Raw genomic sequence first — 288358 nt, 5'->3', positions numbered from 1 at the left:
ATTAGCATGCAAAGGCCTTATCATTATCACTGTGTTGTCTATTAAGAACAAACATGGTTCTTTAGCTAGAAGCTTTGCAATAGTCAGTGTGGGAATTTTTCAAGCAAAAATACCAAACATTGGAGGTTTGTTTCAAGTTCTCAAATGTGAGAAGTACATTATAGTAAAATAAAAAAATGTGCGTTTTGGAGGTTGGACAAAAGACATTTGTTGATGTCGCTAGGATAATTTATTGGGCATTTTTCATCTGTTCTGATGTTTTATAGACTAAACGATTAGCAAGAAAATAATCAGCAGATTCATCGATAATGAAAATAATCATTAGTTGCAAATTATTAATCAGGGGATAAGGAGTAAAAGGGACAGGACAGGATTAGCAATGACAAGTCTGACAAGAAATAAATAGTAGTATAAATAGACAATAGATACATTTCACCCTCTAGTCCATCTAAACGTCATTTTTTTAATACATTTTCAATTATAGGTTAAATTTGAGTTTAGTTTTGGTTGTTTTTTTCAAGGTACATTTACAGTTACAGTAGATTTTCTGGAAGTTCAATATGAATAATGTAATTTATTAATGTATTGTAAGCACTGGACACAATATTGATTATGAAAAAAATGATTTAATGAAAATTGTTGTGCATATTTAAATTCACCAGTATCTGAAAAACAAGAATACAATAATAGTAGTATTGTAACAAAAAAAAACTTGAACAGCATTATGTGTGTTGCTACTGTATGCCCAAGGAGTAATTGTTTTCCTATAGCACATAAATCTTTGAATCGGGGGGGGGGGGGTAAAAAAGCTGTGGGAGAGAACGGCATTAGCTGCTTCCACATCTGGACCACACGTTATTCATCAAGTAGCAGAATCTGTATGCAAGTTGGTTATTGATTAAAAATGGTACCAGATATCAAATTGAGCTATTAAGATGTTCTTATCCACAGAACAAAGTCATTTAACTAAGTGCACTTCCCCCATTTTTTTCCCCACTGAAAATGATCACATTGTATAGCTTTACTGATAACTGAAGAATTCATTCAAAAATTGAAAAAAACATTTTGAAAAATTATATAATTTATTCTATATTATTATATAGTAAATTATATTTTTTATTATATATTATAGACAGGTGACAAATGAAAGGAAAAAACTGAATAAATGAGAGGAGAAACAACTGCAGATGCTTCCACAGAAAAAAGTGTTTGATCCCTTTAGTTCCACAGTTTGTTTTGATCATTTCGATAAGATACGTCATTAACAACAAGCCTCCTCCACACGCGGCTCACCTGCTGTTGTAAAAACGGAATCGCGATTTGCGGCCTGTATGTGTCTGTCCCTGTATGATACAGCGAGAGAGAAACAGAAAGATAAATAAATATGCATATCCCAAATTAAAAATCGTATATCTAACCAACGAATATCAGAATAGTCAAATATTTGGGTCCAGCCCTATTACTAAAACACTTAATGTTGTTTTTTCCTTTAATTTGTCACCCATCTGTACATTATAGGCCACATTCATTTATTTATGAGCAATTCCTTTAAAGATCTTATCCTCAACCACCCTCTTTTGTAGACCTTTCGCAACACTATAACATTTGATAAACATGACTAGCCCCATAATTATAACGTTCCATCATTCTATCCAGAACCACTACAGTATCAGCTTCCTTGGAGTTACTACAGTCACCAACTATGACAGGTGATTAAAGGTCTGGCTGTTCTGGGAGATAGCTGGCAGGAGGTTCAGATAAGATAACTACTTTCACCCTATGTGTATTGCCAAAGCCAAAGTGACAGAAAAAGCAGACAAGATCCGATGAATCATCAGATCCAATGGATCGTCAATAATCCTCTGCTATCTCAACCATCAAAATGAAACTCCACAAGAGTCATTTTGAAGTTGCACTCCCTTTCGCTGATGTTGCGGGTCACTTACTGACCCATGTTACATAAGTTCAAATTGGTTTTTATATAACAGGGAGCCAGTTCCTTTGGATTTTGGTGATGACTGATATGATAAGACACACAAGTTTTGTTAAGTGATTCTGTCCTTTCAGTTTTAATTTATGAGCCAGATTTCTGGGCCTCAGACTGCTTCCTGGGGTGGTCCGAAGTGGTAGATATTAATCTGCTTTATTAGTCTGGAAGATCTGCATTCATCTATCATCTCTACAACTCTAGCTCAAGCCACCACTGTGCCTCTAGCAGACTCAAACGAAAGCTGTGCTGTGCTGCTGTCTGCCTGCCATGGAGGTTGTAGGCCAAATTAATTTCTTGTACAGTAACAATCTTCAAGCACAAACACGCTTCCTGCCACTACTTTAGACACAGAGTGCTTCGGATTGAACTCAACTTTTCTCAAAAGCTTTGCTCTCTACAAAACAGTCTGCTTTTCGGAAATTGGTACAAGCTCCCATGACTCAACCAAAAAGGATCAGACAGAGCGGTCACCTCAATAGAGCTAATAAAGCAAAACAGTGTCAAGAGAAATCTTTTTTTCTTCTAGCAGTTTCTCTCAAGCATTTCACAACAATGACCAATTAGCAGGACTGAAGCCAAACCTTCTAAAGACAGACGTGGAGGTTAAATGTCTTATTTCTAGAGAAGTTAATAATCACAACCTAGAATGTGATGAGGCCATAACATGGAGTTATGGTGGGAAGAGGCTCAGTGAAAGCCCATTCACAAGTCAAGCCAATCTGTTTGTTAAGTTTGAATGCTGAACCCTTTTAAATGCTGTAGTCTTATGACAACATGATCATTACTACAAGAGAATAATAGATGACAAAAAGTTAGGTTTATTTACAACCCAGCTGGATAGGTACTTTGTACTCTGCTTTCTTGTAGAGTACTATTATCTTCGTCTGATCTGTTAGACAAACTGACACTGACAGGCACCAGCGGGCACACAACCACCACCAGACACTGGGATCTCTCTTTTACCTTGAAGTGAGCAGCTTTTGGGTTGCCGGTTTGCAGTGAAAAGAGATAGTGGGGTGTGTGACTCAAGTTAAACAATCTAATCTGGAGACTTTGCCCGTCTGTCAAACAAAAAAAGAAGTTGATTTAATTTGGTTCCTTTGAGGGTTGGGGAAATTACAGGAGTTTACAGAAGGAGAAAACAAAATGGAAGCACGCCTGTAACGGGCCTTCAAATATGGTAGACACCTGAGAAAAAGTGGAGAACTTGCTGGCATAGTAAATAATTCACTATTTGAAAAGACCACCATTGAGCAACACTCTTCATAATTCAATCCAAGCATCATCTTTATTAGCATTAGCACAGTTCCATCCAAAGAAAGTAGTAATAAGTTACATTTACTTAGTAAACATATTCTGTACTCCAGCCCAATGCACTTGAAATGAAACAATTAAAAACAACTATAAGGTGTGTCAGTTTTAATTTGATGGTGTTATAATCACATCAGATGAAATGTTGAATGAATTGTAGGCTTTTTTTTTTTTTTTTTTTTTTTTTTTTTTTTAAACAGAATCCCCTGCATCTAAGGGGACAGAAAGTAATTGGACATATGAAAAAATTAACTTAGATATTGCATAATTTAACATTTGGTTGCTCTGTCAGACCTGTACAACAGCCATCTTCACTTCTTACTTGTTTCAGTGGCTTTTTGCCTTCAGTCTGGTCATCAGTAAGTGCTCATTTGGACTGAGGTCAAATGACTTGGCCAGTCAAGAGTACACATACTGTTTGCCAATAAAAAAAAACTGATTGTGGGTCTGTTCATTTGGGACCATTGTTCTACTACACTGTCTTTATATTGGTGGATTATTTACATAAAGGGCTACAAAACCCTACACTGCTCACCCAACCTGGACTGAAACATCCTTAAAGCGGAAAAATCAGCACTTAAAGCTGATAGTTACTGTTTCAAATCCAATGTGCTGGGTTTGAAACACGGCAAAAACAGTGAAAAACATATCACTGACCTACTACTTTCTGACTGCACAGTTAATGTGAATCAAATTTAAGTCAGTTCTGATTTTAGGTTACATAACAGTTTCTTTGAGGCGTTATCTTCACCCAGACATGTTTCATTATGCAATTAACAGTGTGACCTCATACCCCTCACTCCACCCGGCCATTCAAGATCCAGGCTTCACTTCCAGCCCATGTCTACAGAAGAGGGTGGAGGAAAAGACAAACAATCCATCCGTCTCTCCACATATACAATGTGTCTCAGTACATGCTTTAAAAGACAAAAGGCCCTTAACATTTAGCAACTGTCTTCAAATCCTTAAATATACTGTATGTTTCCAAGTTGATTATTCATGTAATTTGAATTTGAATTTAATGCGTTGACTGCCCTTTACAAATCAGCAATAACATTTATGCATCAATCATTGCAAACCGATAAAATATTGAGTAGTTGATTGGTCACCTATATAAAGACCTTTGGGAAAATTGTGCATTCAACAGTAAAATTAGTACCAGAATCATTGGTATCATAATGAATTGCTTTTTTACAAAACTGACAATATTTAAAATAAAGTCTAAATATGTCACTGTCTCTGAGTATGTCAGTGTGGCAGACCATACAACCATTGATTGCAGGTGTCCGTGCTGAGTTCTGAGAAGTAGGCATCTGATAAGAAAGGCGCCACAGCCGTCTCAGAGCCTGAGCTCAATCTTTAATCAGAGGTCATTGTGTTCTACACAGCAGCCCCAAACACATAAAAGCAGGTAGAGGAAGTGGTAAATCATACAGGCATTGGGGTCTAATTGGCCACCAGAATGAGCTCCAGCCAAAATATTGTTTTCCCTTGGCGCTATCTGCTTCCATCTCGTGGACTTTCATAGAAACTGTGGCTTCCTGTTCTTGGGTGTTGGCCGCTGCATAAGTACAACATCCCCTAGTCTGTAAAAATAATCTCCAGGACCTTGTGTAAAGAAAGAGAGGGACAGAAATACATTCTGTCCCATGAGGAAGAGCTTCCCCTACAATTCAAAAACTTTAACAGTTTCCCCTTCAATATGGCAAGGGGCCAACATGCTTACATATGTTATCTGGGATCACTGGATGGTCAGCAAATAAATTTGACAGAATTCTAACAATATTACATTTATTCTGATTAATGTGCATTACACAAGTAGTTACTGTACTTAAAGTTTCTGCAAAACCTTGTTACCTTAAGATGGAGCAAGACAATGACCAAATCATCAGTATATATTCTAACAATGCATCATTGGAAAACTGACATTTATATTTGATGCCCAAACCTGACTTGAGCCCCTTAGTATGTATTGAAACAGGCCCACACACAGCCAGAATAAGTCAATACCCACAGGCCCTGTTAGACTTAGATTTTGAGTTGCACACCTCTATTCTTAAATACGATGGGTGTTACACAACTAGCTTATGTATCCTGCTGGAGAAAGACGAGATTGGTGCAGTTTGTGGGCAATCACTCTCTGCGTGCCCCCGTTTGTCAGTTCTGCCTCATAGCACAGCTGCTGTTCTGCGACAGGCAAGGCAGGTGATTGGAGAAGAAGCAACAGGTGGACAGCTCGCTCTGTCAGATCAAACAGCTGTAGACTGTAGTATCTTTCTGCACTTATGTCCACAAAATAATTATCTTAACTCCGATAAAGTTTTCAAAGCAAAGAGAAGCGGGTGTGACTTGAGTGATTAGAGTCCACTGCGTGAGTCTCATTGCTCAATGTGTGAGAGTTAACAGCTCTGTGTAAACATGTTTATTTAGTTAACTACACTTTTAACCTCATATGGTTTGTAAAGCTAAAAACACTGCTATGTGATATCTCTGCTTAGCAGTGTATAACTCACTCTTAAAAAAAAAACAAACAAAAAAAAAAACGAACACCAGGTAAAAGTTAAGGAAACAAAAAGCCTAAAAGCATGGGATATGTTCTCCCTGAACCCCCATATTCTGCACACCTGGCTTTAAATGACATTGGAGAGAAAAACAATAGTGATACTAAGGGAGTGAGAGAGTATCAAAAGGAAAAATGTATTTTTCAAAACTATAATTGTGGCAGATACCTATGCATTTTCATCTCCTAGCTATTGATTAAATGTGTTCTCTATGATAAACTGGTCTTACACCACTGTTGGCTTCAGTCCGGCTTTGGAACCAACCAGTGAACCTCACCAGTTTACTGTGGTCCACTGTTATTCCAATTATTAATTTATTAATAATACTATTTTAAAAAACATTCTAGGTGGTATTTGCATTGTGCCTCCCCCACTGTCACCAAATGCTTGCTCATGGTGAGATTTGTTGGGTCTCTGTAAATAATATTATAAAGAGTACGGTCTAGACCTGCTCTATAGGAAGTGCAATGAGATAACTTCTGTTATGAATTGGCGCTATATAAATAAAATTGAATTGTTATCATTTGCAAAATTGATCTAGTAAATTTGATTCAGCAGGGAGTTATAATGAACAGACAGCTCATACATCTCACCCCTGACTATATATATAGTTTCCTATTTCAGATTTTCTCATCTCATTTTCCTACATAAAAACCAGTAAGACCGCATTGTCAGTCTACGAAGATCCAGTTCAGAATGGAGCATGACAATAATGATAATATCATTTTCTGCATGATAATGGGCAGTTTTAATCTATAGCCCTTTTTGATAACACAAGAATGGGTTAGGCTTTAAGTGCCCCACGTGTTTAGTCTCTTCAAGTTTATGTATCCTCCAGTAAGTAGTGCAGAATTATTCATCTTCACTTGTGTTTATTTAGTTTGTGATTTAAATTCAGTTTCATTGTGTTGTAAAACAGCTAAGTAAACAGTTAAATAAAACTTTAATCAAGAGGTGACACAAACTGATCAGTCAGCTTTGGTTGGCACTAGCTCTTTAGAAGCCAACTTGGTGCATCAGGGCCCTTAGTTGTTGATTAAATCTGATCAGTGTTTGAGATTGCTAGACAATTTTCTTTGTTATAAAAACTGTAGTGTTTTAAGTAGACAAATTTGTTCATTATATTTGTGCATTCGCTCTGTCAAAAGATAACCTCCACAGAAATAAGCTCAACATCTCTGAAAGCACACAAAGATTCATTGTAATTAAATGATCAAACGGTAGTAGAGAAAAAGTGACCAGTAATTGCATTTGGGCCAAAAAATAAGATGCCTAAATTTTGCATGGCTTCTGGAGCACTATACTGGAAGGGGCAATTACATTTTTAGCTCCAGGGTATATTTAAACATCTAGTTATGCAATTTAAATGTGCATGATGGCGTTGTTATGATGCTGTAATGTATCCAATACCATGGGTATGCAATAGATGTATGCAACTCAAAACAGTCTCATTGCTGTAGCTGCTAATGTAAAATTCAAATAAAATCTTAGGATGTCCAAGTTTAGGTATGAACCTTTGTTTTAACATTTCTTTACTCCTTTTATTCCACCAATTATCAGAACAGTAGCCCAATCAAAACAAAATGTCTCTCATAATAACCTCAATCAGAATAAACTGACCCATTCCTGAAGAAATTTTACTCTGTTTGAATAGGGCAGCAAAAGTAAGGAATAATTCATGACAATCCATGTGGTTATGAAAAAAAAAGCCCAATAAAACCCTAATGTTTCAAAAGCAGGTGTTATTGTAACCTGTACCCATGTTCTTTGTTCATGATGTGTACCTTCCCTTTCAGTAACACAGCTTCTTGGGAAAACTTTACTTTGTCTAACAAATCTTCTCCCCTACAGAGATTTTTCCATTTAGATCGAGCCAAATGAGTATGGTCCCTGACACTTTGAAGATGTTGTCTTAGAACACACTTCCCTCTACTTTACTTCATTTAGCATAGTATTATAAACCTTATGTTTGTCTGGCTAATGACTAAGTTTGATGAGAGAGGGTGTAACTAAAATAACTAAAGTAACTAAAGCAAGTAAATAAAATTTATTTCCTTCAAACTTCATAGTTGCTTTCCTGCACAATATGGAAGAATAAATGTTTTCTCTTGGGTTTTGCCCTCTCTGTGTATCAGTGCTCATTGACACCAATCCAAAGCTGCATCAGTGTAAGGAAACCTCTTGCTAATTGTAAACAGGAGAGAGAGGTGAGCACTCTGTCGAGCAGAACACAGATCTCCTCTGTAGCGCTGCAAAGTGAAACACTGATTAGTGACGCTACATTACTCTGCTTTGTCCAAGGGCAACTGTTTCATATCAGCTAACTGTCGGAAGCACAGACGCTAACCTCAGCACTCATAAATGTCCTGCAGCTGGTCGCGTGATGGACATTTTAATATAGAAATAGTGATTATATTCAAATCACAGTCAATATTATATTAAGGAATAATTAGTGAGTATTTCAGTTGTTATTCAAATCTGAGGACCCTTAAAATGGAGATGAAGCACAGAGGCTGAAGTAGACAAGATACTGTAATGTGTGAGGATATCTGCACAATATGTATTTATGTAAGTCCTCAGAGGAATCAGCAAATAATCAGTTTCTCTAAAGTGAACCAATCAGGGCCCTGCATATTTGGACTGTGCACCAACACACACACACACACACACACACACACACACACCCACAGCAAAAAATATAACAGAATCCATCTCCAATTTGTCACATCACCCTTTCCATCTACTCCTATTGTTACGCTTCTTTTCAGAGAGCACCTTATCTCTCTCTAAGCCATCACCTCTTTCTGAACTCTCATACCCTCATGTTCCATTTATGCAGCTTCACCCATTAGTTTAATTATGTCTTTTTTGGCTCTGGGAACTTCCACTAAGCTAGGACTTTTGCACCTGACTACTAGAGAACTGCGACCACTTTTTCAACAGACTAACGAGAGTGCAGAACTTTAAAGATGATATTGCTGGCTTGTCAGTCTAAATCATTTAGAAATAGGGTGTCTAGATGATGTGCTTTGTCTTGTATCAGTTTTAAATACACATTTGGTTATGGTAGAGTGACATACACCAGTCATGTTCATGATATTAGGATGTCTGATTAGTTAAAACAAATTTTAGTCACTACATCTTTCTCTCAGTCCAAAACTCACTTTTTCTGTTGTGTGCTTTTTATACAGCGACATCATATATGAGTTACTTCTTTCCCCACCCTCTTCAACTATATTCATGCCAAATGACAAACTCAACTGCTGCATATTGTAGCAAGTCTTGCATGTTTAAACTTTACTAAACCTAGAGATTACAGAGGGAAACAAGACATGCAGGCATGCTAGTAGCTGTACTTAGGCACAGTGTGACTTTGAGCTAAATGCTAACATCAGCATGCTAACTTGCTCACAATGACAATACTAACATGCTGTTGTTAAGCAGGTATAATGTTTACCATATTCACCATCAGAGTTTAGCATGTTATCATGCTTACATTTTCTAATTAGCACTAAACCAAAAGTACAGATGAGGCTGATGGGAATGATATTAGTTTTGTCAGACACTGCCACGCCTAAAGCCAGGCAGCTAGCATGGTTAAAAATGCCAAAAACATGCTAAAGATTACAGAACCAATTGTGTCAGTTTCCCGCATAAAGCAGCTGGCCATCAGAGAGGGAGGGCAGAGGGAGCGGTGGTAGATGCCTGCCAGAGGGCCATCGTCCCCTTGACTGAGGGACGCAACAGTAGGAGGATGAGTTGACTGTGGGTCACTGCAGAGCGATAAACCAGGACAGGCATAAGGAGACAGGCAGGCAGCTGCCTCCCAGGGGACAGGCTTCTGTGTCTCACAACCTCTCTTACTTACCTGCCTGTCATGGCGTCAGGATGACCCCGCAGCATGAGGTCACCACTAAGCAGACCATTAGCCACAGTCAGCAGGTGGAGGTGAAAGATCTCCACCCACACAGTGAACCTTCAGATGAAATGCTATCTATTTTTTTTTTTATTTCACCTGCTTGTACATGTTATTTTGCGAGAGCTGCTATTTTAAGTCCTACAATGTCAATTTTATACTGTGAAAACCAGCAAATATTTCTCAATAAATCCTCCCTAAATTGTCCATAATATAAAAGCTTATCTCCTCTCAAGTGTGACATGATGGTTAAAGATATACTGTACAATACATATAGTATGTCTTCTTTACTATATGTGTGGAGGACACAACTTGTCTCTGATATTGGTCGTTTTTTTTCAATATCAGATACAGATTGGGAATGAAATCGCGGAGAAAAGTATGTATCAGATTTTCATCTTTCATCACAATGTGGAGACCATATCTGCAAATCACATGTACACAAACTGTCTGGGACTGAAACAGAGATCCATCTGTCCTGACATTGTAATTATCTTCCCAAGGCTTATGAGCTATTCTACTTCTCTATTTGTTGAAACAGAAATACACAAATGTGCACAAACACACACTTGCACACTAGGACAGAGATTCACTGGCAAAGGAAAGATATAAAAATAACAATTAAATGACAGTGAGCCAACAGTGAAATGTTACTATAACGTTTCCTAGATGCACTACTAGTTGCACTAGTAGTAGTCGTAGTAGTAGTAGTGAGTAGGGTTGCAACTGTATGAGATTTTCACGGTACGATAACAGTCTCAGAAACTATCACAGTTTAAAGGTATATGGTACTACACAATTATTATTATTATTATTGTTGTTATCAGTTACAATGAACCTTAAAGGAATTAAGTTTTTTTGGTTGAACGACGCTTTATTATAATTTCACAAAATATTATGTCCTGACAGACATGAAACTTGATATAAATTTGAAATTTTAATAACTCTAATAAGGTAGAATTCAATACCATAGAAAAGCAAATGTACACGTATGATAACAGTCGATTTTCATACCACGGTATACCGTAAAACCGGTACCCTATAATATTTTCACAAGTTTAGATTGCTATCCAAATCAGCAAGACGTGTAGCAAAGCAAAAACATGAACCCACTTAACAGAGTGAAAACCATAACAAAGTCCTAATAATCTCCCGAGTTAACCATGACTTTCATAATCAACAGTGTCTTGGGTAGATAACACAGTAGAACAGCTGTGTACAGTCACAGTGTGGATGATGGTGATTGTATAGGAAAGGTCACAGAGTCTCCACATTTAATAGGTGCTGTCCTGTTTGTTGCATGAACTCTCTAAAGAGATCACAGCTGAACATAACAAAATCCAAGTCAATCCAGCCATTAGTGTGAGATATGTTGGTAACAGACTGAAACAGACAGCCAGAGGCCATCTTAACATAACCTTCTTGGTGGAGGTAAACATCAACTTCAGCCAAATTATCTTCCCGTTTTGCACCTGTGCACTTTGACCTGAACTAAACAGACATGTATTTATTTACTCCAGCAGATGATGATAAATGATGATGATGCTGTATGGAGAAGCCGCTATCTGCACAGCTAAACCCTCAAGTCTGCTGCTTTCACAGTCATCTTTTGCTTGTATTTTTACAGCTTGAGAATGGGAGAGTGTGTGCATATTTGTGTACATGTGTCAGTCAGTAGACACAGAGATGGAAGAGAGTGGAAGAAATTAAAACTGAGTGCAGCTGAGAGAGAAACTGTGCAAGGGTTTTTTAAGCCTTGGGTACCCCAAAACCGCTAATTAGGCCACAAATCACAAGACAGCACATGACCACATCCCCAGATGAGTGTTGAGCTAAGCACAGCAAGCAGCCATTTTAAATCCAGCCTTAATCCAGTCTGTCTCACCCTCCTCACTACCCCCATAGCATCCACATGCAAACCCCTGCTCAGAATTGAGATGCGGCCAGCATTAGGAAAGATAGATGAAGAGGGAAATTAAGGGATAGAAGGGGGAGGGAGCTCACATAGTGGAACAGAAAATTGATTCCAGAGGACGGGTGAATGGTGGGGAAGATAGGTTAAATTCATTTCATAATTAAATTTGCTGTGGGCAGGTCTCCACTAGGTATGGACATAAAAATACAATAGTTCTCTGAAAAATACAAATTCAAATTCTCCACCACTGACTCCCTTTGTTGCACCTTTACTACACCTTCCCCCTACAGACAGATGCACCAAGTCCAGCTTACTGTAAGTAGCAACTAAATGAAATGAAAATATGAGCTTGGTGATGTTACCAAAGCAGCTAATGACTGAAATAGCAGAGGCAGTGATGTGCACGTGGATGACAGACAAAGTGGTCCTTTCCCTTCTGGCTTCAAAGTTTCCCCTCTGCTGCTTGAGGCAAAATGTATTTAAAAAAAGAAAAGAACAGGGAAACAGGTCTATTTATATTTCAGAAAACTGGACACATTAGCGCACTCAAAATATTTTCCAACACAAGGATTATTTTTGCTCAATCCAATCAAAAGGTCCATATATAAATCCTGCCTACTGTCGCTAAATGAAAAGTAACATTTTCAGCTTTAAAAACAGAAAATATGAAAAGAAAAAAAAGCTGTGAGGGTGTTTGCATTCTAAAATGTGTGATAGTTGAAACCTTTTGTGCAATATTCAAAGAACAGCTTCTACCCCAATAATTCCATGATACATCTACATTATTTATCACCCCTTGCAGGTATATGAGCTCCCACTTAAATGAGTCATGAGGCTCTACAAGACAAAGAATGACAGGCCTGAGTGATCTTCCTTCTGCCTGCTACTGTGAGAATATGAAGCTGGATCACTCTAAATTAACATAAATGTATTTGGGTTTGCAGAAAGATAATGGTGCAGGTTGTCGGATATCATTGTGGCATTGTACGGTCAAATGTTTTTAACTTACCAACAATAAGTATGATTGATAAACCAAATTATAGACCCAATATTTATGCAACTACAAAAATCCAGTCCATATATTTTGATTACTGAAAGTTTTTTTTTTTCAAACCATATCACCCACCCCACACGTACCATTAGCCGAAAAAAACAGAAGGCCTAAACCACTCTGAGCTATTGCCCTCTCTAAACTCAGCTCACCCCCTCAGCAGCCATTACTCTTCTATGTTGCAGGTGTACTGCAAGCTAAGCAGGGACAACAATGACTACATGTTTACACAGCAAGTGTCCCTATAATTTAGAATCCAGACAGGAATCAATAGTTAGTGGTGTAATTCAGTAAACTAGAGATAGTAGAACAGAAAAAACAATCTAACAAGCCTGGGAACGTCAGTGACCTAGAAGTGATGCAGTACTAAATGCAATCAATTGTTTCTATACAGTTACTACTCAACGGTTTGCAGGTCCAAGTGCAATTTCTTGCTAAGGTACCTCATAGCATTTGAACATATGATTGTCAATCAAACACTGTTTTATAATTCAAGAAGAGCATTGCACATCTTCCAACATTGTGCCATTATACCACCATTATGGCCTTGTCCCTTACAGTTAACTCCTCACCTCTGGGGGGGATATGTACTCATTACAAAGTAAGTCATCATGATTATGAGTTTAAAAATGTGCTGAGCTGCTAGCTAGCTCATTCCAGCTCATCAGCATAACCCCATTAGAGAGAAAACCTGTGAGCTGGCAATCTCACACTTCCTCAATATTGCAATCCCAGCAGACCAAGCATGTCCACATCCATTATGTTGGACCTTAGCCACCAACTAGGCCTAATATGCTGCCACAAGGCACAACGCCATGTGACACCTGAAATTTAATTAATTAGGTATGCACAACAAACCTGTCGGTCCAACACATCAATCTGCCCTAAACAGGGAAACTAGTAAAATTTGGCTGTATTTATCATAGTTACTGTGCATTGGGCCTTAGTTTTGTGTATCCTGGTGGCACAGGCCCAGGATACTGTTCTCTGGACGTGCCAATATGACAATACAAACAATCAACTCCAACAAAAAGTCACTGATACAGTATTAGCTAAGGGCGCGGGAATGCCTAATTTATTTCCATCCTTAATATATTTACCTCATCTAGAGAAAGGAAACAGATTGTCAGAAGCAGTGGGAAGTAAGATGATTTGGAGCTCAATTCTGCTAAATTGGTTGCTGCCAGTGTGATACATCATGGAGAATTAAGATGCCTCTCCCCCAGCGCAGAACTTCAGCAGCCATATTGGCACATCTGTCAAGGGCCCACCACTGACAGAGACAAATGGACCAATTCTGGCACACGAAGGTTGATTCAAACTGCTAGCAATAACCAAGATGAAGTGAATAATGAGTCAGCTTAGGCCCCAGCAAAATTCATTTTTAATAATTAGTGTTCCTGCACCTCTCATTTTCTCAGAAAATTACTGCAGGTACAACTACAGGTTGATACAACACATCAGCAAGACTGGAGGAATATAGATGATGTTGTGTTAAGCTTCCATCATCACAGAGAATGGCTGTGACTATAAATGCAGAGGTGTAAGACAGATGAATCTTGCTCTGTTCTCCAAGGAGGAAAAAATTAATCAATCCAGAAAGCACTGTGGATACAGGAGGAAGTAGAGGAATGTTGCAGGATGAGCACAGTTCAAAAGATCTTAAGGTTTCGACACCATTGTAAATGAACATTTACTTTTTATTCTCGAAATAAAGGGAAAAGGGGAGACTATTCTAAACTGCCACACAAACCAGCCATCTCACATAACATTGTGTCAACTGGCACCTGTGGCACACACTAATGCACCATACAGACAGAAGTGTTTGTTGCCCTCAAATCCTGAGAAGAGTTGCTCTAACTGGTCAATTTAGTATACTATAGCATTTACTGAAATAGTAATTCACAATGTTTTGTGAGTTACTACTGTGTTAAGTAGAAAATCCTAAAAATAATGGGCTTCCAAACAGTGACTTTGGCAACTCTACACCATTTTGTAGCCGCTAAAAAAAATAAAAAATAAGAAAAAAAATGTGTTTGTTAAGAATTTACTATTGATGATGTCATTGGGAGTGACACATCAGAAACAATGCAATCTACAGTCCCTTTGGGGATAAGCACAATCTTCCCATGATGCAATGAGCTCCTCTCTCCTCCTCTCCATCTGTATGCATTCTTATCCCATTAATGCGTGTTACTAATTCAACATCTTCTCTCTCCAGTAGTTTTGTGCTTTCTCATCTCTCTCTTCTCTCTCTGCCACTTTCAGCAGGTATTTCTGCCTCCGGAGCTGCAGAGCCTGGATCTATGATTGCGGGCCACCTGCTGGCCCCTTGCTTGACGACCGCTGCTACAATTATTATTAGTCTTATTCCTATTATTATCATTATTATTCCTATCACTATCATTCCTATTATTATTATTTTATTAATATGCCACTACCATTATTTTTAAAATTCTCTGTCTGTCTGTCTGTGAGGCTTCTGCCTCTTAAAGGAAGTGTTTCCTTGCCACTGTCGCCAAGTGCTTACTCATGGTGGGATTTGTTGGGTTACTGTAAATAATATTGTTGGAGTACAGTCTAGACCTGCTCTATAGGAAAAGTGCAAAGAGATAACTTGTGAATTGGCGTTGTATAAATAAAATTGAACAAGAATCAATGCAAGGTTTGATCATCTGAATAGAGTGAAATTTGGTGTGAATGGATTGTGGTTGGCATAGTGAGATGACAGATTTTTGACATTGTATAAGGACTGTCTGCAGTATCCTCCCTGAACTAATATGAAGATTCTGTTTAAAAGCATTGACAATAGCATATGTTCAAGGACCTAATAATATACTAATAGACTAATGTACGATTGATTGATATCACTTACAGTCACTTTGTTTGGAAAATTACAGGACATATTGTCTAGCTGATGGTCACTGCACTGCATGATAATTGGAAATTAAATTCAACTGTGATTTTTAGCTGCCATTGTAAGTATTTCATTCTGGCAGAAATCTGATTTAACAATTGCATTGAAGTGTTCATTTGGACAACAAAAATTGTGTATCATGATTCATGATACAAAACAAATCCCGCAATAGCTTTAATATCCATTATTTGATTGTCTCAAAACAATCAGGAGCAAAACATCATTATTTACAATAAATCAGATTTCATCAGAGTGTGGCAAACTCCCTAGAGCTCCTGTAAACCTCCATCTTTCTCATCGGAAAAAACTCACAGGAAAACATATGTTAGGCTGGTATTTTTATCTTCATCCCTATAGAGTATGTCCCTCAATCCCTGTACAGAACGCACCATACTTTACCCTTCATACATACCCCCTGTAAGGCAGTATAGTCAGAGAGCTTTGCTTTAAAGTCAAGTGCTTCTCATACATGGAGGTCTACCGGGAGCAATCCTCCTCTTGTTTCATTACCTCCAGGAGGCAGAGCTCCTTCTGTCGGGCACCATGACAACATGGCATTGCTCTTTTCCCTCCAGCCTTTGTAGGGGGGGTGTTGAGCCACAAGAGACAAAGTGCACTGCCTTCACAAGCACCCAGCCAATTTAAGGTTATATGAATCAGAGGGCTTAACATGTCAAAACCTACTAACCAATCTGAGAGGCGTAGTCACATTTTGAAATCAAACCAAAAACTCTGCTCTGACATCCTGTGGTGTATTTGTTCAAAGAACTACGTGTCCCTGTAAAGTGTTATATCAATGAATCAATTGTTCTGCAAATTGCAGAATGTATGATTGACATGTTTATCCTAAAAGCTGTGAATACCTAATCAGTGCAATGTTAAGCTACATATTTTTACCAAAAAATTAAGACAATAATGTGATAGATCTGAAGTAGTGAAGAAATACAATACAAAGCCACAGGAAGTGTGTGCAGCAGTAGAAGTGAGTTAATTCAAAGCAAAAACAAACAGCCCTGGCAATGAAGAACAGTGAGTTACATTATCTTGTTTTGTATCCTCTAAAGTACTAATTAAGTTGGATCAACATTGCAATTGATTGAAAATGACACTTCATTCACTTCATTATGTGGGACATGAGTGGAAAGATTGCTAATGATCAGGGGCAACCTCAGTGAAGTGGAATAAAACAGTTAGGCTGAGGAGATATACGGTCCACACATATCAGACAATCGCAGGCTCTTTCAGTGGCTACAACAGCTTGTCAGGGTGGCTTCCATCCAACCATCCATGACTGCTGGATGAAAACAGACAGTAGGAGGTCTATCCGTACAAAGCACAGAGCTCGGAGTAAGTTATAAATGTGAAAAATCACTGAGATGTAGTGCTTTAATGGTTATATTATTCATTTGTGAGGCACACTACCATATTATCTAAACGATTTGGGCTACAGTAGCATGTGCTCTTTACTGCATTTTTATTTCCCCAACTACACACAGTTAGCTTCTTCTTTTTTTAAACCACAATCATAAATTCTCACAGAAAGCAAGCACAGCAAGAACATAAATCTTTCATTAGGCATAATTGCTTCATATCAGTCTGGAATAACGTGAGTTAATTCAGGGACTTGATGAAATCTCATAATGCAGTGAAAATAAAATTTTGAGTGTAGAATAGACGATTATCTCCAGGGCGTTAATCTATATTTTTCTACATCTAATTCCATTATTTCTTTGCTTGGTATTTCTTTTTTGTTTTTCATTCTACACACTGTTAGAGGGGATCAAGCGTAATGCTTCTGCAAATGCACATTAAGGTACTCCAACTGTTGTGCTGTAATTAAACTAGAACAATAAATCAACAAGAGTGCAATCAAAAGCAAACTACTGCATATATTGCACAAAAACATAAAACTACCGATAAAGGAAGCCAGAGAAACTAACAGAGAAGATGTGAAAACCTGCAGGGATATAAAAAGGGGAAAATGATGCATAGCCCTGTTCCTGTGGGAGTGTTATGGTGAGTATGATATCATCCCTCTTATGAAAAATGCCTCCACGTGTGCGCACACGCACACGCACACACACCCACACACACACGCACACGCACATGCACACGCACATGCACACGCACACACAGGATGCCTTAAATAACTTTTAATCAAATTTCAGGGTGCGGGTTTCGAGGCTACTTACATAGAGGTTCATAACCAAAGCACACAAGAAGGTGACATGTCATGGGACGATAAGAACTCTCATTGCACTGTGTGCCTCATTCCTCAATGCACTGGACTAATGTGTTAAATATAAGCGCTTAGCAATATTTCTGATCATGAAAACTATGGATTATACTGGACATTAATATCATTACGTAATGAAAAGACAAACCATTGTCATATATTACCAAAAGCTTAAATAATTGCATAAACATAGCAATCAAAGTGGCGAATTAATATGTTCCCACCATTATTACAACATATGCTGTACATTTAAACATTTACAACAGAAAAATCTGATCAGAACAAAATTAAATATTTAAGAAATGTTCAAAATTGTAACTCAATTTTATTTGCTACTGCTGTAGTTTCTGAGACTCATATTGTTATACATTCTTCAAATAGCTCTGTAAACTGTAGGATACACAGTGAAGGGTATGGAAAGTATGTGTGAAACAATGGGTGATATGCTCCCCTATATATTATGTATGTATGTGTGTCTAGCTCATGGAGCTGAAGTCTGCCTTGCACTAGTTAGTTACTACTAGCTTCAGGCTAACCCTACTGTGTGCATTTCTTTTACACTCACTTGCTCAGAGCAAATGCCCTTAATAACCATTTAGCTGCTAAGGCACGCTTGTCTGTCCCCCATTCACAGCCTTAGCCACTAATTACCTTTCCAAAGCAATGGACATTTCTGTGTTCCCTCAATGCTTCCTTTTTTCTCAGTACAATCAGCCAGCTGCCTCCACTGGTAGGAATTAGTGCTCTGCACAGGCCTGAAATGAATGTCCAAAATCAACCCATGTGAGCCAGTTCACTAACCCGATGTTTGTTAATTTGTTGTCCATCCTCCCTATACAGACATTTTAAAAACATTTAGAGATCCTATCTTGTCCCAGTTACCAGCCTTCCTCTTGCTAAGCCTGCACACAACTCTGCACACAAACACGGCACACATAACATTCTGTCAAATAAAAAAACATATGGCCCTAAAATGTAACTGACAAATCCAAATCAAGCCTGATGTGTACGTACAAACACACACACATATACACAAACAGTGTTAAAGACTAAATATTCCATCAGAATAATTATTTTCAGAGCTGTGATTCACTCCAAGAGCAGAGGGACCAAGTTAGTTATTTGCTAGGTGATGTTTTTGGACCTTGGAACCTGTAAATATAATTCTACTGACTGCTTATCCCTTCCTGAGCTCTCCCAATGAGGTGCCCTCGATCAAAGCATATAACCCCTATTTCCCACTGGAGCTGCTCAATAGCCAAGAGAGTGCTGTGTTTGTACTAAGGTGTGAATGTGTATAGCTGAATGTGAAGCAGTGCTCTGAAAGAACATTAATGTGTGCTTATCAGAACTAGTCCCCACAAAAAAATAACACGTCTCCAGTTCCGCATACAAATGCCTATATATGTAAAAAAAAAGAAAAAAAAAAAAAGTATCATACTAATAAACATAAAAGGAATTAATAACATAGAAGGAGCATCTTTCTCATTGATTTCCTTTTTCATGATCAACCGTTATGGTATCTAAAAATATTTAATTTCTAAGTGAGTGGATGCAAGACTTGTCTACTGCAAAATACTGCATGTTGCATCAATTTGCCACTTTCACTGGGAAAACACACCCCAACTTTAGTGCCCAAATACACATATGCAAACACTCACAAAAATGCACATAATGAATCATCCATTAGAGTACATCTGATTGTTCACTCTGGGCTGCAATGTCTGTCCATTTTTAAGATTAGAGGAGGTGGAAAGCCTGAATTCCCAGAAGCACTTATTTTAGCATTAAAAGCATGCTTATTATCAATAATAGTGGCAAGAATTAAAAAACCCTAATTTAGCTAGGTTTTCACAGCTAGGCCTACTGTATTTCTGATACAATATATATACAAATGGAGGTCTGCTGAAGACAGCTGCCAACTGCACAACTAAATGTGACATATTAGAGGTTGTTATCGTCCTTTATGCCATGTGTTTGACTTTTGTATTTGTAACCATCGCTTGTAGAAGCAGAGTAGGGTTCACAACTAATTGCAAGGTTTTTATTAAATTACACACATAGCTGATCCTCATGCATTTCAATACACGCAATTTGTATGCCTGAACCAAACCTGACAATAAATAAATACAATGTAATCGAATTGACTCTTCATTTGTAGTTAATCAGAGTTGGCTACAACATAATCTGAACATCAACTCACTTTGCTGTATGTCAGTGTTTTCTTCTCTCTGGTGCATTAGTTTAATTAGAGTTATCAAGAGCAATGAAAACATACAGTATAGGTATGCTATTATATGAATACTAACTGCTAACAATTCTGCCCTTCTGGCTATAGCAGTGAAGAGGGAATAGGGGTTAATGGTAAAATGGTAGACAAAAATAGGAAAATGGTAATGGAAAGACAGAGCAGAGCTGAGCAAGTAAATGCATTTCCCTTTCTACTGAGGGCTCAGGTCAGCGCACAAATGAGAGCTCACCTGAATAGGACCAGTAGGGGTCACCAGCTGCCCTCCTCTCCCTCATTACGACTGTGCTCCCATGGTGCCCGTCTCCAGCGTGGTAAGGGTGGCCACCCGATGCAACTGTGGGAGGTCAGAGTCAGAGGTAAGAAAATACACAGGGGAGGAAAAGTTTCATTCACAACCTGAAAAAAAGAACTGTACGGCAACTTAACTCAACAATCTATTAAAAATGTGAGAAAATGTCTATGGCTGATGTCAAAGGTTGGCAACATAGTGAGAGATTTATAAAGAAAATAAAACATAACAAATTTTGTTTAATGAATACAATGTCCAGTCACCCTTCGAATTCAGTTCGTATTTTGCAGGACACATTAGATTTTGCCAATTTTTAGTGCCAGTGCAGAAAGAAGTGTGCCCTTAAAGCAGCTTAGCAAAATGTGGGGTGATGGATGGGTGTGTAATGTGTCCAACTTTGACACTGCAGACTGGGGTTCATTCTCCATCTCCTAGGGCTGGGCAATAACAGTATTATCAGGATTATCTTTTATCAACCTTCAGCACTATCATGATGATGTGAACATAATCTTATCAGTTTACAACATTTTGTTGTCAAAATTAACAATTTTGAGAGAATGTTTATTATAAAAGTACCAAAATGAGTTCCTTAAGATCTGGTTTTACAAGTGTTTGGCACAATGCACAACAGAGGAACAGAGATCACTGCATTGAACATCAGTTTGCAATTTTGCAAATTAATTTGCCTTGTTGGGATATATATTCATTTTGGAAAAATACTCTTACTAATATTGTGATATTGATTTAAACCATATCACCTAGTGCTGTCATCTCAGACCTTTCCCTAAGCCCTTAACCATATTGTAGTTGTCATGTGCCCATTCTGCAGGAATCATTAATAGAAAAGCACTGAATTTAAAATTGACACTGAAAATTTAAACGCCGTCATGGAACAAAATCTAGAGTTTTTCAGAATCATCCAAGATTAATGTTCTGCTTTGAAAATGGGTTGTAAATACAACACTTACATAAATAAAATAAAAACTATATATGCTCAAAATTGTAGATTACAGCTAAAGTTCAGTTTAAGAGAAACATTCAGTCAGAGTGTCTCAAATTGTCTCCAAAATTGCAGCTGTTGCAGCTAGTCTCAGGAGGGACTGTAAACCACAGTGGTGACAGCTACTGAAACATACTTTAACAAGGAGAACTTCTACCCTGTATCTTCGGGTCTCTCTACCTGCCTGGCTATTCTGACAAATTTCGGTTTCCTGAACTCCCTAGCCTCACAAACTGAACCAGTGAAAACAGAAGCAGGAGCAACAGTGGTGACTACCGGGTATGTGTGCTTTCAGCCCAGTTGCCATCATTTGACACAATGCCTTAATGGGTGGTAATGATCATCACCATCAGGGATCAGCAGAAAACAAGAGGAGCTTCTCCTACAGCCCCCATGATGCTTCTTGCTCTCTTACAGCTACAATCAATCAAACTCTTTATAGCAGAAGCTGGCCTCAGAAAGAAATATAAATAAATAGGCTGGATATAATAATATATATAAATGGATATAATAACAACTTCCCTGCTAAGCTCCTGTGTAGAAACTTAATTTAGTAAAATGCAGACAGCCTATGGGCACAAATGTCTCTTTAGCTTCTTGGGGCAAATTGCCCGAAAGAAATCACATTGTCAACAGAATTACAGTGAATGCTAGAGGCACAAATTGTCCTTAAGCATACACACTCCCTAGAGTATGTGTAGACCCAGACTTGCAATAATCAAACTCATTGGGGAAAATATGCTTCACAACGGATGTAGCCTGTGCCAGTAGAGAAGAAATGTCTAGCTGATGCCATTGTCAATCAGGTGCACAAGCAAAACAAGAATGTTTTGTGTTGCTTTAAGCAGTCAAAACCCACTGGCATTCAAAACCTGGGGATGTATTGGCTAATATTGGTTCTCTGTTGCCTGAAGGACGCAAACAATTGGGTACACAGATTGTTTCTGTATAAAAGGGAATGGCAGGAAAAACTAAAACAAAACCATTGATGAAAGTCTGCTGGACTCAAAGTGGAGGCAGAAATCACTGTTTGCTTGCTGCAATACCGTTTCTGAATCCATTTAGATAATCCATGTTGTATCACAGTTTTTTATACAACTTGTTACACATTGTACTCAATACTGTGCTCACCATTTTAAAACTCTTCACACAGTTGCCTTTATAAACATGCAGCTTCCCACAACAGTTAATACCACATCCAAAATGCACTGAAACTACCAGAACAGTCTATTCATGGGTGTCTCAGCATCAGTTCATTCTAACACAACACTAGCAAAAGAGCTCCAACAGCAACACAATGACCTAAAAACAATAACAACACGTTGCTGTACATAAAACTACAACAATGTCAGCCTCATAATACAAATAATATTTATACATACTATATAGGATTATCAATCAATACAGATCCCCACAAGATTAACAGTTTTAAAATCTCCATTTACAGTGCACATGTGACAGGTATTCCCTTTTCTTATTATACAAGCACATGCAGTGCTGCATCGTGACACTGTAACCATGACAACTACTGTATATCACACTTGTTAAGAGTCTCATGAGGTTAAAGGTAAAGGTAACTTTAGAACAACAGCAGAACTCCCTAGACTCACTGAAGCTAAACCACCTTTTAGATAGCCAGTTGGAGTTGGCTTGATCAGCATCTGCACACATCAAATGCAAACACACCATCACATACACACACACACACACACATCTCCAGCCACTTAAGACGAGCTCAGCTCTTACTAATAGTTGCATCATTACCGGGGATTAATTAAACTAAGCACTACATCAAGCCAAATCTTTCCTTGCACTTAAAGTCAGCGCATAGCTGTCTTCAAAAATGGTCTCCACTATGGTATGAGCCACTTACAGTGTTTTCCAAGTCAAACTCATTGCTTGGAGGGAAGTCACAGAGGCTACATGGGTGAAGTCATAAATGGCTGCTTTGTTATTATCACATGTATCAATTCACTATGAAGAAACACAGCTTTACATAAAAGTGTGAAACAGCGAGGGAGGGAGTCTCTGTGGCAGAGACTTGGAGCATATTTGAAGGCAGGTTGTGAAGCAGGAGGGCTACACCGTCTTTGATCAGAGAGCATAGGAGACAGCACCATGTCAACAGTTTACGCTCATCCATGTCAGCCGTCCCCTGTGGGCAAAGGATTAAAGCCACAGCATCTCTGATAGAGCAAAGCAGACAACACAGTCGGTGCTGGGCCTGAAGGGGACTGAGGAAAGGCGCGCTGCACTCAGACATCGCTCATGAATCTTAAATTAAAACACAAGTGAATAGCAATTATGTAGGTTAACTGGTAATTTAAATGATATGTTCTATACAGAGAGTTTGGACTAAAAAGGTATTTTTACTTTTTTATACATTGTGAAACCTCGACTTATTTTTACATCTGAGTATGTTTTTAGGAAGCACAGAGAAACTAAAAAGGCTTCAAAACACCTACAGAACAACACCTTGTACGATGCCTATACATACAAAATCAGTTTCCTTTTGTCATTGCCCAGAGGGCAGTTAAATCATCTACACCACCATTAAGCCCTGCTATTTGTTCCATAATATCACACTCAACAACAAGCCAAGAACCCCTGAGAGTCATTGAAAAACAGCAGCCTAACAACAACCACAGGAGCATTTAACTTGCACTAGTCATTGGAGGCCGGAGTTAAAATGTCAATCTCATCACCAACATTAGCATCAGGTATGTGAGGGGCCGGCACGTTACTAGGAGGATTATTTGGGGATGGATTAAGCTATCAAATGCATCCTGAGTTATAATGTCCATGTAATTTCGGTGAACAGAGTGGCAGAGTGATGGTGTGTGAGGAGGTGAATTCTTCTATCTACAAGTAAAATTCACATCTAAATTATACATTCTGTGCTGTTGTTAAGGCTTTAAGCAACCACTTTTCTCAAGCCTCATGCAGCTCAAAGCTCACAATTTGGTAGATTTTTGTACAGATTGTACTCTATTATAGTCGATTCCAGTTTCATTAACCAAAATACAACAAATAAAATAAACAGAAATATTTTTAGATTGCTGTCCTAATTGTGTGGCACCACTTTTAAAGAAAATGCATGCCGGCATATTAATGCAAAATAAATACTTACATTCTTTCCACCAAAATAGTGTGAGTGCTTAGCCTATTATCAATACACAGAAACAGTCAGATGTGATAAAAAAAAAGTAAAATTATTCCACTCACTCATGTGATTCATGCAAAAATGACAACTCTCACTGCACAGGAAACGTGCATCATATGGCAATAGTTGGCTAATGGCTAATAAAACGCTGAAAATGGAAACTAGATCACTAGAAATCAAACATTAGCCCGTGTTATGAACCTAAAACAGCTGGGCACTGTAGTTTTTAAGCAAACCTTACTCAACAACAGGAGTAACCAGTGTATTTGTTTTCAGCTGCCAGCATTAGTGAGTAAACAGCAGGATGGTGTATGTGGGATTGACTCAATAAAAACTACAGTTCCCATGGAAATGGTAATGAAGGAAAGGAACATGTCATGAAGGAACAATAGTGTGGCTCATTGATGTGTTTGTAGACATTTTTGGACAAAGATTTTGATCTGTGGCAGAGGAATAAGCTATATCAGGCTTTGGCATGGGATTTGTTGAGCCCAAGAAAAATAGAATATCAACAGAATTATCCTTTAAGAGCAATGTGTTTTATACAGCTTTATCACCTCTAACCTTAAACTGGGTGTGACACTCGTCAACCAGGTGCTCAAAAAAAATGATAAAAACGTGAAAAATAACTAACTTCCTCAAAGAGTATGCACTAATAAACAACATGTTTCACCACATCACCTTCATACGTCTAATGAATGTGCCAAAATGTGCATTTGAATAAAGTGAATACTTCTCCAACACATCAGTCAGTGTTGTTATCTTTCACATTCTCCTCCAGCATCGGCCTGCTTTACATTCATACAGTTACATACACAGACACTTCGACAATAGTTAGTGAGGGAGAGGGAAGCACAATTCATTCACTTCATCCATCCCCATTTTCTCAGCTTGTCCTTTAATTCGAGGGAGAGAGAAGGCATATCATTAAAATGTACTAATTAGACAAACAGACTAAACAACTTTTACACTATTCTGTCTGAATTCGTACTGAACAGAAGTGAGATGTGGTTTTCACAGGCACCATGAGTGTATAAAGGGCAGACTCTTGATGCAAAATTGCAATGTGTATATAAGGAACAAATGTGCATACTGAGGGAGACAGCTGCTGTCTGTACAATCTCATCTACAAAGCATGGAGTCAACTGTCAAACGTAAGGACATCTGCTTAGCTTTCTCTTTTGGTGAATTACTAACACGTGTATTTATGACAACCACACCTTTCAAATGTGCTCATTTTATTTCAAACGCCAAATACCCGACTCAATCCGCAGTGTGCGGCGCTTTACATGGTTACCAGTACATGTCACCATGGTAAAACAAGGTCGGGGGTCCCTCTGTGAAGCCGAGGAGCATAGAAAGGGGGTAAGAGGAGCTTGATCTTGTGTTTCTCATTCATCGAGGAAGTGGGCGATGTGGCTAGATATCCCCGGAAGTGTTCGAATCACACCAAGGACCTCGGGAACATGAGAGCTGCCGAGATCAGCCAAAGATTCGGCACAGAGGGAGCCAAGGCTAAAACATCAAGCTCAGAAATAATAAAACAATTCAAATCCCAATGCAGATATTTAGGCATACAAAGCTAAAAGCAAACAAGCTGTTTGAGCAAAGAGGGCATCAGTACCCTTGGGCCAAAGAAATGTAGCCATATTACAGTACAATTAAGCCCATTAATCTAGAGTTAACATTATTCCTTGACTGAAAAATATAACTAAAATAAAAAATTCCAAAAACTAATTAAAACATCTCCCTTGACAACTTGTCTTAATCTTTTTTTTTTTTCCCCTTTCGCATGTATGAGCACGTCTGTGTGCATGTCAAGACCTGTCTGGCTTTTTGTTCATCATGGTAATTGACAGGAAGTGCTACTGCACATTCAACAGAGCAGAGATGAGATGTGTTTGTCGATGCCATGCAGGGCACTGAAAGCCTTAAGTACATCTTCATAGTGAGATATAGAGAGAAGTAGAAATAGTTAAGTGACAGAAATTCAAAACCAACTTTAAAAAAAGTCCAAAATACAGCCAAACACACACACACACACACACACACACACACAGGCATTGTGTGCATAACGGCCTTGGACCTCCTCCCAAACAGAAAACATTTTTGTTTGTGTTTCATTAGGGAACTTGAACAACAAAGAAGGCAGAATAGGAGGAAGGGCAAAGGAGGCATACTCGACTTTCTCATTATGCAAAACTTGCTCTGCAGTCTTTTCTCGAAACTTATCTGATAAAAAGTGGATAAGGCCATCTCATTATAATCAAATCCAAACGTGTCACCGACTCTCAACCCACTCTCAATCCAGACAGCTGCATTCCCTGCAGTTTTTCTCCTCTTAAAAAAGGTATATTGTGAAGATTCATTTTATCTGCGCTATAATATTACAGAAGTCAGAGGTGATGAAGCCTGAGCAGTGCAATGTGTCATGTGTTACACTGTTCTTCAACCTTTTACTACAAGGAATAAGTGAGAATCACAGTACATCAAATGTCAGACTTTGATAGAGCATGTGGGCGAAAAGGTCTTGATGAAAGTCTCCAGTGTATTCAGTCTTCCTTCAGACAAGCAAAAAAAAAAAAGAAAACACAACACCTGGCATTTATTCTCTATTCATAAGGAGCTGGTGAAGAACTATTGTTCTATTGTCTGACCAAAACTGACTCTTATGAATTAAAACTGCACAACTTCCTGTGGAGAAGTCAATGTTTAACATAGTCACTCACATACTGAATTTACATTTACTGAATTTACAGTAGACAGCTAATTCTGAGAAATTATATAATAAATCTGAATTGTGTCAATCCGCTGTTGAGTGTGCTTCAAGGGTAACGCTGGTACACTGAATAAAGTGCATTAAATAGCTGGAGCGCTCACTGATTGAGTGCATCAGGGGCTCTGATGAAAACCATTAACAAGATTAAACAAATTCAGGGCTAGTGACCTCTTTACTAGACCAGCTATAGCTTGTTTCCTTCACAGACTAAAATAAACAATCCTCAAAAGTGTCTCCACACACAGTGGCGGGACTGTACATAACAGCTCTGACAGTGTCAGGTAAATTTACTGTTTAAAGTGAGGTTTTCAATTTTCAATATGTGGCAATTGGATCGCTTAAGTGCCAAGAGCTTATGAGGTCATTCCTCAGGACACGGTGTGCAGCCTCGCATGAATTGTCTAGTTATTGATTCTGAAATAAATTCAGCTGCCTCTGCTGGATACATTATACTCCTCACACATTACTGGTGTTCATGAATGGTGATGGTTGATTGCTGGTAATGTAAATGGGTAGCCTACATCTAACGCATTGGGTAGAGCGTGACACTGATACCGCCAGGCCAGTGATTTGATCACAGCTCCGGACACCCAGGCTGAAAATTTGTGTTGTCATCGCTACAGCTAAGATGATTTAGAGAAAAGCATCCACAAAATGGCAGTTGTAAAATACCACTTTAATAAAGCTGCAAATTCAAGACGCTATGTGAAATGAAATACCGGAGGAAATGTGCTTTAGAAGAAAACATCTGCCTAGTTGATGAAAAATACCTAACCTGCAGCTCACTGGCCAAATGACTCAATGTTATCCATAAATAATACCACTGCACTAGGACTTAGCATGCATCACTTCCAACTAGGCTGTTCACACCTGCCCGGGGCCAAACAAGCAGTCAGACCTCCTCCCTTCCTTTTTAAATGCTTTTTGATGTTGGACTCCAATCAATACTCGAAGGCTGAATTTAGAAACGATAAATAAAACCATGAAGAGCAATGCACTTGATACTTCTGCAACAGCCTCTTTAGCAGCCTCACTTGTATGTAAAGTACTCTGCAAGTACTCTTAGTAATCATGATGTATTACTTACTGTCAGGTTTTAATATCATTGCCCAAAAATACCATGCAAAAATGTAATTATGAGTTCAGGAAAATGAAATAATTTCTTTTTTTACACCAAGATACTGTAGTTCTCCTCATCCCCACTGTTTACTTTTTTTGACAACTAAAATTACAGTATTTATTTCCAACAGCTCAAACTTACTAATTTTGCCGTGAATTAAATCATGACATTTTCTAAGATGAGTGAAAAAAAACCACTTATAATTACCAGTTACCAATAGTAAATTTAATCAAGTTTAACAGTCTCAGATTCTCTTTCCTCAAAAACTAATAAAATCCAACTCTGTATTTAAAGTTGCTGAGAGGGAAAAAAATGTCACACTTAAAATCACGGATAGGTGCAGTGTTTTATAGCTGTGGTCCAAACAATAAGAACATGCTCCCGCTGATTAACTTCTGAGGTATTGTGCTTCAAGAAATCTATTGGCATGTCACAATAAGATGGCTGCTAATTAGCCAAAAGGGATTACAAGACTACTACAGTACCCATCAGCTATGCCAACATATAACTCATGACAAATGAGGACATCTGTTCAGACTACGGCTCCTCCACACTCACACTCCTGCTTGGCCTTGCTTACATACATGGCTGCATCGCCTTTGCCTGTTAGGATACGAAAGTGTATCCCATTCTGGTCAATCAACAGTAGACAACCAAACAATTTCACATCAAACTTACTGAAGCCGCCTTGGTGCTGATTTCCTCAACTACATGTAATCAAACTTGCAGCAAAACAAATCCAAGGCTAATAAACATGAGATCTTATGTACACAAGAGAAGGAGCAAACAAAGGATGAAAAACAGCATTAAATTGAGCAGTACTTGGCTGTGACTCAAAGTTATGATTCTAATGAAGCAGCAACGCCACAGCTGAGTGCAATGTGCAATAAGCTGCACTTCTGGCCCGATACATACTGGTCCAAGAAAATACAGGACTGTATTTGTACCAAATTCAAAGGGGAAAATATATTGTTTAAGTCATTTATCAAGCAGAAATGCCAATGCCCTGCCCTGCTTCTCAGGATTTTCAGTTTTATATTATTGTTAACTGAATATCTATATATCTATCTATCTATCTATCTCTATATATATAGATATATATATATATCTATATATAAATATCTATATCTATCTATATCTATATATAAATATCTATATCTATATATAAATATCTATCTCTATATATAAATATCTATCTATCTATATATATAAAAAAAATACAGTTCGTACAAAACAAGCAATTTGAAGATGTCACCTTGAGCTCTGGGAAATTTTGACGGACATTTTTCACAATTTTTTGACAGTTTAAAGACTGAACGATAAAAAAATGAAAAAGTAATTGATCGATTTACTCGATAATGAAAATAACCATTACTTGCAGCCCTACAGTAAACCCAAATCCAGGTTTTAAAACATTCCCTAAGAAACATGATATGTTTTTCTACAGTCTGTGATTCTATTCAGTTGCTTTTAAGATTCCAGCGCTGTCATGTTTACCTTACAAAAACACAACCTTTCACGTTGGGTATGAAAAAAAGATTAGCAACAAAAGTTGTTATCAGATATGAAAAGATCAGCGACAAGTCCCTCTCAAACATGAGTGGCCGATATTTAGTCAATAACTTGTTCAATTCTACATTTATTGATTTTAATTGAAAGTAAATGTTTTAACATACTTTAGCAAACTTATGGAAACACTTGCATCCCAATTGCACCTAAACTGCTTCCAGTCATAAGCAAGGGCCAAGTGCCCTTTTAATTTTTTTTATTTTTTTTATACTGTAGTTCATTTGGGTCTGACCTGACTACAGGTTAGAGTTAACTGATCATAACACAGTAATGGTGAGCCTATTATGGAACACTGGAATATGCATTTAAATCCTGACCTTTAAAACAGGACAAATTTACTGTATATGTCTGAGTTTCCTTTAATCACAAATCTTGGCCTGCAACTAAGGATTACTTTCATTATCGATTGATCTGCAAATTATTTTCTTGATTAAATGATTACTCGCCTTGTCTATGCAAGAAAAATGACAATTTGCCACAGTTCAACCTGACGTCTTCAAAGATACTCAGTTTACTACCGTGTAACACAAACAGCAACCATCAAATCCTGACATTTGAGAAGCTGGAAGCAGGCAATGTTTGCCATTTTTGGTTGTTGCTGCTCTCCACAAATCGGTTACATCTACTGTTATCTTTAGACATGGGAATAACTGCTAAACGGTGAGTCCTGCCTGCCAGTGCTAAGATGAATGTCCTCAATACTGCCGTCTGAATCCTTTTTACCAAATAAAAAGATACTTTCATCTATCTATCTATTGACAGGGCAATTATAATATTCATAGGCTTTTATCTAAAAGCAACAATTTCCATTTTTTAAAAGATGGCACTCAGTAATGTCACTTGTGCTGTAAAGCCTATTCAAAGCATTAAATTCTACACATTACAGCAACACAGATGATTGTCGTGAAAACCGTGAGGGTGTTGAGGCAGAGTGGTTGTTAGCTCCCACCTGCCTCGTGCTGGCTGTTAAGTGCAGGGACAGATGATCTCTGGAATCCCGGAGTGCGGTGTGGTTACCTGGGGATGGGTCTCCTCTGCTGTGGCAAACACTTGTGTTGTGAGGTTTAGATGATTAGCAGTGACAATAACATACAGCAGCTGTCACACATTCAGCTCACACCAGAGTATGACAGATAAGCAGACACACAGGAATTTCTACGACAGTGGCTAAAATTACAGAGAGAATCAACTGGAAGGTGTTTTGGTTTCAGCTTTTTTAAACGTTCAACAAATTCAACTGTTGACCGTGTTGTCGTACAGATTGTTTTCACTGTCTAACAAATACGGGATTTCTCTTTTTTGAGGGAGCGTAAAACAATGTCTTTCTGAAATATGAAAATGTCAAATAAAAAGGCCACGGTATTCAAATCCCTAGTTAATTAGGGTTCCATTACCAGGAGGGTTTGAATGTTTGTGTTGAAGAACAGAAACATTTGCATTCCCCAAAGGGGAGCATGTCAACAGGATCGATAGGGTACTCTCTAAATTCCTGTTCTGCCTACAAAAACTAACTCAGCACATCTTCTCCCTTGGAATTCTCTGAACTTAACTAACACCAAATTTTCACACTAGCTGCCTCTGTCCGTTTCACAATACCACAGACTCCTTTAAAACATCCAAAGAAAGCTTTCAGATACAATATAATATATGAAGCACCTGGTAAAGGCCTAATACCACCTGAAATGCTTTGCCGTCTTTTTAGTAACATGGTTAAACACCAATGACCCCCTTCCATTGTTGTTTTAGAGCTTTCTCTCGAAATAGAGAAAGCTCCCAGAGAGACAGTCAAAGTGTATGAGAGAAACAAACAGAACATCAATCTCATTCTAAACCCAAAGGAAAGAGCCTGGGGACTGATCGCTCAGGGTGTTAACTTTGGGAGGGGAAAAAACGCCTTCGACAAGGAATTAATGAAATGGGTTTAGCACTGGAGTGGAAAAGTGGATATCAACCCAGCGTTATGCTCATAGCCTGCCAAACTGTATTTGATTACAACCATTCTTCTTTATTTACCACTTATGTCATATGCTCATGATGAATGACCCTTAAATTATTATTCCATTATCAAGTCCGATATGTGGTGAACTATAGTACAATTCTAGTCTTTAATATGTTTAGTGTATATACCAAAATATATTATTAAACTATGATGTGATTTGTCAAAAGCAACCTGCTTATTATAATTCCTTGATAAAGAACACATTTAAATTCCAGGAGCGAAAATTTGTCGCTGCTTCAGTCTACTGATTTTGGTGATTGGAGTCTAATACCCATTTGGAAAGATGGCGACATTTTAAGAAATATTTTGGGTGTTAGGCTACAGCAGTTTCCCCCTTAACAAAAGGACTTTGTCAGACTTCCTACAGTTAAAATTTTCAAAAGGTAGGAGGTTGATTATAGAGCAATACGGTGCAATACGGTTCAATATTTTGTCTTCTCTCTCAACAATTTGATATGAAAAGAGACTTAAATTAGTTCTGTAAAGTTATCTAAAAAACAGCAAACTGTCAAATACAGAGCCAACACTTCTGATTATAAACAGCAGCTAACCCAAAATAACTTGTTTTTTAAGATGACTTTTCAAATCATACTCTTTACAAAAAAAGTTGGAAAAACTCTCCTGACAGACATGCTGACGCTGACAAATACAAAGACTAATGATATTTAGAAATAATCGATAGCATTAGTGTTTTTGGTTAGGATGGTATAAGTGAGATACACTCTCAGAAAGTAAGGTATACAGTTTCTACCTTATACCTCCAACACACCACACAGCAAAATGTATAAAAATGTACAGATTATATATTCTACCACTGAAGGTGAGTTTGCTATATTTCTGTATATATTACTTTCATACCAATTTGTATGTAAAGAGTCAAACTGATCACAGATATATCGGTGCTGGCATGTCGGCTTATATAACAAAGATATGTTTGCAGTAATTTTGAAACCGAGTTACATAGTGAGCTCTTTCAAGTTTATTTTTCTGTAAACTGTAAAATGCCCCACTCAGTACATATCTTGGTCACAACTCTTTAATAACCAAAGTTGAGGGCTCGAAATTGAAAATGTCTGTTTATGCGTTGCGTTTATGTTATAAATCAACTATCTGCCAATATATTGCCACCAGATTTTTTTACTCTCAAATACTGATATTGGCCTTGACAGTAACACTAAACAAAAAAGGCATATAAAACTTGTCTTATCTTATTTAAAAAAAAAAAATTAAAAAAATCAATACATTTGAAAGCAGCCCACTGAAAAGGAACGACAGTTAAAGCTTCCAGTTGCATAAAACAATACCCTCGGGTGTTGTTTTGCACATTTTCCAAAAAAACAAAAAACAAAAAAAACCCCGCCAAAGATCTAAAGGACTGTCAGGTTTGCATGGCATCGTTTCAATTTCATTTAAGCATTCTATTGCTGTTCCATTCGAACAAAACACTTGTCTGTCCTGACAATGATAACTACTATATGCAGTGACTACCACTGTCGAGTTTCGAGAGCTGTGAAATGACTACATTTATAGTTAAAAAGACTGTAGTGACTACATTTTGAACTAAGTGACCTGAAAGCCTAGTAACTAAAGTACGATATCACTTCCATATGTTCGAACACATATTTTAGGCTTTTTCTACAGCTGCTCAAAATAACAATATAATCTATGCAAAGTTAAAATTCATCAAATGCAACTTGACTCTTATTCAACAAGATTATTTTGCATTCTGCAGAGCACCTTGATCTTGATAAAACATGCACTGCCTAATCCTATCCTAACTTCAGTGATTGCCGCCATAATTCACGACAGGGGAAATGAGCCTCGTGGATGGCATAGCCTACTTTTGAATTTGTTTTTCCTCGTCTCTGAAAAAGACAAAGACAAACTTGAATGTAGCCCTAAAAAAAAACAAAAAAAAAAAAAACAACAACAATGAGCTCAAAGCAAACACATGCTCTTTTGACCCACAATAACACAATGCAGGAAAAGGGAGCCTGAAGGTTTCCATTGTCTCCACTCTCCACAGGGCAGCGTTGACTGACAGTTCAGCTGTAAGTAAAGCTGACACAGTATCACATCACGGCAAGATTGTTTAAGGGGAAAGTGGACGTGGCGACTGAAGGACATGGAACATTTATTGATATGGCCAAGTCCTTGAGTGCAGCAGTATATGTCCTTCAGTGCCAGTGCCTTATTGCCTGGACATTAATCACTATTGTCATGAAGTACAGGAAATAAGCACACTAGTTTCCCCAACAGCATTTCCCCCCCCCTTGTTTCAACCAGCCTGGTCAAATACAATTTTTTTTTTTTTGTGTGTGTGTGTGTGTTTTTTGGGTTGGATGTTGCTAGGATAGATGAAATGATTCAGAGTGAAGTGGCTGTGAGTCATTCTAAATGATTAAAATGCTACTGTGACCAGCTTGGAGTATCTTGGCTGAAAGACCGAGTGAACTCAACCATACACACAGAGTAATGAAGTGATGACTGATTGCCTTGATTAACATAAGTTAAACAAATAAACAGTTTAATCACAATTAATGTCAAATTACTATAATTATCACATAAAATAAAGCATTGTTCTCATAAAGTTCAGCTCATAAACTGAAATATTCCACTTCAATATTAATGCCTGCATTTCTAGACAGGACGACCTCAACCGTAATGTCCACCGGTCGTTCCGGATCAGTTGCGCCTCCTGGAAACAGTACGCTGCCAGTGTGCCCATGTGTACCAGATGTGTGAATGGACCATCTCAAACCAACCATCTCTGCTTAGCTATTTTAATGCACCGGGTCTATTTTTGCCAGAGCATCTCACTTCTCTGAAGCATAAAATTCACTTGATTTGTTTGTTACTGACTTTACATGCATATAGCAAAACTAGTTTTTCTTGGGAAGCAGGACAAGACCTGCTATGTTTTTTCCTTCTGCTAATATACACTATTCAGGATATATAGATAAAAAATAAGGATAAGATGGCAGGCAAAGTATATGTTACCACACTGATCATAAATGAGCTGCAAATGTTTATTCCAATAAGGTTGTAAAACAAAAAATACCAGCAAAGCAACTCTAAACAACATTGGCAATGTGCTTGCAGAATAACCGGCCGCTTAAAGACGCTCCACAACGCTATTTAAAATCATGACGGAGACGTGACAGAGCCGTGGCACAACTGGAAATCGATGTAGCCGTATCCAGTGGACATGAGGGGTCAACCTTGGCACTGATCTCTCTTTTCATTGTTCCACAAAATAATAGGTATCGATTCCTTTGTAATTTAATTACAACAACATACAACTGAAGAGCAGGGAGAAACAGGGTATAGGTGGTGGAGTATATTTATACTTCGTCTACATGCATGTTTCGCCCTGTTGGTGAAGTCTTTGATCAGTCTTAACTACTTGCAGCCAGTGTTAAAAGGTGAGTTTCTGACCACTAGTAGTGCTATGAATCAATGACCCCCTTTACACCTTGCATTAAAATGCATTTTGGGTGATCGGCTTGCAATTGATAGCGCTTGACCACATGAAAGTACAGATGTAAATTCACCCAAGACACACTGAGGACAGATTGTGATCCGATAAGCCAAACCACCACCACCAGAGGTGGTCAGGGACACATTGTGACCACACTGAACATAGGTGTAAATGCAATTGCATTGTCAAACTTAATGAGCGGCATTCATTGAACGTGCTCATGTTTTTTGGTGAATTGAACGTATCCGTTTGTGAACGTGAACTCGTGCACTGTTGCGTTAAACTCAATATAAACTACTAATAACAGAAAGGAGTACACATTATGAAGAAACGTAGCGCAAGGAAACGATGCCAGGCAGAACTTTACTTTCACTTACTGGTGGAGCTATTACATCAGCGTGCCGCTGGAGAGACAGAAAAAAAAAAAAAAAAATCACGGTTCAGAAAGTTATTATACAGTCTATAGTTATAGAGCACCTTTGGCCAGCGCATTAAGTTGAGTCAAAACATCTGCGTGGACACACTGAAAGAAGTGTTTAGCTCACGGTTTAGCAAACCATAAGACCACAAGTCAACAGCTGCAAAGTTCCTCCACCCAAATCAAACTCACAGCATTTTGTAAAGCAGCTCATTTAAAAAATAAACTGAAGAAATTAATGTGAACTAGTTAATTTTTTGGGACTGTAAACTATCAACATGAACTAGTTCATTTTAATCTATGTGAACTGAACTTTGAGCTAGCTCTTTGCTCTTTGAGCAGTGTTGTGTCAAGGATGAACTTGCACAACACTGTGCGTAGGTTTGACACCTTCGACCGTAAAGGTCCCCATCACTATCTTCTCCCACCAGTTTTGACTGCATTCCCGCATTCCAGATCGTCCTCTGCATAGACAGTGGTGGCACTGACCACAGCTGAAATAAAAGCAGCTGCATAAAACAGCATACTCCTCTGCTTTCTTCTTTGGCATTCCAGTTGTCGAAGACGGCTTCTACAAATATTAATAAAAGATATAGCAGATTTAAAAAATTCAGCCAAAAGACAGCCAAACAAACACAAAAAGGTGGTCTAATTTAATAATAGCAATGGCATTTGATTCTCATCCTTTGATACACACGATTTCTTTCATATAACTACAAAACAGTGAAGTACTTTTGATTTCTTATGCAGTAACTGCCAACATACTGCACTGTCATCATTTTCTAGTATTATACACAATGGTAATTTGATTTCTTGGTGCTTAAGATGGCTCCTTAGTTTCAGAGCACACAGCAATGTTATATCTAGTATGGAAACACAAAGCAAGTATCCCTTTTTAAAAAGCTCAGTACATGGCCAAATATTTTCAAATGGGTGACTTTGACCTCACGTCCAAAAATCAGACATGAAGTACATTTTGAAAAAGTGACTGAATTGCAAGGGTTGAAATGTATTTACACTTTACCTGACTATAGTGGAAAATGATGAACCATTTTTCAAAACAGCATTTTTCATTAGTAAGGACAATCTGCAACAGTGACGCTGAACTAGAAAAAAATAATTCATACTCTACTGCAAGAAATAATTTCAAACCTTAAACGATTCCTCAAGCGTTTGTGAAAGCTAGTCTCATTTTCCAGACTGCCTTCTCTACCCTAAAAAAAAAAAATAATAATAATAAATAAAAATAGTGTTTTCATTTACCTTTAGGGTACTTTAAATGTCCTGAATTTAACATAACTGTCCTAATTTTTTAAAGCCAGGTTGTAGCAAATAAACAAAACTGACTTCATTTTATCAGTAACTACAATTTATGGAGCAAACTGTGGAATAATAAAAAAGGAAGCTAATTTCACATACTTCTTCCACAGCTGATCAATTTGAAGAAAACATTATTTTCCCCAAACGGTGGTGACTGCTTAACCACCATAACACAATATGAACAACACACTAAGTCACAGCTGTTCTCCAAAACCAGACTACAGTCTCAAGCCGGCACCATCATAGTTCATACAAGATTATTAATAACAAAATTGCATTGTTTTAAAATGTATCCAGCCTAATTAGACACATAGATAAGCTAGTCATTAAATTTGAAAGCAATAAGCAAAGGATGAGCATCACTAGCAAAAAAGGATAAACAGCGAATTATCTGCACATGAGTGAAAAGGGATTACAGTTGCGATGTTTCCCCATCGGACCATTTAGTGGGTGGCACAGGCAGCTGGTGGAGAGACAACAGATAACAGTGTGCTGAGCCCATCCATGATTGAGACTGAGCATATGTTACTGATGCTATTTATATAACCAGGAGAAAGTTAGTTTTAAGATGTTGAGTCAGTACAGAACATATTGAACCAATTATCCAGAGAAGGTGGAGGAGGACCTTGATAATAATGATGCTGTTGCCAACATCAGTGATGTCCAGACAGCCGGCATCCTGCTGGCACAGCAGTACATCAGGACCTCATTAATCACATTAATAACATGTTTCCTCACTAATATTCTATTTGCAGTGGACAGTGATGGTGTTATTTGAAAAGTACATCCTTTCAATACGATACACACACACACACACACACACACAAGCAAAAATGCCCATGTTTGTCAAAAAGTAGTAAGTGTTTTTTATTTAAATTCCCAAAATCCTGCTCATTGAGGTCCTATTGCATATGCTAGCAATTATTCCCCGGCTCTATGCCTTTATCCTTTTTTGTATAGCCGTATTCACACGACATGATATTATTTCCTCATTACTTAAGTGATGTAATCAGGAGAATTTCGAAAATAAAAGATACGGTATGTTTCTGACGACGACTAGGGAGCTGCAATTCCAACCAGACAACTTTTAAACAAAACGTGGTCGTATAAATTTATCTGAACTACAGTTTTCACCACAACACTATACCTGACATTCTTCTTACAGATTTTTTTCCCCCGCTATATTATTGTAGGGAGTGACATTTTGGGGGGGAAAACACCCAAGGATGTTTGTGTTAGTGAGAAAAGACATGCAAGACTGCTTTTCTAAATAGGGCTGATAATTGTATATTATTGTTTGCCTCTACATACTGTACATACTAAAGGCAAAGTTCTCTAAGATTGCATGAAAAACAGGCCAATTGTATAGACTTTAAATCCAGTATGCAATGATTTAAGAAGAAAATATCTCCCCTCCCTTTCAAATCTTTTATTTTATGCTAACTTAAGCACCAGTTTAGTAGTACTGTCTATGATGTAAACTCAGCTACATTCATATTACAAAGACTGAGATCTCCCGACCTAGAGCGGTAGACGTATACAGTTACCTGTCAGTGTACAAGTAGTTAAATTGGATTTATCCTCCAGCACCATCTGCAAAAGCCCGGTCATCTTCAGGGTGACCGAGCATTTGCAGTCTGGGCCCCTCAGCTGTGGAGGAACTCCCTGCCTGAGAAACTCAGGAAGGCAAACACAGTATCCTCCTTTAATCTCTTATTAAGACTCACTTTTATCGTATGACTTTTTCTATATCTGATGGTATTTGTTGCAAATGTTTGGTTATTTTGTCATGTTTGCATCTTAAGTTCTGGATCTTATTTGCTTTTATTATATGTTTTTATTGTAAAGCACTTTGTAACTTTGTTTTGAAAGGTATCATATAAATAGTTATTATTAAAGTTCTTATTATATAGCTGGTCTGTCAGTCAGCCTGTATTGTCTGGTCTGGTGAGACACGCCATATGAGAAATCTCAGCTGTGTTAGGGGCTCGGAAGGCTACAAGTCAAAAAAGCTGCAAACTAAGGACGTGGAAGCATGAAACTGGGGGATTTTGGGGCAGAAGGGGGGTGACTCAGAGAGGAACCATTCTCCTATGTTACATCACTGCTGCTTTACTATGGGGGATGATTGGTGCCACAGAGTTAGAAACATCTAATATACTTGAGATGCATACTAACTAGAAGTGTTACAGCACAGTCTCTCCAGTTGCCACAAAGAAATGTAACATAACTGATTATACAATTTAGATGTTAACTATTCTTCAAATGCTTCTTATGGCACGATAATAGAACCAGACTGCTAAATTGGTGGGCAATTATCATCGGCCAATATTAGCTTATCACAGATATATCTATTAGCATGTATGTTGGCTGACAAGTAATAAGAATTTGCAGGGCAGAAATGCCACGAATGTTTGTAGTAATATAGAAGCACTCTCGCCATTGCATAGATTGTCCACTAGTGAGCACTAACAAGTTTGATTTTGAAGTGCTAAATTTCTCACTCAGTACATATCTTTTTCACAATTCTTGAATAATCAAAACATAAGGGATCCTTAGCAGAAATGTTATGTTCATATTCAGGTGTCATGATGTCATGTCATATGGGCCGATGTATGATCAGATGTTTTAACTCTCAAATGTCAATATAGGTATCTGCCTCAAAAATCCATTATTGGCTGGGCTGTATATCGTAACAATAAAAAGTGGAGCTATGGGAAAAATCTGATTACAGGGAGTACAGGAAATAGTAGGCTATACCACTCAAAGAACTGGTCTACATCAAAGAATATATCTTGGGATGGACGCAAGATCCAGGGACACTGAACAAGCTGGCTTTGTTCCATGCTTAAAAAAGGGACAGTTCACTCCAAAATCAAAAATATATATTTGTCCTCTTACCTGTAGTGCTATTTATCCATCTAGATTGTTTTAGCGTGAGTTTTTGGAGATATCGGTCGTAGAGATGTCTACATTTGTTTGTTTTTTTTTGTTTGTTTTTTTAAATAATGGACCCCAAAAAAAAAATATATATATTGGTAGAAAGAAACAAGTTCCTACATGAAACTGCTTACAACAGGATCGGTGGCAACTCACATCAAAACAATTTAGATGGATAAATGGCACTACAGGTAAGAGGAAAAATATGTATTTTTGATTTTGTGGTGAATTGTCCCTTTAACCTCAACCCAACCTTAGCCCTTACTCCAACCAGTCATATGTGTAACACCCAACCATAACCTTACATTAATGCTAACCTAAATCAGGCCCTGTCCCAAACCCACAGAGAGCACACTTTGGGAAACACAATTCGAAAGAGAAAACAGACTTTGACACAAGACCAGTGTTGCACCATGTTCTGTTTGTGACCTGTTTGAAACTTTATCTAGGCTATATTTCTGTGGCAGTAAGTACCCTGGTCACATACTGTGTTATCATAGCTGTTATCAAAAATGGTGATGTAACACCTGTGAAAATATGACTATCTAAAAACTATAGAAAGAATCACAGCTGTGATATAAATTGGTGTGCAGTAGTGTTAAGCTCTGGCTGTAGCACTAACACATCACCTGTTAATATCCAATAGACCCATCAGTCCTATTTAATGGTTAAGTCTGTAGCGGTACAAAAAATCTGATGGGTCACAAATTTCAGTGCAACATCGATAATCCCAAACTGGTAGCCGATATTCCAGGACTACATCTGTGCCCTAGTGGCATTAATCGCCCTTCATATACACATCCGTCTACGAGGCAACAGTGCTAACTATCGCCCTCATCCTCGTTTCTACCTACGCACATGACAGCAAGTAGACACATAGATTATGTCTCCACATAAACCATATGTCCACATAAACCAAGAGCACAACTACAGTAAGCCTGTAATACAACTTGGGACACAACACACAAACACCACAACAAAACTACAGGCTTAACGGACAGAGAAATCCTGGTAATTCCACAGGAGATAAAGTATACCAACTCAATGAATAACGTACCACAAATCTTCTGAGTGCCTACAGGAATGTTAACGGTATAGCAGCTACATCTCCTGAGATTGATGAATTCGTGAGACTGTGCACCGTGTCGTGCGAATAACCAGTGTTGTAGCTAACATGTAAAATGTCAGGGTCAAACAGGAGTTGTAGGACCAGAACCAGGACTAAATGTTTAGCCTAACGTTAAAGCAGGGGACAGTTTGCGCCATAGTCGTGCTGCCTAATCAGTAACATGCGCAAAAATCACGGAGGCTAAACGTCTCGGCGTTAACATAACCGTTGGACGTTAAACTCGGCTCGGCCCTGTAACCGTCAGTGGAAGCCAGCCTAAACGTTGCCTCAGAAAAATCTCTTAACTCGACAACCAAAAGCCGCGTTTACGCTTGAATAGCAAAAACTAATTCAACACTGTGGACACACAGTAGTTAGGCTACATACATGATAGCTAACCCGTGTTGCGAGTACTTACCAGGGTGACAGTCTTTGTGTTTGGGCAAGGTTAAAAACATTAAGGATAAAATCCACCAGTAACTCGGTTCCCGTATTTTCCACATGTTATACTACTCATCGAGAGTAACAAGAAGGCAACGGATGACAAAGTTTTGCAGTCTTTTCTCTTCTTTAAAAAAAAAGAACAATTAAAACAAAATCACATACACACGACCGAAGCTGAAACGAAGTTGGCACAGGAGCCACGAAGGCAGCAGAGCATCAAAGTAATGGTTAGCGGCCGATTAGACGACAGTCACTGTTTTGTTTTTTTAAAAAGACACATTTATTCGCCTCCAGTCCGAGCAGGGGCTGCGTTTAGCTTCGACGAATAAAACGTTACGCACACTACAGTCGTGCAAAAACAGTTCAAAATATGTTGGACTCCACCGTGCCTGTAGCGGGCTTCCAGATAGCGACATTCCCTAAGTGTGGCGGGGTCAATCGGCGATCAGTCGCTGTCTTTAACTACAGAAAAAAAGTGGTCGAATAATATTGATTGCACGTGGTCATTATTAAGTGATTATCCGCGGCATCAGCGTGACGAAAAGCAATGCACAATGCGAAGAAAAGTGGTGCTGCAAATGTCCCATTCTTCCATCCAGGAAGTAGACTAGCGGTCAGGCATGCATTGATATCTGGCTGCTGGTCCCATCCTACCGGACAGGCTGCGTGTGAGAGGGAGCCAGCACGGGGCGGGAGCAGCGGAGGGAGGGGAGGCGGTTCTTGGATTTGCTGAATGCAAAATGACTCGGAACGGACCAAGACGCTGGTTTCTGTGTACTGTGCTATGATGAAGAAGACTCCAGAAATCAATGGCTCATGTCAGATTGTCAAGTCACCAAGTCCAGAGTGGATTCTACTGCCTGTTTTAAATGTTGCATCAAACATGTTGCATTAAACATGTTGCATCAAACATGATGAAATACTGTTAGAATATCATCTAGCTGAGACCATTTAAAAATACACAGTGGATTGAAGCCTTGGTCAAAAAGAGAAAGTAGTCTCCCTGCTAAAGCCACCCACATACTGTCATTTCATCTTTTTGTTGCTTCCTCCCAGGCCCCATTATTAAAATGACCCTCCTGTGGCCACACAGTGATGTCCCTTTGCCTCCTGCTGGCAGAACTGTGAATGGAATACTTTAGCAGTAATCATCACCTGGAATATCATCATGTATGAGTGTGTACTGATTGGAGAATTATGCATCCACCGGTGACACTCCCTTAGGTAAATGTGTAGTCAGTGGTGTTCTTGCAGAACTATCCAGCTGGACATTTAATTTGAGGAATCTGATTAAATTTCTCATTTAATTACCTACTTCTCTGCAGGGCCATTGAAGACAGTCACAAGGGCCCTTTGCTTTTAATGTGGGCCATCTGCTTCCTCTCCAAAATGCCTACCTTTTCAAAGCCCCCACAGCCTCGTGGGCATCCTCGCACGATCCTCCAGGCTGCACTACCTCCATACACACTGCAAAACATTAGCGTGATTGACAATACTCTAGAGCTGACTGTATTCTGACTGATCAAGTGCAATTAACCTGAACAGAACGCTCTGAATATTCTCCAGTTTTGTTTTCTGTCTTGGTCTGTCAGGTGGCACGACAGGATGGCCTTTAAAATGAATCTCCTAAAATCATTCTGCGATAGACCCAGCACACTTACCCTTATGTGTAGAGGTCACCAAACCAATAAAACATCACAAATAATGGAAATAACCAAATAATGTTAACTGTAACTCATATAAATACATGCACATAAATATATGCAATTATAAATGATACATTTATCAGCATCGTATAATGTTAGAATCCTATTTCATTTTGACTTAATAATCTTAACTCAAGCTCCACTTACTAGTTTTCTGTTCAGAGCTTTCAACCACAGTTGAATGCTGAGTTGAATATATGTCATATATAGCAATTAATCGATTGGTCGATCGACAGAAAATCAATTGGCAACATTTCTAAAGTAAAAATGCCAAAACATTCTGTGGTTCCCGCTTCTCAATTGTGACAACATGCTGCTTTTCTTTGTCTTATATGACAATAAACTGAATATGTTTTGGTTTGGGACTGTTATTAGGACAAAACAAGCTATTTGAAGACGTCACTCTGGGCTCTGGATGGACATTTTCACTATTTCCTGCCATTTTAAAGACCAAACAATTGATCAGTTAATGAAGAAAATAATCGACAGATTCATCAGTCATGAAAAATAATCGGAAGCTGCAGCCCTTATGTTATAGTGAAATCATTAACATGCAGTGGTGCTTTTCTCCCTACTGGTTCAGCAAATTACTTTTCATGTAGTAGAATATGCAACCTTTAAGTCGGAAAAATAGCGCACAAAAAGCAATCAGTGTGAACTTAAGTAATAGACAGTCTGAAATTAAAAAGCAAAGGTAACATTTGTGGTTATAATTTAAGCAATAAGCCACAAAGCCGAGGCTGTGAGGTACTTTGTGTCTTCTGCGAAACATTTCCTTGCAGCTGTTTTGAAATCAACCATGACATGATACAGGCTTATAGCTTTAATAAAAAAGATGTAAGTGTTCCACAATGTTTTATTTTATTTCCAATAAATACCATTCAAATAACAATAAAACAAAGCAGATGGGTGCCATGTTCTTCATGGTAATATTAAAAAACAAAATGCAAATAAGGAGTTCTTCATCAGATGAGTGTTTGTACTCGTTGACTAATTTTGTGGTTGCATCTCAGCCCCTGTTGAAACTCAATTTTCTCCTGAACAGCAACACTTATTAGACTCCCTGCATGCAGTGCACTATTGTCTAAAACTTGGGAAATAAGGGAACAGTAAAATTAATAATACAGCAATAAGTTGCATTTGTGGCACACAACCTGGAAGTCTGACAAATGCACCCAGGTGACACTGCATTCATTTTTGGCCAAAGTCATGTCTTCTTATGCAGAGCTACTGCTTTTTTCTTTCTGATAGTTGCAAACACATAAAAGCAATCATAGCCAACACAGTGTAAAATGAGTCATCATGAAGATTCTTTTTCTTCTGTCTTTAAAGCGTCATGCAGAGCTTCATGCCAAGACCTTGAAAAATCAAAAACTACCCTCCATTCTCTGCAGTATTTCTTTGCACTTTCTAGTAGTTTCATAAGGTATTTGTAATGTGTCCTCTGACATTTGACGTTCTAATCTTTTTCACCCTTTGGGAGTTGAGCCCCTAAAGGCATCCTAACACTTTCTCTGACAGTTAAATTGTGCCTCAGATTGTAAAAGAAAAGAAAAGCTGAGATATGCATGATTCATGCGAGTCCAGCCATGACACCATCGTTGTCCCACGGGCATTTCTTTCCTCTTTGCCCTTAAGTGGTTTGAGAATTACACTTGTATTATTTTTTTAAACACATTTCACATGTTGACAGTTGGTACATAATGTATGACTGTGTGCATCAATTATGTAATGCAATTCAGGCTATGACCATATATAATTTATTTGATTCTCAGTCTCTTACATTATTTAATTAAAAGCTATTTTTAACAATATTACTCTCCCCAAATAGTTTTATCTTTTGTTGGTCCATCCTCTAGTTCTCCACATTAATGTGTCATGTTTCTGCACTGAATCTACTCTGCATTAATGCTCCAGGATGGCATCACCAGTGTCTGTCAGCCGGGGCAGGACATCCTGTAAAAGGGTAGCACTCTAAAACTGCGAATAGGGGTTCAAAAATAAGCCTCAAGCAAGTCAATACTAGGTTTTGGTTTTCTTTTCTTCATGTCAAAGAAGTGGGATACAGTTACAAAACATGATCTTCCTCTCCAGTGTATTTCTGTCTTCATTAATGGTGTACAATTGCCAACTAAACTCACATGAAAAATGTAGGTTATGTTATATTTGCATTAGAACTAGATTTAAAAAAAAATAATACTCATCCTTTTGAAGCAGAGTTGTTTTTGAAGCCAATTTTAGGAGCTGATAATAGGCTCAGAGTCTGAAAAGGCCCTTTGGCTATGACAAAATCAAATCTATGGCAACTGCTGAGTTTTGATTCAAAGATTAAAGGACTATAGCGGTGTTTTGCATCTTTTAGCCGATTTACTGAAATCACAAGTATTTGGGATTGTCACATGGGTGAGTACAAGGCAACACTGTAGATAATCCAGGTAGACAGGAAGGGTTCAAGGATTTATTGACAAAATGAAAATACAAAGCTTACTTGCATGTCCAAACTGAAGTAGTATTGAATCAACAGGACAGCAGGAATGAGAAGTGCAGGCAGGCAGGTACAAGTAGCAGATACAGGTAGCAGGTACAGGTACATGGGTTAGGTTTGTAGGTACAGGTTACAAGATTCAGGTTTCAGAGGCTTGAAGGCAAAGGCACAAGGCAACAATGACAATCTGGCGGGGAATGAATGGAAAGGTGAGCAGGTGGATATAGGGGAAAAAGTCTGAGGGCATCTGGTGGACAGGTAGAAAATGGCAATGAAGGGGCCAGAGGAAGTGGAAATGCGGCTGGAGGGAGGGACAAAGAGGCAAAATGTGACAGGGATAGCTACCAACCATTTTTAATGGTGTTTTTAATGTGTTTTTGATCACTGGTTGCATTTAATTTCTTCAGGGTATGACAGACAACTTGATCCATTACAAAGAACATTACGTCTGATTTTATTGTGTTGTAATGCATGGATTGACTTGAAAAGTCTGCCTGTGTGGTGCATTCATGCGCTGTGGGAAGCCAGCGGCCAAAACAGGATTGCAATCATCATGCTGATAGAAAGGTGTGAAGACAATCTATAAGCAAATAGGTACACGTTGCAAAGTAAAATGTGAATTTTGTAGCAGCCAGCTTCTTGTCTTGGATATTGAATGTGCTCATAACTCCTCTCAGGGTTTTTTTTTTCAATTGTGCATCAAAACAAAGTTGCCCCTGAGAAGAGCAGATGGGAATCTGGGGGAGGATTCAACTCCCGAGGTGCAACTACTATTCACTGTTTTGATTATCGATGATATTCTATTGGTCATCTTTCTCCCTCAGTGTCAAGACATACACTGACAGTTAGTGTTAAAACAAATAACACGAAATTCTGCACTTCTTGTGCTAGGTGTTAACTGTTTCCCATTTTTTACAGTTAGTTTTTAAATCATTATGTGATCCTACAGTTGTTTTACACGTGCAAATTATTTCATTCTTCAAAGTAATACTGTACTGTCAAATTCAGAGAGGCTTTGCCATGATTTAATATGTTGGTGCAGTTGACCTAATTTTGGAGGATGGAGAATAATTTTCTGTAATGCAGAGATAATGAGAGAAACTTGGAAAGTTTTAGATTTGGGTGGTCAGTATTGGATAAAGGAGATGTGAGCATTAAAAAAAGAGTTTGGCAGTGAGAGAAAAAGATAGTTATAACTTGAATGATTTGAGGCTGTAGCAGTTACTATTTGAAGCCAGTAGAGGGTGTCTGCAAAATTCATGTAGCCATTAATCACTGCAGTTGTTCAAACCACCTAGGACCATCAGCGAAGCTCCTGAAGAATATAATAGATTCATTTGTCACAGAAGGGCAACAAATCCCAGCAAAGAACTTGGATGGATGATTTAATAGCCAAGAAATCGAGGATATAGAGTCAGAGTGTCAACGTGTTTAATATGGTATGTTGAAGCCACTATCATTGACTTGATGTCAGTGTATAGAGGCTTCGCACAGAACATTTGTGTGATTGTCTTTACCGGTAACCTCTCTTCAAAGAAGACGCCCACTATTCAGTCCACTGTCAGAACAGCCAAAACATGAGAAAACATGATGTTATTTTCCCATTGTGACTTAATATCGAGCTGTGAGACACCAGTTTATTACCTTTGTTTGTGTGTGTCATCAACACAGAACAACCGTTGTTCTGCACATGGCAACCGCTGCCTTCTTCCAACATCGAAGAAAAATCATCCCAGAATATTCAGTGTAAAGACTCCATTTGTGTCCTTGTGAAGTAAAACATCAAAGTTTTTTTTTTTACAGATAATTTGTTCTAGGAATGGCAAAGCTCAGGGATCAATTTTCATTTCACTTCCAACAAGCGCTAATTTGCAAGTCACAGAGGACTGTTGAATGTTATCACCATTTATCAAATGATGCAAAACTGCTGGAGAAAAATTGAGAGAGGGAATAACAGAATCTTTCTTGAATTGCTTGAGGAATTTGAATACATGCCTACATGGGTCATCTTCGGATGAATCGATTCAAATGCTAACTAGGATGGATACAATTTGGTTATTGAGATAGAGAAGGAAATAATACGGTTATGGTTTAAAACTACAAACATTTTGTCTTTATACAAATTATGTAATTTCTCACCACAACTTTTTCTAAATGATGGCTGTAACAGTAATATGTTCTGCCTGCTGCATCTTGGTCATCCATCACAATCAACGCAGGTTTGTGTCTCATCATTAAGCCTGGTTCCACTTGCTGTGGGATCTCAAAATTTCTAAAACAGATTAGAAGTTGGCTCCTTGTTAAATTAGAGGATGCTTTCATGTCCTTGCTCTGATTGAAAAGAGCAATGACAATCCTCAAATTCCCCTCATGCCCAAAGTCATTAAAATTAAGATACCTCTGAATTTCATCAATAATTCAGAAGTTGCTGCATTTATCTCCCTTCTGGCACTAGCTGGTGTCTTTTTAGGCACAGAGCGACTGCTCGAGCTGGCAGATGTTTGGACACATGGGAACAGCGCTGTAAAAATAATGTGTCAGGGTAATGCGTCCCGATAAAGGAAATCAGCCTGTCCACATTACGGCAGAGAACTGTATCCTCTGTGTTGTACACCACATCCTCATCACATCATGATTTGAGCATGATAGCCCCTATTAGTGTTTCAGCTGATGGTTCTGCTTAAGTCTTTTGTGTTAGTTAACAACTGTGCACATTCTGTGTGAAGCTCCTCAGAGCTTTCTTGTTTAACTTTGTTCCATGTACTTCAGTTCATCCACAGCCTCCCACAATCATCAGGTATCCCAGAGTCTTCTTGCCACAACTAATCATTTAAATGAGTCGCTACTCACCTGCACGATTACCAATATAAAACACCAAATACAAACGTGATGTTGGATCCCATCAGTGAACTTATAGACAGTTTATTCCAAAACTAATTAAACCTGCTGTGGTGGCGAGTGTTGGTCTGATGCAGAATTTTATTATAATAAACAAAGACACATTTTTAACCTTTCGAGTGAGGATAGCAGTGATACATATTCCATTTCATTTTTTCTGCCCTTTTCCTGCTCGATTGAATTAAATTCAACATGTTCAAAACAAGTGATTTTACTTTCAATGGACTTCGATTAACTCCAGGGGACCGAGGAGGTCTGGAAAGATGACCTCACACTCATTCGTTCCTCTGTTAGGAGGTACTGTTGCTCAGTTTGATAATGTCAGAAAGTTCTGAGTCATTCCTGATGGCTTCATCTCTATATTCATTATATTTGCTTTAACTGCCTTTAATCCTTGTGTAGTATTCATATTTTGGACCCATTAATGATGCTCGCTGGGTCAAATTGACCCTGGACATAACTGTCCTTTTAAATCAATACAGAAATAAAAACCTTCATGCAAATACTTAACATACTATTTATTTATATTTATAGTAAACATAATAAATAACATAATTGTTCATATGCATTTTATTTAAGTAAAAGTAGCAATATTACAGTGTAAAAATACTCTATTACAAGTAAAAGTCCTGCATTCAAAATCATACTTAAAGGTCCAGTGTGTAACATTTAGGAGGAGCTATTGGCAGAAATTGAATATAATATTCATAAGTATGTTTTCATTAGTGTATAATCACCTGAAAATAAGAATTGTTGTGTTTTCATTACCTTATAATAAGCCATTTTTATCTACATAGAGAGACGGTCCCCTTCCATGGAGCTTGCCATGTTACACCGCCATGTTTCTACAGTAGCCCAGAAAGGACAAACCAAATACTGGCTCTAGATAGGGCCGTTCGTGTTTCTCGCGAGTTTCATGGCCACTGTAGTTTCTCCTACACGCTTGGAAGGGGAGGGTGAGGTGAGCGGTATTCAAATAGTTGCAATCTGCAATCTCACCACTAGATGTCACTAAATCCAACACACTGGACATTGAAGTAAAAGTACAAGTATTGGCATAAGAATATACTTAAAGTACCAAAAGTAAAAGTACTTATCATGCAGAATGGCCCATTTCAGAACCATGCATATTATATCACTGGATTATAATTAGTGATGCATTAATTTTTCAGATGGTAAAGATGGGACTAATTTTAATTACTTTATATACTGCGGGGTAGCTTAACCTATAATAAGAAGATATAATTTGTTAGTTGATTTATGTTTTGTATTAAAAATCTAAATCTGCAGAGTAACTAGAAACTAAAGCTGTCAAACAAATGTTGTGGAGTAAAAAGTACAATATTTGCCTCCATAATGTAGTGCAGTAAAAGTATAATAAAATGAGACAACTCACCCAGAAGAGACTACAAACACAGTGCAGAATTTGAAGTCAGTTACAAAGTCACAGATGAAAGTGCTATAACATTAATAATATCTGTAAATGTATGCAACTGTATGCACATCTGATAATGAGATGTAATTTATGCAAAACTGAGGGATGAATATTTTGCCAGCCTGCTTTTTAACTTTTTTTTTAATCTCTGAATGCAAGTGTGAAAAATCACTAGCCAGAGTCTGAATCCAGCATAAGGGAGAGCGCCAAATAGTGCTGCTGGGCAGGTGCCTGGAGTTCCATTTGAGCAATGCAATTATGAAAATTGGAGTTATGCAGATGAACAAAAGTATTGCTATTGGGAAATGTGTTGTTGTCCTATATTCTTGTCATGCACAGATAAAAAAAACAAAACATAACGTGTTTGGTAGAACAGGCTTAACTTGTGTCTTGTGTCCATGGTTTTATTGACCCAATCAGGTTAAAAGAAAAGACAAATAGATTCCAGGCAGTAGCCATGCTTGGCAGTGCTTAGCTCTACAAACAACCCAGCAGCAAGGTCAAACTGCTTACAGCACTTTATTAGTCTGAATTACTCTCATAATGGAACAATCTATCTTTTCTCTCTCTGTTTTAAATGAAAGTAAACTGTTAAATGTCTGAACACTAAATTGCTTTTATATGGTCTGTATCCATTTTGGTTTGAACATTTAACCCATGGGTAGAACACATACCGTGTATCTAATGTCACAGACTATGCAGAAGGCTATTACCGTCGCACTTAAAAAAAAAGAAAAAATAATTAGTTCAGTTGACATATGCATATGAATTTTATTTGTAAAAAAATCAGAATCTTGCTAATGTCTACACTAAATGCAAATGTGATGTTCCCATCAGTGAACTTATAGACAGTTTATTCAAAACTAATTAAACCTGCTGTGGTGGCGAGTGTTGGTCTGATGCAGAATGTTATTATAATAAACAAAGACACATTTTTAACCTTTCGTGTGAGGATAGCAGTGATACATATTCCATTTCTCTACATTTTTTCTGCCCTTTTCCTGCTCGATTGAATTAAATTCAACATGTTCAAAACAAGTGATTTTACTTTCAATGGACTTCGATTAACTCCAGGGGACCGAGGAGGTCTGGAAAGAGGTACTGTTGCTCAGTTTGATAATGTCAGAAAGTTCTGAGTCATTCCTGATGGCTTCATCTCTATATTCATTATATTTGCTTTAACTGCCTTTAATCCTTGTGTAGTATTCATATTTTGGACCCATTAATGATGCTCGCTGGGTCAAATTGACCCTGGACATAACTGTCCTTTTAAATCAATACAGAAATAAAAACCTTCATGCAAATACTTAACATACTATTTATTTATATTTATAGAGCGATGCTTTGTAAAGCTGGTGTATACAAAGTATACAGATGTATATATCATTGGAATGAAGAAAAAATGATGAAACAGAAACAAAGTCACAGCTCAGCAGCTCAGATGAGTTGAATCCCATGAAGACTGCTTTTAATGTCTCTTTGCCCTGTGAATAAGTATTTTATTTTGAAGTGACAAATATGCCTGGACTTGGGTTTATATACTTTATTGACATTGTTTTGTTTTCTATCTTATTCTTCCTAACACATGATCACCTGTGAAGCAATCTTTATGTGCTCTCTGTGCAATATGTCACCTGAATTCAAGTGTGAGACTACTGCACATACTATTTCTGTATATAGGAGATGTGATATCACATGGAGATGGAAAGACAAAAATCAATTTTACCATCAATGCACCCTCACAAGTCTTCTTTATGTGCCTTAAAGGTCTTATACTGTTGTATTTCTGTGGTGGTCTGGTTGTAATAATGAAATCTAATTAAAATATATATGTGTGACCTTTATGTAATACATAATTTACCTTTGAAGTATTATGAAGTGATTACATAACTATATGCAAGAATGGTGGCCTAGTATTTAATATATTCGAAATGTACTGGATATGTTTAAAATATATAACAGACAGCACATTTAATCATAAAGCTTCATTAGTCATGAGCTGTTATCCTTCCAATGCTATGCGTAGAGCGACTCTCCAGACACCTTCATTTGTTTATTTTGCAATGAGAGCTTTGCAGACGAGCTCCATTCAGTCTCCACACCTGAATCATTGCTGGATTGATGCATGCTGAAGATCATTTTCTGAGCTACTCGTCTGTGTAGTGGCTCACATCCAGCACACGCTTTGTTTTAGGTCCCAGAGAAAAAGATGGATCCAAATCCAAGAGTAGACAAATAGAAGCATTCCCTACCTGGATGCCAGGATTCTGCCTTGAATCAGATTTAACTACATTATCCAATGCACAGCGAAGACTGAAAATAAATCAAGCTTTATTGTGTGGAGGAGATAGATGTCCCGTGGGAGAACAGCCAGCTCAAAACATGCACAAGAATTTAAAATGAAAGGAAGTACACTAAAGTGCTGCAGTTTTCAATAGTGAGAATGAAGGATGTTTCTCTAAATGATGTTGCCCAGATATCTTGCATTTGTAAACTTAGCTCTCAGGAAAAAATCCTCAGCAGAAGTAGAAATATATGTGTGATAAGGAAGGCAGACAAACACATTTTATCTAGTTTTTAAGTCCCTTTCATAGCAGAAATCACGCATTGAATTTCTTCACCGCACTGCTGCAACAACAATAGTGGCTTACTCTGCAGATATATGATACAGGCCTGCATACAGAGCATAGATTCAATATAAATGTGTGATGGCAGACCTGACAGGTGAAAAAACAATACACTCCTGACACTCCCCAAGCCTTTGTTTTATTGACCAACCTCCCTCCGCAGTCATTGTGGAGTCTATAATAAAAATGCATCAGATGCATCTCCCTGTCCTCAGCAGAACGTCACTCAGGGGACGGCATGTAGACCTTTATGAGAGCTAATGACCCACGGCTTTTAGAGTCACACAACCATCAGCATAATTAGGTTCAATATCTGCACTCAACCTTTCGTTTAGGTGTCCTTGAAAGCAAAAATGGCAATTTATATTGACACTTGTAAAAGCGGGATCTGACTCGGATGGCAGGGTTTGTATATTTTCAGGTGATGTTGCCAACAACAATCCATCCAACCAGTAAGAAAGATTTCTCTCCCCGTATTCTCTACAATTCAGTTTTGAGTAATATTTAGCATATAAGGCGTATATGAACACAAATAATACACAATGCAGTTTTAAGCAGATATAAGGCCATTTTTAAGTGTTTATTAATGTATTTGCCAACATTTATAACTTCCAATATTAAGCACCCATAAGTGTGTATAAACAGTTAATGAATGATTGATAACACAATATAATATAGCTGTACTGATACTTAATGATACATGATACACACATGAACAAATCCTTGGTGTGTTTAAAAAAATATTAAATGTTAATACACAGGTACAAATCGACACTGACAGGTTTAACACTGTTTATAAATGTGTTCAAAACTCGTGAAGATATGTTGAGCTTGAAGGTTCATTTCTTGACCTTGGAAATGGTAGTTTGACACACACACACACACACACACAAAACTTAACTCAAGGTCCACTTACTAAATTTCTACTTGTGGCCTTCATCAGCAGATGGTTTGCTAAGTTGTCATGGAGAGTGAAGAACAAGTATTTGTAAATAAAATTAAACAAATAAAACACTTCATTAATAAATGCAATACATTAATATCATTAATTTAATAAATACTAAACAAATACATCATATTTGTATAAATGTGAAGATTTATTTTATATGATTAAAAATGTGTCAACTACATCAATTATGGATGTTTCAAAGGAGGAGTTATAGTTACTGACAAATCCATTAATAAACACTTAAGATGTCCTTATATCTGCTTACAGTTGCATTATAATGTGATATACTGCTTAGAAATGCTGGGTTAAAATAAAGTGTTACCAAATTTGGTAACAAAACACAACATAAAGTCAATGTAATTCAACAGACTTATCAGAGTGTGTGTGCTTAAAATATGTACAATATCTTTTATGTTTTCATTTAAATTATTGACACTGTATTTGGCCAATGTATATTAATACACAAGCTGTTATTCTACCACATTCATAAAAGGTATTTCTTCCCTCTTTGTGATCTAAATTTATAGGTAAAATAATGAATTATGGATGTGATCCCTCGTGACTGGTTAAACCTCCCACAAACAAGATGCATATGTAACAACAATTAGCACCGCATAGTAATCTGGGAGTTGCAAAGTGTTTGGAAATGCAACAATCTGTAATGATTACTGTCTCATTTGTTTATCTTATTTCCCCCTTTCATTTGATGTTTTGCTCAAAAAGTGTAATTAAAAAGCTGTTTGATGGTTGCATTTGTCCTCAAGAGTTGTTGAGATGTTGCAGCCCGTTTTGCAGCTGTCTTTTCATATCTAACTCTGTGAATTAAGGGTTTTTTCAACCAAACTAGAGTTTGGGATTGTTGGAACAGTGGAAATACTAACAGACGGTTTTGGTGAGTTTGATAGTTTTATTTAGTTAGTCCAGTTTTAATGAAGTGTGTTTTTTTTTTTTTTTTTGATGATCTGCAAGGTAAAATTACTGTTTTTCTCAATGGAGTCTAGTGAGCCATAGCGCCCTTTTGTTTTGGTCTGAGATGCTGGTGCTCTAGTGTGACATTTAGTGACAGTAAATGTTGCATACAGCTCCTTTAATCTCCCTTTAAAATTACATTTTGTTCAGTTAAGTGAAAAGCTGTACCTCTGGGATGAGTTAATACTTTCAGCTGAACTTGTTTTATTGATTTTAGTTAAGTGCAAATTATTCTTATTTTCTTGATACTGATAAATTATCAGCTTGCTCTGCCTGGTTTCAAGATATTGACCCTTGTTTAAAGTGTACTGAAACAATTGGACCTCAAGAAGAGGGTAAAGCTTTTTTGTCTGCAAATGAGACCAAATTACCTAAGAGCCACACTTTTGCACACACCATATGTTATAGTAGATGTACATGCTGAGCCACAGCAAATAAAACACTGTTTTAGAATGTAAATATGAGCATACTGTCTACGCACTCAAATTCATCGAAAACAGATGTACAGTATAGCAGATATGCAATAAAAATCAGTCATCCTATAGCGCCAATGGATGGAGATTGTTGACTGTATGTACAGTAATTTCTGTTTTATTTCCAAACATCTTCTCATTAGTTTTGAATTGTGAAGATAAATATTTTCACCACAGTTGTTATGTTCCCTACATTCAGCACTGTCAAATTAACTCAGTGAGACTGTGGGTGGTGATATAATTTCAACAGTTTGCTGTGAATTCAAAGCTGGACTCAGATGCTGACAGAAAGTCGTAGTAATGGAGCTGAAACTGAAATTAACTCAAACAATAATGAGAATAATACTTAGATGGGCTTATTTTAATAATGGTAAATATTGTAAACGCGTTTCTGGACAGGCCTAAAACTATAACTTTACATTTTCAACATTTTAATAGCCTTACAGTTCATTTTTCATTTCACATGTCAGATCAGTATTCTGCTAAGAATCATCATGGCAATCACACTTACATTCAGACATTATGATATGCATTGTTAAGTAACACTGACACCCCTTTTAGTGATTAGCCTGCCATGGAGGTTGACATAAATGGAGCTGAAATAATCACTACTTTTGCTGGAAGCACGATGGAAACAAGGAGGTTTTGGTCTCCTCTTTAAATACAGCTAAATGGTTGTCTGGCTGATTATGTCACATTGGGTGTTGAAAGGAAAATTCGGGTCTGTTTCCACCTGGCATATAAATGTGGCTATTGTGGCTCTATGGATCATGCTAACTTTGCACTCGACACCTCTGTTGTAGAGATTTGGGGACAATCAGGGATCGTGCAAAACAGCATATAGCGGGGCAAGCTGCAGGAGCCTCCTACAGCTCTCCAAATAAACATGAATCATTTCAAACACTTGTCTCTGAGTCTGACCAAGAATAAATACAGAAAGTAGCCACCTGGAATGGCCATTATGATATTATAATTATTATAATATAAGCCTAGCTGGAGACAAGAACCCATATACACACATCTGTTTTATTGACAGTCAATACAGCATGGCTAATCCACACTCTGAATACACAAATCCTTCTAAGCTAATAGCATCACGTCCTGTGATTCTTTGACAAGTTGAATACAACTCAACAGTATCCCTGTCTGCAAAAAGGGACGCCTGTATGTCAGTAGCTAATTAGCTGACACGAATCAAAAATCCCCAAGACAAAGGTGTTTAGGTGCATTATGAGAAACATAAAGTGTGCATGTATGTTTGTGTGAAAGAAAACGACTAAAAATGACTTGGTAAGGTTTAGGGAAACATCATGAATTGGGTTACAATGACTACTGCGTTAAACTGACCTTCATCGTCATCGCTACAATAATTAACATGCTGCTAAGGTTATGGAACGACCATGGTTATGCTTTGAAAAAAAGTAATGTTGACTCGCAATTGGAAACGGGAAACGAACCGTGTTAAAGTCTGATGTTTTGTTGACCCATCCATTTTAATCCAACCTCCTTCAAACAAGGACTTTGGCGCTCTACAACAACGTCACCTGACTTTCTCCTTTGCTCCCGTCATAATTACTACGGCCACTAGAGGGCTTTGTCACTTGAACGTAAACGTGTTGTTTTGGGGCACTTACTGAAATGACTGATGCTGTCATTAGGAGGACAGCCTCAATCTGGAGGTGGTCCACTTAACAGTCTTCAGCAAAAGACAAGTAGGTGGAGGGGCAGGTGTAGGCTCGTTTCAGTTCAACAGTAGTTCAACTAAGTTGACCCACCAATTTTGCTATGCATGAACACTTAATACACCTAGGAAAGGGATAATGTGAGCCTAATAATATGAGCGTAATGGTTTACCTAATATCCCACAAGTAATGACAATTATCAGGGGACTAAAAATACTCTTAGTAGCTAGAAACACAGCTCCAGATCCTGGCTGTACAGGTTTGCAGCCATGACACTTCCAAATGTTTTGCACTCTATCTAACAGTTGCGTTGTTGTAGTGGACTTTTTTCACTCATCAGCTCACACTTTTCCCCAGATATCTCATTCCCAGGATGTCTCTCTGTAGCTGAGAGCAAGAATGATGCAAAGGTTATTGGACTTTCATCTTGCGTGACGTGACATGACTGCACCAAGCCGTCTACTGAAGGAGTTAGAAGGTCAAATGGTACCTTCATATATTACTATCAGTCATAATGTGTGAGCAGCTCTAACTCATTTGCCTCTTTATTGCACTAGTTGTAAGAAGTTTGGCTGTATTTTGAAGCTTTACAGAAGTGACAACCGATGCTGCCAGTGCCTCGGTAATCACGCTCCCTCCTCCAAATTTGTCATCCAACCCCACACTTTCTTTCTTTTCCACAAATGAGTGCACACACAGGAAGTGCTGCGATCTGCTCTTGCTTCTCATGCTCCATTTTTGCACAATGGTGACACCGCTAGTTCCTTCGAACAAATCCAAGTGAAATAGCTGCACCACATCATGATGCATGACTATATTAAGGTTACTGTGTAGTACAGAGATGTCATAAATAAATGGGTCATAATGTGCCATTCATCTCATGCTGGCATGTGTTGATCACAGTGAGGCTCAAATCTCCTCAATAAGCAGAGTTAATGCTTGCCACAGTCATTGTGACTGCGATCACAAGTGAGGCTATTACCGTGTCTAATGAAGCTGATTTGGTTTTTAGTGGATTCCACGCTATTCTATTCCAAGCTGTTATTCTTTCTATAGAAAATTTTAAATGACATTCATTGCACTGTTTTACAAGCCTATAATGCTTGTTACGTGGGATCTAGAGAGCTACAGTTCTCCTGCATGTGCGCTGAGGTGTCTGAAAGCTATTCCTGTGTTGACTATCCCCTGGTGAGAGCTGGCAATACTGAAATGCAGAGAATTTGCAAAAGAACCACATTAGATCGATGGTCCCTTCTTTTTGGTGCATGTTTCATTTCCCTGTTGTTTGCCACTAACAGCAAGGCTACATCTTGTTGTAATTACCCTGTGTATGGGTGAAGTTTTGCAAGTCTAATTTCAGCCCTTGAATTGAATTACAAAAAGCGGCCACAGCCATACGGCGTATTTGCATCTGGATCATTTAATATTTCACCGTCAAGGCTCGTTAATCTTGCTCTTGTTTCATATACAAATTGTGCATCAATAATGTGGAGGGACAGGAACAAGGAGATATAAATCATAGGGGCAATATCTTCATTTAAGCACACATCTAATTTTTTTAATCAACAAGAGAAACAGAAAAGTTAACAACGGATTCATCTCTGTTTTGGCTCATGCGCCTGCTTAAGATAAACTATGCAATGATATTCTGTGGCAGGTTAGTTCAAACGACAGACACAAACACTTTAATTTGTTATTCTCTGCTTTGGATAATCACACACTGTGCAAAGATGACAGTAACATAACAGCAGCCTTACATTTAGACCCTTTAGCCAGCTCATTTAGCACCACACAGCACCCACAGCTTAATTAGCTCTGTCATCTATCATCTGCAGTTCTGAATGTTTTCACAGCGTCTTTTTGATGCTTGGCTGAAAGACACATTTTCTCTCTAAATTAGCAGGCTACCGATCTAATCATTCCTATATCTTGGGAGTGTTTTCTCACTTTAGCGGGCAGTTAGCTGTGATCTGACATCATACATTAAAGCCTATGGTGTGACTGCACAACACTGTGTTTGACATGTGTGAGGCACTAATTGTGGTGATGATTAATGAGCAAGGTCACATAATTTCTTTCACTGAGCATGATCCTGTGGAAATAATTTTAGAACCAAAGTGTTTCAAGCTTTTCCTTGTTATGATAATCAAGTCGGATTGGTGTAATGCTAGTTTGGGCAACAGCAAACAAGTACAATGCCTTGAGCACTAGAGCACGCCTCTCTGCAGGTTTCAGTGTGTAAGTTACGCAACAGACTGTGGCATGTTATGCTTTTTCATGTTATAGTGCCATCTAACCTGGTGAGTACAACTTTATTGTAACCAATATAAATGATGTCCAAAGTAATGAAAGTAAGACCCAAGTTGTAATAAGAATAAGAATTTTTCTTTTAACCTCTTATATACAGTATGTGGACTCATTGGTTTTCTCATTTGCTCCTCTTGTGAACCTTGTCAACTGGGCTTTGTTAAAAAAACAGGGATTACATTTGTAAACAAATACCCACTAAAGTGAATGCCAAGCTATTCTTACTGTGTAAGCTGTTTTCTTTGGGTTTTATTAAGAAAATGACGATAAACATTGATGAGAAACACACGTGTATCGTTAGTGTTTATGTGCCCAGGTAAATCCTCTATAATCTTTCCAGTTCTGTCACAGTCTGCCTGTTCATTTGTACCCGCAGTGGCAGATTTGTTTTTAGTATTTATTCGTTATATGCTAATAATGTATTGTATTTTTCTCTGCATTTGATTATGCACACTGGAAACATTCCCAGGCTCATTAGTTGGTTGAGATAAATCTATCCACCATGTTTTGGTATCAATGTGATTCTCAATTGCTTTATCTCACATCAAAGCTGAGGAATTGGCCTGATGATAAAAGGTTTCTCTGAAGAAACGTATTCTATTGATTTTTAAAAAGATAAGTGTATCTCTGGAAAATTAAACATGATTATTAAACATTAATGAGTCTATTGTTTGAGCCAACAACAGAGATGAGGTTAAGGTTTGTGTCTATTAACTGAATATGACAAATATCTGAATCTGCCCAACAGGCCTTAGAAAGTAAGAAAATATGCTCATTATCAAACTGAAAACTGTCTTCTGCAGTGTTATGATGAATGAAAAGTTGAAAATTAAAGTTAGACCACTTCACAAAGGTTTTGCAATACTTGACATATGGAAGAGCCGCAAAATCTGTATAAACATTGTAACTTAATCACAGAAAAAAAGACTTCAAGTTGCTTGGTACACATGCTAATCTGTTTGCCAGATCACATTACACATGACTACATTTGCTGTAGATACACCTATACTTTCATATGTGCTTAGACCTCCACATTAGAACAGATGCTGCACAGTTATTGTCAAACGAAATATCAACATCGACACTCAGATTCATATACAAAAAGGTATTTGCTGAAACAAGGTAAACTAAGTTTATCTCTGGTAAAGCTACTGTTGCATAATCCTGTCAATTACTGAGGAGAACGGGTAAATTAAATGCCTAATCAGTTTGCTGGAATGAAAAAAACAAAACAACATGAACATGAACACGAACAACAAAAACAGAACAAAACTGACTTGAGATAAAATCATTACAGACTGAACTCTGGTGTTCTCATTTGTGGTAGTTTACCAATGTTTTCTTACTTTAAACTGGCACTTTGCAAACCTTTTTTAATTATGAAAGAGAATGCAACCAACTGAATGTTTTCTTACTGAAAGGCTGTAATTTCTGCATATAGTTGATATGTCTGGACTAAATGGTCATTTGTCCAGTCATTTATCTGCTTGCATGTTGTTGTTGTAGAAGGAATAGTTAGATTTTTTGTCAAATATGCTGGTATTATTTGCTTTCACAGATAATTAGATGAGATTTATGTTGCAAACTATTTCTTGGCCAGGACTCCAGGAAGTTATTGGTCCTGGGCAAGAAATTGTCCAGCACACAACCCCCAGTGAAGTGGAGTGTCATTTTTACACTTTGGCTGTTGTGCGGATTAAGTAAACGAGAAATAACTTGTTAATTAGTTTGCTTTAGAGGTGCTGGTAGGCAGATTTTGCTCTCTTTGGACAGAGCCAGGCTAGCTGTTTCCCCCTGTATCTAATATTTATGCTAAGCTAAGCTAACCAGCACATACAGAACCGACATACAGAATTGAGAGTGGCATCGATCTTCTCATCTAACTCTCGGCAAGAAGGTGAATAAATGTTTCCCTGAATGTCAAACTATTCCTTTAACTGTGTTCACGTGGTTTCTTTGGTCTGAAAAACCATTCAAGCAGAATATCTACATTACCTTTAGCATGATAAATTAATTTTTCTTTTTACTTTAAGCTGCGACCAGCAGTCGGTTGGTCCACAAAAATTTCCCCACCCTTTGGCGGCCACAGTTTTCGCCCTAGGAGGCTGAAATTTGGCATGGAGGTTGAGTGTGTGTGTGCGTGTGTGTGAAGGTGTGTGTTCATGTGCATGCCAATTGGCTAAAAGGGGGTGTGGCAGTGGGAGTGGCCTGTATTTTACATCATACCTCTGATTGCTGGATAAGATAAGATCAACCTTTATTGATCCCTTTTATAGACCTTGGGCTTGGGTCAGACTCTGGCTCAGTTAACTTTTCATTGTGCCCATATACATGCAGAGCACATATAGGCCACTGTACGAAATATTGGTATATTGATTGTATTATAAATATTATAAATACTATACATAGGCCCTACGGATTTTATTAACGTGCATTACACATGACTGTTAAGTTGAGGAGGATGCTGGAGGGCCGGAGGACATCTCTGAAGCCTTCAACAATGGATGCAATTCTTTTTCTTCACAATACTCACCAATAAACAGCGCATGATGACCACCTAACACAATTTAACAGAGCCAGTGTAGCCAGTGTTATAGTGTTTTAGCCAGAGTTATTTGAAACATCGTTCTTCAGTTTCTGTAAAGTTACTTAACATCAAAGAAAGGTAGGCATAAATCTTTATTTACTTATTTGCTGTTGGATTGCGTAGCTTGGCTATATTCTGTACTGCATGCTTATGTTTCTCTGTAATGGACAGTTAGTATTAACATTTGTGGACATGATTGTCGGTGGCAGAAAATAAATTTACCTCTTAGTAGCAGTAGTAGTAGTGTGTGTGTGTGTGTTTTTGTGTGCATCAGAGCCCACATCAGAGAGAGCTTAAAGTGATATTGCTGTCGGTCTCGGCCAGTGTCGGGCTTCGGCTAAAAAACTGCAGACTTTGAATGCCACGGGTCAGGGCTGGGCTAGGGCTGGAGCTTTTGGCCCATGCAAGGCTCTAGCACAAGGACAGCAGTAAGTACAGATAAATAGAGAAAGAAAAATAAATAAATAATAAGAGGTATATAAAACTACAATAAGAATATAATAAAAACTTCAGTTAAAACCATTGCATCCAGGTTCTATAAGTTTCTGAATTCATCAAAACTATTTCCCATATTATTGGACATAAAACAAGTCACAACACTGTCATAATTGCAGAAATACTTGTATCATTGTTATGCTGCTATTTGCTTTAAATTGAAAGTTTCTATGACATACCATCCTTTATTATCATCTTGGGTGAAAAAGTTTCCAAATGGCAAATCAAAACTTATTTTTCCTCGCATGCTACTTGGACCTATCATTTGACTGAAGAAGGAATTCCCCTAATTGGCACCAATTGGCTGTGGTCCTGTCTGCTCCCCTTGTAAGATAAACAGAGCAGTCCATTTCTGTGTCAGGGTCAAATGACAGACACAAACACTTCTTCTTCTTTGCGTCACTTTGTGTGTTTTGTTGGTTTGCTCCTCTGTGCTTCAAATAGAATACCATACTGTGCTGTATGAAGGAAAAACAATAACAGCAGCCTTATATTTAGACCTTTTTAGACACCTCATTTAGCACCACACAATACCCACAGCTTAATTAGCTCTGTCAGCACCATCTTCATGTTTTCATTGCATTCTTGAGTAAAGGACACATTTTCTCTGTAATTTAGTCAGTTACTAATCTAAGCATTGCTGCAGGCTGTCTGTATCTCCAGTCTACCAAACCATTTCACTGTCTACCACAGATCCTGTCATGCCTGTCTACATGCCTTTAGTGCCATGGTGTCCACTGCACTGCCGGACAGGGGGATGTGGAGTGTACCTGTAACTTAAGTTGAATAGACATGTCAGCAGACATTTTTACTTGTCAATAACAGGCGTAACTAATAACATAATTATTTGCTTCATTGCATTGCAGTAATTACTGGAACAGAGTCATCATTGTACCTGTTATGAGAGGTCACAATGTCTGTTGTGAAAAAGGTATATGAATGTGAGATACAAGAGTACTCTGATGCTAGCAAGGCTATCAAGATTCAGGTTAGCAAAATGACATGTAAATAACAAGACAGACAGACTTTTGACATGGAAGAACACAAGAACAGATGATGCTCATCAAGCTAACCAAAATATAAAGAAGTGTTTCTTGCTCCTGGGTTCGCTATCAGTGTAGCAGAAGAGCCTTGTGTCTTTTGTTGGTAAAAACGTGTTATGGGTTTAAAGCGGCTATAAATCGATATTTTTTACAATAACAGTGAATCAAATGACAATATGAAAATGATCTGACAATGTGGAAGGGGTCGCTCTTTTTGATTACAGAGAATTATCACCTGAATCTGCAGCTCCCCTCGGCTTTACAAAACTTTATAGTGAGTTTCAGCTTATTGTTTAGCCGTCCGGCCCGCAACTTGAATCTTTTAGGCACTCTCACCGCTCTCAAAGTGAAAACGCTCTGATAAACCCACTGAACACTAACTGCTCAGCACCAAATGGCAGACACAGTTAACAACTAGCTGGCGAACATAGTGGAGCATTTAGCAGCTAAAGAGCCAGATATTTGCCTCAGAAGTTGGCAGAGACCAAAAACAGAGCTAAAAGAGAGTGAATATATTGGACTTACTGTATATTCGACAAGTGGCCAATTTCACGACTCCAAATTAATGATAATGTTACTCCATACCTGCTGGATGTCTAAATAAGCAACTGTTTGCTAATAACTTAATGTTAATGCAGGTTTAACTTAACAGAAACTAATGTGAAACACGCAGTAAAAAATTGTTTTATTTAAATAAAATCTCACCTCCCTTTTGTTAATAGTTTCCCCATATTTTTTATTGTTGGTTGATAAAAATGCAATCAGTTCTCACATCTACTTAGATTCACATCCATTTAACTTCCAAAGAAGGGCATAAAAAAACTATGGGGACCACTGCCACAGTGAAACATGGAAGCAGTTGTAGCTATATTTTGATAAAAGATAAAAGATAGACAGTGCAGAAAAGGAGTATTCTGCAGGAGTAGTTTGAGTAGTCTCTATGGATGTTTTGCTACTTTTTTCCACTATGGAAAAATGGAAAAAACATGAAATCATATAGAGGACATGTGGTCAGTGTCTTTACAAGTAATTGCTTGCTGAATATGCAGATATTTAGTTGAATGAACTTTGTGAATCCTGGAGTTCTGACTTAATTTCTCCCTAAGGTGGTTTAGAGTAGAGTTAGAAAAAAAACATTGCTTTTAAGACCGTATCTGCTTGTTCCAGTGCTTCAGCACACCGATACTGAGTGAAATATTCAACTCAAGGATATTTTTCATGGCTACATCATTACATTTAATAGAAAATCCCACATAACTTGTGCCTCATTTCAAACAAACTTAAAATTTGGCATGTTAGGTTTCTTTTTGTAACCTCTAGGTCTGTGGGGCCAAACAATTAAACAACACACATGTTACTGATGAATTGTGCAAAGGGTCAGCTGGGTTAAAAATGTTAATGTGAACAATAGATTGAGAAAAACATCAGTGGCTGGTCACTTCTGGGAGTATCTATTATTGTCTGAAGCCTTTTTGGCTTCTTTGCAAACAAATCAAATAAGCAGTGTATAAACCAAGCATTTTCATATTCAGTTACTGCTCCACTAGATGCAAGTGTTGCCTCACTAATGTTACACAAATGTTGAAGACAAAACCTGTAACAGGGGGGATAGAGATCAAAATATGGAATCCACTTACAACGTCAGACATCAAGTCTCCATTTACACCTGGTATTAACATGTGATCTGAAGCTGGATACATTATCTGGATAATGACATCTAATTCCAGGGCCTCATTTAGATGTCGATGTATAAACAATGCGTACACACAAAAACCATGCATACGCCATTTGCCACACATAAAACGCTATTTATAAGAGAAGAATGTGCAGTGACAATGTGCGCATCTCATGCATACTTCAGGCCAGGCATACACAGTGTTTTCTAATTGTTTTCATAGGTGTAAATGGGATGTAAAGTTTGCTTTGGGAGCCAAAATGCAGAGCTTTAGAAACATGGATTGATTATATGAACTGGACACCAGAATCAAAGATGGAGCCCATTCAAAATAGTTTTCTAGCTTTACATTGGAATGACTTCGCACACATAAAAACAGCTTTTTTCAGGCTCTGGCTCTTTTTCAAGTTCTAGAAATATATTCATAATAAAAAGAGTAATAATTGGTGTCTTACCTACAGTTTTACACACGCCTTTTTTATAAAAAGGATTTTTTTTTGTTGCAGTACTGCAAGTGGCCACTGGGCAAATTGGAAGCAAGGCTGGGTAGTAGCACCTTAAGGCCTTTGCACACTGGGGGCATGACGAATAAACGGTAGTTAAAGTACTCCCCTGAAAATGTTTCGCATCAAACCTATTCATACCAGCACTAATCCGAATTTGCAACTTTTGCGACCGTATTCAACAAAAGATTCGGGGCAGCTCGTACTAAAACTCACTTAGGGTTGGAGCTTTTCCAGTAGACAGCGTGTCTGTCAAATATAATACCTCTGCCCACATAGACACTCAGGACAGGCTGGTCAGCAGCACCACCTCCATCATACACTTCTGACTGAGCTATCAAAACATCATAGAAAATATATTGACGTGCGAATTAACTGCACAAAAAAAAAAAAACGTCCCCGGTGTATAAAGGCCTTTATCCAGTTCTCTTAATACTTCCATGGGCAGAACCTTTATATAAAGGAAATAGTGTTCAGCTAATCTTTTGAAAAACTGCTCTGAATCAATTAAATAGCATCTCACTCTAAAACAACCTTTAGATAAAAGCTGCTGAATGGACATTTGTGAACATTCAGTCTTTGGTGACACATTGCTTTTTGTCTTCTCATAGTCTCAGTCACGGTTGATAAACTAATTGTTGACATCACTTAATGTGGTTTATTAGAAAAGATGGCATTGATGTGATGTACTGTGGTGTGAAAAAGTGTTTGCCCTCTTCCTGATTTCATATTCTTTTTGCATGTTTGTCACACTTAAATGTTTCAGATCATTAAACAAATTTAAATATTAGTCAAAGATAACACAAGTAAACACAAAATGCAGTTTTTAAATGAAGGTTGTTATTATTAAGGGAAAACAAAATCCAAACCTACATGGCCCTGTGTGAAAAAGTGATTGCCCTCTAAACCTAATAACTGGTTGGGCCACCCTTAGCAGCAACAACTGCAATCAAGAGTTTGCTATAACTTGCAATGAGTCTTTTACAGCGCTGTGGAGGAATTTTGGCCCACTCATCTTTGCAGAATTGTTGTAATTCAGCCACATTGGAGGGTTTTCAAGCATGAACTGCCTTTTTAAGGTCATGCCACAGCATCTCAATAGGATTCAGGTCAGGACTTTGACTAGGCCACTCCAAAGTCTTCATTTTGTTCTCCTTCAGCCATTCAGAAGTGGACTTGCTGGTGTGTTTTGGATCATTGTCGTGCTGCAGAACCCAAGTTCGCTTCAGCTTGAGGTCATGAACAGATGGCCGGACATTCTCCTTCAGGAGTTTTTGGTAGACAGCAGAATTCATGGTTCCATTTATCACAGCAAGTCTTCCAGGTCCTGAAGCAGCAAAACAGCTCCGGACCATCACACTACCAATATTTTACCGTTGGTATGATGTTCTTTTTCTGAAATGTGGGGTTACTTTTACGCCAGATGTAATGGGACACACACCTTCCAAAAAGTTCAACTTTTGTCTCATCAGTCCTCGTCAGTATTTTACCAAAAGTCTTGGGTATCATCAAGATGTTTTCTGGCAAAAAAATGAGACGAGCCTTATTGTTCTTTTTGCTCAGCAGTGGTTTCGTCTTGGAACTCTGCCATGCAGGCCATTTTTGCCCAGTCTCTTTCTTATGGTGCAGTCATGAACACTGACCTTAACTGAGGCAAGTGAGGCCTGCAGTTCTTTGGATGTTGTTGTGGGGTCTTTTGTGACCTCTTGGATGAGTCGTCGCTGCGCTCTTGGGGTAATTTTGGTCGGCCGGCCACTCCTGGGAAGGAGTTCCATGTTTTCGCCATTTGTGGATAATGGCTCTCACTGTGGTTCGCTGGAGTCCCAAAGCTTTAGAAATGGCTTCATAACCTTTTCCAGACTGATAGATCTCAATTACTTTCTTTCTCATTTGTTCCTGAATTTCTTTGGATCTCGGCATGATGTCCAGCTTTTGAAGATCTTTTGGTCTACTTCACTTTGTCAGGCAGGTCCTATTTAAGTGATTTTTTTGATTGAGAACAGGTGTGGCAGTAATCAGGCCTGGGTGTGGCTAGAGAAATTGAACTCAGGTGTGAAAAACCACAGTTAAGTTATGTTTTAACAGGTGGGGCAATCACTTTTTCACACAGGGCCATGTAGGTTTGGATTTTGTTTTCCCTTAATAATAACAACAACCTTCATTTAAAAACTGCATTTTGTGTTTACTTGTGTTATCTTTGACTAATATTTAAATTTGTTTGATGATCAGAAACATTTAAGTGTGATAAACATGCAAAAAAATAAGAAATCAGGAAGAGGGCAAACACTTTTTCACACCACTGTAGAATGCAGAATGAACTTAAAAAGCGGTTGCCACACAACGACTGTTTTCCATCAAAAGGTGTTTGATGGATGGATAACATTTTATGATGAGATAATGTTTGCAGTGTCATTCGAGGTAAAAGTGACTTGGGGGTGTAAATAGCTTTTGTACATGGTAATAATGTTAAACTGTCCTCATGTGGTTCCATCACTTCTCAGTGGCATGCTCACAAGGTGCTAATAGTATAACCCTATATACACTTTATTTTGTGTTCATGGGAACACAACAGGAGGAGATGGGAGAAAGTTTGTTGCTAACAAAATCTAAATGACAAGTTATTTTCTGTAAAGGTCACAATCACCTAGAATCACAGTAGCATGAAGGAGTAGAGCAATTTTCCTTGGTAAACTTGATATAGCCCATTACATTTAACAGAGGCAGCAGGAGGCTAATTTATAATATTTTGCGAGCTGCAAGTCTGTCCAACAGTAACAGGTGTGTGAGTTAGATGTGTTGAGCTGAAAACAGCTTGTGTTCGCTTCCTGAAGCAGCAGATGGAGAGTGGCTTTCTCCGAGTGTGCTGGGTCATATGCAAGCACGATTATATCGACGACAGTGAGGAAGCGGAGGATCGGTGGAACCTGTTTTAAGCCCATTTTATATAAACATGTCAGTATTTATCGGCTGGTTTGAACATTAAAATCTGGTCACGAATACAATGAGTCATAGAGAAGAAGCTATAAGTGCAGCTGGCCAGATTTAGATCATTACTTTAAGTTATGGCATGATGCTGTAGTGGTAATTGCAGTATAATGGGCCATCAATGTAAATGAGGATGTTGGTAATTGTAGCTGTCTGGCAGAAAATACACAACAAGAAAGTAAGTTAATTTTCTATTACTGGTTATAAAGATATTTCTTCAGTTTTCTTTTTTCACAGGTTGACTTTCTGTAACTTTACACATTTTTAGTACAGTTTCATATTTATCCCACTTGTGCCAACAATGTGAGTAGTTTAGGTTATATGAATATAATAAGTCCAGATAAGCTTTTGGTGACTGCTTCCACTTAGACATTTCAAGGTGCTATGTGTTTGATTGTGTGTTTGGGATTCATTAGGACAGGTCACTGTTTTTAGCCCAGTCTAATCACGAGAAAAATAGCAGGCACTGCATGTATCAATTAAAGAGCTAAACAGTCTATTTATATGAGCATCAACACAACCAGTATGAGAAATAATTTAATACTGCAAGTAATGTTCTGCTTGAGTGAAAGGGCACCGCAGGCCCCCCATTACTATCTGATTGGTATGCATAAAATAAGATATGAGTCTGCCAGTATCCTCTTCTTCACCTTAGCATTAATTGTTAGCTACAGTAATGACTTTGACCTTCACTAGTGAGTTGTTTAAGTATATTATTTGTACTTCCCCTACACCTGTATTGCAGCAGACATACTGAAGAATATAAACACCAACATTTCCATTTTTCATTTCCACTGAGTGCCCTAATTCTTAACTTTTTTAAAAACAATTTTCAAAGTTGGACAGGAGGGCTGGGTATTCAACCTCAGTACTTTTTTGGTAGTGACTGAAATGTAGCCGACCCTATCACCGAGCAAGAGTCATAGAGAGGGAATGTCAATGTTGGATGTCAATGTTGGACAAAAATCCATTACATTAAGTGATATATATATATTTTTACGTCCAATCTCAACGTTTTAAAAATTCTCACTTTCTACATTATCTGCAAATGGGAACTATGGTATGGTTAAGGTTAGGGAAAGATAGTGGTTATGGCAAATTAACTATGGTTAGGGTATTGACATAATTCCTAGCGATAATGGGCTGTGATAGCACTGAATATTGAGAACTGTAAAATACAGATAGCTGGCACTGAATACTTGCTCAGATTCTTTGACATAAACATAAACAAAAACATAATTTCGCCATTTTTAGAATTTATTTTGTTCAGCCAAAGATGATGTACAGCTGCTTTTGTCTGGACAAGATTCAACATATTGGACAAAATATTTCAACATATTTACTTCTTTTGTCGAAGTTTTTGTTGAAAAACATGTTTGTATTACTCACAGTAAAGGTACTTTGAGTGAGCAAGCGGTTGCTGTCACTATGAATTATTAAATTGCTTACAATTTCCTCTATTTTAAAATACAACCCATTATTTGGCTACGTGATGAGATTAGAGTAGGTGGATAGCAGCAACTATAGCTTTGGTACAGGTTGTTGTAGGATCAGCTGTAGCTAGCAGCAGTAGTGGAGTTGCACCCTGCTTCCCCCCTCTCAAAATACAGAACACCCAAATGTGGGATGGAAAAACTAACTGAAGAATATGGAGGAGTCCTCTCCCAGAGAAATGGATCATCTTCACTGCAAACAAGGATGCTATCATATCTGGATCTGGATAAAGCTAAGGACAATATGGACATAAAGACAGCAGAGTAAGAATTATATACACTGCTTGGTTCTCATGCTTTGTTGATGTTTGTTTTCTCTTTTGCTTTTGTAAAATATCTTTAAATTGTTGCAAAAAGAGACAAAATAAAGAACAGATGGCAGATGCAGCACTAACTGCTCACTCTCTGAAAGCACCTTAATGCACTGAAAAAAGTTTTGTTTTGGTATTGATATTGAAACTCAGGTATGTACTCTTGAACAGTAATAATGGTGCGCAGTAGTGGGTAAAGTGGTGGGTGGCTGATTAGATGACAACTGACCCCCTTGCTTCATTATGACAGAGATTGAAACATTTCGCCATTGTTCCCTTGAGCAAATAACACCAACACTACGCTGTGGTGAAATTTAACTGTTCCACACCAGTGTGTACCACTGTATATTTGTTGTGTACTGAAAAAGCCAAATGACAATCCATTGTGAGACACACACGATAAGCATCTGATATATTCTCTTTTGTTTTGAAATGCTAATTGGTAAACATTTACTCAATATGCATGTGTATGTCTCTGTGAGAGAGAAATGGAGGGAGTATGCATAACATTAGTTATCTGGTTTGTTGCACAGGTGTGTGGTTTTGAATGACAATGTAACGCTCAGTTGCAAACATAGTTCAATGTGAGATACAGGAAGGGTGTTATAGAAGTTATATAACTCTTTAGTGAATAAGCCTGCCCGGATCAGCAGGATTTGCTATGACAAATCGCTTATTCACCAAATCATCACATAAACGGCTTTGGCTCATGACCATTCAATGAGAAAATACCAACTTGCCATCAATGTTTTTTACCCTTGGCTGCATTATCAATCCTCTTAGCAGGATGTGAGATTGGGTTTTGCATTCATAGGTGCAGCAGCACAGTGACGGGGATGGTGTGTCTCCACTGTGAGCAGATAACAATCATCAGCTATCACAACTCATTCAGGCCCTGCACCAACGTCGGAAGCAGCCTTTTCAAGATGTTAGCGATTAGCATGGGTCGGCCTCGTCGCTAATGACATTTCAGAGCGCACTCCAATGACAATGCTCTTATGCATTAGCATTCCAGCCACACAGGGCCGGGTCAGAGGTGGCAGGCAAGCAGGATATCTGACAGCATGCCAAAAGCAGCGCAGCTGTCCACTTTCCTGAAGACCACAAATGCCCCCATAGTCATCCTCGGAGTCATGGTGCAGTCTCACCCTTAGATATGCAGGTTGCTGCTGACTCACCCACTGCGTACAGTGGCCACAAACAGACTGTGATGAATGATGCGTAAGTCAGCTGGCAGGTCCCTTCTTCCATCTGAGTTATTTCCTCTGCAGATATAGAAACAGAATATGTGACGAGAGGAAAGAAGAGACATAAGTGGAAGGTGCAGTAGAGAGGGTGGGCAGCAGGAGAAAAGCACTATAATGTTGCTCTTAAAAGTACTTTCATGCTCTTACTGCTGTTTGAGAAACCATACATGAATGCAACATGAGAGAGAAGCTTGTCACAGAGTCCAGTTCAGTCCAAGACAAATGTGACATTTCTTCTGATGTAAGAACGCAATGGGAGTAAAGACAGAAAAATAGAAATGACACATTTAAAGAATGCTGGCCGGCCTGTTTCTCTTGATTTCCCTGTCACATCATTTCATAAAATGTTTTCATTAGAATATTTTTCTCTCTTTAGTTTGCCTGAAATAATGCCACGATAATAATTGCTGAACAGTCACAGTAACAGATGCTGACAGGTAAGTTGACAGATGGCGTTTTAAAGTCCACTGAGCTCAGTAAAAACATGAAAAATAAATAAATAATAGCAAATACCGCATCATGTCAGAGATTAGATGCTACTGTTCTCATCACCATCACTGTAAGCAGAACCATTAGCATTTATTTTCAGCAGCACTAAGATGGAAATCCAGACTGGCCACATGCCCATCAGCTTGGCATTTAACCTCAAACAGGTGCCAGTGAAGCTGCCTCTTGATGTTCGGTACTGAGTCAGAAAGATGATCTCCGTGGTAAAACACAGATACTGTAAGGCTTTACTCTCCTCTGTTTTAAAAATTAAAACAGCAAACCTGTCCTTTAAAACTGACCTTCAGTGTGTGTGTATGTGTGTGTGTGGGTGGATGGGGTGGGTGGATGATTGAAGGGGGGGCCTGATACTCAAAATGGTAATCACATAGCTCACTGCATGTATAATGAATCATTGAGAGTGAAATGGGCAATTTAAACAGCAGTAACATTTTAATTTTTACAGTTTATGTGGGGGAAAAAACATGATTGTCTGTTTAAACTTGTACATGTGAGGAATCAGGTTTTATTTTTTAATTACATGGACTACCATCATGTGTGGATAATTTATCAATTGACATCAATTAAAAAAAATATGAAACTACTAGAACAAACTACTATGAAACAAAAAGAAACTACTTTTGTGTTTTTGTTTCAGGTAGTCTGTCATCTGTAGATGACAGACTACCTGAAACATACCAGAAAATAAGGCTGCCAATAATGATTATTTTCAATATCGATTAAACAACTATAGTAGTAGTAATAATAGTAGTGTAAAAGATATCAGTTGCACTGGGAATTCATGACTTTTTGTAAATATTATTTTTTGCCAAAGGCATCCCCGAGGGCAGGAATTCAAATGAGGCATACTGGGGGTGAGAGTAGTCCTTTCAAATACTCTGCACTTTGTTTTCAGTTCTGATAGTGGTAACAAACCCCAAGATGATTCTGTGGTTTCCCAATAACTCTAGTTAAAGTGTTTTTGTGTTTAAACCAAGGTGCCCATACCAAGAAGTTGAATTGTAGTGTCTAAAATGAAGCTTTCAACGCAAGTTCAAACGGAAAGGCATTTATCATTATAATTCATCATCACCCTGGAGCTCCACCTTTCAGCAATTTCACTTGGAGTTCTTCACAAGCTTTCCTGTCAACTAGTGTTCATCTTAGCTGAAAGATATTTAAACCACCGAACCTTTTTCATCTGCTGTCATTGCAGTCTGTGCTGCTCAGCCCCTCAACCAGCCCACTGCCACCAGTGTCAAGGCCCAGTCTATGGCTCCCAGTCTACAATTGGCCAATGCCACACTCTAATTATTAAATAAAACTTCTGCACTCTCGTTCTCTTGTAATGTATTTCCTCATTGAAGTATGGTCATTGCAAACAGCATCACAACTGGAGAATCTTTCTGAAGTGAGTTTATACAGGCGCACAAGTAAAAAATGGCTTATTGTGTGTTTCAAGATCATTCATTCTTCTGCCTGCAGTTGATAAAACAGCCATTAATCAGCCAATGGCATTAAACCCCAGAGTGTCTGTGAAAGCCTGAACCAAACATAAAACTCTGCTGCTGTATGAGTGTGGCTGTCTAACAAACCTATACAGGTATAATATCTCCATAATCTGCAGCTCAACTTTGTTTGGGGATCAACAGGCTGACCCACTGACCCACTGGCAGAACAACTTACATAAGCTACAGCTTAAACAGCTCACACACACAGAAAATATATAACTCGCCACAGTTATCCACACAATAACACTGGCTCACCAACCACCACTGACACCTCATTGGATAATTGGGTACTGTATGCCCTGCCATCAGTGGTCTCCTCCTGAACAAATGCTCCACACAAAACCTCAAGAATAAAGCTTTACATATAAATGCAGATACACACGGCTGCCATAAGATAACCGTCCTTACAAAAAAGAGTCCATGCTGAAGCAAAGGTGCATTAATCAGCTCCTCTGGCAGAGCTGGACATCACTTTAGTTATAACTTTAAGAGATAAGATTACTATGGACAGGATGCCGACACTCCACATTTTACATGAAAAAGTTGATGCCAAACTTCTACCTAGCTGTATATAAAGATACACCACTAATTCATCAGTTTTTCTAGCACATTTTCTAAGTAAGAGGCAACCTCATCACTATAAATCAGCTTGTCAAGGTAGAAATTAATTGGAGGAGATTTTTGTCATTTAAATTGATTTAATTTAAATTAGTGCTGGATGACAAAGTCCTGGTCAGGAAACGGTCACTAGCACGATAATCAAATTATTATGTTCCTATTATTCTTCTGTGTGTCCCATTGTTTTTTTGTTTCCCTTGTTTTCTCTTGAGAAGCTACGGCTGTGATGTGGTTTTCATTTTTTTTATTGTGAAGCCCTTGGAGGCTGTAACTATGATCAAGGGACACAAATAGAGACAATAGACTTATTGCAAAAGCCTGTGCACTCTTTACTGTGTGACAAAGACTTTTGAATACTTCACTACTCTATGTTTTTTTTTCAAAAAGGAATTTTTCCTCTAATGATCTAGTATCTTCATTGTTTGACAAGTACTGTATATTTTTGAAAATGTCCTTGTTACTTAACATGGGGCTCATTATGGAGAGCAATACTTTGGAGGTTTCTTTATTTGTGTCCTTGACTTGTGTAGAAAAGAAGTCCTAAAGTCTCATTGGGAAAAGCCCTACAGCCATGAGATTGCTATATGCAGTAGAATTCTTATAATGAATTTTTATTTCATTCTGAATACTGATTATGCATTATAAAGTATGGGGTGTAATATGGTCTTTCTGCTGATTTTGATCTTTAACTGTCAAATACTTTTAAACAATTAATTTCTTGAGGGACAATATCTACCAATTTTATATGCCGTGTTTTCTTTGTTTGGTAAATGCTCATTAAATCCTCGCCTCAGGTCAAATACACATGTACATGGTCTACAGATGTGGTTCATCACACGCCGTGTGCGTCAGGACACTTTGCACCTCTGAACAGAGACTCTGCATGACAAAATCTGAAAAACATTTCCATTCACTGAACCCCAAGCAAGGTCTTTGATGTGAGAATCTACAACTATGGTAACATCGAGAGGATAATGATAGTTGATGTGCCAAATGAGGTCCAATAGAATGTATAAACAGAAATATAAAATTTTAGAAATATATATTATATATAAATTATAAATGAAATTATAAATGAAAAATAATAGGGGAAAATTAGATGCAACAATATGACTGAAATACAAAGTACACTTCAGTTTAATTAATTTTCAGATGTCTTTGTGCGTGGTCCAAAATCTACTGTGGAGGAAAAAAACACATTCACACTTTGAGTTTAACCTTGGCTTTGAATTGGCTAAGTGAAAAGCATGTGTGAGGTGTGCTTGCAAATAGTTCATGGTTAATGTCAACAGCTGTAGATCCAGCAATTCCTTTAAAGTAGTTAATACAAATCTGAAATTGACCAAATAGCTTCACCACTCACAGTATATACAAGTCAATGTAAACACCATAGAAATCAAATTATGATGAAAATTTCAATCATGTCCTCTCTTGCATAAAGGTACTCTGCTGTTCGCTACATCTGAAAGACACAATTACAATTTAGTGCTTTTTGAAGTGTCAGTCTTTTGTTGATAGCCCCTCTTTAGTCGCTTTCTCATGCATGTAGCTGGAAATTGTTATATGAGCAATCACACCAGGGTCACGAACGAATCTGTTTTAATGAGGTATTCTGCTTAAAACTCCACAGGGGGCTCACAAGTGATGTGCTGTCATTGCAAATAAGTCTGCAAACAATTGAAACTGCCATAGGAGTATTTACTCAAAGAATCTCAGTCTCCAGGAAATCAATCTGACAAATGTTAAGCAAAAATATAATTGATTAAAAACAAGCTCTAACCTAGACATTACTGAGTAATTCTGCTAAAATGATGTAGTCAAATACAGGCAAGTTAGACTAGTTTGTCTGCCAAATCACATGGAGTATATGCCCAGACCTGATATTTGACATCTGAGCTCTGCCCTCATCCCCCTTGCGCAAGCATTCGCCAAGCTCAACACAGCAGAGATTGGAGGGTGATGGTAATAACCCCTTATTAAATGCTACATTTACTAAAATATTATGTGAGCAGCAGCAGCTGTTGTAGCAGCAAATGTTTGCATCAGTCTTACAGCAGAGTTTGCAAATGAGCAGTGCAATCATTGGCCACACCTCAGACCACCGAGAAAATATACTATCTAGTGAGCACCCTCTATGTGCTGTCTGAGCACCAGATGCCGTGTGGCCCTTCCACAACAAAGCATCTGATACGTAGGAACATGCTAACACAACAGAACACAACAACCACAGAACAAGACAAATTACTAACTAAACTAAAACTGTGGGAAACCACTGGACCGAGATGCCAACTAGGCAGTGATAACTGACAATTAGAATTAATTCAAAAGTGTGATAGAGTACAACAATTACTGTTGCTATCACTGTCAATTTCCCTTCCTTTTCAATTGAATAGTTATATTTCTGAGAGTCTACAGCCAGCAGCTCTGTGTGGCTGTACTTTGGCACAGCGGCGCTTTGAGCTACATGCTAACGTCACCATGCTAACATGCGCACAATGACAATGGTGATGACATGGTAATATTTAGCAGGTATAATATTTCCCTTGTTCACCATTCTTTTTTTTTGGCATGTTAGCATGCTAACATCTGCTAATTAGCACAAAACACAAAGTACAGCTTAATGGTTTAGGGCCAAAATACATTTCTGATCTTCTGCTACGTTATGAACCATCCAGACCTCACAGGTCATCTGGGACAGGTCTGCTTTCTATCCCCAGAGTCAACACTAAACATGGAGAAGCAGCGTTCAGTTTTTATGCACCATCTGGAACAAACTCCCAGAAAACTGCAGGTCTGCTGCAACTCTTTTAAATCAAGGCAGAAGACTTCTGTTTGCCACTGCCTTTTATTAAATCAAATTTGAGGCTTTTGATTAATATCTTACGCTGCACAGTAACTTTTACTCTCCTGTTTTTATCTTATTTTTATTTTGTATTCTAACACTTTTTAATTGTATTTAAATGTATTTTTATATTACCTTATGTTGCTATTACATTTTGTCTTGATGCCTTTTATGTTTTATGTAAAGCACTTTGAATTGCCTTGTTGAAAGGTGCTACACAAATAAACCTGCCTTGCCTTGCCTTGATGTCATTAGCTTTGCAGATATTTGGTCATAAACCAAAGTATTGGACAAAGTATAATTTTTGCCCTGATGATGAGAGTACTTACTCACCTGATATGCTCTTTTTCTGTCTCTATTTCTCTATCTTTCTCTAGCTCTGTCTCAAAAAAAGATGCCATTTGCTAGGCAAATGCGCCTGCAAACCTTGTGTCAGGTGGAGCGTGGAATTGAGTGTTGAGGCACTTATTCTCACGGGCTTCTCCTTGATCTATTGTGGCTTGAATTCTACCTTTTCTGTACGTCACTTTGGACAGAAGCGACGGCCAAATGAATGAATGTAAATGTAAAACGTAATAATGGCGCTAGATAAAAAGTCAGGGGATCACAAAAATGATTGCAATTCATTCTGAGGGGGACATGTCTGTACCAAATTTCATAGCAATCCATCCAACAGTTGTTGAGTAATTTCCCTCAAAACCATCAATGTCAACCTCATGGTGGCGCTAGAGATCACCATAGTCATAGGATAGATTGTGTGGGAAACATGAACGTCTGTACAAAATGTTTCATCCACAAGAGCATCCGCGGCCTCATAAATTGCATTGCATTATACTGAGAGGTGTTCCTCATGAAATTTCCATCTGCAGGGCCTTTGAATTTTAATGTAACTTTCAAAATTGTTGTTTAGTGTTCCTCCAACTGGCTTCAGTAAAAAGTGCTGTGAATTATTTGCATTCAAACTTAATTCTTGAAATAGATTTTGTTTTATTATTCAGTGTATTGTTTTTGCAGAAACTAAATTTTATAGTGACAACAGATTTATAAGTTCAGGGGACTATGCAGTAGTTAATTTGAAAGAAAAAACATCCACAGTGCAATTTTTAAAATCATTTTTCTTTGCAGTTTGATGCCTGAGATGTCTGTGAGACTATAAGGCAGCACAAGGGGATACAGCTAATTTGCTCGATGCTAATGTGATGGAAAAAAGATGAGGTCAGCAAGGCATCGGAGTCACCAAAGTGGGATTGATTCCAGATCAGATCTCACTTACATGAGAAACATGTGTGTAAACGTATTGATTATGAGTGCTCAGAAATCCTCAGCGCCTCTGGCTGGATTAAAGCTGCTGGAGCCAGAATGAGCAGTGTCCTTCTCCCCTGGCCTCGTCCTTCTTTGACAAGATCGTGATTATCAGGGATTTGACTCTGTCAGCTCTTCCCACCGTTGGCTTCACGGCATTAACAACTGGTCAGCATAACTTTACTGGAAATCACACTCGCTGAGGGTGTTTAATTAATAGCTACAAATTCCATTTGCAGGAGCATTCCCCCGGTATTAAATTCACAAAGCAGAAATATTACACATAAACTAAATTTTTTGTTATTTACATGACAATGAATATAATTCTTAACTCTTGACGCAAAAATCTAAAGGCCTATTGCCACAATATATCTTCAAATGCCTCTCTATTTTCCAGTCTTTGTCCTTGTATTATTACTTAATTTAGTAAAAATTCAAAGCAGAGTAAAGCTGCTTCTGTACAAATATCTAATCATTCACAAGGTGACACTTGCAGACCTCAGAGGCGGCCCTCCTTCACATGTCTCAATGATAATCTGCACTTACTTACATCACTGATTATGTCTGTGGAAGGGAAAGTCCACCGGGCATTCAATCCCGCTATTGCACAGAGACAGAGAAACACGAAACAAACAAGATTAATAATAGCCTGCGGTGCTCATCCCTGGGGCCAAGTAGCTAACAACTCTTGACAAAACAGGGTTTAGAACGGCAGATGGATTGTCTGTCGAAATGAGGGGAATGTGCATTGGGAGTGTAATGAAGAGAGAAAGCAGGGTGCAGGCTTTTCCCAGAGTCCCTTTGAACGAGCCTATGGAAATTAAATCAGCCTGTGACAGTTCCCATCGACTGAGTCCACCTGGGGACAGTGACCACAGATATGAACATACACTAATCAGCCTTTGTTTTGTCTGAAGAAAAGACTGCTTTTAATAATCAGAAACAATACTCCTGTGGTTCAATAAAAAGACAACCAGTCCTTGGGAGAGTTACTGCTGGGGCCAACTAAGAAATTGAACACGGGTATCAACATCTTCCTGGCTGTGACAAGAAACGTGAGATGCATCTATTTATGAAAAGGGTAAAGCCAGTGGAGCATGTTTGGTTGCGAAAATTACAAGTTTCTGATCATCGTCAACATCAAAGCTTTCAAGCACCTTCATATTAATTAAGACTCTCGCTTCTCTGCACTGCTGATTCTGGATATGACTGTGAAACTAGAGGCTGTGAGGACAACTACGTGACATTTATCACTGTACTGTAGAAAAGCTGATCATACAAGAGGATGTTAAAGGATTATTCTGGTTATTACAACTCTTGTAGTTTTGGCCATCAGTAATAACATTGTGCTCACCAAGTTACTTGCTGAGATCTTCAACATCATATTAACATGAAAAGAAAACAAAGATTGGCTCTAAAGTTATTACTAAGTTATAACTGCCTGTGGTAAACATCCATCTTAGTTTACAGTCTGAGCTCCTGCTTCAACCTCTTGTGCTTGCCGTAGTTACGCGTGCTCACAGATTTCCTGAGGGATTATTGCCAACATTTCAGGTGTGCTCACTTTCTGTTTTACTTCCAAATAAATGTTTTTTGACAATCAATGGCTGGATTAAGCTGCAAGGGGTCGTCTATGGAGGCAAAAATGAACCACTGGGCCCCTGTTAACGCACCATTTCCTCCCACTATCTGTGCAGTGTTTACAGTTTTTTCCCAACCCTATTGCCAGACAAGAATGTTGATATTGGACGATTCTACAAAACCCTGCATTATGTTCAGGTTTGTTTTTTTTTTGGCTAAGGTTAGGGAAAGATCATTGTTACAGATCACGGTACAAAAGTTAATTTGAAGAGATGCAAACTCTGTTGTCTTGGGGGAAAGTTGGACTGTACATGCCTATCCACCACCTCAATCTCTACACTCTTACAATCCACCCCCCTAAAGGATACACTACTTCTTGCATTGGCACTGAATGCTGCCATTGGACTTTCAATATGGACGAAATTCCTAGGATACTTGACCGTTTTTTTAAATACAGGAATACTACCCTGCCCCACATTTGCTGTGTGGTAATGTGATTAAACAGGTTAATTTGGCAGTATGCATCATATATCACACAAGCTTCTTTTCTTCATATTAAGACAAAACTGAAACAACAGAGGTCTTAAAACTATGACACAGGGACACTCTTAAAGACAGAGCCTCAAGATCACGTAATAAGGCAGGACACACTTTAAAACAAGCTATAATCAATATTTTTATGTTAATAATTAAATGACATGACTTCTTGCATATGAAAGGGGTTGCTAATTATCACCCTTTACGGAGCATTTTAGTGTCTTTCCACTCATTGTTTTGGTTCTTTTGGTTCACTCTCATAGCATTGCTTTTGGTTGCAGCGGGCAGCTGTTTTCAGCTCTAAACCCCACTGTACACTACCTGCCCAGCACCAAACAGCAGACAGAAAAAGTTAGCAGGTACTAGATGGGCTTGAAAATCCCACTCTATAATAAGGTGTTACTGCTAATGTCATCATGTCATGTAATAAAACAGGGATCAGAGATCAAATCCAGAGGCTGTCAGGAAACTACACCCACCAGAACCCCCCAGGCAACTGGCATCACTGCAGTGATGTGAAGACCCACTACTACCTGACACATTCAATCATGTGAGAGGGTCCACATTTAGACAGGCATGGTCCACAGGGAATGTGCAGAAGGTCCTCACAGTAAAAGAAAGAGAAAGGGAGAAAAAGACCATCTCGTCTGATTGATTTTTTTCTGTCTTTTATTGAAATTCGTCCACTGCCATTTAGAAAGAGGGATTGAGTACTTTAAATAAGACAACGCAACCCAAAAATGTAAAAAGAGTATCCATTTTGCAACAGTTGAAAGCAACTTAGAAGGAAACTCCAGCAAAAAATATTCTATGCACTGAAAATGGATTGATTTTCTTTTCTTTCAGTAACCTGGAAATCAAGACATCAACATAATATTGTTTTATATCTGAATATCTGTGAACATTAAACGTTATTCTATAAAATCTTAATCAGAGTTAGTGTAGATAAGTCATGTACTGATATCTTTTAGTCAAGAGGAAAATTTCATGTGACATAGGATAGTCTGACTTGCATGCCAGGTTGTATAGCTCTGAGTTTGGGCAGTGCAGACGAGCATACCAGAATACATTACTTGTAACCCTGTTACATCTGCCAGTTGGTTGCAGGGTTTCTGACATTGAAAAGAGTGTAGATTAGTGGCGCCAGCAGATAGGTCACAACCTCTTTCCAAGAAAAACGTTTAGTTTCTACAGATTTCTGAATATCTTCAAAAAAAGACATCAAATTGATTTAAATGCTCTGCTGTTTTCAGTTACATATCAGCCTTTAATTAATTTATCGGTAGCATATTTCAAGGACTTGCATCACTGCAGACCTAAAATAGGATAAGCTGTTTTACTGAATATAAGTTGAATATCAAGGACTACGATTTGGAAATGACTTTAGTCCCCAGATGTTGCATACAGTATGTTGAATACAACATTAGTTAAAGGTACAATGTAATTAAGCTGCTGAATGCAAGTCTTAACAAGAACTGGCTTCTGTATTTAGGCTACCTGTTATCTAGAAATAACACCATGTAGTACAAAATAATGTATGTTGCAGGTTTGGAAGTTCCTTGCAAAAGACAGTTCTAATTAATTTTAATTGATTAAATCAGTGAATCTATTGGTTGCTGTAAAAGTGCCATTGTGCCCTCTACTGCTGAAATTCAATAAATCCTCGACCTAGACCAGTCATTGGTCTGATCACTGGGGATGACAAAATGGCATACAGGAGAGAGGTGGCAAGTCTGGTGACATGGTGTGACAACAACAACCTCTCTCTCAAAACAGATAACACCAGGAGATGGTAATGGACATGAGGAAGGAGAGGAGACCTCATCAACCGCTGACAGTCTGTGAGTCTGAGGTGGAGAGGGTCAGCAGCTTTATATTCCTGGGCATCCACATCAGTGATGACCTCACCTGGACATATAACATCACCCAGGTGGTCATGAAAGCACAATAGCGGCTGTACTTTCCAAGGAGAGAGTAAATTCGGTCCTATTAGCTTTAAAGCTTAAAGAAAGCTTTATTAGCTTTATTAGCTTTTACCTGCTCCTCCCAGTGGTCTAAAGTTTCTGTGCTAGCGGTGTAAACGCCAACATTCCCCAGGTGCTTCAAGCTCCCAGTCCAGGCACGTCAGCTAGTACTAATAGGACCGCTAGCTGCACAGCTAACTGAGCTAACTGAGCTAACTAACTAACCACAGCTACAGTTACCAGCAGTTAGCAGTTACTTTAGTAAAAAGTAAAGTTATCAGCCATCAGGAAACTCCGTAAATTACTGAGAGTTGAGGCAGAGCAGCCCGGAGGACATCAGACAGCGTGTTTTGTGTGTATTCCATCCACGAGAATCCATTTTGCCTGTTGTTGTTGCTTCTTCTTGTTGTTTTGCACTTTAATACGACGTTGGTCCGCAAATGAGTACGTACTTCCACTTACACAGAGGACGTCAGTTGAGTAGACGGCCCTTCAATGTATCCCACATTCGGGTACACACTGCTAAAAGAATGTGGCCATATGTGGCCCAGACCACCTCCGAATGTGGTCTGAGCGATCAGATCTCAGTTTGTTTTTACTCACACTTTGAACAAAAACTAATGAAGCATAGCGTTAGTAAAGGCAGAACACTGAAGTCACACTCCTATTGGCTGATTAGCATCAGCTGTTGTCAATATGCCTCACAATGAATGGCTCATTCACAAGCTGTGTGGCTAGTCCAATCATTTTCATGGAAATATAGAATGCGGACAATTCAACCTGAGACTTATCACTGTTGCTCTGCTGATTACACTCATGCCAGCGCAGTTTGTTGCCCCTTCCACCACCCCAACCTCCTCCTTATGTGGTATTTCGTGTTGTGGATTTAACTAAGATTTATGTTCATGTATGCGTTTATTAAGGAGGTTTAGCTTTCTCAGCAGAATCCTCATTACTGCTCGTATTCTGTGAGAACCCCCCCAAAGAGCAGAGCCTTTTCCGCCAAATATAACTTTATGACCATTTGCTATAAATGATAAATTCCGTGTCCTGATCTGGTTTTGTTGATTCCACTGTCTCCAGAGTCCAGGGAAAAAATACAGCTTTCTCCACAAAGTTCAGTTTTACTACATCCATGTGAGATTGGTTTGGGCTGTTTAGTGATACTGTCTCTTTTCAACATCTCATTGACAAGATATATCCTTGGTGCTGTATATCAGCAGGAAACTAGGTACAGCAAGGTAGTCACAATACTGTGTGGCCATCAGGTGAGTGGTACCCTCTATTGCTAACGATGCCCATTCGTCTTTGATGTGGACCACTCCGATAGCTTGTTGCAGAACGAGCATCTGCTAGTGTCTTGCATTATATTACTTTAAGTAGAAGAAGGTTTGGCCCAGGATTGCACACGGTGGTGGCAGATTTTTCCTCCTGCTCTGTGGGGCGGTGGGGAGTCAGTCATTGGCTGGATGACTCCCCAGCATGTTATTTAGTGGGGTTATGTGGCAGCAGGGTGCTGTTTCAGGCATCATGTGTGACTGGAGAGTGATTAGTGACTGAAATGAGCGTATTGTACAGCTTTAAGTAGGTGAATTAACAGCTGAGTAAACAGTGCTTAAGCATACCATTTATAATGTTCTCTGTTTATTACAGTAAGCCTGGGTCGCACAAACACACACACACACACACACACACACACACACACACACACACACACACACACACACACACACACACAAACTGAAATGTTTCTTACCTCTTGTCCTTCAGCAACCCCAGTAGAGACAGACACAATAATACCTACATTTTACTTGAAATACTTTCAAACAACAAAAATGTAAAAAATGCTTCTATGCAAATAAATTATTAAATTTACTGCACCCCAGCAATATATAGAAATCTATTGTTATAGCTAACAAACACACTCACACATACACTTCATATTTATTCCCTGTTGTTTTCACAACATGAGTGTTTCTCAGTAAATCATTTGAGAAATATTATATTCTGTTACCCCGAGGGTGAAGCTCCATAAATTAAAGTGTGAGTAGCGTCTTTTTCAACCTTACCAGGTCGTGTTCATTATTCAAACTAACAGACGTTGGCACAGTTTTCTCACAAGTTCTATAGTTTCCCTGAAATCATCAAAAATAGACCACACAGTAATGAGACTAGTTGAAAGTTTATTCTGTTTAGTTTATACACTGTATAACTGGATGAGGGAAATGCATGACATACATACAGCATGTGTGGAATACCAATTGAATGTGAGCGTAAAGATGGCATGGATTTAATATGATTGATTTGTCTTGTTTTTCTCATCTATTAACTTCAGTCAGTTGATGAAAAGGCATATAATAGGGTACATTTTTTGTAGAAATGTTCGATATTATGTCTTGAACTCTATTACACACTATCTCATGGAAAAGTCAACGTCTTAGTCTTAACACAGGATCATCAGTACTGAGTGCGCTGCGTGCCTGATGTTTTTGTTTTAATGACGCATTGACAACATTCAGCAGTGATGGGGTCTTTCATCACAAGTAACTGCATAATGCTTGAACTCATTTGGCTGAACATATGGAGAGAGCTATCAAGGTCTCTTCAGTGGTTTTCAACAGAGACACAGCTCATCCACAAATCCAACACAAATGTGATCGGCAGTCGAAAAGAAGCCAAGGGAATTTGTATTAAAGCATACTTTTCTACAAACGCTACTTGCAGATAGAGCACTGCAAAGAGTTTTGTAAATTGCTCTTTGAAATTATAGCTTTAAAGTTGGAGAAAATTGTCTCAGCTATGCAGAGAAAGATGCTTAAATGAGTTCAAGATAAAGATTTTTCTTAAAAGCACTATTCCTGTCATTGTAATATCCTGTTGAGAATAGTGTCCTGTTTTTCCACAAACAAATCTGTTATTAACTATTATTTTTCATTAGCAGAAGTCATCACACGGGGTCGATAATGCATAATTCACCTTGCCACATAACTGGTTTTCATTTATTTATTTGTATTATTTTGTTCCTTGCTTGTCTGTCCACCGTGTGTTAATGAAAACAACTTAAAGGAACCAATGATGATTGCACCCTTTATTCTGACCTCGACCGAGGGAGTTTGTTTTCGATGAAATTTGGTGGAAAGGAAAAAGTGATTAATGAGAATCCAGGTGTCTGACATAAAATCTGACATATGCACAGCATCTGATATTGGCTGTGATTTTGTTTCAGATCTGGTTCCAGATACAGATTATGAAGACTAAATCTGTGCAAGCAGCCCTGCTGACACTGCCCGGCAAATGCTCAAAGATATTTGTTTATGTTCAAGTGGCAAAGCCCTCTAGCAGATATAGTAATTATGACTTGTCTGTTGGGTGCAAAGGTGGAAGTAGTGTGCCTTTCTTATAGAGCCACAAAGTCCACAGAGGGAGGAGCTTGGGGTGGATGGATGGGTCAGCAAAATTCAGATTTCAACACGTGAGATTGCTTTGTTTCCTGTTTCTGCCGACAGTCAATATGGGAGTCTATTAACCATGACCACAGTTGTTCACTGACCGTACCCAAGTGCTTATTATTGTAACCATGATGACAAAGGTTGCCTAACCTTAACAAATTAGCAATTTTAACCCAAATCACAATGTTTTCCTAACCCTAACCAAGTTGTTTTTGTGCCTAAACCTAACCGAACCTTTACCATATAGCGGTGCAAAATCAGAAAACTGTGTAATTTTTTAAACTGCAATGTTGTTCTCGATACTGGCATCAGATCAGAAAGGGATAGAAAGGGCTTGTTGGCCCTGCTGTAATGCCCATGCATGCTCCATGCTGTAGCACACCAGCACACTTCTGCTAACATGCATGTTAGTGTTAATATACTAAGCCTTAGTATGTTTGTATACTCACTTATAAATACTATGCTATGTTAGCATTTATCTCAAAGTGCAGCTGAGGTTCACAGGGATTCAGTAGTTAGTTTTCAAGTGGAAATTGTGACCTGCTGGTAGCACTAGATGAAATGTCACAAAATCATCAGACAGCAGATAATAAAGCTGAATGCAGCTAAATGTTATTTGCATCATTAAAAATGTGAGGTACATTGGAGGTCTGATGCTAACTTCAGATTAAGATTCAAAAAGGAAAAACATGGTAAAATGGCAGTAATGATAATGCATTCTCCAAAAAAACCCTAATGATCATATTTCATGATTGATGTTATGATTGATGAATTAGAAACTTCACCAAATATCACCAATTTAATTGGTAGGATTTTATAGTACCACACTGAGTATTCTGCCCACAATGGCCTTCAAAATGTGTGACTATACAGTCCTGTTGTTAGGGAGAAAAGGATTTTTCAGACCCCAAAGAGACGTAGGATGTTTGCATTCTCTGCTTGGCAAAGGAGATGCCAAATCAACGATTAAACTTCATTGTCAATTTACTTTGATGGCGATAAGCCCCCTCCCCTTCCTTCACCCCTTTACTTTACCTCATTGGTGTGGACAGTAAAGCCCCACATCAGATTTATTTTGTTAGTTTTTTTATAGGGTGCACCCAAACTAAAAGAACTGAAGAGAACCTGAATAAAGGAGAAATTGAATGTGATCAAATGTTCAATGAACACCTTAACAAGAATTAAGGACTTTGGAAACAGTTAGGTCAAACAACAAAAGAGACAACATGAACATATGAACAAAATGAACACACGAACAAGAAGTATCCATCCCTGCCCTCCCAATAAGTGTTCCCTAATTTGGTAATTTCCGTAAGTAGTTCTGCTTCAGCACTTAAAACATCTGATTACACTGTGTTTTTATGAATTGGACACAGTGTAGAGTGGTTCATGGGATTACTTAAAATGGTGTATGAGCACAAAGTGTATTGTGTGTCTACAACAGGCAAAGGAATGACCTTACCTTCCCCTAAAGAGAACATCCTTGAAGTAAAATAACTGTGATGCTCTGGGGCTCAGAAGAGACGTTGGCACAGGCAGACCTGCTTTGGGAAGAGGAGTGTCAGAGGGCCCGCAGGCTGAGGAGTCACTATGAGGCAGATCTGAGAATACCACTATGGCTGCAGGGGCTGGCGAATTGTCAACCATGCATTCTTAAACCTGAAGAAGAAGAGCTGCAGGAAGGAGTCTCCTCCTCACTTCCTCACTAATATTAAATGACAATGAAAGAATAATATTTATTTCAGTTCCCATTTGTTCAGGACACAAGTTATTGAATTATTGTGCTCATGTATACCTAGCATGATGTAGCGGTGGAAGCTTGGAAATGAAATTTATGGCAAACGCAAAGGTGTGTTCTTAGGCAAAAAGTACAGGGCCAATGACAATATGCAGGGAATAATAGTCTTTAGACTCACAGACAGTGGAGTAAAGATTCTGACTTAAGTTCAAAATGCCATATAGCAGAAAATGAAAGAGTTTCTGTTGGGTCTTATCTGTCTGTGTATTAGAAATTACTTTTTTATCTGAAGAAGACTGTAGAAACCAATGAACTAAATGCAGTGCATACAGTCTCCTCTAAGCAGAGCAAAAGATTACCTTACTTTATTATACAGTAATTTGAATGTGAGGTAAAGGTTAATGATGAAAGGAGGGCCACTGTCTGAGGCAGTCAGACAGGCAGGGGATTACTCACGAATGTTTTACAGAAATTATTCGACACTTAAGAAACAGTTTTCATGATGAGTTAATCAAATGTATTGTTTTTGTTTTTCAAATATTTCTTACCGTGTTCCTTCTTCTGTAGAAATGAGATCAGTAGTAATTCCCTCTATTTATTCCTCCTGAAAAATATAGAAATATTTTTGATGACTCACCCTGCACTCATATACATATACATATGTTTAGGAAATAAAATGCAATTGGGGTTGATTAGCTAACCTGCCCATCAGAAAAAACACCCTTGCCCATTAGCATGTTGATCGTAGTAGCTAGCAGAGGAATATTATGGGTCAGAGGTGTGTGTTTGGATTTCAGTTCAAAACTTTGTTCACATCAAAAAGACTTTGGTGTGTTAGTCAGCCACCTTATCCTCCCCAGCCCTGTGTTCTCTGTTGTACTTCCCTGGTGTGTCTTGGATGTCCCCAACTTGTATGTGTGTGTATGTCTTCTGGTCTGGGTCTGTGGTTGTCTCCAATCATCCATCAGTCTCCACAGCTTAAATACCAGGCTCTCCCACAACACCAATGCCAGATTGTCCCTGTACACTTGTACGACCACTATGTCAAGGCGTCGCAGACTTAAAGTTAAGCACTATTGCTAGTGTGTTTTGTTACCTTGTTTTTTTATAATCCTGTTTTGCTCTGCCTCAGGATTATCCTGTGCCGGTGATCGCAATTTTCTGCCTCTGTCTGGATTCCTGTCAGCCTGCCTGCCTACATGCCTCTCCAGCCACTCCAGCCACTCCACCTTGCCTGTCTCCAACAACTCCACCACCGAGCCAGACCCTTTGGATCCATCCTGCTCCATGCTCTTGGTTCCGCTGATGGTCAGTCTCCACACCACACCACCAACTCCACCTCACGGCCAGCCCAGGTCTACATGGTACCACCTACACCTCGCCTCACAAATCAGTCTGCCTGTACAGATCCATGCGGCATCTAACCCGAGTCAGACGGGTGACCGCTGCTTCCAATTTGCCATCTTTCCCAGAGTTAGATATAACATCAATTTATCAGTATCAGTTTCATCTGTGTGTGTTCAGATATTGGTCCAAGGTGTGTTTAGTCTGGCTTAGCACAAAGATTGGAAGCAGATGGAAACCACCTCAGTTAAAAGTTAAAAAAATAAAAATGTATCCACCTTAACAGGTGCCTTTTTTTTCAGTCAAGAAAGTGTTTGAGGTCAAGTCATCTGAGATGCTACATGTTGTCATTGGGTCCAGTTCAAGAAATAACCCCAATGCATAAACTTGGTCCTAAAACTACAATGTCTGGTTTTCTGTTTCTTCATGTGTTAAAGGTATATGTAACATTTCCACATTAAATTGTCTAAAAATGACCAGACCTATATTATATATTTTGTTGATTCCACTTCACGGCATCTTTTGTTTTGTTTTGATGATGAGACCTCTAGCGGCAGAAATTACCTACAGTGAGTTTAACGCAGGAGATTTGACTTAGAATCACAATTTTTCCAAAATCTATATATAGCTATATACTGTGTATGATGTGTTTCTATGATATACAAATAAAATGCAGGCCACATTAATAACACAAATGTGTTGACCTAAGGACACCACACAACAACAAATCAGAGAGGCTGTGGTTACTATGGCAACATGGTACGGCAGCAGAGATAGCAGAGGCCTCCACAAACTATGTTTGAGTGAGATTTAATACAAACTGAAAATACTACAATGCAACCTTCAGCAATATAAAACCCAAGATGCAACACAATGAAAAGTTTGTTTGTACTGAAAACTGCCAGAGTATGAATACACCTGAGAAATGAGTCCAGCTGAATGTTACTCACTGAATCGATTCCATACAACACCTCATCGAATGGCAAAAAGGTCTGTATTTCACTGTGTGTGTGTGTGTGTGTGTGTGTATTTGACGCAGGGAGCAGGGCCTGTTAATTTAGTGATGCCAACATGCCCTTTAATGTTACATGTCTGCCCAAACACCTAGTGCTGAGCTCCACAAAATGCCAACAATGGAGCCATTGTGTCCTGTACTAACTCTTGTTCACTAAGCCCTGTTTGTTTTATATTGAATCCTGGCTGAAATGCACACTGCATATAAATATCCCTTTTCCTTTTCACTTACAATACATTGCTTGTACATTTTATGTTGATAAATCCAACCAAATGGACAGGTTTCTCCTGAATTTCATTATCAAGACTACTTGGAGGTCTGCAAGATGCAATTCTCTCACCACTAACAAGCAGATTTCTGAACAGTCACTCACAGAAGAAAGGCGATGTCCAGGGCAGGATTCAGCATTTGGAAATTTTTATGTCTGCAAGGAAACAATTCGTGTTGAACCAGGAAAATGACATGATAAAATGAAAGTAACATCATTTAACAATTACTGATGCCATTTCAAGGAGTTATTGGCACAATTTATTTCATTATTTCAAAAACAAGTTTGTTCAGTGTTGTACAGAACCCTGATATTATCAAAATTAACTTTTCTGCTCCCGGTTGTGAAAAATTACTTAAAGCTACTTAAACTTTAGTTAATTTGATGGTCATAACTTTGCTAACCAACCTCGATATGTAACCATGGCAACATGCAGGAATGTGACTAACATGGAATGACTAACTTTCTTAATAACCTTACTTCTCAGTCCAAATTGTTCAACAAAATATGTTTATTTAACATTTTTGTACATGAGTCATGTTCTTAGTGTCCATATCTTATGTTTAAAACCGGCAACACACGCCTCAGCGTGTTGGGTCATGGATTATTCCTTATTTACACAACTTTATACCATTTAGGAATAACTAAATTACATTAGACAATCTTAGCTTGTGGCAATGCAAGCGTATTAGGTGAATAATTTCCCCCACTGGACTGGACATTATTATGTGCAGGCATGTGTTCAAGATATAGCTTGCTTCAGCAAATGCGTCATACTCAGTAGCAAATTAATTTAAAATGACCAACAGAGATTACAGAATAGCAGGAGCCAAGTTAAAAATTGTATTTTTCTCTGGTACTAATGAGAATTTGATTAACATGTAATTTACATTCAGTTACACTGATATCATGAAAACATAACTGCAGTTACGATCTCGTGAAGGGGTTAAAACAAAGGTGTGTTGTGCATTTCGGCAGTTCCTCATTAAAAGTGAGTAAAACAAAAAAAAGTAGCAAGCAACCACACTCCATTTGACAGCAACCATTTCCTCCCATCATATTGCAGGTGCAACACCCTTATTTCCTCCTCTAACTCTATTAGTCATTAATTTGTTGTTCATCAATGCTTTGGGCTGTTGGATTATTTTCAGGGAACTGACTGTGAATTGCAGCTGATTTGGCATTGACCTTTTTTAAGGATTATATTCTTAAAGTTGGTTATGCTGCACAAATGGTTTGAGAAGACGTTATGGTTCTTTTGGTTTTTTCTTTTTTTCATCTGAAAACAATGTGAGTGCATTGTAAGTGACATGAATTCAAGCTGACTGCAGTTGCTGCTGCCTACTACTTTTCTAAAAGTGCCACATAAATAAAGTTTATTATTATTATAATTACAGTAAAAGGACACATTTTGCATGAAATATTGCTTGAAACACAATCTTCCAGGATGATCTCACTCTGAATCCACTAAGTCTTTAGCAACTTTGGAGCTTCGGATAACAGAGCTCATGTTATTATGTGTAACTGCTGTTATATTTTATACAGGCTTTGTCCATGAAAAGGGCTCTTTTGCTTTCAGGGCCACATCCAGTAAAGGGTCATTTACAGTACTTATCCCAGATAGAAGTGACTCAAGGTTAATGCCTCTCATATATTACATGTGCATATAAAATCTTTATATTGTGACTGTATGTTTTGTTTTGTTTTTATTTTTCAAATAATTTGGCACCATGTCATACACAATGAGAGTTATCTAACTATGAAGGAAGGAATCTCTGTATGTCTTGAGAAATGGTAAATGGACTGTACTTATACAGCACCTTTCTAGTCTTTTCCGACTACTAGCGCTTAAACTACATATCACATTCACCCCATTCATACACTGATGGCAGGTGCCAGCTGCTCATCAGTTCAAAGAATGTAACTCATTCAAAAACACAATCACAGCCCTCGAGAGCAATTTGGGGTTCAGTGTCTCCAAGACACATGGGCTAGGGGAAACCAGAATCAAACCGCCGACCTACCGATTGGTGGACGACCCACTCGACCACTAAGCCAGTTGTCCAGTCATCTGATTGATTTCATACTTGGCAGGTGTACTCTGAGGACCCAATGGAGTGCAGTGTCGAAGTTGGTGCAATTTGGCAAGATGGTGGCTGCTCCTCCTACACATTTTGAGCAATCGTCACCAGATTTTTGATACATTATATATAATATAACATACATGTTATAGCTGGCCCTCAAAGTTTGCTCAAATGCTGTGGGCAGGGCTTATATTACAAAAAATGTTATATGTCCTGAACGCTTTGTGTTATTGCAACCACATTTAGTGGACATGTGTAGATACGATATCTGAGTGACCATGACAAATTTGGCGCCATTTGGCCAATAGGTGGCACTTTAGCGGCATCATCTAACTATAAAGGAAGGAATCTCTGTCTGTCTGTGTGTCCTTCTCAAGAACCGTTCATCCAGTCGACTTCACAATTGGCAGGTGTAGTGCTGAGGACCCAAAGGAGAGCAGTGTCGAGTGCGAAGTTGATCAGATGAGCAGTCCTTGAGAATGCTGCAAGCAGCCCTACCTTGGTTCTCGACAACACTGCAAGCACCACTTACGGGGGCCAAGCTCCGAATGGGCATGCTTACTGAACGCCCATGAGCTCCAAATGGGCACGCCCCCCGACAACGCTGCAAGCAGTAACATCGTGAGCCAAGCATTCAGCCCGTTTTGAACGACCATGCGCTCCAAATGGGAACTGCACTAGTTTGCAACACAAAGCAAACAAAGCAAGCCATGAACAGAATTGCTGCCGATGCAAATGTATGATTTTCTTTCTGCTGATATGAGCTATCTCAGCCTGCAGGAAATATACTAACAACCACTAACAACATTGTCACGCTGCCAAGCCCACCTCCAGGGCAGTATACTCAAACACATACACAAGCTGGCAGGAGGGATCAAGTCTATGAAACCAGTTCCACTGAGAAACATGTCTAAATTAAAATGAGAACATTTTCAGACGAAACCTGAAAGTATATATATACCAAAAACAGAAATGACAGAGCAAAGGTAACACTGTGATCAGTTGAAAATTACAAAATGACAGAGCAGTCTTTACTGGCAGGTAGTGTAGGTGTGTACTGGGTAGCCAGTAATGTGCAGCTGTCGACACCGCTGCGCCATACAAGGGTTAAACAAAACCACCGCTGAGCTCTCAATGAAGCTATGCCAACTACCACAGAAAATAGCCAATTCTGTCTGCCTGTTTCTTTCTCTCTCCCACTCACACATACACTCCTAAATACACACATACACACACACTCTCAATACACACACACAACTAGAAAAATGTAATTTTTTCCAAAGGAGGGTCGAATGAAGCAGTCTTGAATCTATTCACTGCTGTCCAACAACATGAAAAGAACTGACCTGTTTAGAAAAACTGGTCTTCCCTCTACCGCTTCTCAGTTGTCATGACTGTCCAGCAGCAGCATACCTCTCATTAAATGAGCACAAAGCCTCCTTACAGTTACAAATTGAGATGGACTATGTTCTTGACTCATTGAATTAATAAAATATAAATAACATCAATAAGATATTGCTTGTATCTTCCAGTTTGTCATTTTCCTTTTTCAAAGCACCCTGTGCGTGTAGACTATCCAGACATGATGTTGCATTCTTATGATGAATCTTGAGGCTTCCAATTTGTTCTTGTCAGTCAAGTCAACCAGATGTGTGTTTGGCTTTGGTGGCCGGATTTTTTAAGTACTGAAAAAAAGGTGTCGTGGAGGACACAGGAACAAAACAACAACAAACTGAGAAGGAACCCAACTATTTTTAATGACCAGTGTAGGACTGCAAGATTGTTCCACCACTGGAGTTGTGAACCCAGTTGTTTTGTGCCATGGAAATATCATAATCAACTTTAAATCTTATCAGTTGCAACTAACCGAAATATAACCTCACATATTACATGATTATTCTAATGTAATGCTTGTCTAATTTTTGACTTTATTATTGTGTTGTATTAAAAATACATTCAAAATTGCACTGAAAAGCAATAATTAAGAGATGGGCAGTATCTTAATCATGTGCAACTGTACTCTTTTAAACCGGAAAGGTAAACAACAATAAGTAAACAATTAATCAATATATGAATAGATAGTACTGTATACAAAAATAATCCCTCAAATGATCAGATGTAAGTATTTCAGCAAAAATAACCATTATGTTAAATCAGAGTGGAAATTAATGAGGCATCTAAATCTCCCTTTTTTCTGTCTCACCATTCATCTACCTTTGCCAAAGCATTAACAGAACCTGATGAGAAGGAGCTATCAGCTTTGCCAACGTACAAGTTTGGTTTTGCCAGCTCTTGTCATGTGGAGGGTTTTTTTGCAGTAATTGCTGGCGCCATAAAAATTCTCCAGCTCTCTCCACTGTTTTTTGTGGACATCTTAATGGTATAAGACAGGATGCATCATTTTCAATCCAAGGTAACAGACTCTGTGTTCCCTGCTTTGATTGGTTTGTGTGGAATGCTTTTTCCAGTGAGCAGTGCTTACAAGAATAACAGGCTATGTGGATATATATCAAGCACTGATCATCACTGACTTTCATCACATTAAAAAACAGAAAACGTACCCACCCACAAATGCTTGGTAGGGATGGGCAATACCAGGGATTGTATTGTAATATCAAAACAGATTATCAGTACTTAAAGACCTACTGTGTAAAAAACAAAAATAATCTCAGCATTTATTTAGTTGTTGGTTTTTTTGTGCATATTGATAAATGTGGATTAGTGGACATTAAAAAAAATTATATCCTTTGCATATATGTATATATATATAAATTAACAAAGAACTGATCAGACTTCTCTTTGTTTTCTGTAGTTAAATGTATAGTTAATTTGCATGGCAACATTTAATAAATGTCCAGATTTTACCTATTTATCCTGTGTGGCTTTTTGCATGCTAGTGTGTTTAAGGAGCATAGAGAGAGAATAAAACAGTAAACATAGTTCATGTCCTATTTACTGCCTTGAGAAACATTCATCTTTTCAATATCAGATACATGAACTTCATAGGAAGCAAAGAAACAGTCACGTTTTTGTGTCAAGGTCAAGAGGATTCAGAATCAGAAGTAGTGATACTTTAGTACAGCTCTTAGACTGGAGGGTTGGGTAGTTGAGCATGGGTGACTTAATGTGGCATAGTCCATTTTTCATCATTTCCTTTTTGGAGCTAAGCTACTGTAACCTACTGCAGAGCTCTCCAGTTATCGTCACAAAGATCAGAAAGGCCATGTATTTTCATCATGTGCCTCATGGTCCTAGCCAATTCAAAGATCACGAGCTTACTGTCTCCATTTCACAGACACACTCATCAATCTCTGCTGCTCTGCTCTCAGGCCTCAGTTGTGTTAAAGATGAAACACACAGAAAGACAGTTTTTTAGAGGTACAGTGTGTGTTCAGTCCAATGTATCTGCTTCCCTGCAGCCTGAGCAACAAACCCCTCTCATGACAGACAAGATTTTCCAAATTCAGCACCTTAAATTTGTACTGAAAGCAACTTGTCTGTCTGCAACCATGAATGTGAATTATCACCTATTATAGAGGTTACTCATTCTTTCAGAACAGCATTGAAATGTAATTTGGAAATGCTTTCGTTGACAAATCAATCAACACTCTCCCTCGTGACTTTACTGACTTTGGCTTATGCCCCAGGCTAATTTTACTGAATGTCCCTTGCTCATTATCTGATCTATTCCTACTCACTTGAATGTTTTCTTGTCTAAGGTGATACTTGATTGGATCACAATATGAGTGTAATCCAAAATGGCTATAGAATGGCAGAATATGAAATAAAAACCATTGGAGAGAATTTGGGGGAAAATGGATTAACTGTTATGAATTCTTCTTCTTTTCCTTTCGGCTGTTCCCTTTCAGGGGTCGCCACAACGAATCATGTGCCTCCATCTAACCCTGTCCTCTGCATCCTCTTCACTCACACCAATTAACTTCATGTCCTCTCTCACTACATCCAAAAAAATCTCCTCTTTGGTCTTCCTCTAGACCTCCTGCCTGGCAGCTCCAACCTCAGCATCCTTCTACCAATATATTCACAGTCTCTCCTCTGAACATGTCCAAACCACCTCAATCTGGCCTCTCTGACTTTATCTCCGAAACATCTAACATGAGCTGTCCCTCTGATGTACTCATTCCTGATCCTGTCCATCCTCGTCACTCCCAAAGAGAACCTCAACATCTTAAGCTCTGCTACTTCCAGCTCTGCCTCTTGTCTTTTCTTCAGTGCCACTGTCTCTAAGCTGTACAACATCGCTGGTCTCACCACCGTCTTGAACACCTTTCCTTTCATTCTTGCTGATACTCTTTTATCACACAACACACCTGACACTTTTCTCCACCCGTTCCAACCTGCTTGCACTCGCCTCTTCACCTCTTTTCCACAGTCTCCATTGCTCTGAACCGTTGACCCTAAGTACTTAAAGTCCTGCACCATCTTCACCTCTGCTCCCTGTAACCTCACCGTTCCACCTGGGTCCCTCTCATTGACGCACATGTATTCTGTCTTACTGCGGCTAAGCTTCATTCCTCTGTTTTCGAGAGCAGACCTCTATCTCTCTAGATTTTCCTCCACCTGCTCCCTGCTCTCACTACAAATCACAATGTCATCCACAAACATCATAGTCCATGGAGATTCCTGTCTAACCTCATCTGTCAGCCTGTCCATCACCAGAGCAAACAAGAAGGGGCTGTCAATACATTTCCATCCTTATCTTTAATCACCCTAACCTGCTGCACATCCTTCCCATCTCTATCTCTTTGTCTGGCCAACCTGTACAAATCCACCTCTCCCTCTTTAGTGTCCAATCTAGCATACAAGTCCTCATATGCTCTTTGTTTGGCCTTTGCCACCTCTACCTTCACCTTACGCTGCATCTCCCTGTACTCCTGTCTACTCTCTTCAGTCCTCTCAGCGTCCCACTTCTTCTTAGCTAACCTCTTTCTCTGTATACACTCCTGAACTTCCTTGTTCCACCACCAAGTCTCCTTGTCCACTTTCCTCTTTCCAGATGACGCACCGAGTACCCTCCTACCTGTCTCCCTGATCACATTAGCTGTAGTGGTCCAGTCATCTGGGAGCACTTCCTGACCACCCAGAGTCTGTCTCAGCTCTTCCCTGAAGACTACACGACATTCTTCCTTTTTCAACTTCCACCACTTCGTCCTCTGCTCTGCCTTTGTCCTCTTCATCTTCCTCACCACCAGAGACATTTTACACACTACCATCCTGTGTTGTCTGGCTACACTCTCCCCTACCACTACTTTACAGTCACTGGTCTCTTTCAGATTACAACGTCTACACAAGATGTAGTCCACCTGAGTGCTTCTACCTCTGCTCCTATATGTCACCCTATGTTCCTGCCTCTTCTGGAAGAAAGTGTTCACTGCAGCCATTTCCATCCTCTTTGCAAAGTCTACCACCATCTGTCCTTCTGCGTTCCTGTCCTGAAGACCAAACCTGCCCATCACATTCTCATCACCTCTGTTCCCTTCACCTACATGCCCATTGAAATCTGCACCAATCACCACTCTCTCACCTCTGGGGATGCTCTGCATCACTTCATCTAACTCACTCCAGAATTTCTCCTTCTCTTCTAACTCACATCCCACCTGTGGGGCATAACCACTCACAACATTGAACATCACCCCTTCAATTTCCAGCTTCAGACTCATCAACCTGTCTGATACTCTTTTCACCTCTAGAATATTCCTCACAAACTCCTCTTTCAGGATAACTCCTACTCCGTTTCTCTTCCTATCTGACCCATGGTAGAACAACTTGAACCCTGCTCCTAAGCTTCTAGCCTTGCTACCTTTCCACCTGGTCTCCTGGACACACAGTATGTCCACCTTCCTTCTCTGCATCCTGTCAATCAACTCTCTAGCCTTCCCTGTCATAGTCCCAACATTCAAAGTCCCTACTGTCAGTCCTACATTCTTAGCTTTCCTCTTCTCTCTCTGCCTATGAACACACCTTCCTCCTCTCCTTCTTCGTCTTTGACCAACAGTAGTCCAATTTCCACCGGTACCCTGTAGGTCAACAGCACCGGTGGCTGTCGTTGTTAAGCCGGGCCCTGACCGAGCCGGTATGGAAGTCATTTTCACGATTCGCATTTTTAATTTGGCATGTGTTTTACGTTGGATGCCCTTCCTGACACAACCTTCTGCATTTATCCAGACTTGGGACTGGCACAAGAAGACACTGGCTTGTGCCCCCTTGCGGTTGCATTTTAACTGTTATGAATTGAAGCCTGTAAAGTGATGTATCATTTCATAGCCTGTGTTACAGGAATTAAGGAATCTTAAGGAATTAAGATTTTCATTTTTTAAAGAGGAATCATCACTTCTGTTTGAAGTCAGAAACTCTGTTTTATCAAGAGCGGAGCAGGTCTGATTAACCACCCCAGCATCCCGTGCCTGAGATTTCAAACTGAAGAGAACCTTTTTGGTCACATAACAGAAGTTATCTCATTTGTTTTAAAATCATATTTTTTTTTAAAGTCAGAGAATGAGGGAAGGCTATAAAGAACTTTTTCTTAATATAATTTTCAAATGTATCTATCAAAGTGTTAGATATAGACTACAAACAATTGAAGACATTTTACCAGCTTACATTTTTTAAAAACATTTTACTAGTTCAAACTAGTTCAACTTTTCAGAAAATTCTTTAAAATACATAAAAAACGAATTATATTGGCAGTTAAATCTAAATTGTTACCAGTCAGCTTCAGTGAGTAAATGTTAATAGGTTTTTTTTCACAGCAGACATTTTTACTTATATACTGTATAATAATAATTTTAATAATAACATTAACGATGGCTCTGTTCTATTCACGTGTCCCAACATGTACAATACCAGGGCCCGAAACTGAAGCAGCTTCAGCCATCGTTAATTTTATTATTTACGCATGCACTAGAGAATGTCTTCTGTGAAAAAGGCCTATGGGATGTTTAAGTAGCACACAGCATCATACAGGAAGCTGTTCCTTTAAGCTTGGACAAGGACACAAACACACTTAATCCTGTTTAGTACAAATGCAGCTGCATTTGTAATGTGTCATTGTCAACTCATCTGAAAAAAAAATAAAGCTGTAAAACTTCCAAAAGAATCAGAGAGTTGCTCTGTATTTGGGTAAATAATTGCTAAATTAATGGACTTGTTACATTGACCCACTGGTAATCATAGTAGGCTAGCTGAATACAATCCTATAAAGAACATAACAAAGAATGGAGTGACCTAAATATGTCTTCAGATATAAAAGAAGAAATGGTCGTCAAGGTGATACAGTTTATTGGGCCAGAGGCTGAGCCCCTTCCCTCGAGCTCCAAGTGCACTGTTAAATTACTCACTGTAAAATGTGACACAGTTTGTACGCAAAGTCTAGTTGGATGTTTTGCAGCAGATGCAAAGATTAACCAAATTAACCTCAGACAGTAATTAGTTAAATAAGAGCAAATATTGGCAATAATCAAACACATATGATTGGTTCAATGGTGTGGGTCAGAGATTGGAGGCCTACTGGACTGAAGTAAATTAGCACGTGTCGGGGAATAGGAGCAGACAGAAGGTATGAGAAGCTTTATGATTTTCCCAATTAGTTTCTATTTAAGGTTAGAATCATGGCTTTGTGGAATGAAAAAAGAGGTCATAGTGGTTGAGAGTGTGTCCCAATTGCCACCAGCGAGAACAGGAAGTGAGAATATGGAGTATGGTAATGACCCTGATTACTGACTTCTCACTTTGATTAGTTTGTCTTTGTGAACTTATGACAAGTCTTACAGCAAGTCTCTATAAATAGATGTTGCATATTCAAGGTTGCACATGTAGTGTGTCCAGATACTCTTGACGTGAAAAGTACTTAAAGTAGGAGTAGTAAAGTAGGTCAGACATGAAAAAGTGAAACAAGCATGTAACTTATGATAAGTTTATTTTAATGTTCATGGCATAAGGGGCAGAAAATATAATGTAAAAACATCCTAGAAAAGTACTTAAACTCTCAAATGTCTTAATCCCAGTTACAGCTACAAAGATGGTTCATACTAGGTCGTTGAAAGTGAATAAGACTTCAACAAGTACCTGGCAATTACATTTCTGACAATCTGTGAAATTTGACAACCAGTACTTTTAAATAGCTCAAAAGAAGAAAAATATTCTTTGCCTCAATGGTATTGTAGGCATCATACAAAATTACTAGAATATATTTAGTAAAACAACAAGAACAGTCTCAAAAATCATGATTTTTGCATCGACACAATAAGTTGAAATTAGACATCAGAGATTTGACAGACATAAGGGGCTGACAAATGCTGCTAAGACCTAATATGTCCCCATTTACAGCAATGTTTGCAATGTGATCGCTGTTTTGTCGAGTGTTTATATTTTGTTTACCTTCTCTATTTGGCCCTCTTGAAAGCAAAATCAAAGCTTATTCACTTCAATGAATGAGAGCTCATATCAGTCCAAATGGATACAAAAACAAAACAAGCTCTGATGAATCTTATTTTCCACTATGTCTGTAAGAGCACTGGATTAATATTTCTCCCATCTTAGCTATTAAAAATGTCTACTCTTTGGTTAAATGTTAGAAAAGTCAGTTACTAATGCACCTACTAACACCAATGTTTTTCAATGATAATAATTTAATTTAGCAAAGACAAATTAGAAATCCACTTGTGCAAAGGGAGACATTTACCTTTACCATGAAAATGACTTTACAAATATAATGTACAGTATATTTGGCCTTCTGGGAAACCGTTTTCTTCACCGTCTTGTAGTGAATGAATACATTTTTTACTTGGAAAGTAAACCCAAGTATCAGCGATGATGAGCATTAGGAAGAAAAACAGACTGGATCAATACAAATAGGTTTACAGTAGAAGTCAACTGCTGTATGTATGATATACTCTGAGATGCATTGTAATCAGGCAACTCATCCGTGAGGGTCACTCCCTGCACACACTTAAGCCTCCTTCCCCACAAAAACAAGCTATCTTAAGGAAAATTGAAAGCTGTGTAAATGCAGCGCTGATCAGTGGTCATGGTAATGATGATTTGATATCTGGACCCCTTAATTGCATTCATAGTTTTATCATAAAACCAATGTTTTGTGAATATCAGTGACATGAATGTGGTCATTACAACAACGGAAAAAAAATCTAGTCTGTCACTCTACAGTATATCAAAACTAACACTGCCAACACTAATTGATGTGTTGTGACTGATGCAAATGAATAGATTCTTTTCAAAATAATGAGTGAATAATTAGTCATAATTAAGTATGCTAACAAGCACTGATTTATTAACTGATTTCTCCATACCGGCTTCGTCAGTGTTCACTGCATGCCAGGCTTTGTTTTAATGAGGCTGCCTGTCCCAATCAGTGTCAAGCCATTCCTGCAGAGAAAAAAGTCAATTATGAAACTTTCACTGTGCCATGCTCTGTTGACGCTATTTCTATCTTACACAGTTCTGCACTGAGTGTCATAATAAAGCAGTAACACAGAGGGGACACAAGTCGAGGGGTGATGCAGCTATAGGACTTTACTACAGTAATATTGGTACTTCACCAAAGTGCTCTTCATTACAGTTAAGAATGAATCATGTTAAAGTGAATAGTTTTATTAGCTTATACAGTAGTTATGTTTGCACGCGTACCAAGAAATGCTTTTTATCAGGTCTTTTTTTAACCATTATCTGGTTACCAGTGCTACGCATGGAGCAAGTTATCAACACTATAGCTATAGATATGGAAGATTTGGCACCCTAACTACTGACATTGCTTTTTTCTATATTTCGTTCTCACCATTTATTCGGAAAATGTTTTAAGGACAGAAATGCTTAGTTTTTGCTACAACATCAAAAGACCTTTTTTCGTATCACTACAGCGTGCCTTAACACAAAAAAAATCCATGACAATGAAAATGGGGACAGTGAACCTTTGTAGTGCCGTTTGTTCAAGAACAATAAAACTCGCTGTAGTCTGTATAGGTGTGACTGGACAGATTTCATTTTTGAGGTGTCTTTTGTTCTATATCCATAAATAACTGAGACCACTGTGTGTTTGAAGTCAGATACATGCAAAACATGTTAATAAGCTGTAAGCCATATAGTTGTACTTCCGGATGTGATCTCCCTCAGTAGCTAATTAAAAAGACATCTTTTTGATCTCATAATAGCCCTGCTGCCACGGTAAACAAAGCAAGTGACAATGACAAACTAATGGATTTTTGCATTTCAAGAGAAGATACAACTTTAATACAGGTTTATTTTTAACTGTTTTGTTTAGCAACATCTTTGGGTATGATATTTATTTAAATATCCCATCCCACACTCTATGAACCCTATAGTGATTGTTTGGTATGATAAATTATTGTTTTGTTCTTGAGGAGTCCAGTGAAATAAAAGCAGTCTTTGGAAAATGGTGAAATATAAACTGCTGGAATTAAATAAAAAATAACCTGCAACCCTGTTGTTGTGAAAAGAAGCAGGATGAAATAACAATTCATAATATCAGTTAAAGTTAACATCAGCTGTTATTAAATGTTATTTTTTCAAAATGTCATGGACATATATTTTGTCTGTATTTATTTATATTAATATTTATTTCACAGTGTCTTACTGCTCTATAGTTAACACTTTAGATGCCCCATATTAATGGATCCATTTCACTAGAACTTCTCCAAAATAGGCTTTAGCATTTATTTTCTCACAACATTATGATGTAGGGAAAGTACATTTCAGAATTGTGTTCATTTAATGGAATTTCAGACAGGACATGTCGAAGAGATGTGTGTGCCTCAGCAAATCGGGACGAGACAAGGACAGCAGAAGACTAACATGGCCCCTGATGCACAGTGAAGCACCTAAACGTCACAATGGAAATCACATGCGAAAGTTCTTTGTCCAGCCGTTAGTTATACATTTTTATTCCTCGGTTTAGACATTACCGCAGCATTCTGATTCAGGACGGCATCTGGTGCTGGTTGCTGCGGTAGCGTGAGGTAACCATGGAGACGTAGACATATCCTGTGTTAGCTGAACTGGTGTCCCACAAATTCGGCTTACACCTTTACCTGCTTGTTCAAAAAGATAAGATACGTTGCTTTCCAGTGTTACGCTTGAAACGCTTTGGGCTAATGTAACAGAGAGCTAGCCAAAATATTCTCTCCGGGTAAACACCGCACGTCAAATACTTTTTTCCACCGTTGACGTGACATCACGTAAAATGTTCAGGAATAATTATCAGGTAAGTTTATTTTAACCCAACTAACATACTTCAAACAAACCAGCTAACACACATTTCTTTCTTCTATTCTATTCTTTCAAAGCCATGCTCTTTATAAAAAACACGTTATGCTCTTTTTAGGCTAATAATGAGCTTTAGCCTGATGTAACATTAACGTGAGCTGCAGGCTAATAGTAAAAACTAACCCTGTTTCTCGCAGGGTGGAGCTGTGGTTGAGCTCTTCAGTGGACAGGGAAAAGACCCTGTAGCAAGATGGAAACTTTGCGGAGGGCCGTCAGCCATTCATAAGGTGAGTTTTCAGAGCTGCTAGCTTACTTTAGCCTATTCTTATGGCGATTAAGCACGCTTACTATTACACACAATAAAATTGAACTTGCCTATATGTCCTCAAGCTAGGGCCTGCATAGACAGCAACAAACCCAATCTAATCCAGTCCAATAAACATCGTACAGTTTACATGGTCTGAATGATTACCACAGAGCTGAATTATCCCCCGTTGAATGAAACAGTGTACATTTTAGCATGGCTACATTGTACAGGTTCCCATGGGTGTCATTCTGGACAGGTTACTAGTCCTTAATCACAGCCTTACATCAGATGTAAGATTGCCACCTGAAAATGTGGGATGTTAGTACAGTATACAAACTGTATAAAAGATTAGTTGTAAACTGTCAAAATGAGGGAAAATACAAACTCATGTTATGATCATTTTCTAGTAGATGCCCAGGAACGCTGCTACCCAAAACTATACATTTTTGCAGGCCTTTGCAGACAGTGGATTTTTATGTCATAATAGAGCTGTTCTTGACATTTAAACTTTCCATCTCAAACTTCCTATACATATATGCTCACATGCAAACATTTGCAGTCACTGAGAGCAGTCACACCACAGGTACACAATACTAGATATGTTAGCAAGGACCTCTTCTGTATTATTTCTTCCCTCAGGAGTATGATAAAGAGGTAAAAGGATTTGTTTACTACCTGGAGGGTAGCAGCCAGACAGTCAAGATGCAAATGCCAGAGAATGGGAAAATGTCTCGTAAGTCACTACCATACTTGCACCCATTTGTAAACGGTACTTTGTTATGCTCACATGTTAATAGTAATTCACTTCTTTGCCTATTTGTTTCGTAGTCGGGCTTCTCCAAAGATTCTTGGTCCTTCAAGTGAATATTCCGCAGTGCAAAGATTTTTCCATTGAGCTTGTGTAAGTACAGCAATCAAGGTTTTTTATACTTCGTACATGATTACTCACTTTGAACAACATTTGTGAGAGCATGCATGAGAGCAACTCTATGGCTGATAAAGGACTTGTATTACTGTGGTTGTGGCACAATATGGTGGCCACACTAAGGTTTAATAGAGGAAATTAACATTTTCTTACATAAGAGAATACTAATATTATAATGCATAGTGAAATACAAGAAATAATAATTTAATTACAGTGCATTCCCCTCAGACGACTGACAAAATTTGTAAAAGACAGCGTGTTTACATCTATTAGGAAAACCCCTTGAGCTACCTGAAGAATTGAGTGCATCATTTTAGCAGTGACTGTTTTGTAATTGCTACAAAGAAGGCTTTTATCTCACCAGCCACAGTATATTCTACAAGGTTATATGCAAAGGAATAAGCCAAATTTGTAAAACATAGTATCATGTGTGGGTGTTTAGTGATACACCAAGTGAGTTACTGATGTTATTATGATCAATAAAACACAGTTTATGCAGTCAAGGCTCTACAGAAGTCTATATTTAAAGTCTGTATGGAAACTTATTCGTGCTCATAACTATTCATGTGTAAAATTCAATTTATTCCAGACAGGCTGTGATATACAGTATAGGTACTGCTGTTTAGATTTTAAGTCATGGAAACTATATAGAAAACAAAACTAGGAAGACATACTGTCAGAAGTTCAAATAATTTCGTACTATAACGTTACTTACTGGGGAAATATTGTTGCCATTGTTGTTGTTCTTCCATTAGAGTGCGTCATGACAGCTGATTTCGCAGCACTAGATTAAAGTGAAAACACATTTAAGAGCTTACCTTAGACACCAATAGGCTTGTGGCTTTCTCTGGTCAGGACTTCTTAGTGACACCATTGATGCCAGTGATAATTTATGCTCTGTTCTGTTTTCTGCTGTTCACAGGATAACTGATTCAGAGCACCTGAAAAGAAGACTTCACTTATCAACAGTGCATAAAGAATTGTCCGCCACACTTTTGCATGCAAAAATACCTTTTGTAGGATTGAAACGCAATATTGTGAGTATCTGACTCATCCTTGACATTTAGTATTTGCTTTTAGCTATGCGCTTTTTTATTATTGCTGTTCATATCTTACTGAGCTATCTCTAAGCCATCATTGTAACTACACAATCATATTGTTTCTATTGGCTCAGTGGTCTACTTTGTGCATCGACCTTGTATCATTCACCGGTGAACTGTTCAAGGGATTTTTGACACTGGATGGCATCACATTGTTCGCTACCTGTAAAGTCCGCAGAATCTTCACCATGAAAACAGAGCCTACAGGAATGTCAGATGATGGTAATGTTCATTACACCTAAATGATTAGTGTCAAAACAGAGTTTTATTAGCTTTCCTTAAAGTCTGTTCCATGAGCGGCTATTAAAGAGATACAACAGCTAAGCACGTCAGTGGTCTTCACTTGGATTAAATTTGTTGTGAGTCTTGTGAGTTAATATGAAATTGTGTGTATGTGTGTGGAGACACAGAGAGAGAGAGAGAGAGAGAGAGGGCGATGGCTGTTTTCTGTGGTAGTTGGCTGAGAGCTCAGTGGTGTTTTTTGTTTAACTCAGATATGACTCAGCAGTGCCAACAGCTGCACTCAGTGCCGGCTACTCAGTGCATACCTACATTACTTGCCAGTAAAGACAGCTTGTCATTTTTTGTTTTTCTGTTGATCAAGGTGTTATCTTTGTTGTGTGATGGTTTGTCATGATAATGTGTTTTGGTTTATTCTATGATCAGGATTGTTCTCATTCTAATCTAGATAAGTTTCTCAGTGGAGCTGGTCTCATGGACTTGATCCCTCGCAGTTGCCAGTTCCCAACAGATGTCAACCATGTCACTCAGGTGTTGAACATGGAGAATTCGCAGAAGGCAGATATGAGGGCTGGATTGTTGCGCTCTGACTGTGGTAGGTAAAAGCAAATCAGAAAAACAGTGTTGGAGAGTAATTAAGTACATTTACTCAAGTGCTGTACTTCTAAATTTTGTCTAAAGTCAAACTTTTGAGGTACTTGAGTATTTCCATATTATGCTACTTTATACTTCTACTCCACTTCATTTTGGAGGCAAATATTGTACTTTTCACTCCACTACATTTATCTGACAGCTTTAGTTACTAGTTACTTTGCCTATTCAAATTATTAATACAAAATATAATAAAAAAATAAATGATGGTGTGTTTGGGGAAGGCCCTATTCATGTCTCAACATGACAATACCCCCACACCCAACCAGCTCAAGAAATGGTAAAGAAATGGTTTTCCAAGTTTGGTAACTCTCCACCAACATTAGTGCCCAATGTCACAAATGCTCTTGCGGCTGAATGGGAGCGAATCCCTGCTGCCAGGTTCCAAATCTTGTTGAAAGCCATCCCAGAAGAGTGGGGGCTATTACAGCAGCATCGTAATACCCATGGTTTGGGAATGAGATGTTCAACAATCACATATAAGTACAATATTCAGATGTCTTTAGTTTATGTCTTCTCTAATACATCACAGCAGGTTAATAGAATTTGTTGTTCTGAGAGTAACTTATGACACGTACTTTATACTGCAGGTGTGAATTTCTACATTTACAACACGAGATATCAGCCATAATCTACCAATGAGACGGTTAATATGCAAAGAGAAGCATCATTGTGCAGAAATGGTTGCACATAGAGAAGTTGTTTTCTACGAAGAGATTGTGATGATAATCGATTTGTTTTCCTCGTATGAAATTCCTGTGGTCCTCATTTTTGTGTTCATTTGCACCTCACCTGTTCTCAGAGAGCTGCAATTATCTCCTCATATAAAAAGACATGCACCAGTAATCCAGTTCCGCCGCCTCTGTGGCCTTTTTTATCAGCGCTTATTTATTTGTTCTGACAGCTGTCTAAGTCATGTTAAGTCAACCGGCAATGCCCATAGAAGAGAACAGTAACCACACACAAGAAATAGCTTTTCATAATTAGCATCTGCATTATTAGCATAACATTCCTAATCATAATTAAAACGATTGCTATTAAAGTAGGCGTACAATTTAACTGTGACAAAGTTGCTCGGTGAATATTTTTGCTTCACTATCCAATCTGTCAGAAACAGTTAAAAGTAAGCTACATCACTTTTTGTCAACAAAACAAATCGTGATTATCTCATACAACAAAGACATTCTGTTTTTCTCTAGGTCAATGAAGTTCACTTGTTAAAAATATTTTTTAGCCTATCAACTATCATATATCTCATTTTATTCCTTATTGTTACCACATTCTTTCATGGGCTTCTGCAGATTTAAAATACACTGAAATGTACTCACCCCTAAACCTGGGTCATTTTCTGAGTGTTGAATCTGCTGCATCAAAGGAGTAGGACTTCTTCCTTTTCTTCACTCTCAGTACATCCAACTCAGCTCTGTCTGTATCATCTTGGCGATCCTATGTGTTTTGTGGAATGGAAGTGGATCAGACAGAAAGTGTGTTTTGCTGTAAGCATCAGCGGAGGTGGTCCTAATGAGCTCTGGCACAGATACAGCAGGGTCGGGTCATGGCTCTATCTCGACTCCCACTACAGCCCATTATTTTTATGCCTCCGTGCTGGCAATAGCTGTGGCTGGAGGCATTATGTTTGGTTGTCCGTCCGTCCTATTCTCGTGAATGCGACATCTCAGGAATGCCTGGAAAAAATTTCTTCAAATCTGGAATGCATGTCCACTTGGACTCAAGGATGAACTGATTAGAATTTGGTTGTCAAAGGTCAAGGTCACTGTGACTTCACAAAACACATTTTTGGTCATAACTCAAGAATTGATGATCATATTTCACAGTTGGTCGAACAATGAATTGACACTTTTGACTCAAAGTTCAAGGTCAGTGTGACCTTGACAAACACGTTTTTTGGCCATAACTCAAGACCTGATGTGGAAATTATGACAAAATTTCACACAGATGTTTAATGGGATACAACAATGAAGTGATGACATTTTTTTTACCTTACATTTTTACCCAAAAAGTCAAAGGTTAACTTCACTGTGACATCATAATGTCCTGGAAAAACACTTTTTTGGTCATTATTCAACACCATAACTCAGGAACAGAAGGGAAGATGTGACCATATTTCACAGTTGGTCGGACACTGAATAGGTGACACTTTTTACTTAAAGGTCATTGTGACCTCAAAATAGTTTTCTAGCCATAATTTAAGAATGAACTGGATGATTCCAGATTTCACACACATGTTGACTGAGACGACACAATGAGTAAACAACAACTAGCACAGTATGGGCTCACGTGGCAGCAAACATGCATGCCTAGCTAATCATGATCCTGTGAGTGAGTTTCACCTACAGCTCATAGAGAGGCTTCACATCTAAAAACACCAAGAGAAAACAAAGGCACCACATTTTGTGTAGCTATACTCTATAAGAATCCATTTTTACATAGTAACCAAGTACACGTGTAACTGTGCTAATACATCTATGATAATCCTTCATTAATAAGTTCAACAAAATACAGTATATTCACTGGAATCATACATATGTATCATCAATATGGTGATAACTTCTATTTAGACAAAAAATACACTTAATACCTTTTTATTTGATTCCTTCCAAGTTCACGGCATATATTATGAGTCTGGACAGACATGGATGTAAACTTGACTGGTTGGCGGAGGCATACAACCACGGGGCAGTAATTCTAGTTACATGATGATATGGAACAGATTTATAGATTAAAGAAAAACATCAACTCAATCAGTTCAGCAGTGGAGTCTAATTTATATTCAACCACCATAGCCTCTAATTCAAAGTCTGCTGCAGCTTACAGAAACAGTAAGTTTATAGTAGTCTGATTGGTTAAGTTTGCAATATGCAAGTGTAACACATCTCAAAAGCATACTCCAGTGTACAAAAAAGGCATGTTTTTAAAGTTTTCTATTCACAGTAAAAAAAAAGTGACTTTGAAAGAACTGTGTGGCAAGTTTGAAGGCGGCTTCTCACTGATGTTAAAAATGCTGGTCTGAGCCCTTCACACTGAACTGGCTTCAAGCCTGCATTTTTCATCTGTGTGAACTATGTGGCTTTTGTAAATCTGAAGCATAGCCTTCAGAAGCTGCAGTGGCTACTTTATCATTAACCAGACGGACAACAGATTAAGGGAATTGGTTAAAATATGCAGCCCTACTTGCCAGGTAGTTGAGGTCCAAGGATCTAGTAATGTTGTACCATAAATTAAGTATAAAAATTAAATATAGTTTTTTTTTTTTTTAGAGTATGTATCAGCAAGAGATGTAAGAAAATTCCTAAAGGCAAATCTTATCCAAACAAACAAGATCAATATTCCCATTAATGAGTAATGGGAATTTCTTTGCAGTTACTGATCAGACTGCCACTGCCAGATCAACTAGTTATCGAAGAACCAGGCCCAGGGGTGTTTTACACACAGCCGCAGGCTCCAGGGTTTCAGGGCCACCCCCTCAAACTGGAAGAAAAAGCAGTGCAGCTGCAGACGGAATGGACAGAAGTGTACTCTTTATCTCAAATACGGTAAACACAGGAATCCCATAATAACATATATCCCTCTGAATGATTTGGACCATCATGTCATAAATTACCGTAAGTACAAAATAGAATATGTTGTCTTTGAAAATGTTTTTCTTTTTTTGCTGTGCCCCACAGGGATTCCCGTCCAGTAGAACGAACCAAAAAGTTGCTGCAGAAAATCAGAGCATTGCCAACATGAGTGAGAATTTATCACACAGAGAACCTTCCCACATTCTTCTTGAGGGTAAATTTGAATAATGTTTGAGTGTCATTTTGTTTAGTCTGCATGCTTTCTACACCCAAACATGCCCTGGTCATCCAGCTATTATATACAATAAATCACATTTTCATCACTCTTTTAATTCATTTGTTTGTTTCTTTATATAATGACTTACTGACCTGACGAGATTGAGTTTATTTTCCACTTATTGGAAAACTTTAAATTCAACAATGAAAGGCTGTATAGGAAAATGTTACCAAATATGGTAGCTGCTACTCTTCCTGGACCCCAATAAGACACAGCTAACATGGAAGCTGCTAATGTATGAGGGTCAATAATAGGCAAGCAATCAGGCAAACAAAGCTGAGAAGGGAGCTGGCAGGGAGGCATATTTAAGACAATTTGGCAAAGAGTGAGTTGGTGGACCAGTATATATACTAAGTGACTGATAGATGGGAATAAGGAGCAGAAAATGGACAGGACAGAAATATAGCTTTGGGAAATTTCCAGAGAACTACAGTTGAGTCCAGTAGCTAGAAACATTATTTGGAAACAGCAATGCCTACTTTCTGTGCTTAGCAATCATAATTAATTATTAAGGAGACACTAATATCAGCACTGTCCAAACCCTCAGTAGTTCATAATGGAGAACATGTTGTGTTTCAAGTACAGAGCTTAAACGCCACCTTTTCTCATTTGCCAACAAAGCAAATTAAGATTATGTAGTTTCGGGTTTGTGAAGTTGTTTCACATTGCTCTTGTTGGCATGCAGTGAAAATTCCACTAACTGATCGGGTGACATGAAAGTGAATATGTTGTTTACTCAACTTAAATGGTTCTATGGAAAATGTGCTTTTGTGAGTGTTTCATCATAACCCCACCATAGACACTGATATAATAACAATGTAAATAAAGATTAAAATATGAATAAAAAATGTAGTGACAGAAGACTTGCTAGTGAGTCTAGTTGGCTTTGATTTAGTACCTCCAAACATTAGTAGCTCCAAACATCTTATGTCCTGGATGACGGAGAATAGATGAAAATCACTCAGCTTCTTTTTTTTCTGGCATGTTAATAAAATGTCCACCAATGCACATCAGGCTAGCTGTGTTAGCTGTGTAACTTGAAGTGTAGTCCCTGCTGTAACAGTGCACACTGTACTGTATTCCTCTCATTACATTATTCTTGTCCTTAAGAGCACACGAAGAGTGCTTTGCATCGATAAAAGCATTATATATGAACCAGCAAGAGTCCAGCTCTTACAGAGTATGTTCTCCCAACCACCTAATAATAGCTTTTACAGTTAGTAATACACCATTCTTTGAGCGTGACTGAAAGCAAAAAATGGATGATTATAATTCCTTAATTCAGCTCAACATAATGTAGCTTGATGTTTTCTCTCTGCACTGAATGAAGCTCAGTTACTGAAATGGCTTCATTAATAGGGATTTTCACAGTGCATAATCAGTTCACAGATATGCTTCTGGCAAGCTTTAGTAGCATTGTTGTTGACATTGTTGTTTTTGTGTTGTAAAGCTTTTCTAATGTTGGAAGTACTGAATGTAGGTACACCTGGAAGTTTACAGCCACATCCTCCAAAAGACAGAGTGTTTGACAAACAGGGATCTAAGAAGCTACACGTCTACAGTGCTGGAAGAGAGATGATAGCATCGTCAGGTAAGGACTGCATCTTAGATTCTGTGTGTATGTGGGAATAGAGAATATGGTTCTGTGAATTTACCATGGTTTAATATGCTAAGGTGTTTAATTCTGGTTAACCGCCCCTCTAGATGCTGTACCTGGTGGCCACAGAAAGAGAAGTAAAACCAGGGAGAAGTGCACTCCTCCATCCACTCCATCCAGTAGGCAGGAGAGCAGGCAACAACCTATAACAGAAAACACAAAGTGCCTAACAGCAGGTGAGGCTCACATCTGCTGTGAATAGACAGGGAGCAGGACAGCAGGAAGCAGCAGCAGGAAGACACTTTCAGACTGAGTGATGGTTAGGAAAGTGTAAAAAGACAACGAGCGATGGGACACAAGAGAATGATATGCATGTTGAGTGATATGGAGGTCTACTTTGCATGATTTTACCAAGTTGCTCCTTTATATTTGAGAAAAATACCTATTCCTACTCTTGAAAATATTGCATGCATTTTAATGAGGCTCATTCTACACCATCGCTTTTGTTCCCCATATTTCATTCTGCATAAACCACCTCAAGACCATTTGTAGGATTTTTGTAGTACTCCCTCTCCCCCCACCACACACGCACGCACGCACACACACACACACACACACGCACGTTTGTTTCACTATCCCCCAGGGGGACAGTCATTGACATAATGCATTCCCTAGCCCCTTACCCTAACCTTACCCATCACACCTAAATGCCTAACCTTAAACTTAACCCAATTGTAACCTGTACCCTAAAACCAAGTCTTAACCCTCAAAAAGCAGTCTCTACCCATGGGGACCTCAATTTTTGTCCCCACAGTGACACAAGTCCCCATGGGTTAGTGTGTATTCAGGTTAAAGTCCCTATATAAGAACATGAAACACACACACACACACACACCAGCATTGTCCTCAGTCCTTAGTGAGTGCACATGTGCTGAAAGCTCATTTATGGATGTTTCTCCACAGCAATAAGCTTCTTTGCTGCAGCCCTGCCCACAGACGGAAAGTAGTTAGTTCATTAATGGTAATGTGGCACATTAAATAAAAGTCAGAGGGACATCTCCTGGGCCCAGGGTTTGCCACACAGTGGGCAATTAGAGAAAGTGATTATACTGTTGAGAGGTTCAAATGTGCTCACTCATTCAGATAGAGGTGCCTCTTTCTCTGATCTCAGGCATCTCGTGGAGTTTAAGGAATCAGTGTTCCTTGCATGCACACATGGATGAATGCAATTTTTATTCTAGGTTGATTAAGATCTTACTCCTGTGGATATATATTCAGGAACAAAGTGTCAGATATTACTGTAAGATTTTCTCTTTCTACTTTAACAAAAGCGAAAAATCAAAAAACTAAAGAAGGGTGGAAGCAATTTTTGCTTGGAAAATGGGTGTCTAAGCCAGTTCGATTTTAAATTATGTTTGGGCAGAACTGTCATTTCATGAGTGACAATTTTGCAACAAACTGGTGTTCCTACTATTGATTATGTTGTTTATATTGTTACATTCTCATTAAGGTATTAGCATAGCAAAGCAATTAACAAAACCTACAAAAATGTCAGTGCAGGAGAAATGAATGTTCTCTTTTGGCAAGCAATGGAATTCATTACAATTTTGCATATTGTTATTACGATTTTTTTATGTGCCTATAATCAAATGAACTTAGAATGACATTAGCCACTTGATGAAAACATTAAAAAAGGATTTATTACTCACTGTAGTTAGATCATTATTCTCTACTCAGTCTTTGTGATTAAGTCCTCCATGTGTATTCCGAAAGACTTCATTCATGTATTATACAATCTGTACACTCAAAACCATAAATTCTTTATTTTATTACATTCATGTGCAAAAATGTATGTTTCAAGGAGAGAATTTACGCCTGCTCAGGTTAAAATGGTCTTTTTGTTTTGTTCCATGCTCTTTTATTTTAGATGAATGTAGCTGCAGTCCTGCCAAGGAAAGTTCAGGAGCTGCTCCCACACCAGCAGAGTCTCTCTCCTGCACGATCTGGCCAGGTTTGTCTTGTGACCTGCAGGTCTGGAGCAGCTGGGAGAGTAATGAGGGGTCCGAGCCCCAGCTCACTCTGCAAGAGGAGGTGTTCACTTTCTCATCCCAGCCACACTCACCCAAAAGAGGGCAAGGCCAGGGTGACCAGGAGAAGATGGAGATGGGAGATGATCAGGTTCAGAGCAAAAGTGAGAGGCGGTATGAGGCCCAACCTGAAGATGACTTCATCGGCAGTGAAAGTGATGAGGTATGTCTGCTCTCGGGGAGAGCACTGTACTTTAAATAACCACACATATTTGAAGTGCATCTTACAGTATGTTGCTCTGGCTCAAGATATGTTTCTCTGACACTAAAGACCATCTGCCTTAAGCAAACTTGTGTTATATCACATACACTAATTGTATGGACAAACACCAGATTTCAAAAATATGATTTGTCCATTTTAGGGATGTATTCTGATTTGTGTGATCTACTTTAATCTTAGTTCATCAGCAAAGATTCAGTGTATCATTAAATCTCACATTATGCCCACAGCTTGATTTGATTCAGTTTAATTTGAAATTTTAATTTGAGTTTGATATACTGTGTCTCAAAATACACAGTATATTTAGTTTTTTGGAGTGTAATATTTCATATTGCACATTTCACAGCATGCAGTATACTTTAACTTCAAAGGTCAGTGGGGTTATTTATCATCAGATAATTTATTAATGGTTATGAGGCTTAAAATAAAGAATAGTAGTTTCCTTTATGCTGAGCAGGGAAATTAAACTGTTGAACTATGAGTATAAAGATGACTATCTTCAAAGAAATGCTAATTGCTTTTACTTATTTAAAACTTTATAATAAGTCTGATAATTCAGACTTAAGAACCTCATTTTGTTGCGCAGCTGATTAGGTTAGCTTTATTATAATTTTTTTGGCATAAAGTAATGTATTCTATGCACCACGTCAAAGACAAAATTCACTCACAAAAACCTAAAGAAAAACAGGTACTGGCAATGCACCTTGCATGCATGTGTCAAATCTGATGTTTGATGGTGTATTTTTAACTTATTGATAACATCCTGAGACTGCATTCTTGTATGATGTGGATAAGGTACCAACCATAGACAATGTGCGACTCTGTCAGTGCTGTATATTTCCAGATCATCTATAATAGAGTCAAGCAGGAGAAAATCTTCTCTAAAACATTAACAGTAAATGTCAGATTTTGTAACTCAGGGCTTCTCTCAAGACTCATTATTTTTCTGTTACATTGTGTGCATGTGCAGATGTGCATGTATAGAACTCAAACCAGGAAAAAAAACAGTATAAAACAGGTTCTTTTTGAAAAAATTTGATTCTTTTTATGGTGACCTTTGTAAACTGCAGGTATGGTCTTTGTCTGCTACAAAGCTCTATCCAGAGTTGACATTTTTCTTTAGATTTTGCATTATGTTTTTGTTGAGAATGGTTTTATATCTATATTCACCTCTGTTGAATGTGCACAACCTTTTTAATTTCCTTGGCTGCCATTTCACATTGCTTACAAGCCAAATATAGCTTATTATTAGCTTATTATCATCAAAGCCTCCTGGTACTATTTCCCAAAACAAAACAAAACAAAAAAAGAAAGACATAGAACAATACAAATAGCTGATTTTCGCAAGGTGGGGAGAAATCGCCATCATAAAGACACACACACGCATAGGTTGTGAGAGAGATGAGAATGATCACGTAGTCTTTTCAAACGCTGCCCTAATAATGAGCTTATCAAAACGTTCACTTTCGATAGAAACAAACACCCAGTAGTGCCTGGGCTTTAACTAGTAGAATATTATTACCAGGACAATGCATCTGAACACTGGACTGGTCTGATTGAAAAGGTGTAGTTTTTTTTCTGTTACATGTTTAGATTGCACACTTGCTCTGTTGCCATTAATATTGCTATGCCTATAGTTATATAGCTTATAAAGTTAGTTATTTTCTCTCTCAACCTTCACAAGTAAAAACCACCAATGTAACTTTTTAGGAAATGTACATTGGTGTTCTGGGAAATGAACTGATAGCATCTTTATCAAACATGTGAAGCTGAGAGAAAATGTATGCACTAAACAATTTAATTACAACATTTCACAATGAAGTAACACTGAAAGTGTGTCTGAGGGGGGTGTTTAAAGAATCGCTTCTTCAGTTTAACACATTTAAATCAGCTGCCATCACTTGGTATGAACTAGGGTTAGAGGGTAGAGAGAAGCATGTAGAGCATTCTGTGAGAGCAGAGTAAGCAATTTGATCCATTGCAGTGCACTGTATTTGTATGTATTTTGAAACAACCAGCAGAAAGAAGGGCATTTTTATGTTTTCTGGCTTCTCACCAACAACTTTTCTGTGAGATGGTCATTTTGGAAGTGACTATTCTTCAAAGGGGAAAATGAGAGACCCACATTTGTAATATCCAAAGAAAGCACAGTTTTACTAAGAGGACACAATGGCTATTCCTTCAGGTATCCACAAAGATTATTTATTGGAAAACCACAACTTTTTCAATTATTATCAACACTCCAACAGGCTAGAGTATGCTGAAATGTTTTTCTGTGATGGATTTTTATGATGGCTGATGGAGCAAGGCTGTGCATGGTGGAGCACAAAGCTGCAAATGGCATATTACCCCAGATATGCTGGAAACATACTGTGGGATAGTTATTGTAACATCTTCCCAATAGGCAAAGATGACAAACATCAGCTGAGAAAGTTCATTTGAAGGTTCCCTGTGGAGTTTTTGACCTCTAGTAGCGCTATGGAGCTGTTTTGCTATGTTTGGGTCCCTGATCTGGTGCACGCTCACAAGGGCGCGGGTGACGTGATACACAGTCCTGCCAATGGTTCCACACAATTCCACTGATCAACAGGTGGCGGTAAGAGCCAAGATATGCAGAAATTCGCCAGCAAAGGCAGGTTAGAAGAAGAGCAAGTAAACATTGATGTAAACAATGCTGGATTTAAAATACTTTAAAATCAGCTTTGCAAGTGTTTTTTGAAGGAAATGCATTCAACACATTTGTTAGACCTCAAGGATACATACAATGTGTTTTGGTGAGTAACACTATGTAAACTTTTGTTTGTTTTGTTTTAAACATATATGTTTAAAAGTGAAAGGATACTGTTGGTATAAATATAAAATGTTAGTGTTTTCCTATTACAGGCAGCACCAGCTTGCTGCTTTGGACTACAAACCAAATCAACTCTAAACATCCCTGAATAGTACCGTTGATCAGATAATTAGCTGTGGATGAGGCACAGGAGAGTTTTGTTGAAAGGGATTTAAATTACTTTTATTCGCGTCAGGAGAATTGTTAATTAACAACAACAACAAAAATAATAATAAAGATTTATTTCCTCAACTTTGGTAGGGAAGCACTGGTCAGGAGATGTATATGTTTGGTTTCTGGTGTAATATAACAATTAAGGAGCCATACAGACACCAACTAGGTAATGAAGTGTGCATTATTTATTTGCATATAATGACAAATGTTCAATACATCAACAAGTAAGGGCACTCAATTATACTTATATTCAGAGATTTAATATTATAATAATAATAATCATGGAATAATAATAATAATAAATTCAGACCCAATATCCAGCTTTGCAGATAAGCTGCTTGGTACACAAAGTCCCATATTCAAATTGTAAATTGTAACAGACAAGGCATGGATGAGTTTCTTTAAATCTTGTCTGGACATGAGACTTCCAATTCTTGCTATTTGTTTGAGATGATAAAAGGCTAATTTAGTTATTGCCTTGATGTGGTTGCTGAAGATTTCTAACTTGGGTTTTCGTCTTTATAGTTCTGGAATCAAGCTGACCAATGACTTTCATTCTTTCCTCCTTGTGGCCAAATACAATGATTTCTGTCTTGTCTTTATTTAATTGAAGGAAATGTAATTGCATCCAGCTATTTACTTGCTCTAAGCATTAGTAGAGTGAGTTTAAGGGATCATAGTAACTTGGTGAAAGAGCTAAGTAAATCTGAATGTTGTGTTGGAATTCAGGTAGGGCAGGTTTGGTTATTAGCAAAAAATTTAATATATTTATGAATATTAATACAATTATTAATATTATCGGAATTATTACTATGAATTTATAATTACGGGGCACCACCGTGTGATCAGGGGCCAATAACCAAACATGAAAAACAGTCTCAAAGGTGGCTGTCCACCTAAAAATGCTGATATTTAAAGTACTATCTTACATTAATAAGGGTGGACAGTGAAGTCCGAGCACTGACTGTCACAACCAGCTGTTATTACAACAACTGCTCTTTAAAAGATACAATAGCGTTTATTTAACTTTAGCACTGTTTAACAATGAGTAACTTTAACCAACAACCACTATCATCTAATCTAAACACAATAAGCATACAACAATCAGCAAGCACATAAGGTCCGTGTGTGTGTGTGTGTATGGGACAATAGAGAGGGCGGTGTGAGGAAGACGGCAGACGTGACCACATGGGTCTTCTTCACACACAGAGGCGGGCAGACCTGTGAAATTCAAACAAAAGGGCAGAGCCAAAATGGAGTACACGCTCTATTTGTCCTCAGGATAGCGTGCAGCTTAGCTGGTTATGCTACCACGCTATCTGGGTCGTTTGAGATGTGTGTATAAGTGTATACGTTCGTGTAAACGTGTGTGGATTAGTGGAGAGGAAAGAGAAAGAAAAGCACACAGAGTAAGGTACAAGAAATCTCAAATGCTGTGGCAGAGCACAATAGCTGTTCCTTTATCACACAAGAACCCGGGAGCAATCTTTGATTCAACAGCCGTGTTACTGAACTGTTAAAGTACAATTATTAGCTTCCACAGTGGCTAAAATAACACAGTTAAACGGTCCAACAGCATGGTACTGACACAAAATGGAACTTGCTAAGCATGAAAACACACCGCAAAACAGGACATGGTGGTCCTTTACTTCCCACAATAAGCAAAGCACGATTCACAACAATGATCACAACAGATGAAATAACACCACAGTTATAAAATCTATTTCTGCCCAGACACAAACCTCGTACTTGAGTTCGCTCTTGTGAGCGATTAAACGCGTCAGTCCGTTCGGATTTGTTCGGCGGAGTCCTCTCCGACTCGGACACTGACGGAGCCGGGTCCGCACTGTCGGTGGGTGCAACGGCAAAACTGTTCCTTCAAGTGCCAGCGAGGGACCAGCATTGTATTGCGCGTCTCGTCCAATGGGAATCCAGTGTTTAGATTCAACTGAGATCGCGTGTTGGCTTCAACCGAGATCTCTCATCAATCTTACACCTAAGTGTGAATTAATGACTGGTGGAGACCTGGCGCCGTTTTACGGCTTGGTCCTTGCTCTTCATTCAAGCCTTTTAGTGAAGGCTTCACCTTCCCCAAGTAGGCCCATGTCTTTGTTCTCCACACATGGTGAGGCAAGGCCCAACAGTCGTCTGCATAGCTGTGATAAGCAACGTTATTGTCATGTATGATTTGACCTAGAGGGAACATGTACAGGTTGAATAACAACCCAAGAATCGAACCCTGGAGGACTCCACGTCATGGCGATCTGCTCAGATTTATGGTCACCAATGGCAACAACATACCCCCTGTCTGCGAGGTATGATCTGAACCAATTGAGGAATGTACCAGGGATCCCACTCAATTTTCCAGTCTTTCAAGAAGAATTTTACTGTCAACAGTATCAAAGGCTGCACTAAGATCAAACAGGACCAAAACTGATGTTTTACCTGAATCAGTATTCAGACAAATTTCATTTAACAACTTTATCACTGCAGTCTTAGTGCTGTGATATGGTGTGAATCCAGATTGATGTGGTACAAAAATCCATTTATTTTTACAAAGTTGTTGAATTGAATCAAAACAGCTTTCTCAATATTTTTTTCCAATAAAGGGAAGATTAGAGATGGGTATGTGATTATTTGATATTGAAAGATCCAGGTTGCTCTTCTTCTGAAGGGGCTTAACAAGTTTAGTTTTCAGGGATTTTGGATAAATTCCTGATAGGAATGAGCCATTGACAATTTTTAGCACATCCATTTCCAAGCATCTGAAATTTTTTTTGATAAAGCTGGTTGGCATGGTGTCAAAACAGCAGGTGGCTGAATTAAGATGCTTCACTACATCGTCCAGAGTTTTAGTATTGATAGCATTGAATGTTGACAATCTAGCCAAATAGTTTCTCTGTGTGGTTATAGCAGTGGTCTGGTTCCATTGTTTGACATGGCCAGTCTGATATTTAACTTTTTTTTTTTTTCACAAAAAAAAAGATTAAAACTCATTACACATTTATTGAGAGACAGGAAGTCAGGGGATAGTTAGTTTCTCAACAGTGGCACCAGAATTGTTGATATTGCTGATGATGATGTTAGAGAAAAAGGCTTGTCTAGCCTTATTTATGTCGGAATTGTAAAGATGAAGCCTCTCTTTAAAGATGTTTTAGTGAATCTGAAGATTACTGTCCCTGACAAATATATCAACACGCTTGCTAATAACCAAATCCAATCCTTTCATGCTGCAACAGATCAAAGGTTTCAAATAGACCACAGAATTGCTTGGCAGGTTTGTCTTTGGGATTATCAATGTGAATGTCAAAATCGGCAGTTATGACAAGATAGTCAAAATCTGTTGCGATAACAGGAAGCAGCTCAGTGAAGTTATCAGCAAAATGTGTAGAGGACCTTAGAATGTCTGTAAATTGTTAACAGCAGGATTGTTGGTATGCCTTTCAACGCAGTGCAAAGATATTCAAAGGAGGCAACATGATATCACCACATGATAACTGCTTGCATTGAGTCTTTAAATATAGTAGCAACACAACCACCTTTCCTGTCAGGTCGTGAAAGGGGCTGACTCAATGAGGACTGGTGCACTGCTACTAATATGTAGCCAGGTTTTAGTTAAAAGCATAAAGGTTATAGGTAGGTGATAAGATCAGTACTTGCTGGTAAGAGATTGAATATTCAGAAGAGCTACCTTTGGGGGGGGGCAGGGGACTGGGCAGGGACTGGGCAGGGCAGGGGACTGGTCACTAAACTCCAGGACACCGAGGAGGGGGCAGAGGGCGACTGGGCAGGAGGAAGAACTGAATAAGGTACCGGAGGGTGAAGAAAGTGAATCCTCACAGGTGGTAGTTAGCATGTGGGGTAGAGACTCTCTCTCTCTTGGTTCTGATGTCCCTCATGTTTTAAAACTCTTTTCAGGCAGGGGCTGAAATGGCAATCCTTCAAGGTTTCTGGTGTGTTGTGTTATGTCTTGTCGTTGTTTTGCCTCCTCGTATCTCTTGTCCTTGGCAGATGGAGCAGATGGGTGACGCAGGAAGTAAAAAAGATTGGAGATGAACAGCTTTATCCTGACTTGTTGAGACAAATTCCATCTGCTCTATAAAGATATCTGCAGTCCCAGAAAAAGTTAAAATAGTCAATAAAGTGCACCGAATGAAGGGTAAACGCAGTTGAAAGCCAGCTGTTTAGTGCCAGAAATCTGCTGACTGGTGGTAGTGGGCCACTGATAAACACCTCAGTATTCAAGGGGCTGAGTGTGTTCAATAGAATAGTAAAATCTTGTTTCAGTATCTCTGATTGCTGTTTGCTGATTGCTGTTTCACAATGTCATTGTCCCTATATGCACTATGCACAAACTGGACTGGACCAAGAACCAAGAACTATGCACTATGCACAAACTGGACTGGACCAAGAACACTCAAGCTGTTTACAGGAAGGGCCAGAGCCGCCTCTATTTTCTGAGGAGGCTGAAGTCCTTCAACATCTGACGGACAATGCTGAAGATGTTTTTTGAGTCTGTGGTGGCCAGTGCTATCCTGTATGCTGTTGCATGCTGGGGCAGCAGGTTGAGGGTAGCGGACGCTAACAGACTCAACAAACTGATCCGTAAGGCCAGTGACATTGTGGGGGTGGAGCTGGACTCTCTGGCGGTGGTGTCAGAGAGGAGGATGCTCGCCAAACTACACGCCATCTTGGACAGTGTCTCCCACCCGCTCCATGACGTGCTGGTCAAGCAAAGGAGCACCTCCAGCGGTAGACTCATCCCACCAAAAAGCACCACAGAGCGCCACAGGAAGTCATTCCTGCCTGTGACCATCAAACTCTTTAACTCCTCCCTCTAAGTGTAGTCTGTATGACCCTAAGTCACTAAACTGGACATTGATCATTACATCTCTGCCATAATTGAATAATTGTGCAATATTCTGTGTACTACTCCCATGCAATATTAGTTTTCCCATGTTAGTTTTTCTTATTTATTGTTATTGATATTATATACCTCTATTACTCTCGACAGTACATGCACCTCTGCTTATTACTTATTACTTATTTTGTTACATTGTATTATTATACTGTACTATCATCATCAACCGATAAACCCACTTGGTACTTGACACTTAGTTTATCTTATACTTATACCGACCTGATACTTAATTTATTTTCTGACCTGTTTTTATAGTGTTTTATAGTGTATCATATTGTTTGCTAGTACTTTCTCCTGTGTGCACTCATGTAAAGGCGAGCTACTGTAACAAAGAGTTTCCCTACGGGGATCAATAAAGTATTTCTGATTCTGATTCTGATTCTGATGCTATGATGTTTTTCACAGTTGGGTGTGCAGCCAGAATCTGTGGGATTATTTCCGTTATGTCAGAGACCATATCCTTGGGAAGGCTGTATGTTTTGGTCTTCTTATTGCTTATGCCTTTTACATCTTTAATAGCAATGCCACCCACAATCAGAGTTTAAAGCCCAGTCATTAGCTTTCCCTGGAGCATTTTGCTTTCAGAATTACTCTTAGTCCTTACACAGCAGGCTTATCCAGGTCATCTGACAGAGATCCAGGGTCCTGCAGCAGTGGTGCAAATCTGTTCTCAAGTTGTACATTTGCTTGTTGGGGAGGTTTGTTGCTAACTCTCCCTTTTGCATCTATCAACAGCTGTGTCCTACAAAGCTCAGGGGTTGATGAGGTGCTCTGCATGGATGGTAGTGCAGGCCAGCCAGGAGCATCTCAGAGCTCTGGCTGTCATTCGTCTCTCCATGTCCCAGGGAAGTGATTTATTCTTAGGCTTTGCAGCAAGAGAGTTCCAGAGAGGACTACTACTTGCAGATTTATTGCCAGACAGATAGCCCTTCTGTTTCCAAGTAGTCTTGTTGGTGTTAGTTAGCCGTGTTCCAGCATTCTCTTGTTGTCCACTGTTTTGACTCCATGGTAATGTGGTAGCACTCCCACACACTGTATTCACTTCCACTTTCAGTTCTAATCAGTGGATGTTAGTATCAAGCACTGCAACTTTCTGGAGAAGTTTGTGAAAGTCGTCCGTGGAGAGGGGAGCATCTTGCTGCTAAGTAGCGTCAGCTAATCCCAGGTTTCCAGTCACTGTAGTTCAGTATAGTGATACAGCAAAAGGCTTGTGCTGTTTGTTGGCCACACTTGCGTAGTACTCAAGTAATAAAAGTGTTAAACAATATTGGCAAAATGTTAAAACGTTTATCTGTGTTAAATGTTGACTTTCAAAAAAAAGAGAAGGGAATGTACATAAAATAGGCTTGCGCGTGATGAAAATGACACTGTAACTACATTTGAGGCCTAAGACTCCAAAAGCCCCACTAGTGGCTGTGCTTCTCCCTACACTCAGCCTGACAAAAGTGGTTTAAACATACCACCTGACCATTCTTGTAGAACCTCACTCTGACACTAGCAGGGGTAATAACTGAGACATGCAACATATTTCTAAGGCTATGGATGTCATCAGGACATGAAACATAGGTTGTGAGACCTATTTTTTATTTTTTATTTTTTTTTGACAGTGACAACTGCAGAGATAAACCAGAAAGGTGGGTGAGAGAGAGGGGATGACATTCAGTAAAGGGCCGCGGGTTAGAATCAAACCCGGGCTGCTGCGGTAAGGACTCAGCCTTAATGGTACGCGTTCTAAAAGGTGAGCTATCCGCACCCCCAGTGAGACACTTTTTAACATATCACCTAAGCTTTGCAATGCTATAAGCTTTAGCTTGCTAAGCCACCATATTCTGCCATCCTGGCTATGGTGATAAATCATACTGTGGTAGTCCTCTGACACTAGTTGGCCTGATGTTGATTTTCATTCATTTATGGCAGGTTGCTCATTTGTCAACTTGGAGCAATATCATCTTTCAAGGTGTTGCATCAGGTTCATGCAATTCTTTTGAGCTAACGTTTGTTCTTAAACATAGAGAAATATTAAAAGCAAAACAAAGCAATGAATTTTCAGTGAATGAACTATTTTGAAATTTATGAGATACAATAGACCAACGTAAAATTTATTATTTAATGCAGAAATAACTGAAGGAATGGACTATGCAGTAGTATAGTAAACTGCTTTCATGACACTCACACTCAAATGCTAGCCAAACTGTGCATTGCTACATGCCCTCATCACACAGGCTGAAGCACACACTTGTACACACACACTGCAAACACACATGTTCACAGCCACACCCATATAAGGCCTTTCAATAATCCATGCAGTTCATTGTTTATTCGCTTGCACTTACAAAAATGATAAAGCATAGAAAGAAAAGAGAAAACAAATAACATATGGAGGAGGTGAGCTGAAAACCTCATGGGGCTTATGATAACCTTCCACCCCAAAACAAAGCTCAGAGATGAAAGAAAACACCTCAGAAATTGACAGCAGAAGGAAGAAATAGAGAGACAGACAGTCTTGAGGGAATTTAGCAGTTTTGAGGGAAGGTTCAAGCTGTTTAATTTATGAGAAACAATGTCTATATTATGAACCTAAGAAATGTGGGTTTGCTGGCAATCTGGCTGCAAGTATTCCACAATTGTGATCCTCTATTTTTCTACTACACTTCTAAGGTTCTAAGGATGGTGATTTGGTTTGCCTGTATTGTCGGTTGCTGCAGGAATTTTGTGAAAAGTTTCCATGTTTTTTCGCTGTGAAACTGGGTCACAATTGGAATCCATTGTTACTGTTGTGAATCCAGCTGCCGTCCTCAGTAACGGAGCAAGTTACAAACTTTTCAGAATCACGTATGTTTCAAGCCTACAGGGATGAGTGTTTGATATTCAACACTTTGATTTTTAGTGGAGTATTCCTTCTAATGTTGAAAAGAGCCATTTACTATGTCTGTATGTGCAGTGTGTTATGTAACCTGATTGGTAGGTGACGAATGTTGGACTACATCACTGAATGTTAACTTTGAATCTGAAGGTGGGAAAGATTAGCTGACTTTAAGAGAATGCCATTAGCCTTTTTAAATGTAAGGTTAATTTAAGCTAAGCCACCAACACCTGGTCAATCCCAATGACTGTTTGCCATCTCATTATCATGTTTCATTGAGCACACATCAATCTAAAGGTCATAACACAACATTGAAGTTGTTGAGCTAACATTGGAAACATTAGAAACAGTCTACAATACTCTTATGTCATTACTAATCCTTTTTACAGTGTGTTTTACAATCATTTTAAATCAGTATTTGTCCAATTAATCCTTGTATTTCTTTCAGGATAAGAGCTACACCACGTTCCAGCATCACAGAACTAGTGTTGAGTCCAGCCCTGGTACTCCCAGATCTCCCAATCCAACTTTGGATGTTCAAGTCCATCCTGAATCTCATAACATGGACCAAACAACACCAAAAGTCCAGTCCAGTCCAGCTACCACCAGTATGCAGTTTCCATCCAGTGGGAGAACTGAAACAGCTGGGATTGTCCCCACACGCTGCCTCTCACCCAGTGCGACACACTGCAAACAGGAACACAAGTGTGGCCCACGTGGATCAGAGGTAGTGAACCAGGTTGTGAATGGGAACAGCAGTGTATCACTTTCTAGGAGACTCCTGCAAGAAGTCAAATTGGATGATTCCACACAGCACAAGGTACTGCTTATATCTACAATTTTAACACCAGGCTTCATCCAGAGTGCTCTGGCTCTATATAAGGTTTTTGTGACATAGAGACAAGCGTAACATTTTTTTTATTATTTTGAAGTTCCACCTCATAATTAACTGACTGCCTGTTGATTGGCCATCACCCCTAATTATTGTGATATTCCCATGTGTGATGCTACATTGTATTGCCACAAAAAACATTGCCAATTTGGATAACCTCTCACTATGTCAACACTCACAAAGCAAACATGCTCATTATAAATCACACAGATGTCACACTTATCCACAAAAAGAAGCTTGACATCCCAGCAAACACCTCCTATATTTGTAATGACAAGCTGAGTTTATTCATTTTTTATTTTGATTTTAAGATTTACGTCATTGTTGAGGAAAAGAGCAAGAGCAAGAGCAAGCGAACTTCTTAGAGTTGGCATATGTATTAGACAAGGATGTTCATGTCACAAGAACTTTGCCTTACTGATTACTCTATGTTTTATGTCCTGGTGAAAAGATATACAATTTTTAAACTAAAAACATTTAGAAAATGTTGATATTTGAAAGGGTGTGCTCGTAGTCCTAAAATCAAGGAGAATTAACTCTACAGAGCTTTAAGCTTCAGCACATATTTTCGTTTTATGGACAACAAATTTACTCCGCTCTCAAGAATCCCTGTAGGCAACTGTTTCCACCAAAAAAGCTTTGATAAATCCAGTGTACACTCTCTGCCAGGCACTAATCAGAGAGACAATGTTATTGAGTAGCTGGTGAAAAAAGTTGATCATCTAGCAGGCTCGACCAAAGATCCAGATATTTTTGTCAAGAGTTAGTGGAGATCACAACAGAATAAAGAAATGTCTTTATGTTTTTCTTCCCTCCAGTCGATAGGCTGGGCTAAATGAATAATAATTTACAGTTAAAATTATATTCATCTTTAGTTGGGATGTGCAGAGTGGGTTTTGGAGGCCTTGTGGCAAATGTGCAGCTCATTAAAAAGCTCTGATGGTATTCTGTCTAGCTGTCTCTCTTTGCCCATAGTAATGTCGGGTCACTGCTGATTTTGACCGTTAAGGAGGACTTATGAAAAGGTTTGTAATGCTGTGCAGAGAAGGATCAGACTATGGTCTGTTACAAATTGAGGTTGGCCGCTGCTCCAGTTGAAAAGATCCAGGATCAGAGGATAGTCAACTGGAGCGATCACAAGGCCTGAAGGGAGATCTGTCACTTGGCTGTTGCTTTCTGCTTTTACACAATTCACTGCTGAGACATATCCCAGCATCCTTTATCAGTGCAGCTCCTGACTGTCAATTTATGCCAACTCCAGCATGCCGCATGCAGTGGAGGCTTTGACTGAAAGGTTGTCAGAGAAATATGACAAGGAGTTTGTTTCCCTCCCTGCAGCCCTGGTTTATTGACTGCCATTGATTCAACATCAGGGCAACACCAGGCTTCCTAGCATTTTGTCACAAATCAAGTTAACATAGTAGTCTTTTAGATCAATAGATTCACTCTCAAAAGACATTTCCTCAGAGGGTCAAAACAATGAATTATGTCCAGCACTGCCTTGTGCTCTGTCTGGAACTACTGTCTGCTGTTTTAAGATTCACACTGCTTTGTTGGTTTCACAAAACATTGTATCAAATTTGTGGATTGAGTGTGTATTTTTCACTGTGACTAAGTGCAAGGCATTGTCATTTTGGATTGCTTCCAGCTAAGTAATTTCTGTTTTATGGGTGATTGTTTTAAAGGAAGAAGAAGACAACACAATGAAGCCTGTTGATTCCAGCGATTACAACGTACGCCTGCTTAGCAGTCTACTAATGCATGGGGATGATGATGAGGAGCTTCGAATGCTGGCAAGTCTAAAAAGAGAGCAGGAGGAAGATGAACGCAGAGCCTCAGGCCTCAGTGCATCTCAGATCCACCAGTGTAATGTCAGCATCAGCATGAGCAGCGACGACACCTCTACCTGGACCCACATCTCCATGGTCTGTACTGTCATACTCTGCTACTCTTGATCTTTTATTGTTGATTCTTCACTAGCAAGCAACACTCTCGTGCAGCTCATCTACTATTTACAACCATTAGTAGGTTGTCCCTCTTTCTATCTCCCATCTGGAATAATTTTTTTGACCCTGGTTGATCCTCACCCTTGCTAATTTCCATTTCAAGCCCCCAACTTATGCCACCATGAAGTGCTAATGCACCTCTTTCTCCAGCGTGTTTTCTGCATTACAAAAGATTATGGAGATAGAAACACGTTAATTGGCCTCTTACAGCTTTTAAAAGGACACTGGCATAATATCCACGCTTTCCCCAGTGACTAAAATTATTTAGGTCATTTGAAATTATCCCCAGAAGTCTTTTTAGAATTCAAAGATAGTATAGTTTGCTCTTGGCTATTGAAGGTCATTTAGATCTATGGTCCATTAACATAAGCAGAGAACACTGCCCTGCCTAGTCCTACTGGGTCCACTGTAGGATCCCCAGTGAACACAATCATTACAGATGCTTGAGTTATAGGCCTGTTACCAATTCCATACATGCCGGTATCCATTAATATACTGAGATTCAAACAGAACACAATGAATGTATTACCACAGGGATTATCATCTCATGGTTCCTTTTTGAGGACACAGTGATGTGGTTACTAGTAAAAAACATGTATCTTCAGGACTTGCAGTAGGCACAGTTTTCCACAGGGACACGATGAGATCTACATTTGACTTGATCAAAGTGATGTTTTGAGAATCAGCTGCAGTGCATTACAATTCTAAATACATATGGCAACAGCACCACCATCAGCATATTGAGAAAATGCTTGCCAATAAAGAGAGGAAGAGAGATAAAGAAAGCCATAAAAGTGTTTTTTCAAGCACAAATATAGTTTTGGGAATATTGTAACAAATAAAACTTCAAAAAGGACATCATATGTGTCTGTGAAAGATAAAAACAATTGATGGTTTTGGGACCTAGGAAGAGAATAGTCACTGTCTGGGGCCAGAACTCCTCCACTAGAACTGACAAGACATTTCTTGTCCCTGGATGCTGTGATTCGTGTGGCCCTGCTGTTCCTATCTATACTGTTGCCATCTATGCAGTTGCTGCTTCTGTCTCTGCTGCTGAAGCTCTTGTACCAGCCCAGACGTAATTTCACCCCTAGGCTTTTTTTATGCTATGCTTCGGTTACTAGGTTGAACACAAAAGACCTTTGAGATTGTGTGAATCTAGATTTTAGACACCTCACTATGTGGTTCTGTATGGGATGAGTATAATGTCATATTTCCAAACTGAAATACAAAGCTTTGAAAGGTTGAAACTTTTCGAAACGTTTTCAGAGTTTCAAATTTGTCACTGTTCTCCCAGTGGATTAGTTTGCTTTCCGGGTTTGAAACCTTGTAAATGGTGATCTGAAAGCTGGTGTGCATTTGTTGTGAAAAATGTTTTTAAATGTTGAAACTTGAGTTTCTAAAGGCTGAATCTTTATTTTGAAACTTTTGTGAATGTACATTTTCACTCGTATTGCAGACTGTTCTTTCAGAGCTGAGTTTACAACACCCACTTTACAGAGATCTGCCCACACAGTTGCAAGCTTGCGAGTCACATGATTTCTAGCAGCGTTGTCTCACAGCTCTGGTCTGAAACTCAACCTATTGTTTGCTCTCTGTTGAAGAACAGTCCAAACACATGTCGTATCTATGTATTTAGTTTGGTGAGATTGACAGACTACTCTGCCAATGACTGACACGCACAGGTTCGCTGTGCTGTCTGGCTGTCCCAGAGCAGTGCCTGTGGCAGGCACTAGTTAACTGGTTATCTACTGCAGATTATATTCGACGTCCATGCCTCCAGGATGTTTCAAAGTTTCACACCAGAGCTGTGAGACAACGCTGCCAGAAGTCACGTGACTTGCAAGCTTGCAACTGTGTGGGCAGATCTCTGTAAAGTGGGTATTGTAAACTTAGCTCTGAAAGAACAGTGTGCAATACGAGTGCAAATGTACATTCGCAGAAGTTTCAAAATAAAGATTCAGCCTTTGGAAACTCAAGTTTCAACATTTCAAAAAAAAATTCCCATTGCGCAATTCCCATTGCGCACCAGTTTTCAGATCACCATTTACAATGTTTCAAACCTGGAAAACAGACTAATACACTGGGAGAACAGTGACAAATTTGAAACTCCGGAAATTTTTGGAGAAACGCTGTAAAAAGAGAGCTGCAGTTGTGAAGAATGAAAACTCAAATACAAAATGTTTGCAGAGATTTTAAAATTTTTTTCAGCCTATCAAAACATTATGAAAGCCTTCAAAACTTAGTTTCAGTCTCACAGAACCTTTTTATTAGATTTCAAGCTTTCACACACAGAGTTTCAACCTTTGGAAGCCCCCCCCCCAAGTAGAAATATGACAGTCATCTCTTACTTCTTGAGGGCTCATGACTGTAGTAAGAGCTACAGATGTCAGAATCAGAGTTTTTTTTTAACTGTGAAAAAGCACTGTGAAGGTGTTATAATCTACAGAGATTCTGGACCCAAAAGCAAGACTCGAAGACAGAGTTAAAGTGGTCAGTCCTTTGTTTATAGCACGAACAAGTTGAAAGAGTAACTAGGTGTGTGGAAGGAAGCTCTGTGAAGCGAGGATGATTCCCAGGCTGATGCAGACAGTCCGTGAGCACAGGTAGACTGGGCGAGGACGGCTGGCTGGAGTGTAGCTGGTGAGATCAGATAGGCAGCGCGACAACAGCTGGCTGAAGTGGAGCAAGGTGAACCCGTGGTGAGAAGCTTCTGAAGAGCCGGTGAATAGATCGGAAGCAGGTGTCGGTTTGAGGAGTGAACCTGAACACAAGGACTCAGAGGATTAGTCGAGGGATCTGGAAACATGCAGGAAAACTTTCTACAATACAAGATCAGAAACCACACCATTGTACCACTAGTATAAACTGGTGCGAAGAGCCAGGTAGATATACTGCATGGTCTTGATAGAGAGGTGGATAGAGAACAGGTGAGTAGCAGGTGTGTCAGATTCTGAGTGGAGGTTCACGCCCCGCCAGCACACACATACACAGACAAACACAGGAGGGCAACCGACAGGGGACAAACAGACAACAGAGACACTAGGAGTGGTACAGCTGTACCATGACAGAGGGACTCAATCCAATCTCAAAATGTTTTAACAATTTTACTAAATGAAATAACAGAATATATGATAGCACCTTAAAAATTAGAGTAGATAATTGTCAGATTTAGTTTTCCATATAAAGACGATGCTTCTGTCAGTCAGTGTTTGTGCCAAAAGCTCTCGCAGTAGATCATTACAGTATATCTTTTTCTTTCCAACAGCAAGAGCAAGAAGAAGAAAACCAGGAATATTATCTATTTCTTTATTCTAAATGTTTTACACAGAGCATGATTGGCAGCAATAAGGGTAAATGTATTAGAAAAATATGAATCTGGTACTCACCCTTTTTTTCCAAGTTAGGTTGACCATAAGTTCCCAAAATGGGTGGTAAATATAATATGGAATTAATTATGAGTATTTCTCCTAGCACATACAGTCAGAGCAACATAGTCAAAGATTTTAAGAAAATGTAAGTAATTGTACAGTGAAACAACTCTCTACATATAACAATTCATGTCCTTTATTTGAACACTGGCATTGAGCCAGGTTTCTGTGAGGTCTGTCTGGTGTAGTTTCACTTAATAACAAAAGTCCAATTTTGGAAGCAAGCTCCTTACATTTAGCTTAGTCCAAGATATTTCTTAAAATCAAGGGAGTGTTGTTAATATTAGATGTGTTAAGAGGGGGAAATAGTATTAAGAGGAAGTGATAGGTCTGATTCACTAATGTACTGCTCAGCCTGCAATGCTGCCAGGGCAGTTGCACAATGGGGGGTGAACAATAGGAAATAGCATATACAGAAGCCATCATCAGCCATCACCTGGAAACTGTCTTGATAAATAAGGCAGTAAGATGGATGTTAAAAATAAATTATCTGACACTAGCACTGTTTTGTTGAACATCATTGCCAAACATGTCTGTGCAGCCCAGAAATGCTGTGCAGCATATTTATAACCATATGTTTTGAACCAAAGGTTTCTGCTGAGTTTTATGTCTCCATAACAGAGGGCAGACAAGCTCTTTTAGGTTTTCTGATTGGTGTAGCGTCATTTGACCCAGCATGCAGGATAACAGATGATGCACATACTTGGCCATACTTGGTGTGTAGCGACCTCTTAGCCACTGTACAGCAGGTAGTCTTTCAGGCAAGTCATCACACTGACTCTGCAGCTACAGGCAGCCAGTGCAGCTGTGTTCACTCTGACCACATTTTGCTGTTGGATTAAGAGGTGATGTCTGTTCAAAGTAAGTAATGTACTTCTGTTGGCAGCAGATGTACTTCTAATTATTTTAGACCTAAGCGTTCCCTTTGATTCTGTACTTCATGTAAGTTTAAATGATGATGAGGCACTGGGTTCAATATTACAGATAAAGTACAGAAATGGTTCTGCTCCTACCTCCCCAAAAGAATATTCGCCATCACCTTACAGGTAACTCATCATCATCAGACCACATTACCTGCAGAATTCTACAGGGTACAATTTTAGGTACCGTCTTATTTTTAGCAGAGGATTAAATACAGAAGGCACTGGAGCACACAGATAGCTAAAATTTACTTTAGCAGTACAAGGACTACAGCTTCAACATGACTGCTTCTTCATCAACGTCATGTAATGTAATAGCCTTTAAGCAGGCACTAGACTTAAATAGCCTCCTGAGGCTATAATACGGTCTGGAGAGTAATGGAGATTGAGAGGGTAATGTACTTGTGTTTCTTACAGATGAATATTACTATATATTGAAAGTGAAACCATTCTTATCTTCTACCTCAGTTAAAAGTCTCTTATACTCACAGCTCACAAAGAATGTAGCTGTTAGTGTTTTAAAAGGCCCCAATCACAAATACAACCCAGCTCCAATCCTTTGTTACCCTTCAACGGTTAGAGTACATCTACATTTCTGAACAGATTATACGATTTTACAGCTCCCTTGATCTTGGTTTGGTCACCCTTCATTTTTCACCCATGTTTTCTGCATCTTGCACTCTCCTTTTTTCTTTTGTGTTTTTCTCTTCTCTGCCAGAAAGGCTGTGATTTTTCATACTTGACTTATCGGCCAGTTAGCATGGCACACAACATAGAAGAGGGGTTTTTGTCTTGAACTGAACAGGCTGCATGCGGATTTCCATAAACCCAAGCTTTAAGCTCAATTTGTGGTTGTGCTAAGGTTTTTGTGAAAAATGCGAAAGTCTAGCTTGGGCTTGATATGGTGATGTTGTTACTGCTTGCCTGTAGATTTCAATGAGGCAATGTATGTGATATTGGGCAACTGAGGTGATGTTCTGGATTGTGGTCTCTCCACAAAAGTCATGCTGCTCCTCACCCTGCATTTAAACCTGAGTGATGCTTGAGAAATTATAAAGTGGCATGATGACACAGTTAACTTCTCTGGCTAAGCTGCAGTAGATTTATTCATAGATAAGCATAGAAAGAAATAGAATGTACATTTTCATATGTCTCTGTAATAATAAGTAAGAATTTTTGGAAACATTTTGTAAGGACTTGAGTATTTGGTGACATTTTTAACACAACCTTTGACTTTTTCCTTATATTGCTGATCCAGCCAGCTAATCAGGGTCACCACTATCAGAAGGAAATGAACCCCCTCCTGCAATCGAACCCCAGGTATGCAAGCACGTGTCACACACATTTGTAACAAAACTTTGCTGAGCTCCAAATTTGTAAATTTATAATAAAATATATACTACAAGACAAGGTCAACAGTCTAAGAATAGAAACAAAACTCTTGTGTAGTGATACCACACATTTGCATGTGTTTTGCACACTCTTATGTACTGTGCAAGATGGTCAGGCTATGAATAGACTTGTTTTCTTTAAAAAAAACTGACATGCTGTTTCCAAAAACCTAACCTCTTTTTGAGAGATAATAGTTGAGAAAATTGCAAGCCACACTGATGTACTTCATATATTGCCTGAAAAAAAATGGCCTTATGTAGCCGGTATTTGTATTTGGCTGCATGCACATGGAACTCACCCTGAAATTCATAATCAGATGGTAACCAGTGACTGCAGAATTAAGGCTAAATGTCAACTGTCAGATAGATATGCAGACTGGGGCTTATCTCGCTCATGGATCAGTATAAATAAATTGAGAGTGTGCCAGGTACTGTAGTTTTCTTCTCCCTTAACTGCTGTTGTCATTTTCACAAGTACAGATTATTTCTCACTTATTATTGTGCTTGTCAGGCAATTTCTATCTACCAGACAATGAATGGTAAGCATAAAGTTTTTGGTCCTTAAAAATCAATCAGCAAATCAGCATGGGTTAGACTCACCATTTAGCACTGACTTTCAGCAGCCATACAAGGAAAAATCCTCAGTAGTTTATAATGCCAAGCAGCCACAAGACATGTCCCACCTTGTTTTACCTGCGTACAGGTGAAAAGCAGAGTGAAACAGAAACAGAAAACATATTGATGAATGGGCTTATATAACTGGAGGAGGTAGAATAACTTATAACTGCTATTTTAAATATTTGGGAAAGTGGATCCGATTTCAACTTCAGGCATATACAATGCAGTATTATGTAGCCCAGAAAACCTAGGAAACCACCAAATGAACTAGAGGTTGACAAAGTGAAATGAGAGAAAGTGAGTACATTAAAAAGGTCAGTTACAACACTTCATCTGAAAATATCCTCGTGTGTTGAACATTACAGATCGTTGTTATGTAGCAGTGAAAGAGAATCTGAGAGTGGATTTTTTTTTTCCTTTTAAAGGAAGTTAAATGGGCTTTGTAGTTTTCAAGGCAAGATGAAATAAAATTATGTACAGTTTTTTGTAATGTTCCTGAGAGGGAAAATAGCTCAGAGTTAAGGCTCTTGGAGGCAGGTTTAATATGTTAAATCAGAGGACGAGGGAGAAGAAACACTTCAATACTATCATTAATAATACAATATCACACATTTACATTGAGAGCATAGTACAGTATATAGTGCAATCTGAATTCTGGGCAGTATCTGAAGCTGGCTTGCAAGCACTACATATCCATCTCAAGACCCGACCATTGCAGTATATGGATCGATCCCCTGGTTCCCCCTCAGAGGCTTCTGGAGACCCTGCATCACCCCACTGCCCGCTGATGCAGAGCCCCATCTCTGCACATCTCCATCTCTTTGTGGGTGTACACACAACCATTCGGCATGTTACAAAACAAGACAAAGGGATTGCATCATAGTTCTGCTACTCAAATTATGCAACCACCTCCTCTCTAACACTTTTGATTTATTGATGAAAAGCAAGATAGGCTGGTGTGGACATCTGTATTGACATATTTCACCAGGTGTTATTGTGGTTTAAAAAAGTGAAATTTATTATAATCTAAATTAATCTGATCAACAGTGGGGACACGCAGGAACAATCTTTGCTTTTTTGTGGGTCATATTTCAGTGCTAACATGTTCTGGGGCTGTTTACATATTGAGCGAGGTTATGCTGTTTGGTTAAATGTCCACTGAAATTAATATTACTATTGACAGTCACCTCAAACATACTCCCCGTCTTGTCTCACACAGCACTACAGCATCCGCAGCTGTACTTACTGAAATTAGACTTCGAAGCAAGCCTTGATTTACATATTGAAGAGCAGCTGCACAGGATTTGTCATTGTTTTCTGCTCCTTTTCTTTTAGGCATTGCATTCTGAGACACCCTTACAGTGAATTCTATCATGGTGTTTTTTGAGTATCCTGGCATCACTGCAAGGCTTCCTCGCTGTTGAGAGCTACAGTTTTCTTGACAGCTAAAATGCTCCTGTTGCTGTGCTTGATGTTGGCAGGGCTTTTCTAGCATTTTTAACATGTTCCTTTGCGTGTGATACTTGTGACTGCCTTTGGCTGGCATTCTAAATGTGAAACCACAAATTAGGCTATCAGAGAGACCATGAGTAGCAATTCAATTGTTTTACAATAAACACAACTGTGAAATTCAGTACAATTGCCAGTATGTCAGACAAACAGAGTTGCTTTGATACTGTTTCATTGGGAGATATTTGGAAAGCTTTATTTCAATATACTTCACCGCTGTGCAAAAACAGTAGACTTGAAAAACAGCTCAAATGAAATCAAACTAATTTATTCTCTTTATCACAGGTTCTTTAGGAAAGAATTTAATCACTCTAGCCAAGTCCCTTTGAACAATTTGAAGTCCAATTTGTGGCTCTGTAGCAGAGGCCTTTGTCCTTGAAAATTGCCTCCATTAACATTTGTACGATGCTCCTGCCTATCACACAGTCAAAGGGGTGTTATGCAGTAAATGCCTTTGTTAGAAAGAAAAATCAGAGCTTCAGTAGGGATAGTGTGCCTGATCGCTTTAAAGGCATATGGTCTTATATTTTCACAGGGATGAATTTCATCTATGGTAACCATAGTGCTTAAACATGTACATATAAGCTTATTTCAACTATGATTCTACTGAAAGCTGTGCATTTCACCTTACTATTTCATATAGGTGTTACGATATTGTTTATTTGACATACTATTAAACAGTTCTTTAAGGTAGCATTGGCATCTTTGGTATTTTTACTTCACTGGTGCAGTTAGTTCCAGATACCATATCACTAAAGGTAGATGTACTGTACCTACGTTATTACAGTATTTACTGTAATAATGACAAGGAATATTCATTGGCACCCATTAAAACCAACATCCTGCTAAGTCTACAACAGTAAAGTTAATTAGATAAAATACTAGAATTGTAAATGTTTTGAACGTAGCCTGCTGAAAGTATTAACATGTCAAGAATTTGTCAATTGTGCATGTGCTTACCAAACATTTTATATTGCAGTTAGTGATGTATTTTGTTTTCAGAGAGAGTGACATTATCAATCATTGCAGTTCTTGATGGTGAGACAGACCAAGCCGAGAGCATTTGCATTGCCTGCTGTTAGTTGAATATTGCACAGAAGACGATAATAGTTCCTCATTAAACATGCTATGATGTGCTCTTATGAGATGTTATGTCCTGAGGCAAAAGATGTAAATGGATGATTGCAACTATGCAACTGATGTATAGCCTAAAATGATTATGAATTGTGTTTAACAAATTAATCTTGCGGTGCTTCCAAGTAATAATTCATCTTGTGGCATTTTTTCTCTTCCTCTAATCTGTTGCGCCATACTAAAAGAGCAGTGTTTGACTTTACTGGAAAATGATTGATGTATAGTTATAATAATAATAAGCTCTATTTATACAGCACCTTTCATAAAAAACACGCAGCCTCAAGTGCTTTACATTTAAAAAGGAATAAAAACAGGATAAGGTGCTTAGTGTTGCAGAGAAAGCAAGCCATTTGAAAGATCAAAGAAAGACATTTAAAGGCATAAAAGGTCATTTAAAAACAGCATGTGGGACTCCCATATGAAGCATGCACATGATAAGAAGTGGTGCTAGAAAAAGGCTAGGTTAAAGAGATGTTTTTAAGTGCTGTTGAAAATTTTCAACAGAGCTTGCCTCTCTAATATCTTTGGGTAGGGTTGGGAGCATAGCTGAAAAAAGCTGCATCTCCAATTTTCTTTTTGGTGGAGTTTTGAGTAACTAAAAAAACAGCAGTAGAGGATCTAAGAGCTCGTGAAGGAACATAAAACAACAGGGAATCTGTGATGTAGGCTGGTCCTAAGCCGTTGAGAGCTTTGTACACAAGTAGAAGGACTTTCAAATCAATTCTAGAAGCTACAGGGAGCCAGTGCAGTGTAGCTAAGACTGGAGTGATGTGCTCTCTCTTCTTTGTTTTTGTTAGCAGTCTAGCAGCAGAGTTCTGAATAAGTTGCAGCCTCTTAATGGACTTTTTAGGAAGTAAGAAGTGCATTGCAGTAGTCTAGTGAAAGCGTGAAATAATAAATTTTTCAGCATCTTGCTGGGTCAGGAATGGCCATACCTTGGCGATGTTTCTGAGATGAAAGAATGCCACCTTGGTCGCTTTGTTTACATAAAACTTAAGTCAGAGTCTAAAATTACACCCAGATTTGTTACTTCTGGTTTGATCCAGAGAGTCAGATTACCAAGTGTTTTAAGCAGCTCATCCCTTTTGGATTTGGGGCCAACTAATAGAATTAATGTCTTATCCTCATTAGTTTAAAGTGGCAATCTTCGAAGACTTTCATTTAAATAAATGTCTGTTAAGTCACTATCTATCGCCAAATGAGGTAACACAATGGTGATTGAGCCTATGGCCCACTGATGACGGTATTGCGATATTTATATATTTGCAGTATTACGAACTGGGTGTCGGTTTGATATGGGCCTATAATTGCTTAGAAATCCACAGTCTAGAATATGCTTCGTTTTGCAAGCTTCAAGGCAAACTCCAGTTTCTGTGGATATGTTAATATTTTCAGGACAGAGTTTGAGATACTATTGAAAACCCTCCTAAAGAGCGGAGAAGGGACCGGGTGGAGACAGCAGGACGACGGTTTGCTCAGAGTAACAATCTTATAAAGTTCTGAGGTTGAGATGCTGGTGAATTTGCTCATGGTTGCCTGCCTTTCACGAGGTGGAACACAGGCACCGGCGGCAGTTTTAGCAATACCAGCTCTGATGGTTGTGATTTTATTGCTAAAGAAAGTTGTAAATTTCTCACATCTAGAGGCAGAGGCTTGTCTGAGAAGGTCAGGGGCGAGGGCAGGATTTAACAGTCTGTCAATAGTAGAAAACAATATTCTAGTTAGAGTTATTTTTGTTTTCTGTAATGATCTTAGAAAAGTAATCCCTTCTGGCAATGTGTACAGTATTATCATAGGTAACTATGTATTCTTTGTAAATACTACGGTGGACTTCCAGTCCTTTTGTAGCCTGTGTACTTCTCAGACTGGGAATATAAACTGCACGTGGGAGAAGTTTGCCTTCAGGGCTTTCTGACAGAAAGGCTTTCTGCCTTTCTTTTTTCCTAAACCTAACCAAGTAGTTTTGGTGCCTAAACCTAACCAAGTATTAAGGCTTTCTGGCAGAAAGCCCTGGGGGCAAACTTCTCCCATGTGCAGATAGAAGGAAGTCCTGCTTACACAGACAAGGTTAAGACCCTACTCTGGGCCAGATGTGGACACTTGGAACTCACAGCTTGAGTCAGAATCTAATAAATGATCCTTCAGGTAAAACTGTGAGGCGGAGAGGCTAAGTGTAAAGGAGAAGTGGCGCAAGGACGATGGAAGTTTAGTTGGGATTCTGGGAGCACATGATAATGGGACTTCATTGTTAAAATGTCATACAGAGGCAATTTGATGTGCAGGGTACAGTAGTAGGATGGTGAGTGAAATGGCATGTGTTGTCATGACTGTGTGCCTTTATGGTCTTCTCTCCAGGGAGTGGATGGATGTGCTCAGCCCTCCTATTATGCCTCCCAGCCAGCGGAGAAGGTCAGGCAACACATGGAACTATCGGGAAAATCTAATCGAAGGTACGGTAACCTCAAATTTGGTCCCTTTGCCCCCAGACATCCTTTTATGTCCTTTTAATGCCAGGTACACAACAAACAATACAACGCTTTAACATTAACCACACTAATTGCACAAATGCATAGAACTAATGGAAACATTCACTGGTGTCAAAGCTTAGAAAAATGTTAAGCTTCCACCAAAGACTGCACTCGGCATGGTGGGAGAGCATGTGAAACTGTATCTAATTAAGGGTAAGAACCCATGAGAGTTGAGCGCTCTGTCCTCCACATAACTCCATAGGTCAAGAGAGACAGGCTCATTACAGGTCTGTACCCCCTAGACACATCCACAAGGTTAATTGATGAAACCTTTTCAGTTTACAACATAATTTTTAAACCTTTTTACACAATGTGTCTTATAATTAGTTTTCATTATTGTCGTTGAAGTTCTGATAAGATAAAATGTTCCTCCTGAAGCATCCCATAACCTTTTTTAGCATTTAACTGCCTGTCAGTTTAACAGCTAAATTCTCATGCTTTAAAGTAGTGGGGATTACAGGGAATCTCTTTACAGCTTCATAATGTGGTACAGGGTCTAGGTGTCTTAGGTCTTGATTGATGAGAGAAAAAATGGCAGCGGCAAAAAAAATTTAAATCCACCTGAGTCTGAAGGTCACCTCACACTTCTCATTTCATTCCAGTAGCAGCTGATACAGGAAGCCCTTATTCATATTTGGCTTGGCTATTCTACTGTACATAAAGAAAAAATACAATATACATTTTACATTTATACTTTTTTTTTATCTGTGCAAACTGAATTGATTTGAATTACTGTTGCACTGTTATCTATGTATGTTTTTGCAGAGTGATTTTCTTGCATTATTACAGGAGGGGATGAGACGGCGAATGAAAACGAGGACGAGTATTTGAATCTGCTCTACGATCCTTGTCTGAACTGCTATTTCGATCCAAAGACGGGGAAGTACTATGAACTAGCTTGAATCAAAGCTCAAGAGAATCAAAATTAATAAATCAGAAGTCACTTACAGTGGATAAATGGCTTCAGGATTTTTTTTAGGCCTAGCTTATTGATCAGCAATGAATACCCCATTCACAAAACCCTTTCCATGTTGCTGCTTTTGTTTTTGAGAGACTACGCTTTGTGTCTCCATAAGTAGTGTCATATTAGTGTGTAAAGGAGATAAATCAGATACATGTTTTTTGCAAGGAATTCAGTTGTTGCCCATTCAGTAGCACATCTGATGGTAGAGAGAGTCTTTTCAGAAGTCTTGGCTAGCAAATGAATATGTAAGCCTTTTGAAAGAACATCCTGGAGCTTCTTTTTACGAAGATTTCTGACATTTAAATTTTGCCTGGATTAGTATTGCAGTATAGGTCATTTTGTTTTTTATTTATCATCATTTGTGTAAAAAAGTAATTGAAGATCTGTTGATGTGTGTATATATTGTTTGGAATTAAATTTGAATTGAAATGACTGCTGATATCATGTGTGGATTTTAATTAAAGTCTCCTGGTGAGGCTGGTTGGACAGAGCGGCACTTGCCCGTATTTTATAGCCCAACAAGCCAAAACAATAAAAGAAGATGACTGATTTTGAATGCATTTGAAATGTTGGATATCCCACAATTACAATTGTCCCATGTTGTAATAATTGTATTCTCAGATGAACCTGTAACTAGAATTTTTAGGAACAGACGGGGGAGCTCATGGGGCTGGCAGGTCTTTTCATCAGTCTCGCCAAAACACTGATCACACCTGATGAGCGGCTGATACAAGATTGATTCATCATTTTCAGCCCGAGATGAATTGTTGCTTCACAATGACAGGAAAAAAATGAAACAAAAGAAAGGGAAAAATAACATTGATTTATCTAATTGTGATTCTCAGTAGTTTTAATCAGACAATACCCCAACTGGATCAGTGACTGAGCATCCAGTTGGCCCGGTCAGCACACTTGGGCCCAGGTCAGAGGGCAATGCGTTGGTCAAATACTGAAATGTGGAGTGTGTACACAATTACACTTTATGAACTGTCAGAGAAATTGGTTCATAATTTCATAATCAAGTTTATATGCAGTATTCAACAAACAATAGCTCAAGCAACAAATATTGTGTCCCATAATCTTGGACACAGAACTCAACAATTTAGACACAAAATTAAACATTTGAATGTGGCACCAAAAAGTGGTTCTAGAAATTGTGCCTTGACTGTAGAAATGTAGCTATGGGGGATCATCTATTGAAATGTGCTCCTTTCCTGAAAAATAGTCGAACATGAGGCTTTTTATCGTTATGTTGCCACTTGAGAGTGTATTTTTAAATTTAAAATTTTTTGAATGTGCCGCATTAGAGGGCCATGTGACACACAAGCAGAAGTCACATGACGTTTCCTGTAAGGAGGCGTGGAAATGTTGCTTTTCGCAAAAGGTGAGAGCAACTAGGAAGTAAACAAACCATGGCGTGTTGACCCAGCGCTGTTAGAGTCCGACTGACAACTGTTTTATTAAATCATTTAAGTTTCCCCACCAATTTGGGGCTTAATTCTAATCAAATAGGCTATAATGTACTGAGCTTTATTGTTCATTGTATGATGAAAGTTGGTTAACCAGGCTCTACAAAGTTCACAAGGATGTCAGCACAACAGGTAATTTATATTTGTAAACACATGGCAAGCAGGCACTTGCCATGTGTTCACTTAATAATCAATATTAAAAGCAATAAAAGCACCACATTTACTTCAGTGGGGAAAACATGTTACAACATTTCCGCACTACATACACGATCGTCTTTTCATTGCGCACTACTCGCTATTTTACAAATCTATCTGTCATCAGTCTATCTGGAATCATTCAGGTTGCCAAGGTCACCTCACTTTCAGGGTAATAATGCTAATAACTAAGTTGACTAACATGTAAATTCAGGAAGTAGGCTACTGTAAGCTACTAGTGTAGCTGACTTTGGGTTCAGGCGTCTGTGCGTCATGTCTGTGCGCAGACTGCATGCTTGATGAATTACTGGGAAGCAACTATTCTGGCATTGAATGATACCTTTCAGCTGCAGAACCCATTGTAATTTAGCATCTTAAGATAAAGTAAGATAAAGTATCATAAGGGATTGACAGGCCAAACAATAAGTAGTGGAGATTCTGCTTCTTAACTCATAACTTCATGCTCATAACTTAGAATACTTTCCCCCTACTTATAGACAAATTTGGACCGATTTGGCTTCTTTAAAGGACAAAATTGGACAGTGTTATGTTTCTTATATGTCGTCAAATAATATTTCTTAATCAAAGACAAAATAATGTCAATTTGTTACAAGTGTGGTGATAAAACCTGTGTCTACAGTCATATCTCATCACAGTTTCATTGTTTTTCATATCTGACACCTCCTCATCCGTGTGATTAATTGTTCCTGTTGGATTTTTACTTTTTTGGCAGTGCTCCATGTGAATCCTAATCATCACTACAAAGACTAATGTTCTCACTCTACTCCTAACATTACCTATGATCTTATGCATAGCTCTGACTTTGAAGATATGGGCTTGTGATCAGTTATTGTCAAAAATGCATCAGTTTTCCTGCTTGGTCAGTGATTCACACCCCTGCTGTTGAGCTTTTTTTTTTGGTTGTACACCAGTGTGATCCATAACCAAACGCTGTTCATCTGTCATATCTCCTGCCCATCTTTTTATCTGAGCCACACATCATGAATTGAGCTGTTAGGTTTATGGGCTCTTTAACTACCCCACTGTTGGATCTTATTGGATTCATTTGTCTTTTTAGGCCGGGTTAAGGCTTCACCCTGGGATTATTGCATCGGTGATCTTCGTCTCTCTGGCAGCAGTCGTTGCTGCTGTATTGATCATCCGAAAATACTGCTTCCCAGTCAAGTAAGCAAACTTTATTAATGAGCCTTAACGAGATCATTTAAAATTCTTAGTGCAGTAAAAACACATCGCCTAAGTCTACCACATCACTTTATTTCAGTGAGGCGACATACAGATACTCGGTTCTGAGGCGGATGGAGGATCAGAGTTCAGCAGTGACAGAGGAGGATGGCGACAGGGGGCCCTGCACAGTGGAAGAGGAGTCAGACGAGGTCAGTGCTGTCTGGCTTCCCTGATTGTAGCTTTCACTGTCATCCGTCCCACCGTACAAGTTGACACAGCTGTAACCTTCCTCATCACATCACATGTCATTTGTATCTTCCTTTTTTCCTTGTGACAGGATCTTTTGGAATAAATCTCAGACCGGGATGCTGCTGCGCATGACTGAAAAAGAGCTTATTGTGGATGAATTGTGTGGTTCATTATCGAGTAATGTTTTCTGATTATTTGTGTGATTTATTTATTATTCATTTGGTCCACACATAGACTGTGTATATATATATATATATATATACATACATACATACATACATACATATATATATATATATATATATATATATATATATATATATATATATATATATATATATATATATATATTTATATGTGTTTATGGGTCCACACAACATCAGAAAACGAAAACAGTAAAGATTTCCTACAGCCCATGGTGACGTCATCAAATGTATTGTTTTGTTCAAACAACAGTCCAAACCCCAAAAATATTTAATTTAATATAATTTAATATAAGGAAAATCAACAATTGATCACATTTGAGAAGCTGGAACCCTCAAATGTTTGATTTTTTTGTTTGAACAATAACCTAAACGATTGATCAAAAATCAAAATAGTTGCAGATTAAGTTTCTGTTGATTGACTAATCGATTAATTGCTGAGTTACAGTTGTGTGTATGTGTATTCATCATCTGGCTTGAATTCTTGTCAGAGTGTTATTTCTTGATGCCTAATGTAAAGTATTGAGCTTAATCTGTATTATCAATGACACTGATGGGTTAACCAGATCTTTTAAAGCAACACTTCACCAATTTTAAACACCAAGGTACAAAGCCTGTGAAAACAGTTGTATCATTTCTTCTGTTGCTGTGGAGGAGCCTCTTAAGGCAAAATAACCCTGATGTAGCCGTGATATAAACCTTTTACATTTTCAGTTGCAGTTACTCACCGAAATCTCTCTAAACAGAGTATTCTTGTCTTCTTACTGTCCAGCTGTCGAAATCCAGATGTGAGAACAGAGGAGGTGATAAAAATGTTTATATGTTGTGCTCACAGCAAGAAGCTTAAAGAGCAGGGGTAAGTAATTAAGGACTTTCTTTGCCCTGGGTTTCACCTCTAAGGCTACATACAAGCTACCTCTTGACCCCTCTGATAGTTGGAGGTTGTACCTGCAGGCACTACTCAGGGCTGAAAAAATACTGAGAACTCCTCTGAATGTTTAAATCCATTTAATATGTGTTTTTCCACAGTCAGTATTCTCCTAAAAAGATGCTACAATTGAATATGACAAGGACTTTCTTACTTTGTTTATCAGACTACCATTCATTTGGAAAACATGATATGACCCATTTCACATTTCATAATAATTTGTTGTTTTCTAGATTGATGTAAATATTCAAAATGCCGGGAATAGCATTCACATACCTTTTACTTGAAGAATCTCTTCAAGACTTTTTCTGCCTACCCCACTTCTGAAACCAAAACTACGCCCTTGATCAAATTAATTCTGGCTATGTGAAAAGGAGGCTAGAGCTGCTGATCCCACTGAGAATCAACACTCCACTGCTCAGATGTTTCATGTTTTCACTGGTCGTATGAAATGCTCTGTCAATTAATTTGAGGATAAAAATGTATGATTAATTCTGGCATGATAAAATGCCCAGAATCTAGTTAAATAACAAATGAATATGTAAACAATCTGCTATTGGGGCATTAACACACAAGATTAAATAATGGAGAGATCTGAAAAAAACCTGTGGAAACAAATAAAGTAGTTGCCATGTAATAATGTAACAGCAGAAAAATAATAATTTGCATAAATGTGGTTAAACATACTTCAAATTTAATCAAGATGTAACAAAACATTTTATTGTAGCATTACTGCATTTATTGGCAATTAAGTGGCAATTGTTGCATTCATTCAGTATCTGTCTGAATATGTCAGAGAACGCACTATCAGTATCCAGCAGTCATGAAATAAGCAGTTGCTATAAAGCATCACATGGAAATTTGACATTTCAGATGATTTCAAACACCCTAATTGACTTGCAGCTAAAAATAGTCACAATAAGTGCAGCTATATACCAGTTGGCCAGTTCCCTTTGAAATATAGTTCCCTTTTCATGCTAACATTAACCCACTTAAAATAAATTTGCTGTAGAGTTCAGAGTCCACTGACTCTTTAATGGACTTCTAGGCTGAGTGATTGCATGGTATCTTTTGACAGCTACATTTGCCACGAGTGAACATTATTATGTGAACATCAGTGTCATAGGATGCTTAAACTGATTTATCATCAATCAGAAATCATTTCACTGTGGTTTCTCTTCATTTGTATGATCAACAAATATAGCAATGGAATCAATCTGTTGTCACCAGTCAGCCTATATGAGTGTTATGAGTTCAAGTATTATTGCAACATCTAATGATTTACTGATGATGGTCTGAATGATGTTAATAATGACTACTGTGTATCACTATATTCTGGTGTATATTTGAGAAATATGTATGTTAGCTATTAAATATATTCATCCTGTGGACTGTGAACTCATGACCTGCATAATTCACTCTTTCTGGCTCTTATCTGAAGAGTGTCTCTGCTTTATTAGAAAGGAATTATGTTATTGTTTGTACTACTCACTTCCTAATGTTGCCCATTTAAAACAAGCTGTGTTTCATTATTCCTGCTAAAGTGGACAGGCATATTGTTTACCAAAAAGAAACAAAACATGGATATTTTATTCCTAGTGTTATATGGTCTGAATGCACAATGTTCCCTCAGGTCAGTAAAAAGTAGAACACATAGTCCCCCTGCTGGTTCTCTTTAGTATTACACCATGTTAGGAATTTGAAGACCTCATGAGTTAGTATGCTGTAAACATCTGCTGTTATAATGTAAATCCCTTCATATGTAACACTAACAGCCTAAACACAGAACGTAATATACAGTATGTCATTACGGTAACAAACTGGACAGTCAGTGTCAGGGGCCACAGAGACAAATAAACTAGAAGACCACTAAAAAATGTAGCCACTGACAAGGTTCAGATAAAGACGGGGAAAGATTCAGCTCAGACACGAAAAACAAAAAATACGGCAACCTAAATCACCTCTAGTGTGTCTTTTTAATGCATTTTAACATTTCATTACAAGAGTTTTCAGGTGTCCCATAGGAAAACTTTTAATGGCATTTACTGTATCTAAGCAACATCTAATGTTAATGCACACACTTACTGTAAATATTCAACATGCTTTCAAGTTTTGTCCTTTAATTCTTTCAGTGTTCTTAATTTAATATAGTCAAATCTGGATTACCTACAGGGCAAAGCCAGTCTCGTAGAGGAGCCCTGTGTCAAAATCTACTTTTAATATTTCAGTTTGTTTTGTGCTCATACTCTTCAATAAAGTTGCATTTATTCAACTTCATGTGATATACAAATTGACAAATTAAAGGAAAACCCAGAATAAAGGTGGAGAAACATAACAAATCCAGATGCTTAAAAGGGTCACTGAATGGTTTGTTGAGTGCGAAAATGAATCATACAGTATACTATGGCCTTTGCAATCACTACATAATAACCCAGCTGGACACCTATAGGAAATAATGGAGCCACATGTCAGACAGCGTTCTCCAGCACCATCATCAAAACACCAAATGAGGGGATATCTTTTAGAAGGATGGTGTTCATCCCTCCAGTAGAGTTCAGAGGATTGTAGACATTTTGTACTGGTTTTTCCTGTAATTTGTCATCTGTATATGTGTGGTTCATTTGTCAGAATATGGCCACGCAGTAGCTTTAATTCCTTAGTCATTCCTTAGTCATTCCTAGTCAACTGTTCTGTTGTCCTGTTTTATGATCATGACACAGTAACTTTAATAACATCAGTTCATTACTGCCTGTAGCGAAATGCTGTTTTTGTTTGGACCCCTCCAGGCAGGTGAAAGCTCAGGCTCAGTTGCTGTTCAAGGATCAGCAGGGTAGATGCTTACTGACACGAGGGCTTGACCACTGCTTTTCTTAATATGGACGTTAATGCCTTATGTCCTGTATAAACACAGGTTAAAAAAAGAAAGAAAGGTAAATTGATTTATCATCTGATTCTATTGCATTTTTAGTTTCTTATCAGATTTTGTGTTTGTGCCTTTTTGTTATTTATTTGTTTTTAGTGAGGTTTTGAGTAAAATCATTTGACTTTTTAGTCTGTAGCATTTTTTTTTTTTGTGCATCAGCAGTTTTATGCAGATAACTCCACACATCATATGGGATTTACTAAAATTTACATACAAATAGAAAACTGATAAATGACACAATGATTCTTTAAACATTTTTTTTTTGTTTACTGAACCAATTTGAAACATGATGCCTTTGGCCTTCTTTTTTTCCCTCCTCTTTGTGTCATTCTCTTCCAGGTTTTAAGTGCTTGTTTGCTCACCAACTACGCACAGTCTTCTGTTTGCAAACCGCATTGTTCACCACAAACAGTATCTGTTACTGGTGGACTCCTTCCCATATTTGACATTGTCAAAAAAAGAAACTTGATCATCTAGTTCACACTGGGTGTGTGTATGTATAATGCCACATCCTGGTTTTTATGTAGCACAAGGAGGAGCAGGGCTGACACTTTACTTATTTATTTATTTTTTGCATATCCGAACGCCTCTCCCAGAAGGCATGGTTGTAGGAATTATCAGGGAGTGTATTCACAGATGAGATGACACCAAAGCACTGCTATATCTACAATATTTCTTGTTGACAGGAAATACTTGAAGTGCATTTCAAGGGTCTCAGCTCTTCTTTTAGGAACAGACAGCCCTCTGATGTATTGCAGATATGAGAAATCGAGGTGAGATTTTTACTTTATTTAAAAAACAGTTCGCTTTGGTCGTATGTCTGCAAATCTTCATCTATCTAGTCTTTGTGGTTGACAGCTGTTCTGCACCTTGCTGCTGTAATTGCTGTCCTCCTAATAACATGGAGAATCTCCATCAATTCATTTGATATACAGGAGAAAGCAATAAATATTCTTGATGAGCTCATTTCTACTTATTACATCTTAAATCCTGAGCTTCCTGCTTTCATTAAGTTTTATTTGCCACATCTTAATAATACTGTCTCCATTCTTTTATTTTAGGCCTTATTTGCATATATCAAATCAAACCGAAATTTAAAACAGTCAAATTCAATGATGGGGGAACTCATCTTTCCAACATCACACAACTTCCACAATAACTGTATGAATGACCATCTTCCTGCAACATCAGCAGTACTTTTCTATCTGCATTTTCAGCTACAACTACACATGAGTCAAAGTGCAGCCTCTCCAGAGTCTGTCCACCCGACCATTTTGCTTTACATATCAGGAGCGGAGCAGCTAATGTTGTCGGACCAAAGATCTGTTTTGATGGTAAAATGTATGTGTTTAATATGGCAGCACCTGAATTAACTAAAGATGAAAATAGTGACTCTGCAGTGAAACTCAACCTTATTGGTATCTCAACAGCATTATGAGTCATGTGCTGAATAATGTGGGACCAGGACTGAACATTGTGGTGGTAAATGGTGAGTAAAATACTCTCTGAAAGCTCCCTGATACACTGAGAAACAGACCTTGTAAAGTACTAGTATACTGTAAGATTTGTTAACTGAACTATGAAACACATACAGTAAATAATTTCAACTGGAAATGCCCTTTCCAGGTGTTGTTAAGTTGTTAATAATGTTTTTTCCCACCTCAGGTGAAAATGGAGTTGTGGAAAAATTTCTTAAAATATCTTAATATGAAAATTGGACGTAAGAGGGTTTTTTTTAATCTTTTCAATCCTGTTTTCAATTTTAGGTTTATTGAAACCTTAAAGTACTGTTGTTTTTCTTTTGAATTATTCTAACAAAAGACCCAGAAGACATGCTGGCATACCTGAAGGAGATAAAACCTGGAATGATTGTTTTGTAACAAAGTAAGTCCAAATCTCAACAGTTTCAACAGCTAAAACGATTTCATTTCACACAATGTGACCCGTTTCTTCTACTCTGTGACAGAATGACAAAGGAAATGAGGGAGGTATTTGCTGGAATGGGAAGCACTTTGATCAAGTCTGTAAAACACAGAGACAGCTGGGTGTTTGCTGGAAGAGCAGGGGGAAAAAACAAAAGCATCTTTGAGAAGGTTTGTGAGCCTGTTTGCTGCTCTTTCATTTGTGTCAGAAAGGACTGTATATTTTAAAATACGCTAAAAGTTTAAAAAAAGCATGATTATTGATGCCAACACAACTGTCCTCTTCCTTGCTCACCTGTCAGCAAGCTGTTAATGACGAGAAAGCCAACATTTATGAAAAATGGCCGGATATGGTGGCGGTGGGCGGCTGTTTCCCAAGGACCAAAGCTGACGGACATAAACCTTAAAGATCCCCTCCGGACATGTATTAAGACATATGTACAAATAGTCTGCTTGGAACAATATTGTGTGTCTGATCATGTTTTTCTGCAAAAAAAGGTAAAACTTTCCACAGTAAAATCCTTAAAAAGGCGTCTACTCCTTTTAGCTCATTAAAAATTCCAGAATCTATGAATATGCAAATTGTGTTCATTTCTAAAGTTTTCCTGCCGGACACAATGTCGTCTACTTCACTGTAAAGTCCATTCTCAGTGTATGTGCACTGATGACTAAGTTGCACATTGGATCAGGATTGGCTTCCAAACTATTTGTGATGGCACTAATCATGCTCATAGGCCCAACCCTTACAATCAGATTTTCAATGAGCACAGAGAAACTTTCCACTTTGAGCAGATGAATGTGAAAACAGCCTTCTAGTGTCAAACTCTGCACATACATCATTCTGCACAGTGAAGCTCAAACATCCAACTGTAGGAACAAGAAGAAAAACATGTTTTTGAGTGGAGGGGGTCTTAAAGGTGTGATGAAAAGGAGAATATGATGGAAGTTTCTTTTATTGGTCTTCCAAGACTTCCCTGTAAAATGATGCTACTCCAAATAGTTTTACACTCTTTCTGAAACTCAAAACCTAACTTATTGGACTTAATATTATATGTTTATACTTTATTTATCACATTGTGTGCATTGTAATTTTACTCCTGTTGCTTCTGTCTGCTCTGTATATAACAACATCTACTGCATGTCTGTTCATCCTGGATGATCCTTTCTCTGTTACTCTTCCTGGACCTTTCATTGAGTTTTTCCTCATCCCGAATTGAAGTCTGAGGATAGAAGGTGTCGCATTTTGTACAGGTTGTAAAGCCATCAGAGACAAGTTTGTCATTTGTGATTTGGGCTATAAAAATAACATTTTCTACACTTGACTAGTGTACTTTAATATGCCACCAGTTTTGTCTTTCTGGGATAAATTAACAATATTTGTTCTTATTCCTTTTATCTCATATTTCTCACTTTTTTTTCTTTACTTTCCATGGCAGCACTTTTCTTTCCTTCTCACGTTAATTCTCATTATTCCTATTCATATTTGTTGCATACTTTTTTATTTCACCCTGTACACTAGTGGTGGAAACTACTCAGAACCTTTACTTAAGTAAAAATACTCCATTACAAGTAAAGTCGTGAGATGATTAATTGGCGAGGAAAAAAGAAAAAAACAAAGTCCTGATGCACAAATTTGGATACATTTTTTGTACTTTTCAACAATGTTTTGCTCTTTTTGTTCAAGGTACTACAAGGAACTTTCATTTTATGTTGAGTCTGGCGGCCCCTTTGGACAAAGGCGGCAATGTTTTCTCCGCCTCTTGTCGTAAAGATCTTGATCCGGCTAGCGCGTGCATTCGTTTAGGAAGCGAGTGAAAGAAAGATGTAACTGTTTAATACTGTTTTTCTTTATTAAACACAGCTGTTTGTATTATGTATAGCGATGAGATAGTGTAAATTTTGTGGTTATGTAAGATTAAAGTTCCCCTCCAGACACGTTTTAAAGTATGTAAAAAAAATAATCTGCTAAGATTCATATTTTGTTTAACATGTTTATCCCACATAAAAAGTAAAACAAAACTCTGAAAAGGGGCTGGAATCACATCTACTCTTTCTCCCTCATTGAGAAATTCTGGATATATAAAGGCCCGCCCACCACTGCTGCATGTTAGATTGACCTGTGCCAGTGAGAGCATGGATGTGGGTGAGAGACATGTTCTTATTACACACCCATGGTGAGAGCGGTGTGCGTCAAGATGGCTATAGTTAGAGGAAACATCAGAGAGATTCAGCCATACATGTTTGAGTCTGTTGTGCACCAAAATAGCGACTAGCAGACGTATCAGAATGGTAAGTGTAGTTAGCATCTTTTATTGGTTTATGTTGTTTGTTAGCTTGTAACTGGCAGTGGCTGACATGACGTTAGTGGTTGTGAAACATACAATGATATCTGCTATGATGTTACAGTGTGTTCACATTGTTATCACATAATGTTAGTAGATAGGGAAAGGATGCTCCAGGGTCCCATCCAAAAACTGCACACTCTACCATGTTCGCTGTCAAAACTTTCACTATGCTAACTTAGTGGCAACACTTGCTCTGTATTGACAAGTTGCTCTGCGTTGGAGGTTTCCCGTTTCTTTGCTGGTAGTTTTGCGATTGGCTTTCAGATTTGTGACGTACCAAAGTCAAGGTCTGACATTTTAGGGGACTTAAACATAAAAAAAATGCATTTTTGAGTGGAGGGGTACTTTAATAAAGGTAATATGACCCAAAACCTCACTAAAAATATAAGTAAATTGTGTTTTTGTACCATTCATACACCTAGGTTACATACATACAACAGATTTGGTTGCTCGGTAATAGTAATTTTGTTGTTATCAACATTCCCTAGTAATGTTATGTCTTCATAATAATAAGCCAACAGCAAGATATTGCTCTGTGGCAAGGCCAACATAAAATGTTTTTATAAGCCAGTTGTATTACAGTAAAGTCCACCGTGACCTCCATGGACTGCACACAGCCATTTGCATTATATGCAAACTAATAGCCATCAATAATCATGGTCAATAATAAAAAAGGAAGGTTGATCAGCATACTTGCCAACCTCCAGACATCATAGTCTAAACCAGGAGACCAAACCTAACCAGGGTATCTGGGGATGTTCCTCCAGAAAATTGTTAATTTCGAGTACGCTTAATTTTGTTGCCGAAATGTGGAGTCTGGAGGACAGGGGGAAAGGGGGCATTGGGACTCTCAGGAGAATCTGGAGGGTTTGCAAGTAGCTACATCTACAAACATTGTATGAAAAGTAAATTAAGGAGAAAAACACATTGTTTAAAGACAGTGGATCCTGCAGGATAATTTTGTCCAGAAAACAAACAAACAATGTTTTATTAAACTAGAAAGCCAGACTAAAAAAAGAAGAGAAGGAAAGAGTAGCTTAGCTTCTTAGCTGAACTATTTGTTCTATCTATCTATCTATCTATCTATCTATCTATCTATCTATCTATCTATCTATCTATCTATCTATCTATCTATCTATCTATCTATCTATCTACCTGATAAGACTACAAAGGCAATTCATCTTCTGACACCTTGGTAGCCAAATTAAGCTATTATGGTATTGTCTGATAAATAAGAGCTAGGATAAATAGTAATGCATGATGATGATTTGATTTTCATATTTGTAGTGGTTTCTAGCGTCACATTATTGGTGAGCCTAAATGATCTAAGTTACCTTTGTCAACTAGAGCCACACAAACTGTGTGCTTTGGGCTCAAGAAAAAATCCTGATGTTCAGACTTTGTCCTGTGTGCAGAGGAAGCCTATTTAGCATATAGCCTATATTTATATTTTTCATATAAAATCTTAATCTGAAAAGTAACTAATAACTGCAGCTGTCAGATAAATGTAGTGGAGTAAAAATATAAATCAACATAAAGTAGATATACTCAAGTTAAGTACAAGTACCTTAAATTTCTACTTATGTGGGGTACTTGAGTAAATGTAAGTAGTTCCTTCCCACCCTTGCTGTACACTAAATATTCTTTCAGCACTTTTGGCCTTTGCTCCAGGGTTTGCTGCTTCCCTGGGAGCATCAGCATTGGTCCAAACACAGAGCAGCTTCCTCTCACTGGCATTCTCGGCTGCAGGAGTAGAGTGAGCGAGTAACCGCAAATTATTACTGACACTCTGTCCACTGTGAGCCCAGGAGGTGTCTGTGCAGAAACTAAATCTGGACTAATACTGAGGACATGGGAGTCACCCATGGAAAGAAAGTAAGTTTGTCGATTTTTATTCTTTGCTTTGGCCTTTCTCTGTGAGACATATGTATCATTACTCAAGTCACATTAAGATAATCCAGCAGAGGCATCCATGTGGCAAAAATACTTTCTTGGCATGCATTGTGTGTTTGAGAAGATTAAGAGACTGAAAGATAATGAAAAACCCAGTGTTACAGTATGTTCTGGTCTTACTTGTGCATCATAATAAATTATATATACAGTATTCATTTGTGTATTGTTTATCACATTTAAGCTTTTGTTATGCAGAACTTTATTCCTGTGGTAGATTTGTCTGCTACTGTTGTCTCTACCTTTTATTTCCCAAAGACAGTGAGTGCATGCACCAAACACAGCTCTTTATCCAATATAAAAAAGCCTTGCCAACGCTGGAGAGTGGGCCTTGGAGAGTGTTTATCCCGTCATGTCCTATTAATTCTTCTCCACACAATATCCACTGTCGGAGATTTAGCCAAACAGCGTGACTCTTCCCTCATCGAGCAAACAGCAACCAGCAGCAGAGCTGCCATTAAAATGCTTCGTCTAGGTTGCACTTTTCCTTCCTTGTGACGATTTACTGTCATCTTGTTTAAACTTTATTTGAATAATGGATGCTGGTTTTTGAACACATTAAGCCCAGACACCAGATTCCCAGACATGGTGCAGCCGAACTGCAACTAATACCAAGGCCACAACAAACATTATGTAACATGTACATGGATTGATAATGTAACTGTAACTATAGTAGATCATGCTCAGAGCAAAAAAGTGTAATCTGCCACATTTTTTTTTTTACATTAAAACGTTCATCAAATATTTCATCAAACAACAAAAACAGCAAGATAGCAGCCCAGCCTGAATAATTCTTGTCTCGACTATTAATTATTCTCAAACTCCAGCAAATGAGTAACTCAGTGGGAATCAAACTGAGTTTTGTTTGATCCTGACATTAATGAGGTGGCAGCCCTCCACCTCACCAGGAAGGGCACTCGCTTCACTGGACATGTGGAACTGGAGCTGACATTTCATTTGTCTGTCAGCATCATAATACAGCTTTGTGTTGCTCACAACTCTCGCTGCCTTGTTGACCTGACTGGGAGATTTCTATCTATCTAGTGTATCGGGAGTAGCTACTTTCTATGGAGTGCTATTGTGTGTCACACTCTATTTATCCTGTTACACACTATAGCTTATGGATAAGTTGGTAATAACTATGAAATATGTTATATTCTATTTGACATGCCATTGACTTCTTTCTGTTGACAGAGAGATCTCCAACATTTTCCAGGTAGAAACGAGACACACCCGAACGGGTCTGGTGAGAAATCTAAAAACATCCAATGTGATATTGTTGATTTTTGTGCCATTTTGTTAGTACTTGTCTTACTGCCGCTACTATTTTCAGTTCATTTTCAACAACAACAAGGAGTACTACACACATAGTATTATAGTAGATCTGATGGAAGGACAATTGTCAGAAGATTTAGATTTCCAACTTGTTATTTGACTGCAAAATCTTTGTTTATTTATTAATTTCATACCTCCTAGGAACCTCTTGCTGTGAGGCAGCACAGTACTGACCTCTGAGCCACTGTGGTACTTGTACTTTACTTGAGTATTTTCATTTTCTGCTACTTTATACTTCTGCTCCACTAATATTCAGAGGCAAATAATGTACTTTTTACTCCACTACTTTTATTGAATAACTTTAGTTACTAGTTACTTCATTGAGATTAATAATATAAAATATAACCAACAGTTAAATTATGATGTATTAATATAGGTTAAGATGGATAAGACTTTATTTAAGTGAGTATATTTTGATGCTAATACTTGATGCTAATACTAAAAAAAAAATGAATGAATGAATCTGTGCTATAAAGCACAGGTGGTGACTGTAGTATTTGCTGCAGAAGCATTTTTTTATTGATTCGTCATTAAAGAGTAAAAGGGTGAGCCACTTGTTAAGTCAATGAACTGTTATGTGGCTGTCAATAAACCATTTGCCTAGTGACATTCAACATTCAAATGTGTTTTAAAGCAAAGAACAATCTTCCTCTTACAAAGGAATAGATGAATCTATAAGCAACAAGAAAACACACGCTTGTTTATTTCAATACACTCGGGGGTTTTGTTGATACAGCCTTACCTGGTTTGGCATGACCCTTAGCTTTTGGTGGCTAATGTTTGCTAATGTTAGCAAATATTTGACAGATATTGCTGTGTAACTGACATTTCTTTTCTTGCCCTGCTGTTAGTCTATGTTTTAGCATTTACCATCATCCTGTTAGTGGCACTTGTGAACACAGTTCAGCAAAGGTTATGTAGGCTCATTTCCAAAGTGTTGTGGTAAAACCCAGGCTATGGTTTCATGTCTCTCATCATACGTGTGAATAAAGAGACTTCAATGAGCTTCTACAGTTGGATTTGCTGCAGGTTTGTTGACCTTTACATATCCAGCATAGATAGAAACAGGTTTTATATTTGAGAGACCAATAAAGTGAATTGGCTAGCAAGTGTATACTCAACTTTACAGTCAAGTTACTTTTGTGGTAAGTTTGGTGGTCCCTAAGATTGCCATGGTGTCATTTCCATCAAAGTCACTATTGTGTCTGTTGTGACACTAATCACTGAAATTGCACTTCTGTTCATGTAGCTTATTCATATGGTTCATATGGTATATTAAGGTTCTTTTTGAGTCTATTTGAGGCACGTTTATAATACCATAATACCAAATATGCCATATGTATAAGATGCGATCAAAAGAGAGTGCTCCAAAATACAAATAATAATAATAATAATAACGATGATCTTGACCATGGAGCTTTCAGCTGCATCTGATGTCATTCATAAGCGGATGGAGTTTGCTTAGTTGTCAAGGAGATAGTTCAGTTGTTGTCATGTGTCATATTGGGAGGTGATGGGGGGTTGTTGTAACCACTGTGTTTGTTCAAAGATGGTCTCTGGTGTGTGTCAGATGTGGATTGCCTCCTTTATCTTTCTGCAAATTCTTTCTCTAGTCATTAATAATCTGTCCCAACTATTTAACCCAGTTTTTACAATTTTGGTTCTCTTGAAAAGCAACACATCTGCAAAAACTATTTTATCCTAGTGCAAAGAGTTCATGTTTTCAACACCTAAAAGCTGCTATAATGTTTGTTTGTAATACTTAAACTTAACACCACAGCTGGTTAATTTTCAGTATTATAAATGTATTTATGAATCTTTCACTTGTAAGTATGATGAATACTGTATCACAAGAAGAAGTTGCACACAAAAATGGTCTTGGTAGGAAAATATATACTGTATGCTGGTATGTTTTTCTCTTTCCGCCTCAGTAAGGCAGACACACCAAATTGAACAGCTTCAGGCTCCTCCACTACAGAGTGAGGAGGAGGGCAGTAATCTCATCAGACCCCAAAAGCCTCTCAATCCTTTAATGGCCTCCGAGAATCACCAGGAGCTCCACAGAGAACTGCGGATGACCCACAAGAGGTTGGACAGACACACAGACAGTCGTAAACACTCACATTTCTGGTTCATTGTTTATAGAAATCATAAAGTCCTTCTGTGTTTCTGTCAGGAGAGTGTTGCAAGAAGGAAAGACTGAACTCCAGAGGGCTTTAGAAAAGAGGAAATGGGAACAAAAGATGAAAGCGAGCAAGGATCAGGAAGAGGCAAAGAAGAGCATATCACCACTTCATCAAGAACTGCTGAAAAGACATCAGAGGCTAGAAGAGGTTTGCATTGGACATTTTTCACAAACATTCTCATCACATCTGACTAACAATCAATATAGTGGCTGACATTTAATCAAATGATCTATTCTGAGAGCATAAAGTATTGTATCATATAAAAATGCCCTGTACTTCAGTACAAATGATTGAAATTGGTATATGGAGCATCAAATTGTTCTACAGTCCGCCACTGGAGGGCAGTGTAAGCATTGTTTCAGACACTGCAGAAGTCCAGTCTGGGCTCCTATAAGAAAACCATTGATCTGTTATTTTGAGTGTTCTAGTTATATGAACTGAAACACAGCACATACAGAGAATTAATGATTCTGCTTATCAGAGTTATTTTGTAAGACCATTCTATGGATTGTGTGGATCTTTCGAGCCTTTAATTTTAGGGAATTAGCTCTAAACCTAGACATTCATGGCGTTCGTTTACATATTTGAATATGTTTTCATCTCTCCACAGCTAGAGAGAGACCAAGGACAGCAGCGAGAGGGGCCAGAGTTCCTCCGAGTCAAAGAGAGACTGAGAAGAACTGCAGTGTTGGATTCAGGAGAAAAAGAAGTGTGACTGTAATGATTTGTGTTTGTATGTTACATGTTTTCTGTTGACAGTCAGCACATTGGACTGTTGGGAATATCAATAGGGAATATGAAATAGCTATTGGAGCTTAGGTGTTCTGCGTTAAAAATCTGTACAATAAATAGATAATACTGCTCAGCATTCATAGTCAACAAAAAAATCAGATAAGGTGAAGTAAGACATTTGGCAGCAAATCAACAACCCAGTGATTAACTGGCCAAAGGTGCAAATGTAAAGGAACAGTTTTTCTGTTGTGATCAATACTATGCTTTAATAAGTTAGAAATCAAAGTGTGCATAGATGAAAAACTAATTAGTGACTCCACTTGAGTAACATCAGTAAGTCTATATGGCTGAATTAGACTGCTGGATCGTTATAGACAGTGATGACAGCTGAGAACTGCATGTGTCATTGTTACAGTAGCTGTATGTTCACAAGATGGAAATTTTTCTATGTTGTCAGTATGAGTATAATTTTGTGATGTTGGGGAGTGTAGTATCATCAATATACTGGTCAAAAATCTGGTATCAAGAGGGCACTGACATGATGTCTGACAATGTGACTGATGTCACTGAGAGTTATTGTAATTCTAAGATAACTATTAAGACAATTGTGCCCTTTGTGTGCCCTTCAATAACATTAAAATATTATTAAGATATTTAACAATATGATACTGATATGTTGGAATGTTTTTTCATGACAGAAAAAATTAAAAACATAGGAAAAAGAAAAATCAGTAATCTGTATGTGTTGCATTTTGCATGCCATTTGTAAATGGTACAGTTTATACGTTTGAATCATTTCCACCTGTATATATTTACAAACCACATCTAAAAATAAATTTACTGTATAATGACAGAACACACAATGCATAGACAAGGAAGTTTTATTTCATTTCCTGCATTCATATCTTTGTGGGTACAAATCATTGTATTTTCTTACATCTTGTTCAATAACCCATGATGCATTGCATCCATACATTTGTAGCTCAAAACAGCTTTTACAAAAAAGGATATACAATATATACTTATATTTATATATATAATATACACGTGTTTCTTTATGCATTTAGATGTGTTTGTAATGGGTAAAATAAGCTTCTTTTTTAAAAAAAAAACACAGCCAAGTGGAAACAAATCCCAGGTAAGGTTCAACATAAGGTCATTACCAAACAAATAATAGCCAGGTTATCAAAGTCATCAACATTGGCTATCTTACAGGTAACATGAAGCCCTTCACACACAGTTTGCATATTTTCCACAATTACAGTCATGTAAATCCAGAGTGAATGCCTTATTTCACTGTACTATGGACCTGAAAGTATCAATGACAGGAACTGGTTTTTTGTGGGCAACATTTTTTTATGGATTGGTTGGATTTCTCCAGCTAACTAATAATAAATTAATAATGATATGATATGATTAATATCAGGATTTAAGTGTTTTCAGCCAGTTGTCGGAGGGAGAATTTTGTTTCATTTGTATTTTTTACATTAAATATCTTGCCAAAGCATTGCCATCCTTCATCTGAGTCATATATTTATAAGATGACAACATATCTGAATCTACAGTAAAACATCCCCACTTCACTTTATGGCTTTAGTACTGTAGGAGGACAAATGCATAGCTTGCACACTGAAGGTTACTCCCATGGCACAGGTAATGTTTCCAGCCCCATTTTATATATGTATATATATATATATATATATATATATATATATATATATATATATATATATATATATATATATATATATATATATATATATACATCATTTTTTCCATATTTTGTTCTATAGCTGGCACCTGTGTAAAATGAGTTTATGTGTTTTTGTTCTGCTTGTGGCCTGGATATCAGACAGGGATAAATAGTTAAGAGTTAAGAAAATAAGAGATTCTACATAAGCAACGGCAAGAAAACCGACTGAAAAAAATAAAACATAGTACAGGAGAAATCTCACTCAGGTAGAGACTTGACCATCATAGTTAATGTAAATGATAAGTCCACTGTGCTGTGTTGTACTTTGTCAACAACATTACTTCTGGTGTTACTCACTTCACATTATATAGCTCAAAATTACAGTATTACATCATTTTCAATACAACAGAGTAATAATAATCATGTGTGTTTATACTAATTGATCATCATTCATGTAAACATATTTAACCAGGTCATGCAAACAGTAGACCAAAACTTCTTCCACTAGAGGTGCACAGCACAGAGCAGGCGGAGCGCCCAGACTGAGATCCCTCCGACTCAGCATAAGACCCAGAGACTGACAGCAAGCGGATATTTAGATGCTTGCCAGAAAAAAAAACAGTGCGGTTGAGCGTGATATGAATATAATCATATTCTTCCCATGAATATAGAGGATTCTAAACATAATTGCCTTCAAAATAACTCCTCCCAACATGATGAGAGCCAATGGCAGAAGGTCAGATTCCTGTGATTTACGGATTAAGGGGATCTCAGTTTGAGCCTCTGATAACAGAACAGCCATAAAACAAACAAAAAAGAAGTCTCCTTTTCATTTTCATACATTTCGATATTTTCCCCAGCAGTAGCATACAGACACTCCAGGTCAGAACCACTCTTCACAAACCCAGTCTGAGCCAGAATATAGAGTCCATAACCCCCAGAATCACCCTCTGCTTTCCAAAAAGGCTTTAAACAAATTTAGTAAATACTTACAAAAGGACAGAAACACTTAATATGAGAAAAAGGTGATCAAACAGAACAAATGAGAAGGTGGCATCGGCAGTGAAGACATGCCTTGAGATTAACTCTATTCAACTAAACAGCTACTTGGTCAGTGACTGGACTGAGTCACATTGATGGGTAAAGAGTATTAAGACATGCAGAAGTAAGTGGCTTTCAGTACTGTTTCCCTCTAGAAAGCATTCCCCTTTTCTTTGTGCCCTGTCTGGCCAGATGTTTGGAGAAAGCTGACAGTAATGTAGAGTGTGTGAGCCAGATGGACGTAGACAGTAATTGTGGTTAGAGGTAGATGTGACAGGTAATGTAAGAACAAAAATAATGGAGGAGACTGCCTTTAGGCCACTGCCTCGTCTTTGATTAAGACTCAAGAGGCTCGGATCCTTCCTGTAGCTAACATCCCTTCACTTCTTGTAATGCACACACTGGCAAATGACCTCTGTCTGCTATAGCTGCACAAAGGTCAACTACATGTTAGGTTGCGAGGGGGCTTATTTCAGGATAGTCATGCAGACAGGCCCTATCTTTACATTACTGTTCACTCTGAGAAGCCTTGCATTCTGAACTGCAACAAAGTTAAAACGTGTATTTTGAGTCAGGATGTGATTTTTAAAACATTTTTTGGGGGAAAAAGACTTGCAGTGTGTTTCTCCACACTGTGACGGTGACCTGCTCGCTGTGGATGTACTCTGGTGGATGCTGCCTGATAACTACTCTGCATTCCTGGCCAGACTGGGCGGGCGGGCTCTGGGCACTCCAGGGATACAATGTCACCATGACAACATGAGGTTGTGCTCAGACGCGACTGGCTGGCCTGCAGCAGTAGGTGCAGCTTCTCAGGCTGTCCCGATCCGTGCTGCCCTCGGTGCTTCCGCGGCGGCCGTCCTCGTAGTGGGACACTGGAGATTAGAGCAAAACAGGGAACGTGAAGTTAAAGGGAAATTCTGGTATTTTTCAACTAGGGTCTTATTCTCATAATTGTGACCATTCCGACTATGGGTCATAATAACTTTGCACTCACCACCTCCTTTTGTAGAGATATGGGAAATTTGACTTCAGCAAAACAGCAAATATCAGAGCAAGCAGCGGGAGCCTCCTAAAGCTTTCCAAATAAACTTAAACTTAAAGTAATTTCAAATGCTTGTCTCTGAGTCTGACCAAAAGTAAATAGCCGACCTGGATTAGTTACTGTTTCTAACTGCAAAGGGATCTACATCTGGGGCAACCAGCCGGCAAACCAAACAGCTGCCTGTTCATCTGCACACAGTGGTTTGTTTGTAAGTGTGAGGCTGTGGAAATTGTTGTGCAGCAGTTGCAGTACAAAGTAGGAAAGAGTGCAAAATATGGAGTGCAAATAAACTAAATATAGGAATAAAGATTATCAGTAAGGTGCAAAAACCAAATGTACGCAATGCCAGAAATGTAACAGGTTACCGGTATGTAAGTATCCTAATATAAAGATAAACTGGTTAACGGTAAGGTGCAAATCTAAAATATACACACTGTCAAAAATAAACATTTATGGTAAGGATTATAAATAAACATGTTAACAATGAGGTGCAGATCCAAAATATACACAATGCCAAAAATGTAAATGGGTTAACTGTAGTGATCATAAATATCAACTGGTGAACTGTAAGGTGCATAACCACCCCATAAAGAAGCCTTTCAGGACATTTCTGTAATATCTGTTTACCTCTGTTTAAGTAGCATCTACGTATATATGAAACAATAAATAATTAGTGTTTGTTTTTTTCTGCATATGAACGGCAATATACATTGTTTTGCCAGGAGTTACATTTCCTGAATCTCCACAAAGGAGGTGGCAAGTGCAAAGTTAGCGCGACCAAAAGTTAGAACTGCCACAATTATGAGAATAAGACCCAGGTTGAAAAATACCGTAATTTTCCTTTAACAAGTTAACTTAGGTTCAGGAGCAGGTTCTGTCTGTACCTATAAGCCCCCGCCTTCTATACATTTATCTTAGACCAGCCTAACCGACGTCCTCCCCTTCCCAATGCTGCATTCATGTCATATGGAATAGATAGAGATGAGAAAGATTCCCACTACTTGTGAACGTTCACGTCACCGAAGGACTCAAGATGGTTGTATGATTGCAAAGTTGGCCCGCAAGAGGGTTAAAATACTGTGAATTTACAATGTGGCACTATATTCATTCAATTTGGGTTGAATTACTTTGAACTACAGACTCGGCAAACGTGTAGCATCCAGGTTTGTTTGGTTTTCAGGCACTACCATATTATTAAGTTGGATATATAAGAGCTTTCACGAGAATCCAAGTTTCCCGGTTGTAATTAACTTGGCTGTTGACATGAGCGCTGTTTACAAGATGGAAAATGGCAATTACAGCAACTCTGATATTACATGAACACAGCGTAATTTCATCCCCTTTCACACATCCACCCCCCCCTCATGTCTATTACTACCTTACATCACTAAACCTTTAACCACATAGTGTGGCATAACTGGTTTAAGTGGAGTGAGCCACAGGTCTGAAGCAGACTGAAAGAGGGTGTTTGCTCATTCACTGTGAACTGATAACTTACAGCTCTCCTCCTCCCCATTCCCCAAATCATCTTCCTCCTCCTCCTCCTCTTCCTCTGGGAGCAGATGTCCATGGCAGGGACTGGTGGGAGTAATCTGACTGGGTCCCTCGAGACTAGTGCCCAGCTGCAGCTTCCGCATGTGGCGAACCACCGCTGTGGCATTAAATGCTTGCTACATGGACAGAGAGAGGGAGAGAGAGAGGAAAAACCTTCAGTGTTTGACAGCTATTGAGGGAGAAAAACAGCAAAGGCGTACAAAATGTGCTCTAACTCTTGCCAATCTTAATACTGCTCTTTCAGCAGGTTGCTCTATGATTCAGCCGAGGCACTGACCTTCCATTTACTTTTGGCGAAGTTCTTCTTGATTTGAGCGCTGACAGATTCGTGGATATTCTTGTCCAAAGCTGTGTCTCCACAGATCCTGCAAAGTCAACAAGAATTTGAGAATTTACAGGCAGTTTAGGCACCTGACATGACAAACATTAACTAGTTCCAGCTTCTGAGACGTGAGGATTTACGTACGTACGTTTCTTCTCTAAACTGAAGAACAGACTAAATCTTGGAGTTTTGCACTGTTGGTCGGAATAAAACAAGACTTTTGAATGTGTCACCTTCGGCACTGGGAAATAAAAATGTGCATTTTCACTACTTTCTAACATTTTGTGCATTAAGAGATGAATCGTAAAAGAAAATAATCGACAGATGATAATCGATAATGAAAATAATTGTTAGCTGCAGCCCTACTGTTGATTATTTTTCCAATTAATCAATTCATTTTTTTTTTAGTTTTTTATCTAGTAAAATGTCAGAAAACATGGAAAAATTGTTTGTTTTGGTTGACCAACAGTCCAAATCCCAAAGATTATCAGTTTACAAAGATATCAAACACATAAAAGCTGCACATCCTCACATGAAGCCAGAGAATGTTTAGCACTTTTGCTTGATAAATATCTTAAAAGATTCATTATTAAATTCAAAATTGTTGGTGATTAATTTCAGTTCACTTGAAACTGAAATTGTATTTTTCTTACCATGGATGCTGCAGGGCCTGCTCACACGTATATCTCTTCAAAGGGTCTTTCTCCATCAGGTGACAGATGAAGTCTTTGGCTGCAAACAAAAATGAAGTTCATGTTGTAACATTAGATTTCACTGTTTTCACTGCTGTAGATATTTTTAGGAATTAGTAGTACCTGAATCTGAGATGTCATCCCAGTATGGAGAGTCAAATTCATACTCTGCTTTCAGAATCTGCTCAAATAGCTTGGCATCATTTTCATCGTAAAACGGAGGATATCCACATAACCTGAGGGAGCGATATTGTTACATATGCAAAACTAGGAAATGATCACTTTACATAATTCATCAGTGATGACTGTGCTCAGACTTACAGAATATAAGAAATAACTCCTATGGACCAGCAGTCCACTGCTTTGCTGTACGGCTTCTGAGCAAGCACCTCAGGAGCTGTGAAACACACACAGCAGACATTCAGGTAAAGTGGAAAATATACATGACACAGAGCAGCAGTGAGGGGGAATTCAAGTAATCTTGACATGTCAGTAATACTATGTGATCTGGTAGGTCACAGGTAGAGAGCACTTCTGAAACACTTGCAATTGACTCAGTAGTGGATAAAAGAGCCTCTCACAACACAATGAATAAAGAGGGGATATCAGCTGAAACAGCAAGTGCTGAGCTCACATGAAGGAGGGAATTCTGGCTGACCGGAGAAATAAATGCCTTACCCACATATCCAGGAGTACCGCAGGCTGTGGACATGACACTGCCTGCTCCCTCAATCTTTGACAGTCCAAAATCACTGATCATAATTTTGGAGTCTTCGTCCATACTGTAATACAGCAAATTCTCTGGCTGCGTAGACAAGAAGAATGATCAAAAAGGAGGGTTTGCAAATGGGGGGAAAAGGAGCCAACTGCAAGCCAGATTGAGCTGTTATATTTCTGTCTTTCCCCAAGCAACGATACCTTCAAGTCTCTGTGGACGATTCCCATATCGTGGAGGTATTTGACTGCATCCAAGATCTGGTGGATGAGTTGGCTGGCATCTCTCTCTGTGTAGAAACCTTTCTCCACAATCCTGTCAAACAACTCACCTCCAGACACCCTGCCAGGTGAAAATCATGGAAAAAAGCTCAATAGTCCTGTACCATTACTGAAGATATGAGTTTTAGTTCAAACCCCTTAACAAGCAACTTCATTACCAGTGGGCCATTACAAACTCATGCTGTGCAGCCAAATATTGATCAAAACGCAGAACTTTGTTTTAAATTCTAGATACATAAGTTACCAAATATGTCGGGCTTAATTAAAAAAAAGTTGGTGCAGTTATAAAATAATAATAGTCTTGAGTTTGAGTATTGACAATTGATACAGATTAAATATGATAGATTTGTGACATATATGAATATATATATATGACACTAGAATGTGGAATAAGATGATTTCACATCCTGTTTGAGGGGAAAACTGTATGTTAACTGAATGTTAATGTAATAAAATGATATAAAAAAGTGAAAAACAGACTCATGGCGATGTTTTTAAATGTCTTGTTTTTTCTGACAAACACTCAAAAGATTTTCAATTCACAATGATGTTAAACAGAAAAAAGCAGCAAACAGTCCCATTTGAGTCGCTGAACCAAAGAATGTTTGGCATTTTTGCTTGATAAACCGATTCATTTTCTGTACATTGACAAACTGACTAATCAAATCATTGTTTCAGCTCTATTTCACAGTAACAATGCACGCTAAATGCACATATCCTATTATATAATTGGCTCTTGTGTAAGATAAAGAGGAAGAAGAACTCACAGCTGCATGACAAGATATAGATGGGATGTACTTTCAAAGATGTCCTCCAGCGTAACAATGTTGGGGTGCTTGATTCTGAAGAAGATAAATGGACAGACATCATTAGATAGAATATGTTGTGTTTTTTATAGAGCCACATTTCTCTAATGCTTACTGTCAGTTGGTCACCAGATGGCATTCTTGCAGCATTATTCATATTAAGAGTGGCGTGTTCTCTCTCTTCTGTGGAAAGCCCTACAGTAAATTGGGATCAAACCTATGTGTTTGCAATGTTCTTCTAAAATACAAACTAAAAAAAAAAAAGCCTCTCAGATCAAACACAGAAAAGCTTTAGATATAGTAACTACCTCTTGCTAAGAATGACAGTGAGCATCTGCAACAAAGAACAGTTTTGGAGATTAACGCTATTGGGGCTTGACAGAATGACTGTAACAAATGCTATTCTGACACACAGAAAAACAGAATTTGATCGTTTATTGTTATGAACCAGCCAACAGACAGTCGAGCATCTCTCTTGGCTCTCAAGTCAATTTGAGAGCATATGAATGCGCCATGGCTATAACACATCAACAGCTGAGAGGAGCTAATGTGACTTTCAGTAAGAATAGAGAATCCCTCTGTGTGGTTTTTTAATGGTGACTTTAAGTATTTGGCCAAACTCCACTCCTCCCATTCTTCCATATCTTTCTCCTTCTATCATAACCCCAACACACACACACACACACGCACACACACACACTTCTCCACCCTCTATGTCTCTTTCTTTTTCTTCAATACACTGCTGCGGGGAACTCCACACCATCTCCGCCTCTGTGTGCTGTTGCCCTGGCAACAGGGACACTAAAAATAGGTCTATCTTCTTTACTCCTGACATTTCCGGTGCACAATCCTACTGTTTCTACTGACACCATGCATTTAGTCACCCATTCAATTGACCCCATGCATACATTCTGCATCTGTACATGCACTGTTGTAAGAGGCTGCACTAACTAATTCCTCCTGCTGGACACAAAGCGGCAGCTGACGCATCATGAGGAACTTCAGTGGCCTCACCTGTGTAGTACCGCAATCTCATTTTCAATGTTGTTCTCTTTCCCTTCCAATGCTTTCTTGGGAATGCACTTGATGGCCACCAGCCTCTGGGTCCTCTTCTCCTCTGCTAGAACCACCTCTGAGAAAGCTCCCCTAAAACAGGCAGTTGAAACACACACACACACACACACACATTAGAAAAAGAAAGAGAAATGTGTGGGAATGTGGGGTGAAATGGTGAAGATCAGAAAGCTAAAGTAGGATTCCTTCTTCTTAGGCTACAGGCCATGATGGATTGAAAGTGTTACATAAAAGAGAATATTCAGAAGAATTGTTCACTTTTTTCAAAGCTTTTCATGCAAATATCTTTTTTTAAATTCTTCTTGATATCTTCAGTGCAAAGGTGTGTTTTGGGTCGATTCCCACACTAAAAATAGACCAGTTTTTAGACATGTTTGTGGCCTCTCTCAACTAACCACAACACCAGAGCTTTTAAAAAATCTAAAAATACCCTCCATTCAGCCATCTGTGTGTTTGTGCGTGTGAGTGGTGTTTAAATGAATAATTAAAATGGTGACATTACAGAGAGGTTTTGGGGGCTGAAGGAAAGGCTCAGGGGGTGAAGCAACAGTCAAATACAGACATTTATAGTAATATCAGTTGCTTTAAAAAAATAAACTATTTTTAATCCATTCAATAATAGATACAGTAAATGTAGTGTGGCTGTTTTTGAGGGAGACTAGACTGCATTATGGATTATAGTGATGGTGAGAGGGAGAATAGTGTGCTTACACAGTCTCCCCACAGTGTGGGAGGGAGCTCAGGAGGAGGCCTAAACGCACGAATATTGTTAGCAACCACCGGGATCCTTTACATGTACTGTCACATGTGCAATACACAATGCAAGTTCAATGTTCATGTTGTAGCAGATATTTCCTCATCTTTTCCATCTGTCACACTGTGAGGAGTTAGCCTAACTTCACTTAATTCTGCAACCTTAAATAAATGGATGCAGACTTCACAGTGCTGTTGCTAACAGCAACCATGTGATAAGGAGGCAAACATCTCTCACTTTCTGTTTATTCTGCTTTTAATGATTATTAACTTTTAATTACAGAGCAGAGTTATTGTGCAACCTGACTGTCTCTCAGTACACGGTCTCTCTCCTCCCAGTGTGGATATCTTTCCGTCATTGTGTCATAATAAATGCTCAGTGTGGATCTGTGGTAATCCTTGAGATGGCTTTGTACCAAGGCCATCTTCTGCTCAACGAACCAGCACAGCAGAAACGTTTGCATAGTGAAGCTAATGCACACGAGGAGAGACGATTCTCACACACATCTCTGGTTTCATTCTTTAAAAGTACTTAAAATAATCTCAAAGCAAAATCACATAAAGCTCCAATTCTCATCGACCCATAAAAGCATTTTAATGTGTTTAAGTCTGCAGCATTTACAGACTGGGTTTCCTCAGAGGGTCAAGAGCACCAAACTTGTATTACTGGTTTACTGGTGAGTAATCTATTTAGTAGGTATATATATTGGGAGACAGACGGGTAGGACCCTAAATTCACTGACGTGCATTTATATTATATATTATATTTATGGGAATCTGGGGCAAATTTTTACTACTGAAAACAATGTTTCTGTTTCTGGCCATGCATTTCTGAGACAAGAAAAATGGTCACATGAGCTGGTCTCAACCACAGCTGTTTCTAAAATAGTGGTGAGCAGTGCAATATGGTGCATCGAGAGCAATGCAATCCTCAAAACTCAGCTAACAAAAGTTCCTTACCCACACAACTAAATAACAAGAGTAATAACAGCATAAGTATAGCAACATTATCTGTTATTTTATCAATTATCACCACTCCTATTGTCAGATTTTTCAATTGACTAGATGAGCTTGATATGGTTCCTGCAATTTTCTCGCTGGAATGAAAACAATATTATTAGGCTGAAAGATGTCATTTAGAGCAATTTATGTCCAGCTTGTACAACAGTAAACACAAATTGTGACTTAAATGTATACTATATGTGACCTAATCCATGCTTTATCTATACTACTCCTAAAAAGAAAAAGAATGCTTGCACACAGACTTTTCTACTGTTGCTGTGAGACACATTGTAATTAACCATCCAGTTGCTAATTTCTACTTGGAGATGTGGTAGGGGTGTGCTCTCTGGGGGTTTGGTAAGAGGAACAGTACATGGAGGAAGAGAGGAAGCTGCTGTAGTTGCTGTTCTGAACTGAACTTGATTAAGAGCAAATGTGTAAGTCTTAGCATTTGAAAGGACTAATATGTGATAGAAGAAAGGTTTATGTTACTGTCCAGCCATATAGATTTCATTTTCTTCAGGCTCAGATTACAACAGATTCCACCAGCAGTTGGCAACAGACCACTGAAATCTTTACACGTCATTTTATCTATTTCATGCCAATAAGTTATCCTGGCATGCATTGAAATAAATAAGTTTCATATGAGTCATTGGTCTAAAGACTCAGACTGACGCTCAGGCTGTTTTTGTGTAGATGAACAAGACTGTCACCACACATTTTCAGACATTTTTGCAGATAAACTAAACCCCCATAATATAAATAGATAGACAGAATAGACAGACAGACAGATAGATAGATAGATAGATAGATAGATAGATAGATAGATAGATAGATAGATAGATAGATAGATAGATAGATAGATAGATAGATAGATAGATAGATAGAGGATGATATAAAAGCCCTATGTTTGGTAATCATGCAATGGTGTCTGCCCCAAAGCCATCACCACAACATGAACACCACAGCATGGGTCTCATACACACACACACAGACACACACACACATACACAGACAAGTTGTTGAAGACACTGTAGGCTAATCCCAGCTGTCCATATGGGAAAATATTGATTCACGCATTCTCATATCGCTGTCAGTGTATCGCAGTACTATGATTAATGTGCTCTTATTGCCATCTTCCATGTCTTCAAGGCTTCACCTGACAATTCATTATGAATTTTACCACGATGGGCTGTTAGTAAACTACATAAAAAGACAACTGCATTGTAAGGTGCAGACACATAGAGGTCCAGGATTGAGCTGCACAAGCTATTTTTAAATCAATTAGCAATCAAGTTTGTGAACTCTGAAGTTGTTAGTAGTTACTAGCTAGCTTCAAACCAGTGATTTATCAAATTTAGTTGCACGATTAAAACATAAGAAATGTCTTAACTAGTGTAGACCATAGACTTTAAGAATCATATGTAAATCATCGCTAGAGCCGTCCAATCAAAATTGAAAAATCAATCAACTATCTAAACTAGGAGTCGGCTGTTCATTTTTCCCAGTAAGTACATTTTATTTTAAGCCTGTTTTTTCGCTAGCTAAAATTAGCATCCCAGTTAATATCACAATTAATGTGAATTATGGATGCACCTTGCTAACCTAGCTAGCACTAGCGTTAGCTAATGACTTAGCGGTTGCTATGCTCCACCGCTCCACACTCTCATCCAAATATGGTCACTTCCGGTCACTGGCTGCAAAAAACCAAGATGGCGACAGCCAAAATGCCAATCTTGAGGCTTCAAAACGGTAGTCCACAAACCAATAGGTGACATCGCGGTGACTGTGTCCACTTCTTTTATACAGTCGATGGTTGCACCAGCTGTTCGTAAATCCATCACTTAGTTTGTGTGTAAAGTCCTTCCTAAGTTATTAGTAGATACTAGCTAGTTTCAAACTAGAGAGTTGCTAAATTGGGTTGCACCAGTCAAACGGGGTTAATTCCTATGTTCCCAGGGTCCTATGTTCCCCATATTTATATGGCACATAATGGGAACATGACAAAGGGTCCTATGTTCCCTAGTTCTAAGGGGAGGGTTAGGGAACTTAGGACCCTGAGAACATAGGACCCTGGGAACATAGATACGCTCCTGTCAAACGTACGAGATGTCTTAGCTAGTAAAGCCTTTAGTAATGTGTAAATCAGTTACTAAGTGATATCTGTGGCGGCATCCAATCAGAAAGCATTCAACAATGTAAACAAGGAAGTCGACAACATTCTGCATTGGGCCAGTGGGCCAAGATATCTAAGTGCAATACAGACTTGTAGACTTGGTGAAAGTGCACCGTTATAATTTGGTGTTCAAGGTTGGCTTACGCCTTAATCGATAACTGTGACGTATTACCCATTGAAATATGCTGTCCATTTTCAATTAGCTCCAAGTGGGCTATACGTTGCATTGTTATTGTTGTAGCAGACAAATTGTTTGGTTGGTTATCAGCTATGCAGCTGTTACATCTATTAGTTAGGTGTATATGTGCTTCCCAACTGTGGTCATTGAAAAAACACTTATGTTGTGACTGGAGTAACAACCTCAAAGCCGCTGTTATAGTTTATCACTATCCAGTTAGAACATTAACTCAGTTCAACCCTGACATCTAAACCACATTCTTAGTAGTTAAAACAAAGGTGACTGTTAAAAAAGCTACCCAAACTATCGGCAAGTATCCTCTGCATTGCAGAGCTACATTTTGGACCACTTACCACAATTGTGTGCCCATGAAATTTTAAAGCAAACCGTACAAACGTAAATGTAAATTATGAAGTGAATGGAGGGGTGCACGGTGGCAGAGCGGCTACAGCTCCTGCCTCCCAATAAGGAGATCGTGGGTTCGTGGGTTCGATTCCCGGACCGGACCAACATCACACAATCTCTCTGGGTGGAGTCTGCATGTCCTCCCCGTGTTACCGTGGGTTCTCTCCGGGTTCTCCGGCTTCCTCCCACCGTCCAAAGACATGCATGTGTAGGTTAATTGATAACTCTAAATTGCCCGTATTGAATGAATGTGTGAGTGAATGGTTGTCTGTCCTTGTCTGTGTCTGTGTTCGCCCTGCGACGAGTTGGCCACTGTCCAGGGTGTGCCCTGCCTAAGGCCCGAAGTCACTGGGATAGGCTCCAGTCACCCGCGACCCCTAACGGGGACCAAGCGGTAGAAAATGGATGGATGGATGAAGTGAATGGACAAACCCTGCAAAGATGAGTGGGCCAAAACTCCTCCACAGCGCTGTAAAAGACTCACAGCAAGTCATTGCAAATGCTTGATTGCAGTTGTTGCTGCTAAGGGTGGCCCAACCAGTTAGTTAGGTTTAACTAATATTTAAATTTGTTTGATGATCTGAAACATTTAAGTGTGACAAACATGCAAAAAAATAAGAAATCAGGAAGGGGGCAAACACTTTTGCTATATATAGGTGTATAGTAATAATATTTTGTAACAACTAATCTCTACAAAAGCATTAATTTGTGTGGTAATTAAGTACATTTCCACTTAGTAAACACTAACATAATATCTAGACTAAGTTTGAACTTTTGAACAGCTTGTCCAGGAGCTGGTTTCACAATAACTACACGATCAAAAGCGTGATGTAATTAAAGCCTGTTGCACTCAAAATGATGGATGTTTGCTGCAATGGCAAATACTATTCACAATGTGCTTTTTTTCTGTTTTAAAGATACACCACCTGTCAGACAGAGTCAGGCCCCTTGGACCTGTTGCAGACAGCTACGAGCATCCATTAGTCTATTGATCTCACCTGATGCAAGTGATCCCTTCAAGCCCAATATGCCTCCAAGTCCCAAAAAAGCTTTCTCTTTTTAGCCTAATCCATTTTGTGTGTGTGTGTGTGCGTGTGTGTGTGTATGTGTTTGAGAGAGAGACAGAAAGATAAGAGTGAATATGTGCGGACATACAGTATAATCCCATTACAAACAATCTCAAGATTCATTCTTACAACAGCGTCATGAAAAATAACTTCATATATTCATATCAACAAAGCTTGAAACTGGACCATTCACTAACAATTGTATGTTTTCCACCAATACTCTACTAAAATCATGTATAGGTCAAACCTCCTAACTCCTCTGCTCATCTCAACCAAACAAACCAACCAGCATGAGTGCTTTCCAACAGTGTTTAGTACTGCATCGTCACAATGTTTATGCTCCTACAAATTATCCACCTGGACTGCACAAGGAGTTCTTAAAACTGGCCTGCCCCATATCTTACTTCTTATACCTTTGTTTCTTTTTTAAAGCACCATGAAATTTAAATTTAATTTTATAATTATCTTTTTTTCTGGGTAAAACATTCAATCTATGAATTTTCAGTTAGGTTCCTCCTGATGTTAAAGCTCAATTAAACGATAGGCAATGTATTTTAATATTGAATCAAATATGACGTTATGAAAGGGGTGCCAGAACTGCTGATCCTACACTGTAAAAATTAAAGGATACTCGAGGCTCCTTTTAGGGTTCCTCAGTTTGCCACACAGCCTCCAGGAACCCATTTATACACATTAGTTCTCTGAGGAACTTCATTGGGTAGTTTATCATGTTCCTTGAGGAACCCTTTTTCCAGGACGGTCTGGAACCACTTTGGGTGCTTCAAAGCACTATTTCCTAATCGTCTGCGGTTCCTCAAGGAACTTTCCACTTATTTGTGGATTTGAGGCCTATTATTGCTACTGCTGCAACTACTATTACTACTAACCAAAAGGTACCAAATCAAATATAATTGGAGGAATATTTGTAAAAAGTTTTTTTATGTAATACATTAAGAATTTAAAGAAGAATACAATGAGGTGTATTTTATTTCATAATTTAAAAAATACACAAAATAAATAAGCAATAACTAAACAACATGCTTTCCTCGGATTTATATAGCTATAAAATGAAACCTTTGGAGTTTTTTTGCTGCTCATCAGGAAGTAATCCAAAGACATTTTTAATAATTTTTTTTGGTTAAAATTATGAATCAGTTCATCAACCAAACAATAAACAGATTACTCATCAAAATCCATGTGGGAACCACAAAAGCTCAAGAAGACCTCAATAAGAAGAACAACAACTTTGAACACGTCAAAAATTGTAGAGATAAGTTTGATAAGTTTGTCTCAAGGTAAAATATCAAAATATTTTGTCGGTTCTGACAAGATTTGTGTCAGTGAAAGCAACAGAAATAGTTCAGGAGCACAGAGTTTGAATGAAAAGATTTTTTCTCTCAAGGTGTTTTCTCATAATTTAGCATATGATTGATGCGGCATGGAAACCAACAGCAAGCCATAGAGTGAAATACAGAGAAAGAAAATTCAGCAGAGACAACAGACAGAGCAAGACGGACACGGCTTGGAAACCAACAGCAAACTGTAATGGAGCAGAACAGAGGACAGAGGGCTTGGGGGTTGGGATGGGAGAAACAGGATTGACTGCAGGACCAGTCTTCTTCTTTTTCTGCAGAGTGTGAACCACAAAGAGGAAAAACAATCATTAATTTAACTAAAATAATTCCTCATGGTAATTGCAAGAAGTATTATTTAAATGTATGTTCAGCCATGTGACTGTAAACATGTACAAAACAAATATTTTAAGAGAATTTAACAATTGTCGTGGAGCACAACATTAATAAAATTGCATAATTGTGTAATTTTAGTCAGAATGTGTTGACAATTATATATTTAAAAGCCTAATGCACTTCGCAAAAGCCGTTAAACTCTTTTGTCAGTTAACATAGCTAACTTAAGGCCGTTAGCATCATTGCTAACATTAGCCACACTATAGGAATAGTAATGCTACATAGAGGCTGTATTTCCTGTAATGTGTAAACTCCATATCAGTTATCACGCCAATTTAATGTCAATTTAAACCACTTAACATGTGTCTTTTGCTGTTACAGAGTTAGCAGTACACATCTACCTACCTCAGAGGACCACAGCAGAGTCTCCGTTGGTCCAACGTCGCGCATTTGAATTTGACCGAGGCGCATCCAGGGACACTCGGAAATTCTATTGTTAAGTACTATATATATATATATATATATATATATATATATATATATATATATATATATATATATATAGAGAGAGTATTATACATATTATATAGCATCATAATCAGCATCATTTGTATCACCTCCAGTTTAGTTGATGGCAAACAGGTTGATGGCTACGGTTATAGCTTAGAATGCTGTGTGTATGAATATTATGCATAAACCCATAGTGTGTGTGTGTGTATCATGGTTTAAAGGTCCATGATGATTTGAGAATTGGAATTTCCTACTATACATGAATGCACAGTCACATCACTTAAGAATCCACCAAGGGCTGTTAACTGTTGTCACAATCCTGGGTCATTGAGAGGCACCACTCAAACTCCAGGTCATTACTCAAAGGGTGTAATTCCTATCACCTAGTAAATAAATATGTTCATTAAAAAAAAACGTCAAAGAAAATTTAATATTTTAAAATGTTTTAATGGGATTTAACAGTTCAATGATACCCTAGATGTATGAAAGATGTGGAACATTTTGAAAGTAGTTTATAGCTGAAAGAATTAATTAGTAGATAAGACTTGAAAAAGTGTAAAATTGTCTAAGCTCTGTATGTGTGTGTGTGCGTGCCTGCTTGGACACACATGTATGAATACATGACAGAGAGCGAGAAGCTTCCCCCATACTGAGATATAAAACCTCATAATTTGTAAAAGGTTTGCACCTCAAATTTATTTTTAAGTATTTGAGGCACTTTTAGTTTTTACAGTGTACTGAGAATTAACACCAAATTCTACAGCTCTTGCAGGTTTAGATGATTTGAGCTCATTGTTTTGGGTTGGCAGACAACTTCACAAAGGTTGACCGCATTCTTAGTGTTTTATTCTACGACCACTCTGTGTCATGTAGCTGTTTTGTTTGGTGAATAGCTCTGTGATGGAGAGGTCTGAAAGGAGAATTGAGCATCAGCAATACACTTAAGAAGTACTCTGCTGTGTTGTTTAAAACTGTTTTACTGCTGTGTTGTGGTCTGAAATTGTTTTATTAACTGGCCCCATGCGCTTCATTTCTGTCAGACAAGCCACCAGCTTGCGGGGATATCTCTGTCCACAGGACTCGTAAACTGAACTAATGTTCATGCATCAATATCACTACTCCTAGCCCTTTAAGTCTCGCCCTGACATCCTATTTCATGCATAAACACATCCAGCCATGGACAAAAGTTACTATCTCTAAGTGATTTCATGGGACATTTAATCAAACTGCAAAAGAAAAAAAGACATCCATGAAGTCAACATCCATGAAAGACTGTTGTTACAGAAGCTAACACTTCTACTAATTGCACTGATTACAACACTAACCCATAACAACTACAGTGATGGGTGAGCTGCTCTATATCCCCCATTCCCATCTACAGTCTTTAACAAAAACTCTCTGGGTAAAGACAGCCTCCAGATCACAGTTAAGAAAACCTGAGTGAGCTAGAATCTCATCATGTGTGTTATGCCTTGATTTGACAAAAACAACAACAGAGGTATGACACCATATTGACTCTGAAGAGTCCATTCAGAAACAGCATCACAACTCTTAAAAAGGCCAAGAAGCCTCACAAGTATAGTTATATAGCTTTATATCAGAGCTATATACTGTACTTCGCCATTCATTTCATCCTAGGTAAATGACATTGTTAAAGGAGAAGTGTTGAGAATAACAAAAAATAAAAACATCTGTGACCAAAGAGTGACAGACATGATAACTGTAGAGTGGGTTTTTTTTTTCATCTGCTAAAACTACCTTGAGGACAGCTTGTCCTGAAGTGGACTCCAAACAGAGGTAGAACTGTGAGGATTAGCTGGATCTGAATACAATATTTCAACATAAATCAATTAACTTCACACACTGAATTCCTGGATAAAGCTCCTCTGTAATCTTCTCTCCGAGCATAAGGAGCTTTCCGTCAACACATTAATTCTGCCCTCTGCCAGGTCCAGCTATAGTGAAAGGAGGGAAAGAATATTACTTCAGCTTTTTTCCCCATTTTCTGTCTTGAAATATGGGAACATGGTATCCTGGCAATTCACTCTTTCAATCCTTGTTACATAACCCTTAATATCATACTTCAAATTACAATCACTGTTTTAAGTTACTGTGAGTCTTAATGGAATCATAACAGAAGTTTTCAGCGTTGAGCAGCGGTCATAAATTCTCATATATACAATGCGCTAGTCAAAGTGGATTTCATACATCATGCACAGCCCTGAGACACAGACTGATGGAGTCTTATTTGATGTCCTCCTACAGCACTCAACATTACCAGACAGCCTCACCATCTACCCACTGCTATTTCACTTTTTTGGATGTGAACCAGAGTTACGCAGTGATTAAAATCTGATTCTGTGCAGCCTCTCTGGGGAAGCAGGTGTGATTCCAAGAAGAAAGAAAACAACCACACTCCATATGGCACACTCGTGTCATCACAGGTGGACGTGTGCTAGGTCACTTGTACTTAGTTTGGGGGGGTGGAGAGGTGCCGTCCAACCATCTGGACTCAATCCTGTCCCCCTGGAGAGTGCAGTCACAGGTCCTTGTGAGTCCAGCCCTCACCATTACTGACTGCAAGGCAACCTTTACCCCAATGGTTGAAGATTAATTTAGCAGTTTATTCCAAAATGAAGGTATATTAAATCAAAATCTAATTTTAAGTATAATCTATTTTGGATTCCAGACTATGTAGCTATAACAAAATGTAATCAGGGTTAATGTAGGTTGACACCATACCATATTGCATGTGTAGGTGAGTTGAACTTCAGCTTTAAAAGTTTTTCCGACAAATCTTAGGCAGCAGCTGCAGGAACGTGTTTATGTGATCGTTCCACTGTCTCTCACATCCTTCCAGTCAATCATCATATGAGCAGAGGAAGGTGCAGCTGATTCTTACAGATAGATGGGTTATATTCAAACATTACAGGTTTCATTGGGTTTTGTATTGTAATTTGTATTTGATAACTTGTGGGCAATAAGACAGAACCACTGAATTTAGTTAGAATTTAGTTTCAGGGTTAATGGCAGGATAAAACATGGGCTTTCAGTGCTTTCATACAAAGAGAAAAATGTTTGTACACTGATAACAGCCTTGCATCTATTCAGGACTCTTCCCACTCTCCTCAAAACAAGAAAACCAAGTCAGAGCTAACATGAAGGCCAGACTGCAGAAATATCATCACCTCTGTGATATCCCGCATGTGCATTCCACATTATGCACATTTCTATACAGTATCTACACTGGCCTGGCAGGATTGACTTAGATCAGTGATTGGTGCTTTACAATATAATATATTTGTAATGAATGGTTAAAATAAAGTCCCCAGTGTGAATCTGCCATTAACTGTCCAAGTCATATTGTTTTGATTACATAATGTTACATTTGAAATACTCATGTTCACAAATACTGATGTAATGCCCAAGGCAGGAAGAATAACTAAACTGACAATGATTCAGTTACAAACACACTCATAAGCAACCATGCACACGCATGCCTGTACACACATAGTTGCGTGTGCAAATAAAACACATGCATGTTAAACACATACACAATTGCAGCTCTAGCACTTTAAACTCATGGTCAGCAACAGTCTGTAATAAAGACCAACTTGGAAATCTGCAAGCTGCCCTCCAAAACTAAAGTGAGTTAAGTTTTTAATGCTTTTGTATTTATATATTCAGCTGTTTACTTTGCATTGACTTTGACCAGTCAATCCATAAAACTTAACTGTAATCCATTTAAAATGTTTTTGTACTGCTCAGACGAAAGTCAAATCAAAGGGGAAAAAATGCATTTTTGAATACTTTTATACTTTTAGGCGAGTGTGAAATAGCTGCGTCAGCATCCAACAGTGGCCAAGAACAAGACAAGTCTGAGTCAAAATAGGCGTAAGGGACAGGCACATCCAAAATGTCAGTCAAGTTTCTTGAGAGACTCCAGAGTCCAGACTCTAATACTGCAGCTGTTACAGCATGGACGGATAGGGGGAAAATGAGTGGTGGGCCCCTTTTGACCCCTCAGTTTCTCCAACTCTCTGTGAATTGTGTATGTACTCTGTTACCCGCAAGTACCCATCGATTACAGTGCACACCGCAGACTACATATGGCAGCATCATTATATTTTGCCTGAAACTCTGAAAAGCAACCAGTGCTAGAACTCAGCCTGGCCCCATGGTTGCTGTCAATTGTTTTTTTATTTTTTTTGGTCATTTGATTTAAAAACAATGTGATCCATTTTAGAACAACAAACTCTCTGATAACAAAAAACAGATTTGACTAAGGGCACCTTCTAAGACAACTGACCCACATTTAAGGGTGAGTTCATCCAAATCACACAAAAACATACTTATTGTGGTATCTAGTTATGCGGATAGTTTTAGATTAATTTTCCAAGGCTACGAGGCATTCACTGCTGAGACTTCTGCAGCCAAACCCATGGAGAAAATGGAACCAGTGCAATGGAGGTAAATGGAGCTAAAATTATATATGAAAACCTAACACCAGCTGAGGGTCTGGGGCCACTGGTGCAGTTGCCCACTTGCTCCATTGGTAATCCAGCCTTGTCCTGACAACAGCGCTAAACTATCAGTGCAACTTACGTTCCCAGTACTTCTTTGAAGTCATAATGTTCTTTGATGTCTGATGTCTTCTTTTTCCATCCATTTCCATCCTCTCCGAGAGGCATCCTACAATGCTGATCGGATTTGCCACACTACAGCTATGGGGCAAAAAGTGCAGAATAAAGAAACAGTGAATAGACTCAGAGTATGCACAATGAAGTTTTGACCCACTGCATGTGTAATCAAATCTAGAAAAATCTTGAATCAGGAGGATTGTGCTAAATTGAACCAGTGATGGATTTACTGATTGGACCAGTGACTTGAAATGAAAAAAAGACAAAAATTCCCTCAAAGGCAGCATAGTTTGGTTTTTGATGTTATAGTGAGTTTGTAACAACTTTCTGATGTTGTTTCTCTATTACAAACATCATTCCAGCACACGGTAGGGAAATAATAGATTGAATTTAACTTGAAATATTACAATGAATGGGAACTCTTTCACTGTTTAATGTAGTTCATTAAGAGTATTTTGACTGTGAGAGAGAGAGTCTGCCTCTGTATCAGTTTAATATGTCCATTACAGTTTGGCTGACTGATGCGATTGTTGCATAAAACCTTCAGCCATTAGTGTTTTGGTTATTGCAGCTCTTGCTTGCATTTTTTAAGACCAGTAGAGTTTCTTCTTGTATGATGCTGAAAAAGTCCAATCAAAGTAAAAGAAAACACTGAAACTGTAGGCATGCCCTGTACTGCAGTCTTCTTCTTTTTTTTTTTAAATCTTTGCTCTTGTGTTATTCTTTATTTCATAAAACAGGATATATTAGAGAGAAAACTTGTAAAAGGCTAAGCAAAAGGTCATGAATGTTACTAACAAATGAATAAGAACATAACATTAATACAAACTAGCCTAGATCAAGACAAATATAAACTTATAGGCTGACAAGAAGATATTACTACCGCCCCCCCAAAAAAGCAACAACCCACAACAATTACAGACTTCTTTGCAGACATGCGGACAAGCAACAATAAATAGAAACAAAACAGCTTGAAAGTAGGGCAAACAGTGCAGCAGAGACAGTCGCAAAAAAGGGACCGTGTACTGGCTCAAAAACAAACGCATGGTCAGGCCAGCTGGGGGACGTGTTATATTTAACGTCTGAAGCTTTAAGCAATTAGGTTGCTCTGAAGAAAAAAATCTACAAATACAAGAGCTCTATAATACAGCATTCCGCTGAGAAACAATTGATACCCTGTTCTGCATTGAGGCTGCAGGGCGTGAATGACAAGCGGGAGGTGGAATGGAAATTAAAACGTTTTGCCGGTGCAATATGTCTGCAATTTTGAAACGAGTCCGATTTTCGTGTTGGTGATCACGCAAGTAGGATACAGAAAGAAAAGGCGGTGTGGGTGTGCGAACCGTAGCTACTGCAGCGCTCAAGGGTATGGCAGTCAAAGGAAGACAGCATCTTTGGGTTAAATCAGGAGGCTGCAGACGTGAAGCGCACTAAAAGCTGTACAAGTTGTATTGCCGACAGAAAAAAAACTACATGATTGATGATGCATTTCGGTGAATAAGTGAAAAAAACTCATACCTGAATGGCGATCTGTGCTGTGTTCTTCTTCCCTCTGGGAGCGATGTGGTTGCTGTGCTTGTGCGCAGCGCTGGGTCCGCTCAGACTTCTCCTGACGTCAAGAAAACCAGACGTCTGTGGACGTAGTGCAGCAGAAAATCACTCACTGTTCTCTTAACAACGCTATCTGCGATTCACCTTATGACAGTCGAGCCACCGTCTGTCATATGTGGGCAGCTTTTTTGTACATCTGCTTGTTATTTTCTGAAAGCTTCCTGCGGCACAGTTGATAACGCTCCTGCTGTAGCAGAGTATGCGGGGTATGCAGACAGTTTTAGAGGCTTTTCAAATCAGGCATAACGTGTCATTGTGAATAATTTATCATACAGCACTGACAAGGCACACACAAGCGGCCTGAATGCTATAAAATAAAAGCATTCAAGGTTCATACTGAAAATGCGCCGCAGAATGTAGGAGCACTGGTGCGTTTTAAACCAACAGGACTAATATAGCCTACACTTGCAGGGAATTAAAGCTCTGATTTTCCACTTATGTTAGGCCAACGCCCTGCTTCACTCTCTCACAGCATCAACACTGTCACACTCACGGGACCCTTCCCAAAGTCCACCTGGACATAGGCTATCACGGGTCCGGGCTCATCAGAGGTGTATGAGAGGTGTGGCCCCGACAGCCTATTGACATCTATTGTAAGCTACAGGGTATGGACTAACAACAAAATACAACAACACCAAGAGCTAAAAATACCAAAAAGTTGAGGAGAACATGATGCATAACAGTTAACTTGAATATACCACATGTTGAAGGGCTGCAGAACAGCAGATCATTTCTACCCCATCCCCAAACCATCCAACCCCTCATCCCACTGTCTAAAACCCTTCCACTTTCCCCTCCAACTCCACCAAGAGGCAAAAATAAAATTATAATAATGAACAAACAGACAATATCTTCAGATTTATCCACACACCAACTTATTCAAAAAGATATATGAATGCCAAGGTCAATGAATGCCAATACAGCCAAGGTCATCTATACATGCACATACATATGTGCATGCAGCGTCTCCATTAATAACATTTCTGTCTCCCTTTTTGTCTTTTCTTTCTTTAAATGACAGAGAACCATACTGTACTGTGCAAATGACAAATTAAGTCACTTGAAGTATGCAGCTTTTGGGGTCTTTGATATGAAACATTTTGAAAATCTCTGCTCAGGCCTATTGCTGAAGACTTGTTTACCTGTAATAAGAGGACAACCATAAGCAGTGAATACTCAGATTTTGACTTTGATTGTGCTCATCTTTAACAGGTGCATTTGTAGACAATTCAGTTAAATGTAAATAAACATTTTTTTTATATGACACTGGAACTCAACTTGAACGTGAAACATTAGATTCATGGACTGTATATACAAACACTGTAAACACTTCAAATGTGTCCTATATTAACTAAACATGTTTCAACCACTGGTCAGCATGCACAGATTCTCTACACTATAGTAACACAGCTGTTTGATCATTATTTTGGGGCCATGGTCAAACCCATGAATTCCTTGCAAAAATGAAAATGTCATCATCAGATACTGAGGCACAACATCTGTGCTCTGACCCCATTAGTGCACAGAGACCCAGATAGGGCTGTGGTTTAAAATTTGTCAAAGATGTAAAGAGGTTTAACTATTAGCAAGTACTTAACATTTAACTAATTTAACTACCGTTCACCTGCACAAACAACCTCATTTTTCGAAGTCGAAGTAAAACTACCAGTGATAAATAGATGAAAAAATAAACCAGACATTTTTGAGGTAGTGACCGCACACTCAGTCCATAAAAAAATATGATCAAGAATCTTTTAAACACTAATGAGTGCAACGTGTTTCACTCTGCGCTTCATCAGGCTCATCATGAGCCACTAACTTTTTGTTGTTCATCTCGCAGCTGTCAGCATCTCTAGCGCCACATTAAATAAAGGTTGATATTATCGTTGCTGTTGTTAGGCTATATAGTGTTATATGGTTTAAAAGGCCACTTGTAAATTCTGCCTCAACAAACTTACACTACTGTCGGCTTACTAATATTAATATTACAATAAAACATGTATTTCGATTGTTTATTGTGTATCTGCTGTCTATGGCTGGCACATATTGAGTGCATTACTACTCATACACTGTAGGGGGCAGCACTGCCTCCGGTGGCGCTTCGCTTCTCTACACACAAACGCAATACAACCTCAACTTCCGGGTAGGAGTTTCAAACAACACTAGCTAAATAGCTAGCAGTTACACATTTTTGCTCAGGGAACTACAGCAAACTTTGCTGAGTTTTGGGTAAGATAAGTTTTCGAAAGTTATGTTTTTTTTTTAACGGTATCCCAGCTTACATGTGTTTTCTGGTAACTTTAGAATATTTAGCTTGGCTGTGTTGTTAGGAAAGCGGCAAGCCAGCTAAGATAACATGCTAACAGCCGCTCGTCTGTTTGCTTTGTTTCATAGATCCAAGTGGTGCTAACCGGTTGAGTTTGCTCTTGTTCCAGTTTTAGCCTTGTTGTGAATGGCGCGATGATCGACCGGTGTTCTTTTTATCTTAAGTTAATGGCTGGCCAAAAGCCACAGTGAATTTAATATTTTTTGTTTTGTAGCTAGCGGGCTAGCCTGTTGTTTAAACCAGCCAGCGATGTCAGCGAGCTCCAAGAGGAGAAGAGCCACCTCACCCTCCAGCAGTGTCAGTGGAGGGGGTGACCTCGATGATACCTCCTCCTCTACTCCTGGAAGTGGCAGAAAAAGGAGAAGAATCTCCAATGTTCCTCCTGTAGATACGGTGAATGCACTTGATTTATTGTCTGATTTATTTGCACCAGGGTTTGTATGTCTTCTCTTACTTAATATGTGTGCATTAGTAAACACTGAAACAGGTATTAAGGGTTTTGATGACGTATTCCCTCCAGATTGCTGTATGCCATGAGCTGTTCAACACTGTCAGGGACCACAAGGATGAACAAGGGAGGCAACTTTGTGAAGTTTTCCTAAGGGTACCAAAGAGAAGGTATTGTAACATAAAGGCCTGAGTAAAGCTTAAAATTGGCAGCACTGGAAACTTTGTGGGTCGACCTGTCCAAGATACCCCTTGCAGTTAACTTGCATACCAACCATTCATAAACTGTCATGTCATATTTAGATTTGACAGTCTGACTGGTGGGTGGGTCTTGCTGGGCAGCTCATTCAGACATAAGGAGATTACAGTGATGTCTGCTCCCTCTTGTTCTTTTTCAGGAATCAGCCTGATTATTATGAAGTGGTGTCCCAGCCAATTGATATGACAAAAATTCAGTATAAACTGAAGTCAGAAGATTATACTGATGTGGAGCAGCTTACTGCAGATTTCCAGCTCATGTTCAACAATGCTAAATCATTCTACAAGGTAGGGAGAAAAAAAGTACAGGTACAGTATTTCTGTCACTGTAATTTAGTGTAATATGACAATTATTCTGTTAAGCCATATTTTCAAAATTCATTAGGTTTAAGTTTGGTCTCCATATTCCCATGTCAATTCTGTATTCCTTTGTTGTGTTCAACAATTCAGCGTGACAGTGAGGAGTATCAGGCTGCATGCAAGCTGTGGGAGGTATATTTGCAAACAAGGGCTGAGTTTGTGCAACCTGGGGACGGAGATGAGGATGATGAAGATGGTGATGATATGATGGATAATCCAGGAATGTCAACTGAAGATGAGGTAAGTTCTTTTCCTCATTAGATGCATTGTTGTGGTGCCTTGTCTGCTTGTATGACTGTCCCTTATGAGCTCAGCCTATGTGTTTTGCATTGTTAAAAAAGGTTGGTGTCTTTTTACTGAATGAAACATTTATTTTCAATGTTTTTAAATGTCTGAGGTGTTTTTGTATTTTGTAGATTTATATGCTTTTCTCGTTGTTGTAGCAAATAGCAGGGACCAACATGCTACAGGAGAACTAAATTATGCATATTTATCTTTTAGACCTCAACAGGCAGTTTGAAGGAGGTGCTGGAGCAACTCTTGGAGGCTGTGGTGTCACACACTGATCCCTCAGGGCGTCTGGTCAGTGAACTGTTCCAGAAAATGCCTTCCAAAATGGTAAGTCCTTGAAGAGTCTTTGGACTTCAAATGGTGCCCCTGAAGTTGTTACACATTCTTGACATTTACAGGCCTGTCTGTCTTTCCTAGCATTACCCAGACTACTATGCCATTATAAAGGAACCAATAGATCTGAGAATGATCGCTCAAAGAATACAGGTAGTTAATTCACTTGCTGACTGATTGTGCATCATTCTTCTAAAAATTCACAGATGTCAGAACTTCATGATGTTTTATTATAACCAGCACTAATTTATATTATTTGTAGATTGGATACTATAAAAGTGTCAATGCTATGGCCAAGGACGTTGACCTGATGGCCAAAAATGCCAAAACGTACAATGAACCAGGATCTCAGGTTTTCAAGGTAAACTCTTTTTCTTGATTTTCTTTTTTATAAGATGTAACATCCCAAATATTAACAATTGTTCTCTCATTATATAGGATGCTAACACTATAAAGAAAGTCTTCATCCAGCGGAAGACTGAACTTGAACACGGTGAACCCACTAAATCTAGTCTTCGCATCAGGTATTAAACAACAATTGCATTTTCAGTGTATTATTCACACATGACTCAGCAAATTATTCTCTGGCAGGAAACGGATTATTTCAAGATATACATGGTGTATGTCTTGTGTCTTTACTGTTACTATTCAGAAATCGCAGGTCTGGCCAGGGGGATCGACTCTCTGGCGTCAGCGTAGCTCTTCACTATGGCTCAGAGAGTGAGGATGACCCTGTGCTCTCTGGTAATTATCAGCACTTCAGGCTGCAGAGATATTTACCTTGTGTTTGTGTTAAAAGAATAACAGTTGTCCCACGTAAATGTTTGCAGGCTCTGTGTGCTATGACGAGGGAGAGTCAGAGGCTGAGAGTCAGAGTTCTAGTATGGAAATGAGCAACCCAATCTTCCAACTGTATGAAGCTGTGAGGGGTGCCAGGAACAACCAGGGCCAGGTCTTCTCTGAGCCTTTCCAGCACCTGCCCTCTCGCAGGGAATATCCCGACTATTATCAGCAGATCAAACAGCCCATCGCTCTGCAGCAGATCAGGTAAGGAATGATCATTCAGTAGATTCAGATGATATCATGTCCAGAGGCAGAATAGCAGATTGTTAAAAAGTTAGTGATACACTTATTGGCACGTACACCAACTGGTGTGGAAGATTCACCTTTTACCAGCAAATAACAGTTTCAAGTGAAATTCAAGTCCTTGATAATGTTTTGTTTATTTTTAAGGGCAAAGATGAAGAATGGCGAGTATGAAAGTGTGGAACAGATGGACGCTGACCTCACTCTGATGTTTGAGAATGCAAAGCGCTACAACATGCCTAACTCAAGCATTTACAAACGGGCCTTTAGGCTTCAGCAGATCATGCAGGTAAGGACATCTGCTCTCTTTTGATCTCAGGTTATGCTTGAAGATGTTTTCACTCCAGTTAGGCCAAGAATTAAAGAAATTAGTTGTAATTTGAAACAGACCATGAAGCATCTTGCGGAAATAGCTCAGTGAGTGTAATTGTCCACCAAGGTCTGTCTGACAGGCCTGTCTGTTGATCCATCTGTTTGTATAGGCGAAAAAGAGGGAACTTCTGAGGAGAGATGATGAGGATGGAGACAGCATTCTGTCATCTGATGCAGGGAGCATCAAGAGGAAAAGGTACACAGGTTTTTCTCTCTCCTTTCAGATTTTTTTCTCAAATTGTATATTGCTATTTCTCTTAAATATGAAGAATTTGTAGTTTTCTTGCTAACAACATAACAAAATACATTGCTGTTATTGCCATTCAAGCTCATTCAAATTCTACTTTGATTCTTTTTAAGCCACAAGAAAAATGTCAGAAAGAACCGAATGAAAGCCTTATACGTCGCAGTGACTGAGGCTAGGGAGGTGGGCACCAATCGGCGTCTTTGTGATCTGTTTATGGTCAAACCATCCAAGAAGGACTACCCTGACTATTATAAGGTCATCCTCGAACCAATGGACCTGAAGACCATTGAGCACAATGTCCGCAATGAACGCTATGCCACAGAGGAAGCTCTGATGGAAGACATGAAGTTGATGTTCCGTAACGCCCGGCATTACAACGAGGAAGGATCTCAGGTAGACAGTGTATTAAGTGCAAAATATGCAACATTAATCTTTGCTATTATTGAATGCAAAACAATCGTGGCATGAGCTATGTTTTTCTGATACTACCAATGTTTGGGGGCTTAACGTAGGTGTATAATGATGCTGATATTCTGGAGAAGATACTGAAGGACAAGCGCAAGGAGTTGGGACCTCTGCCAGAAGAAGATGATATGGGATCTCCCAAACTGAAACTAAGTAAGTTTGAACATATCAGTGTTTTTGCGTGTTTTTAGCTCATTTACTAAAAATCGGATACACTTAGTACACTACACTACTACCAAAAATGTTCTAAAACAAATCAGCATTATAGATTTTTCTAACCTTGCCACAGGCAGCCACAAGATGTCATTCATTTCATTATGGTATAAAATTGGCTTGCAGAAACAAGTCAGTGCTAGCTAATTCATTGCTGTAAACATTATGTTTGCTTATTATTATTATTCTTTGGTAATCCAGCAAATTTATTAAATTAATCTTGCAATAGCAACATGTGAAAATAATGGCTTGCTGAGAGATTATTAGGTCATTGCAGAGGTCTGCAAGATGTCTCCATGTTGCTGTTGGTACTACTTTTTTTTCTTCTTGGCTTTAATTTTGGTTTTTAATTATTTATTTATTTATTATTTTTATTCAGGAAAGAGTGGTGTTTCTCCAAAGAAGTCCAAATACCTCACCCCCCTCCAGCAGAGGTTAAATGAGCTCTACGATGCTGTGCGAAACTTCACCGACCGCAGAGGTCGGCGTCTAAGCACAATCTTCCTCCGTCTGCCATCTCGTGCCGAGTTGCCTGACTACTATGCTACCATCAAGAAACCCATCGAAATGGAGCGCCTGCGAAGCCATATGGCGGCTGGCCGTTACCAAGACGTTGAAGCCCTGATGGAGGACTTTGCTCTCATGTTCAACAATGCCTGCATGTATAATGAGCCTGAGTCTCTGATCTATCGGGATGCTCTAGTGTTGCACCGGGTGCTGCTGGAGACACGCAAGCAGCAAGAGGGAGGCGAGGACTCCGGGCCTCCTGCTGTGGGTCCTCTGGTGCGAGAGCTGATCAGGAACCTGTTTGTATCCGTGCTTGGCCACCAGGATGAAGAGGGCCGATGCTACAGTGACTCACTGGCTGAGATTCCTGCTGTGGATCCAGCCGCCCCTGAGAAACCACCGCTTAACTTTGATATCATCAGGATGAATGTGGACCGTGGCCGCTACAGGAGACTGGATGTCTTCCAGGAACACATGTTTGAAGTGCTGGAGAAGGCAAGGAGGCTACACAGGTATATCAACTTATTTTGAAAGGGCTGCCATGAGGCTATATCAATAGTGTTTGCTCTAGGTTTTTTTTTTTTTTTTTTTTTTTTTTTGTCCCTAGACTGAACCGAGCTGTAATGTATCTGACATTGAAACAGCAAATAGAATAGGTTTTCACATGATTACACTGGATGCATGGTGTTGAAATGTTTTACTAATATCTGATAGCACAACATTTTCAAATAAAATGTTTTATTCCTAGAAACATTCTCTGTTAAGAGACTGTCATGCTGTTGCCACAAATTAAAACCAGAATTTGTAAACATCAATTAGGGAAATATGCTCTCTTCAGGTCTAATAGATGTTTTTTAGTTAAAAAAAATAGTTATCCAGTAACTGGCTACTGACTTTCACATTTAAACTAAAATAGTATTTTAATGATTATTCCTTGTATGAATTAAAATAATAAAATATAACAATAAGCTGACCAATATATCATGTACCATCTTCTGATTGCCCCTCATGTACATATTTTTGTTAAATAACTTATGGATCACCTCCTTTTTGCAGTGACTGTGCAGTGTAATATGCTTGCTAGTAACTTCCAAGAGCCCTTTTATTTCATTTGTACTATTTTCAAACATAATTTGGATAATATAATGTGTTGTTATGATATCCAGTTGGTAGGTTGGGTCCAAATTTATGAGTCAGCATTTAACATCTTTAACAAGCATTTGTGTAACATTTTATAACATGTTATGCACAGTTATCTACTTTGTAGTAAACTGTTCAGGATTTAAAACAAATTTCATTCTTGCAGAACAACATACTATTTAATGCATCCTGAATCTGGGCTTGCTTTACAACAAACACACAGCCAAACTGTCTTCAGAAGTTTTTACGTAATGTCTTTTTTGCATTTGCAGGACTGACTCAGAGATATTTGAGGATGCAGTGGAACTACAACAGTTTTTCATTAAGATCAGGGATGAGCTATGCAAGAATGGAGAGATTCTGCTGTCCTCTTCACTCAACTACACATCAAAACACCTGCACAGCGATGTAGAGCAGGAGAAAAGGGAGAAAATTCCCAATGAGATTGAGGAGGACAGGCGAAAGAAGGAAGAAGAGGAGGAGCAAAACAAAGGTGTGTGTGTGTGTGTGTGTGTGTGGACTTAATGGTGTAACACACAGGTATGAAGAATATATTAAAATGTTGATGATGTATTAATTTGAAATCATTATATATTTCTCACCTCAAGAAGGTGAGAAAGCAGAGGACCTGCCAGGAGAGTCATGGCAGTTAGAGTCGGAGACAGAGCGTGTGTACAGTCAGAACTGCAGCTTTGAAAACAGCACCTACCATGTGGGGGACTTTGTCTATGTGGAGCCGTCAGAGCCGAACCTGAAGCCACACATCGTCTGTATTGAACGCCTGTGGGAGGATGAAGCAGGTAACACTCATCACTTTTTTGGCAAAATCATTATCAATTGGTATGTCTGTATACATACGGTACCATAAACATACGGTCATAAACAGCAAATGTACCTGTTATGACACACTCCAGTCGATATCAATAGGCAGAATTATTATAAGAAATCACTTTAAATAATGGTTTCATTTTTATTTTACTTAATAAATACTGTGATTATTTTTTATTTTTTTCAAATTTCAATTTTCTTGTATCGAATATTTGCTAATATGTGCTTGTCTTGGCTTGTGTGTGTGTGTGTGTGTGTGAAGGTGAGAAGTGGCTCTATGGCTGCTGGTTCTACAGACCAAGTGAAACCTTCCACCTGGCAACACGCAAGTTTCTGGAAAAGGAGGTCTTCAAGAGCGACTACTATAACAAAGTGTCTATCAGTAAAGTTTTGGGCAAATGCGTGGTCATGTTTGTGAAGGTAAGACCCTGAACCACATATAGAAAGTTGTTTTGTTTAATTTGACACAGGAATCTGTTCACCTAATCATGGCTTTTTGCTGGTTTCTGTAGGATTATTTCAAAATGCAACCTGAGGGCTATAGAGCCGAGGATGTGTACATCTGCGAATCCCGCTATGCTGCCAGGAACAAGTCGTTCAAGAAGATCAAAATATGGGCCGTACCCGTGAGCTCTGTGAAACTGGTCCCTCGGGAGTTGCCACTGCCCGTTGTCCGTGTTGCTTCCATGTTTGCCAAGCCTGACCAGGACAAACAGACAATTTCATATACAGACAGTGGCAGTTTTGTGGACAAGGTGCGGTTACACTGTATTTTCTTGGGTTTGGACATGGCGATACATAATTTGTTGTATAGCTTAGTTTGTTTTTTTAAATTTCTGATCCAAACATAAGAAAGATTATGTTCTTGACCCGAGGAATTTGCTCTAAATAAGGCCTTATAGTTTTTCTAAGTGGCATATGATCCTGTGTGAGCCTTTTATTTAGACTTTTTTGGAAACTGCGTCATTGTACAAGCTAATAAAAGGACACAACAAAGTCAAATTATAGGTACAGATAATGGGGTGACACCAGACTTCAATATTGACCTACCTTTGGCCTAATCTCAAAAGGCCTCCATAATCAGGAAACTAGCGCTCTAGTCAAATTCATTGTGATGGATAAGGCTGGAGTCCAGGTCTAAATGAAAAATAAAATCTAGAGTATTTTGTTGCCAAGCAAGAACACTGTCAGTTGACCTGCAGGGGATTAATTAACTCACTGAGTGGTAGCAGGCATGTCTTGACAAGGAGCCGGTTAGCAGAGGAGTAGTTAGTTCCAATTATTAAAGTTTGTTTGTCACAATATAAACAAACACCTGAGAACTCTGTGTGTGCATATTTATTAATTTAGGAGAGAGAGGATGTCCCTATGGAGATGAGTGGAGCGGAGCCTGGCTGTCATTACTATGAACAGTTACGCTACAACAACGTGTGGTTTAAAGTGGGAGACTGTGTTTACATCCAGTCACATGGTCTGTCAAAGCCCCGGGTTGCCAGGTGGGTGAAAATATATTTTGCTCTCTAGTGTAAGAAGACCTCTTATTGAAGTGGGTTCTGGTGTGACATTGGTGCTATATAGTTATTGCATTATTAACTATTGGTAACATGGCTCCCTTGACTGGGCTGCAGGATTGAGAAGCTGTGGGTGCAGAATGGAACTACTTTCTTCTTTGGACCCATCTTCATTCATCCTGAGGAAACAGAGCACGAACCGACCAAGATGTTCTACAAGAGAGAAGTGTTTCTGAGCAATCTGGAGGAGATCTTGCCCATGACCTGTGTCATAGGTACTGCTTTGATAACTTCCCAGAACTTATGTTCACACATCAGTGAGCCAGTACATCTTTCATGTAATTAAAGGAATAGTTCAACGTTGTGGGAAATTAGCTTATTTGATTTCTGGCAGCGAAGATTTATATCACTCTCATATCTGTCCGTTAAACATAAAGTTATGGCCAGCTGCCAGTTAGCTTAGCACAAAGACTGGAAACGGCAGTCTTTGGATGAAGCAGTACAGTTATAGTGACTCTACCAGAAATCAAATAGGCATATTGAAACTATTACTATTCAAACATATGTCAAACTATTCCTTTCACCAGCTATTTTTTTAAACTGACATTACAGCTACAATTTTTACATATGAGGCTTTGTGCTAGTGTGAATTTTGACACAAGTTATTCAACAACAGTCTTATTATTAACAAACAAGTTTTATCCTTCCTGTCTGCTCTCCAGGCAAATGTATGGTGTCCTCCTTTAAGGACTACCTGTCATGCAGACCTACTGAGGTTTCAGAAGAGGATGTCCTGCTGTGCGAAAGCCGCTACATTGAGACAGAGAAGCAGATGAAGAAGTTCAAGGGTCTGAAACGCTTCTCATACTCTTCCAAAGTGGTGGAGGATGAGATCTTCTATTTCAGGTTGGTCAGTCAAGCAGTGCACAGATTCTGATTCAAAGCTATACAATTTCTTTCCCATTCTGAATTTTTGTTTGTTTGTTTTCTCTTGTGCTGGTATCTTACGTAGGAAATTGATAGTGCCACAGAAGGAAGCATCACCCTTTTTGGACAAGAAGATAGATGAGCTTGAGGTTAAACTGGCAGATATTGAGGATGCAGATGATGATATGGAAGATATGGATGATGAAGAGGAGGCTCCAGAGACACCTTCCATGCCTCAGATGCAAACTCCACTTGCAAGCGATATGGACATCATGCCATACACACCTTCTCAGGTACCCATACACCTCCAAAGACCTTAACCCAAGAGGCCCACGTCTTGCGTCCAAAGGCTTCAAACCCTCCTACTAATATTATCACGTTTTTTAACTTGCGTCTTTGTTTTTTCATCAAGTCCACTCCTAGGGTGAAGGGCTTGTCAAAGAAGGAAGGGGCCAAGAGGAAGATGAACATGAGTGGCTATATCTTGTTCAGCAGTGAAATGCGAGCAGTCATCAAAGCTCGACACCCAGACTTCTCCTTTGGGGAGCTGAGTCGACTCGTAGGCACTGAGTGGAGGAACCTCGAGGCTTCCAAAAAAGCAGAGTATGAAGGTGAGCAGAAGAAGCAATTCGTGGGTGTTGAAAGTTACTGTGAACTGAAGTAAAGACAGAAATTATTTGTTTGTTTCAGAACGTGCAGCCAAAATAGTGGAGCAACAAGATCGTGAGAGACCACCCCAGAAGCAAGCGTCCCCTAGAGCAGGTACCCCCGTAGGGGCACTGATGGGGGTGGTGCCATCGCCTAGCACTATGGGAATGATAAACCAGACCATGTCACCTGTGTCAGGTAACCCCTCTCAGAGACAGCACGAGTATTTGACAGCAAGGCAGCAGGGAAATGAGGCTGGACTGTTAAAATCCGTAATCCTCTAATTTCCTAACCATTTAAAACTTATTTATCTCAAAACTACATTCTTAAAGCATCATTTTTCCTCTTTTGCTGCTGTTTGACATTGTTTTATATCATATCTGAAATTGCACGACATTGACTGCATGAATGATTTTTAACCATCAATAACTTTTTTGCAATTTCATTTAACTTTTATGCTTGTTTTGCCTGCTAACATTCTCAGACCCATTTGTATTGTCTGCCCCTTTCGCACACTGTAACTTTAACATCACTAGGTCCGGTTATTTGAGTGAGGCAGTGGTTTTCATTTTCCACACATTGGTCTCTAATACAGAAAAATTCAATGTCAAGTCTCCTATCACATTGACCGTCCATGATAGAAACGTTTGTTGTTTTGTTTTTTTGTCAGCACAGCTGGACAACAAAAGAGAGTTTGAAAAAAGTACACCACAGAAGACGGCCATTTTGTATTTTCAGAGTATACACAAATGACTGATTTAGCTCATATCAACAGTCATATCACAGTTAATATATATAGTTAGCTTGGTGACATCTTGCAAGCTTTACATGGGGATATTTCTCCTGTTCCCACTAGAGTTGTTACACAAGTTACACATGTGTAAACATATAACTAGTCCTGAGCAAACTTGTCTGAAATTGATTCAAACACAGAGAATTACCAGAGTACTTATGGCTTAAGGTGAATGTGTGAAAGGGGTCACTGTGTGCAGTAGTAGTGCATGTTATTTTAGAGTCAGCTGCATGTCACTTATGCATGGATATGTTGTTGTCCTCTCCTCGCCCTCTTCCCAAAGGCATGATGGGAGCTTACGGCCCACCTTACATGCCCATGCAGGGCCCCCATGAGGGCTTGTTGAGTGTGGCCCCAATGTCACCTCACCCTGTAGGGGGCCCCCACCTGCCTCCTCACCATCTCCAGCAAGGTATGCCTGGGTACCCTGGCATGCCTCATCAGGGTAAGGGCCACTGTCCTAGCCACACCTGCTCAGTCACATCCAGTCGTGTCTCTCCTGCTGGAGGGGTTTACCTGGTCCACAGGCTGCAAAGCCTGATGTACTCACCGAGCAGTCACAGCTTTCTGGTCTCTTACAACCTCTCTCAAAGTGTACTCACATGCCACACCTAAAATATACAGGATACACATTTACATTCACAGATATAATGCATGTAAAAAACAAATCAAACAACTAACATTCAACTGATATTCAGCATTCAACATTTCCACAAGTCATTGTAAAACACTGTTGTAGATCTTAACATAAAGCAAACCAACAAGAGTTTACTAAATGCACAGAAACAAAATATTGTCATTTTACAGGTATGATGGGCGCTGGTATAAATGGCATGGCAGGAAGTCCTGCACCAGGAAACTTTATGCAGCAGGTGAGCCCCATTTCAGAAAATACTACTGCGTTCACATAGTTTTCAACTTTATAGGAAATTTTGTTTTTGAATATATATGAATATGATAATCATTTTGCTCCCTGCATAATTTATCATTACTGGCATTCTGCTTCAGCCATGTTACAAAATATGATATATATAATTTTTTTTTAGTATTCCATATATTGTCGACATGCTAAAAAGTATATTGTCATTGTTCAATTTTAGCCTGGGATGTTCAGCCCAGGGCCACATGCTCCTCCACCATATCCAGGACAGGGCCAGCCCTCACACCTGCAGCCCACCACTCCCATGTTTGTGGCTCCACCACCAAAGACCCAGAGGGTGCTTCACTCAGAGGCCTACCTTAAGTACATTGAGGGCTTGAATTCAGAGTCTGGCACTGTCAGCAAGTGGGACCAAACACTCAAAGGTGGTGTTCCTTAAGTCATCTTTTCGTGTGTGTGTGTGTGTGTGTGTGTGTGTGTGTGTGTGTGTGTGTGTGTGTGTGTGTGTGGGGAAGCGCTCTTGTGGACACAATATTGACAGAAAGTTATTATTATACCACAGATGTCCCCCACATGATCCGATTAGATTTGAGAGTGCGTCTCATAATTGTTTCTTCATAGATTAACTTACTACCTTCTAACATCTGTTATTAAGATCCTAAATTCATCATATTAGAGCCTGTTTTGTTTTTTTAAGTCAAGACAAGTATGTTGATGTAAAAAAAAGGTTTGCTGTTACTGGAAATGTGATTACTTTTTACATATAAATCAAGAACAGTACATGAGAGAAGCAGGTTCGTTAAAATATGAAAATATATATATCAGGAAAGTAATGTATACATTTTTTCATTAAGCATAAATTGTGACTTTCATAGCAATTTGATCAGCTCAAGTGCCTCCTCGCTCACAAAAGTAAACATTATTCGCCTGTTAAATAAGTGCTTTAATCAAAAACACTATTTCCATAACAGCTCAAAGGCGTGACACTCACCTGACCAAAGAGCAGGAGAGCCGGCTGCCAGCTCACTGGCTGAAGAGCAAAGGAGCCCACACCACCATGGCGGATGCACTGTGGCGCCTGCGTGACCTGATGTTGAGAGACTCTCTGAACATCTGTCAGGCACACAACCTGTAACCTGTTGGACTCGAACCACTATAACCAGCTCACTCACTGCTCTTATCCTCAAGCTTTGGGGTTTAGGAAGTATTATAGACCATAGAAGCAATTTTATAGTGAATCACCATCAATTTTATATTTATTGGCTAACATAATGAGCTTGATAGTTATTTGTGTGTGGATTTTCATTTTTTTACATGACCGGATTAATTGTGTTGCAAAATCAGTGGTTTTTTTGGCTTACTGATGCTACCAAAATAAAATTCCGAATACCCTGTTTATACTGTTTATTGTTATTTATTTTTATTTGTATTAGTCCCCAACAAGCGTTACTTTTGTGCTTGTTCTTGCCCATTTGCTCTGTGATACGAAGAAATGCGTGATGCCTTTTCACTGTCCACCAAATGCTGCATTATTTTGGAAGTACTTCCTCTCTGTTGATGTCACTTCCTGAAGAGAGAGTCAAGATAGGGCCATTCTCTTTAGTGTTTGCCCTGTTTTCCCAATGTCCATCTCCTCACCGCCCGTATTTTGATATAAAAATAGCATAGACTGGCTCTTGAAACTGGCCACTAGCAAAAGCAAACGATAGTAAATCAACGTGTATTATGGAGTAACTAAAAACTGAACAAAAGGAACGACGAGGTGAGGTTTATTTTGTGCAGGGACTTGTCGGGGTTAGCTAGCTAGCAATTTCACTGGCTGGTCCCAGACTCGCTGGGAATAAATATGAGACGTTTAATTTGCAAATGAACTAGTGTCAGGTACTGCTTTTAATGATTTGTGAGTGCATCTTCTTGAAGACACCATTGCTACAGTCATTTAAGTGCTCAGATTAATTTTTTACAGAGGTTGTCCCCTTAACGTTATGTCCATCCTTGCCACTGTAGCTAGTGAGCTAGTTAGCTAACGTGGTCCTCTGAGAGAGCTCCTATAGCTACCCGGCGGCCTGATTTTCATTTAGAGCTATTTAATGACATAATTTCTGCTGCTACACAGACCTTTTCACACAGTTGGTCAAATCATTAGGAAATATACGAGCCCAGTGATGTGAGAGATATTCTGTTATAAGTTTTGCACATTTGCAAGCGGTTGAAGCTCCGTATTTAACAGCTACCTAGCTTGCCGGTAAATGTTCTTATAAAACAAGCAAATGTTTAAGTTGAACTTTTATTAACAAGGTAGTTCATATTGTGTAGCCAACATGTAGTAGCATGAGGTACACGTTAAAATCTGTGCATGTGAATTTTAGTTGTGTTAAAATCAGTCAGCGAAGGGCCCACAACACCCAGACTGTGACACTTTTCAACCGTGCATCTTCAGAGAGAACAAAATCATTTTTAAGTTTTTGGATCAGCAGCATCCTTAACTGGCAACAAGGGTTAGGGTAAGGAAATAATTTAGGCCAGGCTAACAGTATTGGGGGTTAACCCTGTCAACACGTCACATGCAGTATTGTTCACCCATCTGGTTACATGGTTTGGTTGTCGTCTCTCTCGTTGGACTGATAAATAAAGTTGCCTCTTTAATGTTGACATGGCGGGGTCGCGTCCTGTGTTGGGACCCTACACAAATCACTACCAAATATACAGTATTTTGACAACTGCATGAATGTTGTTAATGCTTTAGTAAATACAAATTTGTAAAAGGCACTCAGCTCCCATAGTTGTCATCTTGTCCTGCACTGCTATTAAATTAATTTGACTTGTTGTAAGTCCATTAGAGTCACACTGAATCTAATAACTCCATAATGAACTTTCTCACTACTGCCACAGCTGTAATATATTATAGAAATCATGTGCAATTTTTGCACAAAGGTTAAGGATAGAAATATTATGCGATTGTGACCAGTGACCACAGTGGTGAAACCAGAGCTGAACAGAAACATTCATTTTAATGTTTATTATACAGATCCTGCTACTTTTTGTCATGTAGTAAGAAAACTGCTTTACCTGTTGTCCAGGCTTTCATCTGGACTGCATTGTACTTTTACTATACTGAAACTATCTAGAAAACCATGTCAGTAGATTTTTGTAGCTTAAATCTTACCAGAATATTCTTAGCACTCATCAAATGTCAAACATTGTATTAAAAGCTTGTAGTCCTATTTTCTGTTTTAACTATCATAATTATTTAAAGATTATGATCAGTTTCAAGGTTGAAAGTTGCTCCAGTATCGTTGATCTTCTTTCTTTTTTTTTTTTAGATGAATTGAACATTGTCATTTTCTAAACATGTTGAAATGGGCACATCTTAGCTAGTCATCTTATTTCCTCACTTTCCAGGCAGAGCTTACATTCAGACCTCCTCAATAAACAGTTCCTCCCCATCTCGGCATTCACCATTGCTGCACTACACAGTTCTTATCTAGACCTCAGCCTGCAATTTGCTAAGCTAGACCAACGAAGATGTCCCAGCTCCAGTTTCAGTGTCCGGCTAGCCCCATGCCTGCTGCTTCAGCCCCACTGCAGCTGGGGCAGCCACAGCCTGGCTACAGTATCCCTTGTGCCTCGGGCACTCTACCCTCGGAGAGCGCCAGCCAGCCCATCAGGAGCTCTGCTCTCCCCGCTGGCTCAGCCACTCCCTACAATACCACCACAGGTTTGTTTTTATTGATTTGTTTGTTAAAAAACCTTATTTTTCATTGCTGCCATTCAATTTTTTTTTCGTGCACAGTAAATTCTACCTTTTGTTTAGCATTTATGGTTGAAAATGTCACGTTTTTTTTTAAATTTTCCTTAAAATCTTGTAAATGCATACAGTGTGTATTTGTTGGATTCACACTTTGTATTTCAAACCCCTCCCTCACATTGTCTATGGTGGTCTCTCTGTACCTCACAGTCACTGCATTTGAAATATTTAGGATTTTATGCCTCTAAGGTTTATCAAGCATTGCGTGTCTTCCTGACTGTATTTGCTGTGAGACTTTGTGACTAGCAGCAACCTTTTGTTTTTACAGTCATGAACATGTCTCTTTGCTTAGTTATGAGTATTTCTGATCTAATTTTTGTTTTGTCACAGTATCTAACATGGCAAACCCTAAAGAGAAGACCCCCATGTGTTTGGTGAATGAGTTAGCCCGTTTCAACAAGATCCAACCTGAGTATAAGCTGCTTTGTGAGCAAGGACCAGCTCACTCCAAGGTACTTTTGAGATTAATTTTTACAAACAAACTAATCATGTAGTTTCATATATGCTGTTTTCTGTTGTCACAACTTCATGCTAGTGACAGAGGAAATATTGTATTTACTCTGTTTCCTGCCTCTCAGATTTTCTCAGTTAGGCTCACACTGGGAGATCAGCACTGGGAAGCAGAGGGGACCAGCATCAAGAAAGCCCAGCATTCCGCTGCTGCATCCGCCCTTGAAGAGACGACACTTCCCAAGCCCACCGTGAGGATGCCCCGCAACACAGGCAAGAACCCAGGTGGGCTCTTCCCACTGGCTCAGTTGCAGTCTCTCTTTCTAATGCTTGTTAACACTTTGCAGAAAAGAGTTTGCGCATGTGTAGTTATTTCTTTGTTTTTTGGTTTCCTTTGTGTTGGCCTTACAGCAGATGGCATGACACATACCATGGAGTTAAATGCACTATGTATGAAACTTGGTAAAAAGCCTATGTATAAACCCATCGACCCATACCCGGGGATGAGACCACAAAACTTCAACTACAACGTCCGGGCTCCAGGACCTTACCAGCGCTCTATGCAACAGTGAGTTTCCTTCATTTTGAAATTGTCTTAATTTTGAATAATTTCATGAAGTCTATTTTTGAGATGGAAAAAACAGTTGCATTTGACTTTCTTTTTGTGTCCAGGTACTACTACCCATTTCCTCCAGTGGGACCAGTATTATACCACATGGAGCTTTCCATCGGAGGCCAGCAGTTTATTGGGAAGGGACGCACACGGCAGTTAGCCAAACATGATGCTGCTGCCAAGGCCCTGAAAGTGCTGCACAAGGAGCCAATATTGCAACAGTTGCCAGTGGTGAGAAAATAAGCGCACACTCTGCATGAAATAGCGCTAGAAAGCCTTTTGTGCAATTTTATTCAGAGTTATTGCTATTATTTCTTTAATATGCTTCCTGCTCTTGACAGATGAACGGAGAGCCCGAGGAGGAGAACCTCAACAAATCAGAAATCAGTCAAGTGTTTGAAATTGCACTTAAACGCAACTTACCTGTCAACTTTGAGGTAACTTACACATTTCTTTTTAGAATTGTTAATAGGAATACATCCGTTCAGTGATATGTAGACAAGATGTATGACTGTTTCTTATCAAGTTTAATAATAGAACAGGAATGCTTCTCTACGTCATGATTTGTCACTGTTGTTTTCCAGGTTTTAAAGGAAGAAGGACCTCCCCACATGAAGAGTTTTGTAGTGTGTGTTACAGTCGGGGAGTTCGCTGGAGAGGGCGAAGGAAAGAGTAAAAAGATTGCCAAGAAGCTGGCAGCAGCAGCGGTGCTGGGGGAGTTGAAGAGGCTACCCCATATACCCAGTGTGGAAAAGACGCTGCCACGCATCAAAAAGAAAACCAAATCCATCATCAAGGTAATGTAACCTGTGAGCTGGAATAAGAATAATCAGTACAGACAGTACAAGACTCTTCATTAAGTGGTGATGGTTAACCTGTCACACCAACAGCTGCAGACCAGCCCAGAATATGGTCAGGGAATGAATCCCATCAGCCGCCTGGCTCAGATCCAGCAGGCCAAGAAGGAGAAGGAACCAGAGTACAGCATGGTGACAGAGAGAGGTCTACCTCGGCGCAGGGAGTTCGTCATGCAGGTGATTTGACAGCAACTGAGGCATGTCTATAGCATAACTTAAGCAACAACTGTCTCTGTTTTCCTCTGCTTGTTAATTTCTCACTCATTCAGTTCAGTTTGCTGAATGTTTTCTGGTACAGGTGTCGGTGTGCGGCCAGTCTGCAGAGGGAATGGGACCTAGTAAGAAGGTGGCCAAGAGGAACGCAGCAGAGAAAATGTTGGATCTCTTGGGATATAAAGTGCCTCAGCCTCAGCCCCCTAAACCGGCACTCAAAACTGATGAAAAGGTACAGCTACACCTTTTTATCAAGCAAGTTTTGATATCTGCGATAAACCTTCATTCCATCATGTACATATATTGTTTCTGTATATATTATATATTTAGACCCCAGTGAAGAAACCTGGTGATGGGCGCAAAGTGACCTTTTTTGAACCTGGGTCTGTAGAGGAGGTGGCATTGTGTAAGTGTCAATAAATCTACTAGACTCATATATTTGGCAGTGGTCATTTTGTAGAATTTATTATGTTATTTCTGTTGTGATAATGTTCCCCTTACAATTGTGCTTTTCTTTTGAAGGTTCCAAGGAGGAGGACTTCCGCCTGCCTTACCTGAGCCACCAGCAGCTGCCTGCAGGTATCCTACCCATGGTCCCTGAGGTGGCTCAAGCAGTCGGGGTCTGCCAAGGATCCCAGGCCAAGGACTACAGTCGAGCAATGCCCAACCCAGGCATGGCCACAATCACTGCCATGATTGCCAATGAGCTGCTTTACGCAGGGACATCCCTGACTGCTGAGACTATCCTAAAGAACAAAAATAACCTGAACCAACTGCCCCATGGACCCATCACCAGGCCTTCAGAACAGCTCAGCTATCTTTCATCTGTGCAGGGCCTGCAGGTAACCATGTTCTGCTTTGGTGAACTCAATAAGACCATTAGTGTGCATGCATTTGATTTAGACTAAAAATGGTAAAAATTAATTGAAATATTCTATTTGCTTACAGGTGGAATACAAAGATTTTCCCAAAAACAATAAGAATGAGTTTGTGTCACTGATTAACTGCTCCTCCCAGCCACCGCTCATCAGTCATGGGATTGGGAAAGATGTAGAATCCTGTCGTGATATGGTGAGTTGTTTTTTTGTTTGTTTTTTTACTCCTTTTTTAACAGCCTTATGTTGACAATACATCTGTCAAAACTTACAATGCGAGGCATCACATTGTGTGGGAGCTACATTAGCTATAAGAGAAGAGACAAAGTTCCAGCCGAAAACCACCACAAATTAGAAATGTGGGAGTAATTGGATGCCTCAGGAAGGACCAGGCAATCGTTGATAAAGGATAACCAATAGAGGGAAAAAAGGCTGAATACAAGTGGCTATCAGTGGGTCAAACAGACTTAGACCACTGTGAAAAGTAGATTTGTTATCATTGTTTATTGTCTTCATGGGAAAGAAGGGGGATCTCTTCTGCTTCAACTTTATCAAGAACACATACGCAGTTTCTTCAACAATATAGGCAAGGTTCCTAACTTTATTTCAAGAACATACCATGAAGTGGATTAATAATAAATCTTAGGAGGGTAAGTGTAGCCATGTGAGGGTGACCAAAGAGAGGACAGTTGCCGTTAAGGGCAGGCTGACATGTGATGCCTTTACACCGTTACGATGACACAACAAACACCCAGTTGTTCCCAAAATGGGAGCTGTGCGCCGGCTGCTTCCAGGACACCCACTCCTTTGAAAATGAAGCTTTACTTTACAGAGTTGTACTCACTTGAGTAGCAGTTGCCTCTTAAAAATGGTCACTGCAGTGTAACCTATACTGTTCTTCACCTCTACAGGCTGCACTGAATATATTGAAGTTGCTCTCAGAGTTGGACCAGCAGCCAAATGAAAGGACAGGAAATGGACCAGTTTCTCGGTAAGCTGTGACAAGCACTTTCTCTCCACTTATTTATAGCTGTGTCTACAATAAGCCTCTCATTCCACTAATAATCAAAATGGCTTTTGTTGTTTGTCACTTACCGGTGATCTCTACCAATTTTCCAAGTGCTGCATGTTTCCCAGGGATCTTTAGGAGATAATTTATTCATTTTTGAAACTTAAACAGAAGACTAAGTTTTTGCTTAATAACTGGATGCAGCATACTCTGATTAAACTGTTGTTTGGGTACTAAAAGCACAGTAATAAGCTAGTAACAGTTTCAAGGACTCAACAGGCTTTTATCTTTTCAAAAGTCTGGTTTGGTGTTATGCATGTTTTTTTTTTCTGATTGTTTATTGTCTAAACAGGGCAGTCGATGTAAATACATGTAAATACTTCCATGGGATGTGTAAATTAAATTGAATACATTAAGACTGAATAAGCACTGGTGCACATAAACACAGCCATCAAAGGGATATTTTGGGGCTGATTAACTGTTAACAGTGACACTATATGTGACTTATTATCCACAGGTGTGGCAAGCAGGAAATCGAAGGTGACTTGCACCTCAAACAGACTAACTCAAGCACATTGGCACAGACCCTGGATGGCACTGTTTAGATGATCAGGTTTGGTTGTCTGTAAAAGCACTAGAGAAAACTCAGACACTGCATTCTTAGTCCGCTTTAGAAGCTACAGGAAGCTTTTGGCACTGTAGGCTCTAAACCATCACTGTTCATATTCATTGTTCCACAATGTTCACAGTTAAACAAGATTAATAGGAAAAAAATAGTTTATTTCCCTTGGTGTTGTTTAATTGTACACATTATTTATTTTGTTGCGTTGTAGAAAAAGTAGCTGCATCCTAGTCAATGAGTTGGGGGTTTACTTGATGGAAGGAAAAAAAAGAAGCGTTTAACTGTGAACTGTATTTTGTTTTGCCTAGAACTTGTTTCCTCTCTGTGAGACCTTCTAACTCTTGTTTTTAAGTCTTTTATGTTTTATCCCCTGCTGAGGTAGTACATTAATCAAGATCTTGAAAAGGTTTGGACCTCATTTTTGTCTAGGGTGCAGCTGGCGAACCTCTGTTGATTTTCCTAGAGTGCTTTATATCAACAACCAGTGTTATCGACATTACCATGTAGGGCTGGGAAGAATTTCTGACTAAATGTAGCGTGTGATGTAATGTAACGTTGTCTCTGCTGTGTGTGGCAGGGACGTTTCCCTGTTGCGTCAGTTTCCCTGATACTCTCTTTTCCTCTCTTATGTCAACCGCCCTTCTTTCTCTGCTCCCCATGGTAATTAAACGTACGTGCACAAAACAAAGACGTCTGTTACCTTGTCTTTTTCTTTACCTGCCAGTGGCGGAATATATAACTGAAAAGGTTTAGGTTATCTGGGGCTGTGCGATAATTCAATATTGTCATTTATCAACTTTCAGTGGCATCATATCGTGATGATATAATCATATTGTGTCAACGTTTTACAAATTTCTATTTTCCAAATGGACAAGTCCAACAAATTGTTAGTAAAAACAAACAAGATTTCATTCAGGTAACTGCAAGTGAAGTTTTATACTACAGCAAACACTTCTCGAGTAGCTACTTTGTCAGAAATACAACAGAACAGCTTGTGCATCAGTTTACAGTGCTACCAACACATCTTTTGAATATAGATTTCAGCCAATTTCATTCATATAATGAGGTATTCAGTGATTGGCTTTGATACAAAGCTAAAATCAAGAAAAATGTGAATAATCTCTATCTTTTTATGCAAAATGTAGCTGTTGTCATTTTCATTTGGGTTCCCAAACCTAAGCTCACTCTCGGACATTATAAATATGACTGGATACGTTTTAATCAGTACATTCTTACATTATCCTGGTTAAAATGCTTCATCATTAGTCATACCTTCCCCCATTGCATGAAAGTATTTTCAGAATCAGAATCTTTATTGATCCCCGAGGGGAAACTCTTTCGTTACAGCTGCTCACTATCACGTCACTGCACACTTGAGAAAAGAAGGAATAGAAGTACTAAGCAAATCAAAATATAATACACTATAATACAGGTAAGATAAATTAAGAACAAATTTAATTAAGTACAAGTGGGCAATGATTACGTTATACTGTATCACTACTGTCATTTGAGATTAGCCACACTTGTCCACAATATTGTAAAACTGTGTGTGCATTGATGCACATAATCCACAAGGTAGAGGGAGAAAGTACTTTTTTTTAGGAATCAGTGAGTGAAAATGAAAAGCATGTTTCTTAAAGAATTCATGGTTATTATACATATGAATCCTATTCCAATTCAGAAAACAAATCACTTGCTCTCACCAGACAGTGTTTTTAGAGTAGTGGTTTTCAGTCATTTTATTTAATGTAAACATAATACAGCACAATATTCTGGTACATTGTTAAGTTACAGATATTAAAGACACTCCCATTCCCCCTTTGGTCAGTCCAGGATTCATTCACAAATCATTAAGTGGTTTGTCATTTCACAGGTTTATTGTGAAAACGGTTTGAAGGGACTTTAAACTTCGTCTGAACATTACTGAAATGTTTTTGGGGAGCTAATGACCACTTGGCTGAGTCGTCATTTAGTTCTGAATGATCAGTCTCAAAATCTAAAGCCCCTTCCATTTGGCCTCTGCATTGCTTCTTATCATTCACATGTTATTGAATCCTGGCTGTAGCTGGGCAGTTCGACCCACTGCTGTCCACGCAAGCAGAAGGATTTTTTTTTCTTTGTTTGTATGATCTGATATATCACAAACCCTTTGAATGACATTTGATTTTAATTTTTAGGTTTTGACTCCCAAAGCTGTCTTAACTGTACTTAGGTATGATTATGCAACCTTAACGGAGACATTAGACGCTTGATTCTTCATGGTGTCAATGAAGGGGTACATGCACTTGTCGGACCCCATGAAACGATATGTAACCACATTGGATTCCCACGGCAACAATCTGAAAGAGAACATGTGCAGAAGTTAAAATACTGAACATCAACTGTTAATGGAAGTGCACACATGAAGACATTTTTAAAAAGACCAAAAATTAAGATAACAGTAATACAGCCCAAAATTTAGTGTAATTTTGTCGTATGAATCAGGTACTAATAACATATTTACCGGTTCCTACTGGTACATTGAAAGATAATAAGACTATGGGGAACAAGGGAGTAACATTTTAGAGGAATGGAGAAAATTTCTTTTTCTAAATACTGGGTACCTATGGGGTACAATACCGGGGAACAAAACTGAAGTTTGGGGATAATGGTATTATCAACACAGATATTCTGCAGAACCTATAAAGTAATTATATAACATGTAACATATTTCAAAGATATGCTAGCAAAACAGCAGGGGTACAGAAAGGTAAGGAAAGGGGCTTTTGAAAAATCTCTCTAAACTTGTTAAATATGTTATTGAAGAATATGTAAAATATATGGGCTGTGTCCATTTCTACATTCAAGTAATTATTTACAAAAATAATTAAGAGTATAATTTATTTCTCCATTCCTATAAAATACCCAAATGTTACTCCCTTGTTTCCCATAGTCTTGTTTTCTTCAGCTAGCTACATTTAAGTACCAGTAGCAAGTGATAAGTACTTCATTGGTACCTGATTCATTCCTTGAAATGTAAATCGCTGGCTGTATAATAAAGTGTCACCAAAGTGATTTATGGTCTTTGGTTAATATAAAGGTGTGGCTTTGTACTTACGCTCTGGAGAGGACAGGCAGGTAGGTGAGCCGAGGGATGCACACTAATGGTTGGTTTATCAGGATGGCATTCATGGCCTGCTCAACACAGTACTGGGGCTCCAGAGGGGGTAGGAGCAGTTCCATTTCCTCCCTATTAGTGGCACCAGAGGACAAATGGGCTGTCAATTATGAGTTGGTATGCAGCGTTTTTACAGAAAACCCATGCCCAAACACAAACAGCTACTTTAACAGAACACCTACATAAGTGAACATACTCATATTCCCGTGCTGCATTTGTGCTGCATAGTAGTAGACAGGGATTTAGTTTAGAATATGAACAGAAAACCCCAGTATCATATTTCAGTATTTCAGGACGATTAATGCAAGAAGTTTTATAAATGCAAAAACCTCACTTGACACAATGATGGATATTTGGTGTGTCTGAGTTGTGTAAACAGGTTAGGTTCAAATTATAAGCTGTTGTTTTGCCATACTTTTTCCATATTTCGTGATATATTCTTGGTTGGGTCTAAAACACTCCATTCAGATTCTAGGAAATACAGTTTAATGATGAGATGTGATGTAATAGGCAAAAGACGAGAATGACAGTATGTGAGTATTTTGTTGGCATACCGTATCTTGCAGCCTTCAAACATGCCTGTGTCCACGATATAGGGGCACACAAGAGTAGTCTTCACTCCTTCAACCTCCTCAGCCAGCAGCTCGTGGGCAAGAGACTCATGGAAACCTACTGCAGCAAACTTACTGGCACAGTAATCCTGTCTCAAACAAAAATCAAATCTTGTTTACTGTGTCTGAATGTTTACAAAATGGAGTTGCGATTTGCCAGACCTACTCCGACTGCTGTTTTTGTGATATGCATTTGAATTTGTTACTTCATTTGCTGACTTAAGCAGAGAACTGTGTGAAAGACTGTGACAATAAAGCTGTCATATCTTAGTGTTGCACTGCTGTTTCTCCCTCCCTGGTTCACCTCGACACAAGCAGTGCTGAAGAGACCGAGGACGCTGGCGATGGTCACGATGTGTCCATGATTCTGGGCCTTCATCTGAGGGAGGAAGGCCTTCACTGTCTGAGGCGCACACACACATACATTGTTATATTGCAGCAGGTTATTATAAGCCAACAAACTGTGTTCATATGACTTGTAGAGACTTAAATGTTGCTCATTGTGAAGGAGGCTTATGTTGCATGAGCAGCTTCATATTAAGAGGATTTTTGTGGGAATCCTAGAGTCCAAAGTGTGAAGGGGATAAAGCTATTAACGCAATACATTTTACATGTCACGTGTCACATTATGTACAATAACCTGCTCTGTATAGCAGCTGATGCTGGAAAGATTATACATTGTGAAATTCAAAAGCTTAATTTCCAGCTCTCTAAAGCTCTCTAAATTCTCTAAAAAAAAAAAAAAAAAAAAAATAGTGTTTACTAATCACGGACCAAAATGGAAAAGGTGGCATACCATCAACGCAGTCAATGTCTGCGCAGTACACAGTCACTTACTGTATATACAAGCAATCAAGACGATGACTGAATTTTTGGTCATTGTGTTGATTGTATAATGTATATGTGATTTTCTGCCACTGAGGAATGATATTTTAATAAAATATGAATGTACATATATAATATACAAATAGACAGTTTTGATGTTGTGCCACCCTTTTTTCACTTTGACAACTGATTTAAATTTGTAAGTTTTTCTCTCTCTTCCCCTTTTTTGGATATAGTATTTACTAATATTGGCACACATGATCAAATATTTCTGCAGTACAACTGAAAAAGGTCACACAGTTCTTATCAATATGTGGCTGTCATTTACAACAAGAGCTACAGATCAGGACATATGAACATGATTTAGTCCCTTAACATAATTAGAAAAACTATTGTTCTGGATGAGCAGATTAATTACAGGTAAGAGGTTTTATCCTAAATACCTCTACTGAGTTACCATCAGTAAACACACAGATATGTGTCTGTGAAACACTGACATCTATACTGTAGCTATACCCCTTCTCCAGGTAATAGGAGATTTAGTACTATTAATTAAGTCAATGGCAGCTGGACTTCCTGTCTGGTCTTAAGGATGTTTCCCAGTTATCTGAAAGGCTTCTACACTTCAGGTGTGATTGGTGAAATGTCTTCAACACATTTCATATTAACTAACTTCTTCTGAGTTCTCACCCAGAAGAGGGCATGGCAGTTGACTTTCATGGTCCTCTCCATCAGTTCATCAGGGCAGTCTAACATGCGCTTCCCAGCCACCACTCCAGCATTGTTCACCAGTATTGTAACATCCCGGCCCAGGTCCTTTCGCACAAGGTCTGCATTGCGATACACATCCTCCCTGTCGGTCACATCCACCGTGTAGGAGTGCGCCTTACCTCCCATCTCACGCACCAGCTTGGCTGTCTGCTCATTGGAACTGCTGTTCACGTCCCACAGCACCACTTCTGCCCCATGCTTAGTGAATTCCTGAGCAAAGAGACGACCCAGGCCACCACCTGATCCGGTGATCAGTACCAGCTCACCGTCAATGGGCTTGGTGCGTGGGCGCAGGATGACCCGCACAGAATTGCGCAGGATGAAGTAAATCACATCCAGCAGCATCATCTGGAGGTCCATTAGAAAAATCATGTTGATCTACTGCTGATGGTCTTGATAGTTAGAACAGATGTCTCAGTAGCCTACAGTGGATTTGACTTAATACCTGTTACCTGTAAAGCTGTGTTCCCTACTGCCTGACTAAGTGTTAGATTGTGTGAGTGGAAAGGATGCAGACAGCCAAGCTGGCGCTTCCTCCTCCTGTGACCCTCAGCCTCCATCGGTGGTTTATTTAAACACTCTCCTCCTGGATTAGAGGAAATACTTTGAGCTCCTAATAAAACCACCTTTGTTGCTAGTTGTGAATGTACGCGTTTTCACTATTACTGAGGAAAATAACATGTGCCAGACGGCATTACACTTAAAGAGTTAAAGATAAGTTCACAGCTTGGCAATACCGTACACGTGAAACCCTTGCATAGCATACACACAGATGCACATCCAACATAGGCTACCGCTAAATGCTACTCTTGCACATAACTATATGGAATACTTGCACCTATATGTAAATACATGTAAAATATCTGCATTATATGTGTGTAAATGTCTCAGTGTATCTCGAAGGCTTCTCAGTAGAAATAGAAGGCACAGAAAAGGGGGAGATGTGGAGGAATATTACTGTACCTGCCTACATTGAGGTGAAGAGATTAATCATCATCATAACTGACTTGAAATGGGACCAATTGGTGATTTTTCCCCATTAGTTTGTATTAGTTCAAGGCCCTATCTACTACAGTATCCAAAAGTGATGATGTCAGTGGCTTATTCTTGCAGTGTGTGATACAGAGTTTGCAAGCAAATTCATCACTAATTGTGGGAGGATATCAATGTAGCATATTCCTGGTGTGAAACAAGGAGGATTCTGTATATTAATGAATTCCAGCCTCAGCTGTACCTCTGTCAAAAATACCAGATTAATGAACAGGACTAATAAGAATTTTTCATATTTGTAAGTAATACAGAAGTAAGAAAGTGAGAATGAAGAGCTGCTAATTAAGTACAAATACTCTGAATCTTATAGACTCCCAGACACCTTGTACATGTACATAAGGGCAGTGCAGTGGCTCAGAGGTTAGCACTGCTGCCTCACAGCAAAGTTGTAGCTAAGCAGTGAGATAAAGTTTAAAATATCTGGTTCAGTGTTCAGTGAAGGGACACCATTCAAGGACAAGCTTCAGTCCCAGTTCCACCTCTGCCCAGTAGAGCAGTCAGAATCATATTAAATGAGAACTTAAGGAGATTATGTATATGTGAACTGTAAATCTCTGCATTGTTACTTATGTCCCAAGAAGGCTGCTTGTTGAACACTGCCAGCCTTGTTTACTCCCAATTTTGGCATGTGAGTCGTATTTAGAGAATCATACCAATGAATTTGCATGTTTTAACCCATTTATTATAAAATGAGTATATTTAAATTCACAGTTCACCATTTTTCAAAGCATTTCATAGTTTTTTTCTACCTTTCAGTGAGTCCTTGGACAACACTTGGAACCAGCAGCAAAGATCACATCAAAGTGAGTGCCTTGAATCTAGCGGTAACACCTGAATATTGGCATGCAGATGGAATGATGTGGATCCAGTATGGAGCTGTGTCTGATTCTTTGCCAGCCAGTTTCCTTGTTGGATAGGGCCATAAAAATTATACATTTTTGACTGTGGTGTTTTCTACTGGTGGGGAGCCATTCAACCCTGGGGCATTTCTGTCTTATGTGAACTGAGTTAATCGAATCTTACTTTTTCAGACAAATCCATGGTCCAAGTGTCCCCAAGATTGCAACCTGCCATTGCTCCCAAATCTTATACCTTCTTTGACTGCAAAAAACTTAATTTTGCTGTGAGAACTGCTTTAGAAATGAAGGCTATTATTATTTTGAAAAGAAAATCAACATGTTTTGATAAAAAGATTTTATAAGACAGAAGGAATATATTATAAGAACAGGAGAGAGGGTGCGAGTGGTGTCTGTATAGACTGCGGCTGTATCCAGTTAGTGCTGACTGCCTGTTTACTGGAGCAGTAAATGTACAAGGTCCTTGTCTCTGCAAGCGATGAACCACAGCTGTCATGGTAATGCTTTTTGTTGTGTCTTTAAATGTTTCCCTCATCCATACAGCTCATGGTGTTTTGAGTATAATCAGTAGTATAATCAGTCTTTCAGCTACATCCCTCTCCCCCTCTTTCTGTTCCTATCTTCTCCATCCACACACACAGCAGAAAGCTACTGGGAATCTTAGTTTGAGTGGAGGCCTGTACTATCCACACTGTTGTTCTTTTTGCATGAATAACCTCGGCCATAGGAGTTTCATTAATCCACTCCTTTCACATGTTGAGGCACACATGGGCCTGGGAAGCTGGATGCTTCACCGACAGATCGAAAGAGAGAGGTGGTGAAAGAATTTAAGCAAACAGACTTTTTTTTACTGTGGTTTTGCAAGTTTCTTCTTTTTTTCCTATACATTTTACTGATGGCTTCCACGGAAAATGTAAAATGCCATGCAAATGCAGCTCAGTGGGGGACTTTGTATTGTAGGTGTGGTGCCTTTATCTTTTCATATCACTCTTCTTTTCTGCACATAGTATTGTGGCTATTACACACAGCAGGACAGGGTAATGTTTAATATCTTGTAAGGCAGGACAAACTAAAGCAAAAATACAAGAACTGTGGAAAGAGATTTTTCTTTTCAGTTTCTTTTCAGATTAGGAAAGCGATGCATTTGGCCACAAATTAACCAATTTATTATGATTTATATCTTTATTTGATCTAATAGTTGCCTAATTCATCTAACATTGTCACATTAAATTCAGTTTTGTGGGTCTACTTTTTCCTGTTGAGTGTAGCACTTTACCTTCAGTAGTGAACTGTTACTTTAAGAGATAACGGTTGACACATGAATGACTTCCAGCCCACCAACCAGTGCTTTAATTCCTGGTGGTCGCAGTGCTGGCTGATGATAGGAGTTCATTTTATCAGGACAGTAGAAACACTGCTCTGGTGAGTATCTTCAGACAGGGATTACTGCTAAGTGGTTTAAATTGTTGCATAGCGCACGGAACTTCCTAAACTTGTTGAAGTGCATGCTGCACGGTCCTTCGTGATGACAGTCTGGAGGAGCAGCTCTGTCACTTTGGTTTGTCTGGGAGTGTCTTTATTCCTCGTCGGTCGTTGTCAGTCGGGCTGTCGGGAAACGGGTCTGTGCTGCACCGGCCGGAACCCGTCATGCATCAGCAGAGGATGGAGATCTGACCGGTCCTATGGGACCTGCTACTGCGACCAAGCCTGTGTGTCCACGCTGGACTGCTGCCACGACTATGAGACAGCCTGCCCAGGTGGGTTTGTGCTGACAAGAAAACTATTAAACGTTATAGAAACGTTCTCCACAGAACAGTGAGTGAATTTTGTTTATGAGTTCTTTCCCCTTTTGTCAATAAAATACACCATATACATGAGGAAAAAACACAAAGAACCAAAAAAAAAGAACTAATAAAATAACTTTAACAAAATTCTATTATTATGATTTTATATTAAAAGCCAAATTTCTATGCTATAGCAAGCTGTGTGGCTTTAAAAAATTCTCCCAAACTGGCAAATGGTCATAGTGAAACTATCCTATTAACAGGAGGCCACAGGTTTGATCTCCATTGGCCTATGTATCTACCTCAGTGAACCCCCCTCCGAACCAACCCAGTGAAGTCTGTCTCAGCTGTATGTGCTCTTTTCCCCTCAGCGGTGTCCTGTGTGGTGAGTGAGTGGACGGAGTGGTCAGGATGTGCTGAGCCCTGCAGGGCCACCGTCCGCAGGCGGAGCAGGACGACCCTACAGGAGCCGCTCAATGCAGGCGAACCCTGTCCCCATCTGGAGGAGCATGCCGGCTGTGCAGAGTACTGGTCTCAGCAAGGGCACTGTCCCAACTCACTTGGTGAGTAAAATCTACCCGGATCCTTCCGCACATCCATGTAATGATCACATTACTCTCTGACATTCTTTTAAACTCAGAGTCAGTGTAATTACTCTATGTAGTAACCTGAAGACAGCTCACCCATTGAGTCAGACAGTATGTGTATATTAGCAGAATTTGTGTTGCTGAAAGTTATTAAATGAAAACTATCACTGGCTTAAAAGGCCACTTAGGTAAACAGGGTTATTCTAAAGTGTGATTAGACCGGGTTGCATCTGAAGGTAACAGCTAGGACTGGAGTTTCTTAGACCCTAGCAATGTAAACAAAAACAAAAAAAGTACCTCATTGTTAAATGACCTGTAAAAGACATGTTAGTGAAAACCAAATAATACCAAAAACCACATCATACACCCACACCTGATTAACTGATCAGAGGATAGATCATTAGGCTACACATCTGATTCATCAGTAATTAAATGTAACATAATGTAACACTGTATTGGTATTTTCTGGAAGGATATTCAAAAAAAGAGAGTCACATGCAGAACAAGGGATTTTTTTTTATTACTGCCTTGTTATTTTAGATATGGCAACAGTGTTGGACAGAAATTTAGACAGTGAATATAAAAGTTGTGATAATCCTACAGTAAATACTGATTTTGACAATTACCTGTTGGTGAGAGAAACATTTTTGTTTTTTATAGAACATCAATACTAGTTTGAATTAAGGACAAAGAGTGTTCTCTGAGGTTACCTCGTTGTAAAATAAATCAAACAGGATGTTATCTCAAGAGTGCAGATTTACCTTCATTTTTTTCTTGACTTCCTTAATTTGAAAATTACACACCAGAGTATCCTTCTTTTATGAACATTTTCGCAGCATATGCTCATTTTGTAATGTAATGTATGAGGCCCAGTACTGCAACATGTGGTCACATGTAATGCTCTTATCATGTCTGCTCCCTCTGCAGTCCCAGCACTTATTATCACGGGTGGCTATGGCAATGCCAGGAAGAAAAGAGACATCCCTGAAAGCAGCGACATTATAGGGTAACACTTTCAGAGAGTCCAGAAAAATGTGAAATTACACTCTTTTTGCCTTTGATACATTCTCATGAATTGTCAGTATGTGTTTAGTCTGAGTTTGGTTTGTGCATGTGTGTGTCTGTGTGTTTGTGTAAAATAGGTACTGTGTCCAGTTTCAGTTGACCTCTCTGACAATAGGATGCCAGCAGAGCGCAGGCCCACACACCCAGTGGATGCAGTACCTGAGGGAGGGACACCGTGTGTGTGTCGAGTGCCAGCCGCCTGCTCTCGCTGCTGGACAGACACACTGTGCCGGAGACGGAGAGGAAAAGGACGAGGACAGGTAAGAGAGGAAAGAATGGAGAGTATTGTTCGCAAGATTATTAGAATGTCTCTTGCATCAAAACATTGTCACATCACAACTCACTTGTTGCCTTTTTGTCACCATGATAAAAACAAGAAAAAGTTTGGACAGTTAACATTCTTTGATTTTAGAAAGCCTCACAAATTTAAACTTGAGTTGTTCAGGAAATGTTAATGACCATAAGAGATAGATGGTAGACGGTATTTGTTTTTAAAGCCAGGGGTTTATTCAACCATGAAATTAGCCCTAAGTTAATTTTCCTCATATGTAAAGAAACTCAGTGTTGAACATAACATCACTACACTAATAAAGGTGACCTTTCCGTTTCACCCAATGGCAGAGTCAAGTATTCTGTAATTACCATCTAAAAACAGTATAACACATGGGAAAATTAGGAAGGAATTACAGCTGTTATTACTTGTATTTAAAACACACCACTTGTCCTTCATGATTTATAATAGGTAATAACAAAATATCACTGATTGATTTAAATGCTTTGAATATTGTTTGTTTACTAATGTGTATACAATATATTTGTTTGTTTGGTCCACTATACACAGGAAATGTGAATATAATGTATTCCGGACATAATCTGCAACTGAATCTTTCACTGTTGTCAACTTGCTCCTTTGGACCGGAAAATTCCCTTTTTTGTTCATGGAACAGCACTTAAACATTATAGCAGTAGGGATTTACTGTATGACAGGAAGAATCATGGAAAAGTCGACCAAGGCATGAAGGGACTAATGAAATGAATGTTACCCTTTCATATGCCAAGGAGCAATCCAGTTTACAGGAATTGTTTGACATTTTGGGAAATGCACTTATTTGCATTCTTGCAAGTTAGATGAGAAGATTGATACCACTCATATGTCTGTATTGTAAATATGTAGCTGGAGCCGGATTTTGTTACTTTTGGACAGAGCCTGGCTACCTGTTTTCCTTTTTCCAGTCTTTGTGCTAAGCTAAGCTAACCAGCTGCTAAGGGTAGCTTCATATTTACTGTACTTTCGAGAGTGGTATCGATCTTCTCCTCTAACTCTTGCTATGAAAGCAAATAAGCATATATCCCAAAATGTCGACCTATTCCTTTAAGGATATACTTAATTATAAATTAAAATTCGGATTAGGATAACCTTGGCCCACTAATAATATATCTGCAGATATATGACCTTATCTGTGCAGCCAACACACAGTGTCCCACTGCATAGACAGAATATCCTGGTGCTGGTATCTGCAAAGATCTAGCATGTATAACACTGTTTCTACCTGTTTCTGTTTCTGACTTTCTGTTTCCTGTGTCTGTATTTTGAGAGGTGCAGTGGTGGATTGAGTACTGATATGTGGATCAGTTGTGATACAACAACCTGGGTCACATTTCCAGGGTTTGTTTTTGTTTGTGTTTCAGACCACAGATCTACACATTATCTCTTAGATCTGAACGGTAACAGTGAGGACTACCACTAGATGGCAACACTGTTTATCACTTGAATTTAAAGAGAAATCTTGTGACCACTAACTCAATCCTCACTCCCTCCTTCCTGCAGAAGACAGTCTCTCCAGTGGCAGGCGGTGGGAAACCCTCGATGCAGGGGTGTGTGGAGGCGTGTGGGGAGGCTGGAGGCCTGCTCCTGCCCAACAGCCCACAGCTTCCTCTTCATCTAACCTCCTCCTCCTTCCTTCTATTAGCCTCCCTCCTGTACATATTTACTCAGCCACGTGTATAAAGAACAATCTGCCAGTATAATTACAAACCGGCCAGAATAATTACAAACACTGGTCACTAAACTTGTTCTGAGTGCTGGTCAATGCTCAATTGTGCCTTTTTAGTTATAATTTTAGTTAATCTTCTCCAGGTCAGTGCAACTATATGTAAATGTTTATTAACATGAATGAATGAAAGTCCATATTTCTTAGTCAGAATATAATAAATTTACTGTCCTTACTACAATTTTGGTTTGCATCAAAAACTGCAAATTATCAGTAAAATGAAAGTCAGCAATTCCTAATCAAAATGTAAAGTGATCTGATTTATTTCATTTTGAGTCATCCAAGGGAATGTTGCTTTTCTTAAGAAATAGAAATATCTTGGGACATTGAGACACTTTTTTTTTACATGACAAGTACTGGCTCTGTGTGAATCACAACCAGTCACAACGCCAAAGTTACAACATGCACTGAACAATAGAACATTTATACAGAAACAACAGCATAGAAAGTCAACAGGTAAAAATGTGTTGTTGTTTTTTTACAAAACAGACAGCCTCGGGACCTACAAACAACATTGTATAAGAGCTGGCTAAGGTCGTTCAAATATCTTTTTTCAATTCCCTGGAAACTGTGTACTTTACAAAGACTGATGGCTTAGGCAAGGTTGGGGTCAATTCCACTGAGTGCTTATAACGTAGAAAAAATATAGTTTATGTTTTTAATTTGTACTAGTTTTAATTTGTCTCATGCTCTAATACTGTTTCCTTTTATAGTGTCATGTGTGATGTGTGTTTTACTCCATCAAGGCATCCTGAATCGACCCCAACCCTGTAATACAGTGTTAGATTCAGACCATGTGGAATTGGGCTACTTGCTAAAGCAGTGGTTCTCACTGGGTTTTGGAAACTACCACGTCCTTGAAAAGCAAAACAAAGAAAAAGATTTGAACCTCTACAGATAAATTTAGCAGCTACCACAACCAAATTCTATTTTAGGTTTCAATTAAATGCATTTACTGTACAGTTGGGAGTCTTGTTATGGAAAAGTTTGAGACTCTGTGCTCTTCATCTTAATTTGTATCAATAAATGAGAAATAAAGCAAGTCACTTGAGTGTGTTTTCTTCATAAAGTGTGATGGTTTAGTCCTTTGATTCACATCAGAATTTCTCCATTTGGATCTTATTGAAATTAAAAGCTTCTCTTTTATACTATTAGATTCCGTTAATTTGAATGGCCCCCTTGGAAATGGAGGGGAGTAAAGTGCCAAAATAAAATAAAAACAATGATGACTTGTAAAAATAAACAAATGTTTTTTGTGTGTATTATGGTGGCATCATGTCACAGTATCACAGTCTAGGTATCAAATCACAACATAATGCGTGATGTTTCTTTGCACAAGCTTAAGAGTATCTATACTAGTGTCAGGATTTCAATACTTGTGTTTGTGTGTGTGTGTATGCACATGGTTGTGTATTTGTGTAATATTTACCCATAATAAATCTCAATTAAATCTCTACAATAGGGCCTGCTGCCTATTCATGGAATATTGATTGTCATCGTTGTTGAGAGATATATCAGTGAAAAATGGTCCCTGACTACCATAATATAGAAAACCTAAATGATGGGACAGAAGCTCACATGATGCTTCATGAGAGGTTGTGTGATCTGAATGCCCTTTATCTTAGTGTTGAAAAGTGAAACTTAATTATCAAGTCTTTAATTAATGTAATGCACTCAAAGGACACGTCGGACTGAAATTTGTTTCTTCACAACTTAAGGCCCATTAACCTTAACAACTTAACCTTAACATTTCGAAATCTCCAAGCACATTTATGCGTAACAGGGTAAAATATGTTGAAATGTTTGCCATACTTTTAGTATAATTAAGATAAATATGCCAATGAAAAGTTAAACAGGAACTGACATCCAACTTGTGGTCTATGAACCAAATGTTTCTCTTGTTGAGACAAAATAAAATAAAATGTAATGGACCAAGCTTGCATGTTTATCATGTTTTCATTGTAAAATTGTACCTCTGCAACTTCCACCACATAATGTGATATGAAGAATTGTACAAGTTTATAGTGGAAAGACTTAATGTATGAATATAACGGAGCAGCAGTTGGGGGGGGGATATCACTAGAGGTCATTTGGAAAATGTTAAATATCTGTAGTCAATTGTTATGCCATAGGACATTCTCATTTAAAAAAAATCAATGCCTCTTTGCAGATGATACCATAGTTTATGTTTTAAAATCGTTTTTAGTATGATTGTTTTTCTTTTTCTTGAACTTAGCTTCTAATATTAACAGATACTTTAGTTTATGTGCAATAAAGGACAAGATTAGAAATTTTACTTGAATACAAAAAAGGAATGTAGTGATACATAGAGTATTTAGGAGCTGACGCTATGATGCTGCATAAAATAAATTTGTCACCAGCTCAAACCATCCATCCTTGCCTAATTATATGATGTGTGCTAAATGAGATTCATAAAATGCTCCTCTCATCCCTCTCTTCACATCTGTAAATGAAGCTGCACTTCATATATTAAATGTATGCTAAAGTAATCTTAATTTCTCATATGATTAGAGTTCTCTTGGTATTACGATCTGTGTTACTGCTGTATGTAAGTTAGAGTCAGAACTGCAGACAGAATATGGAGAAAAGAAAAGCAGGATTCTCCCGACATGCATACATTCATATCAGAAACAGTTAATTCGTTTCCATTAAGCAGCAGCCGCACTACTCTAATGCCCTGGCTCTACAGCAATCATACACACACACACGCACATGGTTCCCTCTGCCTCTCACAGTCATTGCTATTCCTTTCACACCTCAGCTCCTCTCACTATGGGAGAGCAATATGAAATGGTTCAACTCTGTGATTAAAACAGAAAATGAAATCATGGTTTGTGATTAGACTCTTAACCACAACACTAAAAAAATTATGTCAATCACCATGTGTTTGACTTTTGAATCAAATTTTACTCAACACCTACATTTATAATAGTGCAATGCCCTCTTTAATTTGCATCTTTTACTAATATATTTGTGCCAGGAAGCTTTAACAGTTTGGTCAGTTTGGTTTGGCAGTGAGGCTCTTCTTCACTCATCTAATTAACATTGGAGAAAGTTGTGATAACATAAGATATACATGTTCTTGAAATTTTTAAAGGCATTACAAAAAATTTGTACCTTCACATTTTAAATTAGATTTCAAGGGGTTGAGGGAGGAACAGTAGGTTATTAACTCTGTATACTAACTCTGCTCATGTTGGCATGATCTATATGGATCTTAATACATGATTTAATTCACATTCTTAAGTTTGGGATGTGATGGAGAGCATTTCTATGGCGATACAGGACTTTTGTCTTTATATTCTGTGTGAAGTGTATGGTCATTCTTGTAATATGTTGTTTTAACAGTGGTAAGTGACACTTATGTGCTATGTAAGACTGTTTCTCTTTGCTGTGAGGCAATATAGTATATAAACAGATAATAGAGAATGCATTGTGGGAAATTGTAGTATTTATGTGATGCTACAGAGATTTTAAACATAAACATAACAATGTACAAGGTCATTACATAATACTGTTGCTTTTACACAGTACTCATAAATATGCACAGTGAGGAGTGGCTCTGCTAACATGTGACTACTGTGCATACCTGTCACTTTATGGGTACATGCCCGTGTGTGTTCTTGTTTATGTGTTGAACATACGTTACATGCAACCAGACCTTCCCGCCCCAATTAACAAACCGTTGCTGAGCTGCTGCCAACCTCTGAGGACAGCTGCTGTCACCATGGAAACTAAGTGTATCTATGTAGCCTGAAGATTGTGTTCCATACCTGTATGTATCTTTAGTGGGTATGTGTGCTCACTGCTCATGCATCAGGTTGGGCATTTACAACTGACTTATGGTGAAGTGGCTGTGTATATTCAGTGCTGTTAAACTTAAAGTAGAAATGGAAAACTCCCCTGCTTTCAGAATCAAATACACGCATATTCCATTATCTTTACTATCTTTGGCTGCTTTCATGTTGGTCAAAGGAAGGCCAATGCATGCTGAACATATGTTACTGAACTCTAAACTTAATGTCACTAATCATATGCTGTGAACATAAAAACTATATTAGAGGATTTTCATATATTTAATTTTTAAAAGCGTCTCGTGTTTTTGTATGTTGACCGGTTGGGCGAATGCATGCTTTATAAATGTGGCTTATTATTTCTGGCTCTTATGTTAGCCCATATCAAAACTTCTCGGTCCACGACCACTACCATCCTTTAAAAATTATACTGAGGTGCTAAGACAATACTCACTGGTCAAGATTTGAAAGAATTATCCATTCTCACCATGACATGACAACATAGGGGATAGCAAAATACTGTTCAAGAAAGAGCGCTCATTACAATAGATGATGGGCTGGAGCCCCCGTTAACTGCAGCCTCTGTGCCAAGACATTGAACCTTATACAGGATTACTCTTCACATATGATTATGACACAGCAGACTAGCAAATCATACATTTCTATAAGGAACTTTCTTTTATCTATATAAAAATAAATCAGGTAAGACAATCTCAACAGTGTGTATACATGAATCACCATTAGATCACCCATCAACATTCACACATGCTCACAAACACACACACACACACACACACACACACACACACACACACACACACACACACACACACTTATATGCAGACATGCACACTCCTACAAATGTAAATGACTAAGGCCAGTTTTGGGAATGGAGGGCACAAGTACGTAGCTTATAGGCTTCTAAGTCCTCTCCTGTATCTCCAAGACTACAAAATGAACTGGACTCAGTAATGGGATACTGGGCAGTTTGGATGTTTTTCCTGGAGAATATAGTGATAACCCCCTGCTGCTAAAACCATCATTCAGTTGGGTTACACCAGTCATAACCACATTTAAATTTCTCTGACGACTCTGCTTCTACAGGGATCTCTGAACAAACAGTTGGCTACCTGGGAGTGCTCTTTTGTTTTGTGGGTGTGTAATACCGCTAATAGGAATGAGTTGAAGGAGGGGCAGTGACATTCTCCAATTTAGAAGTGTTTTTCTCCCAGAGTATTCACCATACATGTTCACTCTGAGCTTAGTGCCCATTGGCACGCTCAGGTAATTTGTGAAATGTTTCGGTGAGACCCTTTGTCTCCCCCTCTTCCTTTGTCTCTGGCTTATATAGTGCTTTTAGTCTGTCCGGTGTCTCCATCACAAACACTCGGGCCCCAGCTTCCTGTTCTGCTGCACTTGTACCTCAGAGGCTTTTATCCAAAGTATTTTGACGACCCCTCTCAACCTTTGGTCTACGTGCCATCTCAGGTCCTACGTGATTCTCATGAGCTACCCCACGAATCCCTTCAATGGGGAACAGACAGTTCTGGCCCAGCATTTTTTGGGCTGCTTCTAAATGGTTGGTGCCTTTCTGGTAATTGATGTTGATGCTGCGTTTTGGGCTTGAACCAGCCAAAAGACGCTCAGAGGGACTGGCGTCAGAGATGTCGCGGAGGTGCTCATCATCATCTGTATCGGCGTCAATGTATTTGCTGATGGAGGAGTCGTGAAAGGTGAAGACAGTTGGGGCCGGGGCAGTGCTATCTGGGGACTTCGGTGGGGTTCTACTGCTGGCAGTGGTGTAGACAGAAACTTCGGGGCTTAACAGAGAGTGGTCTGATAGGACTGAGCTGTCTGAGAGTGGGGATGGGCCTGATTCCCCCTCGCTGCGGCAGCCTCCTTTGGGGATAAGTATTTTTGACGAGTTGCCAGAAAAGAAGAATTTTCGTGCATTCTGTGAGTATGAGGGCTTTGTGACAGACACAGGAGGCAGCATGGGCTCACGCTCCCCAGTGGTTTGCTGGCCTGTTTTTGCAGTGCCATGCTGGGACAAAGCTATAGCCGGAGTGTGGGAGAACCGGTTGCTTTCCTGAAGACCAAGGTCCATTGCTGGACTATGGGGGAAGCGTGGATTCTCCTGGAAGTCTGTAGCACAACTGATATAGCTGTCAATGCTGGACAAGCTTTTCATGTCCCCCACTCCTTCTCTGGTTCCTAGCACTGGTGGCCCGTGATCTTGGATGGCCCCCAGCTCTATTTCATCTCTCTGTTTGCCAACTCTGGAGCCCCTGTCTTTAGCATTGAGATTTGGCTGGGATTGAGTCTTGGCCATCTGGTTGTACATCTCCTCTAGCTTCTGAACATTTAGCCTCTGGGGACTGGTGGCTTTGGCCTTGTTGGGAGAGCCTAACTCCTGGGCGTTAAAGGAACGGTTTGAGCTTGTCTCTGATGCAGCCCTCTTGGGGGTCCATTTCCAACGGCTTGGAGAAAGGTGGTTGTCATGAGGCCTCTCACTCTTCTCTACCACCACATCCATCAGTTCTGCACTACGAGCAAATGCCTCTTTCAAGTTCATTGAGACAATGCTACCATTTCTCTTTGCCCTCTCTAGGGCCTCCCTTCGTTTAAGTGCTTTTTCCTGCCTCTTCTGCTCCTTGTAGAATTCAGAGAAGTTATTTACAATAATGGGAATAGGTAAGGCGATCACCAGTACTCCAGCTATGCAGCATAAACCCCCCACTATCTTTCCCAGTAGAGTTTTTGGGTAGATATCTCCATAGCCTACTGTTGTCATTGTAATTGTAGCCCACCAGAAGGAAGCTGGGATGCTTTTGAACTTGGTGTCCTCTTCATCCTTCTCAGCGAAGAATACCAGACTGGAGAAGATCATGATGCCCATGGCCAGGAAAAGGATGAGCAGGCCCAGCTCATTGTAACTCCTCCTAAGAGTGAAGCCCAGAGACTGAAGACCTGTGGAGTGACGAGCCAGCTTCAGAATACGCAGGATACGCATGATCCGAAAAATCTGAACCACGCGGCGGACGTTCTGAAATTGCAGCACACTCTTGTTGGATTCTGTCAAGAAGATGGTGACGTAGTAGGGTAAGATGGCCAACAGGTCAATGACATTCAGAGGACCCTTAAAGAACTTCCACTTGCTGGGGGAGGAGAGGAAGCGAAGCAGGTACTCCATAGTAAACCAGGCAATACAAACAGCTTCCACGTGGGCCAGTTGTGGGTTATCTGAGGACTGGCCAAACTCATCTGTGTCCTGCAGCTCTGGAAGGGTGTTCAGAGACAAGGCAATGGTGGATAGCACGATGAAGAGGATGGAGATGATGGCCAGGATCTGAAAGACAAATTTATAAAAGTAATATGAGTAAGGATTGCAGGATCAGGGAATCAATCAATCAATCAATCAAACTTTATTTCTATTACACCTTACAACAACCGAAGCTGAACCAAAATGCTGTACAACATTAAAAACAAGATAAAAAATAATAATGATAGTAACAAATAATAATAAAAGTACAAATAGGTCAGCAGAGCACATTACAACATTAAGATAAAGAGAAGTGTCACAGGGCCACTAAGTGTTAAAAGCTATTCTAAATAAGTGGGTTTTAGGTTTGGCTTTGAACAAAGGCAGGTCAGTGATGGAACGTAAGTCAATGGGCAGAGAGTTCCAGAGTTTCGGACCAGCCACTGCAAAAGAACGGTCGCCCCACTGTTTGCACCAGGACCGGGGGACCTCCAGCAGATGTTGTCCAGCAGATCGTAGCGTTCTGCCGGGTCGGTGAGGGCTCAAAATCTCACACAAATAGGAAGGTGCAAGGCCATTGACTGCATTAAAAACAAATGTCAAAATTTTAAAATGAATTCTGAACTGGACAGGGAGCCAGTGCAGGGATCATAGGACAGGTGTGATGTGCTAAACATAGCACATCACATAGATTAAAATCACTGACTGGCTGAGAGGTAATGGTTTGGATTGACTTATTTATTCATGACTCACTTATCAGGCTTATCCACATGAGTGAGTTTGCTTGAGTGGAAAATAATGTTTAGCAACCAATACACAAAAGCAAAAGGATCACAGAATACGGTATATGTGACTTGTTGAAAATCTTCTCCAGTGTCTCCAATTGTCAGATATTTAATAGATAAAGAAAAACACTTCTTCCTTAAATAAAATTTCAGGAAATTAAATAAAAAGTCATGCTAGTGGCTCTGTGAAGCTGTACTTAGGCTCAGCATGCTTACGTACTCGCAAAGACAACACTTACATGCTGATGTTAAGCAGGTATAATATTGACCATGTTCACATGCATGCTAACATTTACTAATTAGCAATAAACACAGAGTACAGCTGATGCTGATGGGAATGTCATTAGTTTTGCAGATATTTAGTCATAAACCAAAGTACTGACAAAGTGAAATTTTGACCTGATGGTGGTGCTAGATAAAAAATCAGGAGATCACCAAAGTCATTAAGATTCATCTTTTGGGGACCACGGATGTCTGTACATAATTTCATGGCAATCCATCTAATAGTTGTTGAGATATTTCAGTCTGGACAGTGTTGGACAAACCGACAGACTGGCATTGCCATCCGTAGAGCCATGCCACTAGCATGATGGTAACTGAAAACAGGTTATGAACTGTAATTTGCAATTCTAGGATCACAGAAAGAGCCCTTGAATGGGCCACTTTCTTCTGCACTGAAATTTGCATGAAGTTGTTCAGATAATCAGACAAGCCTACCATTTTCACACACTGCTGACCCTACTCAGTATCCACAAAATCAGTGACATGGTGAATGCTAGATAAAATAGCAAGGTGAAAAGGTTTCAGGGCTCCGCCTGTGAACACAGAAGTAGGGTTATAAAACATTATCCACATGCTATTTCACATAGGTTTCGCCCTCTAATGGTCTCTCTATATTTAGAGGGGAGAGGCCTATCACTGTCTGTCACTTGCACCCCCTGCTGTGACACCAGCATGACACAAAATTAAACATGCAATTGTCACATAGGAGCAGAATGTTCCCAGAATCCACTGCAATAAATGCTGCCTGATTCACTTTACAGAGAACTGGGAAGTCTGTCAGAAAACAGAACCCTGACACACTCACACACTACCCCACTCACACTCCACCAATCATGCTAACAAGCAAGTACGTGGTGGTAGACTACACCTCTTTTAGCACCATATGACAGCTCCACTCTCAACCAGCATTCATAGTGTAAAAAAAAGCACTGTATTTTCTTTGAAGTATATTATTCTTGTAGCTTGAGCTTGTTTGATCTGAATAAGTGACTACTCCTATATACCACAGTGAGAAATATCAGAGGAAATGTTGCTATCCAGCCTGTAATATCCCATCAACCCCATGTACAGCTCAGATAAAAGATACTTGTAACAGTGACCAGAATGATTTTATGTTTATAGGGTGAAAAAACTGAAAAGATGTGTCTTTGCTGAAATGTTACAGTCACTCTGCATAATCCACAGACCTGGTAAAACCTCTTACTGGAACAGTTTTCATTTGAACTACTCTTCAGAACTATCGAAAAAAACAGTCTATGAAAACTGCTATGCAATAGGAACAAGTGAGAAAGTATCTTTTTTGATTTCATTTCTGTAATATCAGCTGTGTATATAGGACAGAATACATGTGCGTCAATGAGAGGGACCCAGGTGGAACGGTGAGGTTACAGGGAGCAGAGGTGAAGAAGGTGCAGGACTTTAAGTACTTAGGGTCAACGGTTCAGAGCAATGGAAACTGTGGAAAAGAGGTGAAGAGGCGAGTGCAAGCAGGTTGGAACGGGTGGAGAAAAGTGTCAGGTGTGTTGTGTGATAAAAGAGTATCAGCAAGAATGAAAGGAAAGGTGTTCAAGACGGTGGCGCGACTAGCGATGTTGTACAGCTTAGAGACAGTGGCACTGAAGAAAAGACAAGAGGCAGAGCTGGAGGTAGCAGAGCTTAAGATGTTGAGGTTCTCTTTGGGAGTGACGAGGATGGACAGGATCAGGAATGAGTACATCAGAGGGACAGCTCATGTTAGATGTTTCGGAGATAAAGTCAGAGAGGCCAGATTGAGGTGGTTTGGACATGTTCAGAGGAGAGACTGTGAATATACTGGTAGAAGGATGCTGAGGTTGGAGCTGCCAGGCAGGAGGTCTAGAGGAAGACCAAAGAGGAGATTTATGGATGTAGTGTGAGAGGACATGAAGATAATTGGTGTGAGTGAAGAGGATGCAGAGGACAGGATTAGATGGAGGCACATGATTCGCTGTGGCGACCCCTGAAAGGGAACAGTCGAAAGGAAAAGAAGAATATCAGCTGTGTATAAAAATATGCAAATTCTATATTTAGAATTTATGCAGTTTTCTTTTTAAGGGTTTATTTCATTACTCATAAAAATACCCATGTCAGACTTTGGCTACCGCTGTGTGCATTCCATTGATATTTGTTTTATAAAGAGGTTCCAAAATCAGCTTTCCTCAAACATGGGGATAAAGGGCACAAATTCAACAAACAGCTCTCTCTTGATCTTAGTGCTGAGGCATAAGAGCAGGGCTCATGCCTGACCTGAGTGATGATTATTCACAGAGACAGCATAATCCAACAGTGTGTAGCCTGTCTGGTTTACAATCATTGTAATTTTTCTAAACTGGTATTACACAACACAGCATTACATATTTTGATTACTGACTAGACAACTTCAAATTTTGTGTAACTGTGCCTCCATTATCCATGTTGAAAGAACATGTGTGGCAGGCTTCAAAGCATCTGTTCTTTTAGTGGACCAAGGGCAGGAACTATAGTCTGCACTTGTTATATTAACCCCGAATGATTCCAAGAAATCCTGACACATCAGGACCAAACAGCACAACTTAGAGGATGAGTAGGAGGTTGTAGCTGGAACGCAGAGCCTGTTTTGGCAATAGCCCACACGAATGAGGTCAGGAAGTTATATTATGAAATAAATCAGAGAATAGTTAAATAATTTTCTCTAAAAATGAGTGCAGCCTAGATCACAATACAGTGTAGGCATAAGACATATTCATAAAACACCCATGTAACATTTAATATAGATGAGTATGAAATTAATTATTTCAGTGTGATTTAATTTGAATCATAAAACAATGCAAAATAATAATTTCCTCCTACTCTTGTTAACCTTGATCAAAACCTAATCCATGAACTGGATCTACTGGTTAAACACACAGTCACTTGTGTAAATAAACAGACTAAAGGTCAGTGTAGAGCACATGATGCAGGGTTTCCCTATATATCGTCCAGAGGAAATTAAAGCACAGCAGCAGAAATAGGGCAATAGTAATGGTTGTTAGGAGGTGATTGACAGCGCAGGCCTTGAAAAAGAGTCCACTCCCAAGAGTAAAAGTGATGGCTAAAGAGGCAACCTTATCTACAACCAATCAGAGCAGGAGGACACTGTTGCCATAGCATCACGGCAGACATGAATAATGACCCTATCTGTTTATTTTCTTCCCTCTGTGCTCTTCTCCTCCTACCCTAGAGAAAATCTATTTGAATCAAACACTTCAAGAACAGAGGGGTGCTGGGACCGAAGAGCAAAGGTGGAGCTGACAAGTGCAGCTGAGGGGATAGAGAGGGTGCAGCGCTGTCAGGAATGGAAAATGATTATGTTTTTAAAGAGAAAATTATTTGTACAAAGTAAATAACAGGGTGTATTTTTTGTGTGAGGTTGTACCTATCTTTCTAAAAGCAACCTCTTATAAAGTTTACTCATTGAGTACCAAACACAACAGAATTGTAATGAGTCAGAAAAAGGATGGAGACATGCTGCTAACACATCCGAAAACTTGAAGCCATGGGAGATAGTAGCTACGGAAGAGCAGGACAAAAAAAAGGGCAGAGGTAAAAGGATTGAGAAGCTATAAAAAGGTTGCTAATGAAGGCACACTGGTGCTGCTGCGTAACATTATGGTTATGAGGTCAAGTTCTGCTAGGAAACCCTGCACATTTCCCACTGGCCTATGTCTCTGTTGACCCTGCCTCTACACACTGCGCACTCTCTCACACTGCCTTGCTTGTCTTTATCTCTTTCTATCCTGGGTTGTTTAGTGTCACGGGGCGCTAATTTCATCAAACTATTGCACTGTAAATCTGAGATAAACCTTTCAGTGCACATAAAGGAGACCACAAACAAACACATGTCTAGGAAAAGGTTGAATGGAGCTCCAGACATGATTGCAGTGGCATCAACACAATTACAGACTATTTATAGACTCTCAGTGGACCCAGAGGCACACATTAAAAAAAACACCCTAGATTATGTCCTTTATGTCATGTACGTTCAGTGTGATGAATACTCTATTATTGCAACAAGATTTAATGGACACAAAAAATGAGAGTGAATTCCCAGCGAATGCTCTTTGGTGGCCTACTAAAGGGAAGAAAAAATGAAGGGAGGGAGATATTTATATCTAGAGGAGAGGAAAAGTGTGTGCAAGAGATGGAGGGAGAGAGAGAGAGACAGCAGATTGACAGGAAATCCCACTGTGACTCTAAACAAAGCCAGATCACACCAGTTTGTGTCTCTCATGGCACATCGTCGTGTCGCTCAGCAGACACAATAGTCCACACAGACCACCCCCATCTTCTATAGGACGAAGTGACACCAGCCCTCATTAGGCTGTTTGAAAAGATATCCGGGACACAACTGGTGTGAATGACACCTTCAAAAATCACCCAAACACATATACAGCCCTGTGACATTCTCCTTTGAGTTACATATGGGCGAGAAATTATTTCATATATGGAAGAAGGAATAAGCCTTCAGACATGACAGTCATTGCACAGAATATTGGCTCATACACTATACATACAATCAAACAATTTCTGCTCTCCAGAGGAGCTATTTGCTCTGCCACCAGCTCTCGCACAGATACAATGGCCTGGTTTTATGTTAGCTGTGTCCCAGCAGCTGTGATTCATTTTCTTTGTGCTACATTGTCTTTGTCAGGGTCGGGTCCATTCATCTGTCTACCCTGCATTCGTCAAACAAGGACGGAAACCTTGAACTTTGCACGTTTTATATAGACTTTAAAAAATAACCAATATTATGAATCAGATGCTAATCATTAAATCGCTGATGTGTGAGCACAGAAATTAAGGAAATTAGTGGTCACCGAGGCATCAGCTAATAAAAAATGTTAAATATAAAGTAGAATTTATAAAACCACTGAATCCTGTTGGGCTATTTTAAAACAGTATTAATAGAATTTTTGTCCTCTTGGGAGCAAGGAAAAGACCTGCAAATGCACACTGACGTGTAAAGTTGTTATTGTGAACATGTTAGCAAAAAGTTGCCCATTAATTTGAATGTGCCCACACCACAAATATAAGTCCAATATTCATTCTTCTTTTTGCTTGGATTTGGTCTTTACCAAAGTCTGAGGGAAATGTGTTGGCTCTTTAGCTGCTAATTGTACAACTATGTTCACCAGCTTGTCGCTAACTTTGTCTTCTCTGCGGTTCTGTAGAATACAATGGGTCTACCAGAGATTTTTGTTTTTGTAGAAACAGGTTTTTGCTGTGGCTGTAAACAAGGTTGATGAGATTGGTGAGAGTGAACTATACAGTAAAGTCATGGTTCATAAAACCAAAACAATTGGTTGACTGATGCTAAAATGCTGTAGAGCTGAGGGGAACTGCAGATGATAATTTTCTGTGAGATCATCACTACAAGCAACCCCTTTCCCAACCCCCCAATTACACAGCAATATCTATCTAAAATTTGCCTTAGCTAACGTTTGCCACCATTAGCTACTGGTCATACCATAAGTAAGAGTGCGATTTATCGCTTATGAGTTTGACTTTTTATTTGTAAGAGGAAGATTGTGTTATATTGTGTTCTTTCAAAAGTTACATAGTTTAAAGGTTTCTGTGCTCTTGATGGTGGCTTAGTCAGTTTGGTTTGAGGTTGTACTTGATTTAGTTGTTTATTTGGTTCAGCTATCTCTGGTTAGGTGCAGCTCAGGTTAGTGTTCTCACACTGTATTAAGTTTGATGGCATCCCAAGTGACAGTCCAGGAACTCCCAGACTCCCTGTGCTCCAGCTGGCACCTTTCTCATTAACAGCAACAGGAGCAACAGACACACCGCAGTGGAAGCTCCTGTTCCTGTGAGTCCCAACACCGTTGTCTGTTAACTCCACCAGCACTCACCCAGGGAAATATATTTAACCTACCTAATAATAACAAGTAATACTCTTAAACTTCCATTTAACACTTAAATAAGCATGGACTGACAAGGTTTTAGTAAAGGAATATTTATTTTCGGGTGAGTAAATCCAGGTCTTGCTTGATTACTAAGATCCTCTGACTAGCTGACTTGCTTTCCCATCATCCTCTGAGCCACATCCGAGGCCATGGGGATATGGCCATGCAACACTCTCTCAGCCTCGACAGCCAGCCACTGTCACCATGACAACCCCCTTGAAGCTCGACAGGAGGTGGCTACGTGGACATGCTTGTGAAAAGCAAGTCTGACAGTCTCCTTCTCTCCTTCCTTCTATCCCTGATTTGTACCTTAATCAAAGCTCACCCCGCTTTGAACCATCTGTACTGCTCTAGTCTCTGTTCTATCTCTAGGTTTTTCTCTCATTTGTGTCAGACTGCTGTTTGCATTTCAGGTGCTGAGCTGCCTTCTTTACATACGCCATTAGTTCAGTTGGTTAATGTTGATCTGTCGCACGGTGGCTCAGTTTTCATTATTTTTAACACTGTGCTCTTAAAAGTGAAAGAGTACTCAATTACTAAGCTCCCTTCAGTCTTCAGAACTATCAGATACCATCTTCAGATGTAGATGTTTGAATTGTATGTCACACTTTTGCTGTCATATCATTTGATTGGATTTACAGGCATCACACAACCACAATATTGATCTTCATCTTCATCAAGATGTGGTCGATAGTTTATGAGCGTTAAATAATGTGGAATAATTCACACCACTGTTTCTGAATGTAGAAGGGCTCTGCCTCTCTGCCTGTGAATGAGATGGGGTTTCCATGGAGACGGGAGGAGACTGTGTCTTCCACATTTGCCCCAGCATGATAGCTTGAAACACACACACAAACACACACAAACACACACACACACACACACACACACACACACACACACACACACACACATTCACAGTGGCTCAGCTGTAGTCTCCCCACCCTACATCACTTCTGCTTGTAACTTTGAACAGCAGAGCCTTATTTATCTTAACCTCCCACATCTTACCAAAAGTTGTATCTTGTGGCTCATCAAGAGAGCTACAGCCAGTTCAGTTTTCTACACAAATGCACAGGCCTGTAGATTCAAACTGGTGACCTACAATCATGACCTTGCTTCTCTAATGTTAAGGCTCTTTGTATTTATCTTATTGATGGGCAGCTACTCCTACAGAAGGCTTGGTCTCTATAAATATTATATGATGGTTAAGAGTCATTTGCTTAAATAATCTGCACATGTATTGAAAAACACAGTATGAAAGTCACATTAGCGTGATAGATTTATGTGTCTTTCAGACCACTGAATAATATTAAATTTAATTAAGTTACATTACAGCTCCTTTGACTTTGCTTCAGTATATTCCAGAGATTTGCAATATTCTGTTGGCTCTGTTGGATTGAATGTATAGGTAGAAGTATTCAAATGATCCTCAACATTCAATAATATCTGCAAGCTTGTATATGTTATTAGCTCTTATTTATTTTATTATTTTATTATTTAGCCCCCTAAAACACTATGTACTTTGAGGTCATAGCAAAGTCTGAAACAAGCCATTTTTGAGGCCTTCGTCAATCTTTTCCCAAACTCGTGCAGTGCTTGCATGCATAAAGTGCACCACAACCCCATTCAGTAAACTACTAATGTAGGTAGGGAATCTATGCCTGGACCATCCATCTCCTGAATGAATCCTACCTCATCTCCTCTCCCTCTCAATTATTCATGCATTTCAAATGAAGAAGAGAAACCAGACTCAGCATCTATATTTAAACTCTGGCTGGTCCATGGTGGCTGTATAAATAGAAACAGTATAGGGTCTGGTCTAGCACACCAAAGGAGGCTGTTCTCATCAGGGGTTTCAACTCGGAGTACGCAGCATTTATAAGGATTGGAAGGAGATGAATAACAGCTTAGTCAGTGTTGTGTAGAGGCATTTCTGTATTGAGGAAACATCATAGAGCAGTTATAGAGGTAAGGGAATGTGAGGAAAAGCTTAACCTGTTTCTGCTGTCTATAAAATGTCTTAAAAAAATCTGATTTTATCCCCATGGTAGTCTCCCCACTGCACAAAATAACTTGTCCCTAGCAATAGTGAACAGCCACACATTGACTTATGTATTGCACAGTATATAGAAGGTATTAGATAAAGAAGCATGGATATTGCTTCTATGTTGTCTAATAATGAATGTATGATGCAGTCCATGATATTTTTTATTACAGAAATCAGAGAACGTCACGATATACTTTGCAGACAACAGCACAGAAGGAAAATGTAAACACGAGAGAAGCATTGATTTGAAACGCAAAGATATGCAGACAGAGGAAGACACACACAACCCCTCTATGCACACATGCACATACACAGTCAATCAACAATGATGCCTGAATAGAAGGCAGCTGCAAGTCTCAGCATCACAGAAATGACAGTTGCCATGGTGATAGTGACAGTGAACTTTTAAACATTTTAGTGATGTCAGTGAAAGGGAAATAAAAGAGAGAAATGGAGAAAGCGCAAAAACATTCAAAAACAGAAAAATAGAGACTTGAACAACCTAGACTGAATGATGTCAATGTCACATATTCCACTCACTAGAGCAAGAGCAATACAAAGCAAGATTACTTTAATCCTGAACTCAAACACATGCTTACTGCAGATATTCTACTTACTAACAGCGTAACATTACACTGAGTCCATATTTCACAGTTTGTGAGAGCTCAGATCACTGGCCATTCAGTGTCAGTGCTGTTAATCCCTTTGAGAGTTATAATCAGATTAACATGCAAATCCTTGAGGTTTTGGTAATTGGACAGCCATAACCATATGGTTTTTGTACTTAAAACAGCCTCTGTTGTATTGGTCCAGAAATAATTCAATAACCATCCTGACTGTGTTTTAAATACCTGTCAGGTCAACAAAACATGTGAGAACATACTGTAGCACAAGGATGAGCACAATATACATGTACGCTGTGTAATTTCAATTACTGCAGCATGTACAGGAGGCTCTGTGCTGTACTAATGTAAATAAATGTGCAAGAAGATAATTAACCAATCACTAAGCCCCGCCCCCTTAGCTACTGTTGCTTTGCCTGTCAAGCTCTCCAATCCGTTCTCACATAGCAGATATGCAGTTTAAAATGATAACGGTGACAGATTTTCCACTCGAAATTCTTTGTAATTTTCAAAACAATGATTGTCCATGTCTATAATTTCAGACTGAGGTAAACAAAAGCAGTCCTCTCCTTTCTAGCCAGGAACCGTCGATATTGCAGGCTGAATTGACAACTGTCGCTGGCAGATTTGATCAGCTGGTAACTAGCTAATTAAGATAATGTTAGCTCTGTGAGTTGGTTGTACTTGACTTTAAGGTTTCCAGCTGACTTGTTTTACAAGGACATTCTTGTAAAATGGGTCTTAAATATACACCTGATGGCTACATAAATGATATCGTGCTAAAAGACTGAGGCTGACGCTGCATGTCTGAGGCAAAACATCAGCATCCTCACCAGTTGATTATCCATGTGGAAGACATCGAAATAAAGAAACAACAATGTTCTTGTGTGTAGAGCCAGTTAGTCCTTGTATTATAAGTACGATACGGAAAAATGTAAGATCAAATTGTTATTTTGTTCTAACGTAACTCTGTTTAGCTGCCTAGCTTACATACTTGTACAAACAAGACAGGAAGTTATATTATTGTTTTCACATTTTCAAACAGGTTTCACAACATTACAAGAGAGAAGGCTTTTGTGATTAATACTAATTGACTGATATAATAACAAGTTTGGTTGGGCTTGCTGGAGTAAAAACTACCCCAAATCCAATAACAGTAGGACAAAGCCACTAACATTACCCTAAACGCTGGACCAGCTTCTACACAGAAATGCTACACAGTGGATGTGCTACTATCAACAGGGCTTTTTTTAAAAAAATGTAATCTTTAACCCAACAAAATAATGTAGTTTGCAGACAAACACTGTTTAATCCATTCCTCACACTTTTTCTTTTATATGTTCAGTTTTGAAAAGGCTGAAAAAAAAGACACCACCATTTAAACTTTTTAAAAGCTATCACTTTTACTACAGCCCCATGTACACTGCTTCAGCATGTGGAAAACTCCAAAGCATGACAGACCTGCCGTGCTTAGTTACAGTTACTAAGCTGTGATTTGACAATCAATGTTTGGGGGAGGGGCGGTCAATTTGAATTTAGAAGAAGCATTAGTAACACCTGTTGACAGTAAGAAGTAAAAGAATGTCATATGAAAAAAATACTGAAAGTGGCATGATGTGTGTCCAAGTGATGTGTATGAGAGTGTGTGTGCCTGCATTTGGGCTTGCGTGTTGAAAGCTGAAAGGAGTCCCCAGGACAGGTAAAATGGTCATCAAGGAGAAAGGCTTCTCACACCAGTAGAGAAGTGCTCTCTCCTTACTCTCACAATCGGTCGTTGGCTTGATGAAGGTTTCTCCTTCACCCTAGTGGATTCTATTTCTGCCTCTGGCCTTTACACTTTTCTCAAAGTCATTCATTCACCTGCGCAGTGGAGCGAAATCCTCCAATGAGGAAAGCTGTAACAGCTGCAACAAATGCAGCAGCGTCTGGACCTGAGAGTACTGATTTATAGAGCCTGTTGTTCTGTGCACACATATAGATGGCAAGGATTGGATGTGGTGTGCAGGGGGTTGCATAGCACAGTAATGGTGACATGGCCTCTCTGTAGGGCCATGGCCAGTAAATGCCTCAGGGCCATTCTGCTGTGTTGTGTGCGTAAAGAAAGGAAATTAACAAATGGTAAAAAAAAATAAATAAAAAAAAATAAATCACATATACCTGCTGTATCCCATAAATTGCATCATGCAGATTTAAAATGTCATGATATACTCTGCTTTTAAGCTCATGCTGTTGTAGTCAAGCAGGAAACACTAGAGTCTGGACCCAAACGCAGACACTGGCGCAGGTACCGGTTCAGTGATTTAATGAAAATGCTTACACAGATTTCAGGCAATCTAAAATCCATGCAAGGTCTAAGGGAAACAAAGATAGGGCTAACAGAACGCACAGGTAACCAAGGCCGGGATGCTTGACAAACGACAAAGATGAACTGACAAAGAACAAAGGAAGCACATAGACTAAATACACTCAGGTGAGAGGAGATAACAAGACACAGGTGAAACTAATCAGGGCGGGGCAGATAATCAAAACTGGTGGGTAAACCAAACAAAGACAGGAAGTAAAACCAGAAAACACATGGAGGGGAGGAGAAATACAAAATAAAACAGGAAACATTGATAGAAAAACTAAGGAAAACTAAGAGGCAGAGCAGGACATGACACATACTGGTTGGCAGCAAAAACTTTACACAATATACTGTGGAAATACTTTTTAATGGAGCAAAGCCTGTGAGCTATTTCAGGCAGACAACTTGAGTTGTGCTGATACACTCAAACTCTACTTGATACAGAATATCCAATGCACCCTCTGCTAGGTGGTCTACTGTATCTTACCTGACAATGCCCTGTCCACTCTTCTGCTCAGCTATGCTCTTGCTGCACCCGTCATTTGCAAACTCTGCTGTAACACTGATGCAAACACTTGCCAGCTGCTGCTCATATAACATTTCATAAACTCCATCTCCACCTGTAGGATCTTGTTCTAAGTTACTCTGGAGGAGAGTTTATTATCTAAACTCCCCAACATCTGCTGTGCTGAGCTTGTGGGAGTAGAGGCCTGAGCCTGGACACCAAATATCATCTCATATCATACTCTGTATTCACATAAAATAAATCCACTCCATGCAGGTATCTGACTAGAGTGGTTATTGTCCACATCATTGGACAGTATGCAATGGAGAAACTGACATGTGAGGATGGATCCATATAGATCCATCACTGTGTGCATCTTCACCAACTGAGCCACCGTGATATGCCTGGATGTCTGTATTAACTTATCATTCACTTAACAGGTGATTTTCTCAGTAGTCATTGTAGTGACTAATACTTACAGACATGGCAGATTGTATATATGTTAAAGATTGTATAAATTTAAAACCAATTAAATGTAAATTTAGTCTTAGATTTTAGTTTATACCATTGAAAACTTGGCATGAAACTGGCTTTTCCTTCTTCTGTCTTTTGTTTTGGATTTAAATTCTACAATGCTAACTGTGTTCACACCGATGATAGCACTTTTTTAATTTTACTTAAAACTACTTCCTTCTTCGAAATGGGATCACTGTTTCAGGGTTTCATCAAAAACACAGGGTTGTCTAGCAAGCACAACTTCCAGGTAGAGTAGCTCATTGCTTGCCCCTGTAGCATTGTGCTAATTTACTATTTAGCTAACATTCATTGAGACAGAAAACTTTTGCTGCCATGCTAACGCTCCAGAGTTGTGAAATCAAAAGAAATCTTTTTAGTTTGGATATCAGTGTTGCTCAGAGTCTTCAAGCTCTTCATTGTTGCTCAAACAACATCAGCATTTACAGTATACCGCGTCATACGTTTGTGTATGATTCAGCAGTTGTGACAGTCGTCGATGAGCACTGTCACTCTTCAGGGTTAGCGCTGATTCAAGAAAACTGACACAGATTTTCAATTTTAATCACTCACTCGCTCAAAGTCTTACAGAGCATACTTGTAAGTCTATGAGTGAGACTACATTTCACTGGACAGTGCGACCTCTATGTCACTCCAACTGTAAGACTAAAACTACCACGTCTTCAATAAAATATACTAACTACTACACTGCCAAGGTTCCTCTTTTTCATAGTGGAAAGGACACAAAACACATAATGTATATGGCTTCATGTTGAGGTGACACAGGCTGATTACTGTTGTTTTTTCTCATGATACATTTTGCTGCACAGAAAATTGAGCTAAGACATTAAAAAGTATTACATAAACCTGCTTGTCCATGTTCAAATTGCTACAAGAGACTTCTTTTTCAAAATGCTAAATATTTTATGATTATTTTAACTCTAAATGCATTTTCTCCCATGAACAGGAGGGCATCTGTGTCCCAGAATGATTTTGTTGTAAAACAGGTATCTATCGAGACAACTCATGTTGAGAATTACTTTAGAAAATTTGTGTCTTTGATGCTGAACTTTTGTTTTCTGCTCTCCTAGCGGAAACAAAATACTAACTAGATGCTTTTGTTCTTTTAGCCTCTGGGAATTGTGGGGGATTGCCCTGCATATGAGCCTCATTCTTTAGAATTTAATCTGGTCCGGAGGCAACCACAAACTCAAATGGCTAATACTCTCCATGCAAGTGATGATTATCAAAGACTTTTCCCAGGTTATCCAGGTTCAAATGATTCTAACTTGTACAATTTAGTCAAGAGACAGTCATGTTATTGAAGCAATCAACAATGTGAATGTGCACCTGTGTAAAATTTCCAATTTTGTGCATTTTCCACATTTTCAAACTTAAATTAAATGTAATCTTTCTCGCACCTCAGCACATTTCAGTACCAACATGTACCAACATGTCATTTCTCTGCACTTATTTCTGCCCATCAGCACAACCCCAGATTCCTATTTAAGACTGTAGATCAGTTAGTTAACCCAACATCTTCTTGTGCCTCTGCTGATTGTGATGCTGATTGTGAAAAGTTTCTTTTGTACTTTGCTGGAAAGGTGGAGTTAATAAGATCTGATATCACCCCCAACCCTGCCTTTTTAGATGTGGATCACCTGCTCAGGGATTCTTTGAGCAATTTTTCTGCTGTTATTCTGCCTGAACTAACAGACATCATGTCTCTTATGAGAGTATCCTCCAGCCCTCAGGACAAAATCCCAACTAGGCTTTTATTGGAAGTTATGGATTATATTGTGCCCCATATTGCTAATTGGCTGCATCCCAGATTACTTTAAAACTGCTTGTGTCCAACCAGTCCTAAAAAAAACCTGGGCTTGATCCCACCCTCCTGGACAACTATCGTCCAATCTCCAAACTGCCTTTTATTTCCAACATTCTCAAAAAACTAAACAGCTTCTTGCTGCTGTGGAAAACAATAATACCTTTGAAAAATTCAAATCTGGCTTTTGTCAGCACCACAGCACTGAGACAGCGCTTCTCAAAGTCACTAATGACCTTTTAATGAATGCCGATGCACGCATGTGCTCAGTTCTTGTGCAGCTGCCATTGACACAATTGATCATGGCATTCTTTTAGATAGACTGAGGCACTGGGTGGGCATAACTGACACTGCACTAGACTGATTATCATCTTATTTGTCCAGTAGGAAATTCTGTGTCACCATTAATAACTACATGTCATCCTTTTCCCATATCAATTACGGTGTGCCTCAAGTTTTGATTCTGGGACCAATACTGTTCTCCTTATATATGCTCCCCATGGGTGATGTCATCTGCAGACATGGTATTTCATGTCATTGTAATGCGGATTAGACACAGTTGTACCTCCCTGTCAAGCCCACTGACCTTCGTACGCTGAGTTCACTGCAGGACTGCCTATCTGACCTAAAACATTGGATGTCGATAAATTTTCTTCAACTCAAATAAAACTGAAATCGTTGTTATTGGGCCCCAACATATCACTAAACAAATACTGCCATCTACTGGCTACCTGTCACAACATATCAAGTCTGTTGCAAGAAATCTTGGTGTTTGATATCAATTTATGTTTTCAGCAACATATCACTAAGCTTGTCCAATCATGTTTTTATCAACTCAGAAATATTGCAAAAATCCAGTCTATTTTAAATTTTAGTGATGCAGAAACTGTTGTGCACGCTTTTATCTCCTCACGTCTTGATTATTGTCTGTTCACTTGTCTTAATCAAAAAACTTTGAAATAACTGCAGACTGTACAGAACTCAGCTGCTAGTCTTTTAACCAGGACCAAGAGGTACGATCACATCACACCTGTTTTAGCCTCTTTACATTGGCTCCCTGTTTGTTTTAGGATTGATTTTAAGATCTTATTGATTACTTTTAAGGCTCTTCATGGCCTGGCTGCAGATTATATTTTAGACCTTTTAATCCCATATGAACCTTTATGTAGTTTGTGATCTTCGGGCAAGGGGTCTTCTGGCTGTTCCTGAGTCCAGGTTGAAAACTAAGGGGGACAGAGCTTTTGCCATCAGGGCCCCGAGGCTCTGGAACAACTTGCCCATAAGAAATTAAGTTGTCTGAGTCAGTGTCTTCTCAAAACACATTTTTATTGGATAGCATATCCTGATCTTACCTGAGTTGTCTGTTTATTTTATTGTTTTTATGTATTTTATCATTCACTGTGGTATTTTATTTCTCTCTCTGTGAAGCACTTTGTACTTTGTTTTGATAAGTGCTCTATAAATAAAATTTTATTATTATTATTATGAATGTGCTTACATGTCAGACCTGTGTGCACTGACGTAAAGGCGAGCTGCTGTAACAAAAGAGTTTCCCCTCAGGGATCAATAATCAGAATCAGAAAGTATTTCTGATTCTGATTCTGACATTCAGACTAATATTTAAGTTGTAGTCTGGACATAATTAATATTTTATTACTAAGTTGTAACTGTAACTGTAACTGTACTGTTAACAACCTTTTTATTTTTTTTAGTTATGGACAGAAGAGCAGGACACACTGAGGTGGAGACAGATGTTGTTTATTGAACACAGCAATGAATATTAGAAGGCAGGTGGGAGACGTGTTGGAGTAGACTGGAGAACCGAGTGGTATACCACTCCTTGTGGATTGGGGCTGGAGATTGGGAGCCAAAGCAATGTACTCTGGAGACAGGAAGACACACGATGGGTCGAAGGATCGCTGGAGTGGAAGTACAGGCTGGCGTAGGAACGGGAAGGAAACCAACAGGCAATGACATCGATGTGGAAGAGTCCTTTTCATTAACGAGACTGGACAACTGGCTGAGGTGAGTAGGGTGCTCTTATACTGGTGGTGATGTGGTGCTGATGTGGAGCAGGTGTGTGTGATAGGGAACAGGTGTGAGATTAGAACTCTGGTGAGTGAGTGTGCTGTGGTTGGGTGATTGTGGAGCCTGGCGTGTCTGTGACAGTACCCCCTCCTCCACGGCTCGCACCTGAGGGCCAAGGACCCCGACGTCGTGGTGGTCATCCTCTTCCAGGAGCAGGTCAAGTTGGATGGGCAGCGTGGAAGGTGTCAAGCAGAGAGGGGTCAAGGATGTCGTGTCTCGGTACCATAGCCCTCCCAGTCCAACAGGTATTCTAGTAAACCACCACGGTACCGGGAGTCCAAGATTTCGTTCACCTGGTACGCTGCTCCGTCCTCCAGGATGAGAGGCAGGGGGGGCTCTGCTGCAGCGCCAGGCTCTGTGGAAACAGGAACAGAAGGGTGATGAGGTTTGAGGAGTGACACATGGAAAGTAGAGTGAATTTTGTATTGCGGTGGTAATTGGAGCTGATACGTGACCGGGTTGATTTGTTTGGTGATGGTGAAGGGACCAATGAATCTGGGACTGAGCTTTTTGCAGGGCAGGCACATCCTGATGTCCCGGGTCAACAGCCAGACCTTCTGACCGGGTTGGTATACTGGAGCAGTGGAGCTTCTCAGGTCGGCTGTCAGTCTGCACCTGCAAAGTGCTTGTTGCAGCTGATGATGAGCTGTGTCCCAGACCCTCTCGCTCTCTCAGAACCAGTAGTCGACAGCAGGAACCTCTGACCACGGGAAGAGAGGGGGTTGGTACCCGAGTAGGCACTGGAAGGGAGTGAGTCCAGTGATAGGTTGGCAAAGAGAATTCTGGGCGTACTCGGCCCAACCCAGGAACTGGTTCCAAGAGTCCTGGTGGCCATGGCAGAAGGTACGTAGGAAGCGACCAATCTCCTGTATCTTCCTCTCTGTCTGCCCGTTCGACTGTGGATGGTATCCGGAAGATAGGCTGACGGTCACACCTAGGAGGGAGAAGAAGGCTTTCCACACTTGGGAGATGAATTGGGGGCCCCGGTCGGACACAATATCTTCTGGGATGCATAATAATGGAAGATGTGGTTAAACATAAGTTTAGCGGTTTCCATGGTGGGTAGTCCTCTGAGGGGATCAGTCGGCACAACTTGGAGAAACGATCAATGACCACCAGGATGCATGTCTTATTGTCGGAGGCAGGTAGGTCGGTGATGAAATCTACTCCTAGGTGTGACCAGGGTCGGTTTGGAATAGGCAGAGGACATAGCTTGCCGGATGGAAGGTGGCGTGGCGTTCCCTTAGCAGTGAGAGGGTTTCATTGGCCCCTGGTTGACCTGTGCCCAGAGATGTGTGGGAGGAATGGATTAGTGCGGTGCGCTGAGTTCTGTTGACATATTGTAGACCAGGAGGGCAGCTCGGCGGAGCATTGGTGGAGGCATTGGTGGAAGGCACGGACAACTCAGACCACTGAAACAGTCATCTGTTCGGGGAGTATGTTCGTGGGTTTCTCATTGAGTTCTTCTGAGGAGTGCAGCCGAAACAAGGCATCTGCCTTTATGTTCTTGGAGCTGGGGGAATAAGAGATGTTAAAGTGAAACCTTGTGAAAAATAGTGCCCATCGAGCTTGACGGGGATTCAGGCGTTTGGCGTCCCTGAGGTACTCCAGGTTTTTATGGGCGCCGAGCACCGTAAAGGGATGTTTGGCACCTTCCAACAATGCCTCCACTCCTCCAAGGCCAGTTTGATGGCGAGGAGTTCTCGGTTGCCGATGTCGTAATGCGCATTGGTGGAGTTTGGCTGGGGCGCCTTGTTGTTGCGACAGTACCACGCCCACTCCTGTGGTAGAGGCGTCAACCTCCACCACGAAGGGTCTCTCGTGGTCAGGGTGAACCAGGAGCGATGCGCTGGTGAATGCCTCCTTCAGATTGTTGAAGGCTTCGTCGGCGGCGGGTAGAGGCCTCCACATCTCCTGTCCATCTAGATGCCACTGCTACTGATGTTGTAACCCAGGAACTTCACTGAGGGTTAGTGGAATGAGCACTTCTCCGCCTTGAGGAACAGCTGGAACTCCCTCAGGCGCTTCAGGACCTCCGCAACGTGGTGGCGATGTTCAACCAGGCTCTGGGAGTAGATCAGTATGTCGTCAATGTAGACCAGGACGAACTGGCGGAGAAACTCCCGGTGCACCTCATGGATGAAATCCTGGAATATTGAGGGGGTGTTGGCCAAGCCATACGGCATGACGAGGTATTCGTAGTATCCGGTCGGATTCACGAAGGCAGTCTTCCACTCGTCCCCCTCACGTATCCGGATGAGGTTGCATGTGCTGCGGAGGTCCAACTTGGTGTAGACAATGCTGCTGGGACGAGGGGAAGAGGATAACGGAACGTAACGGGGATCCGGTCGAGTCCCCGGTAATCCACACAAGGCCGCAAGCCTCCGTCTTTCTTGGCCACGAGGAAGAAGCTGGATGCCACAGGGGACGTAGACGGCCGCATATAACCCTGAGCCAGTGCCTCCTTAATATACTCCTCCATGGCTTTTTGTTCAGGAATGGACAGAGGGCAGATCTTCCCATGGGGCACTGGCTCACCCGGTAGCAGGTCTATGGCACAGTCCCATGGCAGGTGTGGACGCAGTCTGGCCGCTCTCTTAGGACAGAACACATCACGGAAGGAGGCATAGCAGGGTGGAATGTGGTGCAGACGGGGAGAATCTTGGATCGAGGAGTAGATGGTTGGGGTAGGTGAGGGAAACAGTCTGGGAAGCAGCAGTTGCCCCACTTCAGCACCTCTCCAGTGGTCCAAGAGATGATGGGATTATGTTGTTCCAACCATGGCCGCCCTAAGATCACCTCAGTGGTGGAACCCTCCAGAACCAGTAGATGTTGCTGTTCCTCATGCAATACACCAACCCAGATGTTAACAGGACCAGCACATACCTGGATGTGTGTGCGGTTGAGTGATCTGCCTGTCACGGCGTGGATCTGGTAGACGGATGGCGTGGCGGTGGTCTTGAGGCAGAGCTAGTGGCAGAGGGCACCTGAGATGAAGTTACCGGCTGACCCGGAGTCGATGAGGGCCTTCACTGGGATGGACACAGCGGGAGTAGTGAGGGTTACCACGGTGTCAAGGGGTTTCATATTCTTAATTGTGGGAAGTATGACACTCACCATGGACTGAAGTGGGCGGATGGGACAGGAAGTGATGGCATGCCCCGCAGCTCCACAATACAGACACAAACCCCGGGTCAGTCACCTCTGCCGCTCAGCGGGGGTCAGTCTGTTGTTTTCCAGCTACATGGGTTCTTGGTCTGGTTCTGGAGGGTGGTGAGTCTCCAGGCTAGTGGAGGGATGACATAGATGACAGCTGGTCCTGGTGTTGTGCCAAACACGCCTGCATACGGGTGGCGACTCGGATAGATAGCCGGATGAATCGTTTGAGGCCGATGGTGTCCTCGTATGCGGCGAGATGCAGCCATACCCAATCCCTGACGGAAAGTGGTGATTAGGGCCTGCTCGTTCCATCCACTGGCAGCCGCAAGAGTTCGGAATTCCAGGGCATAGTCATTCACGGATCTGGAACCCTGCTTTAGCTGGTAAAGACGCTCTCCTGCAGAGGAGTCACCCGCTGGCCTTCCGAACACCTCCTTAAAGTGGTTTGTCAGGGATTGGGTCACCGGTCCATTCTGTGCCCAGATTGTTTCAGCCCATTGTAGCGCACGTCCGTGGAGCTGTGAGATGATGAACGCTACTTTGGACTGCTCGTCAGGGTACAGGTGCGGCTGCATCTCCAGGATAAGCGAACACTGAAGAATGAAGCCGTTGCAGTCCTCCGCCAAGCCAGAGAAGGGCGCTGGTTTGGCCATGGGACTGGCGTATACCAGAAGTGGCGGAGTGATGACAGCAGATGCGGAAGTGATGGCTGGTGTGGATGCTGGCGGTGTGGCAGAGAGCCCACGGCAAAGGAGATCCACTAGCTCCTGGAAGGGATCCGTGGCACTCATGCTGGTCATCCTACGGTGAGGTCCAGTCTTCTGTTACGGACAGAAGAGACGGCAGGAGACACCAAGGTGGAGACAGATGTTGTTTATTGAACACAGCAATGAGTATTAGAAGGCAGGTGGGAGAGGTGCTGGAGCAGACTGGAGAACAGAGTGGTATACCACTACTGTTCTTGTGGATTGGGGCTGGAGATTGGGAGCCAAAGCAATGTACTCTGGAGACAGGAAGACACACGATGGGTCGAAGGATCGCTGGAGAGGAAGTACAGGCTGGCGTAGGAACGGGAAGGAAACCAACAGGCGTTGACATCGATGTGGAAGAGTCCTTTTCATTAACAAGACTGGACAACTGGCTGAGGTGAGTAGGGTGCTCTTATACTGGTGGTGATGTGGTGCTGATGTGGAGCAGGTGTGTGTGATAGGGAACAGGTGTGTGATTAGAACTCTGGTGAGTGAGTGCGCTGTGGTTGGGTGATTGTGGAGCCTGGCGTGTCCGTGGCATTTATATCCTTTTAATAATAATAATAACAATACAGAAAAACTCTTATCCCATGAATGAAATCTGAAGCCTGTGGAAATAATGTGGTTTTGTTATCATGTTATGAATATGTTGTTTTTTCATAGATACAGCAATATTTATGTGTGATATGTGAAGGTCCAAGCAGCATAGCCCAAATTTAACCTTGATAATTAAACCTTAATGTTTATAATTTGGAATAGTGATAATATTAAAGAAATGCTTGTTGCTGTCATGTGAGGCCCTACAGACAATCCTATGATGCATAATGATTCCCGTACCTATAAGAAACAGGAATTTGAGCAATACTACAACATCATTTGCCGACAATCCAGCATTGGAAGAGTTCTTCCCACAAGAGTGAATATTCATCAGCTGCTAGATTCTATTTTCCCCTTGGTTATAAACCTACTTCTTCATTTTCTGTTTCTCTGGCTCAGATTCAGCCTCCATGTCTCACAGTAATTTTCTCGGTTTACAGTCTCCAACACTCCAGATTTTTTGATCTATCTCTGTTGTTTTTTCTTCCTTACAGTCTTTTGCTGCTCAGGCTTCGTCCTCGTGGGAACACTGAAGTCTTAGTGTCTTTTGCTCAGTGCTCACGTAACAGCTCAACTCCAAATTGAATGAACAAAGGAGCTGTCTAGCTTTGCGGTGGCAATGCACAATTGTTGACCACCTCCACTTTCTTGTCATCCACTACACAATCTCAAAACCATTTCTATGGAATCTGTGACAACATTATTTAGAAGATTTAAAATGCATTTTTATTTTTGCTAAGCCTTTCTTTTCAACACATTTTGTGCAATCACTTCATGAACTTCAGGATTGTTGCTCTGATGACCACAGTTATGTAACTTATAACACACTTATGAATTTTGGGCACCAAACAGACTGAACATGTCCACTGAAATAAATTCTGCAATAGTAAATAGAGCAAAACAAACAAACTGGCTTTACTAAACCTATTCTGCAGCAGTGACACATACCAGAGCTATGCCCCAATGCAAGCCTGGAAAGCTGAGATGACACTACAAGTCCTGAACTATCCACTACAAAATGCATGACATGACTTGTAAAATACTCACAAACACGAATCAGCCACTAGAGAATCAGACCTCTACACGTTAACAGCGTTAAACTATGCAGGACAAAGTTAAAACTGCTACTAAATAGTCCCAAACTCTTTCCAAAACCAATGTGCAACATTAACCAATTATACAAATAAATATCAATCAAATAAACAGTGAAAAGATTATAATCTTGATCATCTTCACTGTGGCTTGGCCTTTCTATCCTTGGTCATATGGCCTACACTCTCATTTCATCACATAATATACCCCAAACACATCAAATGATAATTACCACCGCCAATGTGGTTATGTAATCTCCTCCGTTCCCTGCTTTGTTTGTTTGTTTATGTGTGACTGAACCAGCGTGAAATTTTCCATGAACATTCATTCTCCTCAGAAGAAGCATTGAGTTTGGAGACCCCCACAACCTTCTCTCTATTGCCACCATCAGGCCTGGCCAAATATTCAACTTTCTAATGACTGTCTCCTGACCTGAAGAAAAATGTTTGTGATGCACAATGATGCTGCCAACAGAAAGAAACCCACTCATACTGAGAATCCCAGCAACTTCCCCTTACGGTTACCATCAGGCCAAACGTCTGCTACTATTGTGTAATCTACCCAGCAGACTGTGACAGCTAAGTGGGGGGATTGTCAGTCCTTAGTGGACATCTGCACTCTACTGAGTGTTTTCCCTCAATGCTTATCCTAAAAGCATAAAGTATGTAAAAAGGTGAATTCATGATTTCATGTATTTTTCTTGCTGTAACTATGAGACCAAAACCAACAGGCGTTGAAGACAAAGCAGTTACTAGATCTTAATGCAAGTGTATGAACATACAACTGTACTGCATAAACTAATCTTTTTATATAAAAATTGATCAAATGACTAAGTATAAAGCAAAAGGAGTCGATCATGGTGATAGACCCACAGAGAATTATTTCACAACTCTGCATTTTTCCTCAGCTCTCTGGAACATTTTAGCGTCTGTTAACATTGTTCTGGTTTTCTGGCCAAAGCAGGCTGTTTTCAGCACAAAAGCAATGATACTGTAAGCTACCTGTCCAGCACCAACTGGCAGACAAAGTCAGTGACTAGCTGGTAAACACAGTGGAGTATATAACAAAAGAGCCACGTTTCCTTGAGGAGTTACTGCAGACCAAAAAAGAGCTAAAACGAGAGAGAATTACATACATTAGTCAGATGGTCAGAAATACGACTCCAACAGAATGCTGATGCTGTTCTGTGTCTGCTAGATGTGTAAAGAGGCAACTGTTTGCTAACATGTTCGCCATATCAACTTCATAAGGTGATAATACTTTAATCTTATGTTTACAGCTTGTTCCGCTGCCCCCAAGTGGCCAAAAAATTTATTAATGCATATTTAAGTTTCTTGGATCAAGACATGCAATGAACAAAAATGTTCTTGTCAGTGTCACCAGTTATTTGGGTGCCCCTCTGAGTATATTGTCAAAAACACACTCCCATAAAGTTGATCCAATCTTCACCATATGTGAGGAAAAGCATCTTCCTTTATCACGGCATAGAAACAGAATGTTGGTGCTCCTGTTTTGGCTGTGACTTGCAAATGAATTTGCAGGATAGGGAAGGGAGCCATTCCTCTGCATTATAAGATCATGATCATAATTGCTCAGCAGATACACAAATCCTCAATGTTCCACCATCCATCTGGCCAAAAGTTAGGTCAACTTTCTGGCTCACAACTTTCTTGGACACATTGGAGTGGAAATTGTTTCATAGATCAAAACAAGTAAAAAAAAAACAACAACAAAATTTGTCAATTTCAGCTGGTAAAATCAACTGCCACGAGTTAGCGTTTTGTCAAAAAGGTTCGCCGTTATGAGTCTAAAAACAGCAGCTCAGTTTCCTACACTTCAGCCCTCTAGCATTTGAATGTACAGGTTTGCAGGCTCTGCTAGTTAATATACTGTCACAATTCTCCATTAATACATTTTTGACACATATAGTAGTAATGTAAGTAACACCATGAATTACATTTATTTAAAGAAATCTAAAGAATGTTTTACTCTGAATGTCAGCATTAATCTCTCGAGGTTTTCAGTCTGTCTGAGTTGGCTTGCTGTGTGTGTGTATGTGTGTGAAATCGGTCATAGGTCAGAGCTGTTAATTAATTCTCTTAGCTCAATAAATCTATACGTTAAGCACACTATAGCTAAAAGCGAAATATGGACCAAATGAGGTTTTACGTTTTTTTCAACTTTAACCTCTAGAGGTTTCAGGAGAGTTTTTATAGCTGCATTTGAATCTGACTTCAGGGTAAGTTAGAAGAGACATAACCACTCAGATGCACTGCTGTTGACAAGGAGACACTGTGATAGGCAGAGGGACCAACCGGCATGAAAGCAATCGTTGAGGCACTCAACCCCCAAGTAGACATGATCCTGGCTTATATCTCTGCACCTCACAAACCCAGACAACAGGGACAAATAACCTTGGGAAGTCTGATATGTTATTTCCCCCTAGTTTCCTATAAAGCACAAACGTGTGACTTCAGTATCGCATGGTCTCTCTGTAGCTTCCTGCCAGAGAGTTACATGAGATACTTAATACTTCTCCTCTTACTCTGTGGTGTTTCGTAACATATAGACATAGTTATACAAAACTTCAGCAAAGTAACCCAAACACGGACTCCGCTAACTTAAATGTTGGATGATAACAACAAATATAACAAAGGAGCTGAATTATTAATCAGTCTGCAACTGTTATGATGACTTTGTTTAGAGATTACAAATGTACTTTTTACTCTGTATATGAATATGAATATATGTTTGTGTTTTTGTCGTACATCATCATGACCACGTGCACATAGATTCCATACAAGATAATGTTTTGTGTGGTAAGTTTGTGTAAAACATGTAATATGTGTTTTATATATGGTATGCTATTTATGTCATACACAAGCTGTATTGTATTATTCCATTTATTTTTGACGACTCTTTATTTCATTTCAGTGGTATTACTCAAGGGATATTTGTTCTAACTAAGATGTCTAGTGTATATTTTGTTATCCTAAATTAGCAAACACAAAACATGTAAGTATAATGTTGTCTAAAATCTGCATTGAAGTGACCAGAATTATGTAAGTCTAAAGCACCTAAATTATCTAATAAAAAAGTATATAAATTGCACAGTTTACAAAATGAGTATGACTATTATAGATTGTTGAAGATGGTGATGTTGTCCATTAAATTGGCCATTTGACTGGCTGTGACTTTACAACTGTCAGAAATAGTAATCGATTCTAGTCTGGTTGCTTCATGTCTTGGATTCTGCTGCAGACTGATTTATGAGTAGGAATATAACCAAACCACATTTATATGTCATCATCAAGTGTGACATGCAAGGAACATAATTGGAATTTGTTGCCTGCCATCTGATGTACAATATCCACTGACAGAGCAGGAACAGGTAACTATTTATTTTTTGATGTATGGAGGACAGAAATGACAGCAACATTCATGTTCGGCTTTGGTTTCTTCTGTAAATTGGTTGAAGCCAAACCCATGTTGATACTGGATTCCATTTCTTCTCTAAGCATCAAACTGAATCTTAAAAATGTTAGTGAAAACTATCTCAAATGTGATTATTTACAGTTGGGCTTGGTGTATCCAAGTCCTTCAGTAATGGATGTCCAGGGAGAGGGAAATCTTTTGACCGATGCTCCTTAAATGAAGTAAAATTTCCAAATAAATTTGAATCAAAATTGTAAATCTTACACTGTAGTATCCTAATAACTACTCAGGATATTCACATTACTACTTTTTATATTAATGTTTTGTTTGTAAGTGACAGTTTAAAGAAGGATTATTTGCTTGTTAAGTGATATTCTCAGCATCCTAATATGGTGCCGTCTAATAGTTCTGGCATTATTTGGTATTACTAATGACAGAAACCACCCAAATCTAAGATGGCGTATAAATGCTACTGCAGGTGAAAAAAGGCTTTTCTTGGCAATCTGACTGTTCGGTGCTACTTTGCCAGCGGTCAGACAGTCTTATTTTATGGTGACTCAAATCTGATTTGAGCGAGAGACAGAGTATGCTGTGGCTTACAAAGAATGTAAACAGAGAGAGGGAAGCTTCAAATTGGGCCTGGAGTCTCCTGGAGAATAATTAATGTGACATTTCCCTGACATTTAGTTGGAGGTATAGTGGAGGAGCCTGAAGTAGGGGAGGAAGGAAGCAGAGATATGAGCCAGTGAGAGAAAAGAGAGACAGGAAGGACGACAGGGCAGGAAGAACACAGGCAGCAACACTGGATTTCTCCCTGAATATTTGAGAAATATTGTTCTCTTACAGACATTAAAATACGGAAACTAAGCAGAAGTGTGATTACACACAGACGCACAGAAATACAAATAGACCTGCTCTAATGTTCAGTACCCACTCCTTCAGTGATGATAAAATGATACTTTTGTTGCTTGGTAACCATTTGTTTTGTGCTAATCTCTACCATTCACAATCTGTTTATGGGCTGTTACACATACATTTCCATCTCTGACCCAGGATAGGAGAGCACAGCTGATGAGCTAGCACTGGGACAGTCTGTGGTCGAAGCTGGACCACTCGACAAGCCACAGTTTGTTCCAGCCTATTAAAAAATTACTAAGAAAATACATCAACCCCTATCAATGCTTTTAGTAGTTTGGTCTGTCGTTTCACATTGCCCTTTTAAGATAATTAGGAATTGATAAACTCTGCTGTGTCAAGAATGCTCTTTTTCCTGGCACGCCATCCTCCGCTGTAGGCTTATAATGATGCCAAACAAAGAGATGATGAACACTTTTTTAATGGTAAGCACTGCACTCATGGTGGTTATTGCAGATTTGCAGGAAACAATATGCATAAGCACTTTGCTGTGTCATTATTCAAAGCAAAGAGCACCCATCTTTGTTAAGCACATCAAAACTGTTCTCAAGTGATATTTTGATAAATTGCAGATATCAGGGTGCAATAATGGAGACAGCAATATATGGTCGGCTCAGAGTGGTCACCTCCTTTTTGTAGGCTATTGCGCTTTCTTAGCCCTAACGCAGTAAACATTGATTTTACATCTCTTTGATTCCTATGAAGAAGACATTTCACTCACAGACTTGCAGCACTCATCTCAGTCTGTTTGTTGGGTAGCTCTGACAGTTCTCACAAATCCTCACCGCGAAGCATCAGCCAGTACAAACTGCCAATGGTCTCATTTCCTATACGTTTCCCAAACAAAGCATTCTGCTCCCTTTAAAACAGTGTTAGAAAGAGACAGCATCCTCTTTAATCCCTACAATCTAATCTGGAGGAGTGCGATCATAGGCTGCTCATGTTTAACACTGCTGTGGTCTCCCATGCAGTTGCAAGTGTGGCTCTCTGAAAGACCTGCTGAGGGCCAACTCTGTCTTTTTGCACAGACTAAAAGTGAGCACGCCTGATAGAAGTCAGCATTCTCAGGCATGGCCTTCAAAAAAGGAAATAATGTGCAGTAGGGTGAGGACCTCATCATATAATTATGACTGGAGGCATTCAACACACGGATGTTACAAACAAAATGCAGGGTCAGATGCTCATTCAACCAAATAGTGCATAATATTAACACACAAACATGGGTTTTTAAATTTTAGCAGCTGCTGTGCTGTCACCTTTTATTTGCCTAAATTATTTGCTAATACATTGCTTGAGCTAGGTCTGACTGCTTTAACTGTTAAAAGTTACCAACTAACCTTTTCTGGGTTTCTAACATTTCTCTTTTGCTCTAGTTTTTTATCAAAATATTTGCTAAGATAATGACATATTACAACCATCTTCTACTGATCAAAAAGTGTTATCCCAAGCATTGACTAATCTGAATGATTCAAGCAATCCTAAATCATATCTGACTTGCTGTTTATGTGCACAAAGACATAATTCAATATCCCAGCCTCCTGCAGAATATCTCAAATTCAGTTTGCTCAGGATGATGCAGGATGAGGTTGTCACAAACAAATAACTAATAGAATGCCAAAGAAAAATCAAAAGAAATAGCTTCAAGAGTCAAATATGTATTTTCATGTTGTAAGCGAGAGCAGCTAAGTGATATTTAAATGATTTATTAGTGCTTAAGGTCAGACAAAGAGTTAGCATGCATGTGTGTTGTCTGGATGCTTGTGCATTTGTACATCTGTGTGGTTTTGTGTGTGAGTATGATGGTTCTGCAGTGAAGGAGAGATAGATATTTTCACAAGCGAGTTAATGATAAACAGTAGCAATGGACTTTTGTTACAAGTTTGGTAATAAGAACATTACAGGAGATACAGATAATGAACCTTGTGTCATGTTCTAAAGATGGTTAATAGCGATGCATCCAGAGAGCCACTTTCACTGTTACCAAAGAGTCATCTGACTGTTAAGACACTCTTTTTCTAGTTCTTGAACAACGATAATGGCAGATAATAGCGCACACATCCCACACTGATAAATCACATCCACAAGTGAACACCAAAACACAAGGAGGCATCCTGATTGGCCCTTTTTGTGCAACTGTAAATGTCTTTTAAAATGTGTTCGTAGGTCTGTAAAGTCCATGGTACTTTTTTACGGTTGCAAAACTTTTGTTTTCCTCTGAAATAATGGCGATTATCTATGTTTGGTTGCCCGTTACCCACACAGAATACTTAGCAGTGCACAATCACATAAAAGTTGTGGTATTGTGCACAGGCATTTTTATGGTAGGCCTATTAATAAAGATTCAGTGGTCTAAAAACTACACCAGTACAACATCACATGTTAGTTCATTTCAAAATGCCACACCAAAGGCACATTACTTATTTCAAGAGAGGTTGTCTGAGTCAGTGTCTTCGTTTAAATCTCGTCTCAAAACACATTTTTATCTGAAAGCATATCCTGATTTTACCTGAACTGGCTGTTTATTTTACTGTTTATTTTATTGTTTTTCTGTATTTCATGTGTTTTATTTCTTTATATTTCGTCATTCACTGTGTTATTTTATTTTTCTTGTTGTGAAGCACTTTGTACTTTGTTTTGATAAGTGCTCTATAAATAAAGTTTTATTATCATTATTATAAGAGAGGGACTATATCACATATCAATATGTCAAAGTATGATGCACTATAAAACAAGAGTCTACAGGCATGCTAGCATCTCTGTGAGGCTGTATTTAGGCACAGAGGTGCTTTGAGCTAAATGCTAATGTCAGCATGCTAACATGCTTACAATGACAATGCTAACATACTGATGTGAGCAGGTATAATGTTTGCAAGTGTTCAGCATCTTAGTTTAGCGTGTTAGCATACTAATATTTGCTAATTCGCATTTAACACAAAGTACAGCTGAGGATGATGGGAATGTAAATAGTTTTGCAAGTATTTGGTCATAAATCAAAGTATTGGACAAATTAAAATTTTGATCTGAGGATGGCGCTAGAGGAAATGTTAAGGGGTCAGTGTGATTACAATTCCTCCTGAGGGGGACATGAATGTGTGTAACAAATTTCATGGCAATCCATCCAATAGTTGTCAAGATATCTTACTCAAACCACAAATGTCAACCTGAAGATGGTGCTGGTGGAAAAGTCAGGTGATCACTAAAGGCAGTAGGCTTCATCCACTTGGATCATGAATGTCTGAACCAAACTTCATGGCAATCCATTTAATAGTATATGAGATATTTCAGTCTGGACCAAAGTGGTGCTTACATGTTTCTGTGTGTGTGCCTTTTTTGTGTGTAGGCCGGTACAAATCATAATCATGATAGTGGAGGACTGCTCCAACCAATCACACACTCATCTCTTAAACCCCAACATCCAATGACAATTACCTTTGCTGCAACTGATGAGCTGGGCTTCTCCAGGAGGTCCCAAAGTTTCTTTCGTTTTTCGGCACAGCAAGTGTTGTCAAATTCTTCTCCCTCTCTGTCTTTCATATTGTCTGCCTCTCGTTTGAGCTCCTCATTCATTTGCTCCTTTTTCTGGTGGTACCTCGCCTGGCAACATGACTCCAGGTAGATCTCATCAATGCCCCAGTAGTCGAGTTCTTGACTGAACGACAAGGCGCACATTTCTTCCATCATGTGCAGCTTACCCGTACGGTAGAAGTTCAGAATTGACGTGAACGCCCCTGGATGTCGGTCAAAAAAGTACTCATTCTCCTCAAGGTTGTAGTCATCGCACACTTCCATCAAAGATTCATGGGTGTTGCAATCTCTTAACTTTCCCAAACGTGTCCGTGGTAGCCTATCTAACGTTCGCCATAAGACTTCATGTGGGAGACCCCCAACATTCAGCCTGACTCTGCGGAAACATGACTTGCTACGAATGATGTCCACCGGTTCAGGTGGCAGCGATGATGTTGAGCGGGAGTCAGCTTTATTTAACTCTGCCAAGGATTTCTCCATGATGACTTTAGATTCAAGGAAGCAGGCAAACATCCAGGGCTATGGACTACAGTTGGTCCTGTTTTCTTTCATTATTGTATCTAAAGGATTCAAAAAAACAAAACGAAATCATTAGTATTCTAGGATTAGCCCCAAATGTCAAGGCCCACACATCAATCATCAGACTCTGAACTAATATGGTGATAAAAGCTTTAGGCCTGGGCCCCAGGAGTACTTTAGAGTAGTGGTTCCTAACCTGGGGGTCAGGAGTCAAGGGGTATAAGATAAATCTGACAGGTCACAAGATGATTTAAGAAGAAAAGAAAAGAGAATAATAAAATGTTTGTTACACAAACCTACTTTGATATATTTTTGACTTTTCCTAATTTTTGCCTTTTTCTTGTGAAATATTGGATGCTTTCACTTCCCCAGGCCTCTAGTCCTTGAAATTAAATAATCCAAGAGGGCAAAATCACTCTTCAGTTGAACTGCTCACAGCTCATGTCCACACAAAGACCATAATCTGTGATGAGGGGTCACAAGCCTAAAATATTGGAAACCACTGGTTTCGAGCAGCATTTTTCAATCCTGGTCCTTCCCCTCATTAGACTGAAAATCAGCACGGAACCTGCTGGGTCCTGAGGACCAGATTTCAAAATCACTGGTTGAAAGGGCTCAAGGCTAGTAAAATAAAGAATAGATTAAGTATACCATCATTTCAAGATATTTAATTCTTGTTAGTGTTATCGCCACATCTGCAGTACCATCTTATTATTTATTATTTTTATTAATTATTTTCAAAATTCTTTCCTCAGTCAACAGTAAATATACACTTAGATGTAATTCTTCAGACTCCTTTTCAGAATTGAAAATAACTGGCTTACAGGCTCCGGGGCAGTGAAATAAAGGACAGATAAAATATATCAATATTATTATTTCAGGATATCTCACTATTAATTACTGTTATCACATCATCTGTATCGTCCTCCTTATTCCTTTATCCTTGATTGTGCTCTCCAGGGAAATATCAATCAAACTGGTGTTGGGTTGTTGCAATGTACCAGTGACCTGACAATAATCGTGATATTTAAAAATGAAATATTGATATCATGTTAATAATACACATATGATAATTTCGTGTAAATAATCCAGCACCTCTTAAATCATTTCTGTTCTTTTCCGTTCTCGCTTTTTCTCATAGTAGATGGTGGTAATGCACCTTAATGCTGGTTGCCACCCCCCATAAAACATATAAAAGAAGAAGAAGACACAGTAACTATCTAGCTTTTAGCTAGATTTTAACTAGCTAACTTAAAAAAAAAATGTCTATAGATATCGCGATCATATCGTCATTGTGAATTATTTTGGCCAGGATAATCGTGTAGTGATAATCTGATATCATGACAGCCCTAACTCACTAAACTTAAGAAAAAAAAGTTCCCACTAAAAGTTTAAAAACCATTGAAAACCAGCGAGGAACTGCAGCGTTGTAAAGACCAGAATTGAAAATCACTGGTTTAAAAGGCTTCAGGGCAGAGAAATAAGAAACAGATAAATTGTTTTATTATCTTTGGATATTTCACTATTAATTACTATTATCACATAATCTATAGTATTATCTATTTTATTTTTATTTTTTATTCTTTTTAGAATCAACAATAAATCCACCCTCAGATGGGGGTTCATGAGATAACTCACACATATTAGGAGTTAACACGGGGGTGTGTGTGTGGATGGAAACCTTACTCAATATTTTGTCATCAACTAAACCAGGCACTGAGAGCAACTTCACTGAATGTAATTTCCCACGACTTTGCCCAAAACTTTAAAAACTGCTTCAAAAATCTACTCAGATTGAAACCCAGCATGGAACTGCAGGGTCTTGAAAACCAGAATTGAAAATCCTTTGTTCAAAGGGCTCCTGGGCAGTGAAATGTGGGACAGATAAATTGATTTATTATCTCTGGATTTTCACTCATCAGTTGCAGTTACCACATCATCTATAGTATCATCTTCTTTGAATTCTTTTTAAAATTATATCCTGAATCTACAATAGACATACCTCTGGATGTGTTCTCGAAATGACTCACACCTAATAAAGTCTGCAGAATCATACATTTCTATTTAGAAAGATATTTGGGAACCATGACTAATAGAGATTATCTCGTTCTGTCATCAACTGATGCAAAGACACCTTGTTGAATACAACAACTTCCCACCAAAACTTTAAAACCAACATAAAACTTATGTTAACTGAGTTATTTTTTGGAGACATCTTCTCAGTGGTGACTGATATAACATTATTACCAACAGTAAAATATTTGTCTTAATGACGAAAGCTATTTCTCTTGAATGCCTTACATGGCTGCACACAGCCCAAAGCCCAGACTGCCTCCTGATGTGATTTATTTGTTTGTCTGTTTGCATGTAGTAGTTCGTCATCCCTAGCATTTGGTTGATCACTGCTCCTGCTCATGTGACGCCCATGCAGCGATGTGGGTGGGGACGCAGGACACCACAGTGATGAGTGTGGCTACAGAGTGAGCGCTGTCCACTCGAATGGTGCTGGAATACCAGGAAGCGCTGTTCACTCCCAGAATCACAGGCTGACTGAGTAGATATGTATACCCTACATCTTCTCCTCACAAAGGGTCCAACATTTTTGGATCTATTTCTGACTGTAGGCACGAGCTGCACGTTTTACATGCTGTTCATTTTGTTTATGTCTGCATGATGAGAGCGTGGAAGCACACCACAGGCCTGCAGATGTGTTCATCGATCACTGTCGCACAAAGTTTCTTCACAAACACAATTAGGCCGAAGCATTGTGTCAACATGCATCACAAAGCACATACAAAATAAAAACATTAACACAGAATGTAGACTTGAGGATGCAGACATTGTTATGTCGGCTCGTGCAGTAACAGGCTGCGGGGAAGCAGTAAAAAGAAATGTTAATTTGATGGAGCCTCCACCCTCCTGGTTTATGGAAGTCAAGGCTTCGATAAAATAATTCAGCATTAAACGCACCACTAAAACAAACAGTATCTCTTCCTCTGTAGCAACACTGTTCTGATATGCGTAGCTAAATTGAGACCGAGAATAAGCTCAGTGTGATGTTTAATCATTTACAACTGCCCTGTTGTGAATGCAAAATCCTCCATCGTTAAGCATTTCTCTGTTTTTCAAAGGCTGCCTGCTCCATATTGGTGCAGTTTTAATGCACAGTAGTCCTGTATACCATTGGTAATCTATTACAATTGATTTTCTATTTACATATGATTCAAAGACCAAACATGGAAATAAGCTTTAAATATACCGTAGTGAGTTGTTGTCATCCTGCACTGAACCAAATCAGCCCGTACCGCTCTGTGAACAATCAGCCCGCTGGTACAAACGGAGATGAAGCAGTAGCATTTAAAAAAAAGGAGACGCCGTTATTGGTTTACTATTGCCAGGGTCTAACCCAATCCATTTCCCCTCCTCTGCCTCCGACATGGTAGAAAGATCCTCAGCAAGATCTACTGCCTACCGGCCGGTTTCCTGCTCCGCATATCGCACCGCTGTTCCGCCCCAAGATCAACAAGTATGCCGAGAGCCAATTCGGACAGACTACCTGTGTTTCCCAGTCAGCTGTGCGAGGAGACGCCGCATCTCTCTGAAGGTGGATCCGTGGCAGCTCAGCTTCCACAGCTGATTAACTCTTTCAGCACCGCGCCTTGACGCCTGGCTGTAGAAGACTTACGAGCGCTGTTGTGTCGAGCTGTACAGTTAGATAACATAAAAAAGATGGGTATGTATGAAAATCAGTGAGAGAAAAGGGATTTAAACGACCACCTAATTAAGGAACCTGTCAATCATTATTGGAACATGTCAATTTAATGCTGCTTAATTTGATGACGGTAGGTGGGTTTACCCTCCACTCGTCTCCACATATAAGCAGTGGTAGAAGAAGCATTCAGATCCCCTGCATTACATGAATGTAAAAAAAATAGTCCTGCATTCAAAAAGTACATAAGAATTAGCAGCAAAATGTACCTCAAGTACCAACACAGTCAGAAATAGGGGTACAGTAGGAATCCATTTCTGTCCCCCAAGGTACAATCTACACACAATGTACCCACTATGGCTAATTATTGGACCTCAAGGTAACTATGTGTACCTTTTTGAGGGCCAGAAAGGTACATATATGTTCCCAAACAGTAGAAGGTACATATATGTACCCTTTCTTCTACGTGTTAAGGTACAATATCATTGTGTTAGGCCAAAAACAAAATAAAGTTAGGTAAAATATTAATACCACTATACTTTTATTGTACTGTTTCCTTATTTATTTGAGGTAGATTTTAACTTGTAGGCTAAGGTTAAATACCTTTAAAATAAAATAAATAAATGTTTTGTAAGTAGATTTGTGGATATGAAAAATTTCTAATACAATCATTCAGTCAATATTGTCATTATGATATACTATTGACTGTAAGTAAATGAAAATGTGTCAAACGTGCAGAGCCTGCAATGATTGGCTGTTGGACTTTCAAGTTCACAAAACTGTCTCGCGATTTGCGACCTGGTTTGTTTTTCGCTGCAGACAACTCGCAGTCATGGTGCTCGCTAGCTTTTCAACTGAGGACCTCTTAAAAAATATAACTGAAGCACGCATAGAGGTGAGAGAAGAAGTCGAAGCCCAGAGATTCAGAGGTAAATTTAATTTTAATTGGATTACAGCTAACCTTAGGTTACTGTGAATCCAGCAGCCATAAAACGTGGCAGCATGGTAGCTATTGAAAAATGGCGCATGTAGCTCGCCGGCTAAAGTTTGTCCTCTACTAGCTAATATAAAATCGCACATACAGCTCACCAAGTTGGCTAACGTTGCCGTAAAATGCCCCCTGTAGCTCGCCGGCTAAAGTTTTTGTCTAATTTTGATAGCTAGTGTATAATTGCACATAAAGCTCACTAAGTTCGGCTGATGTAAAATGCCTCTTGTAGCTGGCTGGCTAACGTTAGTTAACAACATTAGTTTTGTAGTTATCAGGTCTGTCAAGTCAGGTCTGTCATTCAATAAAACATTTAATTACACAAGACAACTTAGTATTCAGTTTTCAGTATTCATGATTGTACGAGACCAAATGCAGCAAACCTTTGCATGGCGGCAAAAGGAGATTGCACCCACCGGGGTAAGTGAAAATGTACCCATATAGTGGTATTTGCTGCTCTATGCAAGTATAATACATCCACCAAGTTTGGTCAATGAAAAAATGTTTTGATGGATGCACAACAACACATGCTTGTATTATTTTCACTTTGAGTGAAATCCATTACAGCAAGAACAATGAACAGCATCGGAACAGCCTTTCATACCTCCTTAGAGAGCAAGTAAAATGTCAAAATGGGTGAACTGTCCCTTTTATACCAGACTTCTTCAGGGTTGTGTGTGTATATAAGAACATTTGGTACAGGTGTCATGTTAATTTGCTTTGTCTTTTTATATTTTGGTTTTGAATTGTGTGATCCTGACATGCCGTACCCAACTATTGAGTTGACTGATCAAGACTGGAAAATTGCCTTCACCAGGAGAGCTCCAAACATTGTTAAAGTGAACGGCATCGAGGTGTGCCGCAGCTCAGGAATTGTTGAAGGATCCTCTCAGCTTTCTGCATGTACTTCGTCTTCTATCTTGCATATCTAAAACACCTAAAGAACACTGATGTTCCTCCAAAGGTATATTGTCAAAATAGCTGAGGATGGTGACCAGCCTATGCCAGTAACTGCCACTAGGCAAATAAGTCTCTATTGATGCCACAATGCCTCGTCCATACCAGTGCTCCAAATGCTTTAGAACATTCACCTTGATGAAACTATTCAGCACATAGGACTTATTCATGCCCATGAAGCCAATTTCACTATTATATGTGGACTTAATGACTGCCAGTCAACATTTACTAAATATAGTGTGTTTTAGACGACGTGTATCGGAAACATAGAGACAATGTTTTATGTCCTGACAAAGAGTATGAAAGAAATGATAATGAAGTAGCCTATGAGGATTCTGATGAGCCTAGGACACAGTTATTGAAAATCCTCCATCTATGGATGAACTTTCTCAATTTCAGAGAAAATCTTTTCAAGTTCATTCTGAAATGTAGAGAAAAAAAAATCACTTCTGTTCAACAAGAAATTGTTGATGTTAATTTCTTACTGTTTTTTTTTTAAGGAGAACTATGATACTTTTAAGGATCAGTGCAATGTAAGGGTGTGTGCAATAGGACACTGCAGTAGAAGGGCTTGTGCAATACAGATATGTGTCTTAACTGTTGTCTGTGACCCTTCGACTTGTTTTCTGTTGAATGTTTGTAGTTGTACTAACACGATAAAACCTTGTTTTCCTGTCTCTGTCCAACTGAAGTGTACTGTATGTTCTTATCTTTCTGTTAACCTGCCAGGGGGTCTGCAGATGGAAATTAGCCTTAGGCTATAATCTGGCATATTTACATTTGTGTAAATGTTCATTAATATGCATTGTTCCCCCCTTTCTTTAAATAAATAAATAAATGAATAATACATTTTATAGCTTACCACCTGCAGAAAAGTGGTTTTGATATATCAAAGTCAAGAGCTGAAAAGGGTCATACAGTCTGATTTTTTTTTTGATGATGCATCAAAGGCTATTCGATCTCCATATGATAAAAGACCATTGTAAATCCAAGCTTAATATGACAGAACCTGTCCATTATAAGTTAAGGGATGCTGTAGGACATACAGTGGGTGGGCTCTTATTCATAATCAAAATGGTTTCCCATAACTGCTGAAATTGAATATAGCTACAACTCTGAGAAACAGACACTAGTTCAGACAGGGCTGGGAGTTTTCTTCACAGAGTATGCTGGGTGAATTTGAAAAGGTACCTGGAAAAAGTGTGACCACTCCATTTTTATCTTTACCTGTGGAACTGCAGAGAGCCCTGACAGGCAATCACAACCTCTGTAATGTAGATTTTACAGACAAAGCTATCCAACGTGTGTGAAGTAACAGTCAATGTCAAGCATGCCGTCAGATGTATTTCATAGATGTACTGCATTCAGAGAGAATTCCATTATTTTGACGAAATCAAACACATTTTTAACATCGACACCATGTGGATCCTTTTGTGGTAAAATGTTGGTTCCTCTGTCATGACACTGCATACAGTGTCAAGGTTGATGGAGAATGGATCTTACTGAAACCAGGAGATGAAATGGACTTCCAGGCAAATGACACTTAACTCTGGACAATAGTTTGTCACAGTTCAACATGTTACGGACAGAACAGACCGGAGACACAGTGAAGACGCAGGGATCGTTTATTGATACACGAAGAGTATGAATGGGTGAAATGGTACTGATACCGACCCTTTACAGGAGTTCTGGGGAAATGCTGATGCACACAGGAGAGTGAAGAAACACGAGACCGTGAACAGGAGCGATACACACGGGAGCCTGGAGACACACAGGACCAGGAGCTGGAGTGACACACACGGGAGACTGAAGAAGACAGGAGCCAGGGTAGAAGTACCGGATACGAATAGATAAGTCCGTGACATAGAGGGTACAGGAGAAAAGCGTTCTGTCTAAATCCTAACAAGACCGGACACTGACTGTGGTGAGGAGCTGGGTTTTATAGGTGAGTGGAGTGCTAATTGATTGCAGGTGTGTACGAGGTGACAGGTGCTTGGCATTAGTACTCAGGTGAGGGAGTGCAGAGTGAAGGGGAGTGGCTGGAGAGAACATGACAGACTGTGACACAACATTGATGAAAATGAAATGTGAACATTGTGTTTAAACATGGAAAAAAATGTGAAAATAAAAAGGATTTAATACATTCTGATAAGTTTCATTCTGTTTCTTGTGTATAAATACATTTACCAAAAGAAAAGCCAATTTTGTACTTCTTTATTTTTTAAGGTCCATTTTTGTACTGTTAAATTAAGGTACTTAATTGTCTCCACAGGTACAAGACTGTTCTCTATAAGGTACAAGGGTACAACAGCTGTACCTTAGAGGGTACTGCCCCAGTGACAATGACTGCCCCTAAAGGTACAATTATGTGCTTTATTTTCTGAGAGTGAACAGTAAAAGTATAGACTGTTAATGCATCAATGCATGAGGACCATCTTTTGGGGGGTGAAATGATTAATGGGGTATGAAAAAAGGTCTGCAACACACATTTCTATTCAGACTCTGGAGTAAATCTTTTCTTCTTTGTGAAATATTGGATAATTTGACCTCTTTGGGTGTTAGACTGTTATTTAAATTAAACCATCTTATAAGTTTAGAGAGGAAATGTCTCTTTCGTGGAACAGCCCTAACTTCCTGTTTTGTAAGCTCAGTTCAATTTTATTTATATAGCGCCAATTCATAACAGAAGTTATCTCATTGCACTTTTCCCCATAGAGCAGGTCTAGACCGTACTCTATAATATTATTTACAGAGACCCAACAAATGCCACCATGAGCAAGCACTTGGAGACAGTGGCAAGGAAAAACTTCCTTTAAGAAGTGCAAGCCGAAAAGGTTGGGAACCACTGGTTTAATCTTTAACAATGTATTTTTTTTAAGACCATATTGTTTTATGTAAAATTTTAATCTGAGAAGCAACTAGTAACAATAGCTGTTAAATAAATGTAGTGGAGTAAAAAGTACCATACAATAGTAATAAAAAAAGTAAAGGACAAGTACCTCAAAATTAAGTACAGTAGGTTACTTGAGTAAATTCACATATTGGCGTTTTCTTATTTTGTATTCCACATTTTGTTAAAGATCCTCTCCAGACATGTTTTAAGACATAAATACACTGCTTAGTATAATTTGTGTATCTTTTTCCACAAAAAGTTCAATTTCCCAGTTAGAAATCAAAACAGGTAAAAATCTCATCTACTCTGTTAACCACATTGAAAAATCCAGAATTTTTGAATAATAAAATATTTTTATTAAGTTTAACAACTGGACACAAAATGTCTCCCACTTCACTCACTCTTCAACTCCATTCTCAGTGAATGTGGACTGGAAGTTTAAAGTTTCCACATTACGTTTCTGTGAGTTACAAACTGGACCATGATGCTTCCACACTAGTTGTGATGTGACAAAATCCTCTCATACTCAGATTTAAGGTGAGTGCAGAGAAACCTTCCCCCTTCAGCAGATGAATGTGAAAACAGCCTTCTAATGTCAAACTCTGCACAAACACCTTTCTGCACTGAGAAGGTCAAACAAGTGAAGTAACAACAAGCAAAACACGTTTGAGTGGAGGGGGACTTTAAAGCCTTCGAATCAACTACGTCTAGCCCATAGTATTCTCAAAAATGAGAAATATTGACTGTTTTTCACAAACAACTTTAACAAACTAATTTCAATATGATACATAGATGCACTGATTTAATATCATAGAATAAATAGTGCTATAGTACAAATAACATGGTTTATCAATCAACAGTTTTTACAGTTAATCAAATCATCAAGTCACATTTTATGCTGCGCCCTCCTTAGTCTGTATCGGACCTGCAGATCTCCGTCCGGCTGGAGCATCCCAAAACCGTAGCGACTGGGATTAACTGGCGGCAGTTTAGCCTTTGGTTCGCACATCTCCAGATCAAGATGAGTCAAGAGCAAGAGCACAAATCTAGAGACACAAGATTTAGCAGTTTAGAACAGGGGACCACCCACTGATAAACAGGACTTATTAGACAATATTAATATGAGCAAATACAGGTTTCACACATTCAGTTAAATCCAGAAATTCTGAAATAAACAACAAAATGCCTAAAAATAACTGACCAAAATTCCTAGTCTACACATCAACATGAACTAACATGCCCCCCTTGTGTGTTGTTTATAAGGATTGACCTCAAACCTTTGTAACTGGATATGAGGGCTGACAAAGGTGTGCTCTCCCAACTGACTGTCCTCTATTGCACCCTTAGCCTCTTTCATACAAATCATTACAGAGTATAGGCCATTACTATATTACAGCTTGTTGCTAATGGTTGATACAATAATAGGGGGAACTTTATGTGGAGATGGATTTTTCTGGTCTGGTAATTGGGATGAAATTGCAGGAAATGCTTTGATCATGAATGTATCACTTTAAAACTTAAGATACATCATGGAAAGATATAAATGTTTAAATTTTTTTTAAAAAGCTTTATTTTCACACTCACTGTTTAATGGCTGTAACAGCAAACTCTTTCCCAACGCAGATGTTTTTCCCTGCACCCCAGGGCATGGTGTAGTACTTCAGCCTTTTTCCATCCTTGTAGAAGTGATCCGTCACTGTCATATCATCATTTAAGAAGCGATCATACTTGAAAATCTGTTGAGAAGAGACAAGAAAAAATATATATGAAGGCATACGTTAGATGTGTGCATGATAATATCATGCAAATAGGCTTGATCATATGTCTCCTGCTCCATATCTTCTGTTAAAAATAATATGTAATTATCACCTCTAACCATTGAAGACAAACAACAGAACGAACATTGAGAATTGATCTTGCTCTCTTGCTAGTCAGCTCCTAGTTGTTTAATTTGTAGGCATTTAGCAGCTTATCCCAAAGGATGTATTTCGTCAGTGATTTAAATCACACTGCTTAATCCTGCCTCCTCAAGATTGCTTTGAGCACTATAATATGGCTTAAAAATATCACAATGGAGGTGCACAACTATATGTATCATGATGGTGGAGGCTCCATATCCCACAAAATGTGAGGTGATTACAGCATTTGGTGCACTCATCACAAAAACAGTTGTGTTTTCATGTTTCTGCTGTTAATGTTTTGATCGCGGCCTGTGTTAGTACACTTTGGGTCTGCACAAAAAAGTACCTGTGGTTCTTGGTGTATCTGTGGGTCCATTTGAGGGCTGAGGTAGGGAAACAGACACACTCTGTCCCCCCGTCTGAGAAGGTACTCCTGTCCATTGGCCATGTGGAGGATCTTGTCCTGCACCACCTCTCTGCTGATCATTACCGCAGCGGTGAGCCGTAGGGTCTCACTCAGAACGCTATCTGCAGAATGGAAAGGACAGCAGAGTGGATGATGTCAGAGGGGTGTCAGTGTGAGTTAAATCAGCGGTGCCCTCGGGCGTAATTTGGAGAGGTACAAACATTTGCATGGATATGAATATATGAAGAAGGCAATCATTATTTAATTTAATTAAAGGTCAAACTTTTATTGTCTCTGTCATTGTTTTAGTACGCTGCACTTATCTTGTTATTTCCAACAAGTCAAATGAGCCTTTGTTTCCATCTCACTGGAGAGGCTAAACCCCAAGTTGGAAGAGCTCAAGTGAATAAGTGAAAAGGCTGCTAGCAGCTGTTACATACCAAACACAGGGGTGCTGTGTGCTTCCAGCGGGTTGATGGGGGGATGCTGTAGGGAAGTGTCCTGGAGAGTAAGGCCTCTGATCTCTGATTTAACAGCCTCCATGGCCTCAGGGTGAGTGAGCAGGAAGCCAAGAAGCCAAAAGGCAGCAGGTCCAGCATTACACTGAAAGGAAAAACACCCAATTTAGCACAAACTCAGTCCTTCACATAAGCTTCTAGTATGAAAAACTACACAAAAGTCAGTGGACATTTTGTGTATGTGGACATACAATGCATAAAATATAGAGATACTTCTGGTTAATTATTTTCTTTTGGGAATATTTCAACTGATATTTCCTCTCAGCTCTCTGTAATGCTGCTGTCTGAATATGACTGATATGAGGAGAAGCCAGTGAATCAGTCCACACTTTGACACTGCTGTCAGCCTCTCTGGGAGAGACACCTGAGCCTGTCAGATAGTAATTGCTGTGGGTTAAGGGAGCTGTTCTTCTTACCTCTGCACATCTCAGGTCAGCTCTCCATTGACAGCCGGGGCAAATGCCCAAAAATGCCCACATCACAGTGTCTTTTCTGCCCTCTTAGATCTTCAGATCACCAGATAATGATTTGAGTCTGCTTACATTAACAGCACCAGAGTGAGAATTTTTAAAGAACAGTTTGGCATTTTGGGAAATATGCTTAGAAAGTCTGATGAGAAGATTGACAACACTGTAGTGTAGTTTTTACACTTGAGTTTTTGTATGGAGTAAACAAATGAGATATAATGTGCTAATTAGTGAGCTTTAGAGGTGCTATTAGGCGTTTCTTTTACCTTTAGATGGAGCCAGGCTAGCTGTTTCCCCCTGTTTACAGTCTTTATGCTAATCTAAGATAACCAGCTGCTAGCTCCTGCTACTCTTGAATAAGCCTATTTCCCAAAATGTCAAACTATTCCTTTAGGGTATGACTTGATTGACTGGCAGCTGTATACTGGGAAAAGCTAAGAAATCAAGACTCACTAAAACACTAATGTGGCAGCCAGTGACTCGCTTTATTTTCCATAAAGTGACTTTCTCGATATAATCAGGAATTCTTTTTACATTAAAATTCATGTGTGTGGGTGAGAGCGCACAGATGCCACAACACATCAAATCAGCCTCTCCCCATAAAGGAAAGTAGCAAATAAATCAATTTCAACCTATATATGTTTCAGTCAATAACATGGATTGTTTGCAAATGGAAAGATAATAGCAACCACTAGTTTGTACAGGGTCCATGATGAAGTGGTGGGCGGCTTTAGTGAAATCCTAGCATTGCATTCTGAAATACCTCAGTCTGCCTGTAACACATGTATAAGCCATATTCACTCTGGCACATCTCACTACTCTCACAACTAATCCCTCTATTCTCTGCAGTGGTGTTCCAGTTTCCGTCCCAGACTGAGACTGTGTGCTCCGATATCCCAGCAGACATGATGAAGCACAAACAAACATGCTGGAGGAAGAGCGGTCTTTCCCAAATCAGCAGAGCGTCTAAAAGAGCCCGCCGTGGGTGGCCTGGCAAAGGTCCCTCCTCGCTTAAATACCATACACTGGTGTTGCTGCGTGAACAATCATTGTTCCAATGAGACTGGCAGGTTAACAGAGGGCTGAAGCTATTACAGCTAAAATGTAGCACAGATGAATAGTGGACACAAAGACAATCAAACAGCTTGCTATCGCCCCCATCTGCCAGCACAGAGAAATGACACCATGTTGATCTGAACTTGTCTGGACTGGTGAGGTTGAGAGAGCAACAACTCTGTATTCAGAGTCCAGTGGAGCTGCATTGTAGTCAGCAGTGGAAAACCTGATTCACAGCACAATTCCCACATATGAGTGCCTGACACTGTGTGAAGTAGGAAAAAGAGGAATCAACTTCAGCTGACTAATACAGTTCCCTTATGCACTGTATGTGTATGTGTAATTACCAGACCTCAACAAGATAAGGTGTAACAGAAACTGATTCACATGATCATAACTGGCAAAAGTCCACTCTGAGTTACAGGTTGAGGCAGGTAGCAAGGAATAACTGAGAGAGAGGAATCCATGGCCTCTCACTTCTGCAGTGTAGGCAAACTGAGCACCATGGTGTGGAATTCAAGCATGTAGTCTGGGTGTGGAAAGTTTATATGTTTTGATCTCATTGTGTGTGTGTGTGTTTAAGGTTTGTGTGTGTGAGGAGGGGCAATAAACCAGCTCTCACCTGTGTGGTCCACAGCTGCAAAAGGAAAGCTCTTTTCTGCATTTCTGCATCGACCCCCTCCTCCTGCAGGAAGTGATGGTAGCTCTGCTGCCAGGAGTTTGACTCTGACCCTTCGCTCAGCCAGTTTGGGGACAGCAGCTCCCACAGTCGCTCCCGGGATAAGTTGGCTGTTTTGCTTTCCCCTGTTAGAGATCCGAAATAAATTCATTCATACCTGTACTGCTGTGCTGTATAGATATAAATCCAGACAGGAAATCGAGAGTAAGTAAAACTATTTTACTTCCATTTGCTACTGTGCAGCTTACCTCCTTTGAGTGAGCGGCGAGCCAGTTTGGCAAGAAGATCGTCAAACTTGCGGAACTCTTTGTAGACCGCAGTAGCATTGTCTTTTACCTCAAACAATGTAAGATATCCGGCCCTAAGCACAGCAATGAAGTTACAAATTGTCCTGTCTGTCACTCCCGGGAGTATAAACACTTAGATCATTTCATTTACAGTATTTCTCTAGGTTAAAATGCTGTGTGTTACCTGAAGAGTAGGCTGTAACAAAGACTAAAGAGTCCATCCTGTCTCCACTCGGATGGGCTGCAGCCTTTCTGGTCACTCAGCAGCAGGTTCTGAAGGTGAGTGTTCATGGAACTGCTGAGCTTGGAGAGACTGCGACCCTGAAAATGCCTGAGGAAATAATAAATGCATATTGAGATTTGCAACACTCATTTAAAACAGATTTTTTTTTATCATTTAGTGAACCATAAAGGCTGTGTTTAAAAGATGCATTCATTACTGTTCCATCCATTTCCTCTCTGCTGTAGGTTTGATGCTCGGCAGCTGCAGACTGAAGATCGTTTTTTGAAGTTGGTTTCTGTTGCCGGTGAAGTCCAAGAAGACTGTGTCATTCAGCACGGCATCGAAAGAGTTTGGGTCCAACAGCACTGTCACGTATTTACCAGCAACACAGACCTGGGAGGACATCATCATTTTAGTTGTTCCAGTATTGATTGTTTTCAATTGCATTCTTTTAACCAGCTCTTATTAGAGTTATTCTATCCTAAAAAAAAAAGTCTAATTTTTTGTCTTTTAATTTGAAGATATGTGTAATGGCCAGTTTTTTTGCAAGAAGGGCTTATTCAGTGGAACATTTTGTTCTACATTGGAAAAAACGTGCAGTACTAATTTCAGATATATTCAGATTAAAAGCAGTATGGGGGATTAATTAACTTGCTACCACCACACATGCATAATGATATCTTTTAAAATGAATATTTTGTTGTTGTCATCTGAAAACCTGATTTACATTTCAGATCATAAATTACAATATCAGATCATTTGACATACTTGTTGCTTCTGTATACAAAAACATCTCTGACTCTTTTCTTTCGAACCATTACATATTCATTTTTACTCTATTTGACAGTCTAATTTTCATCTCAAAATAGCTTCTCATTTCCTTAAACACTGACACTTCTGGAGATAAAAGTTCCACATCACAGTTATGCAGTCTTTATCAGAACTTACTGTGAAAATATCCCCATGTTTGTCTTTCATCCGGGCCAGAAACTTTGCAGCATCTTTTCCAAACTCAAACGCATGCCCCAACCATGGGAGGAAACCTTTGTCCAGAGGAGGCTCATTTTTCTGTCTGCCAGGTATAAGGAAACACATTAAAATTACAAAAGTGTGATAGAGTTGGTTTATCTACCTTTCATTCATTCATGAATCTCAACCAACAGGTTTGGAGTTAACGTGAAGTTATGTCACAATAACACGTTCTATCGTGTGAAAAGCCACGGTTGGAGTTTTATTCTATTCTTATGTTGTTTAAAGACATAAGTTTAACTAAGAGTTTAACTGTCAATATTGTTCGGACATCCAGATTTTATCAGTCAGATAATATCAACATTTGAATGAAGAGGTATTCCAATATAATTATTGGTAATATTAATTGTACTTAACTTAAAATAACAATAGAGAAACAGTAAAGCTTTTCTAAATTACAGTATAACATTTGCAAAATATGGTTTTGCATTATTTTCAGACTCAGTCTGTTACAATCTATGAAATGCACCTTTGTTAATAATTTGATATCTATAAAATATCAGCATAATAAATGAATGGCTTTACCTTGTGCGAGTGAAGTAAAGGAGAACTAGTGCAACCAGTCCATTAAGTAGCAATAATATTGTCCATAACATGTTTTCGTAAAGTCTGATACTTGTCCTGTCTCGCAGATAATTTATTCCATTGCAGCTGGCAACTCACTTATATATTAGAGCCCGGCTCAGCTGCAACTTCTTTTTGTTGGGAGGTATGGAAAGGTGTGGCTTGCGACACAAAGTGTTGCACAATACTGTGCAGTAGACAAAGTCAGACACCACAAAACCTCCATATCCTGAGTGAGCAACACAAACTGAAACCATTCAAAATGCCACTTAAATATTTCTACCTTAGTTCACATTAAGTTACACCTTTCAGTTGACTGCACAAAATCTTTCTTTTATACTTCATACAGTGCATGAGAAAAGCCATCAGCCAGAACATTTCATAGCACTGACATCATCATGGTAAAGGGACTCATGTTTCATTAAGTAAGGGGTGATGTCAGGACACAAATATTTCAGGCCTGGTGTCACACAGTTCTCAGTTTGTTGATGTCAGATCTTGCTATGACAGCATTAAATTTCCCTTTAACATTGTGAAATGTCTATTTTTACCTCCCTTCAATGACTTCCAGACAGTCACAGGCACAAGTATCTACTGATGATGCTGTCTGCCACACTGAAACCAATGATTAATTTACCTAATTCTGAACTACAGATGAGCTGTTTAATTTATGCCCATGTGATTCTACTAATATTCTTACTAGTGAATGAATGAATGACCTATTGGTCATACCTTACCAGAATAAAAAGTAAATTTTATTTATATAGCCCAATATCACAAATCACTTGTACAGATTTACAATCTGTACAGTAGTGTGCTGTCCATCTATCCTTAGACCCTGAATTCAAATAAGGAAAAACTCCCCCAAAAATCCCTTTAACAAGAAAATAATGGAAGAGCAACAGAAGAGGGATCCCTCTCCCAGGACAGATAGATAGATAGATGTCATGTGTACAGAATAGACCAACATAGTAAAATTACAGTGTGGACAATCAGGATGACATAATTAATGACAACAACAAAATATACAATCAATCTATTGAATGTAACTTACAATGAACGGTGAACATAAAATTGATAATGGCATTAAAGATATAATTCTTATGAAATATATTAAAATTGCTTGGTGCGTGGACGGTACCGGCAGAGGGTAGTCATGCATTTACAGTAGCCTCACCTTTCAGCAGCTGAAGAAAAGTTCAGGAGTGGAGTCTCCTATTTCTTACTTCAAATGAAAATCATACAGCTCAAAGTCCTTGGATCAGTGCTAACATTTTAGATCATTAATGCGCATGAATTAAGAACGTAAACAGTTTGTTATCCCCCCAAAAATATACTTAAGGAATGTCAAATATAAGACTGTATTTTATTTAACAGGCAAAACCGTAGTAACTTAGGCCAAAATGAAAGTTAGTTAACGCGTAAAGTTTTACATCCACATGGACTACTTAAATTGTCTACAACGGCCACGTTTTGGTGGTAAATGAGAGTCAAATAACGTGGACAAATTAACTGAAAAGATTTTACGATATTACTTTGATGGCATTAAATTAGTAATTTGTGGGTTTTTCAAAGTAGCCGCTAGCTTGCAGCTAGTGCTAACATTCTGTGTGCTCTTCGCTAACTGACCGGACTAGCTACAACAACCTGAAACTTCAGTTCCTACAGCAAACATTTATAGTGCAATGTGCACGAATTGTCTAAAAAATAGTGTGTGTGTGTGTATAGTGTGTGTGTGTATAGGTACACGGGAAATGAATATAACGTTAACTATAAACACAAACATTCCTGTTACTTACCATTGCACAGCACATAAAACCTAGCTACAAATTCCAGTATCCCACATAACGCTATCACAAATTCTGACCCCGTATTTTACACTAAAACAAATTAATATTTAACAAAATATTGAACAATACAACTATATATAATACAATTAAAAAGCCATGGCAACACAAAATACACACACAGTGAAGTTCACACACACACACACACAATTACAAATTACTTTGAGTAGTCAGAAATACTAGAAAGGTGCTACATAATTACAGTCCATTTACCATTATTGACACTATAAAACAGTAAAATGACTGGACCACCTTATCAAAGTGTTTCAAGAAAATGCTGTAATTAATTCCTTTACTGTGGCCATACTTTATACCCAGGTATGATTGGGTTCTCCATATATGTTGTGCTGAGTTTTCTATGTGATAAATGTAGTTCCATTTGAACAAATAAAACTGTCCTTCAGCGTGATGTTACACCTAGAATTTAGGATATATTCACTGTCTAATGCTTTCCATTCAAGTCTGAATCAGGCTAAGGCTATATAGTCCTTAGACATCTCCCAAGGGAAGGGAAGGGACCAGCGATAATGCCAGCCAATAGGGGCAAAGTTTCAGGAATAATGGTGTTATTATGTTAATGATCCTAAACGGCCTGTTTCATAAAAGGTGGGTGTGGTGCTCTGGAAACCAAAGTACCCCTCCACTCAAAAATTTGTTTTTTGACTTGTATCTGTGCAAAGTTTGTCACTAGAGAGGTGTTTTCACATTCCTCTACTGAAGTTGGAGATGTCTGTACACTTCCCTTAAATCTGAGATTCAAACACTCCAGAAAAGCTAGATTTGGTATACAAATCACAAATCTGAAAGCCAATCGCAAAACTACCAGCAAAGAAACAGGAAACCTCCAAGCAGAGCGACTTGTCAATACAGAGCAAGTGTTGGCACTAAGTTAGCATAGTGAAAGTTTTGACAGCGAACATGGTAGAGTGTGCAGTTTTTGGATGGGACCCTGGAGCATCCTTTCCCTATCTACTAACATTATGTGATAACAATGTGAACACACTGTAACATCATAGCAGATATTATTGTATGTTTCACAACCACTAACGTCATGTCAGCCACTGCCAGTTACAAGCTAACAAACAACATAAACAAATAAAAGATCCTAACTACACTTACCATTCTGATACGTCTGCTAGTCCCCAATTTTGGTGCCCAATAAACTCCTCACGGGCTCAAACATGTATGGCTGAATCTCTGATGTTTCCTCTAACTCTAGCCAATTTGATGCTCTCTCACCATGGATGTATGTCTCTCACCCACATCCATGCTCTCACTGGCACTGGTCAATCTAACATGCAGCAGTGGTGGGCGGGCCTTTATATATCCAGAATTTCTCATTGAGTGAGAAAGACTAGATGTGATTCCAGCCCCTTTTCAGAGTTGTTTTTAAAAAAATACTTTTTATGTGGGATAACCATGTTAAACAAAACATTAATCATAGCAGAGTATTTTTTATATTTTTAAATATAAAACAGTTTTAGTGCTCAACAATTTAACCTGAATCTCTACCACATAGTCTTGAGCTCCATCGGCTACTTTTAAACACTGCAAATATGAAGAATTATCTATAACAAATATAATGTTGTATTTATTATTTATAATTTTACTTACTGTATTTATACTTTATTTAAACTCTGAAATACACTTGGTTTATCAGTTAATTAAGGACAGATGTATAATCTGATTCTATTCAATATAATAACGCTGCAGTGTAAATGAGGTTATACAAAACATTAGCATTAATTAATCATTAATAATATTTTGGTTAATGATTAAATAATAAAAAGTAAAACAGTGTAAAGTCATCTCTGCTTAAATTATAAAATGACATAGTGAACATTAGGCATTAGGCTGAATAATTCCACCATAAAGACTGCTTACATTCTTCTTACATTTACACAGTGAGGGATCTTTATTAGGTGGGCCATGTGATGATCATTCCTCCTGTAAAGGCCTATAAATGGATGGTGTTACAGTTTCCGTGGCCCAGTTAGACACAGCTTTTTCACATTATTTTCAAACTCACCCAAATTTTTATCAGGCTCACTCTGAGGCCAAGGATTGATGAGTAACATTTGTTCAAGAAATTAGAAGTGGAAGTGGAGATTGTGTGGTGAGAACTGAACGGTTCTCCTGCAGATCTCTCCTGGGCTCTCTCCCAGCTTTAACAGGCTGACAGTAGCCCACATATTTCCTGAGAATTGGGTACAAAGGCAGACCGGAATATCTTGACACAGTTCAAGATGCACTCTTGGCACAAAGGCTCAAAAAGAAAGTGCTCAATTATTTCTGTCCTGCACATCAGTTTACATTGCTTTGACACAAAGACACATGTTGGGTAGCTGTAAGATCAAAGACGTGGCACACCGTTGCACATGAGAAGTCACAGGAAGTCATTTGACAGCATTTATCAGTAGACTGTGCCAAAGTGAAGAGCACTGAGAGGGAAGGGGCAGGGCAGAGCAACACACTGAGCCATGCTGACTTTCTCTGGGGAGGTGCTCAATCATTTTTGTTAAATGTTGCAACTATGCGGTGGATAATGGATTCAGTCATGACGCAGATCATTTGTAACATCTCGGTTTCTTCTACTCAGAAATAAGTTTCTGTGATGTCAATTAGTTGTCGTTATCTACATTTGATTTGCTAGCAGGCTACACAGTAGTATCAGAGATACTGTGACAAACTTACAGCTCTACATTGGCCCAGCAGATCATTAGTGGTTCAGAAAATGTATCCGCAACTATTCTGATGATGAATTAATGGTTTTAGTCATTGTTTAAGCAACACTGACAAACATTTGCTGATTCCAACATCTTAAATGTGGGGATTTGATTATTTTCTTTGTCATACGTGATAGTAAACTGAATATCTTTGGGTTTTAGACAAAACAAGACGTCTGAAGACGTCACCTTGGGCTGTGGGAAATTATCAAGCATTTTTCACTCTTTTCGGCCATTTTATAGACAAAACGAATAATCGATTAATCGAGAAAATAACCGTCAGATTAATCATCAATGAAAATAATCGTCAGGTGCAGCCCTAGTTGTATGATGCATGCCTGACACTGTGTGGTCAGTTGTAACACATTTTGAATCTGTATTGTTCCTGCAGTCTTCAAGTCCTTCTAGGTCCCAATCATGATAATGTGGATAATTATAATTATTATTACTATCCTAATTTTGACATGTGGCCATACAGACTTCAAATTATGAGGTTTCCAGCGACAAATGAGTATAGATTTCTTCAAAAATAGCCTACAATAATGCATGGATTTTTATTTGCATTATTGTATTAAGATGCCAGTATTTTATTAACAATCTTATGTTCTCTGTCACAAAACTGGATGTATATTATAAATATATAACATAAGCCAAACATTTAAATTCGAATGTATGTATCCTTTCAGCTGTGGACTACAACATACATGTTACTGGCAAAGGTCTGCATATCAGACACATCTAAAATCATCCATGAGGTGAAAAGTGGTGAAGAAGGGAGGGGGCTAGGGGAGGAGTCTCAGATTGACTTTCACATCCATTCAGCCTTTTCTGCAGCAGCATTGAACTTGCGGAGAGAGAGAGAGAGACGGGGAGAAGAAAGGAAGAGTGGACAGTATTGTGCAGAAGGAGCTCAGTGCTATTATAGCAGAGGCTGCCATAGCTGTTCCTTTCAGAGCTCACTTCAGGCCTTATGAAATGTGCTTCAAACGTGAATTGTTTGCCGATTCACTGAAGAGTACTGGTGAAGAGGAGTGGTCAGGGACGAAGATCAGTATGCACTTTTAAGTCGACGTCGCCTTGAACGCAGCGCAGCAGCCTCGCAGAGCCTCAAGTGCGTTTAATCTCCGAAGTTGTGTCAAGCGGGCGATGATTCGCATCTGATTGTTGCTCAACTATCTTGGAGAGGACTGCAGACGGGCAAACGCTGCATTGTGGCAACCGAGACGCTGATTCCTGCCCGAGGATTGCACAATCCGTTCTCACCAAAATGTCATCGCATGCAAAAGTCAAGAAGGACAAAGAGATTATTGCCGAATATGAGACCCAAGTGAAAGGTTGGTAACGTACAGGCCTGATCGTATTGTTATTCTGTGTGTGAAGCCACTATTGCGTAACTTAACCACAAGCTTTATATGGCTTTCAGTGTGCAGTGCTGAGGGGTGGGACAGATGTGTAGTCATTTATTTTTAACATGTGTCTTTTTGGAAAATGTCTCATACATAAATGTCATCGTCACTGTGACCGTTTGGGGTAAGGCTATTACTTGAATCCAGTGATACAATAATTAAGATGTAACTTGCCTGAACCTGTTTCTCTGTACTTAAGATGACTGCGTGCTCTGTAACATGCCTAGCCCTGCATGTGTGGCCATAAACTGCTGAAGCTTGATGTTTTGTTTCAAAGTGCGGCTGGTATTTCTGTGAGACTGTCCTAATACTGTACACCCAACAAGGGAATGCACCAATTCACCTTGGACAATCTTTCCAATAGACTGGAGGTCATGCACCTCAGGTAGCCTACTCATACAGGACTCATACATTTTACAACTTCTTCCAAAAAAAAAAAAGAGTTTAAAATGTACATTAAGTAATTGTGGCAATCAATGTCATTTAAAAAGACAATATGGCGAGCAATTGGTATTTTCTTGACACTCCAGCACAATGTGTGGTATCAGGAGGGAGAGGGAATGCTTGAGAAGATCACACAGCAAACAGTTCAGAAAGTCCATAAATAATGTATGCTGTCTGTATGAATTATGAACCATGAAAGGATTTTACTGTCTGCTGCTAAATATGTGACTGGATAAACCATCCAGAGAGGGAAGAGAGTCAGGAACACTGGCAATGTGCTGCAACAGACAGTGCAGGATGTATATAGGTGGGTTGTCTTCTCAGCCTCTTCAGAGACAAGCAGTGTTAACTCTACCACTTCTGTGCATCACCTTCTCACAGACAGAGCTTTTTAACTAGAAAAAGTTAGCATTTATTTTAAAGCAGGATAACTCAGTGCTGTACGTATTAATACTAGTGTTTAATGGGCTATAGTATTTATTGTCTGTAATGAATTTAATTGGTTCAGTAACAGGCCAACTCAGTTCATTTAAAGCAATAGTTTGACATTTTATGCCTATTCGCTTTCTTGCCAACAGTTAAAGGCAAAGTTATCTATATAGCACAATTTACACTCTTAAGGCAATTTCAAAGTGCTTTACATGTATTTAAAAGTTAGATGAGAAGATCAACTCTACTCTTATAATATGTTTGCTAAATATGAAGCTGCAGTTAGCAGCCAGTTAGCTTAGCTAAGACTGAAAGCAGAGGAAAACAATTAGCTTATTTCTTGGCTGGGTGCAGTGACTTCCTGAAGTCAAGAAGAAATAGTACCTCACATAACCCCCCTGTAAAACCACAACTTGTTTTTACACTTAATTTTTTGTACAGTCTAAACAAACAAGATATATATCTGTTAATTAGTTAGTTATAGAGGCGCTGGTAGGCCAATGTTGTTGCCTTTGGACAGGCTAGCTGTTTCCCCCTGTTTCCAGTCTATATGCTAAGCTAAGCTAACTGGCTGCTGGTTGTAGCTTCATATTGAACATAGAGGTATGAGAGTGGTTTCAGTCCTCTCATCTATATGTAAGTTTCTTTGCAATTTCATCTTCCTCATCTTTTCATATCTTTGATATGAAAACCTTGTTTACATCAGTCTTTGATTTAGCGTTTTTAATTTTAAAAACAAGTTCTAACAGGTGCTAATTCTGAGGACAGACAGAATGGACGACAGTATGTGAAACATGATGCGCAATTTGAATATAACACTGTAAGCTTGTATGTTTTAAGATTTTCTTCTTCTTTTCAGTTTTGCAGTTTTGACCGAGTCAGCAGCAGCTGAGCTCGTTGCTGGTTTAAAATCCTCTATCATATGGATCTTATTGTTTATCCTGCTTTAATATTATTCCTACATAAGTTTAAGATTTAACTGTGGAAAATGTGTGACAGCTGTCAGTTGTTTATTCTAAACAGGAATATGCGCATGCATGTATCCAGGCCAGCCCCCCCTACTGAAAATACATTCCTGACCTGTATCTATAATCAAATTAAGATTTTCTTATCAATTTGATATTAGGGTAGGGTAGCTTTATCCCCTAGGCCAAATTACACCCAAATACACAATAAATAAAACAAAACAAAACACAACACAGTATCTGTTTGTATAGCTCTTCATTATTTTAAATGACATTAGTGTCTCAGTGGGTGTACTACGAAACGAGTTTGACATAGTCAGGCTTTCTTTGCTTCAGCTGACTCAACAAAACTTAAAACCCCTATCAGAGATAATGGGTATCACGACAGTGGTTATCAACTTTCTTTGTTAACCCAGGTTTTCTTCATCAGGCTTTGTGCGTGTTCCCATGGGGGGTGTTTGATATGTTATTTGACTCTTCTTCCTCACAAAATGGACCAATCCCATGCCACCCACCTCAGTCAAGAGGAACAGGTCATTATAATACAGCAAAAAGCAACACTGTTTTTGCAAATAAGGCAGTAGAGGAATACTGGGAGAATACTGCTGATCGACTCAAAGTCAAATTTTCCTTTTACAGACTTAGATCTCACTGCTGTTGTACTTTCACAAAGCAGAAATGACCAAAAGTTGTCAGCATGTGTTTGAATGAAGAGTATGATTAGCATTTTGTACAGGTGTGGTTTACTTTCTCCATATCACTCTTTGTCTCTCTGTTCATTTGTTTGACTCCTTCACTGTCTTTCTCTTTCACACTCTCACTCTCTCTCTCTCTCTCTCTCTCTCTCTCTCTCTCTGTTCTCCACACCAGCTTTGTGGCTGTGAGAGAGCCATCACAGCTCCATCTCTCGTCTCAGTTTCAGGAAAAGCTTTTAAGCTGACATCTTAAGCTCATTTGCAAACTGGGCTTAGATCAGTTTGGAGCTGTGGGGGCTTTACTCTGACACTGACACTGGCCTCCAATAATGCTGAGTTGCTGACTGTACAGCAGTTCAATCAGGCACAAACCTAATACACTTTGTGGAATTTTTCAACATTTCGGTAAACAGATCTCGAGTCACGTTTGAACAATGATTGTTGGTGTGCTGGGGTGTATTTTGATCTCAAAGCTTTACAGGTCTGGACCTGTATTTGTAACTATTGTCACATCCCATCTCTGATTCATTGATGACTAAAAGTCACTCATGGACAGGAGATACTGCTTTGTATTATAACATCAAGTCATCATTTAGTCACTATCGGCAGCTAAAATCATATTTTTTTTGTTTGTGACCAAAACATGATTTGTCTTCCAGAATAGTAGGCTACTTATTGTAGGTTTGTTTTTACAGTGTTTGAGTTAAACTAATAGTTTTCCTTCTAAAGAGTGTAGTTGACCAGCCTGAGGTATCTCTAAGCTTCCTGCTGATCCTGAAAGCAAAACACGAGGAAATGAGGATAAAGTCTTCATCATGCATCATACTTTACTTCTTGCAGTAGGCCACATTATCTTTAATGCCTTTTGATCTGTTTGGAGCCTAGCTGTTTTAGTCTTATGCACACATTGCTCTAACTGGGTATATTGTAAACCGTTTATTGTAAGATTTGCTGTTTTTAAGGGAACATATGACAACATGGAATTTGTACAACATTGACTTTACACAGATATCTGTCCTTAAAACATTTAAAAAATAATTGAAATAGAAAAGCCTGTGATGTTTGTAACATTTGTAATATTTTTGTTGTAGAGATTTAATTTGCTTTTACTGGCTTGGTGACAATCCGTCACAAAGTAGCATCTCACTATGGGTACTAATACTGCCACCATATTCACTGCAGAGTTGCATTCCATAAGCAGCATGTAGACACACCCCTCCGTGTGTATTCATCATAAAGAAAGAATGCTTAGACTGATACTGTCTTGAAATGCCAGGGTTGTGTTACGACAGTGAAACAATATCTTTGTTTCCAGGTAACTGTCAGACAGACAGAAACATACCCACAGTTGAGCTATATAAGATTTTAAGAGAAAACTGCGTGGAATTCTGCCCACTGCATCCTGGATTTTCCTGGTGGTTGCACAAATAGCGATGCCTTTCCTTGTTAGAGGTATTTGTATGGAGAGAGAGCGAGAGGAAGAAATGTGAACTCAAGCAAATAGACTGTAAAGGCATACCATAGCCATTACTGCATTCAGAAGACAAGTGTTCACAGAACACAGCCTTGATTTGTACCAAATTATGTCAACTTGTCAGTCTGGGTTAGGCCACATGTGACTAGCCACGCATGGCTAACTACAGACACAGCCCCGGAGACTGCTACTGGCCATTGCAATAGCAGTGCTAGGCTAATTTGAGCAGGCCACTGTGACAAAGACTACTCACTACGCAATATTTTGTGCTCTCTGTTGCAACAGTACAGGAGCCTAACAGGCAATCCCGCAAGGCAACAGTGACCAATAGTTTCCCCCCATTTCATTACATTATCTGTAAGAGATCCAGGCATGTAGCCGCTACAGACATGCTTTGTTTGAACTGTAAAAGAGGGGGTCAAGGCCTCATAACAGCTGAGCTCAGGCCAGTACTTTCCTTTTCTAAGGCATGAACCTTCAGACAATAATCACACATGACTAAATGATTCTGCATTTGGGTGGCTTGATTTTGGTTTTATGCATTTAAAATTTTTTACAGATCATTCTTTACAACATGATCTGTATCATGCTGTTATGCATCAATATCCCACTGCTCAATCACAACCAGATTGGTGACTTAATCAGCTGGAGAAGTTATTTTCTTAATTTTACTCTGCTTCAATTTCACCCTCAAGTCTCTGGAAGCAATTCATTTATGCTCAAAATGCTTGTTAAAGTCACCAGAACATACCAGGATGTTAACCATATGGGTTAGGAGAAAAATAAACATTACAAATGGGTAAAGTCCTATTAATGAAATTTCCACAAGCCTTTAGGTGTGGAACATTTTATTCATTTTGGCTACACACTGTTCAAAGGCAGAGAACCTGGTTTAGCATATGACTCTGCATTTCATTAAAGAACATCTGTACTATTGTGTCATCAATAAAAAGAAGAGACTGCATTTAGCTTTTGAGGCTTACTTCTTGGTATATTATTCACTTGAACTCAGGTTCCTTGTAATTATGCATTACTCTGCAAAGGCTTGAATCATTCATTGAATGTAGTGCAGTATTGCACAGTCCCTAGTAACAGTTTAAGTTCTAAAAATAACATGCTCACAGGAGAGCGAATGCAAATATCATGAGTGTATTTGTCTCACTGATAAAATGAAGCAGTTAAATCAATTTAGAGTTGCTCATTGTCTGCTCCTTCTTTTATACAGTCACTGATTTTATGATTTAAAATGATTAAAGTCAAACAGGCCAACAAATTGTGCTGCTTAGTGGTCTGTTTTAGCACAGGAGTACATCACAGTGACATTTCTTTCTATTTTGAACTTGATTGCTGCCTCATTCATCAGCACAGGCTGTTTATTGAGTATTTCAAAGCAGAGAAAGTTGCCCTTGTCCTTGGCCATTATGCTAAACAGACTGACTGCTGCGACTGTCAGAACAGGGAACTGGCTTGCTCTAAGTGAGATGCCTCCAGAGGCATGTAACCAGGCAACTGGGCAGCTATGGGGACCATGAGGGGTACAATTCCAAACAGCAAGGGACTGCATATTTACTCTGTCTTTCTCGTTCATACTCTTTCATTCACATTTTCACTCACACACTCACAGAAGATGGGGGAGTCATTTTATGAAATCCTTTATTCTAGATACAGAAACAGCATTTAGATGTGAACAAAGGGGCTTTTCTTCTGCTGGACCATCTTTTCCATTGAGAAATTTCAATGCACAGCAATCATGTGCATGGTTGAAACACTCGGTCATAATGGAATCTTCAGTCATCGCAATGTTGCTCAACTGCTTCTTATTGTCTTGAAGAGAGTGAAAGAGAGAAGCTTTGTTTATTCACTGTGAGAGAGAGAGAGAGAGAGAGAGAGAGAGAGAGAGAGAGAGAGAGAGAGAGAGAGAGAGAGAGAGAGAGAGAGAGAGAGAGAGAGAGAGAGAGAGAGAGAGAGAGAGAGAGAGAGAGAGAGAGAGAGAGAGAGAGAATAATCCACAGATGTGACTTCATCATTAGGTTAGTTTAGCATGGTGCATCTGCACTAACTTCAGTTGCTCTCTGTGAGGTCTGTCATAATGTTGGGGTTTTTGATAAGGCTGAGCAGTAATTTAAAATGCTTGACTTTCAGCAAAATGACATGATCTTATGGTGTTATGGCTCTACAAATCTCTGTTGTCCAAATTGATAATTTAAGTAACAAAGTAACAAAATTAATTATTGAAGTTTTTGTTTTAGACAAATGAAGACTTTGGTCTTATGTTGTGAATAATAATGGATCCGTTTATTGCTTTCAGTTTGATTATTTTATTTCAGATTTTTATGTACATTTGCAACATTGTGATATAAAGTATATGATAGATATTTTGGAACATATCCTTCAATATCAATATCCTGATAGTGATGTCAACCATATCACTCAGCCCTAGGCTCTGATATGCTTTATGGTTCGTCTGCAGCCACACATTCAGCAGCCACTTAGTCACAGGATTTATGACAGCCTTGCAATAAACAGTATATGGATGAAATACAATGTTATTTGTATCCCTTTTCAGTGTTAATGTAATACCATAAACGTGATGTTTTTACTCCAGTGGATGTCTTTATCACCTGAAATCCCAGAGGTGTTTAGGAACAGCCAACTACCAATACAAGCTGCCCAGCAGGGAGTCTGTAGATGTGTATTCCTGGTCATTTTGAAAAACCTCAATGAATGAACTATACTCAACAAACAAGCCACAGCAGGGACATTTAATTCATTACAATATAAAGCATTTAATTTTGAAAACTATCAAACTATTTGTAAATACCATATCAACCACATTGTCAGCCTTTAGACCAAAACATAATTTTCCCCCCATTCTCAGACTATGAATAGGAGCAGTGAGTTTCCAAACCTCATAAGTAGAAAACCGCAGCAATCTTATAATCAAAAGAATGCCTGCAATTTGTTTTGTCAAGACAAACTTCTCTAAAGGCTCTCTCAGCTCAGTGCATTTTGAGAAGCTGACCTATTTTATATTTTCCGTGCTGTCTGCTGCAATCATCAGGCATGCATCTCATATGCACGTGTGCTACCCCAGCATTTAGACACCCCCGCGCTCCCTCCCTCCCATTACACACACATGCACACACACAGCAGACAAATGCACTTTGACATCCAGTTTTATCCAATTATGATGACTTTGTTGTTTTATTAGTGCTTGTGCCTGACTGTATCCTCACATGTTAGTATTTACTACATTATGTGCTGTGTTCAATCCACTAATGAAGGATTGTGGATTAAATGCTGACCTGCAGCACTGTTTGGCAGGCAGAAGTGAGGCACAGCATGTACGCCCACTCCCCTAGAGAGACTCTATTTATTCTGAAGGTGGTCTCCCTTTTTGATATGCAGAAATCCGTAACCAGCTGGTGGAGCAGTTCCGTTGTCTGGAGCAGCAGTCTGAGTCCCGGCTGCAGCTGCTGCAGGACCTGCAGGAGTTCTTTCGTCGAAAGGCCGAGCTCCAGCTTGAGTACTCCAGAGGCCTGGACAAACTGGCCGAGCGCTACTCTGCCAAGATTCGCACCTCCAGAGAGCACCAGCACTTCAAGTGAGTCTCACTGCTGTCTGTCTGCAAAGTACTGGAACGTCTGTATCAACTGTGTTTGACTGATATATAATAATAATAATAATAATAATAACTGTTACATAGTTCAGACTGATCACTGGCACAGCACAGAGAGATGGAAAAAGAGAAAGAGAAAGATAGAGGAGGGATAAGCAACAAAAAGGAGAAGAGGGATAAAAGCAAAAGAAATGACCTGAAATGAAGCCAGGGCCAAGAAAGCTTGTGGCCTCAGGCTGCTGTGTTTCTCCCAACTAGGTCAGATTCTTTATCCCCCCTCCCACACCACCCTGGCTTTTCTATGTGGCTGTCATTTAATTTCCATTCTCAAACAACTTCATGCTAGACTGCTACCCAAATACTCATATTTTCTCAATGGACAATAAATTAGAGACACTCTGAAGAAAGAAACAAAATGGGCTTTTTTTTTTTACTCAGATTGACTTAAATTGTTGTAAATGTTTGTGTAAGGGAGATCTGTGGTCATGAAACGAACACACCCTGCAGCATGTGGAGGAATTGCTGCTCAGATGCTCTGACCAGTCTGCAGCTCGCTGTGACTCTTTTAGATCATTTTCTAACTGTATATGCTGCCCATGTCCATGTGGTTGATTTGAATCAGTGGCCAGAAATAAGAGGAAATGAATGATCAAAAATAATATGAATAAATTGGAGTATGTCCAATTATAAAATCGTAAAAGTTTTCTCTTCACCGTGGAAATAGACCAATTAAGGCTACCAAATAACTTTGAAAGCTCCTAAACAAGCTAATAAGTGGACGTTGAGTTAAGACTAATTTGTCAAATTTAAAATATACTCTTTTCTAATACCCAGTGTTGTGTTATAGAAGGAAATCAAACTTGACTTATAAAACACTACAGTATGGATGGTATCATTGATATGTAGGTGGTTGCACACCCTTTCATGTGACCTGGCTGTGTCAGTCATGCGTGGAAAACATGCTGGTTTATTCAGGAGAGGTCTTTCCGTCTCTCTTTCAGTCTCTCCGGCCAATTGGATGTAAAGCGCAATCATGGCAGAGAGCTCCCATCACTGGGATGTTGATAAATGCAGGGGTCTCCCTTTGAGGCAACGCTCCAAGAGACTCCCATTGCATGACTTCTCTGTACACCCTGCTGTCCCAGATTCTCCCCTGTCACATCAAATGGTCATCATTATAGCTCTCTGTCAAAGGGTAGATTCATACTCACAGACTACAATAGGCCGACTAAATCTCTATCATTAATAATCCCACGCAGTCTTCTCTTCTGGAGTTTCAGAGCTGGCTCTGCACTCTCTCTCTCTCTCGTTTAATTTTCCGTTGTTTTTTTTAAACAGCAAAACCAGTGAGCAGTGACCTTCTGTCTTATCTGGGATCCTTTCAGATTTTCATTTCTGGTGTCAGATCTAATAAAGGGGCTGGCAGGAGATTGTCAAGGAACATTTTCAAAACCTTCTGTAATAGAGTGGCTGCAGCGAAAATGTGATTTATAAGAGAACATGACTCAGCATACCTTTTTTGGAAAGACAATTTATATCCAACATGTTTTACAATAGGTAATAGATGCAGTATGTGTTTGTATTGTCAGTTCAGCTGGCTGGTGCATTCTGCTTTATGATGCAGTGACCTTGTCGTGAAACAGGTATTGTTGTACTTTTGTAGGCTGTCAGGTAGAAAACCTCCTTCTGTCATCTTCCATGAACTGTTCTGTATCAACTCCTTTGTGTCCTGAGTACTACAGTCTCATCCTTATTCAAGAGCAGCCAACAGCCAAAGATTTACAGTCAGGTTCTGTGCATCCCATGTACAGGATCAAACACCTGCTCTGCTTGAAAGGAGGGCCTATAGAGATAGCTTGTTCATGTTTTTTTATCAAAGTGTTAAGGGATGAAAGGAAAAGCAGAAAGAAGATGCTGATGCCCAGCACTCTGGATTACCTTTAGCATCACAAGTGCAACTCTTTTAACTCGCCGTTGACTCGACACAGAACTTTTCATTGCTGTTCTGTTGTACTGTGTAAGTTTGTGCTACTTTTTCAGCATCATTCATCCAGACAGAGGAATAGAGTCATAAACTAAACTACAGAGTCAACAATAAGCATAAGAAGCCAACTAAGAAGCCAACAGTAATTTCCAAGAATATAAAATTACAAATGTGGCATTCAGATTTGGAACAAAGACAGATGATGTATATATAAAAGGACTGACTGAATGTGGTTTGAACTTCTGAAACCTATCAAAGAAACTTGTAGTTAAAACAATTGTGCAACTCAACAGATTTTGGTATTAAAGGCAGTTTCTGATTAAATTTCAGTATTGTTTTGAATGCACGGAGGGAGCTAGAATAGTGCCCCTCTTCTTTGTTATAGCACGGAAGCTAGCATTAGCCGAAGATTAGAGTGAGCTTCGCCAAGACAGGAAAACAGTAATAATTCACTTCAAACAGAAAAGGAAAGCATGAATAAATCTCCAAGAATAACAAATGCAGTTTGAAGCAGTTGACAGAAAACTAGTCAGGACTGCTCTTTCAACATGATCTTCAAAACTGAGATTAGAGTCAAAAATAACTGCTGTATTTCTGACTCGAGCTACAGTGTAAGATGCTACTGTGGATCAGTTTTTCATCAGATGATTTTCAGAGAGTCCAACAAATACTTTGGAGTAATTTATTAGACATTGTTTTAGACAACATTTGATACCGTGGCATCTAGTTTTTAAGAGTAGTCTTATTGTCAATGGTATAAGGACATATAATCTTGAGGTTCTTCACACCTGAAAATAGCAAATAATGTAATGTACAATTACTTGGATCAAGTGAAAGATGTCTGATAGAAATGTGCAAAATAAACCTTTTTTGGAGCAACAAAAGATTCCTTAAATTCAGTTGTGAGAAGTATTATGATCAGTCATGCGAAAAGCAGAACTCTGTGATACCACTCAGTGCTTCTGTAATGTTTGTACTGTATAGACCAGGTTCTTCAATTAGATTGTTTATCATTTGCTGTATGAGTATAAATGTATAGTTGGTAGGAACAAGAAAGAATAAATTCATAAAATGATTATTACTCATTCAAGGATCCATTGGTCATGTCCATTGCTGTATCTTCTGCAACCCTACCTTCGCTGTGTGATTCATATTATATTGTTATTATTTCTGAATGAACATTTCTGGCAACCAGTATCACTGCCTGCAGCTTGATAGTGCTGGACTGAACTCTCTGAAAAGGCAGCTTTCAGTGTGGCTGATTGCTAATAGCTAGTGAGGTTCTGATGTAGGTAATAGCAAACCCACTATCCTGTCATAAAAATCAATAGGCCACATCATAATCATTGCATCACTTTATCACTCATCTTTTCTCAAGTACACTTTTCTTGAGCTTGCTCCCTATGGTTTATGATCAGATGCTGGTGGAGCTCTGCTGTATTCTGGCAGCTACGCTCAGTGTGTGCATTGTTCTTCTGTCAAAAGTTATATTTACAAGTCACAAGGAACATAATGATATTCCGTATGACATGTAAGAGTGTTAGTTTTTTAGAAAATCATGTACTCAATTAAAGAGATAATTGTGGCAGGTTTGCTCTACAAACTAAAACAGTTCATTACTCTTTCCATAGCTACTGACTGCCATGTGATATGATAAAATATTCTGTGGGTGCAAATCAGCAGAGATGGCTATCAGGGTGATAACTGCCTTTTGAATGTCCTCTTCCGCATCAACAAAGACATGCGAAGTGTTAAAATCATTCATTTTACCTTCACTCTTCTCCTCTCACCAGCCATTAAAGGAAAAATAAAGTTGGTTTTGGATTGGATCCCAGCATAGGGTCAGCTATCAGCCAACAGTAAAAGGTGTTTTTACACACAGGTTTTAAGCTGTGTGTAAAAAGTATGAAAAAGTAATATGATACAGCATTTCTATATTGAATTCGCAATTGTTGGAGGTCAAATGGTCTCTAAAGACAAGAAATAAAGACAAACAAACTCTTTGGTGTGAGGATAATAGAACTCACGTGCTCCCCCGAGCAAGGAAGCAAGTGTAGTCAGCATGCCTTCTATGCTTGTGTTAGTGTCTGTGTGTGTGTGTGTACAGCTGCCTTCTGTTTTGCTGATTCCTCACCATATGTGCAGTGACCCTTTGATCTCTGATATGTAAAGCCCCAGAGCTGGTACCAACTGATCGAATCTAAGAGTCTTTATCCTGTTTGATGTACACAACCATGATACCTATCAACGCCTGATTACCAAGAATTTTGATAAGAGTTGAACTTGTCACGCAACAGCTGGTGTGTTTAGGATTTTGTTTAGTTTGTTGGAGACAGTAACTCAGTTTTTCTTACTTATGGGCGATATACTGTGTGGTCTGAATGCTACAGTGGTATTACGTCGGGCAGCTTTATAGAAATGGAGCAATGTTTTCATCTTTGTGAAGTCTTTCCTTGGCTTTTTCAGAAAGGACCACAATCTCCTGTCCACTGTGAACTGCTGGTATTTGGTCCTGGACCAGACCAGACGGGAGAGCAGAGACC

At 39.1% G+C, this 288358-nt stretch overlaps 12 protein-coding genes and 2 long non-coding RNA genes across 42 annotated transcripts in view; 8 read left to right on the top strand and 6 right to left on the bottom strand.

Moving 5' to 3' along the window:
* LOC122888996 overlaps positions 1-15209 on the top strand; it is a 27018-nt gene extending 11809 nt beyond the window's left edge. Inside the window, exon 3 of the long non-coding RNA XR_006380803.1 lies at positions 15013-15209. This is a non-coding gene — a long non-coding RNA (uncharacterized LOC122888996). The remainder of the gene's footprint in view (positions 1-15012) is intronic.
* Positions 1-42534, bottom strand: part of ca16b (carbonic anhydrase XVI b) — a 99940-nt gene extending 57406 nt beyond the window's left edge. The window contains exons 1-2 of one of the 2 annotated variants that reach the window (XM_044223955.1): positions 41753-42534; positions 20378-20482 (exon numbers count right to left, since the gene is read on the bottom strand). In XM_044223955.1, coding sequence (XP_044079890.1) covers positions 20378-20482; positions 41753-41837 — 190 coding nt within the window. In that variant the 5' untranslated portion in view covers positions 41838-42534. The remainder of the gene's footprint in view (positions 1-20377; positions 20483-41752) is intronic. The other variant, XM_044223950.1, reaches the window with a different exon arrangement.
* A 60826-nt stretch (positions 42535-103360) lies between these two features.
* Positions 103361-141241, top strand: cfap20dc (CFAP20 domain containing). Of its 7 annotated transcripts, none has more exons than XM_044174373.1 (17): positions 103364-103641; positions 103841-103930; positions 104590-104683; positions 104779-104851; positions 105798-105912; positions 106050-106197; positions 106664-106810; positions 110248-110420; positions 110553-110661; positions 112175-112315; positions 112429-112557; positions 114249-114571; positions 125865-126236; positions 127994-128233; positions 133924-133985; positions 139673-139767; positions 140635-141241. In XM_044174373.1, exons 1-17 carry the CDS (start codon positions 103621-103623, stop codon positions 140745-140747), a joined length of 2445 nt encoding a protein of 814 aa, XP_044030308.1. In that variant the 5' UTR covers positions 103364-103620; the 3' UTR covers positions 140748-141241. The 7 variants fall into 7 exon arrangements, 6 of the variants coding, with proteins under 6 accessions (XP_044030341.1, XP_044030334.1, XP_044030308.1 ...); XM_044174390.1 differs by having other exon boundaries at positions 103365-103641; positions 112205-112315; XM_044174382.1 differs by having other exon boundaries at positions 103365-103641; positions 112193-112315.
* Positions 130557-139260, bottom strand: LOC122865667. Its single transcript, XR_006375519.1, has 2 exons — positions 134657-139260; positions 130557-131078 (listed from the first exon to the last, which is right to left on the bottom strand). It is a non-coding gene; the product is annotated as an uncharacterized LOC122865667 (long non-coding RNA).
* A 938-nt stretch (positions 141242-142179) lies between the features above and the next one.
* Positions 142180-146436, top strand: LOC122866738 (sortilin-like). The gene is made up of 4 exons (XM_044176778.1): positions 142180-142410; positions 143552-143658; positions 143756-143867; positions 143996-146436. The coding sequence occupies exons 1-4, from the start codon at positions 142396-142398 to the stop codon at positions 144008-144010; spliced, it is 249 nt and encodes an 82-aa protein (XP_044032713.1). The 5' UTR covers positions 142180-142395; the 3' UTR covers positions 144011-146436.
* Positions 146437-150285: 3849 nt separating this feature from the next.
* LOC122866716 (actin-associated protein FAM107A) lies at positions 150286-159159 on the top strand. 5 transcript variants are annotated; one of them, XM_044176768.1, is made up of 6 exons: positions 150286-152172; positions 154037-154103; positions 155373-155394; positions 157445-157601; positions 157690-157846; positions 158310-159159. In XM_044176768.1, the coding sequence occupies exons 2-6, from the start codon at positions 154080-154082 to the stop codon at positions 158412-158414; spliced, it is 465 nt and encodes a 154-aa protein (XP_044032703.1). In that variant the 5' UTR covers positions 150286-152172; positions 154037-154079; the 3' UTR covers positions 158415-159159. The 5 variants fall into 5 exon arrangements, with proteins under 5 accessions (XP_044032703.1, XP_044032688.1, XP_044032678.1 ...); XM_044176753.1 differs by having other exon boundaries at positions 155373-155424; XM_044176743.1 differs by having other exon boundaries at positions 153879-154103; positions 155373-155424.
* Positions 159160-159294: 135 nt separating this feature from the next.
* camk1a (calcium/calmodulin-dependent protein kinase Ia) lies at positions 159295-184206 on the bottom strand. Its single transcript, XM_044176699.1, has 13 exons — positions 184096-184206; positions 181592-181705; positions 180039-180157; positions 167595-167726; positions 166542-166616; positions 165697-165835; positions 165457-165583; positions 165100-165175; positions 164902-165014; positions 164740-164818; positions 164042-164129; positions 163709-163880; positions 159295-162040 (listed from the first exon to the last, which is right to left on the bottom strand). Exons 3-13 carry the CDS (start codon positions 180122-180124, stop codon positions 161937-161939), a joined length of 1191 nt encoding a protein of 396 aa, XP_044032634.1. The 5' UTR covers positions 180125-180157; positions 181592-181705; positions 184096-184206; the 3' UTR covers positions 159295-161936.
* On the top strand, positions 183754-196712 carry pbrm1l (polybromo 1, like). 6 transcript variants are annotated; one of them, XM_044176555.1, is made up of 30 exons: positions 183754-183913; positions 184225-184403; positions 184531-184628; positions 184856-185003; positions 185166-185315; positions 185577-185693; positions 185784-185852; positions 185962-186060; positions 186138-186223; positions 186352-186443; positions 186530-186746; positions 186933-187074; positions 187268-187353; positions 187518-187797; positions 187917-188022; positions 188462-189101; positions 190002-190222; positions 190341-190529; positions 190820-190977; positions 191070-191312; positions 191908-192053; positions 192186-192343; positions 192791-192974; positions 193081-193288; positions 193408-193606; positions 193686-193841; positions 194720-194881; positions 195244-195308; positions 195537-195741; positions 196288-196712. In XM_044176555.1, the coding sequence occupies exons 2-30, from the start codon at positions 184260-184262 to the stop codon at positions 196449-196451; spliced, it is 4932 nt and encodes a 1643-aa protein (XP_044032490.1). In that variant the 5' UTR covers positions 183754-183913; positions 184225-184259; the 3' UTR covers positions 196452-196712. The 6 variants fall into 6 exon arrangements, with proteins under 6 accessions (XP_044032490.1, XP_044032509.1, XP_044032498.1 ...); XM_044176574.1 differs by having other exon boundaries at positions 190338-190529; positions 193686-193757; XM_044176563.1 differs by having other exon boundaries at positions 190338-190529; positions 194720-194848.
* A 166-nt stretch (positions 196713-196878) lies between these two features.
* stau1 (staufen double-stranded RNA binding protein 1) lies at positions 196879-204451 on the top strand. 7 transcript variants are annotated; one of them, XM_044176660.1, is made up of 15 exons: positions 196879-197078; positions 198719-199034; positions 199455-199576; positions 199703-199847; positions 199989-200142; positions 200247-200418; positions 200529-200624; positions 200772-200984; positions 201078-201221; positions 201319-201489; positions 201588-201663; positions 201780-202099; positions 202206-202328; positions 203044-203123; positions 203659-204451. In XM_044176660.1, exons 2-15 carry the CDS (start codon positions 198842-198844, stop codon positions 203744-203746), a joined length of 2097 nt encoding a protein of 698 aa, XP_044032595.1. In that variant the 5' UTR covers positions 196879-197078; positions 198719-198841; the 3' UTR covers positions 203747-204451. The 7 variants fall into 7 exon arrangements, with proteins under 7 accessions (XP_044032595.1, XP_044032588.1, XP_044032578.1 ...); XM_044176653.1 differs by having other exon boundaries at positions 199986-200142; XM_044176643.1 differs by having other exon boundaries at positions 199703-199859.
* A 1024-nt stretch (positions 204452-205475) lies between these two features.
* rdh20 (retinol dehydrogenase 20) lies at positions 205476-209641 on the bottom strand. Its single transcript, XM_044176711.1, has 5 exons — positions 209047-209641; positions 207836-207934; positions 207475-207620; positions 206861-206992; positions 205476-206102 (listed from the first exon to the last, which is right to left on the bottom strand). The coding sequence occupies exons 1-5, from the start codon at positions 209497-209499 to the stop codon at positions 205982-205984; spliced, it is 951 nt and encodes a 316-aa protein (XP_044032646.1). The 5' UTR covers positions 209500-209641; the 3' UTR covers positions 205476-205981.
* Positions 209642-209810: 169 nt separating this feature from the next.
* si:dkey-7k24.5 (somatomedin-B and thrombospondin type-1 domain-containing protein) lies at positions 209811-217563 on the top strand. The gene is made up of 5 exons (XM_044176721.1): positions 209811-212791; positions 213190-213381; positions 214333-214411; positions 214548-214730; positions 216299-217563. Exons 1-5 carry the CDS (start codon positions 212560-212562, stop codon positions 216414-216416), a joined length of 804 nt encoding a protein of 267 aa, XP_044032656.1. The 5' UTR covers positions 209811-212559; the 3' UTR covers positions 216417-217563.
* kcnb1 (potassium voltage-gated channel, Shab-related subfamily, member 1) lies at positions 216761-258217 on the bottom strand. 3 transcript variants are annotated; one of them, XM_044176615.1, is made up of 3 exons: positions 258022-258217; positions 253935-254590; positions 216761-223685 (listed from the first exon to the last, which is right to left on the bottom strand). In XM_044176615.1, the coding sequence occupies exons 2-3, from the start codon at positions 254541-254543 to the stop codon at positions 221760-221762; spliced, it is 2535 nt and encodes an 844-aa protein (XP_044032550.1). In that variant the 5' UTR covers positions 254544-254590; positions 258022-258217; the 3' UTR covers positions 216761-221759. The 3 variants fall into 3 exon arrangements, with proteins under 3 accessions (XP_044032550.1, XP_044032541.1, XP_044032559.1); XM_044176606.1 differs by having other exon boundaries at positions 257809-258216; XM_044176624.1 differs by having other exon boundaries at positions 258106-258207.
* A 5032-nt stretch (positions 258218-263249) lies between these two features.
* Positions 263250-271846, bottom strand: ptgis (prostaglandin I2 (prostacyclin) synthase). 2 transcript variants are annotated; one of them, XM_044174691.1, is made up of 10 exons: positions 271404-271846; positions 269582-269705; positions 268851-269026; positions 268595-268741; positions 268372-268484; positions 268067-268248; positions 265844-266006; positions 265344-265525; positions 264681-264832; positions 263250-264142 (listed from the first exon to the last, which is right to left on the bottom strand). In XM_044174691.1, exons 2-10 carry the CDS (start codon positions 269609-269611, stop codon positions 263983-263985), a joined length of 1305 nt encoding a protein of 434 aa, XP_044030626.1. In that variant the 5' UTR covers positions 269612-269705; positions 271404-271846; the 3' UTR covers positions 263250-263982. The 2 variants fall into 2 exon arrangements, with proteins under 2 accessions (XP_044030626.1, XP_044030619.1); XM_044174684.1 differs by lacking the exon at positions 271404-271846 and adding an exon at positions 270188-270532.
* A 3768-nt stretch (positions 271847-275614) lies between these two features.
* The window catches only part of LOC122862672 (SLIT-ROBO Rho GTPase-activating protein 3-like), a 41194-nt gene continuing 28450 nt past the window's right edge, over positions 275615-288358 (top strand). For 2 of the 4 annotated variants that reach the window (XR_006374831.1, XM_044168240.1), the window contains exons 1-3: positions 275615-276133; positions 283621-283816; positions 288282-288358. The exon at positions 288282-288358 is cut by the window's right edge and continues 86 nt beyond it. Coding sequence is in view for 3 of the 4 variants with exons in the window: in XM_044168240.1 (XP_044024175.1) it covers positions 276067-276133; positions 283621-283816; positions 288282-288358 (340 nt within the window). In the remaining variant the exon portion in view is untranslated. The remainder of the gene's footprint in view (positions 276134-283620; positions 283817-288281) is intronic. The other 2 variants (XM_044168229.1, XM_044168237.1) reach the window with 2 other exon arrangements.

The sequence above is a fragment of the Siniperca chuatsi genome, linkage group LG2, assembly GCF_020085105.1.
Source record: "Siniperca chuatsi isolate FFG_IHB_CAS linkage group LG2, ASM2008510v1, whole genome shotgun sequence".
NCBI classification, from domain to species: Eukaryota; Metazoa; Chordata; class Actinopteri; order Centrarchiformes; family Sinipercidae; genus Siniperca; species Siniperca chuatsi.
This window is presented reverse-complemented; position numbering and strand designations above follow the sequence as displayed.

Bases quoted from the DNA above. Each gene is read 5' to 3' on its own strand.
- cfap20dc (XM_044174373.1), top strand. From the start codon at position 103,621: ATGTTCAGGAATAATTATCAG. The intron at 106,811-110,247 runs GTAGGTAAAAGC...ATTTCTTTGCAG, and splicing joins ATTGTTGCGCTCTGACTGTG to TTACTGATCAGACTGCCACT. The intron at 139,768-140,634 runs GTACGGTAACCT...GCATTATTACAG, and splicing joins TCGGGAAAATCTAATCGAAG to GAGGGGATGAGACGGCGAAT.
- LOC122866738 (XM_044176778.1), top strand. The intron at 143,659-143,755 runs GTAAGCAAACTT...ACTTTATTTCAG, and splicing joins AAATACTGCTTCCCAGTCAA to TGAGGCGACATACAGATACT.
- LOC122866716 (XM_044176753.1), top strand. From the start codon at position 154,080: ATGGGAGTCACCCATGGAAAGAAA. The intron at 155,425-157,444 runs GTGAGAAATCTA...TTTCCGCCTCAG, and splicing joins GACACACCCGAACGGGTCTG to TAAGGCAGACACACCAAATT. The intron at 157,602-157,689 runs GTTGGACAGACA...TGTTTCTGTCAG, and splicing joins CTGCGGATGACCCACAAGAG to GAGAGTGTTGCAAGAAGGAA.
- camk1a (XM_044176699.1), bottom strand. From the start codon at position 180,124: ATGCCTCTCGGAGAGGATGGAAATGGATGGAAAAAGAAGACATCAGAC. The intron at 165,584-165,696 runs GTATCGTTGCTT...TTGTCTACGCAG, and splicing joins TCGTCCACAGAGACTTGAAG to CCAGAGAATTTGCTGTATTA. The intron at 162,041-163,708 runs GTAAGTTATCAG...TCTAATCTCCAG, and splicing joins GAATGGGGAGGAGGAGAGCT to TGTCCCACTACGAGGACGGC.
- pbrm1l (XM_044176546.1), top strand. From the start codon at position 184,260: ATGTCAGCGAGCTCCAAGAGGAGAAGAGCCACCTCACCCTCCAGCAGT. The intron at 189,102-190,001 runs GTATATCAACTT...TTGCATTTGCAG, and splicing joins AAGGCAAGGAGGCTACACAG to GACTGACTCAGAGATATTTG. The intron at 194,882-195,243 runs GTAAGGGCCACT...GTCATTTTACAG, and splicing joins CCCTGGCATGCCTCATCAGG to GTATGATGGGCGCTGGTATA.
- stau1 (XM_044176637.1), top strand. From the start codon at position 198,842: ATGTCCCAGCTCCAGTTTCAGTGTCCGGCTAGCCCCATGCCTGCTGCT. The intron at 200,143-200,246 runs GTGAGTTTCCTT...TTTTGTGTCCAG, and splicing joins TACCAGCGCTCTATGCAACA to GTACTACTACCCATTTCCTC. The intron at 201,490-201,587 runs GTACAGCTACAC...TTATATATTTAG, and splicing joins CACTCAAAACTGATGAAAAG to ACCCCAGTGAAGAAACCTGG.
- rdh20 (XM_044176711.1), bottom strand. From the start codon at position 209,499: ATGATTTTTCTAATGGACCTCCAGATGATGCTGCTGGATGTGATTTAC. The intron at 207,621-207,835 runs GTGAACCAGGGA...TGTTTGAGACAG, and splicing joins TCAGCACTGCTTGTGTCGAG to GATTACTGTGCCAGTAAGTT. The intron at 206,103-206,860 runs GTAAGTACAAAG...GTTCTCTTTCAG, and splicing joins CTGCCTGTCCTCTCCAGAGC to ATTGTTGCCGTGGGAATCCA.
- si:dkey-7k24.5 (XM_044176721.1), top strand. From the start codon at position 212,560: ATGACAGTCTGGAGGAGCAGCTCTGTCACTTTGGTTTGTCTGGGAGTG. The intron at 213,382-214,332 runs GTGAGTAAAATC...CTCCCTCTGCAG, and splicing joins GCACTGTCCCAACTCACTTG to TCCCAGCACTTATTATCACG. The intron at 214,731-216,298 runs GTAAGAGAGGAA...TCCTTCCTGCAG, and splicing joins GAGGAAAAGGACGAGGACAG to AAGACAGTCTCTCCAGTGGC.
- kcnb1 (XM_044176615.1), bottom strand. From the start codon at position 254,543: ATGTTTGCCTGCTTCCTTGAATCTAAAGTCATCATGGAGAAATCCTTG. The intron at 223,686-253,934 runs GTAATTGTCATT...TTTGTCTTTCAG, and splicing joins GCTCATCAGTTGCAGCAAAG to ATCCTGGCCATCATCTCCAT.
- ptgis (XM_044174684.1), bottom strand. From the start codon at position 270,258: ATGTTATGGACAATATTATTGCTACTTAATGGACTGGTTGCACTAGTT. The intron at 269,027-269,581 runs GTAAGTTCTGAT...ATGTCCTCCCAG, and splicing joins AACATGGGGATATTTTCACA to GTCTGTGTTGCTGGTAAATA. The intron at 268,249-268,371 runs GTAAGCTGCACA...GATCTCTAACAG, and splicing joins TCGCCGCTCACTCAAAGGAG to GGGAAAGCAAAACAGCCAAC.